We start from the raw sequence: 240,546 nt of genomic DNA, 5'->3' as shown, positions 1-240,546 counted from the left end.
AGGGATGCCGACAGCAACACCAGCCCACCCTGCGAAGGTCAAGTTTACAGCCAAGAGGAGGGTTGGAGACCCGAAGTGACCCCCCTCTGCGATTCCCAGCCAAAGGGAGCAGCAGGAGACGGGGAGGTGGGGGGCAGCCGACCCCCACGATTCCATTCCGAACAAACCACGGCGCTCCCACGCCTGGAAACCTGCTCGGGTGGGACCCAAAGACATTCACACACACCCCCCCGGCCACGCGGAGCCACCTTGAGCCTTCCCCCTGCCACCCCACAGCCAGCCCCCCCCCCAGTGCCCTCACCGCCCCCGAGCCTTACTTCTGTCCGGAGAGAGCCGGGCATCGGGCATGGCGCCCCGCTCGCCCCCGCCGCGGATGCCGCTTGGCCGAAGCCCCGCTCCTCCCCTCCCCGCCCCGGCTTGGGGGGTTTCGGCCCCCCAAAAAGAAAAAGCAAACAAAAAGGCAACACACACCCCGACTCCATGGCTCCGCAGCCGTCCGAGAGGCAGGAGGCCGGCCGCAGCAGGGGAAGAGAAAGGGCTTGGCTGGCGGTGGAGCCGGCGGAGGGGACGGTGGAGCCGCGGGAGGGGACGGTTGAGCCGCGGGAGGGCTGCGTGCGCGACGCCGAGCCGCCTGCGCGGCCCCGGCCAGCTTTCCCACGGTGGCACTCGCCCTCGCCAGGGCCCAGCGGTGGCCTCGTCCCCTCCCCAACCCATGCCCAGCACCGCGGGGCTCTCCCGGCACCCGCTCTGCCCATCACCCCAGCCAGGGCATGCCCTTGGGCCCCCCGGGGTTGAGATGGGGGTACGGGGAAACTACTTGTGGTGTTTTGGGGGACCAAAATACCCGCCGGGCACCCGGTGCCAGCGCAGCCGCAGAGTCCCCAGCGGCTGACGGAGGAGTTTAGTTATTCAATAACTTTTAACCTCCCCAGGTGGAAGCGGCTCTAAGCCCGCCTAATCACCCAAGCTGGCTTTTTCCAGCTAATTTTCAGGCATTTAGGGGTTTAGGATCCGTCTCTCCCTCCTAGCAGCTGGTGGGGTTGGGAGGAGGGAGGGCGAGGATGGGAGCAAGCAAGAGATTGGAGTTCAAAACACCCAACTAATGGGAAAAATTAGAAGGCGAAAGCCCAGCAGACCCTCGCCGCTGCAGAAACGGGCTGCAAAGGGCTGTCCCCTCCTTCCTGGGGACACGTGCGGGGGGGGTGGGGGGTGGATTAGGACCTTTTCTGCTGCAAAATGCTTTTTCCAAAGCAGAACAAGTCGCAGACGCAGGGAGAAGGCTGTTTCCATACCACAGCCGGGGCAAGCAAGGCTCTTTCGCCTTGAACCAGGGCAATTACATACGTCTATAAGGAAGGAGTAGTTTTATTCTAACCCACCCCCAGAAAAGCAAGCAAGGAGCTCTCGTCCTTGACGCATTGGTGGGGTTTTGTTTGAACTTCACTTCCCCGGCTCGATCGCGAGATAACGGGTCTTTCCGGGTTTTGGGTTTTTGCATTGATTTTTCTCAGCTACAAAGCGAGGGGGAGCAGAAAGGCACCTGCAGGCGCCTCACCATGGCTTCGACCCCGTGTGCTGCAAAGTCAGGTGTGCCCGGACAATTAGGATGCATCGGAGGGCTGCTGCAGTAATTAAACCAGCGCTTTGAGATTCAGTCGTTACCAGGGAGCCGGTTGTCTCCCGTCCCCTCCTATCGCCCCATCCAGCATCCACCCGGTGATGGGAGAGCTGCGCCTCGAGGGGCTGCTGCAAAGCCCCTGAGCTTCCCCGGCTTGGAGGCAATTTGCTTCTTTAAATTTAAGAGATTTTCACCCCAAGTGAGATCCCCGCAGCCCCGAGCAGGGAGGGATGCTCTTGACCCCGCACATCGCACCAGCCTGGACGTAGCTCTCTCGCCCGGAAGCCTCAGCTCAACCCCAAGGAACCCAAACCTCGTAAAATAAAAGCAGTTTTAAAAACATCCTGCCCTGCTTGCTGTCAACACCTATAGACGAGGGCCCTGCTGTACTTCACCCCAGCCCTTCCCACCCCAGGGTGACTCGGATGCTGCTCTCAAGAGCAGGAATGTTCTCCCCCCGTGTCCTTCAATCGCTCACCGTTTGCCTGCAAAACCCCACTTTTATCCAGCTGCGAGCGATTCAACCCAGAGTTTTCCTCTCCCAAAGCCAGAGTCGGTCCCCACTGCTCCGAACTGGGGCAGTTTTACCAACAAGTCTCCACGAGAAAGACTTTTGAGCCATTGCCTGGCGGTGAAGGCATCGGGGCCGGTCAGTATTTTGGCTTTTACACCCCTGGTTGTGCCCTCCCGGCTCGGGCTGGGGGAGAAGCGGGATCCATCCCTGCGTATCAACCGGCTTCGTGGAAAGAAGGAGGCGGCAGGTGAAAAAGGCGCTCTGCACTGATTTACAGAAGATTTTTTTTCTTTTTTTTTTTTAATAATCGACTAGAGGCATTTAGTGAAGGGGCTGGGACACGTCCAGCCGTGCAGGAGGGAGCTCCAGAGGGATGCCCGGACAGGAACGGGCAGCAGCTCCCACCTGGGGCAATTGCTATTTTATCAGCTTCCCAAGGGTTTGAAGGCAAGCCCTTTGCCTTCCCCACCTTATCTCTGCAGGCCAGGGCGTTTTGAGCCTCCGCAACAGTTTTCATCCACCCCTTTAATAGCTGAGCCCAACTTTCCCAGCCTCTCAGCGCCCCCCCCCCAGATTCCCCCCACCACGCAAACAGACACCCCGGCACATGTCCCCACGGCAAAGCCCCATCCAGCATCGCCCCAAACCCCTGTGCCAGCCCCGCCGCGCGCGGACCCAGCCTGGGATCCCAACCCACCAAGCATCCCCAAAGTCTCGCTCACCGCTGGGTCCGAGGACGGCCGCAGCGCTGCTCCCCTGGGAAAAGCAGTCCCACGGGTCCTCCCCGGGAGGCCGAGCACCCGCCAGGTGTGGGTGAATAGCACCCAGGGGCCCCTCTCCTGCCAGGTGCATTGTATTTAAGGTATGGGAGAAAGCGCTGATAATGGGGCAATCCATTTTCCTCCCGGCAGGTTTGCTCCCAGCCAAGCCCGGGGGCAGGATCTGGGGGAAACCACCGAGAAGGTTTTGCTCAGCCACGGAGCAAGGGATTCCCGCCGCCGAGACCTTCCGCTTCCCAACACGGTGCCTACCCGGAGCCTTCCCGCATCCCTGCGGATGCGAGCGGGATTCATGACGGGTAGGCCGCAAAACCCATGCGGAGCCCATGCCACCTGGCAGAGCCATGGTTTAATTTCTCCGCCAGCGCGGATGCGCTGCAGTAAGCATAAAATGAACTCAGAGGCAGCCCAAGGTGTTGGGTTTTGGGGGCTCTGGGTAGGGAGCAGCGGCCGATCACCCCGTGGTAGGATGCCATGGGATAATCCCAGCAGCAAAGCCCCCGGGCGAGGAGTAAGGAAGGACCCGTCCTCACCCCGGATGCTGGAAAAGGGGCTGCATGGAGCAAGCAGCTGAAAATAGGGGTATATAAGTTAGATCTTCAGAAAGCAAGCAGCGCGGCCCAGGTTGAGGAAGGCCTGGGTGCTCCAAGGATGACTTTGCCGCGCGCGCGCTCACACACGGCCACAAGCGTTATCACCCATCGGATTTGCAGACCCAAAAATAGCCGCCAGCGAGCGAAACCCAACCCGGGGCTCGGGTCCCGCGGTGGCACCGCTCTAATCTCGGTGTCCGAGGAGTTTGGGGGGGTGGCTTGGCTGTCCCCTCCCGCGTTTCCCCCCCACCCCCCCAAAGTCACGGGGCAGCGGCCAAAGCCACGAGACCCCGTTGGTGCAACGTCAGCTCGACGGTGCCAGCAGACACAGAGCGACAGCCGGTCCCCAAGCTCGGGGCATCCCCGAGCACCTCAGGTCACAGCAGCCAGCAAACCCAGTGCCGCAAACCCCCCCTCCCCCCCCAAAAAAAAAAAAAAAGCTAAATAGGTATTTATGGAGCATGACTTTGCAAGAGACCTTCACGAATCCGCCTGTGGGCTCCTAGAGCTGCTGCGTGACCGGGGATGATCACGGGAGGTGCAGTGCGGGAGGAATTCTGTCCCTTTGCCCCGCAGAAGGGCTGTATTTGCCCCAGCAGATGGCAGTTAGCGTGGGTGTCCCCTGCGGATGGAGGGGAGAGCCCCCGGGGTGGGGGGTGGTGGTGGGGGGGGTGGTCCCTGTGTCCCAGGCATCCCTCTGCCCCGGCTGTGTGGGGGGTGATGCGGGCAGAAGCGCTTACTTTCGTGCTCAGGGGAAAAAAAAAATAAATTGGTTTCTGTGTGTCTCCCCGTCCCCCCCCCCGCCCCCAAGTGTTCCCCAAAAACCAGACCCACACAGGCACAATGCTGGCAGGCTCTGCCTGCGTCCGGCTGCCCTGGGCGGGGGGGGAGTCAGGATGGTGCCCTCACCCTGCCCATCACCGTGGGGCTGGAGGGGGCCAGGGGGAGCAGGTCCCGGCTAAGCTCTGCCCACAGGGGCTGCTGGCAGAGGAGGAAGGGAGGCGAGGCCGAAGGCTCACCCATGGTACCTGGTACCAGCCAGGGTTGCTGGGCTGTTTCTCTCCCACCAACTGGAAACGGGGATGTGGAACCAGCGGGTACCGCAGAGCATCCCTACCCCGTGCCTGCCGCTGTGATGGTGGGGGCCAGGCTCTTCCTCATGCCCTCTGGAGACCCACGGTGATACCTGGCACCCTGATGTCCCCAAAAAGGTCAGCCCACCCCCCCAGCGGGGGGGACCGCTCCTCCAGCTCGCTCACGGTGCCGGCTGCCCAAAAGCCACCCAGGCGAGCGCAGCCCTCCAGGCGCAAACCCCGAGTCGCGGGTTTATTGTCCAAGGGGACCTTCAGCCCACCCATCTCCGTACCGCAGGGACCTCCCAGCACACCCAACAAAAAGGGGGCACCCCGACAGCTCCCCCCACTCCCCCCAGGACCAGGCTTTGCTGTACAGACACAGAAAGCCTCCCTGTCCCAACAAAACACAGAATAAATAAACAGCTGCCAGGCACAGGAAAGCCTTCGGCCAGTTTTTCTACCTGGTGTTGCCAAGGGCACGTCTCTTTAACCCTCGGAGGAAGCTGCAGGTGCGAAGTTTAGGGGGAAAAAAAAAAAAAAAAAAAAAAGCTGGGAATTAGGAATTGCTGCGCTTTCCCAGGGCTGGGAAGGGTGGAAAGGGTCCTGTACTGGGAGCCAAGCGGGAGCTCACGTAATGTCTCCGGGCGCAGGGCAAGGCTGCCGGGGGGTCAGGTTTCTGTCCCGGAGAGTAGTGTAAAAATAGAGGTGAGGAAAGGGAATCTGCTGAGCAATGGGACAGCAGGACCACGGGGAACCTCAGCCAGGGCAGCCCCTTCCCCAGCAGCCGGGCAGGGGAGGGTGGAAACCCCAGGACAAAGCACAGGGGGAAGCCAGGCGGCTCCCTTCGACGCCCCGGCTGGCATTAATCCCGCTAACGAGCCGGGTCTTTCTGCAAAGCGGGATCAGCTCCGCTCCAGCTCAGAGCAACAATCCTGTTACGGGCCTAGGTGGCCATGACAGAAGCGGCCAATTAGTCCGGCCATCGTCAGCCGCCCTCCCGGGGCTCCCCGCGGCCCCCAGGATGCTCTCCGGGATATCCCTGGTGGAGCAGGCTCGGGTTATCCCAGTGTCCGGGGCAGGACAGCCCTTGATGAGCTAATCAAGCCATAACGAAGGGCTGGAGCTGGGTTTATCCCCTAGCCCACATGTGCATCACCGGGGCAGGACACCCACCCCACCCCACCCACCCCCGAAATCCCTGCTGGGGTGGCTGGGGGGGGGTTCAGCTTCCCCCTGGCCCCCCCAGCAGGGACCAGCCCTGTGCTCCAGCAGCGAGGGCTCATGGAGGCTCCTGGGAAAGCCCGGGGAGGAAACATAAATCACGGTGGCCGAACAATAGCCCATTGTCGGGCGGTGCCACCACCCCAGCGCGTCCCGGGGAGGGCTGGCACCCGCAGCATGGTCCAGGCCAGCCACGCAAGACCCTCGATAGCCCCGTCCTGTGCCCCCCCCCCCACCCCCACAGCCTCCGGACCCGCATCCTGGCTTTGGCTGCAGCACGACCGTTGCATTAATCCGCAGTGGTTTTACTGCTCTACGAACCCTGTGCAGCCCCGACGCCACCACCCCCCCCCCCACACCCACACCCCCCCCGGGTCACCCTCCCCGGCGCTGGGCTGGGACAGGTGAGAGCGCTGGCTGGGGGCCAGCCCCGGTTCTCACCCTCGGGCTCAGGGGCTCGGATCCCCGCCAGCCTTTTTGTCACCCATTTCTGCCGCTACGGAGCGGAAAGGGGAACCCAACCTGCCAACAGCAGAGACGGTGCCTGGAGCCGTCCCTGCGGTGACAGCGGGGTCCCCACCGGGAGCTCACAGCCGATGTCCAGGGCTAACAGCCACCTGCAGCATCTTGGTGCTCACGCGCCTGATGTTTTTAAGTTCAGGTCAATAGAAATCTTTGGCATATGCTTTATTTTGGGGACAGCCGAGGGAGAAACATGTGTACAAAACCCCGTGCATCTGGAGGGAGGGTGGGTCACGTTGAGACACGTGGGGACACCTCTGAAGCCACCCCCACGGTGAGAAGGCGGACGCCCTCTGCTCTCCTCCTTCTCCACCAACGTAGCTGACCCCAAAAGAGTTACTACCTGGAAGAAAATAGCCCCATTTGGCAGCTGTACCCGGGTTGTACCGATGCCACCGGCACCCGGTAGCCATCCCTGGGTGGGAGCGTTGCCCACCCCGAGCCTCCAACCACGGTCCGGCAGCGTGGCCGTGGGCCCGCCTGGCAGGAGCAGCGGCAGGAGGGCTGGAGCCTTTACCCGGGGGGGTTTAGCTCCTTTTTCACTCCCTGTTTTTATTCTTTGCTTGTGAAATATTAATGGCTCGTGATTCATCACCAGCAAGAAGGAGATTACGGACACGTGTACGTATTCATGTGGCTCTCCGATACACGCGCGCGCGCGCACATATATATGCAGATATGTATTCAGAGGCGCCTCTAATCCTCCAACGCCATTGTTAAGGCTGTTTTGGGGATATATCGCACATTTATCCCCATCCTGGTGCTGGCATCTCATTAGCCACAAGCCAGGAGCGAGCTCAGCATCCCCGCGCTGGGCTCAGCGGGGGCTCGGCGCTGCCGCCGGCATTTCAATTAGCGGCTCTGTCCCTGGAGCCCTGGAGCCACCAGGGCCAGTTACACACCAGTGCCAACCAGTTAGGCTCCAGACTGGTGGGATCCCTCGGGATTTACACCAGAGGGACCACCGACAGGGTTTAACCCCCCCCGTTTATGGCATATATGCAAGAGGTGGTGACACCGCGGCGCAGCCAGCGTCCCGTTTAGCCTGCAAGGGAGCCAGGAAGGTGGCAACGTCCCCGGCATGGCGAGGGCATCAAGTGGTGGCTCTTTACCCCCAAATCCCCGGCTTCTCTCTCCTCTGGGACATCCATGTTTGATCACAGCAGCTCCCTTCCGCCCGGCCTCGCCTTCCCCATCCTTCCCAGGAAAATCCCCCCGACCGGCCCCACCGTCGCTCCCCGCCCGGGATGTGCCCGGTTTAATTGGTTACCGGCTCCTGCAGGCTTCGAAAGATGAAAAGCCCTCGACAGGAGAAGTGTGGAGCGTTCATGGTTTATTAATGGGGAGCCGTCATTATTTTACCTTTTCAAGGGCTTGGGCGATAGCGAGGAGGGAAGGAGATGGGGGGGGGGGAGCAACACAACCCCCTCCCTGGTTTTTTTTCTCCGTCTCCTACCCTGGGGTACCGCCTGCGTCAGCCCCACAAGCGAACGCCGCCGCCGCCGCCGCCGCTGCTTTCCGACGGGCTGTTTTGCAGATTTATGGTGGTTTCCCCCCCCCTTCAGTAAAACAGCATGGGAGAAGCAAACAAACAAAGCAGCAGATGCGAAGGGCCTCCAGCGCTTCATCACCGGGCTCAGCCGTCCCCGCGGGGGTCCGGCTGGGGAGGAGCATCACCCCCCCGGCGCACACCCCAGCCCGGCCCCGGCCCCTCCGCCTCAGCAGAGATTTATCGGCCGACTACCCCATCATTTTCCCAACTCCCTTGTTTTCCACCGCCGCGTCACCCCGCGTCTCCCGTCCAAATGTTTGCCGTGAATTATCGTCCCCAAAGGGTTGGGCTGTGAGCCGCCGCGATGGCAGAGAGGAAAAAGGGGTGGGTGTGTGTGTGGGGGGGTGTGTGTGTGTGTTTCCCTCCCTTCCCTGAGCATCGCTGGACCAGAGCTTGACACTGGGATGCTCCGGAGTGGTCCAGACCTCGCCACGGACAAATCCTCCCACCCCATCACCGGGATGCGATGCTGCTGCGGAGCGAGGAGAGGGCAGGGCAGCGGCGCAGGGACGCGGAGCAGCACAGGGGTGCGATGGTTTTCAAAGGTTTTGGGTTTTCTTTTTTTTTTTTTGTGGTCTTTTTTTTTTGGTTTTTTTTTTTGTTTTTTTTGTTTTTTTATTGGCATAAATAATTCATACACCGTCACCTCACCAAACACTGCACGAGAAACCACGGGAACAAATGGCTATCCATTTCTGCAGGTCACAGAGATTCGCACTCAGTCAGACAGCTGAAATTATAAATACTTTCTTCAAGTGTAGAAAACGTTATAAATGTTACTGTACAAATTTACAGCGGGGAGATCCATCGTGCCTGTCTCAGCGGTTTTTTCTTTTGTTGTTGTTGTTGGTGGTGGTGGTTTGCGGGTGATATTTTATTTCTTTTTTTTGCACCAGAATCAACTGTTCTTTTCCAGTGACGAGAGTTTTGCAACGACGACAACAAAATATATATATATATATATATTTATGTATATACTTATAAAAAGAAAAGGGGAAGAGGAAAAGGGAAATGAAAGTCAGCTCATTCTGCAGCGGTCAGAACTAACACAGAGAAAACAAAGCAGGCCATCGAGTTCGGTTTGAAACTGTACAGGATTTAGAGCTCGTTATATATGTATATATCTATATACATACATATAGAGATATGTATATATATTTATATATACCTTATGTACAAGAAAATGTAACAGCGTACTTTACAGGGACTGGAAACTAAAGAAGGCTTTTGCAGCTGACCAAGCTTCCCGAAGAATCACTGTTTGCCAAAAATAAATAAATATATATATATATATAAAAAAATTAAAATAAATTAAAATAAATAAACGGGCGGAGAAAGGAGGGAGGAAAGCGAAGGTGCCCAGCAGAGCACCGGCCACCGGCGGGCTCGACCCGGGGCTCCCCGCGGCACTTGGGGAAGGGGGGGGCACAGACATGGCACCACCAACACAGACCCCTTCTCCTTAGCGTGGCCAAAGAGACCGAGCCGTAGGCAGCACCTCTTCCGTCGACAATTGAGCAGCTCCTCCGCTTCCAAGACATTCATTTCTGCCTCCTGTCTGTCTCACATCTTCATCATCTCGGCTCTTGCCATGGCCAAGTACCGGATAAATGTCATCGGGGCTGGAACTCCGAACTCATCATCCCCAGGAACCGCCCAGCCACGGATCGGCAAAGATATGGGTTAATTTGGGGGGGGGAAAGGTGGATAGAAGCAGCAGCAGGACCAGGGGGATATAATTTAGCAGCCAAAGGAGGACGTAGGGCTTTGGGGCCATGAAGCATCACCGCTTCCATCGCTGGTAGTGGCTTCACTGCCCAGCCCCAAATGCCGTGTTCCCCACGAGCATTCAAACGCCGGAAAAAACCTCAGACAGCAGCAAGGTCAGGGACGGGGAAGTGTCAGGGACTCGGTGGGTGACCCAAGGGACGAAGCAGCTGAAGGATTGGGCCAGGAGAGCATCGCCGGGGGCTGCTCTGCTGCAAGAGCCCGGGGACGTACCCTGGGCTTGGGGACGGTTCCCTCCGTCTTCAGCTGCTGCTCCAAACTCCGCCGTGCTAAAAGCGGCTCCGCTCTCGCCCGGCGCGTCTGGAAATAACCCGTCTCTCCTCTAGCTCACGCAGCTAAACTGAGCCACCGGATGGACCTTCTCGCTCCTTCGGATCTCCTATTAGAGGGCATTGTGGAGAGCTTCTCCTACATTCTCTCCCTGCTGAAGGGCTGGATATTTTTAAACTGGGGAAAAAACAACCCCGCACAAAGCCGGAGTCAAAAAACAAAGACCAACAACAACAACCACCAAAAAAAAAATAAAAAAAGTAAGATTTGTTGGTTTGATTTTTTTTTTTTTTTTTTTTAATAATTAAGACTTTCAAAAATAAGAAGGCATGATGCAAATAACGCGGCTGCATCAACAACCGTTGCTGCGCTGAATGGAAGGGAAGGAGCTGCTCTTCTGAGCTAATTTATGATAAATACAGGGCAGCTATTTTTCCATCGATACTATTGTGTGACAGCTCTGCTCCCGGCCCGGCTGAGACGTTACAGTGAGGGAAGGCGGGGGGAGAAAGAAGAGGGAGATGAGGGCAGAGTTGGCAAGGTTTGTTGGCTGTAGGAGCACTTAAGCTCCTTTCAGATGCCCAAAATCCAGGGGAGAAACGCTTGGCCAAGGCCACCGCAGTGAGCCCTGGGCTCCTGGTGAGGACCTGACGCCGTGGGGCAACGAAACCCACACGCTCATCAATTCCCTTGTTTCCTGGAGTCTCAGCTGATAAAACAGAGCAGGCATCTGCCAAGGGCTGGTGGGACCCCGTGGGGGAATATGTCAAGGTGAGACTTTCCCGGCAAGTGGAGGGCTTGGGGCACAGAGAGCAAACCCCCAGTAAGTCTTTCAAGACAGACGTTGTACCTTCCACCAAAAATCTGCACAACGTCTATCAGGCTACAGCACTTTGCCACCCCCGGTGCTGAGCATCACCCACGGTGTCACCTCCTTCATCTTTCCAACACGTTCCACTTGCTACTGCTCGCCTAGGAAGTTCACACCTACTTAGGAACTAACATCACCGAGCGAGAAGGACATCACCTTTCTACAGCGGTCGCTCCATCCAAACATGGTTTGGGGACCGGTGATTTCATGGCAAGACCACCCTGCGCCCCCGCCGCCCCCGGCAGCCGAGACCTCCGGCCATGGGGGTGTGCTCCCTCCCACAGAGCCCGGGACCACGGCGGGTGAAGGCATTGGTGAAAACTCAGAGAGACTCTGAGGATTAGTGCAACGTTTATGGCACACGCGCGCACACGCGCAGGGGATGGAGACAGCAGGGGAGGGCTGACATGGGGAGGACGGGGGGCAGAGGACATCGCTGCTGCGGCCCGGGGTGGGATGAAGAAGATGGGGGGTGGGGGGTGGCATGGAGCATCCTCCTTCATCACCGGGATGAGGTGATGCTCAGCCACCTACGCCCAGGGGACCACAAACCGCCCGTGCTGCCTGGTGCAGGGGGCAATTAACACAAACGAGGGCTCATCCCGCCCTCGCTTGCTCGTCCCACTTGGCCTCAAGCATCAAAGGCAGGTGATCCTCCTTCATCCCCACTTCGTACAAAACATCTGAGATCAAGCCGCGACCGCAAACGTCCCAAAAGCATCAGCAGGAGACTCATCCAGACCTGACCCTCTGGCAGCAGGCTTGGAGGCCGGATTCACCCCCCCCTGCTCCTCCCTACCTCCGATTTTATGCTTATGCATGTGTGCAAATGTTAAGAAATAAAAGCACCTTCTTACACGCCCCCACAATTAAAGTAGCATCTCTTCCTAGCTGCAATCAAGTTCCTAATCTTCATTTACTTACGCTAAAGCGGTTCAAACGCCGGCAAGGGGGAGTTAGAGGAGCAGCAAACAAACCAGGGCCGGTTAGCTTGCAGAGCCTCGTCATGTCTCCAAATTAAAGCTAACTTAGACTACGATTGAATTATTCGGGATGGTTCCTGTCGAGCAGTTACGCTCAATGAGGGCCTGAAAGCGCAATTGGCCATCATCTGTCGCTTGACAGCTCGTCTAATGAGGGGCTCGAGGGCCCATCCCAGCTGGTGGGGAGAGGGAAATACCAGCACGCGGTATTCGGACGGCAACACCGGCTCCAAGACGCTGCCCAAAGAGCATCTCTCTGGGGAGGTCCGGGATTTGGCTGATGGCAGATGGATACGCAGAGGAAAAGGGTCCTGGGCACGGCTGCACCTTCAGCCGAGATGTCCGCGAGGGGCTGGGGAGGGAGATGCTCTGTACAACCAGAGCCTGTCTGCGTGCCCGGGGAAGGACCCCCCAACCCCAGCCACCCCCCCTCTGCCCAGCCCCACAGCATCCCCAAACCCGGGGCTTCGGCAGCGCCTTCGGGAGGGAGGGTGGAAGGCGGGAGCAAAGCGGCCGGAGGGAAAGGCTCGCTGATTAGATACGCGCGGGGGCAACCGGCTGAATTAACAGGAGTGTGAAGATGCGCCCCGCCGAGAGGGAGACCAGGGGTGGGAAGGGGGGGCGAAGGTAAGTGGGTATGGCCGGGAGGTAGAGAAGCCACTTGTGAAAGGTCACGGCTGCCCGTGAAGGGGCTGCCGGGGCGCGGGGGAGCGGGACCCCTCCGGCTCCGCAGATGCATTTCCCCGCGGTGGGGGGGGACGGCTAATAGCAGCGGCACTCCCTGGCCCCAGCAGGCTCCAGCACTAAACTCATGAATCAGCAACATTTCCCCCCCCCTCCCTTTTTTTTTTTTCCTTCTTTTTCCATTAAAAAAAAAATAAATAAATAAAAGGAAATGAAATAAACCCACCGAGAACCAAGAAGCAACCCCTCCCCAGCCGAGCGGCACGAGCACTGACCGTGCTGATTGGGACCGGAGGAGCCCTGGGGTGAAATTGAAGCTGTCTGCCCCATGGGTTGCCCCTGCTCGGAGGGGAACTGGCCCAAGACCTGACCCCGTGTGCATGGAGAGCCGCCTGCCATCCCCGTCCCATGGCAGACGGGCGTCCCCGGGGCTCGGCCGCCACCTGGGCTCCTCCAGCCCTTGCAGAGAGGCTTCACGGGGTGAAACGCTGCAGGGGAAGAGGCTCATTCCCGGCCCGCTGTCGGTCCCCGGCGCCCGCTGCTCCTCCGTAGCGCCGGGTTGGGATGCGGAGAGGAAGAGGAGAACCGCAGGGGGAAGATGGCACCGTCCCTCAACTCCTCCCGTCACAGCCTGGAAGGGACACGACACAGCAGAGTCAGCGCCGGGCGCTTCGTCCCACGGCGAAGCGGGGGGGCTTGTCGCAAAAAAAAAAAAACCAAAAACCCAAATGGGTTTGTCACGGAGCTGCCCCCGCACGCAGCAGCACGGTGGGAAGCCGTGAACTTCCACACCTCCCCGCCAGCCCGGTTTGGGTTTTCCCGGTGCCGGCAGCTCTCGGGTCCAGTATGATCCAGGGGGGGAAGGGCTTGTTGGGTACCACACACCTCGCCCCATCCGCATCCACGCAGGCTCCCCCAGCAGCAGGACCTGCGCGGGGGTTTTGCACCCCCCATCCCCTACGTGCGGGGATGGCAGAGCCCCCGGGGACCACAGATGGCTCATCCCTGAGCACAGGGCCCCCGGCCGAGCAGAGAAGCCGGGACCTAACACGGGATGAGTGGGCCGGATCCGAGTCCCTGAGGAAGGAGGCAGCTCGGCTGGAAAGCGAGTGCCGAGCCAAAGCATCCTCCCTCCCTCCCTCCCTCCCCTCGCGCGTGGAGCGAAAGAGGGGGCCGGTAATAAAGGGGGAAGCTGCCGGGCAGCCAAAGCCGGTGGCAGGCAGAGCGTGGCTCAGTGATTGCAAAAACCTTCCTAAACCCAACCGAGCAATTACACAGCCTGCTGCTTTGGGGTTCATCAACCTTCAGCTTTCCTTGCCCGGCTGCCGGAGCCACCCTGGTGCCTGCTCGGAGCGTCGATTAGTAATTAACTTCCGTCCTGATTAACGGCTTATACGTTTCGGGTGATTTGGGGGCCAGCTGACCGCTGGCTTTGTGCTGTTCCCGAGAGCCCCTCGTCGGCCCCCAGCACGCGGGGACGGGAGGTGGCACAGGGGACACTCCAGCGGCTTTCGCTGTGCCCATAACCTTGGGGCCGCCCGCCCTTGGTGGCCCCATAGGAAGCAAGGGGGTTTGGGGAGAAGATGCAGGAGGAGAAATCGGCATCTCTAACCCTCCGTGGGGTCCAAAAGGGACGCTTGAAGCAGCCTGAAGTGCCCTCGCTTCTCTCCCTTGGCTCACCTTTGCCTCCCTCCCTCCACCCCCACTTCCAGCCTCCACAGTCCGGGCATGCACGGCCGGGAGACGGAATAATCCCCCCCCCGGCCCCGCCGGCGAACGCAACCCCGGCATGGGTTAGGCTTTTGGTCCTATTTGTCGTAATAGAATGAATTCAAGGGAAGAAAATGAGTTTCTAAGTGATTCTTCTGTGGTTTGCCTGCTGTTGCCAACAGGCCACCTCCTGAAGCCCTGACCGGGGACCCATTTACGCTGCGTTTGCCGAAGCGGAGAGATGTGACTAAGCCAAAGCAATGAAACGGAGCAGGACTCGGCCACGAGCTGCCTGCGGGAGAAGAAGTGACCGTGTTCTTCTCCCACCGCTGGAAGCTGCGATGGCTGACGCAGGCTGCAGGTCTGGGGAAGGACCCCAGGCAGGGCATTTCCCCCCCGCCCCACCCATCAGTTAAATCTGGGCAAAAGGAGGAAAAACCACCTTCCCGGGAGGGAAAACTGCTCTGAGCGTCATGCACAGGCAGGCACTGGAGCCCTGGCTGATATCCGCAAAGCAGATGTCCCCAAAAGAGATGTCCCCAAGGTCCTGGCTCCAGCCTGCCCCTGGACCTACCCTGCTTCTTCCTCCTGGCGTTGGTGGAGCACATCGCCAGGCTCCTCCTGGTCATCTCCAACTACTTTCGCAGGCTTTTTCACCTCAACGAGGACAGCCAGTACTGCAGTGACAGCTGGCATGGGCACAGCACTCTGTCACCACCCTTCCTACCCATCCTTGCCCCTCCACATGGTATCAATATACCCACAGCTTGTCCCCGTGCTCCACCACCACCACCACCAGCCATTCAGCTGGGACAGTGGGGTCTTGCCACCATGGGGAAGGACGGGCAGGGGCAGGGACTTACTCTGCCGACTTCCAGAAGTGCCCGGGGTGGGAAAGGCGACGGTTGCGCTTTGGCAGTTTCTCCAACATGTCCATGAGCTTGGTGAAGGTGGGTCTCTCCTCTTGCTCGTAGGCCCAGCAGAAGAGGAGGATGTCCTGCAGCCACACAGGGTGAGCACATGAGCAAACAGACCCAGTCACTCTCCCACCACAACCCCCGTGCCCAACGTTCACCACGCGAGGACCCTGTCTCCATCACCACATCCTTGATAAGGGCTGGGATGGAGGGGATGTGTCCATCCCATGAGGACCCAAGTCCATCACCAAATCTCGGTGAAGGACTGGGGTGCAGGGGATGTGTCCATTCCATGAGGACCCAACTCCATGACCAAATCCTGGAGAAGGCCTGAGGTGGAGGGGATGTGTCCATCCCATGAGGACCCCATCTCCATGATCAAATCTGGGAGAAGGCCTGAGGTGGAGGGGATGTGTCCATCCCACGAGGACTCCATCTCCATGACCAAATCCTGGAGAAGGCCTGAGGCGGAGGGGATGCCTCCATCCCATGAGGACTCCATCTCCATCACCGCATCCTGGTGAAGGGCTGGGGTGGAGGGGATGTGGAAGCTGAGCTGATTCCTGTGCTACAGCAGGACCAAGCCTCATCAGCTGCGGAGGGAGGGGACCCCTTGCTTTTTTGCTGGCAGATCCTGGGCAGCACAGAGTGTTTTTCAAAGGGACCCTCCACCCAGGCCGTGCTCCAGTGGGACACGTTCTCCCCACCACGCACACACACACGGGGCTCCAGCGCCTGCCCCACGCCACCTACCGAGATCTCCTTGCCCATCCCGATCTGGCTGAGGTTGGGCTTCATCCCTCTTCCCACCTGCCAGATTATTGCCTCCGCTGGCTGCGTCTTGAAGGGCCATTCCCGTGCGTGCAGCTCGTACCAGATCGTGCTGTTGGGGAGAGAGCAGGGATTAGCATTGGGAGGAGCTGGGAGACATCCCGGAGCGGGACATCTGGACATTGCACCTACATCCACCATCTCTCCCTGCTCCAAAATCACCGACATCCAGGAGATGCTTCATTCTGGATACAACACCAGAGGTGCTCGGTGCTCATTGCAGAGATACCACCTCTCCCATTTTCCAGATGGGGAAACTGAGGCTGTCAACTGAGAGCAAGCCACCAGCTTGCTGCAGCCTGTAGTTTACACCAGGGAAGAACCTGGCCCGTGGGCAGGAGGATGGAGGTCGATGGGGAGCACGGGCAGAGGCGTGGGCAGAGGCACAGGCAGAGCTGTCAGCCAGCCCGCTACATCAAGTGGGAATCTCCTGCCGGGCTGCAATAGCTCTTCGCCCCGCTGCCCGCCGAGCAGCTTAATAGATGATGCGGGGGGTAAATGCATGGTCCAGCTGCCGGGCTGGTGCTTCTGACTCTGCCGTCTGCTCCAGCTGCGCAGGGCAGCGAGCGCCGGGGAAGGATGAACCCGAGCATTCGCTTTCGCTCCCACTTTTCCCTTTTTTTCTTCTGCAAAACGTGCCCCAAGCTGCAAAAAGCCATCCAAGCCGTGGCGTGAACCGTCCCCGGCTCCCTCACCGGGTGATGGCACACGTGAACCCGCGGCCATCTGCCGCTGCACCGCTCCTATCGCTAAGCCAAGCCCTCCTTTCCGTGAGGACTCCCAAATCCAAGGGAATATCCCAAAACAAGGGTGTCTCCGGCCAAGCTGGCTGCCGCCCCCGCGATCCTCTGCCCCCGCTACCGCCTGGGAGTTCTGCTTCCTCGTTTTCTGGCACCCGGAGGCTGGATGAGCCCCGACTCCCACAGCGCTGGCCCCGGTTTCCAAGGCAAATTCCCCGGAGCTGCTTTTCCCTTCAAGGGATGCCATCACGGCCAGTTAAAGCAGCAAGAAATGGGGTTAAAATGGCATTAGGGTGGAAAAATCTGGTGGAGGGGGTTGGATATATGAAGGATCACTCTGGGATAGGGTGGCTCCCTGAATTTGGAAATCGGCTCTCCTGGTTTTGGAAGAATACGCAGGCTTTGGCTATAAATCCCCGAAAATTTGAGTAATGTGAGATGCTCGTTGGTGCTGCGGGGGCGGTGGAATCGGGGTCAGGGGTGGGGGGGGGAGCTGGAGAGGGGCAGGTCCCGGGGGCAGGGAACGAGACGCTCAGGCAGGAGCGGGGATTTGGAAGGTGCCCGAATGCACCCGGCGCCCTCGAATTCAAGTTTCTAGTTGGGAGTTTGGGGCTTAGTTTTTCACCTTCCCGCTTTCAGGCGCATCCGAAATATTTAGGCTGCATTTTTGCGGGGCAGGGACGGCGCTGCGGAGAGCAGTCCGCTGCCTTTGCATGAGAAGACCACGCATCTGATATTCATTATTGCCGCTATCTCTCAGGCTTTGGCGAGCAAACACTGCCAGCCTTAGCCCCCTGCTCCTCATCACCCTCACTCACACACTTTAATTTAACATTTCAGCCGTCTTCTGGAGTCTTTAAAAGATTTTTTTCTTCTTGCTGTCACTGATCCTCAAATGCCTACGGGGAAGCGGCAATGGCAATAACCCTCCGGATCATCCCTGAGCCTCCTGGGCTCAGCGGAGGGCAGCAGAAACAAGAAAAAGGGAAAACGTTGGAAAATCTTTTAAGGAAACTCAGGCTTTACGTAAGCGCAGAGCTCACACTCAAAAAAAAAAAAAAAAAAAAAAAAAGAAAAACTAAGTCTAAGTAACCGATTCTCACTTCGTTCAATACAATTCCTTAATTGCTTCTTTTTTGTTGTTCTAAAGCTATACCTCGGGGCGGAGGAAAAAAAAAAAAAAAAAGCCAGACCCTTCCCTTGCAGCTGCAATTACTGCGGTTTTTGATGGAAATATCGCCTCCGATAACAGCCCCGCGCACGCTAATCCCCCCCGCGGCCTTTAAGATATCCACGAGAAAATTAATCCGCCGGGTAAAACCCCCGGCCTTACGGGGTTTTATCGAGGGGTGACTGGGCTCCTGCCCTAAGGGAGGCTTCTTTTCAGATAAAGGGCAGGAGCCGTGCGCCGGTTTGCTGAAGGAGACTCATCGATTCTCTTCTTCTTGGCTTTTTGGCATCTCCTCCCCCCGGCAGCCCCTCTGCAGCCGGCTGGTGGGGAGAATCGGGGGGGTCGGGGGGCTCCCAGACCTGTGTCCCCGACTCTCTGCATCCCCAGCCGACATCCAGAGCATCTTCTCATCGGTACCCGCCCCGGGAGGATGCAGGGGAGAGATTACGCCAGGCTGGCATCCCCAGGATGCTCCGGATCCCATTGCCCGGAGCCAAAACAGGAGGATTTGGAGATTTTGGTTGTGGGGGGGTGGGGGTGGGGTGTAACTCAAAATTTCTCAAAGCGGGAAGGTGCTCTGAGCCCATCGATGGGGATTCCCCCAGGCAGCGTCCCCTTGGCGTCGTGTCAAGAAAATGGTGTCCCCGTCCCCTCCCGGCTGCTCAGGGCAGCTCACGCCTGACACAACCGCGCCAGTTCTCTGCAGCCTGCCCCCTTCCGCCGGAGACTCACCCCAGTGCAAAGACATCCGAGTGCTTGGAGAAGGGCAGCTTGTCCTCCTCGGTGTCCGGCGAGAGCTGGCGGATGATCTCGGGGGCGAGGTGGCACAACCAGCCGTTCTGGATCCGCAGCTTGTTCTCCCGCCTGCCAAAACACGGATCCAAAGCCGTGGGTACCACAGTGCGGGGGGTGGACATCACCAGCACGCCACCGGCAAGCAGCCCCCCAGCCCTCCCACCCTCTCCCTGGGGTGTTTAAGGCTGGTTTTCCCTACTAAAACCCTACTAAAACCTGCTAAAACTTCCCCCTAAACCCCTTGGAAAGTCGGGTTTTAACCCTGTTCTGAGACACACTGGCACGGTGGCTTCGTGCCTGTCCCTGCCAGGCAGCAGGGCACAATCTGGGCACAGGATGGTGGCAAGGAGGAGCTTCGGGCCTGCCGGGGTGGTGATGGGGATGCAGGGTCTGCCGGGGCCCTCACTGTAACCGTTGCACCAAAACACCTTAAAAGAGCCGGGGGCAAAGCATTCCCTGGGGAAAATCCCATCAGCGTTGACACCTGAACTGGCCCCGCTGTGGTTTGAGAGCAGGAGGTTGGACTGGGGACCTCTAATGGTCTCTTCCAACCAAACCCACCCTACAATAATGGCTGGGAAATGAGTGTTTTCAGGTGTTTGGCCCCAAACAGCCCTTCCAGCCCACCCTCCTGCCCAAGCCTCTCATGCCATCTCCCGTGGGAGCAGCCTGGCTTCGTTATAATCACCATTATAACCCGCCCCGTGAGATAAGTAGTGGCCAATCCCTGCTGTGACATCGCTATTAAATCCCAGGTTGCCACCCAAGAATTTCACTTCATCTTTAATCCCCCTCACCAGCCCCTCAGCTAACCTCAGCCGCCTTTTCCTCTACCTCCTCAAGGTCCCCCCTGCTCGGCACAAATACATGAGTCTCCTTTGGCCAACAGCTGAGGATGACGTTGGTTGCTTCTTCATCCTTTACATCCTCCAGCAGGCACCTAGGATGCACTCCCGGCATAAAAAGGGTCCCCGGGCAGGGAAACGGGCAGGGACCACCGGTGGTGGTGAACACATTAAACAGCTTGATCATGTGTCCAAGCCCAAATTTGGCAGCGTCATTTGGCAGGAGGTAACGACAACTGTCCTGTGTCACGTTGGGCTGGAGAAGGAGGAGCCCACCATCTCGTATTGAGGAATTTCTCCCTGTTTGTGCTTGAATGAATCATAGAATTGCCTAGATTGGGAGGGACGTTTCAGATCATCTCGTCCAACCATCGACCTAACACTGACAAAACCCATCACTAAACCATATCTCTAAGCGCTACGTCTACCCGTCTTTTAAACGCCTCCAGGGATGGTGACCTCCTGAGGATGGCGATGTGCAAGGGTAAGGGATGGCTGTGGGGTTGCTGGGGCCAAAATGCCAGAGCCCAGGTCGCGGGGAACACCACCCAGGCACGGGCATCTCCATCCACCCCTGAGGCAGGCAGGACAACAAGCTCCTTCTGCAAACGCCGATTCCTTGGCTGGCTTTTCCCCCCCGCGGCTGCGTGCACACAACCACCACAATCCCAAGATGATGGAGTCCGGATTCTTCTGGCCACAAAGTTGTCCCTGTCCCCAGGCATCACCCCTAGGTCTGGCAGCAACCGGAGAAGGAGCCCCCTCCCTAGAGAAGGATGCTGCTGGTCCAGGGAATCATTGATTGAGCCTCCGTGCCCACTCTGGGGTCTCGACGGCTCCTCTTCACCCTGCTGCGTTGGAGTCATCGCCGCAATCAGCGGCTCTGGTGCGACACGGACCCTCCGGCCCCAGGAGCCACTGGCGAGAGCACTTTGGCACAGGGGGGAGGCTTTCAGCTCCCCAGCCGGCTCCCGACGCCGCCCTCCAGCCCTGCGTGGCTCTTAATTACAAGCCGGCATTAAGCACCGGGACAATTAGAAAAGACGCGGAGGAGCTTGCTCATCCTTCCCTGCCGACGGGCTCCGTCTCCGGGTAGGCAGCGGGGAGCCGGACGCAGCGGGCAGCACTCGGATCTTCTCCGCCGCCCTCAGCAAGACCAGGATTGCACTGGGGGCATTTATTGTTGCACACTCAAGTCGCCCAGGGCTGTGATGTCCCAGGAGCAGCGTTCAGGCTCGCCTCGGGATGCTCCAGGGACCAGATTTGGCTCCGCAGCTCCCGTGCGAGCCCAGGCTCCTCCTGCAGAGCTCACGTACGCCCAAGCAGGCAGCTACGGGTTCAACGAGCTTCCAGCAACGAGGGCTGAGCTTTCACGCAATCCCAAACGCCGTGCAATTACAGCAATTTGAGGTTTCACGACAAAAGTTTGCTTCACTTCGTAACCGAGCGGGCCACTTCCACTAGCAGAAAGCAGCACAACCAAACGAACGCCTTCTAAACCCACTGAAGGACAAGCAAAAGCAAGAGTAGAAGGGCTCTTCGGACTACTCAAGACTCACCCCGCGCTCCTCTAATTACAGAGCAGCGCTAGCAAGCTCAACAATGTTTGAATAAAGGATAAATAAATCTAATTTTGCCAGGATAAGGCACTGGATTATGAAGACTCCGCAGAAAGTATTTTAGTTGTGATAGCCATCTTGTTTTTCAGCAGGGCAAGCGTGTCACGGCCCGGGTGGACACTGCAAACTCCTTGTGCCGGACGCTTTCATGAACTGAAGGTGAGCCTGCTCGAGGAGGACGAGGAGGATATTTAAGCCCCGCCTTTTCTTAACCCTAGCGAAAACAGGCCAGTTTGTAGTTCTCGTTCACATCTGAAGCAACATCCTTAACCTGACATGCAAAAATTGGTTCTCTTCTCCATACAGGCTTGTCCATGCAAGCCTCTGAGGACCCAAAACTGGGCTTTGTCCTTCTTCTTCATCTGAGAGAAACCAGAACCAGCAAAGAGCCCGCCCTGAAAAGGGAAATCAGACCCGCAGATGCTTGTTGCTTCAAAACTCACAGTGACCAATGAGTGAGGATGCCCAAAGCCTTCTGCCAGCTCTCCGCCAGCAGAAGACATGCGTGACACCAGCAGTCCAGGGCAGCCACGCTGAATGCTCCTCAGGGCAGAAATTTCCCCATTTTTCTAGCAAAACACTGCTCATTTCTGTCCAGCCTTGCATTTCTGACCATCCTTCCTCTCCTGAGTAACCTCCAGGACTTTACCCCCCAAGTGACAACACAGTCTTGAGCAGAGATGGCCACGCATTGATCCACCCCATGGAATACCCCATTTCCCCAGCATCTCCTCCCTCCTTTTACCCCCAGAGCATCTCTGACCTTCATAGCAAAGGTCCCTGGCAAAATATGGCCATTTTTGCCCAAATCCTTTTACCACTGCTGGAATGAGCTGCAACCTCATCCTGGCAGGACCTAAGTCCCCAAAACCCTGCCCAGCTGCTAATCCAGAGCCAAACCCCACTTTTCCGCTGCGGGGAGAGCAGCAGCACTGCTGGATTTCTTGGGTTTCCTAAGCTTTTGGCTAAGTTTCTGCTAAAACCAGATGATATTTATACAAGCGGAACGGAAAGGCTGGCTGCCCGGCCTGCCGCGAGCGGCGTGGGATGGAGAGAGGCGGTCGTCGCCTTTTCCTCTAATCCTTTGACTTCGTCACACAGGAATTAAAGAAAAATATAAAGTTTCCAAGGTGCGTTTTATCTCCTGAACATCTTCGCCACAAAGTGATGGTTGGCCATGACAACTTTTCCAGCGACAAAGGCCATCACGTCCATCAAGGACCAGAAGGCGGGTACCACGCTGCCGGAGGAAACCTGCCCGAGCTGCCGGCACCGATAACGCCGTGCTTGGCCCGTGCTGCTTCTTGCACAAAGGGTTGAGTGAAAAAGCTCTCCCCCGCTGGGAAAAGTCAGCAACACTCTATTTTTTCACTTTAACAAAAAAGGAAAATATAATCTTTGTTCTTTTATCCCCTCTTCTGTTTCCTTTTCCCCCCAGCTTTGCTTTTCTTCCTTTCCACGGATGCTGAAACTCTTTGCCCTGCCGTGCCTACAGCTGGAAAACCTCCCAAAGCGCTGGGAAAAAAAAAAACAAACCCACAAAACATTTAATAAGGGACATTTACCAAATGGGCTCGATTCCAAACCCAACGAGACCAAAAAAATGTCACAATGCTGTGAATTTTCCAAGCTTGGCTCTCATTTTCTCGGTTCCTTGCTCCATGCCCTGGCTTGGTACAGACACCATGGCCAGATGTCCGCAGCACCCGAAAGGTCACCGGAGCAGCCGAGGGACAGCCGTGGGGACAACAGTGCTTGACCCTGGCTGCCACTCTGGCTGCTCCGCTCTTCAGCCCAGAGGCAGGAGATGAAGCAGATGCTGGGGGATTTATAACGGTGTTGGGGAAAGGCCAAGGAACAAGCCATCTTTGCTGACCCTAGTGAAACAGAGCCCTAGGAGCATCTCCCGGATGGCTGCGGGGTGGTTTGGCCATGGAAATGATGCATCCCATGGGAAGAGGCTGGGACCCAGAGACCCTGCCCAGGGCCAGGTCCTGCCTCTCCGAACCAAACTGCTGGAGATTAGCACGCAGCATCGTGCTTCTTCCTACCAGTCAAAAGCAACTCTGCCTTTTAAATGCTAGATTTAGAAAAGAAATGAAACAAAATCCAATAAAAACAAGCCGCGACTTCGGCACCCAAGGAGCAGAGCAGTTTGTTTTCAACCCTCGGCGCCGAGCCCGGCCCCACCTCGCTGGGGAAACTCCAGCCCTGCTCTCACCATCCCTCTGGGGCTTTGCGCTGCAAACCCAACGCTGGCGTTGAGCGTGGAGCTGCGTTTCAAGGATCCGCCCATGGGGCAGAGGGGTTTCTGCAGGAGCTACACATCTCGCCCTCTTCCCAAAGCAAGCCTCCTCAAAACCAAAATCACGGCGGGTGAGATGGTGAAATCCTCGGGGCAGCCCCAGGACACTCAAAGGCACCTTGTCCTCATGTCTACTGAGGCTGCAGACCCAGAAAGGCACTTGCAGAGGAGGTTTTTGGGCTCCCTCCTCGTGTTCCCAGCTCAAAGGGAAGCTCTAGAGGGAGGAATCCCAGTATTTTCACGGCATCATGTCCTACCTGCCCGCTTGGAGAACTCCCGAGATGCTGAAGAGGCCGAAGTCTGTGATCACCACCTTCCCGTTGTCGTAGAAAACATTTTTTGACTTGAGGTCCTTGTGAAGGATCCCCTTGGCGTGCAGGTAGCCCATTCCCTAGGATGGAAGTGAGAGAAAAATACCCCCAAATTGACAAAGCAGCACAGACAAGACGGGATAATGCCAGAGCAGGGGCAGCCCCACCATTGCCAAGAGGAGGAGAGCCCGGCTGCGAGCTTCCCTGCACCGTGGTGGCACGTCCACGCTACCGAGCTACGGCCGGGCCACAGCCGAAGGCTGCACGTCCCCAAATGTCCCCGCAGAAAGGGCAGGTGTCCAGGAGTTCCCTGGCTCGGGACGGGCATGGGGTGGCGCTCGCGGAGGGTGACGGGATCATGGCGTGGGCGTCTTGCTCTTGGCCGCGACAGCGCCCACTCATCTTCCTGATTAATCGGTTACGCAGGGAAAATTAAGCGGCGAACCAAACTGGCGGTCGTTTTCCTGAAGTCCTCTGCTGAGAAATTGATGATGATGATGTTTTCGCCTTCGTTCTTTTACGGGGCGGAGAGCAGAGGGGTAATAAGTCAAAGCTCTCCATCACTGCTACCGCGTTCCCCAGCTGGGCCATTAGTGCTTCCTACGTGCACACCGGCACCGTCAGCCTGGAAACAAGCGCCTCGCAGGAGTCCTGCCTTAATTCTTTTCCCCTAGGAAAAACTACTTGGTGGTTAATTAAAATTATTGCTAATGATGCAAAAAAAAGGCCACGGGTGGGAAATCCAAACTCGCCCGCACCAGGCTTGTTTAGCGTCGGCGAATCAAGCAGACTGCCGGCAGCTCCATGTGGCGGACGTTCAGCTCAACGGGATAACCGGCTCTGGGAACGGGGAGGGAGATAAAAGCCATTTATCCCGACTTCAGCAGGGCTTTCGAGGCTGTCTCACTTTTCATTCCCATAAGCAGACTCGGGGACACTTGCTCTAGAGGAAGCTACTGAAGGCTAAATGCCAAACGGGCCAGCAAACTGTTGTTTAAGAAGAAATATCAGTTGTCCTCCACTGACAGGGGGGGATTTATTAACTGGATTTCCACAGGGGTCCATCCTAGGTCTGATCTTTTCATGTACCGTCATTATCCACCCAGGCGGTGGGACAAGAATATATTAATTTTGCCGCCGACACCGAGCTGGGAGGCACAATGCAAACTCAGAAACAGCCCGGAAAAATTGGGAAAGCAACCTGAAAAAGCCACAAATCCTCACATGCAAATGCCCAGGAGTTGGGGAAAATCCTGAAGGCACCAAGGACCCACGGGGCTCGACTGCAGGGGCAGCCAGGGACCGCAAACACCCCAACCCAGAAAGTCACGGGGGTTTAACTGCACCCCTCAGCAGTCACATCCCAAAGATCCTCTGCTAAGGGATGCTGGAGGAAGGAAAGGATTTGGGGTTGTGGCTGGCCCCAGGATGCCACAGCTGCAGCCGGATGCCGGGACCATTCCAGGCACTGGGATTAATTAGGGGTCTGCAGCACGTCCCAGCACATGAAATAACAATGAGGTATAAAGATCTGCTTTAAAATGTCACCGTCACCTTCACAAAGCGCCAGGCTGGTGCAATTTGGATGCCGCCAGCCTGTTCCTCCGGCAAGGTGCGGTGCAGGACCCCAAGCACCCGTGGGGCGGGATGAGCCCCAGCGCCACGGGGATGCTCCTCACCCCTCTCCCAGCAGCCGGGGAGGGGGTGTCGGGAGCTCAGAGCAGGCAGCGGGGACTTTGCAGCCAGGCTCACACGGCAGGGACGGCAACGCATCTCCCACGCAATCAGCGAACGCAGCCAAGCCTCCGCCGAAGGTATTTCTCCAGGAGCTCTCGGCAAACCCAAATCCCTCGCCTCGCTCCGCGGGGTATCGCGCAGATCCCACTGCAAATTCCAGCCCCGCCGTCTTCGCCCCCCGCGATGATCTGTGAGAAAACACTCTGGGCCCAATAAATGCCTTAATTTGCTGGGCTGCCCGGCGTGCGTGAAAAGCCAGCTCCCTCTGCCGGCTTCGCTTCTTAAATAAATTAACTTTCGCCTCCAGAGGATCATGGCATAACGAGAGCCCTTGCACCCGCTAATCCAATAAGCTTAAGGGCTCTCCTACCGCATACGGGGACTCAAAGGAGAAAGTCAAACAACTGCCACGACCGGGTAGCAGAGATGAAGCCTCCGCTGCGGTCCTGCCTCCAGCTCCTCTGGGCAATGCTGCCCCAAGCCCAACCAAACCCTGACGTCGGGGTTTTCCTTGGCTTCTCCACACCAGCCACCTCCAAGTCCACCAAAACTTCCCTAACATCTGCTGATGGTTGGCATGGAGAGGTGGGAAGGCAGAGAAACTCCTGCTCCTGGGGCGCACCAGCAATGGGCCACGTGTCACAGAATCACAGAATCGTAGGGTGGGAAGGGCCCTCTGGAGATCACCCAGTCCAACCCCCTGCCAGAGCAGGGTCACCCACAGCAGGTGGCACAGGAACGCGTCCAGGCGGGGTTGGAATGTCTCCAGAGACGGAGACTCCCCCACCTCTCTGGGCAGCCTGTGCCAGGGCTCTGCCACCCTCACAGCAAAGAAGTTCCTCCTCACGTTGAGATGGAACTTCCTATGCTCCAGGGCACAGCACCGCGGTGGCCGAGACAGGGGTGTGATGGACCTATCCTGGACCTCTGCTAATTCCTATGGGGACTCAAGTCAGACCCAAACCCCCCTGCCCTGCAGCAGGTCGCAACAGGAGCACCCAACCCCGTTCTCCCAAGGAGGAGAAGACGCAGGGAAGCTGCCTTGCTGCTGGGGCTACCACCAGCTCTACGGGCGATCGCGCGGATTTGCTTCAGCAGATTGCATGGGTGATGTTCTTCACGGTGACGCTTTCATCTCACAGACCCAGCGATGAATCCCCAGTGCTGGCGATGCCCCGCAACACCACAACGATTTTGAGGTTTCCAACCCCTTCCTAATGCACGTGCAGCTGCAGAAGGCAGCGGTCTCTCAACCTAGAGAAACCCCAACCCACGCGAAGCAAGGCAGCCCGCGCAGAGAGGAGGGGCTGAACCGAGCCATTACCTCCCGCTGTGAACATCTGGGAGGCGAGAACCCTGAGCACCAGAGCGGTGGCAGTCAGGGGACAAAAAAAAAAAAAACCATGAGACAAACCTACGTGATGTTTGCTCAGTTTGGAAAAATCCCTCTTTTAAAAGCAGAAAATACAGCTCAGAAATATAAATGAAGCAGAGGGGCCCTCGGCTGTCTCAGACACACCAACTCGCAAGCCCGACCTTGCAAGAAGGTGCCACCACCCAACTTGGGGCATACTAGAGCCTGCATGGGGCCGAGAGCATCACCCAACGGGCCCAGGAGCACCCTTGGGGCAGGCAGACCTGCTCGGTGCCTCAGGACAGCACACCAAAGACACAGGGTCCATCTCTTGTGGCTTCCCCTCCGTCACCCCAACACGGGGCTCAGCCACGTCACCGCTCCCGAGACGCCACTCGCAATGTCCGTACAGACACGGGCGGCTCAGCAAAGTGGTCAAGCCTACGCTCACCTGTCAGCTCCCGCCCGGAGCCCAGACACTTTGGGGGAATTTAAGGAATTTCCTTTAAAAACAGCATGCGCTTTGCTAAATTTGGGTGTAAATAAACGCAAAATAGGCAATCTAATAAGAGAGAGCATAACCACTGGCAGGGGAATGGCACCATTCAGGATACATTGCGGAACAAATTCCGGTTTGTAACACGGATTTGAATATTTAAGGGGGTTTAAGATCTGCCAGAAAATCTTTTTCTTTTCTTTTTTCTTTTTTTTTCCCCCCATAGAAATAGGTTAAACATCAGCTCAGCCCCAGATGATTCAGTCTGGGGCGCCGGCCGACCTTGAGCAGGGCACTGGGTCCGTGCGGCGGCTGCTGGGGTAGGACACGTGCCAAATACTTCTGATCTCACTCGGTGTTAAATATGCTCGGAATCACAGCAAAACCCTACTCTGGCAGATGGCTCGACACCACTCGGGAAAAAGAGCCGTTGCAGGCCCTCGATGGGAAGCTTTGATGGCTGGAGCCCCAGCTTCCCGGCCACTTGACCCTGCCACGTACGGATCCTCCCCGGCGTCTATTTATACGGTCACGTCTGAAGTGTCGAAGACGCGCTTTGAGTCATCTCTGTGAAAGGAAAAGCTTTTTTTTTGCTTTTTTTTTTTTTTTTTTTCCTCTCTAAGCTCTGAAAAATATGTACGTGTGCTCTGCCTCGTGGCACGCACAGCCCCCCCGCCGTGAGCACCACGGCACTGGCTCCGCCGGCTGCCCTGGCCGCGGGGATGCTTTCATTACAGAGAGGTGGAAGCCTTAGACCAACTACAGATTATTATTATTATTATTATTATTATTCTTTTCCAAGAGGAGAGGAATAGCCAACCGGCAACTCACAGCAGCAGAAAAGCTGGACTTAAACACCTGCACTTCCAAGTGGAAGAGAAGCCGCGGCCAGGATGAAGCCCAAGCTCACCGCTGCATGGGGAGCCCGTGGGAAGCCTTGCTGCCACCCCAGTTCAGCTCGAAGTGGGGTGAGGGAGGTCTAAGAGACACGGATTTTAAAGCCAAGAGGTGCTATCCTGCCCAGCCTCCTTGGCTTCTTACGTCCCGTTCCCCGGAGCAGTTCGGCCGGGCTCTTGGCTGGATCCGGAGCCCCGTCGGTGCCGAGCTGCCCCCGCGCCATACCGTACCTTCACGATTTCTTGCGCTATCTGCCTCGTCTTGTTGACATCCAGGACAATTTTGGCATCTCTCACCACCGAGTAGAGAGTCCGTCCTTTACACAGGCTGAAAGAGCAGGAAAAGGGAGACGGTAAAGACACGGTTTATAAACCCCCGCCAAGAAACATCCCCAAATCATAAAGGCAGCGGCTGTGGCAGGGAGCTATAAATAACCGCAAGGGCTTTGGCTACGTCTCGAGGCAAATTGGAGATTCAGCAAGGAAACTGGGGGCTCTCCCCAGTTTGGCACTGGGAGGGAGCTCGCGCTGCTCCCCGGTGTGTGCTGGTGCCGTCACGGTGGTGGTGGTGGTGGTGGTGGTGGTGGTGGTGGTGGTGAGCCCCGTAAGGGGTAACCTGGGCTGGTTCCCCAGCTCTTCCCCGCGTCCCAGCCACGAGCGAACCACCTGGTCCTCTTGCTTCAGACTTTTTGTGCAAAACCGGCCGCGGCTCCCCGCCTCTTCCCTCGGAGGATACAATACTCACAGATGTAATATGAGTCAAAAGAGGAAAGACAGGGAGGGAGAAAGAAAAAAAAAAAAAAAAAAAACCAAACCCAAACCCCAACCAAAGCACTGTACAATGTCCTCCAATTTTCCTTCTCGTACCAATTACAGTAAAATCTATTTACAGAGCCTTAATTACCAAAGGCAGCTGGAGGGGGAGGGGGGGGGATATAAACCAATTAAAAATATATTGACATTTGAATATCATAATGCAGTACGTGGGTGGATGCTGCCTCGACTCCCGCCCACAAAAAAGGGCTTTTTTTTGCTTTTCTATATCCACCCACGCTCATTACAGGCAACTTTAGAAAGATGAAACTGGATACCTGTGCCCGGCAAATAAAGCGCCCGAACACACATCTCGTTAACGAGGCTTCACCAACGACAGATGTTAATTTGATCCCGTTCTAGTTAACAAATAAAAAGTTACAGGTTTTAATTCCTCTGCATCCTCGCTCGGCTCCGCCGCTTTCCCCTTTTGCCCCTCGCCTCCAGCCCCAGGGATGCCAGCACACACCAGTCTGGATTCGTCCCCTGGGAGATAACGGGTTTTGCCCTTTTTGGATGGAAATAATCAGCCCGAACTGCGCCTTGTCGCAAGGGCTGAGGAGCATCACACCGAGCCACCCTGGGTTGGCCTGGGTACCGTGTCACTCACACGGGGAGAGGGAAGGGTTCGGAGCCCTGGGATGGACGAGAGGGAAGAGAAGCTCATGGTTTCAGCTGGGATGGAGTTGACTTTCTCACTAGCAGCTGGTGTAGTGCTACGTTTTGGATTTGGGATGAAAATAGTCTCGGTAAAACACTGGTGGGTTTTGATTATTGCTAAGCAGCCAAGGCCTTTTCTGCTCCTCACACCGCCCTGCCAGCGAGAGGGCTGGGGGGGGCACAAGGAGTTGGGAGGGGACACAGCCAGGACAGCTGACCCCAACCGACCAAAGGGGTATTCCATACCATACGGTGTCGCGTTCAGTATAAAAAGCTGGGGGGAAGAAGAAGGAAGGGGGGACGTTCAGAGTGATGGCATTTGTCTTCCCAAGTACCCATTGCACGTGATGGAGCCCTGTTTTCCTGGGGATGGCCGAGCACCCGCCTGCCCATGGGAAGCAGCGAATGAATTCCTTGTTTGGCTTTGCTTGCGTGCATGGCTTTTGCTCTACCTATTAAACTGTCTTCGTCTCAATCCATGAGTTTTTCCTCACTTTTACTCTTCCGATTCTCTCCCCCTTCCCAACTGGGGGGACTGAGCGAGCGGCTGCGTGGTCCTAGTTGCTGGCTGGGGTGGAACCACGACAGAGGCACACCAAGGGCGGAGATGCTCAGCACCGCCCTGCGGAGCGTCGGGCGACTTCCCTCGCTTTGCAAATCCAGAGAAATCGGGAATGCAGCATCACAATAAAGCCCTCCTTTCGTTTTTGACCCAGAGGCTGGCTCAAAGCAAAACCCCCAGGAGGCTGAGCCATGTTTTCCTTGGGGACATCAAAAACAGCAACAGGAATCCCCCCCAAACCACAGGGCAGTCGCCATTCCCCCGTCACTGCTGCCCGTCTCCTGGCCAAGGCCATCACCTGGATGCAAATAAGGTCCCCACGAGCAATTAAAATGTGATCCAGAAAGCTGGGGAAGCTGAGCTTTCGATAGCTCTTTGGGGGATTAAACTGACTGGGATTGGGATAGAGTTTGTTGGGAATAAACCTCACTTCTTCAGAAGCTCACAGATACAAAGGACCCTCCTGCCCCTAAGCCAAAAGCTCCGCGTCCTTCCATGGGCAGAGACCACAATTTTCAAGTCAATCAGGAATGAGACCAATCCCGTATCTCATGGGTTTTAGAAAGACAACAGCATCCTTCCGAGTTCTTTGTTGCAGGTTGTGTTGGAAATAGCCTTGCTGGATGCAAGCGCATCACAGCAAGGAGTTTATGACATCTTCGTACCCATGAGACCGCCACCTCGGCAATGCTTTTCCTTGCTCGGCTGTCTCAGCACGTCCCTGGACACACCAGCCGGACCGCAAACCCGCGGCAACTGCAATTACAAACACCGTCCTCCTCTAACTAAACCAGCCGCTTCCTATCTTCTGCAATAGCTTGGCTGCCGTCATGGAGAAATATGAATTTGTCTGAAGATTAGGATCCAAGCACTCAAACTGCTCCTTGGAAATAAGCGATAAAGGCAACCCTTGGGTTTCTGCAACTGGAATTAAAGGCTGCAAAATAACCACAGATCACCTGTCCAGTAAAAGGCTTTTTTTCTTTTTTTTTTTTTGCACTAATTTGCTAAGTTTCCGTTAAACTTGAAGCTCTGCGGTGCGACGGGCTTTCTGCCACTTCCCATGACCTGCCCGTGCAGGAGGGAGAACCCCCAGCCCTCCCCGCTCCCCAGCAAGCGCTTGTTTTTCCCCTAGAGAAAACCATTCCAGAAAGTTGCTTGTGGTCTGCATTACTCATGAACTGACATTGCAAATGCAATGAATAGATTAGCGCTGGGAGCGGGGGTTGATTTCAGCCCTAAAGTGAGTTAAGATCGGCTGTTTTCCTGGAAAAGGGTTGTTTAAGAGTAAAACCCTTACATTTCTGCCTATCTGAACAGCAGAGATAACCCCAGGAGTGGAGCCTGCAGCCCTTTACTGATGAGATTCCCATCTCTCCACTTCATTTATGGAGGGACCGCATTAAAGCAGGCAGCGGATGCAGCCAGTGCAAACCCCGGCGCAAGGAGAGCAGCCACCGCTCGGCCCTGGGGTGGTGGTACCAGCCCGTGGTGAAGCACCGCGGGGATGGGACATGCCACCACCGCTCCTCAGACCCCGGCAGAGCCATCGAGGCAGCCCAGGTGCCTCTCTCCTCCCCTCGATGAGTAACTCCTCCAAATTAATTCAACTAGCAACCGCCGCACCGGTATTTGTTAAGAGTTTTCTTGCTGGATAAGGAGCTGCCAACGCAGAGATAAAGCCCCGGTTGATGTCTATTATGCAGCACCTGAGCCCATTCAGCCACCACCTGCACAACCTTTTCACGGCAGAGCTCAACAATTTCGCTTCTTCTCGTTCCTCGCCTCCCGTCAATCGTTCCCCATTGGGGCAGGAGCGGCAGGCACAAAGCGCGGCTCCCAGGGCACGCACATCATCTTCTGCCTTTCCACTTCAAGAGGTCTACGCTGAACCGCGGCATTGAGGTACCCAGCCGGCTGCGAGCGAGCGATGCTGCGGATCACAAGGCCAGAGACCGCCTACGCTTGACACCAGAAACAAAGGCAGATGATTTGCATCTTCAGACGGATCCCGGCTTATTCACCGCTGAAGTACGTATTCGTAAACAAACACTTCTCCTCCTCCTAAACTTCTCCATCCCACCCGTCGGCAGAGCAGGAAGGTTGGCGACGCGTGTCCCGGCATCCTGCCAAACCCCAGCCAGAGCTGGGAGGCAGAAGGGACAGGGGACAGCCCGGCCGGGTGGCTCAGGGAGATCTAAAGGTTCTTCCAGGGGTCCCCAGCGTCCAGGAGCGCACCTCAACCCACGGCACAACCTCAGCTCCCAGTCCCTTCCCCTTCCCCGGCACTAGGACAGTCCCAGCCCCATCCCACTGCAGATGCAACTCTCTATTCAAAATGAGTTTCTGAAGTGTTCAGCCAAGCAAGCCAAATCCCAAATTGCTTTATAAACACTCTGCATTTCACCAGCGTGGGCTGAAGACATCAGCAACGGGAGCGAAGCCAACGCGACTTGCAGAGGAACAATTTGGGAGGGATGAGTGAGGAAGAGCTGGAGCACTGCCTCTTGATATTTTTGCCATTCGATGTGAAAACAGCCTCATCCCTCCCCCCCACCCTATGGGGGTTTCCCCCACCACCCCCCCGCACCCTGCAATTTTGATGGCCATCACCTCTACGTCGATGGCCATCGCCTCTACGGGGTTGAAGACCTGAGCTTGGCTCCTGCCCAGCAACAGGCATAAATTCAGAGCCGACGGTACAGCAGTCGAGCGCAGGTCGCGACGCTGTTACTTACCGGTGCTTTGTGCTTTTCTTTCCTCTGCCCAACCATCCGCATAAATGCCCATTAAATTAAATAGGATCATTTGAACACCCCAAAGTGATAAATACCAGACCCCAGGAAGCTCATTACTTGCTAGTATATTGATTTATGGGGAACCGGCTCAGATACCATGGCGATGGCCGGCACTATACACCCAGGGGAGACACGGAAGGAGAGAGAACGGGAATTAATAATAATACCTTCATATAAAAATACCTCTGCTAGCAGGTTACATCTGTGCTTGAGGAAAGACAGAGCAAAGGAGGGGCTGCTCCGATGCTGCCCTCACGTTTCCCATCAGTTTACTGATTTTTCAGTGTTGCCCGGAGAAGAGGAAATCTTTGGGGAATATTAAGAAAGATATGGCTACAGCAAGCAGAGCTGCTGAGCTGGGACTTATTTGATTTCATTGGAGCAGGACTAGCCGCGGTAGGGAGGTGGGGGGAACGAGTTCTGCCCGTGCCTGAGTTATTCGGGAAGTTTTCAAGCTGTTTCCGTATATTGGCTTGTTTTTCTCTTTCACCGACGTCTGGCAGTCGCGCTTTTGAAACTAGACAGCCACAAATGCATCTCACGAAACGGAAAAATAAACAGGAGAGGAGCAAAGGGAGAGGTTTGGGTTAATTTTTATCCCCAGGCTTTGTTTTCCTCAAAATCAATAAGAAATATCACGCCCTTGACGCACGCTCTCCCTGCTCCGCCGGCGCGAGCGAAGCGGAGCCGTGGCATCATCCAGCTCGAGCTCCTCATGCCCTCTGCAGCCGGACGCCCCACCAAGGACAGCGGGGACAGCCAGCCGGGCCACGCTGCCATGAGCTGCAATGAGCGTGTTAGGTCTCAGTCTAAGGAGACAGCTGGCATGTCAGACTCCACACCTATATATATATATATATATATATACACACACACACAGACTTTTTTTCTCCTAATAAAAAGGTTGCGAGGGGCGATAAAGAGCTTGGCTGGTTCCTGGGCCAGCTACCCTCGCTGGGATGGCAGCAGCACCCAGTCCTACTAGGGCCCCGGGTCCCTCCCGGTCCTGCTGCGGGATGCTCAGGACCGGTTTCACTGGGATTCGCCACCGCCAAAACCTCCGTGTGAAGCGAAGCGGCTCTTCTCTGAGCCGCGCATACCCAGCGCCCTGCGGTTTAGCATGGAAACGTTTCAGCCCCAGGACTACGACTTGCCTTTCATTTCCCTTCTCTTCGCTGGCGAGCAGGGAGCCGCCTTCCCCTCCGCTCCCATTGCTTTCAACAAAGCTAGGACGTGGTTTCGGTCCTCCCCGGACACCGAGAAACACCATCCATCCTTACTGGACCACGACCAGGGAGGAAAGCAGCAGCTAAAAGCTTCCCGGCACCACAGTGCCATGAAATGCTGGAGCAGGGATCCCACAGACCTGATGCCGAGCATCAGCATCCATCGGAGCCTGGTCCCTCCGGGGGCATCCCGGTGCTTTTCCCAGCAAACTCCACCTCCGAATTGAACGCAAGTCTCCCAAAACAACCCCAAAAGGGCGGCAGTACTTGCCCCGAGCAATGTTTTTGGCCATGGCAAAGCCCAGGTCCTCAGCCCGGAGTTTGCCAACGGAGGAGCAAAATTAGGTGGGGAAATAGAAAAGCCCTGCAGAGACGGATGCTCCCCACGTCCCGCGCTCGCTATCTGTGTGCGAGGGAAGCGCCGTCCTTTGATGGATATTACTTAGGCAGCAAAATTTTCCTCCCAGCAGCTGGCACGCGAGATAACTACAGCCGGCACAGCCAAACTGCAAGGGCTGGAGGAGGAGGAGGAGGAAGAGGAGGGGGATCAGCCTCCCTGAAAAGTAGCTCCGACTCCATCGCCGCTTCAGAGGGGGGGGGGAAAAAAAAAAAAAAAAAAAGGAAAAAAAAAAACCAAGTTATTTAGAAAAAGTAAGCTCCATGCATTTTTATTTGAAGGAGATAGTGTCAGAGGAGACGAGTTATTCTACGGCTGCGGGGAAAAGAGCTTAGAGACAGGTGAATGCAAAGCAGCCCCGGGCCCCGGCGGCTTATCTAAAGCCCTGACTTGCAAACAAGTCATCCCAAAATACTCGATGCTTCAGGCGGCACTCGCCGCCTTTTGAAAGGATGGGCTCGTAATGGGCTCCGAGAGGGCTGGCCGGGTGTACGGGGCTGGGCGAAGGCGCTTTGACCTCTCCTTGCCTTTGGAAGAGCCGAATATATTCTCTGCCCCGCCATCCTCCTGCTCTTCTGAACTGCAGGAAGGAAAAGAATTTTTTTTAAAACAAACCACCTTCTTTTGAAGAGAGGGAAGAAGCGAAGCCTTTTGGTGAAGACAGCGGCTTCCCTAGAACCCAACTCCACTTTGTGACAGTGATAATAATTATTACGAAGAAGAAAATGAATAACGTTGTTGCGGGAGGGCTCTGTTTCCCTGGGCAGCCTCCCCTTTGGCTGGGCAGGAGGATGCCAGCACCTGGGTCCCCCACAACCCCCCTTCCCCCTGCAAATGGCCCTCCCCGGCCCCAAAGTGGATCCCCGGTGTTGAGGACGCTCAAGAAAAAATAAGGCATCGTGCTGAGACGTCACTCGACAGCGAAGGGAAGAGCCGGCAGGAGCAGGAAGACTTGGTGGGACCATCTCTCAGCGCGGCACTTAATCACAGGCTTTCCCTTAAACACCCGTTTAAATCCCTTCCTCTCTTAGCAAAGTGCCTCAGCGCCGGGTCCTGCTGCGTCAAGTGCTTCCCCCAAGAAGCCACAGCCGATATAGGAATCTTAACGGCGTTTCGAAACGCCTTTAAAACACAAAGGAGAACTTTCCACCCCGAGCATCCCCCGTGAAGGCGGTGCTAACCGACAGCCGCCGGCGGGGCGCTGATGCTACAACGGGGAAGAGGAGCTCCGTCGGCGCCGCCAGCTCTGCTTTCGACACCAAACACCCTCGCGGAGAGAGGATCAAGCCTTTCCCCGTCCCCGCCATCCTCTTTGCTGGGCAGATTTCGGTCTCCTCCCCAACCCATCCTGCCGCGCGAGCTGCCAAAAGCAACGCGCTCTCCAAGGCGGAAGATACATACGCGCTTAACGTATATATTAATACACGTATCGACTTTCCTGTTGTCAGTCGTTATCAAGATTTATCCAGCCTGATGGCCTCTTATTGATTGCGAAGGAGTGTATTCCCACGGGTCAATCAATTCTGATCCAGCCTGTGGCATGAAGTCAATACCTATTTATTATATGATCTACGAGCTCCATTATTTAACGGCGAGGAAAGGGGGAAACGCAACAGAAAGGAAAACAGGGCAGGAGGTGACGCTTTGGCTCCTGGAGTGGGTGCTCGAGCGTGGGGAGGGTTAGGGGAGGCAGGACTTCACGGTTTCTGTGCCCAAAATACACCCACGAGCAGGGAGAGAAGGCCCAGAGCTGAAGAGCATCTTGGACATCCCCGTCTTCGGGATGCGTGGCCCCAGCCTGGCACGGAGGAAAAAAAAGCGGCAGCTCCGTGCCTCAGTTTCCCTCCCGTCGGGCAGGAATTAAGAGCTCCTGCTTAACTTGCCAGGGCAGGAAAGAAGGCTGCTAGGATGTATTTTTGAGACCGGTGGGTTGCAGGGAGGAAAAAAAAAAAAAGCTAATTTGCTGTTCATTAAAGACCAAACAGCCAACATCGCTCCCTGAAGAGAACGAGGGGCTGGCAGCAAGCAGCCTGCATGGGCTTGCGCAGCCCGTCCTGGCCCCACGGATCACCCCCAGGGGAAAAAACCAAGCCGCCCCTATCTGTTTTGTCCTTTTCCTCCCATCCTTCAAATCACGTTAAATATCGGCTCAGCCCCCAGCTCCCTAAGCGTTAAGATATACAAGCCCCAAATCCTTCGCAGCTGAGCCGGGAGACCGTAAATGTCAGGAGGTTTGGCACGGGGAGAGGCTTGGAAGAGCCGAGCGGTTAACGCCGAGCTTTGCCCGGGGCTCTCCGTGCCCGTGGGGAAGGGGGTCTGGAGATGGGAGAGGATCCCCTGCGAGAAATCGGGCTTATTCCTCCCGACAGCAGAGCCAAGCGTTAGACATCACCAAAAGCCAGCATAGAAATAAATTATACGATCAAAACGACGCCCAACATTTAGCCCGGGTGGCGCAAGAAAGTTATCCCGTAAAATACAGCCGCAGCATCTCGGATATTCCTCCCATCCCTCGCTCTCGCACCTCCCCTATTAATTTGTGGCAGGTAACGCGTTCCCTGTTATTAAAGCTTTTTTGCTTTGCCGCGGAGGAAGAAAGAGCGAACTCTGTTTTCATCTTCGGTCTCTTGCGCGAGAAGAGAGCCTGGGTTTATCTTTGTTCTCGGTCCTCAGCTCCCCCCCTACCCGCTACCACCCCCGGCTCCAGGGAAGGGTTTGGGAGATGCTCCCTCTCCGGCAGAAATACTCCAAGTTCCTCTGCTTGAAAGGCACCTTGGACAAATTAATTCTCTTTATATCGCCCTGCCATGGTCAAGCTTAATTCCTAATGTTCTTCAGCGTTCTCCTTGGTCTTCCCGACGCACCACGGCAGGGCCGTAAATCACGGCCACGCAGCCCTGGGTGGGATCGCCAGCAGCTGGCGAGTTGGCTCCTGGTTGCACCCTGTAAATCCGGAGTCGCTCTGACATCGCAGTGCGATGAGAAAAGGGCCGAAACCCAGCCAGAAGTCTTTGCGCGGGCTCCCTAGTTTGAGCTTTTCGCTAAAACCCAAGTAATCTACTTAGAAAAACTGCACCAAATCCCCCACGCAAGTCAACGGGAGCTCAAACCACGGGCGAGCTCCAGCTCAACCCTCCTCTCCCCGGCTTTTCAGACCTGCTGACCTCGCTCCCTTCTCGCCAACGACGTTCCCCCACCCAACACGAGCCGTTAGTGCCCTCCAGAAAGCTGCACCCGGTGTGCTGATCCCCCCACCTCCATCTCGGACTCGGTGAGATCCAGGAACCTTAGGAAGGATCAATAAGCATTAAAATCCCCCCCCTTTTTTTTTAAAAAAAAAAAACAATTTCCCCAGAAGGAACACCCAGAATCCTAAAACCTGGTAGTTTCTGCAATCCGTTACCTTCGTGGGTGGCTCGAGCCATTTTAAAAGCATTAGAAAACTGTTAGACTTTGTCCTTTGAAGGACCTCCTGGGTGGTTGAGGCTTTACCTCCTCTCCCCATGTTGCCACCAACGGGGGCCGGCACCAGGAGCCCCAAGGAGCTGACGTGAGCTTACCCAGGCCCGGCTTTGTCTCATTCAACGCCGTCAAAAACAACTTGCCGTTTGCCTGTATGCAGCACAAATGACATTTTTTCAGTCCTTTCATTTCCACCCGGCCGAGGACTTTGATGCCGTTTCGTGCTATCCATTATGCAGCGCTCAAAGCACCGAGGCTCACATTCGCTCTTGCTCAAGACTAATTAAGATGAATGTTAACTGTCCCCACTGCTCATTACCCAAGAGAAAATCTATTAGCGGCTCTGATGGAAGCGCTCTTTGGAGTCGCCACCTCCCATTGGCAAAAGATGCTGAAAATTTCTTCCTTTCCGACCCAGATGGTAGCATTAAGAGACAACTCAGGAATCATAGAATAGTTTGGGTTGGAAGGGACCTTTAAAGGTCATCTCGTCCCAAACTCCCTGGGACACCTTCAGCTAGATCAGCGCCCCGTCCATCCTGACCTTCAATGTTTCCAGGGATGGGGCACCTCCCACCCCGCTGGGCAACCTGGGCCAGGGTCTCACCACCCTCACGGTAAAGAATTTCTTCCTTATATCTAGTTTTAATCTACCATCTTTGAGTTTAAAGCCATTACCCCTTGTCCTATTGCCACAGACCCTGCTAAAAACTCTGTCCCCAGCTTTCCCGGAGCCCCTTTAGGGACTGGAAGGGGCTCCAAGGTCTCCCCGGAGCCTTCTCTTCTCCAGGCTGAACCCCCCCAGCTCTCTCAGCCTGTCCTCCCAGCAGAGGGGCTCCAGCCCTCCCAGCAGCTCCGGGGCCTCCTCTGGCCCCGCTCCAACAGCTCCGTGTCCTTCTGCTGTTGGTGCCCCAGCGCTGGAGGCAGCACTGCAGGGGGGTCTCCCAGAGCGGAGCAGAGGGGCAGAATCCCCCCCTCGCCCTGCTGCCCACGCTGCTGGGGATGCAGCCCGGGCTGCGGGGGGTTTCTGGGCTGCCAGCGCACGTTGCCGGGGCGTGTGGAGCTTCTCACCCAGGTCCTTCTCCTCAGGTCTGCTCTCCATCCCTCCATCCCCAGCCCGTATCGATACCAGGGGTTCCCCCAACCCAGGTGCAGGACCCTGCCCTTGGCCTTGTTGAACCTCAGGAGGTTCGCACAGTCCCACCTCTCCAGCCTGTCCAGGTCCCTCTGGATGGCATCCCGACCCTCAGGCGTGTCACCGCGCCACGCAGCTTGGTGCCATCCACAAACTTGCTGAGGGGACACTCCATCCCATCCTCATCCCTCATGAATGAAGATGTTAAACAGTACTAGTCCCAATCATCTGGCCAGACCAATGGTTAAAACAGAGAAAAATCAGAGCATTAACCAAAAGCATCACGCCAACCGCAAGCTGCTGCCTCAGTTTCCCCTCCCAGCTTTTGCCTGGGGGCCATGGTATTTGGAAGGGGAGATTTCTTTCTGCTAACGAGAGCATCCTTGAATAACGCAAGCAAGCAGGAAGGAAAACGTAGGGATGTGAAAAAGCAAAAATAAACCCATCTATAAATAACCCCTCTCCGGCAGCGCCGGGCGGCACGGCGTGGTAAAGCCCCTTCCAGGGCCGGGCAGCTGCTTCCAGCGTGCCAGCAGGAAAAGTGGAGATTTCTTCAACGGCTACAAGAAACTGCTCTTTTTTTTCTTGGTGGAAAAAGTGTCCTTGAGCTACAGCCTCTGGGCACCCAGAAGAAAAAGGGGCCTATTCTGCGCGCAGCCAGTCCAGCCCCGGGGATGTGTGCGGGGAGGAGCGGGCGAGGAAATTTGGATGTCCTGGGTTTGTGTCCGTAATTAGCCCCATCAGACAGCTGGGACTGATTTTCCCCTGCTCCAAGCAAAGCCCGGTTTAAAGTTATTCCTGCAAACCCATAGGGAGAACTTGAGTCCCTGCAGAAAAATCCTGTTTGAAGAGCGATGCTTTCCCTGCTTGGCATTCGCCAGCCTCCCTCTTCCCCCAGTGCCACATCCTGGACCGTTCCCAGTATCCTCGACCATTCCCAGTATCCTCGACCATTCCCAGTCCAGCGCACACCACATTGCCCTCTTCCCAGACTCACTCCCTACGACGCCCAAGCAGCAGCTCCCAGCTGCGCCGTGGCAGAAGAGTCCCCAGAGCTGTCGTATCCCTTAGGAACGACCTGCCTATTCCAAGAACCGGAGCCAGATAAGGAAATACACGTGGGATGGAGACCTCTACATGGCAAGAAGACCTTTTCCCCACAGGAGATGATCCAAGATGTCCCAAGCAGCCCTCAAAAATGTCCAACCAAGGACAGCCCAGCCAAAGACTGCGGGCCCAAGGGCAAGGGAGCATCCCTGCGCCGGCGCCCCGGGAAATGCGAGGGATGCTTTGCCCTGAGAAGAGCCCTGGAGGTGTCTCCTGGGGAAGCACCAGCAGGACAGAGCCCCTCGGGAAGCCTTAAAGGGGAATAAACTGTGTCTGGAAATGACCTCAGGGCTAAGGGTTGCGCACTCACGCAGCCCTGGGCTTCCCAAAAATTCCCTGAGACTGGGCCCTGAGCCCCGCTTCCAGCATCCCCTTTGGTTTTCCTGTGTCCTCATGGCCAGTCCACCACCAGCATCAAGCCGATCGTGGCCCTGAAATCCCAACAGGAGGAAACCAAACGGTTTTCCAGTTGCGATTGAAAAACTACCGTGATGCGGATTCAGCCTTCGAAGAACAGGGATAAAAGCTCGGAGGCAAAGAGCAGGAAACGCTCGGAGACGTTCTGAGCACAGGTTATATTTAGGGCAATTCAAAAAAGTTGTACTTTGACCTTAAAAAAAGGACCGAGTGCAGCTGGGAAGAAAAGCAAGGCGAGCGGCGCGCTCCGCAGACCTCATATTAATGCATCAAGCTACTGCGGCGCACAGATTTATTTTGTCAAACTGTCAAAAATGGCACCTTTACGGTTTTATATGAAGAGGCATTAGAATGGAAAACGTTTCGTAGCTAAAAAAAAAAAAAAAAAAAGAAGAATATATTGCCTATATTGCCCGGGTTTTTGATATTGAATGGGATTGAAAAGCTGAGCAAACAGTGGCTTCAAAGGGACGGCGGAGCGGAGCGGGACGGAGAAGATGTTTTTTCCTGGGGGGGGGAGGCGGCGGCGCTGCCCGGTGTACCAACACGGACGGGGTTTCTGACGCCTGGACCAACACGTGTGTTTGCACACTTTTCAAAAAGCTTCTGGCCCGAAGCCGGCTCATAGATGGAGATCTGAAACGCTCCTGAATTTTCCCAGAGGACTACTTTTTTGGGGTTTTTTTGGCCCAAAATAAAAAGCCTAGTTTTTCCAGTCCCCAGCCCCCCTTTGGAGTCACCCCGTCTCCAGAGGATGCAGCCCCCAGGCTAAATGCAGCCCAGGAACCCAGCGGGGCAGGGAGTAAAACGACCGGCATGAGGAGCCCCAAATTTGGGCTTAAATCCTTCGCTGTTGATCAAGGCGGGGGAGAAGAGAAAAGCCCCCAGCCCGGCACCCACAGAGCCACCCCAGCTGGCGGGGGGACTGGAAGGTGCCACTTCCAAGGGGACATTAGGAAAGGATGATGCAATATTTCACCGCTAATGGCTGTTGGAAGCGTTACCTTTTCAGCACAGGCTTTTTGAAACGCTGCCAGGAGGCAGCTGGAAATTCAACCTCACCTCGGGGAAACTTCTCCGAGAGAAGGTAACCCGTGGCGGGATGCAAACGCGGCACCACATCAAGCCCCGTGGCTGAATACATGGTCTAGCGGTGAGGGAAATTGCCAAATACTCAAAAATAAACTTATTCCACGTGACGGCAGCCGCTCTGGGAGCGGCTGCAGCCTCCCTGCCGCGAGGCCAGCGGGGATTTTGGGATTGCCCACCCATGCAAGGAATATGCCGGGATGCTCAGTGCTGCGTTTCCCACCAGGCGCGCGGGTGACGGAGGGTACGTGGCAATTCTTTGAGACCAAGGCACCTCTGGAGCTGTTTGAGATGGTTTGGGAGACCGCAAATCCCAGCTCGTTTCCCAACCAGCTGCAAGAAGCCCCCTCCAGCAGGTGTCATAGAATCATAGAATTGCTGAGGTTGGAAGGGACCTTTAAGATCATCGAGTCCAACCTTTAACCTACCCTGGTCATATCCTCACCCTGCTGCGATGGCCCCGAGCATCACCAGCCGCCCAGCCAGCAGCTCTTCAAGCCCTCGATCTTCCTCCCCTGGCCCCATCCCAAACTCACTCTTACTAGTCCCATACCCAGTTTTGGGCAGAATAGAGACAACAGCTTCGGGAGAGGGAGGAAACGCTCCAGGAGAACATGACTTCCCTGGAGGTGGTTCAAGGCCAGGTTGGACGGGGCTTGGAGCAACCTGGGCTGGTGGGAGGTGTCCCTGCCCAGGGCAGGGGGTGGCACTGGATGCTCTTTAAGGTCCCTTCCAACCCAAACCATTCTATGATTCTACGACTTATCTTGCAAGGTTTCCCACCTCCTTGGGAGCGAGGAGACCCCCCCCATGGACAGGCTCCAGTCTCTTGGAGAACCAGCTCTCCTTGCAAATAACCATTTTTCCCACCTCTGTTGCCCTTCTGGCCATTTCACAGACCGTTTGACCTAACACTGGCATCCTGCTGAGTCTTCACACACCCGAGCTGTTTTCACAGCACTGAGTTATTTATGAAACCTCGTGTTTGCACGTGGCCAGCTGCTTTACGCAATTAGAGGCTTTTCCATGCTGTGGCAGTGCTGGAGCAGGGTCCAGACCCCATCACCCATCCAGGGACCTGACCGGGGCACCATGCCAAAAAAAAAACAAAACAAACCACCCAAAATCAACCCAGAGCAGAAGCTGCCCATCCCACCAGGTTGCATCCCTCCTGGTTAAAGCAAATCATTTCTGTCCCAAGCTCCACTTCTACACGAGATGAATCTGCCTGGACTCACTCACGTGGGTTTGCTATCTGCTTTGCAGCATAAATCACAGCACAGAATTATAGAATGGTTTGGGTTGGAAAGGACCATTGAAGGCCATCTAGTCCAAGCCCCCTGCCATGGGCAGGGACATCTTCAACTAGATCAGGTTGCTCAGAGCCCCGTCCAACCTGACCTTCCATATTTCAAGGGATGCGGCACATACCACCACGCAACACTGGCTCATTGCCAGGATCCTGAAGCGGGTCCTGTTTCTCATTAAAACTCTTTTGTTTCCTTCGTTTCCACCGTCACGTTTCTTTGAGGGACGCACAAGGGCGGTGGTGGAGGAGCACCAACCAATGATGGTGAGGTTGAGTCTCCTTTTGCTGCAGCCATTTCCACACCGGTCCAGCCCCGGGGTGTTCCTCGCTTGCAACCAGATGAGTGGGTTTCTCCATCCCTCGACAACACAACCTCAGCCAGGTGGGCCAGCTCCAGGCATTTTCTTCCCCCCCACCAAATCAGAGGATGGTTTAGGTTGAAAGGGAGATTTAAAAGTCATCTGGTCCAAGACGCCAAGATGTCCAAGTCTAGTCTGCCATAAGCAGGGACGTCTTCAACTGGATCCAATTGCTCAAAACCCTGTCCAACCTGGCCTTCAATGTTTCCAGGGATGGGGCAGCCACTATCTCTCTGGGCAACTTGGGCCAGTGTTACGCCACACTCATGGTAAAAAATTTCTTCCTCATATCTAGTGTAAATCTGCCCTCTTTGAGTTTAAAACTGTTACCTCTAGTCTTATTACAACAAGCCCTGCTAAAAACTCTGTCCCCATCCTTCTTATAAACCCTCTTTAAGTACTGAAAGGCCACAATAAGGTCTCCCCGGAGCCTTCTCTTCTCCAGGCTGAACACCCTCACCTCTCTCCGCCTGTCCTCACGGCAGAGCAATGAGCGGGCTGAAGAGCACAGAGCAGATGGAGAACATCCCTTTACTAGGGCAGGGAGGCATGGCCAGCCTTTTCTCATGAGAACATTTGACCGCAGGAAGGTGTTTTGGAAAAAAAAAAAAAAAATAAAAAAGATTCTGGCTGAGCACGAGGCGTCGGAGCCTACCTGGTGATGATGGCGAGGTGGGGAGGGCTCATGCAAGCTCCCATGAAGAGCACCACGTTCTCGTGCCGGGTCTGCCGGTATGCCATCACCTCCCTCTTGAAGGCCTTCAGCTGGTCCTCGTTGTCCCGCTCGATGTCGATGAGTCGGATGGCCACCTCCCCGTGCCAGCGCCCGTGAAAGACCTGCCCGAAGCGGCCCTTGCCGATGAGCTCGCCAATCTCCAGCTGCTCGAAGGGGATGTCCCACTCCTGGAGGAAGATGCTGGTCTGGCTGGCCTTGCGGGGGAAGTTGCGTGCGGAGAGGAGCGAGAGGTTCATCTCTTCAAAGTCATCCTCGGACTCCTGCGCCTCCTCCGTGCCTTCCTCGTTCTGCGGAGGGGCGGAAGGGAGGTGAGCGCAATAAAACAGAGGGGAAAAAAAACGGGGCCAAGGAAGATAGCGTGGACAAAACCCCACTAACGCACCTACTGCTCACTCAGACCCAGAGAAACCAGGCAGGTACCTTTCAAAGGCAACCGGGCACCTGCGTCTTATGCAAAGCCATCAGAAACCCAGATTTTGCAGGGAGGCATTTCTTTACCCCAGGGTTAATCATAGAATCACAGAATGGTTTGGGTTGGAAGGGACCTTAAAGCCCACCCAGTGCCACCCCCTGTCCTGGGCAGGGACACCTCCCACCAGCCCAGGTTGCTCCAAGCCCCGTTCAACCTGGCCTTGAACCCCTCCAGGGATGGGGCCTTAAATATAAGGGTGCGACACACGCTGGAGCATTTAATTTATTTCCCTGAAAGCAGCACTTCATCCCACCCCTGCCGAGCTGTGCTCCACCTAGTACCAACTTCTCCCAGCCCAGCACCCCTCGGTCTGCAGCCCCCAACCCCCGTGGGATGGGTCCGGCTTCTCTCTTGAAGCTCAGGATTGATGACGCCCATTAAAAGCCGCATCCTCCCCTTCCACCCTTTCCTCCCCACCGCATTTTTAACGCATCTCAGAAAAGCTCACGGAGTTATAAACTTGAGGGCAGACACGAGGCCCACCAGGGTCCCCCTTCATGGGGTGGGGACACGGGTGCCTGAGCAGGATCAGGCCTGGCCATGAATTCAATTATCGGCGATTTCACTGCACAGGTGCTAATTACTGGTGATTTCACTGCACAGGTGCTAAACTTAGCTGGTTCCTGTGAAACGTGGCCCAGGACGCGTATAAAATAAAGGCCCGTTAAGCAGAGGAGCGAGCCCGGCCATCTCACCTCCGAGGTGGGCTCCACTTCAATTTGAAGCAATGGGTTTCCTTCCAGGCTGTTAAAAGAATTAGCGAATTACCGCCGGGTGAAAACACGGTGAGGTGGGGAGCACGCCCGGGCATCGAGTCCTGCGTCCCGCAGCATCGCTCCGCACCAGGACTAAAGGGATCGGGGAGGAGAAGTACCGGGCTTGCCGCCGATCCGGGAAAACCCACCCCTTCCCACCACCCATGCCCTGGCTGCCTCCATCCCTGAGGACGGCTCCGGGTGCTCACCCGGGAGGCGGGGGAGTATAGCGAGGATGAGCAATATTGATTAACGCATTAATTAACATCGGCTGCGTGAAGGTCCAGGATGGATTGGGCGATGCGGGAGCACACGGCCAGGTCTCCATCCCGTCGCCCAAAGCGCAGGGTGCGGAGGATGCCCCGTGGCCGTGCGCCCCAGGAGGTGTCACCCCCGGCTAACGCGGGGGCAAGGGAAGAGTGACACCCTCGAGGCAGCGCTGGGGCAGGCGTTCACGCCATCTTTAGGTGGTTCCTAAGATCAAAATTATCTTCCCAATTAACACCAGCCAAAGCAACAAGCGCGGCTCATTAGCAGCCAGAAGAGAAGAAAACATGTTTTTCAATTTTTTTCTTTTTTTTTTTTTTTTTTTTTGAGAAGTGGAGGTTTCAAAGACCCTCCCTGCAGCAAGAGCACCCGAATTTGCCTAGTTTCCCAGCTCCCCAGGCCAGGGGCTCCTCTTTTTCTTCTCCATTTACGTAGCACCTCCCCACCGCCAGGTCCCTCACCAGGGTCTCGCTGCACCCGCCAGTTAACAGAGAATTAGGGAAATTCCGTGGGGAAGATCAGCTGGAGCACCTCGGGTGGTTTTGAGCATAAAGTAAATAGATTCTAAATTATTCTTATCGATAAAATAAATAAGAGCATCCCCTCCCAGGGACAGCAAGGATCAGAGGAGAGGTGTAATGCTCCCCGAGCCACTCGGACAGGGTGGTCCTGTGCTTCCCCATCCCATTCAATTGCCACTAAAGAGCTATAAATCCAGGGGAGACACAGCTGCATGGGCAAAAGGAGCCGACCCCGATATTTCAAGCATCACGGAAAGCCCAGGTGGATGCAGACGACTTCTGCCGCCCATCACGATGCGGGGGCGGTTTGCAGGAGCAGCAGTCTCCTCCTGCCTGCTCTTTAACCCAGGCACGGATACCTGTCTCCTGAGTATCCGAAGCCGAGTCTGCTCTTTAACCCAGTCAAGCCCAGCATAACCTCAGCGGCTCCCGCGGGTTATTTTCAGTGGGGCGAGCAAGAGGAGAATCACAGATTTTTGCATATTGAAAGCTGTTTTCCCTGCAGGCGCCCGCCAGCCCCTACCCCTGATACCTTGCCTTAGCCAGGGAAGGAAAAAAAAAATAAAAATATATATATAAGGCTTTGACTTAACCACTTTGCCATTAATTTTCCAGCCACCAGCAGAGACCGAGGCTCCATCCCTGTCTCTCCCATCACCTCCCCCGGAGGCGAGATCCGCCGGACCCCCCCGGCAGTCGCCGATGGAGTTTGGAGAGCGTGGGTGAGCCGGACACAAACCACATGGCAGCCTGGAGCCAGACCCTATCCGTTAAACTCCTGGCTTGTAAAAGCCCTCAAAAAAAAAAAAAAAAGGCATTTATAAAAAGGCTCGGCAAGAAACGTAACGTCGCTGCCAGGGCGGCGCGGGCACGAGGACCTCGGCGAACGCCGGGTGCGGCAAAGCAGCTCGGACCCGACCTGCTGGGGACAGCTGGTCCTAATAACGCCGATCAGACGCCGCAGCTCAAAACTCATTTCAGTGCAAAGTTTATCGGGCTTGAAAATATTACAGGGGGGCAGGGGGGGACTGCAAGGACCACCTTTACTAAAACTGCCTCAAAGACCCTGGTTCTCCGCTTATAATTTAATAGGAGATTAATCACCTGGGCTTTGGCTTCTCGGACTGAAAGTCTTTTTTTTTTTTCCCTGATGGCGAAGCGCTGGGCATGGCTGTGGGTTATAAATCAATCCCCTGCCCTCTCCTTTCAACCTTTCTCCTCCCCGAGACACGAGCCAGAGCCAGGAGCCGGGTTAGGGCAGCAGGAACACCGTGGGGTGGGGGTGGGGGGTTTGTGTGTAACCCCGACCAACCACCCCAACCTGCCCAAAAGGCATCCCTGAGCCCCAAACCAGTCCTGCAAAGCCAGGGGAGCACCCATGGGTGCCTGGAGGAGGTAGGGTGCGGAGGATGCACTTCCTGGGGAGGGGAAAGTGGCGCTAGCTGGGAGGAGGAGGGGAAGGAGGAGGAGGAGGAGGAGGAGGAGGAGGTGGAGGACTCACATGGGGTTAGAGTTGACGGGGTGGAGGATCACCTGCGGGGCTCGGGTCGGCGTCTCGGGTACCACATCTGGGGAAAAGAGAGAGTGGAGTGAGAGCGGGCTTGGGAGGCACCAGGAGCCCCTTCCAGTGCTGGGGGCACCCAGGAGAACAAAAATCCCACCGAACATCTCCCTCCATCCCATTCAGTTACATCCAGGTCCAATTTAGTTACACCCTTAGCTACAGCTGGGTGTAATTTAGGGCCACCCAGCCCTGCAGCATCTTAGTAGCGCACGGTCCGGCGAAAATATACTGGTTTTAGGGAGAAATCCCACCCCAGCACAAACCCCCTGCACAAATCCAGGGGTTCGGAGAGCCAGCCATGCATCCCCCTCCCCTCAGCACCCCACGTTACGGGAGAGACTCACCTGGGAAAATGAACTGCTGCTTGTACTTGTAGTAATGGGAAGCTGGAAAAGAGAAAAGGGGGGGTTAAGCATGGACCCGCAGAGCCAGATGCTGGAAAGAGCCCAACCTGTGCCCAATTCTGCACCATGAAACATCAGCCCCAGGTCCAGGGCATCCTCCGCATGACCCAACTACCGCCATCTCTCTGGAGGATGCCACCCACGATGGCACATAGGGTGTCCAGGACAAAAAATTAAGCCCTTAGCCCTCTAACGATCTGTCTGGATTATAATTTAATCTTTGCCACCACTAGTTACTGCTCTACACCATTCGGAGAGTCTCGATGTCATCTGCAAAGCCGTCGGTACCTGGTTGCCAGCAAAAGCCCAGGGGGTTGGAGTGCTCGGCTCCCAACCGGCCTTTGGGAACCACTCGGCATTGTGGAAACACCGAGCCATGGATTTGCAGCTGCTGCCCATTTTTGCCTGATCTAGCCCATCTAACTGCATTGTTTTGCCATGCTTCAGAGATACGTCCTTCTGGGCTCCCTGCCTGCCTCCCGGTGCACTGAAAGGAGCCGACGGCTCTTGGCAGCCCCACGAGCCGCTGCCCAGATCTGGGTGGTGGTCCCCTCCATCGGCTCCCCGTTGTCAGCAGGCAAAGCCCAAGGGTTGATTTGACTCGCTTGGGCAGGTAGGTCATGGGTATGAGGCAAGACAGAGCTGCTGAGGCCATCAGATGTTGGCACTAGTTCAGAAGGCACCGTCTCCTTAAGCTTCAAGACACCAAAGACCATCCCTCAACTTCTCTCCAGCTTCGAGACCCTGAAGACCGACCTCAGCTCTGCAGTGGGACCTAAGCACCCCCGAGTCAAGATCAAAGGAGACTCGGAGGTAATTCTGGCCGAAAAAGGTCACCGTGTTGCAATTTCCGAGCTCAAATCCTAATCCCTGAGATGACCATCTTGATGAGATGAACCATGGAGAGCTTCCCGTGCAGGAAGATAAAAGGACGGTAAGTCCTGCTTTGTGTCAGACCGGCTCCCGTTCGCCACAGGGCTCTGCTCATCATGGACATGAAAGCAGAGACCAACCACCTCCCAGAGCTGCCGGGTCTGATCCTGCCCCACTCCATCCCTGCCAGCCAGGCAAGTGTGCCAGGGGCTCCCTGCGGTGGCTCAGCCATGGTGGCAGTGACAGCATGTCCAGGTCCCCATAAGAAGATGCTGCTGCCCACTGTGGGGGTTGCTTCTGTGGTTTCTGCTTTAAGCAACAAGAAATAAGATCTCAAAAGACCTGCAGAGAGGTCTCTGCTCCAGCAGTGATGCATGACTGGGTCACCAAACGCTGGACCTTCTGTCCTCTCCCCCCAGCCCCAGCAGGCACGGTCCAGGGCTTGCCCAGCAAGCAGTTTGGGGCTGTTAATCACTGTGAGCGCGGCTATGGCGCTGCTGAGACATCAGGATGCTTCGGCTCTGGCTGGACCACCATGAACTCGGTTATACCAGCACGGAAACCCACGCCGTGGACTATCCTCCCAGCACTTGGAGGCTCGAGGGCTGTGGCTGGTGAAATCCCAACCTGGGGAGCAGCAGAGGAAGCCAAGCCACTCCTTGACAGATGGGTCACTCCTTGGGGCGCTCATTCTTCCTCGCAGGTCCTCCGCTGTCTTCCTCACACCCCTCCAGCATCCCTCCTGAGCCCCGGACACTCCAGCGAGCGAGACTTGTGCACGGCCGCAGCCTCTCCGGGTACACAAGGACTGTGTTGGTTGGTTGGTGATTGGGGTTTTTTTCCCAGCTTTTGGAAATGTTTGTTATTGCGGTGATGGATCCTGCCAGTCAAATCCCCCCTCGCCTCCCTCCTCCTCCTCCTCCTCCTCCTCGCTGAAGGCTTGTCAAGATGGAAGGGAGGGCCCACCATGGCGCAGCAAGATCAACAGAGCACGAAGGTGCCGTCTGGTTCCCGCGGAGAAGCATTCCTGACGCTCCTTCCTACCGGACCAGTTCATGAACCCTGGGGGTTTTGGGATGCAGGAGGGACCCCAACCTCCTGGCTGCTGTCCCATCAAAGAGGCTCAAGGCCACAGACCAAACAGGGGTCACCAGCCCTTGGGGCGGCCATAAGTGCTTCAGTATCTCAGAGATGAGCGAGTGCCACGGCTCCCTCTCCTCTCCTCTCGCCAGGCCCTTTTTGGGAGCGGCTGGAGAGGCAGGTGGGTGGCTGAGGACAGCTGACCTCCTCCACGCTGCCAGGAGCGATGCTGAGCTGTTCCCCTCCAGGAAGGGACCTTCCTTGGAGCAGCAGCAAAGACATCCCAAAGGCAGCCGCACTGGGACAGGCTTCAGCGCATCCTCAGTGCAGGAGAAGCTTTTATGGCCATTTAATGCAACTCCTGTGTCCTGCAGCCACCGTGACCAAATTGCCTCTTCCACCATCCCTGAAAAGCCTGAGCTCCAGGAGCAGATGGATCCCAGGTACCCAGGCAAGACTCTGTGGGACAAGCTACCTCAGATACCCCCAACATCAGCTACTCCCAACTGTGACCCCACATGCGCTGCCAACAAGCTTGTTGGGGGTCCATCACCCCAAAGACACAGTGAAGTCAACCCAAGTTACCCCCATAGAGGGGTAAGACCTTGTTTCCCGTTTGCTGTTGAGGCAATGCAATGGGCACACGCCATGGAGAAGTCATGTCTGGAAAGGTTTTTGCAGCCTCAAGCGCAGCAGGTTGCCCACTGAGGTTCTGTTGGCTCCATCCTTGGAGGTTTTCAAGACGAAACTGGATCAGGCTTTGAGCTCTGACCCTGCTTCAAGCAGGAGGTTTCACTAGAGACTCCCAGGCTCCCTCCCAAGCTGAATTATCCTAAACTCATCTTTGCTGCTCATTTCTGCTTCCAACTTTTCCCCATCCCAGTGTAAGTCCAGGCAGGCAAGCAGCTGGAGCAGACCCTTACCCTGAGGACACCGCAGGGCACGAGCCCCTTTCATCGGGCAGATGTGGAGGTGAGGAGCTCACGGTACCTGGCAAGTTGAACTGCTTCTGCTGGCGCGGGCACTGCGGGGAGGGGTGCAGGGGGGACGGGGGCGTTGCGCTGGGCGGCAGCGGTGGGGCCGGTGAGGAGGGTGTGGAGGAGGTGGTGGAGGAGGGGTTGCTGCTGGAGTCTGGCTGGTAGGGCACTGGGATATGGTCCTGTGGGACATGGGGAAGGAAAGAAGAAGAGAGGAGCTGGTGAGAGCAGTGCCGGCCAGTGCCACCCCAAGGTGCTCCACTGTAGAGGACCCCAAATGACAAGTGAGAGCTACACAGGTCACCCCAGTCCCCCGTTTCCAGAATCCCTCAAAAACAACCGGAGCCCCAGCCTGGCCTTTCCCAAAACCGTTAGTATTCACAGTTTGCACCAAGGCCATTTCACACCAGAAATGGGGCTCCTTTGCCAGCCCCTCCATGCTACGCACCCACAGTTGAGGGCTTCCCAAACCTTGCTGGCTCTGCAGAGCCGTGGCCACCAAGACCAGAGCTGAGGGACACATCCCTGGGGTTCGGTCCTCAGAGACATCAAGGTCCTGGCAGCTTCTGCCAACCTCCTTCAAGCCAAAAATCCAGTGCCTGTCTTGGAGCGGGGAGCTGAGCTGAGGCAGGTTTGAAAGGATCAGCCAACACATCCCAAGACACCCCTTGCCTTGCGTTGACCCTTCCTAACCAAGGCAAGGATGGCAGCTTCAGGTGCACCTCTCCAAGGCACACTGTGATGGGTGAGAAAGGACCACCGGGAGCAAACGGGGAGGAGAACCTGCCTGCCTATCTTAGATCTGAGCAGGAAAATTGACACCAGGATTTCCCACCTTGCTCATGACTTTGCTGCCCCACTTGAAGACACTTAACAGGGTCTGACCTTCGGCAGCACTGAGTATTCCCATCTCCGGACAGGTGAACCCGTGGCAAGATCCCTCCAAAGGTCAGAAAATCTACACGAGCCTCCCCCAGCAGGTACTTTTGTCCAAATTGATTAATTTTGAAATGAGCTGGGCTTTCTAAGAAACCCACATACGTTTTATAGAGACCGTCCCGACGCGCACGACTCCAGGTCCATTATTTTTCAAACCAACGCTGAAACCCATTAACGATAATAAGATTTCAACGGTACTGCCAGAGAAGAGGGTGTCTCTAAAGAAACGCTTTTAGAGACGTCAAAGTTAGAAGGGGCCCCCGTTGCATAAAGCATATTATAGAGGAAACTTTCACCAGAATGGGAGTCAAAGCCAAATATATATATATTTGGCATATATATACACATACACACTGGCATTTTCGTGCTCTGGTTAAAGAAAAGCCAGAAAAGGTGAAAGAACTGCATGGCGGAGGCAGAAGGAGAAACAGGGCTGATAGCTCACTGATAAAGGCGTTGGGTGTGAAGGGTGAGTCATTTCCCCGGTGCCCTCTAATAAAATGAACCAAAATCCCTGGAAGGACAGGCACTAAAAAGAAAAACGCATCTCTCTCTCTCTCTCTCGAATACCTCCAGTAGCTCTCCGGCCTCAAAAAGCCATTTGCACCTCCCCGTAAGGACAGCACCAGAGCAGATCATCGCGCTAAGGATCTCCTAAGAGGTTTAGGTTTTAACCGCATCCCGGAGAACATCATCCAGTACCCAGCCTTTGCTGAGAGCCAGAAGATGCTGAGGTGCGGGAGGAGCCGGGGTTGTTGGTGGCCGGGGGGGTCCTGCCAGGGTTTTGACCACCTCTTCCCCACCAACCCCAGGTTTTCCCTCGCTTCCAGCCTGCAAACTCCTCGCCCTGCCTACCCCACAGACCTGTGCTAGCTCCTGCCGCCCCTGAGAAATCTTCCACCGAAGGCAACAGGCTCTAAATGTCACCAAAAATAACCCCCCGCCATTTCATTGCTCTTAACGCAGGGCAGAAGGAAGCGAGCCAGGCGCGCTGTCGGGTCTGGCTTGACCAGCTTTGCCAGGGACACAATCAAATTCTGGGCTCGTTTGATTTGTAACAATAAATCTGTTATTTACGGAACTCTCGGCGGGTAGCAGAGACTTCAAACCACCCCAAAATCAGCTTAGATGTGGAGACTGAGAGCCCCCAACGGAGCAGGACCGGTAGGACACAGGCTCTTTTGGAAAGTGCTGATCCCGTTTTAGTTTTAAAAGAAATAACCTCGGCGGCCGCCACCCACGCTGGGAAAACCCAAGGGGCGAGGGGTTCGCGGCTGGGCTCATCCGGCCTCTACACCGAGCTCCGCTCCTTGGTTTAGCGCCGGTCCATGGGATTATTCTTTTGTAATTTAAGCCCCCGAGCAGGTTTCTAGGCAGCTCCTACCCTGCCCGCTGCCATACCCATCAGCCCCATAGCTGTGGATGTGCCTGGAGACCCACGGAGCCACCTGCAAGGCTTGGGCCCGGCAGATGGCTGAGGGGCTGGGAGATGCCCCATCCTGGGGAGGACAACCCACCGGTCCCCTCCTGCCCCAAACACAAGGTCAGGGCACGGCCCCTTTTTGCTTTTAAATTCCTTCTTTTAGAAATTACTCTCCGAGCTGGGCTCCCACCCAGCAAATGGAGTTGACGCTCCGGAAGGCTGTGCCCTGGGAAAGCTGCTGCACCTCCCGCCAGGAGCAGCCCCCGCTGGAAGAGCTGAGGCCGAGGGGGTGGCTCTAGTCACCCAACTTGGGTGACATTTGAAAACGCCACCGGCTTCGGTCCCCTGGGCTGCAAAAGCAGCAGCTGCACGGGAAGAACCGTCAAAAGCCGCTGATGGGGAAGGGAGGGGGGGGGGGGCTGGTCCCCTTTGGCGGGGGTGGGCACAAAGGAGGCGTTGGGGGCCGGTAGAGCAGCTCACCTTGTTGAGTTTGTTGGTTTTGGGGAGCGTCTGGCTGACGTGCAGGTCGGAATACCTGGGGGGTTTGCGCACGGGGTTGTTGATATCGCAGGGCACCGACTCTGTCCGGACTAACCTTGCTGGATTAAGAAGGGAGAGAGGGCGGGGGGGGGGGGGGGGGGGGGGAAGGGGAATGGAGAGGTGGGGGAGAGAGATGGAGAGACATCAAAGCTTCGAAGGAGCACTCGGGGTCACCCTGCGCTTGCAAACCGCTCTTGGATCGCTCTCCAAAGCAATTCCCTGCGGCACCTCCAGCCGCTCGGCTCCTGGCCCGGGATGGCAGCCAGCCTTCGGGCTACCCCCTGCACCCAGGCTACAGCCAAACCCCCCTACCTGGGATGTGGGGAAGGCTTTAAGCCCCCCACGGTAGGATGCCAACTGCACCCCCGCCGAGGGGCTGCAATCTGGGGAGGCTCAGCAGCCACCCCATGAGCTGGGGGCGGGGGGGGTCAGCCAGCATCAAGAGGAGGCACCCTCCTCTTCCTCGCCACAGATCTTTGGGGCAAGGGGAAGGAGCCCGCTCAGAGCACCCTGCTCTTGGCGGGGAGGGTTTTTTTTGGGGGGGACAAAGGCAGCCTACAGCCCCCAGGGGACTCAGGAACGGGCTGGCTGCAAGGCAACGTATTTAAAAGCTCTTTTTTTGGCGGGGGGGGGGATGTATTTCACTGATGCTGAGGCCACCCCCAAGCCACGCCGCTCCTCACTCCCGTGATAAAACACACGGCTCCGGCTCTTCCAACACGGCAGACCCCAATCCTGGGAGCCCGCCTGCCCCCCGGCAGCGCGGGCCGCTGCTTTCCCTGCCTCTCGGTCAGGGTTTGCGGCATCTCAGAGCATGATTTTGAGGGGGGGTGGGGGTGCCTTCTGCCCCTTCCACCCACGTTTGCGGCAAGCAAGGACACGGAGGCTGCAAAATTGCCCCCCGCTGTGAGCCGCGGCAGCCCCGCTGGCCTTGCGAGGTGCCACCACCGCAACGCGATTCCCCGCGACTGAAGGGCTGAGCGTGAGGTTGGTGGTGGCATTTAATAGGCAATAACGGCCGTAAGAGCTCGAAATTCAAGGCAACGGTCGTTGGAAGGGTCTCCCTTAGGCGGTTCACTGGCCGTCGGGGGAGCACTCGGCCAAAATCTGGAAGAAAAGAAGTGGGAAGCGGCGCCTGTCGTCCTGCTGCAAAGTTCTCCCTCCTCGGCGGATTTGAGGACGGGCTCTCCCAGAAGAGAGCGGGATACGGCAGCTCCGAAAGCAGCGGGAGCATGGGCAGGGGCACGGCCGCGTCCCCGGGGCGGGGACCCCCATGCACCGAGCAGCGCCGCGGGAGGTTTGGGGGTCCCACGCGTCCGGCCCTAAGCTCTCGACGGTAGCGAAAGGCTAAAACCTGTTGCACTTACCCCGTGCGGTGGGGAATCTGAAAAGAAAAGGAGGCAGGGGAAGGGTGGGTGGAAGTGGTTTGCAATGCAAATCTGCCTCGCCCCGAACGGCTCGTCTCCCTACAAGCGGAAAAAACGGTGGGTAAAAATTTCACAGAGCGCGCCCAAAGCGGTTCGGGAGCCTCTGGCCCGCCGGCCTGGCCGTCAGCGAGGGGTCGGGCTCCCGAATCGCCCCGGGGGGCTTCTGAAAGTTTTACCTGGCGGCAACATCCACGGAGGCAGAAGGGGGAAGAAAGGCCCTTACCTCCGCGGTGGATGATCAGCAGGTGACACGGAGGGGCCTCTTTGGTGCATTTGTTGTGGCACTTGAGCCTGGGCAGGGAATAGAGAAAAAGGCGTGAGAAGGGAGGGAGAAGGGGATGAGGAGCATCCCAGTACGGCCGGAGGGATGCGGCTCGGAGCAGGGAGCAGCGCTGCAGCCCGGGGACCCTTTTTCCACCCAGGAAGGCGACTTAAAGTCATATTTTAGTTATACACAACCCCTGGGTGTTGCGTATAACCACATTGGGTGCCTGGGTGGTCCCAATGTCCAACCCTCCTGAATCCCTGCAGCTTGTTCTCGGGAAGACTTGTGATTCCCAAGCCGCCCGCCCGGGCTGTGGGCACAGGGCTAAGAAGCGAGGTGGGATGCACGTCCCGGGATGCACATCCCGGAGCATCAGGGCTGTTGGCTGGGAGGAGGCAGGGGCTGCATGCCGTGGGCAAACGAGAGCCGCGGAGGGTCCATCTGTCCCGACGGAGGGATACAGGAACCCCCAAACCCTGTCTCTGCCGGCTGCGGGGCACCAGCCACCCACCAGCCAGCTCCAGGCTGCCCCAAAATTGCCATTTCTGACAACTTCGGCTGAAATAAAAGGAGTAGAGACCCCCACTCGAGGGAAAGCGACCATCCAGCGCTAACGCCGCTTTCCGCTTCATTAAATTCAGGGGCAGCCAAGGGGAAGGAAGCGGCTGCCCCGGCCCCCCTTTGGCTCCCGCTGAATCTCTGCCGTTGTGCTTTATTACCTAGCTTTATTACCAGGACATTTAACAAAAATAATGAGAGCATTTAGGGCTAACGTTGAATATTCTGCAGAGCTTTGCCCGGTTTCGCAGAGCCGGGGCAGGAGTCTCTGGAGGGTTTCACCCCCGGGTCATGCATATAGGCATAAGCAGGCTCCCGTGGCCCCGAAACCTTCCCCTTCCTTCTTAATTAGGGATGGAAACGAGTCCCGGGCTCACGCTCTGCCGCAACAGCCCCAACGGAGCAGGGAGAGCCACAGGGGGAAAAGGGGAAGAAGAGGAAAAGATTTAAAAAAAAAAAAGACAAAGGTAAAGGACTGGGGGGGGTGGGGTGGGAAATAGAAGGCAGCTACAAGTCAATGAGCTGGGTAATGAAAATTCAGGAGCCGTGCACGTTAGCTTTTATTACAAAGCCGTTCCTAGAGGGAAAGGCAGAGATTAATTCAGCAGACGAGGCTTGGGGAGAGATTTGGGGTCTGTTTGTTTGTTTTACCTCCTGCTTCTGGGGGAAGCGGCGCCGGAGCCGGGTGGCAAAGCCGGCGAATCTAAATACTTCGTTCACCCGAACTTCTAAAAACCGGGGGATTTATTTGGTCTTTTCTGAGCGACTACAAGCAGCAAGACGGACACAGAGCCGGAGCATCCCAGCATCCCTCCTCCTGCGCGGGGACCAGCCCCGGGGCAGGCAGGGACTACGGGCGGCAAAGCCTCCAGCTGCTTGAGCACCCAATGCCATAGGAATCGCCGCTTTAAAATCCGTATATTCAATAACGTCACTTCCAGAAAACCCCCCACCAGCCGCAGAGTAACCAGGCATTTCTTGCCCAGGTTTAAATCCCCATTTGCTAACTCATCAGCATTTAATCGATGGCGATGGTTATCGCTTCGTAGCTCCGGCTAACTCAGTTACCCGCAGACCACGGGCCTATTCCCAGCACTCGGCCCTGGAAAAGGCGATCCTGTCTCCAGAAGCAGCTTTACTAAGCGCCGATGGCTGCACGATACTGTGGAAGAGCCGGGCTCCGCCGGATTTAAAGCAGCATAAGCGGCCCCAGCCCCTGCCTCGCTCCCTTTTTCCAGTCCCTCTCCTTTGCGTCGCAGCTTAACTGCGGTTTGGGGTGGGTCGGCTCCCTCGGTGCCATGATATTGCCAGGAAAAAAGAGGAGCACAAGACTTTTGCCGTAGCGAAAAATAAAGGATACAGCCCAAGGCTGTGGGTAAACCACCCCCCCACCCCCACCCCACCGATGCCCGGTGCCTGCACGCAAGCCATGCTCTTGTCCGAGCCGCTCTTCACCCCCGGTCCAGCTCATCCATCTCCCCATCTCCTGCAGATAATTCCGCACGTAACCCTATAACGTGAGCATGTAAAGCCAGGCCAGGGGCGGCAGGGAGCGGGGAGGCTGTCAGGATCTGAGTCAGAGCTCTGGAGCGAGCAGAGCCCGGGTCTGGTGAGCAGCATCCTCCCCCAGCACCCCGCTCCCATCCCCGGCACGCAGACCCAACCTCAGCCCCGGTTTTGGGGCGTTCTTCACCCGATTTCACGTCTCGTTAAAGCTTCCTGCAAGGATGAGCTGGCAAGAGGCTGGTCTGTCTCCCCGTGCCCAAGCCCCTGCTCAGCTCCACCAGCGAAACCCCAATTATCCCCCTGGCAACGTTAAAGAGCGACACAGAAAAGGCTCCGGCACCGCGCCGTACTTGCAGTTTTTGCATTTTAAGCCGAACAACATTCCTTTCCCGCAGACGGTGCAGGTCTGAGACATCCAGTACTTGGTGGAAAACCTGCGGAGAGAAACAGGGAGAGACGAAGCTGCATCACCCCCGTTCCTGCTCCTGCGGGAACATCTCCCCAGCCGCACTTATCTACCGAGCCCTGATTTATCCTTTCCTTGCTGGCCTCAAAGAGCGCTGCAGGTGTCGAGGCATCTTTTTAGGGATGCCAGTGCAAAATCCGAGCCCCTCTTTAGTTACGCAGAAGGGCACAACCTGGTCCAAAGAGGGTCCAAGCCAGCCAGGATGGGCATTAGCCACCGGCTCGCTGAGGTTCCCCAGCTTTGGCCACCCCCAACTGCGGCCAGAAGCCCCCCGGAAACACCTCCCTGCCCTGGAGACCAAAGTTTCCAGCCCATCAGAGAAGCGGCTGCTCCATGGAATAGCAGCGCCGAGGCTATTTCTAGCGCTTTGCCTTCCCGAGGTAGATATGGAAGGGCAATAATCCGGAGATGAGAAATTTGCTGAAGGTTGGCAAGGTCACGGCTCATACACGGCTTTTATTGATAGCGACTCAAGCCTTATCTAAACCAAATCTGAACTGAAATGGAATTTAAATGGGCTTCTAGGATAGCACAGCTCAGCCTGGGAAACAGGGGGAACAGCCCCGAGCCCCCAGTCCCGGACCAGAGATGGAAAGGCAGATGCTCATCCTTCGGCATCGGTGGGGGGGAAGGATTCTCCCGGCGCTGCGTACCTGTGTTTTATTGAGTTTCCTAGATCTCGACGGGGGATCTGCGGGGACCAGCGAGGCACTGACAGCGTATCTGCGGGGAGAAGAGAGACAGGGGAAACCATCAGGCGGTAATCAAAGCCGGAGCCGGGGTTCAAGCTTTCGGGGAGGGGAGCAAAGGACGCGGAGGAAAAAAAAAATAAATAGGGTTTTGCCTAATAATTCCCCTTAGAGATGTGCCACTGGGCTCCCTTTCTGAAAAGCAAGAGGCTCTGTGCTTGGGTCTGTGGGGAAACAGGGTCTCCTGCCCCCCCATAACGGCCCCCAGCACCCAGTTTGGGCCAGGGGAGGGGAGGGAGGCGATGCGCCCATCCGCACGCAGGGTTGGGGGACACAGCTATCGGACCCACGTCGGGAGAGCCAAACACAAAAGCAAAAACGAAGCCGGAACGGCAACAGCATCATTTATTAATAAGACATCACGTCTCGCGGTCGTGGCTGACCAAAAAAACAAGTGTCGGCTGCTTGGAAGGCAACCGAGCTCATATTCGAATAGAAGAGCCAAGTAAAAAGCAGCCTCAGCGCTCTCCTCCGAAGGGAAAAGGAGGGAGGAAGGGTAACGGGACCTTGGCTGGGTAAGGAAAAAGAGATAAGTTCATTAGCGCCGGCTGGAGCAGGCAGGTAATTAGCAGCACGGGTGCCGTGCTTGGACTCCACATCCCCCTTCAGCCTCAGCAAGGGCAGAGACTCCCCCCCCCTCCTCCTCCTCCAGCCATGGGAGAGGGGCTGCCCCAGGGGATGCTCAGCCCCGGGGAGGGGATCGGTGCCGGGGATTCGGAAGTTGGATTTTCAATCAGGGATTCGAAAGGTTTCCCGGGCACGAGCCCCGGCAGGAGCCCAGCTGCGGGCCCGGCCGTTTGCTCAGAACGGCAGCAAATCCCTCGCTAAACACGTTCTCGATATTATCCCTCCGAGCGGGGAGAACCGCTGTTTGCTTTAATATCCCATTTTAATATAGCGGGCAGGCGTTTTAATTGCGCTCTCTGTCTGAAGGTTACATTTACATGCTGCTTCCCGTGCAAGGCGCTGTTAAAAAGTCTTGGGAGCATCGGAAAACGCATCCATCTCCGCTACCTCCCGCCAGCAGCTGCGCCGGCTCCTTCTCTTACTCCGCCGCCTCGGTCCCCATCACCCCTCGGGCAGAGCCGGCAATTAGGATGTCGAAGGGCTACAAAGTCAATTAAGGTAATTTCTCCCCCCCAGCCTTGGGTTGGCTGTTTTACACCTGCGGTTTTGACTTACGCGTCTCACCAGCCCTTTAGACACCACCCCCCCCGCCCCCCCCTTCCCTCCCCGGGCTCCTGGACCAGCATCCCTCCCGCTGCCCCAGGGATGTCCACGAGAGACGATGCTCTAAAGAGTGGGACCGCTCCACGCACTATTCCTCCCTAAACGTCATTTTCTCATCGGTAAATCACATTACACAAATAAGTTCCCCCCCTCCCCTACACCCCCACACCCACCCACCCCCCCAGCCGTCCTCTCAACACCGGTCCTTGATGAACTCAACACCCGGGCAAGAGCAGCTCCTCTCCCAGAATTAAATTACAACCTCCACTTTATCAGCCACAATTTATTTCCACTAACTTTTCAGCTGGCCTCAATTAAAACCTGCCAAACGGGGGATAGGGGGAGAGGGGGGCCCCTAGGCAAAGGCGGCGGAGCCTTTTAATTACTTTCTAAATGCGCTCACTGCAAAAATGTATTAAAGTGTATCGGGGATTTTAACCTCCTGACAAAAATGAGACCTACGTGATTCACGGCTAATTACCTTCATTAGAGGGAGCGAGACATGGAAGGATCGCGGCGCCGAACAATAGAGCGGCTGTTTGCGGGCGGGAAAACAAGCAAAGAGGGGCAGGGGAAGGGCCCCCACCCCCCCCAGTGCCGCGGGGGGCAGCCCCAGGGGTTTGTGGGGGGGGGGGGAGGGGGGGCTTTGAAGTTAATTGGCGATTTTCCTTCTTTAAGAAGGAATCTTTAACCTGATGCTCGCCCGGAGGAGAAGCTGCTTCTCCCCAAGCGACGTTAAATCAGGGCGATGCCCCCAAGGGAAGGGGGAGACGCCGCAGCCCCCCCTCCTCCTCCACGCCACGGGATGAATATTCTCATCAAAAACCCCAGGTTGCCACAATTAGAGGAAACAGCGAGGAAAAAAAAAAAAAGAAGATTAAAAAAAAAAACCCGAAAAACAAAAAAACAACCCTTTCGCCTACGGGAGCGTGTCTCGCTGCTGCCGGGGGTGGGAGGGGGGGGCCGGCAGGCTTTGTCGTAGGGAGCCCGTGATGGAGAATTGCCCCCACGGCACCGGGAGAAGTTGACCCTCGGGAGCTTTGAAGCATGACAGCCGCCCGCCCGCCTCCCCCCATCCCTCCGCTGCTGGCAGCTTGTCACCCCCCCCACCCCCCAGCTAACGACCCCGAGCTGCCCCCCTCCGATTGATGTCTCCCGACCTCCCCTGTCCCGGTGTCAGTCATTACTTATACATTTATCACCGGCGACCTCCTTTAGGGCTTGAAAATCAGAGCGCACTCAGCCGTTAATTCCCCTCGTACAAGTGTGTGAGGGCAGTTTTAGGATTCCCACCCCCCCCAGTGTATTATTTAATGGGCACGGGTGTGGTTTCCCTGGGAAGGATGCAGCTGGTACCCACCGAGCAGCCAGAGGACCCCCCCCCTCACCCCCAACCGAGCACCCATCCCTTTCCCACCTCCCATCACCCGGAGGAACCCTCAGAGGCCAAACCCTGCTCCCCAACACCTTGCGGGTGCCCGAGGCCGCTCATCACCACATCGATGCTCTCAGGGCGACGCATGCCCCCCCCACCCGTGCCGGGGGATGCCGCCCTCCAGCCGTACACCCCTACCCCCCCCCACCCCCAAAATCTTGGCGCTTTCCTTCGCCGCGGCATCGCGCTGGCAAAGGTCAGGGCTCCTGCTCCGTTCGGCACAGCTTATCCTTGAGTCAACAGCCAGCGCTTGACGGGATCAGATGTGCCGGGAGAAAAGCAGGGAAGGGGGGAAACCGCCTGGACAGAGGGTGACAGCCGCCTCCGGCACGTCTCTGACAGCCAACAAGGGAGAAGAGCCCTGCTGCCCGGCTCCCCGGAGGTGACAGGCAGCTGTGACAGCCGCCGCTGGTCCCTGAGTGGCACCCGCGCTCTGGGAGGTGACGGGGACCAGGATGCTGCCTCGGCTGTGACGCCCTCCTCGCCCCCGCTGCCAGCCCGACGGCTCCCCGGTGCCTTTCGGCTGCCGGGGTGGATGTTTCCCCTCTGTTCCCCTGCCGGGGGGTGGGATGCCTGGGCATCTCCTGCATGGAGAAGAGCAGCCAGAGCTCTCCTATTTCATTTATTTGGGGTTTCCACCCTCCCTGGGGTGGATCAGGAGGGCAGCGATACCCTCAGCAAGCCCCAACACCCTCACCGAATACACAGGGAGCATCACCCGGGGCTGGTGGTTGTGCCAAACCACAGCGATGGGGACCAGGTTTTGGTACGATATCCCGCTTCTCCGCCTTCTGGCACCTTTCTGGCTGCCCAGGGAATTGGTGTGAACGTGTTATCCGTCATGGCGACAGCCCAATAAACAAACCCTTCTCCCTCTACTACGGCAAACAGCGTCAGGCGATGTTTGCATTATGAATGGGATGGATAAAATCGATGGAAGTGAACTTGGAAAGCATCCCGGGATGAATCACCGCAAAGCCAAGGAATGGCCAGGAGACACTGCACTTGCCTGTAGATGTCCTACAGACCCACATCCACCCTGGGCAGCCACAAAAACGCTCCTAGCGCTGGCCACGGGATGGTTGACCCCCCCCCCCCCGAGAGGTTATGGGGAGACACTGGGGTGCAGCCTCCTCCCAAAACAGTTCAATAATCATCTGGAAGACAACCACGACAGGTTTGGTGTCAGCTGTGTCTCTGCCACCCCATCCCCAGGCAGAAGCCGCGGCCCCAGGGACCGTACCACGATGGCGATGGAGGATGCTGGCAGAGGTGACCGCCCGCGTGGTCCCAACTGGGGAGCCAAGCACACCGGTGAGTGCACCCAAGGGTGCAAAGTCCCTCCACAAGACACCTCAGTCCTCATTCTAGCCATTTTTAGGGACAAAACAAGACGGGAGACATCCCCAAATAGCTCAGCTGCAAAGGAAGCTGCAGCAACACTCGAAGCAGCAGCACCGGCAGCTTTTACCCCCCTCCGTGATATAAAATCCACACAGGATTCAAGCTAAAAAGGCAGTCGACCTGCCCCCTCCGTTAGCGCACGTGGCACGTATTCCACACGCAATCACAGCCAGGTCCAAACCCACGGTGTCCCCGCCGCGGGCGGCAGGAGGACGCGGCGGCTCGAAACGAAACCTCAGCCCTTGCCGAGGGGATCGCCCGAAGCAGGCGGGGACAGGGCAGGGCTGTTCGCAGAGCATCTCTCTAGCAAGAAAACAAGAGTCACTTCATAATCCCGGCAGTTCCTCTTTGCAGCGTGACAATCCTGTTTATACGGCCGAAATGCCGTGTTCAGTCGCTTCGCTTGGCTTAAATGCTCGCATTGTGATTTTCTACACCACCACCACCGTCCCCCCCTCCCCGCCCGCCCCCGCCAATTCGCAGCCTTGCAGGGTCAATTGGGCTTACCCAGACAAAGCTGTATTCTTCGGCTCCGCTGGCGGGGTAGGAAACCCTCCAGTGCCTCGCTGGAACAGTCCGGTGGGGAGGGCAGCCAGATGTGGCCAGATGTGGGCTACAGGGAGCTCCCAGCCCGACCGCCAACACGGCCGCAGAGTGCTCGTGCCGTGGCTCGTACCGGCAGCAGGGCAGGTTCAGGGAGGAGAAAACCACTGGTGGTCACAACAAAATGATGTCCTGGCTTGGGAAGTCCCCTGCTGAAGGGGGTTCAGGCTGGGAGAGTGTTTCGGAGAAGTCTCTTCCCCACGAAACCACCCCCAGCATCAAGGATGAGGTGCCTGCAGAGAGGGGACATGGTCCGAATGGCACTGGCTGCTCACACACGTACCCTATGGAACCCTCAACGCGCTCTTGGGTCCTGCCTGGTCCTTTCCAGCAGAAAGGCTGGATTTAGGACTCCTGGATTCCCAGCGCAGGGCTTGATCCATTGGACGTTACCTTGAGTCCCTCTTCGCCAGCCATACCTACCCAACGCCAGCCCTTCAGAGGGCTCTCTCGCACATGCTCAGGGGCTGAGGATGCGCAAAGCGCTCTGGTGACATCTCAGCACTTTCTGCTTGCTTGGCCATCACTGGTTGACTACCCAAGGCCCAGGTAGGCACAGCCAGGCTGCTTCCCAGGGCTGAAGGTTGGTGCCTTAACTGCAAAGTCCTTGGTCACAAAGCCAAGAGGCAGAGCCAGGACCGGGATCCAGGAGAAGTGACCCACCAGGGACACGTCCAGAGCAGCACCGAAGGCAATTGTGGGTGCAATGGAGCTGATGAACAGGACTCGGCTGATGCACCCAGCTGGGAGCCAAAGAGAGGGGAGGTGGGCAGTGCTGGAGACCACATTACACCAGCCATGATGGGCTCTCCAGGGACAAGAAAAAGGCTTTGAGAGGTCACTGCTCATAACTGCAGGTACCAGGGGATGCTCCATGGCTCCTCTCATCTTGCTCCCAGGCCACAGAAAGAGCTTCTCCGCCGGGTGCTGCAGGAAGGTGTTCAGCAACACCCCTGCACAAAGGGACCTCACACACAGCTTCGGTTTGTGGGCCCCTGGGGAGAGGCAACGGGTTTTTCCTCTTCTGGTACACACAAGGTCTTGGGTTGGGTTGCCTTGGCTGCTCCTTTCCTTCTGCGGGGTTGGCCACCAGCTGGAGGAAGGGCAGCGGTGAGGACATTCCCCCCACAGCCGTGTGCCCCAGTGCTCATCTTTCTGTCCTAGCAGTCTTATTTTTGTCCTTCCCTTCCACCTCCTTTTTGTTTTAAATAGTCCAGGATGGAAATGATGTTCTTGGCCCATCCTGGAGAAGATCAAGCAGGTGACCTGATCTGGATGCACAAGGGTGACAGTGCTCTGGCTGGCCTTGCAGCAGGGAGAGGACAGGCAGAGGCCACAGCCCAGGAGCAAGGCCAGCCGCCTCCAGGACACCCAGGTAACAGAGACGCAAAAAGGACCTACCAGACATGAGGCTTTGCAAGAAAAAGGAGAAGATCCAACCTGATTTTGGGGCGCTTGTAGCCAAGTCCCAGGGTCTTGAGTCCTAAATCCTATTTCAAAGTAACAACATGTCACTGGTGGTCATTTGTTGACCAGGAGTGGCCAGATGCACCACACGAGGGTCCTGGATGGAGCCAGACAAACCATCTTCTGTCCCTCAGCCGTAGGGCTGGGCTGTCTCAGGGCCAAGCTGGAGTTCAAAGGCACCCCAAAAGCCTTTACTTCCCCCCTCCTGCTTCCCCTCCAAGGGCTGCTAAGGAAAAATATCAATTCAAAACCAAAATTCATGGGGATCCTGGCCCTGGGCGAAGGGGCTTTTGCCCCTCCGACAGGATTTGCGCGGCAGGAGGAAGAGGCTCCTTCTGCAGCTCCCTCGCTGCCAGCCCTCGCGCTCTCGCTCCATGTCTGTGAAAATCTATTCCCATCAGGGCTGTTAAAAATAAGAGAGAAGCATCCAGACACGCATCCGATGAGGACCAGAGATGATACAGATGGGAGCGTGCTCCCGCCACAAGCAGCGAGACGCGCCGGCTGATGAAAAGAGATCATGGAGAGACAGCCGGGGTCTCACCAAGGGCTCGCCAAGCTCCTCTCCCGCATCTCAATCCAATAACAACAACATTTTTCAGTTTCCGTGCTTAGCGAAGTAATTCCACATCGATCCAGAGCATCCCAGGCTCTGCCGTGCTGATCCCACAAAGAGAAAAAGGGAAGAGGCATTTTCCTTTTTAAAAGCTTAAGCACCCATGGTCATGGGGATGGGATATTGCAGAGAACTTGGCTGCCAAACCGCATCCGTGCCTTGAGGATGAGGACGGGGGACAGGGAGGTCCTTGGGATGCGGGGTGGGCACGATGCGCTGGCTCACGCCCGGGGTGAGCCCTGTGGAGCTCATCCGGCAGCGCATGGGAAACCCATCGCACTTAAAAAACAAGGAGAAACAGTGGCACCCCAGGGAGATGGGGTGAGGTGTGACCCCCAAACCATGACCAGAGCTTCTCATAGGACCTACGAGCCCTGGCACTTTGGAGCGGTGAGAAGAGCAGCAAGATGAGAGCTGGGGACCCAAGGACACGTGAAGCACCGTGCGCCACAGCGGGGGAAGCCACCCACGTCCCGTAACAGGAACGCTGGATGTGGGGAAAGCTGCGGAGATATCTGCTCCTCCCCACAAATAAACGCGCGTCTGCACCGCTTGGCACAACTCATCTTCTCCCCGCGAGGTAACAAACCCCGGCGTCAGGCTCCATTAAAACCCATCTCTCGCCCCGCAGGGCCACGCTCAGCACCTGGCTGCCACGAGCAGGATGCAGCCGCTCTTCCCACAGGCTCGCACGCCAGAAAGCCAACGCGGGAGCAGACAAAAACCCGGGATGCGGCTTGAGGACAAGGCCAGTGGTACAGAAATGATGCAGAAACACAAGAGAGCTAGAAAACCTACGGTCTCCTGGGATTTTTTTTGCCTTGCATCACATTTTCCCTGCAGGTCCCCAGGAGCGAGGGATGCTGAGTGCAGGGATGCCGATCCTGCAAGGACCAAATGGTTTTGTTGATGCTAAAACCTCTCAGCAGGGATGAACCGGCCGGTGCAACCAAGCCCCTCTTCTCCACGGATCACTTCTAGCCCAGAAAACAAACATTCACAGCAGCCAAGAAAGTTGGAGGGCCGAGGGAAATGAGAAGAGACACCTCTCCAGCAGCGTTAGTCACTTGATAGCCCATCACTTCTCATCGCGTCACGTTCTGGCGATGCCACATTACATCGGGTTATCACACCACGGGATGTAATCCCAATGCCCATGCGTGAGGAAACCTAATGCAACAAGACGCGGCGGAGATTTGCCGAGAACGGGTTTTATTTCTTGGTTTCTGGTCTGCTGGTCCCCAGCGTTGCGGGCTGCGAGTTGAACTCAGCCGCCGCCGCCGCCGCCGGGGGAAATAGCAATGCAAAAATACCCCTCGCTCCACGTCAATCTGCTGGAGCCGGCGAGAGTCGGGTAAAAGTTAGACATCTCTAGAAATAACATCGCCCACCCGTCGAGCTCCTGCCAGGTCCCACTGTCCCCAAAAGCCAAAGAAAGGGGAGCAAAAGGATGCTGGAAATGGCCCGGTGATTCTTCAATGATCCCAAACAGCAGCTGACTGATGTAAAAAAAAAAAAATCAAGAAAGAAAGAAACCATGAGGTTTTTGCTGGGAGAGGCACAGCTGTGGGGATGCAAGAGGGGTGAAGGAGTTGCCCCGTCACACCGGCACCCAGCGCCTGCAAACCGGTGCTCAGGGCGGCCGGTGAAGCCGTCCCGGTGCTGTTTCTCACCCCGTGAGAAGCAGGACGAGGAGGAAAACCTGCCGGTGGTGGGGGGCTGGATGCGCAGGGAAGGGCTGGTGCCTGCAAACCCCCTGCTACAGCCAAGAGTCGAGCAGCGAGAACGACCTGAAGAACGTCCAAACGAACCAGAAAGACCACATTTTGGGAAAAGAAACAGAAGGGGAAAGTCTGGGGAGGGGCAGGTGGCAGAAAACCAGCCTGGATACGGAGTCGGAGGAATTTTTTAGCTGAGCGATAAGAGGAAAGGGGTGCTCACCCTTCCCACCACGGTTCTTGGCGTGCAAATGGCTCCCAGCAGCTGCCAGGCGTTTTCTGGGAGGGTTTTGTTTAGGCTGGGAGTCACGCCTGGCTCGTAAAAGCTTCAATTCCTGCAGAATGAATCAGGGCACCCAGTCCGAGACTGGGAAATAAGGGTCAGGCTGCTTCTCCCCAGCCGGCAGCAACGCCCCGGCTGAGCTCGTCAGCCCAAACCCATCGCGTCCCACCACCAGCATCCCCTGGAAGAGGGCAAATCGCCCCAGGGATTCCCGCCGGCAGGAGAGGACCCAGCTGCTGGGACCAAGCGTCCGTGGGTTTTGCGCCAAACCTGTCTGAATCGGGGCCGGCTTCACCCAAACTCCCCATCGGCTGAAAACCCGGCAAGCAAGAGAGGTCTGAAAGACAACCTCCCCGCACCAAGGTAGAACCACGGCTGGATTTAGAAAAGAGCCCTTGGAAAAGTCACCCTCAAGTGACAGCCAGCCGGCCTCACCAACCCAGGCAGCACGGAAAGGCTCGTGGCATTTCCGAAACGACAGCAGCCACCCTCCTGCATCCATGTTATAGCGATAGGGGAGCAAACGCATAAACCAATATTCAATATGACAGTGGGGTTGTATATATACAGACATATATAATCGAGTTTCATAGAATCACGGCATGGTTTGGGTTGGAAGGGACCTTAAAGCCCACCCAGTGCTACCCCCTGCCCTGGGCAGGGACCCCTCCCACCAGCCCAGGTTGCCCCAAGCCCCGGCCAACCTGGCCTTGAACCCCTCCAGGGATGGGGCAGCCACAGCTTCTCTGGGCAACCTGGGCCAGGGGCTCACCACCCTCACAGCAAAGAATTGCTTCCTCACATCTCATCTCAATCTCCCGTCTTCCAGTTTGAAACCCTTCCCCCTCATCCCATGGCTCCCCTCCCTGCTCGAGTCCCTCCCCAGCTTTCCTGGAGCCCCTTTAGGGACTGGAAGGGGCTCCAAGGTCTCCCCGGAGCCTTTTTTTCTCCAGGCTGAACCCCCCCAGCTCTCTCAGCCTGTCCTCCCAGCAGAGGGGCTCCAGCCCTCCCAGCAGCTCCGGGGCCTCCTCTGGCCCCGCTCCAACAGCTCCGTGTCCTTCTTGTGCTGAGGACTCCAAAGCTGGACGCAGCACTCCAGTATTTGCCCAGAAAACACCCACATATCTCTAAACACTTATGGGAGGCACCTGCACGAGGTCCTCCAGACCATCGATGCACGGGCATCAATGCTTCCCATGGTCGCGTCCTCTGTTTGGCATCAACCGTCACCCACCCCATGGAAGGGGGACCTAAGGGGAGGTCACTGGGACTTACTTGCTGAGCAGGTGGCTTCGGTGTGGACAGGAGGGGTGGAGGGGAGGAAAGGCGGGTACCCCACGAAGAAGGAACGCAGGGAGCGCTCGGAGAGGAGCGGGGAGCGCTGCGCGGGGATGTTCTCGCAGCTTCCCACGCTGTTGTGGATCTTGAGGTTCAAGGGCTTGTTCTTCTTCTTGACTCTGGAAGGAAAAGGGAGGAGAACAAAAAAAGGAGAGAAAAGTGAAGGGCAAGAAACCAGGGCGGGTGTTTGCTCCCAGGTGGGGAGGAGGGAACGATGCACCGAGGGGCTGGTGGCACCCGTAGGATGCTCACGCTGTGCCACCCCGTGAGTTCATGTGATAATTAGCGCCGCGTCCCTACAAGAACTTTCAGTCCCTGCTCACCATCAAAAAAAGGCAATTCTCATTGAGAGAGGCAATTTTCATTGCATTCGCGAGCTTTTCCGCCTGCAAAACCTGGCTGAAAAAGGTCAGTTGGTCCAGAAGCCCCGTCACCCCCATCCAGCCTCGCTGGCCTTATCACAACCCCGAAATCACCTACTTGCCCACCAGCCTCCCTGGGGCTGCATCACACAGACCCCACACACCCCCAACCCCGCCACCGGTGCCCCAACCCGAGAGATTTCCCACACAAACCTGCCTGCATGGACCTCGCTGATGGTCAAAAGCCGTGACGGCGGTAACGGCGGTGTCCTCGAACGGCTTTGCACAAGACCCCAGGTCACCGCCTTGTCCCGGTTGGGGCAGGCGGGCTGGGTGTGCTGCTCTGCCCGTCGCGGTTCCTCTTTAGAGCAGCTCAGGGGCTGCCAGCAGCGGGTAAGGCTCCCTCTCCGAGGCAGCCATCACACAGAGCATCCCAAAACACCAGCCATTACTACCAGCCCTGCTTCAAATGGGGGAAACTGAGGCAGGGAGGGACGACGGAGCAGATTCAGCCTCCTCGCTACAGCACCTAAAATGGACTTAGACGCTTATAGGGCTGCGAAGCTCGAGAGGTGCTGCAGCCTGGGCATCACGGCAGGGCTGGTCCCAGCTCCTTCCCGCCGGGAGCGGGGGATTGGCACCCAGAGCACCAGCGCTCAGCACCTGCTCCAATTTTAACGTCGTTTAACGGCACCTACATCCAATTTTGGGGCCGGAGGATTAAGCACAAGCGAGGGGTGGACTGCGGCGGAGCGCGGCACCCGAGTCTAGCACTGTGAACCCCGACGGAAACCCCAGGAACATCGCGCCGAGGCACTGGACCGTGGTGCGGACAACCCTAAGCACTGGGAAACGTTCATCAGAAAGGAAACGCCGCGGGGCAGGGGGTTAGGAGACACCCACCTCTCGCTTATCAGCCCATTTTTCCGCCTGCCTTGCGCTGTGACAAGGACCAGCCGTCGCTCCGGCGGCTCAGATGGGCCCAAAGCAGCGCAGGAACCTGACGGACTTGCCACGCAGATGGACACCGAGGGCTGGCAGGGGCTGGGCTGCAGGTTTCCAGGACAGCGAAGCCTTGATGGCTCAGATGCCCCTACCTCGGCCCCCTCGCAACAGCGCGAGACAGAGGGGAGCATCCCAAAGCAGCCTCCGGGAAAGGCAGCTCAGGCCTTTTAGAGATGTGGAGGATTTGGGGCAGAAACCCACATTTTGGGGGCAGCGCGGCAGCTCGCGGTGGCGAAGGACCCTCCTGCCCTCCCAGCTCGCGAAGGGCCGGAGGGGCTTTTCTCGCAGTTAGCAGCGATGCCCAGCTGAATTCCGGCCTTTCATTCCACCCGCTGCCTTCGGTTCCGCGATATACTGTTAGAATTGGGCAAAAAAAAAAAAAATGCCAACGTGGGAGCAGAGAAGGAGGTGAGGAAACCACGGCACCCCCACCGCGGCAAGGTCTGCAGCCAGGAGGGGGGGAAACCGAGAGCCCCAAAGCCAAACCAGAGCCGGGCGATGCCGTGAGCCCCGCTACAGTGGGAATCAGGAAAGCATAAACCCAGGCACCGCTCGCTCTCAAAACCTCGTGTCCGGCAGCTGCTTTCCTGCCATCACCTATACGTCTATTTGCAGGCACCAGGGTCCTGCTCTGCTGCCATCGCTCCGGTACCATCAACCGGAGACGGACCCCAGCTCGGATACCCGCCGCTGCCCGCAGGAGAGCCATCCTCCCCCGGGCCGTGCATCTCCCGCCACCCCGGGTCCCTGCGGTGCCCGGGGGCATCTGGCCTTGCCAGCCCATCGGAAATGACCGCGCTGCGCTCACCAGCCCGCTTTAGCAGAAGAAAATTAAACCGCCCTCTAATAAAGTTAATTGTTTCCTCGCACAGGAAAAGCTGCTGCTGCTGCCTTTAGGGTGGCCGTAAGGATTTCTTTGGGTTCAGGGATGGGGAGGATGGTTGCCTCCAGCCCGGTCCGACAGAACAACCCTCCTGCTTGGAGCCCAGGGGGGAGCATTTCACCCGCTGCCCCACGGCCGATGTTCGCCACGCTGTGCCCTGCCAGGGGGATCTAAGCTGCCCCTGACCCTAAACCCTTAAAGCGAATCTGCAAAGCACCAAGGCGAGGAGAAGGCTGGTGGCCCCCAGAGCCGGTCCGACCCCTCCATCGCTGCCGCTGGATCCCAGCGGCACAACCACGGCGTCTCCACCGAAGCCCCCGGCGCGGGCACGGCCCCAGTTCCCCGCGAGCTCAGCCACCGGCACCCGGCCCAAAGCGCTTCCTGCCACGCAGCGATTAGCCACTAATCTCATTTTTTATTTTTTTTTTCCACCCATAAATCAGTTCCAGACCAAATATTTACTGCGAGCATCATTTCCTCGCCAAGCAGGGCCGGTGACAGCTCTCATTATTAGGAAGGATGAGTGATTTTGGACAGAGAGATATTTTTCTCTCTCCCTTGTTTCTTCAGAAAAAAACAAACAAACAAACAAAAAAAAAATAAATTAATAAATACACGCAAACACCATGATCCAGCCGGCGAGGGTTGGCTGCGTGTCTTGCCGCGGCCTTGACCCCTTTTCCCTATCCCAAAGCGGGGGGAAGGAGGGATTGAAGGCTGGGGAGGAGCGGGATGCTGCGGCAGGAGTATCCCCCCCCATGGCAAGTCCCCCCGCCGCAGGGGGGGTGTCCTGCTGCAAGCGCCCCAATGGTGGGGACGGCGGTGTCCCAGCCGTTAGGGACGCCTGAGGTGTCCCTGGGGTGCTGGGGGACTGAGAGCAAACCCACACCTTCGCCTCCCCGGCTGCTCCCCCCCAGGCTTTGAGTCCTGCGGGAACTGGCTGCGGTGGCAGCTTGTCCCTCCCGTGGGGAAGCAGCACCAGGGCAGGATACGGCCACCGAGCCCAGGGGGGACTCCAGGGACCGGGGCAAGAAGGTGGCCGGGTTGCAGAGGACACGGCTGTCCCCTCGCTGGCTTCCTCCTGGTTTTGTCCCCAGCTGGCAGGGGGTGTCCCAGCACCGCGCGTGGTCAGGTGGTGTGCGCCCGTCCCCCAGCAGAGGCAACGGGGAGGAAGGTAGAAACAGCGAACAATCCAAAATCTGGAGGAGGACAAGCCCTGCAAGCAGCAGAGGGCCCAAACGACGAGCCGAAAAGACGCCCCAAGAGGTGACGTGGTTCCTCTGCTTCTCTGCATCCTCCTCTTGGCCGCTCCAAAGCGGCCCCGATGCCACGACCGCCAATTTGGGGTCAAGACACCCAAGGTGCCGGCGGGGGCGCAGAGCAGACCCCTCCCCGCCGTGCAAACCAAGCCCCGTTCGGGGCTGCTTGTGTAGAAAGGGGGTGAAACGCCGCCCCTGCCGCACGGGCTCGGAGCAGGGGTGCGGGACCAGGTCACGGGTAACCACATCAGGGACTTGCTGCCACGGTTGGGGTGTCACAGCCTGCTCCTCGCCAGCCTCCTGCACCCACCCCTTTGCATCGCAGCATCCCAGAGGGAAACCGGGCTGGTTCCCCTGAGCCTTACACCGTCCGGCAATAACCGTCCCGGCGGGGAGCCTCTCCTCGCCCATCCTCCAACCAAGGGCTTTGCAGAGGGAAGAGGGGGTTTTGGGGATGCTCTCTCATAGAATCATTTAGGGTTGGAAAAGACCCTTAAGATGATGGAGGCCAACCGTTCAGACCACCCCGTGCTCATCTCCGCCCACGAAAGGAGCACCAGGACTGGGACGACATACCACAGCCCCCCTTCCCCATAACCTACCGACGGGACGCTCGGTTCAGCTCAGACGACTCCGGGCTCTCAGAGACGCGGGAGGGGACGCGCTTTGGCCGGTAACCGGGCCAGCCCGGGGCAGGATGCGGCCACCACCCTTTGGGAGAGACGCACCCGGGGCTGCACCGGCCCAGTCCTGCGGCAAAAGCCTTTCCTCCTCCAGAGCACTAAGTCGCTCCTAAATTAGGCTTTTTCCACTCCAGGGGTGAAAAGTTACAGCTCTTTTCAGGCTATAAGCAGAGATAAAGGTGTAAATCCCCGAGGCGGAGGTGGCCATACCTCCTAACCACTGCCGGCCTCAACTTCCAGTTCCCGAGACCCGTTTCGCCCATCTCGGGCCAATATTTCCATTTTCCCCCTCATTTACCCAAGCCAGCATCACCCAAGGCGGGCAAAAGCCTGTGCTGGAAACGCGTTGTGGTCCTCCCAGCACAGCCCAGACCCCCCCGGACCCCACATCCCGGGGGCAGGAGGAGCCCCCTCCTCTGTGCCAGGCTCCGATGGGCATCATCCCCTGCCGGGCTCCCAAACCTGGCGAGCACAGGGGAAGTGAAAAGGGGATATTTAAAAAAAAAAAAAAAGAAAACCAAGGAAGAACATCAGCATAATTCCATTTTCCATAGGGATAAAGCCCTAAAACAGCAGCAGGACCTCCCCCCCCCGCCGATGCTGGATGGGGGCCAGGCTGGACCTCGCCGCCAGGCAACTCAGCCAAAAAAAGCCCCGGCCGGATCAGGAGGAACCAGCAAAATCCAGCACACACGATGCAAACCGGACTCGCTCGGATGCTCGGCAGGGCTGGGCCGCGCTAATCCCCCCATTAAGCAGCGTTTCAGCCCTCTCCAGAAGCCGGCAAGTTCTCAGCCGCTTGGCTCGGGGTGGGAGGGGGTTGGAAAAGGCGAGCGCTCCCCCCCTAAAACATCCCGGTGATGATAGAGCGAGGCTGCTGGAGAAGCCAAGGCGGCAGAAGGGGAAGCGCCGCGCGGCTCTGCAAAGCCGCGGAAGGGGGTGTTTAGATGGTGGCGATACCACCCGGCCCCCGGGAAGGACCATTTTCCTCCAGTCACAGCTGGGCAACTACCGAAACGAGACTCCAGCCCTCGCCGGGGGGAGGCTGCGAAACGCCAGGAGAAGGGAACGGGGAGCTAGTTATATACCGGTTATTTTTTATTCCGGCTTTAAAGGATTCGTGGGGAGGAAAAGGGATGATGGGCAGTCCTTGAAGCCCCCCAGAACCTCAGGGGTGGCAGGAAAAGTGCCACCGCAGGGACAAGGGGCTCCTTTGCCACCAGATTCAGAGCAGATCCCCAAATCTAAACATCCCAAATGTTTGGGGTTTTTTCGCCATTCCTGGAACCTCAGGTCCCCTCTCTGCGTTCATCCCAGCCCCGTCCCCGCCGCAAGAGGCTGCAAAGCCGGGCAGCCCCCTGGGGCTCCGCAAGCACCGAGCGCCCCTCGCTGCAGGGTGCCGGGCTCCCCGCCGACGAGATGGGACCAGACCCTGCCCCACACAGCCCCGGGCTCCCCAAACCCTTCACGAGGTCACCAGTTCTCAGTCCTTCCCACATTGTGAGCCCCACAGATGCTCCAGAACCCGCAGACCCTCCCCAGCGCCGCCCCCCCGTCAGCCTCCTCCGCTCTCATACCTTCTCACCACCCCCTAACCCAAAAAAACCCTCATTTTTACCCACGCCTTCCCCATGCATCTCCCGAGGGGGACACCAGGCACAGGACCCCCCCACCCAAGCCCCCCAAAAATGGAGTTCGCAGGAACATCAGGGCTCATTTTGGCCGCGGATGCTCGGGAAAACCGACCTCGCTCACCGGGAGCGATTCCGCGCCCAGACAGGTAAACGCCAACTATTAGGGAACGTAATTTCATGCAAGAATTTGCTAAACGTATGCTGACGGTTTTCAAAAAGAAAAAAAAAAAATTTTTAAAAAAAAAATAGCCCAGCTTAATGCAAATCCCTTTAGGTGTCAATCCAGCCTGAATGGCTCATCCCCGCCTGCTCGCGGGAATCAGTCAAACGCTTATCACCCGCTTCGGGGCAGGGGGGGAGAAAAAAATAATAATAGAAGGTTTCAACAGGCGGTGAAAAACACAAGCGGACACCCAGGACAAAGGGCCCGTCACTCCTTTCTGCCCCGGCGAGGTTCTACCTGCATGGAAGCCCGGCGGGAGGGCAGGGGATGGTATGGATGCTATAGGGTACCCGGCGAGGACGCAGCAAGCTCTGCTGCGCGAAAGCCCCAAGCAGCCGGGATGTCCCAGGGGTGATTCCCAAGCTGGAAGAGCGGGATGTGATGGGAAAGGGAGCGTTTGCCAGCAGGAGTTGGGCTAGGAGGATGGGCGCAGGGGGAATCTCTACGTGACGGGGCCGGGGGGGGCGGAGGTGCGGCGGCCGTCGGGCTGTCGGCCCCGGCGTACGGCTCTGACCCACGGCCATCCCAAAGAGCGTCCCAACGGGGACACGCCAACCGGTCGGTCCCCTGCACCCCCAGTGGCGGCATTCGCTTCTCCGTGCCTTCTTCTCACATAAAAAGATGGCAAGCGGGGAAAACAGCTACCTGCTCTGCAGGCGTTTCTCGTCGCTTGCCAGTATTACCGCAAACAAAGAAAAATTAAAACAGGCTTAAATTTAAAATTGAGCCGAAACAGGCAAGCTGACCCTGCGGCTGACGGCGCCAGACTATGTTTTATTCACCGCTTTGCTCCTCTCCAGCACACTCCAATTTCAACACAAACCTTTCTTTTAAAGGAAGGGAAATAGAGTGTGTGTGGGGAGGAAAAAAATAATAAAATAAAAAAAAAAACCCTCTCTAATCAGCATTTCAGTTAGCGTTCTGCAAAGGATTACAGATGGCTGCTGCCTGGCCTGAAGTGCACAGCTTCGGTCAGGATTCAGCCCGGAAGATTTATGGCCTTTTGACTGGCTTAATTGCACAATATTCTGGATTAAATCAGAGGAAGGAGAAGGGAAAACGCTTCCCCCTCCCTGCGCCTCGGCAGGGGCTCTGCCCATCCGCACCCGGCAGGCGCCTCCGGCCCGCGCAACGACAAAAAGGGGAGAAAACCCCATAAATTTACTCCTGCATTTTTTATATATATGTATATATATATTTTTTTTTTTTTTTTTTTTAAATACAAGAAGAGCTGCCAGTTCTGCCCCCTCCCTGTTCAGTTCCCGCGTTGGCACACGGTTGGCCAAACCCAGCTCCTCTCTTCAGGCATTCCCCGAAAAACCCCCCCACAAAAATCCAGGTGGGATTTTTGGCATCCCCAAACCAACAGAGCTGGGGAGGGGTTTGGAGCAAAGCTACCGCCATCGGAGCCATCGCAACCAGCAAAGGAGGCACCAGGTCGCCTTTCAGGCACGAGACCAAACCCAGAGCGTCCCCCCCCCGCCGCGCAGCAGGGACGCCACTGCCTGCTTTATAGCATTTTCCAGGGTTCGACACAAACACGCAGGTAAAGGCAACGGATCGTGGACGAGAGGCTCCACACGAGCCGTCAGCGCACACTTTTTAGCCCAGAAAGCCAATCGTATCCTGGGCTGCATCGGGAGGAGCGTGGCCAGCAGGTCGAGGGAGGTGATTCTCCCCCTCTACTCCGCTCTCGTCAGACCCCACCTGCAGTACTGCGTCCAATTCTGGAGCCCCCACTACAAGAGAGATATGGACGTGCTAGAACGTGTCCAGAGAAGGGCCACAAGGATGATCCGAGGGCTGGAGCACCTCTGCTATAAAGACAGACTGACAGAGTTGGGATTGTTCAGTCTGGAGAAAAGAGGGCTCCGAGGAGACCTTATAGTGGCCTACCAGTACCTGAAGGGGGCCTACAAGAAAGCTGGGGAGGGACTTTTTAGGATGTCGGGTAACAGTAGGACTAGAGGGAATGGATTAAAACTAGAGATGGGTCGATTCAGATTGGACGTTAGGAAGAAGTTCTTCACCATGAGGGTGGTGAGACACTGGCCCAGGTTGCCCACAGAGGTGGTGGAAGCCCCATCGCTGGAAGTTTTTAAGGCCAGGCTGGATGGGGCTCCAAGCAACCTGATCTAGTGGGAGATGTCCCTGCCCATGGCAGGGGGTTTGGACCTAGATGGTCTTTAAGGTCCCTTCCAACCCTAACGATCCTATGATTCTATGATCACTTGAGTCATTTGAACCTGTCTGGAACAGATGAGATTTCTTCATTACGCACCCCGAGCCAAACAAGCTCTACGCGATACTAGCTTGATATTAAAAAATAAATAAAGAGGGAATATCCACCAGATGTTACATTTATCCTCCTCATTACTGTAAGAAGCAACAAACCCCTCCCTCCTCCTCCTCCTCCGGCCAGAGGAAAAGCAGGTTCTTCATATCAAAGCCTCAACAGTTAAATATTTATCCAAGTGCCTGTCCCCGCTTCCCTGGATGGCTGAATTTTAAGGTTCGAGTCTTACTGATCTATTATTCTCTTTTCGGAGCACAAAGCGTAACTTTTTATCACGGCTGCAAATTATGAAGCTGAGAAATTCTTTGAAGGGAGCTTGAGCCAAACAGGTTTATTTTCCACCACCGCCTTCCCCCCCCCCATCCCCTCCCGGGACTCGTGCGCTGACGAGACAGTGCTGCAGGAGGGCAGGAGGAACAACGCCGGGAGCAGACGCGGGCTGCTGCGTGGAGGGAGCTCGAGGAGCTAATTGCCAGGATCCTGAAGCGGGTCCTGTTTCTCATTAAAACCCTTCTGTTTTCTCCGTTTCCACCGTCACGTTTCTTTGAGGGACGCACAAGGGCGGTGGTGGAGGAGCACCAACCAACGATGGTGAGGTTGAGTCTCCTTTTGCTGCAGCCATTTCCACACCGGTCCAGCCCCGGGGTGTTCCTCGCTTGCAACCAGATGAGTGGGTTTCTCCATCCCTCGACAACACAACCTCAGCCAGGCGGGGCCAGCTCCAGGCACTTTTGCCCCCCCACCAAATCAGAGGACAGGTTGGGGTGGAAGGGACTGTTAAGGCCATCTAGTCCAAGCCCCCTGCCATCAGCAGGGACATCCTCAACTGGATCAGGTTGCTCAGAGCCCCGTCCAACATGGTCTTCAATGTTTCCAGGGATGGGACATCTCCCACCTCTCTGGGCAACCTGGGCCAGGGTTTCACCACCCTCAGCGTAAAACATTTCTTCCTTCTATCTAGTCTAAATCTCCCCTCTTTTAGTTTAAAACCGTTACCCCTTGTCCTGTCACAACAGGCCCTGCTAAAAAGTCTGTCCCCATCTTTTTTTTAAGCCCCTTTAGGGACTGGAAGGGGCTCTAAGGTCTCCCCAGAGCTGTCTCTTCACCAGGCTGAACCCCTCCAACTCTCTCAGCCTGTCCTCACAGCAGAGAAATGAGTGACCCAAAGACCACAGAGCTCTCCATCGGTATAGGACCCCATTTCCCAGCCACCACCATCTCCATGCTTGCAAAACTCGACGAAGAAAAGGGATGTGATCCACTCAAAACGCTTGCCTACACCACTCGCGTTAACATGAGAAGAGCAACACTTGCGTGGCCCGGGCACCTGGACCTGTTTTGAGAGGCAGTTCTCAAAAAAACACCACCATTGGAGGGAAAAGCATGGACTGCCCGTGGCTGGAAAGCCCTGAGGTGGAGGTTCATCACACTAACTACAGCTCTGCAAACCTTTCAGCTCAGAAGAGGCACGGGGCAATTTTTCTCCGTGGTTTGCTTACAGGCTGCCTCTGGATCCGAGGTTGCTGACACATGGTGGGCTTGGGCAGCTCTTTCAGTGAAAGAGAAAAGTCAGAGCAGTCTTACAGCTTTTTGGGAAGTCTGCTCTTCCTGCCTTCTTGGCCTTCATTTCATTATTGTCGAGGAAGCCACCGGCACGCTTGGCCAGCCCACCACCTGCTTGGGCACTGGGCTGGCCACTGCAGTCGATCAGTGGGGACTTGCAGGATGGTGAGGAGATGTGCTCACCAACCTCTTGGGCCACAAAGAGGACAGAGGAGCTGCTTCATGGCTTTCCTGCACAGCTGCAGCTGGAGGAGAGAGCTGAGAAGAGCTCAGCCATGTCCTTCTACCATGACCAATCCATCTCCTGGTCACCACCCCAGGACGTTGCCCATAGCACCTGCCCTCACCGTGTCCTCCCCTCCTGCATGGACACCACGGAGGCAGCAAATCAGGCAATGGTGCTGGCAGCCAGAGAGCTCTGCCGCCTCTCACCGCTCTGCTCCGCCACCACCCTCCCCCTGAGATGTTAATCCTTATCTAAATTCATAATCATGCCCTGCGTTTTCAAAGTGGCGAAAGGAGGCTCAACTTCTCATTAAAGGACACGGTGAAAAGTTTCTCCTCCAAGCATGTTAAAGCTCCTGCTCCTCTTGATGGAATACCACAGCAGTAATTAACATTAATGACATACCTAAGGAGAACCGCAGCCCAGAGCAGTGGGATAATTGCAGCAGAGAGCCAGTTTGTTACGGAGGCTACCCATCACTGTCAAGACGCGGTGTGCAGACCATACTTTGAGAGAGCTGGAGACAATCCAGGACCTGTGCAAAACTCCACAGCCCTGACTCACCATCAAAGGCACCGAGATTAATCAGAAAGATTATTTGGAAACAGGGGGAGAGATGCTGCTCGTTTTGCTCTCCAAATTCCCTCAGTTCGATGCCCTCCCCCTTGCGGAAGTACCAGGCGGGTCTCTACGTTGTCGGACACCATACAGGATGAATAACACAACAATAAAGACGCTGCATATGGATTATTTGCACATGTTGGTAGTGTCCCGCTGCATCCACCTGCTCTGCAAACATCAATTTCTTGCTCGTCCCCAAAGCCAAGAGCCCACCTGCCTTTCCAAGCTTGGAAAATGTCAGAGACACACCAGTCACAAGCGCTATCTCGATGCCGTTCTAGCAAATCCAGCCCACGCAGAATATCAAATAATTGATCTACCTTGTAGACACATTGATTGGAATTGATACAAGGGAAAATATCATTATTATAAAGGTTGCAGAGCAGCAGAATAAATGACCTATCACTCAGTAGCATTTAAGACCGGTGTAGATGATTAACTCTGAGGAACGGCCTAACCGCAGGCTGCTCTGTGCGGTGGGGATGGTGGAGAAGACCTCTGGTCCTAGGTTCCTGCAAGTCTTTCCTAGGTTTCTCAGTCTTTCACCTCTCTGCCTGGATGCCGTGAGTAGGACTCTCCACTAGATTTGGCCACGTGCCACAAGAGATGCCCTGTTCCCAGGGGTTTCTCGGTTACACAGGATGGAAAAAACCACCCACAACAGAGCAAGCATTGAGTTCGAGTTGGTTCACAGTTGGAAATAACACAAGGAAAAAGGAAAAGAAGACGGGTACACGCTCTATCACTGGATCAGATGTGAACTTCACGTCTGACTTCACCCATCCAGGATATCCTCATTCTTGTTTTGAAAAAAAAAAAACATCAAAAAACCACCTCAGCGACAACAAGGCTAAAGACCAGGAAGATGGCCATCATAAGGCTTTGGATAAACAGCGTTTTCCACCAGAACACCTAACCCTATCTGCATCCACGCCTCGAATGCAATTGCAACGATACAGGGTAAGACGACTTCATCGAAAACTTAACCTAAAGTAAAGCCACCTTGAAGTGGAAGAGCCTCCTCCCAGCCCAAACCTGACCTAGGTACACCACAAAACTCCACATCCTTCTCCAGCAGCTGCTTCACCTCAGCCCTGGGGAGAGTTCAGCATTTCCCCCGGGGCTCAGCTCTGTCGGGTCACACTACTTTAATTCGCCATCAATACGCTCCAACCCTCCCTCCCCAGCTGCTTGCCAGAGGCTATTCTTTGAAGGCCATGGAGTTCACGAATTTGGCCAGACACCAGCAAAAGAAACCATAACTAGGAAGCAGATGAGGTTTTGGGTTCACCTCCCCTTCGCGTGCATCGAAGGATGAAGACCACCCAACCACCGCTTTGGGGCAGGACACCCCAGGGCAGGTCTTGCCCCCAGAGGACTATTTTACACGCGGCCTTCCAAGGGTTAACACACACTCTTGAGCTCGCTCTTAACTATCTTGACTTTTGTTCCCCAACTAATGTATTTTTAAGACCTTCCATTCAGAGTTTGGGTTTGTTTTTTTTTTCCCCCCGACTTCTTGCTGATGAATAATCATTAACTATCCATGAAAGATTTAAATGGCCCGTGGAATTCATGAGGTATTAAATGGGCATTATATTATCAACCACTCTAAATGTTTTGTTTCCGTTTCAAGACCATTCATGAGATGTTTATGGATTGTGGATTTATGGAAGCCAGGGGATCTTTTTAGAAGTAATGTTCCGTACCCCAGAGTTACGGTCAACAGCTGGAGGCTCCGTGCAGGAAAATCTGAGGCTGTAAGCTCAAAAAAATTAACCCCTGCTTCAGAAGGTCTCGGCATGCAAAAACAATGGATTAAACCCTAGAAATAAGACCCAAAACACAAAACGCAAGCAGAGCTGTCATCAAGAGTCAAGGGGTCCGTGGTGGCCTTTCTCCAGAGAAGACCTGGTTGCTGCTACTGCTCTCCCAGATAGATGGTGGTGGCTTAGTTTTGTGCCTGCACCGAGATGGAAAAATCCGTGGGGGCAGTCCTGCAGCACCCCGACAGCTTCCCTCCGTCCACACCTCGTGGGGGTGAGAGCTTTTTGCCTTTGCCAAGGGCATCCCTGGCTCCCCAGAACCTATTTCACCCCAGCCTGAGATGGGCTACGCCAGACGAGGAGATAAATCAGCCTGAGGGAAACCAGCCTCCCTCTTGGGAGGGTTGTTGATGGGTCCCCACCAGAGAACGGTCTTGCAAAGAGGCGTTTTGGGGGTAAATCTAGACCCAAAAATCACCCCAGGGGATCCCACCCAGCACTCGGGGTCCCCAGCGGTGTCCCCAGGCTACCAGCTCTCCAGGTCTAGCACCTCATTCCATGCTGGGACGCAACACAAGGGAACAGAAATCCGCCATCCGAAGCAAACCAAGAGCCCCTTGGCGCAGCTAAAACCAGAAGGGGATGATGAAATAGTATTTCAGGGGTGAGCTCCATTTCACCTCTGAGGTCAGGAGGGGAAAAAAACCTCCCTCCTGCAGAGAGGACTCAGACACCACAGGAGTCGTGACACTAAAAAAAACCCACAACCTACTCTACAATACACGCGCATGACATGGACAGGGCCATCAAATGAGGATTAGCTGATAACAGCCCTAAAAAGCCACTTTTTCTCTGCCGGGCAAAGCCTCAGCCACAACGTCCAGGCTAATAAACAGCTAAAACTTCAGCACGCCTCTGCTAGAGAAAAGGGGGCGGGGGGGGGGGGGAAGAAGAAGCCGCCTCTTTTAATGCCCTAATTACCGTCCTGAAACACTAACGGGATTAGCAAGCAGGATTTAGTGGTTGCCTCCAAAAAAAAAAAAAAAAAATCATTAAGTGCCATTAGAGAAAATTAACCTCCCCAGTTCTCCGAGCGGCTTTGGGGAGCCTGGGTCCATCCCTGTCGACACGATGAGCCCCCGGTAGGACGCTAGCACAAGGGAGCCCTGTTAATACTGTCTCGCTCTTTCCTCTACTAATTTGCCATCCGTGAATTAAAGTTGCGCCACTTAACGCGGCCCAGCGCCAGTGGGAAGGGGTGCACGGGCGACGCCGGGCTGGGAGTGAAGGCAAGGAGAGACCGACGAAGGAAGAGCGGACGTGACCGCCGTCACGCAAACTTGGTTTGTGGTTTCCTTCTCCACACCCTGATCTTGCCCCTTGCGGGAAAGTCGAGGCACCCCGTCCCCGGCTGGCTGGGGGAAATCGCCGGCCAAAGGGTTTGCTGGAATAAAGTCCAGACGCCCGCGTCCAAACCTCGCCCGGACCCGTGTCAGGGCGACCCGGGGCGTGCAACGACCACGGTGGGGATCAAAGGGCTTAGCGGGGGTGGCGGGGGCAACCAAAGGCACGCTTTGCCCTCGGCGAGACCCGCTGCGTTAGCGAAGGGTAGAGCTTGGATCGGGTGCCGAAATGCAGCTAAAAGGAGGAGAGGAGACAGGCTGCTGGCTGAGGCTTTGCTCCTGCCAGCGCGGCGATGCTCGCTGGGGACGGACCAAAGTAAATACAGCTTTCCGGTGCCTGAGCCCAAGGTGTGTGAGGCAGCGGGGGGCGGTGTGTGTGACCTTACAGGAGGCATCGTCCAGCTGAAATTAATTAATTTCCAAAAGCTAAAAGCCTTTAGAGGCCAAGAGCTCCCAGCGAGGAGGAGGAGGAGGAGGACCACCCTCATTTCACCTAATGACCACAGCCTCGGGGACGCGGCGGGGAAACAAGTGACACCACGGCGCTGCGGCCACTGCATAGATCTTCTGTCCCAACCCCCCCGCCCCACCACCACCTCCTCCCAATCCGCCCCTGCCCAAAGCGGGGGAGATGAGGGTCTGGCAGTTGGGAACACCCCGCAAAGGTGGTGGATTTTAACGCTTCACGTGCCCCAGCCGGAGCTGCCTGAGCATCACGGCCACCCCCGGGGCTGGGCAGGGGGGTCTGTGCCTCCGGGTCAGGGAGCTTTCCCCTGCTCCTGCCACATCCCTCAGGGGACGGCCGGGCTTCTGGCATGGCCTTATTTTCCAAGAACCCCAAATTTGAGGAAAAAAGTGCAGTTTGTCCTGGGGCTTCTGTTTTGGGAGGCTGGCAGGGACCAGCCATCCTGAAGCATCCTCGGGGAGAGGAGATGATGCCCCGAGGTGGCCACCCGTCCCCTCTGCCACCCCACGCCGAGGCAGCAGAAGGGCTTTCTGAGCACGGCCACCAAAAGGACCCAAAGGAGATGGAGAAGGAGCGCGTTGGTGCCGGGGAGCCTTTTCCCTGCACTGCAGCATCCTCTGCCGGCACCGGAGCCGCAGAGCAAGAGCGGTGGGAAGGAGCCATGGCATGGCCAGGGACTGAAAAGCCTTCTGCAAACACCAGCCAGGATGGAAAAGATACTGAGGAGGTCTCCGGAATATAACGTGCGGTATATAAAATATCCGCTTTTCAACCCAAGGGGGAATTCTCCCCATCTCCCTCTTGCAGCTCTTAAGGCTGGGTTGAGCATCCCCCACGCTGCAGCTGCAAAATCCCACCAACTGACACACACCCCCCCGCCCCCCCAATCCCGTGCCACCGGGACCACGCTCCAGGGCGCAGGGGCTTCGCTGAGCAGCGGGCCCGGACCCCTTCGCTGTTCCCCACCCCCCACACACTCCCAAAATAAGGTCCCAGGGGAGCAAAGTACCATCCCAGCAGCATCCCCACCGCCTGCTAGAACTGCAAAGGCCTTTTCTACTTCAAAGCTCAAAAGAAAAAAAAACCCAAAAACCACAAAACAGAGCCCCAAAATTTAGGGATCAAAGCGCTTTTCCAAAGGAGCTGGGATGGGGGTCGTTGTCCCACCCCCGGGGCACCCACTTACTTGGGGGTGTGCGCCTCGTCCACGCGATGTCCCAGCTGGAACTCGTGGGACTTGCTCCGGTGCAGCGCGGTGAAGCCGGGGATGAGATGGATCAGTTTGCGGGAGGAAGGTGGGGGCGTCCCGGGGGGCTTCAGTTTATTCCTCCGTCGCACCGGCGGCGTCCCCGGCGGCGTCATGGTGGTCACGATGTTGGGGGTCCGCGGAGGGGTGTGAGCGATGTGTCGTTGGCGCGGGGAGGGCGGCAAGGAGCGGTGGCCGGACTCCACGGGTGGGCAGAGCCCCGGGTGACCCTCCACGGTCAGCCGGTCCACGTGGGTGTACATGGGTCCGTGGGGCGAGCCCCCGTGGCAGTGATGCTGCCCGCACTTGGGTTGGACTTTGGGGCTCTGCGAGAGGTGCGTCCTGCCCCACTGCCCCGGCTCCGGCTGGCACCCGGGGCTGTTCTCCTTCCCCGGCTCCGTCGTGGGCCACTGGATGGTCCAATCCTGCTTGGAGAGGCTGCCACCTGCGACAGAGCACACAGAGACGGACATGCGGTGCGGCAGAAGCTGCACGGTTCCCCCCCACTCCACGGCACAGCACCATGGAGTCACAGAACGGTTTGGGTTGGAAGGGACCTTAAAGATCATCTAGTTCCAACCCCCCTGCCCTGGGCAGGGACACCTCCCACCAGCCCAGGTTGCTCCAAGCCCCGGCCAACCTGGCCTTGAACCCCTCCAGGGATGGGGCAGCCACAGCTTCTCTGGGCAACCTGGGCCAGGGGCTCACCCCCCTCACAGCCAAGAATTGCTTCCTCACATCTCATCTCAGTCTCCCCTCTCCCAGTGTAAAACCATTCCCTGTGATCCTGTGGCTCCCCTCCCTGCTCCAGAGTCCCTCCCCAGCTTTCCTGGAGCCCCTTTAGGGACTGGAAGGGGCTCCAAGGTCTCCCCGGAGCCTTCTCTTCTCCAGGCTGAACCCCCCCAGCTCTCTCAGCCTGTCCTCCCAGCAGAGGGGCTCCAGCCCTCCCAGCAGCTCCGGGGCCTCCTCTGGCCCCGCTCCAACAGCTCCGTGTCCTTCCTGTACTGTCCTTCCCCTGCCCCCCCCCTCCTTGAAACCCCAGCAAGGAGCTTCTCTGTGTCATGCACACGCAAACGCTTTACAAGGGTTAAGAAGGTGCTTTGCCCACGCCTTCCCCCACTGCTGAGCCCCCCACCATCACCCATCTTCCCCCCACCCCCCTCTCCAAAATCCTCCTCAAGCGCAGGGATGGGACACCCCTTGCCCACACCAAGGCTGGTGCCCCCCGCCCCCCATCTCAATCTGCACCCACCCCAGCATCCGCCCCCCATGCCAGCCCCTCCTGCCATTTGCATAAAGGAGGGGGATTGTAATTAAGCGGGGCTCTTTTCCACTTCTAATTATCCGTCTCCACCGGCAAAGGGCTGTCGGCAGCAACTTCAGAGCACCAAAGCAATGGACCCGACTCAAGGTCCCTTCGCCGACTCCTTTTGATCGCCTCTGCTAAGAAAACCAACATAAAACCACACTCTTTATTTTAAAGAGGCTCCTTCCCCAGCTCCTTTTTGATTATTAATTGCCTGGTCCCTTCTCTCCCCAGCCTTTTCAAGGGGAACGGTTTATTTCAAGCTCCGGAGGAAGAGGAAAGGGCTTTGGAAATGAAAGCTGGAGGACTGGATTGGAAAAAAAAAAAAAAAAAAAAAAGAAAAAAAGGAAAAAAAAAAGCTGCTGGGGGGAAAAAAGGGGGACGAGGCGTTTTCACAAATTGCTCTCTCAAAGCGGAAAATAAAACTAAAAAAAAAATAAAATTAATAAATCGACTCCTATCCAGCTGCTTTCAGAGTCGCTTCTGCAGCTGCTACAAAGAGTCCTTCGGCCCAGCAAGAAGCTCATAAAAAAAAAAGCAAACAGCCTTCCTCGGATTTTAATTAGTCACGGAAAGAATCCTGCTGCAGGAAAGCCTCACCGCTGCCTGGATGGAGCTGCCAGGATGCTGGCAGGGCTCCGAAGCCCCCCCACGCATGAGCCGCCCCCCCCCCAAGCAGGGACGTGGCAGGTGACAAGCTGGAGTGTGTCACCCCCTGCCCGAAACACGGCTCTCCACGGGGACGTGTCACCTCCAGCAAGGCACCTGCACCCATGTGCCGGCAGAGCTGGGTGCTCACCCCAGCGCCACGCAGCCGGGCTGTCACACGGAATGGTTTGGGTTGGAAGGGACCTGAAAGATCATCTCGTTCCAACCCCCCTGCCCTGGGCAGGGACACCTCCCACCAGCCCAGGTTGCTCCAAGCCCCGGCCAACCTGGCCTTGAACCCCTCCAGGGATGGGGCAGCCACAGCTTCTCTGGGCAACCTGGGCCAGGGGCTCACCCCCCTCACAGCCAAGAATTTCTTCCTCACAACTCATCTCAATCTCCCCTCTTCCAGTGTAAAACCGTTCCTCCTCATCCCGCGGCTCCCCTCCCTGCTCCAGAGTCCCTCCCCAGCTTTCCCGGAGCCCCTTTAGGGACTGGAAGGGGCTCCAAGGTCTCCCCGGAGCCTTCTCTTCTCCAGGCTGAACCCCCCCAGCTCTCTCAGCCTGTCCCCACAGCAGAGGGGCTCCAGCCCTCCCAGCAGCTCCGGGGCCTCCTCTGGCCCCGCTCCAACAGCTCCGTGTCCTTCTGCTGTTGGTGCCCCAGCGCTGGAGGCAGCGCTGCAGGGGGGTCTCCCAGAGCGGAGCAGAGGGGCAGAATCCCCCCCTCGCCCTGCTGCCCACGCTGCTGGGGATGCGGCCCGGGCTGCGGGGGGTTTCTGGGCTGCCAGCGCTCGTTGCTGGCTCACGTTGAGCTTCTCGTCCACCAACACCCCCAGGTCCTTCTCCTCAGGGCTGCTCTCCAGCCCTTCTCCACCCAACCTGGGTTTGTGCCTGGGATTGCCCTGACCCGGGTGCAGGACCCTGCCCTTGGCCTGGTTGAACTCCATGAGGTTCACACAGTCCCACCCCTCCAGCCCGTCCAGGTCCCTCTGGATGGCATCCCGTCCCTCAGGCGCGTCACTGCGCCACGCAGCTTGGTTTCAGCGGCAAACTTGCTGGGGGTGCCCTCCATCCCCCTGTCCACGTCACCGACAAAGATGTTAAACAGCAGCGGTCCCAGTACCGACCCCTGAGGAACGCCACTCGTCACTGGTTTCCACGGGGACATTGAGCCATCGGTCCCAGAGGCCACCCCGGCTGGTGGCACCCGGCTTCACATGGGGAAGGTGCAGTGGTGGCACCCCCCTCCCCGCGCACGGGCATAGGTGAGGGAGGACACAACGCGGTTAATTAAATCCTCCCAGCAAGCCATCCGGCCCTCCGGTTAATTAACCGGCGCCCAGCGATGCGCAAGGCGGCGTGCACATATGCAAATCCCGGCGCTCCCCCATTGGCTGCTCCGCACGCATACATTTACATAACTCAAAACTGCCTGGATGCTCCCACCCCCAGCAGTAATTAGCAGCGGTTAACGAAGGAGCAGAGCCAAGGCTGCTTCCCGCCAGCCGAAGCTCGGCCGCGGCATCGCAGCCCCCCCCCCGCCTTCCTTGCTGTCATCGTCCCTGTCCCCCCCCCAGCTCCACGCTCGGCTGTGTCGTAACAGGACAAAAATAACCCGTTCTGGGGCTGGTGGGTGCGTCAGGGCTAAAAATACCCCGGCTAAGCTGGGGAAAATGTATTTTTTTTTTCCCATGCCGGGGTTGCTCGCAGGCGGGCGGCAGGTAGCGGGCACGTCGCCGAACGAGAGATGCTTAAACCCGGAACGCGCTTGAAGGCAAAAATAACAACAACAACAAAAAAAAAAAGAAAAATAAATCCCCAAGCTCTTCTTTCCGCAAAGCGCGTTAAACGCTTTCGGATTTGCTCCCCCCCCCTGCCCCCACGGGGCATCCTGCTCTGCCAGAGCCGATTCCCAGCCGGAAAAGCAAAGGAAGAGCCCACACAGAAGCCAACTCCCTCTTTGCCCAGTTTTCCCCCGAGCTCCGCTAGCCCCGACGGTGCCGCGAGGCCGCCCGTTCCCTCCTAAAAAAAAAAAACCTATTTCTTTTGTTTAGATGGGGAATATTAATTGCATATTGAAAAGAGCATCAGCTACGGCCACCCACTGCCCCCACCCTGGGCCACTTCTCCCCCCTCTCCCACTTGCCACCCAACCCTGGCCACCAGTTCAAAGGGAGAGATGCTCCTCGGGGCCAAATTGGGCTTTATAAATCCCCTTGGCCCCGCCGCCCCGCTTAGCTCAGCCTCCTCCGCTCGACTTAATTAGGGATGAAGCTTTTTTCCCACCCCCCCCCTCAAGCCCTCCATGAAAATAAACAAGAAAACAAACTCCTGGGAGGAGGCGGCGGGGGGGGAGCACCCACCCTCGGGCTGCAGCTCGCGGATGGAGAGATGCGGCGGGATGGCTAAATGGCACCAGAAAAGCCGTTTTCCGAAAGGCCGACGGCAAATTTCGCTTTGATTCCCGCCGACAAAACGCTGGGAATAATTCGCCGCACCGTGGGGAGCTGGGGCGGGGGGGGGGCCGTACCCCAAACAGCCCCGCGCCCCGATGCTCGGCGGGGGATGCTGCTGGGGCGCTTTTCCCATGGCCAAAGACATCTCCGACCAAACGGGGACGTCCGCGAAGCCCAGAGCAAGATCCCTGGGTGCTTTACAGCCGGGGAAACCCACCCCCTCAGCAACGGCCGCATCCACCTCTCCCGGCACCAGCGTCCCGCCGAGCCCACCCTCGCCACGGGGAGGAATAAACCCCGGCATCCCCCGGCCCCATCACACGCTGGGGGGACGGCTCCGGGGGCACGGGGACACCGGGAAGGACCGACTCCTCAACGCTTCACGCCACGGCCGGCCCAGCTTTCAAATTTGCCCCTAAATGAGGATGCTCCTCACTATTTATTTACCACCCCCCCCTCCCCGGGTCTTGCTCATCTCCCTGCCTGACCCCGCACCGTCCCCAAGCCACCCGCAGCCGTCCCAGGGCCAGGACGGCGCATAAATATTCAGCTTGGGCTCATTTTCTCCACCACCCCCCCACCGTAGGACAGCTAATAACCACCCCGCATAACTCGCTAGTCACACGCCATCAACTCCTCCAACCCACGGCTCAGCTCTTACTTAATATTAAAAATTAATCCCGCTTCGACTTCCAAACTCGACGCCTGGGCTGCTAATAAACCACCGCTGCCAAGCGTCAGGTTCCGCAGCCCAGAAAAATCCAATCCGGACTTCGTTAATGCAATAAAACGAGAGCTTAATCTAGGGTTGCCGCTCTATTTGATAAATATAACGTGCTTTCGGTTTATAAGATGCTCCGGGGCTTTCCCTGCTGCTGGAGCTGCTCCCCCACCTCCTCGCCAGGATGCTCGGTTTGGGAAGGGGCTCCTTCCCCCACCACCAAAGCCCATCCTGACAAAATTCCTCGCTCTTTAAGCGATAAAACAGCATCCCGCTTCCTCCCTGCCGCCTCCCCAGCCCCCACGCCCAGACAGAATTGGCCTGGGAAATTAGATGCCTCTAATTAACGACTCAATAAATAGAGATTGATGGGAAAGGTTAATACTGTACCTCGTTCCTGCTTTATTAATACTAACCTTGGCTTCTAGAAATCGACCGCTACTGCACACGCAGAGAAATTACATGATGTTTTAAAGGAGGCGGCAACTTGTTCATTAATTATATTCGCGGACGAGGCCCGTCCCTTGGTTTACACGGAGGTAAAAACGCAGGCAAAAAGCCCCGTCGGCGGCAGCGTGGTACAGCTGGGAGCCCTTCGGGAGGGGCCGCGACAACCTGATTGGACCTCAGACCCCCTGAAAAGCACCCCGCTGCCATCCCGGGGTGCTTTTTAACCCCTCTCCCTTGGCCCCCCAGCACCCAGACGGCTCCTCGGGGCCATGCAAACCTCCTGGGCACCCAGTGCGTGGGATCCAGCCACGCACGACCCGGCTCCCGGGCGCTGCAAGGATCGAGGTGACGCTTCTAGTGGGTAATTTTGAGAACCCTCCGTAGAGGGTTGATGGGGCGTCAGATGGAGCCTCCGGGAACAAGGGGACACCGAGGGGACACGCACTTGGCAGGCACAACACGAGCCAGGCCACTTCCCGAAGCTGGCGTAGACCTTCCTTGCCCAAGCTTGCAGACAGGGCAAGGCTGGTGGGAGGGATGGAGGGATGGAGGGATGGAGGGATGGAGGGATGGAGGGATGGAGGGATGGAGGGATGGAGGGATGGAGGGATGGAGGGATGGAGGGATGGAGGGATGGAGGGATGGAGGGCAAACATTGGGCGATTTCTGCACCCAAATCCTCTGGAAATTCAAGGAGATTTGGTCTCCTCCACTGCCCAGAGGATGCCCGCTGCATCCCTGCAGGCTGGCAGGGGCTCCGCAGTGCCCCAAGCTGCCTGTCCCCAAAGGTTTGTGCCATCCACGGGACGACGTGGCCAGGGAGGAACAGGAACGGCCACTGCAGCATCTCTGCAGCGCCCGAGGGAAGGAACGGCAGCCCTCGCCGCAAAGCCCAGCCCGCAGCCGCCCTGGGAGCGATGCGATGATGGATGGAGTTAAATGGAGCGCCGGGGAAGGCAAACACGCGCGGTGCCTGCAAACTCCCCCCCCTCCCCCCCCCCCCACAGGGACCCAATGGACCACCAAGGCACATCCTGCCGGGAGGGCTGGCAGCCCCATCACCCGCCCCATTAAAAAGCAAATGGAGCAGGGAGCATCCTGCAACCCTGCCCGTCCCTCCCCATCTCCGCCAGCCAGAAACCACCGGAGGGACAGGAGATGTTTTAGCATCTCCACCGCGGCTGCTGAGCCCAAGGCTGATGTGGATTTTCCAAAGCGCTCGTCCCACCGGGGCGCGGGGGAATTCCCTTGGCTGAGAGGGGCGGGAGGGGGGACGCAGGGGCTGGGCTGAGCCGTATTTGTTTGCAACGGGCTTTAAAAGTCAAAGGTGTTTGAACAAAGAGCAGGTTGAGAGCCGTCCCCCGGGCTCCAAGGGAGGCATCGATGCCCTTCCTCAAATAGCGGAGAGACTTAGCGAAAATGCCAAAGGGAAGGAGGGCAGGAGCCCAGGCGGGAGGTGGATTTAGGGAGTTGAAGAGCTTGGGGGGGGTGGGTGGGGGACAACTCATGCTCTGCGGGAAATGTCAGGCTGGGTTCAGCCATCCCCACCTCGCTGAGCCGGCACAGGGGTGGAAGCAGCTGCTGCACCAGCCCGGTGGCAGCGTGCCCTCTGCCACCCTCCGCCAGGTCTGGCTGGCACTGGCACACGGTGCCACACCATGTCATGCCACACGGGAAGCCCAGAGAAACCGCAGTAACCACAACGGGAGGACGGGGCCGAGACCTCTCCAAGGGCAGGAGCTGGGATCCCTTACCCGCGATGTGTCATGCCACGCGGTGCTAAGGCGGGCACAGCGCCGGTTCCCCAAAAACTACCCTCCTCGTCGCCAGTCCCGTCCCCAGGGGCTGCTTGGACCTGCTAAAGCCCAACCAAAAAACCCAGCAGAACCCAGCAAAATTCCCAGCAAAGCTCATCCCTCCATCTCCTGGGATGCAGCTGCGTTGGAGGAGCCCCCAAGAGGGGACAGGAGCCAGGCAGAGAGGTCTGGGGTCCCCATCCCCGGGGGTCTGGCAGGACGGGGGTCCTCCTAGAGCAGGGTCCTGCCAGACCAGGACTCCCAGCAGGGGCCACAGCTAAACCAGCCCACTACCATCACCCTAAGCTAGGACCAGGAAGAGAGCCCTTGGGAAGGGGACAGCCGGGGGCGTTTCGACTGTGAAATGGAGTTCCACCATTCCCCCCAGCTGCTCCGAAAGGGAACGTGCCCCCCTGTCACCTTGCTGCTGCCTGTACATACCCCCTGTGCTGGCAGTGCTCCCCTGCCCCACTTCCACAGGGAAGAGCGGAATACAGTCCCCATCGCACGCGCGGGGAGGTGACACCCTTCCTTGGGGGGGGCACACAGGTAAAGAAGAGCCCCCCCCCCCCCCCAAACTCTCAGGCTGCCAACAGCAGCCCCAGGAAGGGAGCCCCGGGCCCAGGACAGCCATCGTCCATCACCCAAGGCTGGCTGGGGACAAGGCGCCGGGAGAGCCGCATCCTGCGCGGGTGGCCGCGGCATCGCTCGCCCCCTCCCCAGGCAAACCCGGCCCCGCTCCGCCGTCAGACCAGTAAAAAACCAGCAGCTCCTGGTGCCTGCAGCCGCCCCTGCAGCGCGGAGCTCTGCTGCCACCGCCCGGGGACCCGCAGCCCAGCGCCGCCAGCATCATCCCCCCCAGCATCATCCCCCCAGCATCATCCCCACCCAGTGCCGCCAGCATCCCCCCGCCAGCATCCCCCCCACCCAGTGCCGCCAGCATCATCCCCCCACCCCAGAACCTCCCCCCACCGCCGCCAGCATCCCCCCCGAAAGCATCTCCCCCCGAGCCGCCCCCCCCCGGGAGAAGGGGAAACAGGGGTCGTGCATGCCCCAGGAAGGGTTTTTTGGGGACGGGGGCTTCACTGCAGAGCGACAGGAGCTCGCCGAGTCCCAGCAGTTCTCCCCGAGCCTGCTGGGTGCGCTCCCGCAAGCGAGGGGGCGCGGAGGGACCCGGTAAGAAACGCTGCCTGCCTGCAGAGGACTAACAACTCATCACTTCCCAGAGAAGGGAGACCCCCTAAAACGCTCCCAACCGCCAGAGGTGCATCAAAGCAATGATGCCCCCCACGTGCAGCGGGTACCCGGCCATCCCCCGGGGATGCAGGAGCTCTGCAACCCAGGGAGGAAACTCTGCAGACGCCTCCGCTGCATTAAAGCCACACTCCGGGTGTCACCGCAACAGGACAGTGTCACTCGCCCCCACCGGCTCGCGGGGACCCGGCCAGCAGGTAGGTAAAAAGCGTGCCCGACTCACCGGACTTGTGGACGCTGCGGAGGCAGGAGAGGGAGGCGTTCAGGCGGGCGCACTCCTCGCTGTTGGCCCCGAACTTCTCCACGGTCGCGCAGACCTGGTCATCCGTCATGTCCAGCAGCTCCTCCAGGCTCAGCTGCCCAGGGGTGATTTCCTGACGGGGAGGAACGGGGCAGGAGTGAGGAATAAACCATCCTGGAGCATCCTCTCAACCAGCTCCTCAGGGCACACAGAAGAAGCTCTTCCCTCCTGCTGCCCCGTTGGCGTCATGGACCCCAAACCGTTCATTTTCCATCCCAATCTACATGAAAATCCATAGCTCAAAACTCAGCTTTATCTTGACTTTTTTGCACGGTCTCAGGCATATCCCGACCCAGGTCAACACTGGGATATCTGGGAGCACCATGAAAACCTGCCCCCGCCCTGAGCACACGCAGGGACTGGCACCCTCGGCACAGGCTTTCCTTTTCCCCTGGGGGGGGCTGTTACAGAAGCACCTTCGGGTGCCAACCCCTCGCTGCACCCATCACCTCCAAAGGCTGAGGACGCGGCAGAAGGACGCTGTGTCCTGCCATGGCACCACCACGCTGTGACGAGGACATGAGCGACCCATGAGGTCCCCCCGGCACCCACGTCCTTTACTGGGAACAGCAACGGGGTGTCCTCACTGCTGGGGGGAGGAGAGCTGTGGGGTGACCCTGGCCAGCACGCCCCACCACGGGCTTGCAGCATCTTTCCGCGCAGGAAAATAACCCGGTCCCTCTGCTCCGGTCTCCCATCTCGTTCCCCACAGCCAGCACCGTCCCCTCCAGCCTGCCCCAGGGCTTCAAACCAGTTTCTACCTCGGGGGAAAAAAAAAAGAAAACAAAACTGTCCCCTCACCTAGTTTTGCCCAAGGATCCCACAAACCCCTGGGCAAAACACTACTGGAGAGGCCGGGCACCCTTCCCGTTCCGGTGGGGGGAGTGCCCAGCCCTTACCTCCATCACCTCCTTGCGGATGTCGACGATGCGGAACCAGTGCAGGAGCTGGGGGAAGCCCTCCAGCTTGGCATTGCGCTCCTGCAAGGCCACCTTCCTCTTGCAGGACAGCTGCCGGCTGAAGTACTTGACCAGCTTGCTCTGGAAGAGAAGGCAAAAAGCCCTGTGAGACCCCCCCCCCCCCCCATGGCAGGAGGGGGACAGGGGATGGGGTGACCGTTGGCAGCTTGGGCTCTGCCCTCTATCTGCCCCCCCCAGCCCCACGGCACACGCAGCCCCTCCTGCCCCCAAAACAGACCCTTGTCACCTGCTGACGAGCTTCCACTGACCAAGGGACCCTTTGGCATCAAGCTGGGTGTCCGAGGGTGTTGTCCCCCCCCCCCCAAAAAAAAAAAGCCCTTTCTCAGCTCTATAAGCTGTGCTTCAGCTCCGAGGTCTTGCTTAGGGGGATGCACAGACCTCACCCCTCTCACCCCGGGGACCCCACGGCGGGCGGGCAGAGGACGCGGGGGCATCACCAACAGGAATACCAGGCCCTCCCAGCACCCAAAGGATGCGTTCCCCGCCCCCCCACCCCCAGGCTCGGGGCACAGGGACCCCCCCAGCATCCCCCATACGGAGCAGCCACAGCCATCGCTCAGCGCCAAGGCTGGGAAGTGGGTGTTTGCTCCTTATCCCCCCCCACACACACACTCCGCCACGCCACCACCAACCCCCACCTGCCCCAACCCTCCTTCCTCCCACTGCTCCTCATCACCACGACCGCAGCCATCCAACCCCTCTTTGCTCTGCCGTGTCCCCATCCCTCCGCCGACCGTGTGTGTCCGTTCTCCCCCCGGCCGCAGGCCTCCCACCACGGGGCCAAAGATGCCGCGTTGGCACCCGCAGCCTGCCAGCTCCCAAAAATAAAGCCGCCGAGCGACTGGCCTCCTTTCTCGGGAATATAGAGCAGAGCCCGGCTCGCTGGAAACCGGCTGGGGTTTCCTTGACTCCCGCTTTTCCTGGCTGGGTGATTCCCCGCCGGCGGCAGCTTTAGATGGTGCTGTGCCCCCCACCCCGCACCCCAAAAATAGATGAGCAAAAATATGGGATGGTTTGGAATAGAGAGAAGAGGGAAGAAGCTTCTCCATCTTTCCCGGTCCCTTCCCTCGGTGGTACCCAGCGGCGATGGCCATGGGCCTTGGCGCCCCAAGATGCACGGGGGTAGGGGGAAACAGCCCCCCTGCGCCCACCCGGGGTGGTTGGGGTGGGCTGGGGGCACCCAGAGAGGTGTAAAACAGGGCAAACCAGCCCCCTCCTTGCTGCTATGGGGGGGGGGGGTGGCGGGGGACAGGCGGCACGGGAGAGGCTGGTGGTCCCCATCTCCTTGTCCCACCAGTGTCACCCAAGTGGGGGACAGCTCTGCCAGCAGCCGGCCACCCCCAACCAGGTGGCTTCTCCCGGCCTGGCTGACAGCCACGGAGGTTAATTAGGGGAAACGAACATCTGAAACGAGAGCCAGGGCAAGCAAAACGAACGGCGGGGAGGCCGCAGGGAGCCTCGTGGGGCTGGCGGGGCTCGGCAGCGTCCTGCCCAGCTGCCAGGTCCGCTTTGGAAGAAAAACCGCTCTCCTGAAACCCATCGAAGGGTTTCGGGGTCAGCCCCCGTCACTACCCGTCACACGCCCCCCATCAACCCCCGTCACACACCCACCCCCGCATCCTAAACGTGCCCCGGGCCCTCGGTGGGGAAACGGCAGCAGGTACCTTGAACGCGCGCCGAGGCAGCCCCTGCCCCGAAATAAAACCCTTCCCCGCGCACAACCGCAGCAAAAAAAAAACCCTCCTAAAAACCTCATCTCCGTCCCCACCAGCCTGCTCTTCATCCGTTCCTCTGCCCCGGCTCCCAAGGCTGAAAGCCCAGGAGGAATCAAAAGGGGATGCCGGAGCCACGACAGCCCCCTCCGGCGCTAAAATTGGGGTCTTGGAACAGGGACGGAGCTGGGGACTGGGCAACTACTACTACTACTACTACTACTACCACCACCATCACCACCATCACCATCACCACCACCACCACCACCACCATCACCATACAGAGACATACTGGGAACTGGGAAAAGATGGAGGAAGCGGAGGGCGGTATTTAATTCCCAGACTCCAGGTGTAGCACATTCACCCCACCCAGCCCCGGATGAAGACCCCAAGGGGCCATCGTTAGCACAAACGAGGACCCAGGTGAGACCCCCCCGGTGAGGGTTGAAGCTCTGACCCGTGGCTCTGCTTAAGCCAGGGGGAGAAGCAGCAGCCCAACACACCTCTGCCAAGTCCAAAACCGCTTCTTGTTTTGCCGAGACCTTCACCAAGGCGAGCTGGAAAGGGAAGCGATTGAGACGGCCGCGGGGAAAGCCCCGTCCCCGCGGTGGCGGAGATGCTCTCACCCACCCCGAGCCGCTGCTCAGCCCTCCCCGCGCGGGACGCGGATTTTGCGGACGTGGTAAACGCCGCTCTGCTGCAAAGGCCAGATCCTGCTCTCTGTTCCCGCTGGAGGCACAACGTCCCCCTCCCCCCCCCCCACCCCAACTGCCTCAGCTCTTCCCTGCCTCAGTTTCCCCAGCTGGGAAATGGCAGGGGTCACTGTGGGTATGCAAGTGGAGTTGGGGAGGGGGAGTCCCGGCAGCGTGGGGGGTGCTCGTTGTTTTGGGGGATACGCTGCCGGTCCAACCCTGGGTGCTGCCCCCCCGGGGGGGGCTGTGGGGGGGCCCTGCACCTCCCCCCGGAGCTGGGGCTCGGGTTTTCACACCCTTTCAAGCGCTTCCCCCCCCTGCCTCCAGCACGGCGAAGGGGTAAGGCAGGGTGCGATGCTCCGACGAAAGGGGCCAAAGCCACGAGCAGCCGCTTGCCCTTGGCCACGGCAAGGGGCCAGCACCCCCTGGGTCCCCCCCCCGCCAGCTCCTCCCAGAGGTAGAGACGCGCTGAAAAACAAGACCCCGGCGGGGATGGGTGCAGGCAGAAGGAGGGATGTCCCCAATCCACGTCGCTCCCCTGGGACCCTTGGGGTGACCCCGGCGAGGCGAGGGGTGTCCCGTCCCCCCCGCCCCCCGGCCCTGCTCCCGTGTAAACCCTGCCTCCCCTCCGCACCCCGGCGGGGATTTCCAGCCTCCTCCCATCACCCCGAGAAGGATTTCCCCTTGGCAGCCGCTCGCCCCAAAACCCGGCACAGCGGCGAGCCAGGGTGGGGGGGGGCGAGTGTGTGTGTCCCCACCATCCCCTCGCAGGCCCCGGGAGCGGGGAGCAAAGCAGCCGGTCTCCAGGGAGCGGGAGGGGGGGCTGTACACACACACACCCCCCCACACACACACCGGCATGGCACCCTGACGTCAGCCGGGCTGGAGACGGCACCCAGCCCTGCCTGGAGACCAGGGAGATGGAAAATCCACCTGCGGGAGAGCGAGGGGAAAGTGAATTAACCTCGCACAGGCAGGGCCACGCGCTGCCGGTGCCTGGTCGGCCGCGGAGAGGACGCTCATCCCGCTCGGCACGGATACCCGTGCCGGATTACCTTCGTGCCGCCAACCAGAGAGGTTGCTCGGCGCCTCCCAATATTGCCGGCACAGCGGACGTTTTCCCACGGCGCCTAGCCACAACCGGAGCGACTCTTCCCCAACTCCTACCAAGGGGCTCGTTATTCCGGAGGCACCTGGAGCACCCTCAGGCTGGGGAATACCTCGCCATGGTTCTATTTTCCCTCTCGGGGCTGTTTCCAGGCCCTGCTAGGCTCATGTGCCATCTCTGGCTCTGCACATCATTTATTCCAAGTGCTGCTAAATGGTCCCCAGGGGCTCCCTCTGGGAGTACAGGGGCCGAAATGGCTCATCCTGGCATCCTGGAGACGCTCGGCTCTCCAGGAGGACGCAGCCCAGGGATGCGTTGTGCTCACCCGCGGTATTAGACACCAGAGAATCCACACATCTGGGCAACGAATATCCCAGTGTTGGGGCGGCGTCTCCTTTGAGCGCGGCCCGTGCAAGTTGGGAAATGGCCACAGCTCTTCCCCCGGTGTCTTTTCCCATCCTCGCCCTCGTCCCCACGCGGCAGCTGAAAGCATCCCGGGAGGGTTCCCAGTTCCCGGCGGGAACACGGCAACTCGGGGAGGGGGAAGCGCCGATGCCGGGGTTATCCTTGGAGCCACTTGCGGGTTTCTGGGGAGCGCCTACCCACGCTTTGAAACCGGGTGGAGTAACCCCAGGACGGAGGGCAAGGAGCCGTGGGACAGCCGGAAAAATCCGCCGGCACCGAGCAACTTTTCCATCTCGCTTTTACCCCGTGCTGCCCCTGGATCTGTGTCAGACGCGTGGGTAGCGGCACCCCCCCTTGGGTATTTACACCCCGAACCCCTCAAATTTAGAGCTGCAAAGCCTCACTGCTGCGCTCAGGTGGGGGAATAAAGCTAATTAATCAGCTTTATTCCCTAATTTAGAACTGCAATGCCCGACTGCCGTGCTGGGATGGGGAATAAAGCCCCACCGCCCGCGCAGGACCGGGCAGGGATAATGGGGGCAGCCGCTCGCCTCCCACCCTCCTGCTCCGACGATGCTCAGCCCCAGATCTGCTTCCGTAGGAAGCAAACTGGTCCCGAATCCCACCCCGGGAGGTGTCGGTCAGCGTTTTGGTCCCAGTTGCTGCCTTGGTTTCTGCTGGAGCCCATCCCCGAGGTGCAAGGAAGACCTAAAAGCCTTCCGGCCCCGAGGACCGCCACCGAAGCCAGGCTGCGGCCAGTGGTACCCATCCCAAAGGATGGATGCTCCGTCGCGGGATGCCGTTACCAGCTCCCCGCACAGCACACGAAGGATGGGAGCTCGCCTGTACCTTGAGGCGGTTTAAAAATAAAAAAGCATGGGAAAACTTCTATTAATCCGGCAAAATCGGGGCTTAGCGTACGAGGATTACCCAAAAAAAATGCGGATTCCCCCGCTTTATTCCAGGCTCGCGCTGATGCCGGGGCCGTGCAAGGTCTGCGCTCGGGGTGAGATGTCCTCCCAGCCCGCCCGTCCCTGGTCACCGTCCCCTTCGCCTCGCCGGTGCCTGGCCCGGCTCTGCCGCCGCCAGATGGGCAGGGACGAAGCGCCGAGCGGGGCCCCTGCGTCTGCGTCGCGTCCTTGGGACGCGGCGGTGGCGGCAGGGACTCAGGGCCAAGCTCGGCTCCTGCTTAACGCTGGCAGCAACCCAGGACAACACCGCCGGGAGCCGGTCCGGACCTACTCCCGTGCGCCGGCACTGGGAATCCGGCCCCGGATTCACCCGTTGTGGCTCCCCTCCTGGGAATCGCCCTTTTTCCATGTGGAAATGCAGCGGGTGAGCGTCGGCGGGGATGCCCATGGCTGAGACATGTGGCAGGCTCCCCGTTTTGGGGCTGTTTTAGGGAGCCCGATGCCGGGGCGCCCCACAGCGGGTGCAGCACAATCCATAGGGGTTGGAGACATGCTTCCCGGCGAGTACCCGGGATTTGTGGGGGTGGCATCCCCACGGCCACCTTCGAACCCTCCGGCTGAACTGCTCCGGTGACACCAGGATGCTGCTTCACCCGCGTGCTGTCGCGGGATGCCGGGAAGGAGCATCCCACCAGGATGGCTTCTCCATGCTCTCGGTGCCGTCCATGGGATGGAGGAACTCATCAGCTCTACTGACCCTGATGCGGCCGTCAACTCCACGTGGGATAAACTTCCGTACTCCTGCACCACTGGGCATCGGCTCTTCTGGGGGGGTTTTGAGCCTGCGTGCCCCCCACCAAGTCTCCCACGCACCCCAAAACCGCTGCTGCTTCCTCCCCACCTCCCGGTCCCTCTTCCGAGGTTGCTCCGGGGCCACGAGTGGCCCAACAGCTCCACGCTGAGCCCGCAAGCCCCTCGCGTGGAGAGGTGGGATGGGACGGGGCTTGGATGGAGGAGAGGTGACGGCAGGATCGGTGTGGGACCGCGGCGCAAGTCGGCGCCTGGGCTGCAGAGCGGGGGGAGCTGCCCCCCGACTCCGGGGTCCCCCCCAACAAGCGGCAGAGCAGCGGCACGACGATGCCCCCGCTCCCTCCGCCGGCGCTGGGGACCTTCGGGAGCGAAAGCAGCAGGACAGGGGGTGTTGCGGTGGCGGTCCAGAGCTGAAAACCACCCCGCGGAGGGGCTGTGAGACCCCGGCAGGGTCCTGTGCCACCACGTTTGGGTTCTCGGTGACGGCAGCCAGGTTAGAAAGCACCAGCCAAAAGGTCTGAGCGAGGCAGGGCTCCGAAATCCCCCCACCCACAGCTCCGGCTCTGCGTCAGCCACCTCCACACCACTACGGGCCCAGCGGCATCTCCCTGCCCGAGGTCACGGCATCGTCGCGGCCACGCTTCTCCCCGCTCTGCCACCGGCTGCGGTGTCCCGCTCACCCCTGGGCATCCCAGCACCTTCCCTGCCCATCCCAGCCTGCCGACCTCCTACTGAACCCCACATCCATCCCCAGCCGGCTCCCGGCACACTCCGAGGGGATCCTCTTCCTATGGGGCTACAACAGACAGGGCCCCCGCCCGGCAGCTTTTACTTAGGGATATTTTTCCCCATCTGTGAAACATAAATAAATCCGGCTGGTGCTTCCCTTGGCACAGCTCCGCTGCCTTCGCCCCTGGCAGCATCCCCTTCCCACTGGGGCTCTCCCCACTGTCTGGGAAGGGTGGAGGGTTTGCGAAGGAATGGGGGGCGAGGATGCTGGAGCCCGGCCGAGGGGATGCAGCCTGCTCGGGAGGTAGGAGCACGCGGGGGAAGGATGCGGCCAGGCTGGGGGGCCGCTGCTTGGTGGGAGGGATGCAGGTGGGCTGGAGGGGATGCTGCCTGGTGGGGAGGTAGGAGGCCAGGGAAGGGATGCGGCCGGGCTGGGGGCATGCAGAGCGGTGGGAGGGATGCAGCTGTTCCTGGGGGATACAGGCCAGTGGGAGGGATGTGGCCAGGCCAGGGTGGGATGGATGCAGCCCGGGGGGATGGATGTGGCCAGACCAGGGGGATGGATCCTGGCAGAAGGGATGCAGCCGGTCCTGCTGGATGCAGCCAGGCTGGAGGGATGCAGCCCGGTGGGATGGATGTGGCCAGGCCAGGGGGGATGCAGCCCGGTGGGATGGATGTGGCCAGGCCAGGGGGATGCATCCTGGTGGAAGGGATGCAGCCGTTCCTGCTGGATGCAGCCAGGCTGGAGGGATGCAGCCCGGTGGGATGGATGTGGCCAGGCCAGGTAGGGATGCAGCCCGGTGGGATGGATGTGGCCAGGCCAGGGAGGATGCAGCCAGTGGAAGGGATGCAGCCGTTCCTGCTGGATGCAGCCAGGCTGGACGGATGCAGCCCGGTGGAAGGGATGGGGCCCAGTGGAAAGGATGCTACTGGGCCAAGGGAATGCAGCTGGGCCGCGGGGATGCAGCTTGGTGGGAGGGTTGTGACTGGGCCAAGGGAATGCAGCTGGGCCACGGGGATGCAGCTTGGTGGGAGGGTTGCGGCTGGTCCTGGGGAATGCAGCCCGGTGGGAGGGATACGACAAGGCCAGGGGGGATGCAGCCCGTGGAAGGGACGTGGCTGGGCTGGGGGGATCGGCCCGGTGGCAGGGATGCAGCTGGTCCAGGGGGATGCGACCAGGCCGGGGGGGATGCAGCCGGTGGAAGGAATGCTGCTGGGCCAAGGGGATGCAGCCCAGTGGGAGGGATGCGGCTGGGCCGGGGGGATGCAGCCTGTGGGAGGGATGCAGGCAGGCCCGGGTTGGGGGGGCGGGATGCAGCCCGGTGCGGGGGACGCAGCCAGGCCGGGGGGATGCATCCTGATGGAGAGGTAGGATCCCGGTGGGAGGGATGCGGCCGAGCCGGGAGGATGCCGTGCGGCCGGAGCCGAGCCGGGGGGGATACCGGGATGATACGTAGGGGAGAGGGAGGCGGGGGGGGGGCCAAGCCCCTCCGTGCAATACCGACAGGAGGGTTCGACGGTACCGGACCCACCTCGGGGGCCACCTGCAGAGCGCGCAGCCTCACTGGGGCGCACCGCAGCGCCACGGGGGAGCCCGGCGCGGCCCGGCGTCGGGAGGTGGCGGAGCGGGGTGGGGGGGGGAAGGCTTGAATATAGGATGGATGGATGGATGGATAGATGGATGGATGGATGGATGGGGGGGGGGGGGGGTGTCGGCGGGCCCCTACCTCCAGGGTGCGGATCTCCTTCTGCGTGAGGTCGTTGGAGGCGGCGCACTTGGTGCGGAGCCCCTCCAGGTTGGAGATGCTGATGTCGATCATGTTCTGGACCAGCTCGCACTGCTGCAGCGCCTTCTGCAGACTCAGCTGCTGCTCCTCGCTCCTCGTCATGTTGTCCTCATCCATCGCTCGCCGCGCCCCCCCCCCCCGCCGCCGCCGCCGCCGCCGCCACCCTCCTCCTCCTCCTCCTCCTCCTCCTCCTCCTCCTCGTCCTCCTCCTCCTCCTCCTCCACCACCCTCCACCCCCCCCACCCTGCCCGCCCCCCCCCCCCCCGCCCCGCTCAGCCCCGCTCCGCCGCGGCCCGCAGCATCGCGGCCCCGCGGTGCCCACCGAGCCGTCAGCGCGGCGCCGCCGCCGCCGCCGCCGCCTTCCCCCCCCCCATCCCGGCCCCCCCCACAACCACCACCACCACCATCCTCCCCCCCCCCCTCCCCTTCCTCCCCCCCCCACCCCACCCCCCCCAATCCTTATCGGGCGCGGCGGGGCGGGGGCGGGGGCGGCGCGCTCCGGTTCCGCGGGGCCGCGCTTCGCTGCGCGCCGCTCCGCGCCGTGTCACACACACAGGGGGACACACACACACGGACCCCCCCGCCACACACACACACACACACACACCCCGGTATCCCCCCATCCAAGGGCACCCGGCCCCGGCACGGTGCGGCGGGGGGAGCCCCGGGGGAGGGGGTGTAGTGGGGGAAGGGGGGCTGGTGCAAGGGCGGGGGCCAGGTGCAATGGGGGGACTGGGGCGATGGGGGGGACTGGGGGGCCTGGGGGAATGGGGGGGCTGGGGCAGTGGGGGGGGACTGGGTCAATAGGAGGGCATGGTGCAATGGGGGGACTGGGGCAATGGGGGGCCTGGGGGAATGGGGGGCAATGGGGGGCCTGGGGCAATCGGGGGGGCTAGTGCAATGGGGGGGAACTGGGGCAATGGGGGGCCTGGGGGAATGGGGGGACTGGGGCAATTGGGGGGGACTGGGGCAATGGAGGGTCTGGGGGAATGGGGGAGCTGGGGCAATGGAGGGTCTGGGGCAATCGGGGGGGCTAGTGCAATGGGAGGGCTGGGGCAATGGGGGGTGTGGGGCAATGGAGGGGGGTGCAATGGGAGGGGCAGGTTCAATGGGGAGACTGGGGCAATGGGGGGCCTGGGGGAATGGGGGGACTCGGGAAATGGAGGGGGCCTGGTGCAATGGGGGGGGGGGGGCAGGTGCAATGGGGGGGCCTGGGGGAATAGGGGGGCAGGTGCAATGGTGGGGCTGTGGCAGTGTGGGAGGGCCTCATGCAATGGGGGGGGCTGATGCAATGGGGGGGGGCAGGTGCATTGGCAGGGCTGGAGCAATGGGGGGGGGGAGGCTGGTGCAATGGGGGGGCCTGGGGCAATGGTGGGGGCAGGTGCAATGGTGCAATGGGGGGGCAGGTGGATTGGGGGACCCTGTGCAATGGGGGGGAGCAGGTGCATTGGGGGGGCTGGGGCAATGTGGAGGGCCTGGTGCAAGGGGGAGGCTGGTGCAATGCTGGGGGGCAGGTGCAATGGGGGGACTGGAGCAATGGGGGGGGGCCTGGGGCAATGGGGGACCCTCATGCAATGCCGGGGGGGGGGGGGTTGGTGCTGGTGAAATGGGGGACCCTGGTGCAATGGGGGCACAGGTGCAATGAGGCGGGTTAGGGCAATGGGGGACCCTGCTGAAATGTGGGGGGGGGTCCTGGTGCAATGGGGATCTTTGGGGCAATGGAGGGGTCTTTGCCACAGCGGGGGGGGCCTGGTGCAATGCTGGGGGGGGGCGGTGCAATGGGGGCTCCTGCTGCAGACGAGTCTGTGCTGTGCGTTGCTGCAGGTGCAGCTGGGGGGGGGGGGGCACAGGGGACGCGCACCCCCAAAGGCCTAAGGAAGCCGTAAGTGGGGTGCAGCGGGGCCCTGCAGAAGGACCCACACGGCTGGGGGGGCAGGAGGGGGACGCTGCTGCTCAGGGCCAAATCCTGCCTCACGCTGTCACCCCAAGGGTGACCCAGAAGGGCACAAGCCGGGGGGGGAGTGGGGGGTGGCGCAGCCAGGATGGGAATCTGCAGCGGGATCCCGGGAAAGCCAAGGAGGGACCCTGCGGCCCTGCCCCAGCAATGGGATTTATCCGTCAAATTAAACCGGCCGCGCTTGCAGCCGTCACCTCCCTCCGAGTGCTAAAAAAAGCCTGAAATTTCCTGATTTTTGCCCCCTCCCCCCGCCCCCCTTTTTTTTTTTTTTTAAATCAGATGTTTTAATTCCCAGGCTTGCCCCCGCGCTGGGGTGACCGCACAGCTCCCTTTCCCTCCCCCTCACTCACAAGCCACTCGCTTGCCTACCAAAAAAACTCTCTTGGAGGGGGGCAAGACGCGTGTTAGAAGGATTTTAAAGAAAATTACTGGAATTTTAGCATTCTGGTGGGTTTTGTGTTACCCTGCCGCCAAGAGACCCCAAAGCCGCAGCCACCCCGGCTCTGCAGAGTGTCCCCAAGCCCGTCTGCGAGGGGGGACGTGGAGGGGCTCCCCCTGGATGGGACGCGCCGTCAGCTCCCGGTCCAGAGCCAAAACCCAAGGGCCTGAGCGACATGGGGCCGGGAGGGGTGACAAGGGCGGGGGGGGAAATGCATCAAAAGGGTTCATAAAGCCAATTCTGTAATAATAATAATAATAATAATAATAATAATAATAATAATAATAATAATAATAATAATAATACCAACAATAACAACAAGAAGGATGAATATGAGATATGAGATACGATATGATGTAATGTAATATAATACAGTATAATATTATTTAAAAGGGGATGCCAGATGATCATAACCGAGCTGAAGGGGAGGGAAAGGATATGATATATGATATATGATATACTATAATATAAAATATAACGTATTTATATAATATGATTTAAAAGGGGTTGCCAGACTATCATACCCGAAGTGAAAAGAGTAGAAGAGGAATAGAATAGAATAGAGGAGGAACAGAAGAGGAATAGAAATATGGAATAGAATATTCTATTCTAGAATGCAGAAAAGAATATTCTATATTCTAGGAATATATTCTAGGAATATAGAATAGAATAGAAATATAGAATGGAATGGAATGGAATAGAAATATAGAGTAGAATAGAGTAGAATAGAAATATAGAATAGAAATATAGAGTAGAATAGAGTAGAATAGAAATATAGAATAGAAATATAGAATAGAAATATAGAATAGAAATATAGAATAGAAATATAGAATAGAAATATAGAATAGAAATATAGAATAGAAATATAGAATAGAAATATAGAATAGAAATATAGAATAGAAATATAGAATAGAAATATAGAATAGAAATATAGAATAGAAATATAGAATAGAAATATAGAATAAAGTAGAAATATAGAATAAAGTAGAAATATAGAATAAAGTAGAAATATAGAATAAAGTAGAAATATAGAATAAAGTAGAAATATAGAATAAAGTAGAAATATAGAATAAAGTAGAAATATAGAATAAAGTAGAAATATAGAGTAGAAATATAGAGTAGAAGAGAGTAAAGTAGAAATATAGACTAGAGTAAAATAGAAATATAGAATAAAGTAGAAATATAGAGTAGAATAGAGTAAAGTAGAAATATAGACTAGAATAGAAATATGGATTAGAACAGAAATATAGAGTAGAATAGAGTAAAGTAGAAATATAGACTAGAATAGAAATATGGATTAGAACAGAAATATAGAATAGAATAGAGTAGAACGCAAAAATAGAGTAGAGTAGAGTAGAGTAGAGTAGAGTAGAGTAGAGTAGAGTAGAGTAGAGTAGAGTAGAGTAGAGTAGAGTAGAGTAGAACAGGCGCTTGGGGAAGGCAACGATCACCAGATATTTAAACGATCACCAGACATTTAACCCTCGGCCCTGCTGGGAACGCGATGCAATTCCTGTCATTAACTGGAGCACAGGGGGAAAACTAACAACGCTAACGCGCCACGGCGCTGGCCGCGTTCTCTCCTGGGGGCTCCTGGCCTTAATCAAGTCCTTCGTGACCGCGGGAGATAAGAGGGCAGGGCACTCGCTGTACTCACAGCATTTGCAACAACAGATTATTATTCACACACACACACCCCCACCCCCCCCCCCACACACACACACCCTAAAACATCCAAAGCACCAGCCCAGCCGTTCCCGGGCCCGCTGTTCCCAGATCCCATGGCGGGTGGGAACGATGGGCCGGTACCCGGAGCAGAAAGGATGTCCAGAGCCCCAGCTCCAAATGGGGGTGCTGGGGAGCAGGGGGAACCCCCCCCCCGACCCCGGGCATCCTTTGCCCAGCGGCTGTCCCCCCCTCCCCAGCACTCGGGCAGCTCCAGGGCAAAAGGGACTCCCACAGTCCCAGTATCGGCACGTCCAAATAAAATAAGGGGGGAAAAGGGAGAAAAAAAAGGTGGGAAATGGGGGGGGAGAAGGAGAAAAGGGGGGGGGGAGAAGGAGAAAGGGGGGGGGGGAGAAGGAGAAGGGGGGGGGGGAGAAGGAGAAGGGGGGGGGGGAGAAGGAGAAGGGGGGGGGGGGAGAAGGAGAAGGGGGGGGGAGAAGGAAAAAGGGGGGGGGGAAGGAAAAAGGGGGGGGGGAAGGAAAAAGGGGGGGGGGAAGGAAAAAGGGGGGGGGGAAGGAAAAAGGGGGGGGGAAGGAAAAAGGGGGGGGAAGGAAAAAGGGGGGGGGAAGGAAAAAGGGGGGGGAGGAAAAAGGGGGGGGAGGAAAAAGGGGGGGGGAGGAAAAAGGGGGGGGGAGGAAAAAGGGGGGGGGAGGAAAAAGGGGGGGGAGGAAAAAGGGGGGGGGAGGAAAAAGGGGGGGGGAGGAAAAAGGGGGGGAGGAAAAAGGGGGGGAGGAAAAAGGGGGGGAGGAAAAAGGGGGGGAAGGAAAAAGGGGGGGAAGGAAAAAGGGGGGGAAGGAAAAAGGGGGGGAAGGAAAAAGGGGGGGAGAAGAAAGGGGGGGGAGAAGAAAGGGGGGGGAGAAGAAAGGGGGGGGGAGAAGAAAGGGGGGGGGAGAAGAAAGGGGGGGGGAGAAGAAAGGGGGGGGGAGAAGAAAGGGGGGGGGAGAAGAAAGGGGGGGGAGAAGAAAGGGGGGGGAAAAGGGGGGAAAAGGTAGAATAAAATAGAGTGAAATAGTAAAGGAAAGCAAAAGGAAAGCAAAAGGAAAGCAAAAGGAAAGCAAAAGGAAAGCAAAAGGAAAGCAAAAGGAAAGCAGGGAGACTCCGCTGGGAACCCGCCCCAAGCCCAGCAGCAGCAGCAGCGCTGCAGTCATTTCGGGCGCACGCCGAAGCTCAGGCTCCCCAAAAACCCCTCTCGCCGGGGGGGTTGGACAAGGCAGCGCTGGGCCGACCCGCGGAGCGAACGGCAGATCCGTGTTCCGGCCGGCAGGAGCGGGCCCGAGATCAAGGAGAAACCCCGTGTTTTTCTATTCTACCGCCTTGGAGAGCTTGAATTATTAATTTCCTTCACTATCGCCCCGCGAGGCTTCTGCGTGCCGCTGGCCATCGGCCACGAGTCCTAAATCGTTGCCCCGGATTGTTGCTGACCCCTTAAATTTGGGATTGTCCCCGTTCGTCTTTAAGTCCGGACTGGGTGCCGCGGGGGCATTGTTATTCCTTCCTTACAAAGGTGCCAAAGAGCATCTCCGCCTCCGGGACGGATGGGTCCATCCTCTGGACTTCGCCTCTCCAGGAGCCCCGTCGTTCTTCCCTGAGAAAGAGCATCTCTGCCACCGCCATCGCTGCCACCGCCATCTCTGGTGCCTTCTCTGCTGCCACCACCACAATCTCTACCACCTCCGCCACCATCTCTGGTGCCATCTCTGGCACCACCGCCATCTCTGCTGCTGCCACCACCACTATCTCTGGTGCCACCTCTACAACCGCTGACACCATCTCTGGCCCCATCTCTGCCACCACTGCCATCTCTGGTGCCGCTGCCACCATCTCTGCCACCACTGCCATCTCTGGTGCCATCTCTGCCACTGCCACCATCTCTGCCATCACTGTCTCTGCTGCCACCATCTCTGCCACCGCTGTCATCCTCTCAGGTGCTTTCTCTGCCGCCACTGCTGCCACCATCTCTGGCGCCATCTCTGCCACCACCACCATCTCTGCCACCACTGCCACCATCTCTGGCGCCATCTCTGCCACCACCACCACCATCTCTGGTGCCATCTCTGCCACCGCCACCACCATCTCTGGTGCCATCTCTGCCATCACCTCTGCCACCACTACCATCTCTGGTGCTGCAGCCACCATCTCTGCCACCGCTGCCATCTCTGCCACTGCCACCATCTCTGCCACCACCATCTCGGCTGCCATCTCTGCTGCTGCCGCCACCATCTCTGGTGCCATCTCTGCCACTGCTGCCATCTCTGCCATCACCATCTCTGCTGCCACCATCTCTGCCACCGCTGTCATCCTCTCAGGTGCCATCTCTGCTGCCACAGCTGCCACCATCTCTGGTGCCATCTCTGCCACTGACACCACATCTCTGGCGCCATCTCTGACGCCACAGCCGCCACCATCTCTGCCACCCCCACCATCTCTGGCACCATCTCTGCCATCACCTCTGCCACCACTGCCATCTCTGGTGCCATCTCTGCCACTGCTGCCATCTCTGCCATCAGTGTCTCTGCTGCCACCATCTCTGCCACCGCTGTCACCCTCTCAGGTGCCATCTCTGCCGCCACCACCGCCAGCATCTCTGGCCCCATGTCTGCCACCGCCACCAGCATCTCTGGCACCATCTCTGCCACCACCACCACCATCCCTGCCACCACCACCATCTCTGCCTCTGCCACCCCCATCTCTGGTGCCATCTCTGCCATCACCATCTCTGCTGCCACCATCTCTGCCACCGCCGCCACCACCTCTGGTGCCATCTCTGCCACCGCCGCCACCACCTCTGGTGCCTGTAAGAAACGGCCTGTCGGTTCCCTGCGGAGGGGCAGGAGGCCCTCCAAGCCGTCCACGGAACGCCTCAAACCCTCGCAAGGCAATAACTACCGCAGGCCTGGCTTTCAGAGAGCTGATAAGGCTCACGCTTCTGGCGCCCGAAAGCGGGGGGGGAACGGTTTTGTGAAGACAAGATAGTGCCGCCACTCATGTGGCGAGCCTGCTCGTTCTCAGTGCTCAAGGCCATGGTGTCCCACGAGTGACCTTTGCTTCATTATCCGCCAAAGGCATACGAAAGTGCACGCCCTGCACGTGCTAAGGGAGGTTACAGAGCTCACGCTACACAGCCGTGACTGCGGCACGCGCCTCCCGCCGCCCAAATCACGCTACACCTCACCTGGGAGAAGGGAGAAAGCCGAGCGGAGGCTGTCCTCGGCGAGGGGGAGGGCTGGACCGGGCTAATTCAGCTAAGAGAAAAAGGGGAAAATCAGTGCCCCTGGGGAGGGAACAAAGAAGGGGAACACAGATCGTGCCTGGGAAGATTTTTCCCAAGAAAGAAGATTATGCCTGGGAAGATTCCCTGAAAAAAAAAAAGGCTGGAGCCAAGACCGGCGATCTCTCTAGCTGTGTCTTTTGCTCTGTCTTTTCCTTTCCCTATCCCTCGGTTTCTCCTTTCTCCGGGAGTTGGCCAGTCACGGTTGGAGTTGTGCCGTAGCGACCTGAAGTCCCGCTTGCCGTGAGCTGTCACGTACCGGTTGTTAAGTAACGCGGTGCACAGCTCACCGCCTGCCGTAATTCGTCACGTACCCGTCCCGTTATCCTGGACTTGGGAAGACCAGTAGGGATCATTGTGGGAAACTAATCACTGTTTGCATACGGACCTTGGGATTTGTCTCGCCTTAGCCCACGCTGGTGGGCATTTACCAGGCTGAGTCGCTTACCCCCCATCTCTGCTGAGAGTGGGACGCGAGACACTGCCACCATCTCTGCCACCACCGCCACCGTCTCTGGTGCCACCTCTGCCACCACCACCATCTCTGCCACCGCAGACATCATCTCTGCCACCACCGCCACCGTCTCTGGTGCCACCTCTGCCACCACCACCATCTCTGCCACCGCAGACATCATCTCTGCCACCACGGCCACCGTCTCTGGTGCCACCTCTGCCACTGCAGACATCATCTCTGCCACCACCGCCACCATCTCTGGTGCCATCTCTGCCACCACTGCCATCTCTGGTACAATCTGTGCCACCACCGCTGCCATCTCTGGCATCATATCTGCCACCACCACCACCATCTCTGCAACCACCGCCGCCACCTCTGCCACCATCTCTGGCACCATCTCTGCTATTGCCACCATCTCTGCCACACCCCCACCATCTCTGGTGCCATCTCGGCCACCGCCGCCACCTCTGCCACCACCACCACCATCTCTGGTGCCATCTCTGCCAGCACTGCCATCATCTCTGGTGCCACCTCTGCCACAGCTGCCATCTCTGGTGCAATCTGCGCCATGACTGCCGCCATCTCTGGCATCATATCTGCCACCACTGCCATCATCTCTGCCACCACCGCTGCCATCTCTGGCACCATCTCTGCCACCACGGCCATCATCTCTGATGCCACCTCTGCCACTGCCAGCACTTCTGCCACCACCACCACTTCTGCCACCGCCACCACCAACTCTGCTGCCATCTCTGGTGCCATCTCTGCCGCCGCCACCATCTCTGGTGCCATCTCTGTCACCGCCCCCACCATCTCTGGTGCCATCTCTGCCATTGCCACCATCTCTGTCACCGCCCCCACCATCTCTGGTGCCAACTCTGCCATTGCCACCATCTCTGTCACCGCCCCCACCATCTCTGGTGCCAACTCTGCCATTGCCACCATCTCTGGCGCCATCTCTGCCAGCATCGCCACCCCTGGCACCACGGTCATCGTCTCTGCCCCCGGCTACCTCCAGATCCTTCGCCCTCTTCCGAAGGGATTCTCCTGATGCCTCAGGGCTGGTAACAGAGCGCTGTACATTCCACCTGGGCCATGACCCACCGGTCCCCTTCCCAAGGGCCGTAACAGGTTAAAGAAGCCCAGACAGGCAGCTCGGACACTGGTTAATAATTCAGCCAGCCCTAACGAGGCAGAATCATTGCCGGGGGATGCACCCATCAATTTTAACATTAAACCACAACCAATTTAAAAAAAAAAAAAAAAAAAAAAAACCAAACCAAAACCAAACAAATAATCTTTAAAGCAAGCCGGTGGACAAAGAGGTGAAATCGCCCGCGAGAGGTACCGCGGTGGATCTGAGCCTCCACCCTGGGTTTGGAGCTCAAAGGTTTATTCCTGATGGGGCACAGAGAGGGGCGGGGGGGGTGTGGGGGGGGAAGAAACGCCTGGAAAAATCAACCTTGAAGGGCAAGAGGCTGCCCCAGCTGAAGGCAGAGGCGAGGAGGGAGCAGCGGCTCCGGACCCGCTGTGCCGGGGAGAAGCCCACGGCCGTCAGGGCAGGAGGTGGCACCCCCAGCCCGTTCCCCGGCGCTGGGGAAGGACCTCGAAGCTCCGAGCCCCCGCCTTCGGAAGGGCCATCTGTCCTGCTTTCCCTTACAGGGCTGAGGGGAGGGAAAAAAATAGGAAAAACAAAAATAAAGGGGGGGTGGAGTACAGGAGAGCAGTTGCCCTCCGGCAGCTTTTGGGGTTTCTATAGGATTCGACCTGGAGCTCTTGATGTTTTCCCTTCCCTTGCCAGCGACAGGATTTCCCCGGGATTTTGTTCACCCCTCCGATACATTCCCCATCACCTCCACTTCCCGGCGGATCGCTTCCCATCACCTCCCTGCCCGGGCTTCCCAAGCCTCTCCCTGCCGCCCAGCTTTCCTTCCTCCATCCACGGCGTCCCCGCCAGCCGGCTCATGTTATTTTTCCCTCTAAGCCCCTTCTCTAAGGAGGCTCCGGACGTTTTCGTGAAGCCCAACCCGAAATACCCTGGACCCCTCTTCCCTTGGAGGTCACCCTGGCGAGAAGAGGCCGCATCCAGCACCTTCGGGTGCCCCCCGCACCCAAAAGGGCTTTCCAAGAGCAGGGGCACCCCAAAAGCAGGGTCACAATCCTGCTTTCGCAATTCCCAGCACCGTGCCCCCCCCAAAAGCCTACCCACACCCGTGCTTTAGCACAGCCCAGTGCCGCGCTCCCCCCCAAAAATCACCCCCGCAACTTCACTTTATCCATTCCCAGCGCCACGCTCCCCCCCCCCCCCCAAATCCCACCCATCGGCTTCCTTTGCCCGCTCCCGGCACCGCGCTCCCCCCAAAAGCACACCCACAGCCCCACTTTAGCAACTCGAAGCACAGTGCCCCCCCAAAAAGCACACCGACACCCCTGCTTTAGCAACTCCCAGCATTGTGCCCCCCCAAAAGCACACCCAAACCCCTGCTTTAGCAACTCCCAGCACCGTGCCCCCCCAAAAGCACACCGAAACCCCTGCTTTAGCAACTCCCAGCATTGTGCCCCCCCAAAATCACACCAACACCCCTGCTTTAGCAACTCCCAGCACCGTGCCCCCCCCAAAAGCACACCGACACCCCTGCTTTAGCAACTCCCAGCATTGTGCCCCCCCCAAAAGCACACCCACACCCCTGCTTTAGCAACTCCCAGCACCGTGCCCCCCCAAAATCACACCGACACCCCTGCTTTAGCAACTCCCAGCACCGTGCCCCCCCAAAATCACACCGACACCCCTGCTTTAGCAACTCCCAGCACCGTGCCCCCCCAAAAGCACACCGACACCCCTGCTTTAGCAACTCCCAGCACCGTGCCCCCCCAAAAAGCACACCGACACCCCTACTTTAGCAACTCCCAGCATTGTGCCCCCCCAAAAATCACACCCAAACTCCTGCTTTAGCAACTCCCAGCACCGTGCCCCCCCAAAAGGCACACCGACACCCCTGCTTTAGCAACTCCCAGCATTGTGCCCCCCCCAAAAGCACACCGAAACCCCTGCTTTAGCAACTCCCAGCATTGTGCCCCCCCAAAAGCACACCGAAACCCCTGCTTTAGCAACTCCCAGCATTGTGCCCCCCCAAAATCACACCAACACCCCTGCTTTAGCAACTCCCAGCACCGTGCCCCCCCAAAAGCACACCGACACCCCTGCTTTAGCAACTCCCAGCATTGTGCCCCCCCAAAAGCACACCCAAACCCCTGCTTTAGCAACTCCCAGCATTGTGCCCCCCCAAAATCACACCAACACCCCTGCTTTAGCAACTCCCAGCATTGTGCCCCCCCAAAATCACACCGACACCCCTGCTTTAGCAACTCCCAGCGTTGTGCCCCCCCAAAAATCACACCGAAACCCCTGCTTTAGCAACTCCCAGCACCGTGCCCCCCCAAAATCACACCGACACCCCTGCTTTAGCAACTCCCAGCACCGTGCCCCCCCAAAAGCACACCCAAACCCCTACTTTAGCAACTCCCAGCACCGTGCCCCCCCAAAAGCACACCGACACCCCTGCTTTAGCAACTCCCAGCACCGTGCCCCCCCAAAAGCACACCGACACCCCTGCTTTAGCAACTCCCAGCACCGTGCCCCCCCCAAAAGCACACCGAAACCCCTGCTTTAGCAACTCCCAGCATCATGTCCCCCCCAAAAGCACACCGAAACCCCTGCTTTAGCAACTCCCAGCATTGTGCCCCCCCAAAAGCACACCGACACCCCTGCTTTAGCAACTCCCAGCATCATGTCCCCCCCAAAAGCACACCGACACCCCTGCTTTAGCAACTCCCAGCATTGCGCCCCCCCAAAAGCACACCCATACCCCTGCTCTAGCACAGCCCAGTGCCGCGCTCCCCCCAAAAATCACCCCCGCAACTTCACTTTACCCATTCCCAGCGCCGCGCTCCCCCCCCCGCGAATCCCACCCATCGCCTTCCTTCGCCCGCTCCCGGCTCCGCGCTCCCCCTAAACCCACGTCCGTCCCGTCCCGTCCCGTCCCTTCCCTTTCCCAATTCCCACTATTCCCACCGCTCTGCTTCCCCCCTCCCCCGCCAAAAAGCATCCCCCCCCCCCCCCCTTCCCCCCCCCCCCCCCCTTTCCCCCCCTCCTCATAGCACAAGCACCGCCTTGCTTCGCTCTAACCCCCGCCCCCGGGGCTGACCCAGCCACTGCGCCGGGACGGGGCGGGGCGGGGCGGGGCGGGGGCGCGGGGGGGTGTGTGGGGGCGGCCGGACCCGCCCCGCCCCGCCCCGCCCCGCCCCGCCCCATCCCGGCGCTCTCGCGAGGCTGCGGAATATGGCGCGAGCGGGCGGCGGGAACCTACCGTGGTACGATCGGGATGGGGCTCGGGATCGGGATCGGGATGGGGATGGAGGGGAGGAAGGGGAGGGCGCTGCCCCCGGCTAATCCCACCCCCCCCACCCTCCCCGTCCCGTCCCCCCCCCCCCGGTGCGCTGTGTCCGTTGCAGGGTGGAGAAATACCGGCCGCAGGCGCTGTCGGAGCTGGTGTCTCACCGGGATATACTCAGCACCGGTAAGTAACCACCCCCCCACCCCACCCCCGGTAAGTAATAACCATCCCCCCCCGCCTCGGCAAGCAATACCCTCCCCCGGTAAGACACATCCCCCGGTAATTAACTAACACACCCTACCCGCCAGTAATTAACCCCCCCCAGTAAGTAAACCCTACCCCCCAGTAATTAACACACACACCCCCAGTAAGTAAACCCAACCCCCCAGTAAGTAAACTTTACCCCCCAGTAAGTAAACCCTACCCCCCAGTAATTACCCACACCCCTCAAGTAAACCCTACCCCCCAGTAATTAACACACACCCCCCCCAGTAAGTAAACCCTACCCCCCAGTAATTACCCGCACCCCCCAAGTAAACTCACCCCCCCAGTAAGTAAACCCTACCCCCCAGTAATTACCCAACCCCCCAGTAATTAACACACACACCCCCCACTAAGTAAACCTAACCCCCCCTAGGAAGTAAACCCTACCCCCGGTAATTAATACCCCCCCCTCCCAGTAAGTAAGTTTTACCCCCCAGTAAGTAAACCCTACCCCCCAGTAATAAACCCACCCACCCCAGTAAGTAAACTTTACCCCCCAGTAAGTAAACTTTACCCCCCAGTAATTAACCATCCTTCTGGTAAGTAAACACACCCCCCCAATAATTAACCACACACATACACACACCCCCTAAGTACTCCCCCCCCCCCCGGTAACTAACCCCCCAGCCCTGTAAGCAATAAGCAACCCCCCACACACCCACACCCCCCCCCAGGTAACTCCCCCCTCTCCCCGCAACACCCCTGGGGGTGCTGAGCACCCCCAAGCCCCGTTATCTGTGCCCCCCCCCTCCCCCCCGCAGTGCAGCGGTTCATCAGCGAGGATCGGCTCCCGCACCTTCTCCTCTATGGCCCCCCCGGTACCGGTAAAACCTCCACCATCCTCGCCTGTGCCAAACAGCTCTACCGGGAGCGGGAATTCGGTTCCATGGTGCTGGAGGTAAGGTTGGGGGGGGTGATGGTGGGAGGGATCCCCGCCCACCCCCTGGGGGCATCCCAGGGATCCACGGCGTCTCCCTCCAGCTCAACGCCTCCGATGACCGGGGCATCGACATCGTCCGAGGGCCCATCCTGAGCTTCGCCAGCACCAGGACCATCTTTAAGTGAGTGGTGGGGTCTGCCCTTCCCAAAGCTCCCCATCCCTTCCTCACATCCCGCCCCCCGGCACCGCCTGCCCCGGCGCTCACCTCGAGAGCTGGGTTTGGGGGGGCTCCGGAGGTGGGAAGCGTGCCGGAGCGGATGGGAAGGAGTCAGGGCTGCCCTGCAAGCGGGGAGGATGAGGACGGTAAGGATGAGTGATAAAGGTGCTGGTCCAGAGGGGAAAGGAGCATTCGGGGTGGGGGGGGGGTGTCAGGCTGGGAACAGGCACACGTACCCCCTGTCCCATCCCCCTTTTCCAGGACCAAAGCCACCCCCTTGTTTTCCTCCCTTTTTAAGGAAAGGTTTCAAGCTCGTCATCCTGGATGAAGCCGACGCCATGACCCAGGATGCTCAGAACGCCCTGAGGCGAGGTGAGGGGCGCTGGGGACCCCATGTCACTGCCACCCCTCCGGCCTTTCCCAGCCCGGCGCAGGGTGTGTGTGGCGGGAGGGAAGCCCAGACAAGCAGGGGGCCGAGGAGGACCAGCCTCTCCTCCCTCCTCTTTGCAGTGATCGAGAAGTTCACGGAAAACACCCGGTTTTGCCTCATCTGCAACTACCTCTCCAAGATCATCCCCGCCTTGCAGTCCCGCTGCACGCGATTCCGCTTCGGCCCCCTCACCCCGGAGCTGATGGTGCCCCGGCTGCAGCACGTCATACAAGAGGAGGGGTGAGCTGGGGCCGGGGGGTGGGGGGGGGGGCGCCCCACAGCATCCTCAGCATCCCCCTTTTTCCCCCCCCCCGTTCCCCTACGCAAGGCGCAGCAGCCGGCTTGGTTTTCCAGGGTTGTATTTCCCTCCGGCAGCGCTGGCTCCCTCTGCAGCCCCCCAGGTCTTGTTTTCCAGGGTGGATGTGACGGAGGATGGGATGAAGGCTCTGGTGACCCTCTCGAGCGGTGACATGCGCAGAGCCCTCAATATCTTGCAGGTACGGACCACGGCCGCGGCCGCTCTGCCCTCGCGTCCACCGGCAGCGGTCAGCCCCACGCAGGCAGCTGCCCCGGAGGGATCGGTGGAGGAAGAAACGAGCTCTTCATCCCTCCCTCCGCCCTCCTCTTCCTCAGAGCACCACCATGGCCTTCGGCAAGGTGACGGAGGAGAACGTCTACACCTGCACGGGACACCCCCTCAAGTCGGACATCGCCAACATCCTCGACTGGATGCTGAACCAGGACTTTTCCACCGCCTACCGCAGTATCCTTTTCCCTCCGCTGGGCTTAGCGTCGAATCCCCGCCGACGGGAATCCTCCTCTTCGCCAGGGCTTCCCATCCTCTGGCCTCCGGCTCTGGCTGGGACGGGTGCAGCTCGCATGGGGGGAGGGTCCTCGGGGTTGCCGCAGGGATGAGGAGTGGGATCTCGTGGGGAAAAGCTTGGAAAAAAGCCCTTCACTCGTTCTCATCTCAGAAATCATGGAGCTGAAGACGCTGAAGGGCTTGGCGCTGCAGGACATCCTCACCGAGATCCACCTCTTTGTGCACAGAGGTAGGGGCTCGCAGGGTCAGCTCCTGGGTGACCCTGGGAGGGACAGTCGTCCCCCCCCAGCCCCCGCTGACGCACGCCGTCTCCTTCTCTCCGCAGTCGATTTCCCACCCTCGGTCCGCATCCAGCTGCTGATCAAAATGGCAGACATCGAGTAAGTGTCCACTTGCCCCAAAACACCCTGGTTTGGGGGGCTGGCCAGCATGCCCATCCCACGGGGGGGTCACCGCTACCGCGCTGTGCCGGGTCCTGGTGGCCGCTGGGCACCGCTGGCAGATGCCCCCAGCCCTTGCGCATCCGTCTCTGCCGCATAAACCCTGCGCTTGGCTTGCTGCGTCCTGGCCAGAGCTGTGGCTTTGTGGGGAGGCGGATGCTGGTGTAAACACCTGCACCTGCCCTTGCCCCCCCCCCCTCCCCTGTCTCCAGGTACCGGCTGGCTGCTGGGACCAGTGAAAAGATTCAGCTGAGCTCCCTCATCGCGGCTTTCCAAGTCACCAGGGACCTGATCGTGGCCGAAGCCTGAGTCCCGCTGGGTGGATCCTTCCTTGCAACTCCGCGTGGCGCGGGAGCCGGTGGGGATCGTCAGCACGGTGCCCGGAGCTGCTCCGTCCGGCTTTCCCATGCCTTTTTGCAAGCCTTGAACCCGCAGCCAGGGCACGAGAGTCGGGCAGCGCCGTTTCTAAGCCTCGCCGGGAAATACAGACGCCTCCCAAAGCCCAGCGGGTTGCGCTTGTCTCTTCTTTTTCCTCCTGTAGAGCAAGGACCGAAGGGAGGGGGTGGAGGCTGACCCTGTCCCCTCGCAAAGGCGTCGCACCCACGCAGGCTGAAGTCCTGCTGCTGTCACCCGCCTGCGCAACCTCCAGTCCCTGCAGGGCGCTGACACGCTGCGCAGTCCCACCGTGGCTTGTGCCACCCCGCCGCCCGTGCAGCCGGGGACAGCATGCTGCCTGGGGACAGCGCGGTTTCTTGCGGTGACATCCCCCCGTTACAAGAGGGAAGGCAGCGGTGGGTGACACCCGTACGGGTTAGGGAAACCCCAGCTTTCTGCCCTCAGCTCCCCGCAAGAGAAAACATCCCAGGGAGTCGTTTAGAGGAGACATTCCCTGTCCTCTCCATCAGCTGGGGTCACAGCCTCGGGCCCGCTAGCATGGAGGGGACTCAAAGCACACGTTGTCACTCCAGACACCAGTTCAGCTGGAGGGAGGGAGACGAGCCCCCGAGACCGCTTCATCCACAGCGTGAACGTGGGGCTCCTCGAGTGCAGAGCTCCAGCAGGGAAAGAAAACACCGGAGGAATGGGAGCTGGGGGCTGCGGGAAGCCCCGCGTCCCACCTTCGCGGCGGACCGATCCTCCCCCCAGCACCCACCGCTGAACGCCCCAGTCGGCGCTCAGCCGTGGCTGGAGGCCCTGGGCCTGCCCCGCCGGGTATCCTCAGGTCACCGCTACGAACCAAGAGGAAAGATGTGACGAATCATTTGTTTCTTTGTTTTATTCTGTCATCGCTGTCATCTAGTCCGCGGACACCCGCTGGGGTTTGTCCAGCTCATACCCGGAGCAGGAGAAGCAGCAGAGCCCGCGCCTCTCCGGAAACTAAAGCTCCAGCAGGAGCCGGTCCCAGTGAGGATCGTTTTTATTGGGAACGGTTGTAGCCCTGTATTTGTAGGAACAACAAAAGCTCCGGCTCGGAGCGCGCCCGCTAACCTTCAATCCACAACATTGCACTTGGAAGCAAAAGCACCTGACCCAAAACTTGCAGATAGCAGGGGGACAGGGGGACGTGTGTCCCCTGCGGGGCCACCGCAGCTGTGCCCCTTGCCCTCCGCATGCTTTTTTGCTGGGTTCTAGTATTATTACACCAAAAAAAAAAAAAAAAAAATCCCTCCACGTTCCCCGACGCAGCCCCAAAACAAGGGGAGCGGCAATCCTCCTGCCCCGCGGCTCAGGAATCAGCGAGACGTCGTTGCTGCGGTGCCTCCTCTGACCCAGGCCCAGCCCCACCGCCGGGCAGAGGGCTTTGGGTTCCGTGTCTCCGCTGTCCACGCTGCCTTAAAAAGTCCGGTAAGTGAGGAATTCCTTCAGCTTCCTGGGAATGGGGAGCGCGAGGACCTGGTACGTCGTCAGGAAGGTGCGCAGAGCTTTGCGACACAAGTGCTTTAGCGAGGAGAGGACCCTTGGAGCGGTCCAGAATTGGACGTGGCCATCTCTGGTCCTGCAACGGGACCCAAATGAGCCGTGAGCACAGGGCAGAGCGGCGCGAGAAAGCTCAGTTACCCCGAAATATCCCAGGTTTGCTGCAACCACGCGTTCCCCAGCCCAGGAAACCAGCCTGCACCTCCAGGGAAGCCCAGAATTTGCTGAGCGGACCCCGAGCTGGAGGAGGAGCAGGAAGCAGCCCGTGTTTCTCCGCTTTCCTCTCCCGCATACGCACCCTGTGGCAATAAAACCGCCGTGTGGAAAGTACATGCAGCACAGGCCGTTGGTCATGGGAGCAAATGCCACCGGAGACCGCAGCTCCAACGCCCAGATCCTCAGGAGCCTAAGGAGAAAGGGGGGGACACGATGCCAGGCCCGCATCCAGGCAGCGCCTGCAGCTAAAAGAAAACCTCTGGGTTCACCTGAACGCATGCAAACTCTGGAGGAGGATTTTCTTTCCCGTGGGCTTAGAGCATCCCAGGAGCGTCACAAGGCGGAAGGCACTGTGCCCTGTCGAGCTGAGCTGGATGCAGACAGAGCTAGTGACCGTGCCGAAGGGGACAGCGAGGGCGGCACAGCACGGAGGAGGACACGGGCCCCGGCTCGTTGCTCGGAGGGGTGACAGGGCCCTGACCTTGCTATCCCTTGCCACAGCCAAGCGGCGGTGTCCCAGGCAGCCTGCGCTTTCCCCTTACGCTGGGCACCGGTGGGGAACTGGCCTGTGAGGTCTGCTCCCCACTGGCACGTCCTGAGCTCCTGGTTCGTTTTGGTGGTGTCCTCCTGGGACCCTCTTCCCACTGGAGGTCCCCAAAGGGGTACACTCACCTGTCATCCGCCACCGTGGCCAGGTAGAGGCCCTCAGGGGAGAAGCAGACGGAGCGCAGGGAGCTGGTGTGGACTTCGCTGCTGTAGTCCAGCGCCGAGTGCAAGGGGACGTGCCTGCGTGTGGGGAGAACAGGCTCAGCGTCAACCCCATGCTGCCATGAGCCACATCCCAGTGCTCTGGGGCTGGCAGAGGGGCCAAACCTGGCAAGCCAGAGCCCCCTTTCAGCCGCTGGAGCCAGGGAAGAGGTGCTGGCCATGCCCAGCTAGAAGGGAAGGCCATACTTGGCCCCAAGAACCCCCCACGGCATTGCTCTGTCCACCTTCCACCGTCCCCCCCGGCCCCATACCGCAGCGTCCTCAGCTGCTCCCCGGTGTAGGGGTCCCACATGATGACACAGGCGTCATAGGAGGCGGTGACAAGGAGGGCCGAGTCCGGCGAGAAGTCGCACGACACCACACTGCTCTGGTGCCCCTCCAGCCTCCGGATGAGGGTGTAGGATCGCATGCTCCACAGCAGCGCCTGCGGGACACGGGCAGGTGCTGAGGCTGGGAGCATCCCGGGGGCAGGAGCGGAGGAGAAGCATCTTGGGCTTTAAATCCCAGCTCTGGTCCCAGCTCCCAGTTCCTCCATGCAGAGCTGGGATGGCCAAGGAGCGAGGGTGGCTCTGGCCTGGCCCCTTCTCATGTAGGGGGGGAATACAGAGGGCTGCGGGGAGCATCGGATTCAGCGGGACTCACCGACTTCTCTCCGGCTGCGGAGCAGAGCATGCTGCAGTCCGGGGAGATGGAGCAGCAGTAGACCCACTGCACGTGGCCCGACAGCACCTGGACCTGCCTCCCTGGGGACGGCAGACACGCAAGTCACCAGAGGGGAGCACAAGAGGCGCTGCCGCTGCTCTCCCCCCACCCTTCCCCAGAGGGAACGGGCATGGGGCTGGGGCATTCCCCTGGGCAGATGCCAACCTGTCTACTTGCATCCCCCTCCTGCGCTCCCCAGGCCCCCCCCGGAAGTGGGTGGCTCTGCTCCGTGTCTCCAGACTCTCCCCTTCTTCCTCAAATACCGTCCCCAAAGGTCCTCTCCCACCTTCTCTCCTACCAAGGTGGGTTTCTCCCCAGAGCCCAGCCTGAGCCGGGGGTGCCCTAGCACCGCGGATGTCCCCACGCGCTCCTACCATCTCTGCTCAAGTCCCAGACACGCAAGGTCTTGTCCCGCGAGGCCGACACAAGGATGAGGCTTCCATTGGGAGCGAAGCTCAGGTCTCTGACCACGTCCTGGTGCCCCAAGAGGCTGAAGAGGAGGTGTCCTGTGGAGAGGGGACACGCTGAGTGCTGTCCCCACCATGGGGAAACAGGCAGTGCCCCTCACGCACAGGCAGCCCCCCTTGGGACAAAGCAGGGGGAGTATCTGGGGGAGGATGAAGCCGGGATCTCCTTCCAAGGGGAGAGAAACCAGCCTGAAGCCATAATCGCTCTGGCTGTCGGCAATGGCCGCTCACCTGTCTGCACCTCCCAGACCTTGATCTGCCCGTCGTTGAGCCCGGTGGCCAGGATCAGGCACGGAAGCGCCATGGCGCAGGCGGGCTCTGTCTCCCCGGCCCCCGCGGCCGGCCAGGCGCTGAAGGCCAGGCCCCACACGATCTGCCCGCACTCCAGCGTCTTCTCCTTGGCCGCCCCTCGGCTCCTCGCCTCCGCTTTGCCGCCGCGGCCCTTGCGCTCCGAGGTTTTGCAGCTGCGGGGAGAAAGGAGTGGGATGGCGTTCGACCCCCCGCCAGGACCCCCCACCCCGGCTCCCCGTGTGTCCTGTCCCCCCCGCCATTACTCACAGCTCGGCCTCCCCTAGGGGCCAGGGGATCAGCTTGACCACGCAGTGTCCCTGCGACCAGGCGAACCAGGCGCCGTCGGGGGAGAAGGCCACGCTCCATGTCTCGCAGCTGGATTTCCAGTCGTAGCGCTGGGGGCGGCCCGGCTTCAGCTCGGCCAGCAGCACCGGCTCCTCTGGGCGGCGGGACGGCCATGTTACCCCCCTCCACCTTCACCGCTCACCGGCCTGGGCCTCCTCCCCCCTACCACCCTCCCCGGCTGCTCCCGGCCTTCCCAGGGGGGATCCCGGGGATGGGAACCGCTGCCCCGGCCCCGCCTCACCTCCGCTCGGCTTCATGGCGGCTCCGCGGCCCGGCCCCGCCCGGCCGCCGCAAGGCCCCGCCGGGCCCAGGCCCAGGCCCAGGCCCAGGGTGGCGGGAGCGGCGGCGGCGGCGCGGTGAGGGGAGCCCGGCCGCCTCCTCCTCCGTCTCCTCCGTCTCCTCCGCCTCCTCCGGCGGCGCCGCCCCGCCGCGGCCTGGGCCCGGGCCTGGGCCTGGGCCTGGGCGGCGGCGGCAGCAGCGGGGGGCCGCAGGGAGGATCCCCCGGCATGGCTCCCCCCGCCCCCGCCGGCCCCGGGGTTGTGCCGCTGGCAGCGGGAGAGACGCGGGGACAAGGGACCCGGGGAATAGGTCGGACGGCGAACAAAGCGCCGAGCCGCCGGTGGGGACGGCTCGGGACCCCGGCACCCCCGGGAGGCTGGGGGGGGGGGCGGGCAGGATGGCAGCAGGGGTGCACCGGGGTCACCTCCCTCAGGGAACCAGCACCCACACGGTGACACCCCCTGGCAGTGACACCCCTGGGACCCAACACCCACACAGTGACACCCGCTCCAGTAGTGACACCCCCCCCGTGACCCAGTACCCATACGGTGACACCCCCCCGCGGCATTGTCACCCCCCCCAGGGACCCAGCACCCACTCGGTGACACACCCCCAGCAGTGTCACCCCCTGGACCCCGCACCCACACAGTGACATCCCCCAGCACTGCCCCCCCCCGTGGACCCAGCACACACACGGTGACAACTCCCTGGCAGTGACACCCCCCCAAGGACCCAACACCCACATGGTGACACCCCCTCGGCGGTGACACCCCAAGGACCCAGCACCCACATGGTGACACCCCCTCGGCAGTGACACCCCAAGGACCCAGCACCCACACAGTGACACCCCTTGGCAGTGACCCCCCTGGGACGCAGCACCCACTCAGTGATACCCCCCCCCCCCGCAGTGACCCCCCCCCAGGGACCCAGAACCCACATCATGACATCCCCTGGCGGTGACACCCCCCCTCAGGGAACCAGCACCCCTTGGCAGTGTCACCCCAAGGACCCAGCACCCACACGGTGACACCCCATTGGCAGTGTCCCCCCCCCGGCCCCCGCACCCACTAGGCGACGCCCGCCCTGGCAGCACCTACCCTGAGTCACTGCGGGAGCCATCTGGCCAGCCCACCCCCGCACCCCCCGATTTCACCAGCCTTCCCCCCCGCCCAGTGCCCCCCGCTATGCCGGGGTGGGGGGGGCACACTCTAACAGGATGGGGGGGACTTTCCCCCCCAGCGCTCGTCCCCCTCCGTCCCCCGCCATGGCAGAGAAGCCGGGGTGCGGGGGGAGCCGGGGAGCGTCGCTGCACCCGCAGGCACCCCGGGATCTGCTGGAGTCTCCCCGCTCCGGCTCAGGGTGTCCCCTGGGCAGGGGGCACCCGGGGGGGGGGGGGGGTGGGAAACAAGGTCCCATGGGGGTGTCGGGGATCACTGTGCCAGCAGCACCCCCCGGGCAGGCTGCTTCCGCCGCTGCACCCCCACCCTGAGGCCGATGCGCCCACCGAGCTCCCCATGGCACCCACCGCCACGCTGGGGTACAGGCAAAGCCCCCCCAGGGACACAGCATGGGCATGGTGACACCCCCTGGCAGTGTCACCCCCCCTCCCCCCAGGGACCCAGCACCCACATGGTGACACCTCCCAGCAGTGTCACCCCAGGGACACAACACCCACTCAGTGACCCCCCCGCCGGCAGTGTCACCCCCCAGGGACCCAGCACTCACGCGGTGACACCCACCCCCGGCAGTGTTACCCCAAGGACCCAGCGCCCACATGGTGACACGCCCGGCAGTGACCTCCCCAAGGACCCAGCACCCACATCGTGACATCCCCTGGCAGTGTCACCCCCCTCAGGGAACCAGCACCCACACGGTGACAGCCCCTGGTAGTGTCACCCCCAGGGACTCAGCACCCACACAGTGACACCCCTTGGCAGTGACACCCCCGCACAAGGACCCAGCACCCACGTGGTGACACCTCACTGCAGTGACACCCCCGCACAAGGACACAGCACCCACTCAGTGACACCCCCCCCCGGCAGCATCACCCCAAGGACCCTGAACCCACACAGTGACACCCCCCCAGCAGTGACACCCCCCCAGCAGTGACATCCCAGGGACCCAGCACCCACATGGTGACACCTCACTGCAGTGACACCCCTACACAAGGACCCAGCACCCACTTGGTGACCCCCCCCCCGGCAGCATCACCCCGAGGACCCAGCACCCACACGGTGACACCCCCTGGTAGTGTCACCCCCAGGGACCCAGCACCCACACAGTGACACCCCTTGGCAGTGACACCCCTGCACAAGGACCCAGCACCCACGTGGTGACACCTCACTGCAGTGTCACCCCCAGGGACACAGCACCCACTTGGTGACGCCCCCGCCCCGGCAGCATCACCCCAAGGACCCAGCACCCACACGGTGACACCCCCCCCAGCAGTGACACCCCAGGGACCCAGCACCCACTTGGTGACACCCCCCCCCCCCGGCAGCATCACCCCGAGGACCCAGCACCCACACGGTGACACCCCCTGGTAGTGTCACCCCCAGGGACCCAGCACCCACACAGTGACACCCCTTGGCAGTGACACCCTCACACAAGGACCCAGCACCCACGTGGTGACACCTCACTGCAGTGTCACCCCCAGGGACACAGCACCCACTTGGTGACGCCCCCCCCGGCAGCATCACCCCAAGGACCCAGCACCCACACGGTGACACCCCCCGGTAGTGTCACCCCCAGGGATTCAGCACCCACATGGTGACACCTCACTGCAGTGACACCCCCGCACAAGGACACAGCACCCACTCAGTGACACCCCCCCCGGCAGCATCACCCCAAGGACCCTGAACCCAGACGGTGACACCCCCCTGCCAGTGACCCCCCCCAGGGACCCAGCACCCACACGGTACCAGCCACCCGGCAGCGTCACCCCCAGGGCCCTAGCACGCAACGGTGACCCAGCATGGGGACAGTCCCTTGTGCCACTCATCTGTGACAGCACACACTCTCCCCCCCCCGCCCCCCCCCCAGGGATGTCCCCGTGCCTCAGTTTCCCCGTGGCTAGAAGAGGGAGAGGGGGGCTTTCCCCAAGCGGGTGCCAGGAGGGGTGGCGTGGGAACCCCACGGCGGGTTGCCGCTCAGGCGGCAACCTGTGGCTGGCGGTGGGCTGTCACTAGCCCGGTGGGCACCAGGCCAGCCCACCCCAGCTCGCCCGCCGCCGCGTGCCCGCGCGCTCCGGCTGGCTTGCTGTGGCTCGGGCGCAGGTGGGGAGCCAAGCGGCGAGAAAAACAACCCACAAGAGGAAAAAGGAAGAAGCCACAGGCAAGAAGCCGGCGAGGAGGAGGAGGAGGAGGAGGAGGAGGAGGAGGAGGAGGAGGCCGGTGCTGGCAGCCCCACCGGCGGTGGGGTGGGGGGCTCAGGGCACCCCGAGGGGCACCCTTTGGGGGCCCCCCCCATGGACTCCTAAGTGCTCGCCCCGAACTTCGCCGGCATGGCCAAAACCAGCTCCCTGCACTGCCGGGTGGTGGAGGGGAAGGACCTGCCCGCCAAGGACGTGTGAGTGGCTGGGGGCGGAGGGGGGGGGTCTACAGCCCGCCCCCCCCCCCCCCCAATTTTCCGCTGTCCCCCCTCCTCCGGGAGACGTGGAGGGGAGGGGAATGGTTGCCCTGGGTGCTCTGCTCTCCCTGTCTTTTTGGGGGTCCTTGCTTGCACCCGTTGGACCAAAGGGGGGGTCTGGGGGTGGCAGGGGACCGCCAGCCCCCTTAGCCCCTCCCCCGCCCCAAAGCTGTATGAGCCCCCCAACCCCTTGGGCATCACCTTGCGGGGTGGGCACGGGTTGCCCCCCCCACGGCTGTGGGGAGGACCTGGGGGGGGGCACAGCCTCCCTGCACCCCCACGTACCTGCTGGGCATCTGCACCCTTTGAGGGGGGGGGGATGAGCTGGGGGCGGCAGGGGAGGGAAGGCAGAACCCCTGCCCGCTCCTGCCCCACGGATACGCCTCGGCGGAGCTGGCAGTGCCGGGCTCCTCCGGATGTGCCAGCCTGGCACCGCCGGTCGCTCCCAGGGCCGGGCAGCTGGGGACGGCTGCAGGCAGCGGGGCCACCCTGCCTCAGTTTCCCCACCAGGCGGGGGGGTCCTGGTGCCGTGCTGGTTGCCCCGCTCGGGGCCGGGGGTGGGGGGGGTGGGCACAGTGAGGTGATCCAGACCCACCAACATGGTGGCAAGGTGCCCAGAGCCCCTTGGGGGCCATCCGGGGGACGCAGCCAGGACATTCCCGTTCCCCGTCCCATGGCTGGGACAGAGCGGGGGTGTCACCTCCCTCGCCCCACTGGGGGTCTGTCTCCTTGTTCGAGCACCTCCCGTCACCCCCTGAGTCCAACAGCTGGGTATTTGGTGCTCCAGCATCCCCCCGGGCACGCGGGGCTGGCACCCCTGGGTGCTGCTCCGGCTGCCGTAAACGAGCAGGCAGGGGGCTTTGCTCCCGGTAGAAGACCCCCAGATCCGGTCCCCGTCCCCTGCGTCCTGTCCTCCCCCGCGGAAGGGGTTAAGCCGGGGCCGGGCCCGGGGCCAGCCCGGTGTCACCCTGACACAGTGGGTTGCTGCAGAAACTCAGGCTTGGCCGTGCTGTTGGCAGGCCACCAGTACCCACGGGTGGGGGGCACAGGGAGGGGGACGGTGGCTCGGGGTGGCCCGCAGTGGGGTCCCCCAGCTCGAGGAGCACCGGGAAAAGGTGTCATCCCCATCTCGGTGTCAGCTGGGGGGGGTCGGGCTGAGACCGGGCAACTCATCTCACCCTCTGGGGCTGGTGGGGTTTGAAGTGATGTTCGGATCTGGCCCCCTGAGCCCCCCCAGCAGCAGCCCCTGAGGACGAGTGGGACCCCTAGGTGGGACCCTCGGGTGGGACCCCCAGCTGGGACCCCCAGCTGTGGGGCTGACCCCACGCACCTTCATCCCCTGCCCAGGTCCGGCTCCAGCGATCCCTACTGCGTGGTCAAGGTGGACAATGAGGTGGTGGCCAGGTATGAGGGGGGGGGTGACACCGTGCCAGCCCAGGGAGGGGACGGGTGTCCCCCCTGGGGGTGCAGCCACCTCTCCCGTCACCGGCAGGACGGCCACGGTGTGGAAGAGCCTGAACCCTTTTTGGGGTGAGGAATACACCCTGCGCCTGCCCTGCGGCTTCCGCAACCTCGCCATCTACGTGCTGGATGAAGACACCATCGGGTAAGGGGGGACAACAGGGACAAGGGGTGGGGTGGCACCCTGAAGGGTGGCACGTCCCCCTCGGTGGCCTCAGCGCCCGCCGTGTCTCTGCCCTCGCAGGCAGGACGACGTTATCGGCAAGGTCTCGCTCAGCCGCCAGCAGATCTCGGCCGAGCCGCGGGGTGAGTGGGGGGCACGGCGGGGGGGGTGGGGGGTGGTTTGCAAGGGGACAGTGGGGTCCTGGCACCACGGGTGGCCCACCCCGTCCCCCTCGGCAGGCGTTGACAGCTGGCTCAGCCTGGCGCCTGTGCACCCCGACGAGGAGGTGCAGGGGGAGATCCACCTGGAGCTGCGGGTCCCCGAGCGGGGCCACCCGCGGGTGCTGCGCTGCCACCTCATCGAGGCCAGGTAGGGGATGGGGGGGGGGGGGGGGGGCACGGGGGTGGTGTGACCACCCTCCCGGGGGTCTTATTTTCGACTGGTGGGGTCTCAGCGGCGGGAGGGGATGGGGACGGGGGCGGCACAGTTCTTATCCTCCCCTCGCTGTGTCCTGCTTGGGGACAGCGCAATGCCAACCCGCGTGCGCCGCCGCCGCCGTTGGGGGTCTCAGCGGGGAAGGAGCTGCCTCAGGCACTGCCAGCCCCGCTCGGGGACAGGGGGACAAGGGGCAGAGCTGGGTGGCCCTCTGGGGTGCCTGGGGATGGTCCCCGGCAGACCAGCTGGCTTTCGTGCCACGTTTGCCCCCTTTGGCTTCAAAACTGGGGGGGGGGGGGGCAATGGGGGGGGGGAACTGAGGCCCACCCCGCACTCTGCTGCGTGTGCATGCGTGTGCATGCGTGTGCATGTGTGCCCACACGCGTGTGGCTGCCAGACGGCAGGCTGCTGGCGGCGGAGCAGGCAGCATCCCGCTGCCATGGCAACCGAAGCGGGTACCAAGGCAACTGGATGGCCATGGGGACAGCCAGGAGGGACAGCAGAGACCCCCTCCCACCCACCCCCACTGTTCCATTTGGCCCCCAGGGACTGGAGGAGGAAGGGATTGGGGGCAGGAGCGCTGGGGCACGGGGTCCCACTCTCACCAGCATCCCTCCGGCACCCCAACCAGTGCGCCCAGGCGGGCTGGGGGAAAAGGGGGACATGGGGGTGGCAGGGACCATGCCGGCACAGAGGGGTCCCCTGCCCGCTGTGCCCCTGCTGACCCCCACCTCCCCACAGGGACCTGGCCCCCCGGGACCCCTCGGGCACCTCGGACCCCTTCGCCCGGGTGTCGTGCTGCGGGCACACGTTGGAGACAGCCGTGAGTCGGGGTGCTGGGTGCTGGGACGCAGCGGTGCGGGCACCTCGTTGTTGTCCCCCCCCCTCCGCCCCCCGCAGCCACTGTGGTGTCCCCGTCCCCGGCAGGTGATTAAGAAAACCCGTTTCCCGCACTGGGACGAGGTGCTGGAGTTCGAGCTGGCGGAGGGCGAGCCGGGGGAGGCCGTGCTGAGCGTGGAGGTGTGGGACTGGGACATCGTGGGCAAGAACGACTTCTTGGGACGGGTGAGGACCTCAGGGCCCGGGTCCCGGGGGAACCTCCAGACCCCTATCGCCTCCCCGCATTGGGGTCCGGGTGACCATGGGTCAGGCCCCACGGGGATGGGGGGGCAGGGGTATGTGGACACGCTGAGCTGGGGGCAGTGCCACATCCGGACCCCCTGCATGTCCCGGGCTCTCCCCCGAGGAGGGGTCCCAGCCGGTGGGGGAAGCAGGCTGCAGCACAGGATGCTGGTGCCTGCACCCCCCCCAGCTCAGACCCTGCCTGCGCGCCCCCCCCCAGATTGAGTTCCCCCTGGACACCATCTGCACGGCCCCCACCAAGGGCTGGTTCCAGCTCCTGCCCTTCCCCAGCACCACCGAGACCCTCGGGTGAGTGCGGGCATCTGTGCCCAGGGCAGCACGGGGTGCTCCCTCCCGGCAACATCCCGGCCCGGAGGGAGCCGGGGTGATGGGGGGTGGTGGGTGCAAGCTCCACCTGAGCCCCTCCCGTGTCGTTGCAGGGGGCAGCTGGGTGCCCTGCGGTTGGCGGTGCGGCTGGTGGAGGACAGGGTCCTGCCCCCCCACTACTACCAGCCCCTCATCCAGCTCCTCACCGAGCCCATCCTCTGCCCCGGCCAGGTGGGTGCTGTGGGGACCCTCAGGGGCGGCCGGGGACCACCCCGGTGTGGGGATCTTTCCGTGCCCACCCTGCCCTCCCCACAGCCCCCCGCTGGCACTGCCCTGGCCATCCTGGAGGAGGTGACCTCAGGGGAGAGCCGGCAGGATGTGGCCACCAAGCTGGTGAAGATCTTCTTGGGGCAGGGGCTGGCCGTGCCCCTCCTGGACTATCTCACCACCCGCGAGCTGGCCAGGACCAGTAAGTGCCAGGGCCAGGGGCACCATCTGCACCCACCTCCCCAAACCCTCATGGGGAGAAGAGTGGGGCCACCAAGAGGGAGGCGCATGTCCCTGGGGTTGGGCACACCAGGGACAGCTGGGGCATCACCCCATGCCCACCTCACCACAGCCTCTGCGCTCTTCCAGCGGACCCCAACACCCTCTTCCGTTCCAACTCGCTGGCCTCCAAGTCTGTGGAGCAGTTCATGAAGGTGAGCATGGGAGGTGACACCAGCCGGGTTCCCGCTGCACCCTCCCATGATGGCATCGGGGCAGAGAGCTGGGTTGTGTCCCAGCAGAACATCTAGGGACACTTTGGGGACAAAGATGGAGACTTCCCATCCCTTGCAGGTGGTGGGGCTGCCCTACCTGCACGAGGTCCTGAAGCCCGTGGTGAACCGCATCTTTGAGGAGAAGAAGTACGTGGAGCTGGACCCCGGCAAGATGGATCTGAGCCGCAGCAGGCGAGTGCGGGGGGATGGCTGGGGGGGACACAGTGGCACGTCCCAAGCCATCCCCATCCTGATATCCCCTGCGGGAGGGGGTCACCCATTGCTGCTGAGCCTGTGGGTCACCTCAATGGCTTTTAGCCAACTTGGGTGTCCCTGGGCATGGGGTGCCCCCTGACCCAGCGATGTCCCTGCAGGAGGATCTCCTTCAAGGGGTCCCTGTCGGAGGCACGGGTGCGGGAGAGCAGCCTGGAGCTGCTGAAGGGCTACCTGGGGGACATCGTCGACGCCATCGTGGGCTCGGTGGAGAAGTGTCCCCTCCTCATGAGGGTGGCCTTCAAGCAGCTCCGCAGGCGGGTGGAGGAGCGGTTCCCCTCGGTGCAGCACGAGGTGGGGCAGGTCACGGGGCCAGGGGTCCGCACGCCACCGGGACCACCGCCCCGAGCCCTGAGCTGTCCCTGTCCCTGTCCCTGGCCAGGAGGCGCGGTACTTCTCCATCAGTGGGTTTCTTTTTCTCCGCTTCTTCGCCCCTGCTGTCCTCACCCCGAAGCTCTTCAGCCTCCGGGAGCAGCATGCTGACCCCCGCACCGGCCGCACGCTCCTGCTGCTCGCCAAGGTGCGGGGAGCCATGGAGGGGAGGGACGGGGACCTGGGGGAGGGATGGGGACAAGGGTGAGGGATGGAGAGCTCCGGGATGGATGGGGACCTTGGGGAGGGACGGGGACCCTTGGGGAGGGATGGGGATCCTTGGGGTGGGATGGGGACACTGGGGTGGGATGGAGAGCCCTGGGATGGATGGGGACCATTGAGGAGGGATGGGGACCTTGGGGAGGGACGGGGACCCTTGGGGAGGGATGGGGATCCTTGGGGTGGGATGGGGACACTGGGGTGGGATGGAGAGCCCTGGGATGGATGGGGACCTTGGGGAGGGATGTGGATCCTTGAGGTGGGATGGGGACCATTGGGGAGGGATGGGGACCCTTGGGGAGGGCTGGGGGCGCTGGGGAGGGATGGGGACCTTTGGGAGGCAATGGAGACACTGGGGAGGGCTGGGGACCACTGGGAGAGATGGAGACCCTTGGGAAAAGATGGGGACCCTGGGAAGAGATGGGGATCTTGGGGAAGGACAGGGACCCTGGGGAGGGACAGGGATCTCAAGGAGGTATGGGGAGCCCAGGGAGGGATGGGGACTCCAGAGAGGGACCCCAGAAAGGACAGAGACTTCAGGGAGGGATGCAGACCCTGGGGAGAGGTGGGGACCCACAAGGGAAAGGGATGCCAGGGAGGGATGGGGACCCCAGGAAGGCAGGGGGACCCTGGGGAGGGCTGGGAATCCCAGGGAGAGCTGGGGAACCTGGGAAGAAATCCCAGAGGGAGACAGGGACTCAGGGGAGTGATGGGGACCCCGGGAGGGATGGGGACCCCAGGGAATAATGGGGACCCCAAGGAGGGCAGAGCCATTCCTGTCCCCACACCATATGCCACGGGTTGGCTCCTTCCCACACCGCTCGAGGCCAGCCCTGCCTGTCACCGGGCCATGCCACCACCGTTGGCCACAGCACGGGAGCCAGCCTGGGCCAGCTGTTGGGTCCCATCATCCCTGGGCTCCTCCGCTTCTCCATCTTCCGCCCGAATTCCCAAGCCCCCGGGGTTCAGGGGAGCAACCGGAGAGGGAGGAGGGGGGTGTCCCCTCCGCTGCCCCCATGCCATGGCAGGGGTACGGCAGCGTGAGCCCTTCCCTGCGGGGGGGCAGGCGCTGCAGAGCATCGGCAACCTGGGGCTGCAGCTGGGCCAGGGCAAGGAGCCGTGGATGGCCCCGCTGCACGCCGTCCTGCTGCCCAGCGTCACCCGCATCAAAGCCTTCCTGGACGGACTGGTCGCAGTGGAGAGCACTGAGGGTGAGCGGGCACGGCCGGGGGCCACGGGGGGCCAGCGCCCAGCACGGAGGGGTGGCATCATCCCTGCTGTCCCCCACACCCTGGGAGCATCCCAGCGCCCACCGTGGAGGGGTGGCATCATCCCTGTTGTCCTCCACACCCTGGGAGCATCCCAACACCCACTGCGGAGGGGTGGCATCATCCCTATTGTCCCCCACACTCTGGGAGCATCCCAGCACCCACTGCGGAGGGGTGGCATCATCCCTATTGTCCCCCGCACCCTGGGAGCATCCCAGTGCCCACCGCAGAGGGGTGGCATCATCCCTGTTGTCCCCTGCACCCCTGGGAGCATCCCTGTTGTCCTCCACACCCTGGGAGCATCCCAGCGCCCACCGTGGAGGGGTGGCATCATCCCTGTTGTCCCCTGCACCCCTGGGAGCATCCCTGCTGTCGTCCGCACCATGGGAGCATCCCAGCACCCACCGCAGAGGGGTGGCATCATCCCTGCTGTCCCCCACACCCTGGGAGCATCCTTGTTGTCCCCTGCACCCTGGGAGCATCCCAGCACCCACTGCGGAGGGGTGGCATCATCCCTGTTGTCCCCGGCACCCTGGGAGCATCCTTGTTGTCCCCCACACCCTGGGAGCATCCCAACACCCACCGTGGAGGGGTGGCATCATCCCTGCTGTCCCCCACACCCTGGGAGCATCCCAGCGCCCACCGCAGAGGGGTGGCATCATCCCTGTTGTCCCCTGCACCCCTGGGAGCATCCCAGTGCCCACCGCAGAGGGGTGGCATCATCCCTGTTGTCCCCTGCACCCCTGGGAGCATCCCTGCTGTCGTCCGCACCATGGGAGCATCCCAGCATCCACCACCGCAGAGGGGTGGCATCATCCCTGCTGTCCCCCACACCCTGGGAGCATCCTTGTTGTCCCCTGCACCCTGGGAGCATCCCAGCACCCACTGCGGAGGGGTGGCATCATCCCTGCTGTCGTCCGCACCATGGGAGCATCCCAGCGCCCACCGCAGAGGGGTGGCATCATCCCTGTTGTCCCTGGCACCCTGGAAGCATCCCCCGGGAGGGGGACCCGCTCGGTGCCATGCGGATGTTGCCAGGGTGGCTGGGGATGGGTGTCCTCGGGCTGGGGGAGGCGATGGCACTTGGGGTGACACGGCTGCCTCCCTGCCCGGCTGTGCCACAACCGCAGCGGGCGAAGGGCCGGTGCCACCGGCACTTTTCCAGCCCTCGGGCACCATCAAGGAGGGGTACCTGCACACCCGCACGGCGGGGGGGGCCACCCTGCTGCCCCGCTTCGCCTTCAAGAAAAGGTACTTCTGGCTCAGCGCCGAGGCCCTGACCTACTCCAAGTCCCCCGAGTGGCAGGTGGGTGCTGCCCATTACCCCCCCCCCCGCCTCAGGCCGGGCGCCCGGGGAGGGGCGGTGGATGCAGTGAGTCGGGGGGGGGTTTCGGGGGGTCCCCAGGTGCGCTGCTCCATCCCCGTGTCGCGGATGCGGGCGGTGGAGCGGGTGGACGAGGGCACCTTCCAGCACCCCCACGTCATGCAGATCGTGGCGCAGGATGGCGCCGGGCAGCTCCACACCACCTACATCCAGTGCAAGGTGGGTGCCCCCCCAAGCCGCCCCGGGCACCCCGGGAACCCCCCCTCCCCTCCCCGTCGCCCGGCCATGGGGAACCTCAGGTCTTATGGGGACAATGGGAATGGCCCTGGTCCCAAATCCAGTTGTTCCCAGGCACCGGCTGTACTGGGAACACTGGGGTGCCCAGCCCTGGCTGTATTGGGATCACTGGTGTACCAGCTCTGGGATACTGGGATCAGTGGGGTTTCCAGCCATATCTGTACTGGTGTCACTGGGGTACTGGCTCTGGGATACTGGGATCACTGGGGTATCCAGCCACATCTGTTCTAGGGTTACTGGGGTACCAGCCCTGGCTGTACTGGGATCAAAAGGGTTTCCAGACATATCTGTACTGGGATCACTGGGGTCCTAGCCCTATTTGCAGTGGGGTCACTGGGGTACCCTGGCTCCCGCAGTGCCATCTGCCCACCAGGTCCTACCTGGGCAGCTTTGCCATCAAACTGTCACTCCTGGTCACCTGGCCCTGGAGCCCACCATCCGCGGTGCCCACCCCTGCCAGGGACCCCACCGGCATCGCCCATGCCCATGCCCACCCCCCTCCTCCTCCTCCTCCCCCCCGCCAGCGGTGCCCAGCGCAGGGCGCCCCGTGGGTGCCCGCCGAGGTGCCACCCCCCCTGCCTGTCCCCACAGAGCGCCCAGGAGCTGTGGCAGTGGCTCTGGGCGGTGCGGCAGGCCAGCAGCGCCAACGAGGAGGCCATGCTGCCCACTTGCCACCCGGGCACCTTCCGTGCCGGCCGCTGGACCTGCTGCCTGCAGCCCACCTGCACCGGTAAGGCCGGCAGGCAGCCTGGGGTGGGGGGGTCCCCCGGGCAGGGGGCTTGGGGGTCCCCCGACACCCCCACTGCGGCTGTCCTTGGCAGCGCCCGGGTGCAGCCGGACCCACAGCACGGTGGCGTTGGGCGAGTGGAGTGACCCCCTGGACCCCGCGGCGGCGGCGCAGACCCTCTACGGGCATCTCCGGCGGGCGGGGGCCCGGCTGCGGTGAGGTGGCCCCCGGCGCGGGGGTCCCAGGGGAGCCGGGGTGCTGGCAGGCAGGGGGGGAGCGTGCTGAGGGTCCCTCTCCCGCAGGGCGACAGGGGCTGGAGGTTCCGAGGGCAACATGGCGTCCGAGCCCCCCGGCCCGGGGCAGGCAGGTACGGGCGGCCCTGCTGCCGGGGGGGGGGGGACAGGGACCCTGCACCCAGGGGTGCTGCCAGGGGGACGCTGCGGGGGGCAGCTGGCACACGCTGAGGCACACCTGCACACGCATGCACGCACTCACACGCGCTTGTACACACCTGCACACGCATGCACGCACTTACACGCGCTTGTACACACCTGCACACGCACACACACACTTGCACGTGTTTGTGCAGGCATGCACGGACACGCACACTCAGGCACACACATGCACATGCTTGCACATGCCTGCACACACATACACACGCCTGCACATGCATGCACACAGCTGCAAACACATGCACACACTTGCTCATCCTTGCACACACATGCACACACGTGCACACGCCTGCATATGCTTGCACATGCCTGCACATACATGCACACGCCTGCACACACATGCAAACATCTGCAAACACATGAACATGCTTGCTCATCCTTGCACACACATACACACATGCACACGCCTGCACACGTATGCACACAGCTGCAAACATGCACACACTTGCTCATCCTTGCACACATATACTCACACGAACACGCCTGCATATGCTTGCACATGTCTGCACACACATGCACATGCCTGCACACGCCTGCACGCACATACACACGCATGCACACGCCTACACACGCACGCACACAGCTGCAAACACATGCACACACTTGCTCATCCTTGCACACACATACACACACGTGCACACACCTGCATATGCTTGCACATGCCTGCACACACATGCACATGCCTGCACACGCATGCACGCACTTGCTCATCCTTGCACACACATGCACACACACGCACATGCCTGCACACACGTGCACATGCTTGGACACGCCTGCACACGTATGCAAACACATGCAAACACATGCACACGCTTGCTCATCCTTGCACACACGTACACACATGCACACGCTTGCACATGCCTGCACACACATACATCCCTGCACACACACACACACGCTTGCACACGCCTGCACACACCTGCATGCACATACACACGCATGCACACGCCTACACACACATGCACACAGCTGCAAACACATGCACACACTCGCTCATCCTTGCACACACATACACACACGTGCACACGCCTGCATATGCTTGCACACGCCTGCACACACATGCACATGCCTGCACATGCCTGCACACACACACATACATCCCTGCACGCACACACATATGCTTGCACATGCCTGTACACATGCACACACACGCACATGCCTGCACACACCTGCACACGCATGCACACAGCTGCACACACCTGCACACACGTGCACACGCCTGCATATGCTTGCACACGCCTGCACACGCATGCACGCACTTGCTCATCCTTGCACACACATGCACACACACGCACATGCCTGCACACACGTGCACATGCTTGGACACGCCTGCACACGTATGCAAACACATGCACACGCTTGCTCATCCTTGCACACACGTACACACATGCACACGCTTGCACATGCCTGCACACACATACACACACACACATCCCTGCACACACACACATACACGTGGCCGCGCACACCTGCACATGCTTGCACACGCCTGCACACACTTGTTCATCCCCGCACACACCTGCACACGCCTGCACACACAGGCAGAGCAGTCCACCGGTTCCTTCCACCAGGGGACAGCAAACACCCGCAGCCACGGACACGGGGACGTGGGGACACGGGGACACGGGCCCGGCAGCGCGCACACACACCCCCTCCCACGCACATGAACACCCCCACGCACACACACACGGCCCCCCCCCACGCACATGAACACCCCCACGCACACGCACATCCCCCCACGCACATGAACACCCCCACGCACACACACACGGCCCCCCCCACGCACATGAACACCCCCACGCACACGCACATCCCCCCACGCACATGAACACCCCCACGCACACACACACGCCCCCCCCCACGCACATGAACACCCCCACGCACACACACACGGCCCCCCCCACGCACATGAACACCCCCACGCACACACACACGCCCCCCCCCACGCACATGAACACCCCCACGCACACACACACACCCCCCCCACGCACATGAACACCCCCACGCACACACACACGCCCCCCCCACGCACATGAACACCCCCACGCGCACACACAAACCCCCCCCACGCACATGAACACCCCCACGCACACACACACGCCCCCCCCCACGCACATGAACACCCCCACGCACACACACACGCCCCCCCCACGCACATGAATACCCCCACGCACACACCCGCACACCCCCCACGCACATGAACACCCCCACGCGCGCACACACACACCCCCCACGCACACGCAGACCCCCCCGCCATGGGTACACCCACACCCCATCCCCACACACCCCTCCCACACACCCAACCCCACCCCCCCACACCCCCCCCGGATACCCCCACACACCCATCCCCACGCACCCCCCCCCGCCACGCACACACACCCCCCCCCAGCAGGTTCTCTCCGTGTCCGGGGGGGGGTGGGGGGACATGGGTGTGATACAGCGGGGTGGGGCGTGGGGGGCTGGGGAGGGTGTCATGGGTGGGTGGGTACCGGGGATAGGTGCCGGGGGGGGGTACCTCTGGGGGGTGCCGAGGGGGGGGTTGCTGGGGGGGGGGGGTACTGCGGGGGGGTGCCAGAGATGGGTGTCACGGGTGGGTGCGGGGGTGGGCACCGGGGATAGGTGCCGGAGGTGGGTGCCGGGGTGGGGGGGGCGTGGGTACTTCGGGGGGGTGCCGTGGGTGTTACGGGGGGGTGGGTACCGCGGGGGGAGGGGGGGGGGGTGTGCCGGAGATGGGTGTCACGGGTGGGTGCTGGGGGTGGGTACCGGGGATAGGTGCCGGGGGGGGTACCTCGGGGGGGTGCCGGGGGTAGATGCCGCTGGGGGGTACCGGGGGGGTTTTGCTGGGGGGTGGGTGCCGGAGATAGGTGTCACGGGTGGGTGCTGGGGTGGGCACCGGGGATAGGTGCCGGGGGTTGCTTTGGGGGGGTGCTGGGGGTAGATGCCGCTGGGGGGTGGGTGCCGGGGGGGGAAGGGGGGGATGTTCTCTGTGGGGGGGGTGTCACGGGTGGGTGCCGGGCGCTGACCCCGCCGGGGGGCGCAGGCGGGCCGGTCGGGGGGCGGCTGCAGGCGGTGCTGCGGGACCTGGACATCGCCCACGAAGCCTTCGCTCGCCAGGACGGCGCCCCGAGCCCCCCCGAGCCCCCAATTCCCCCCCCGGCCCCAGCCACTTGAAGGGCGGCGGCTGGGACTACACCTCCCAGCATACCCTGCGGCTCCCCGCGCCCAGCCCCCCCTCGCCCGCGCCGCGGGGCCTGCTGGGAGATGTAGTCCCCGCCACCCACCCCCCTCCCACTGCCTCCTCCCGCTCGCTGGGGCCTCATCCCACCCGGGAGGGGGGTCCCCGTGTGTGGGGACAACGGGACTGTGCCCCCGCCCCTCCCCCACCCCCCCCCGTCCATAGGGGCGCCGCAAGTCCCGTCCCCCCCCGGCATCCCCACAGGGAGGGACTGACACCCACCCTCAGTGACACCCCACCGGGGGACCCATCCTGTGGTGATGCCAGCTGGCACCCCGGGAGGTGCAGGGACCTGAGTGGGGACACGGTGGGGGACACTGTCCCGGCGCGGGGTGTATTCTGTAACACAGAGATGTACACATGGCACCGGCTGTGCGCGGCTCCATGGGGCAGCGGCAGGTGGCACGGGCGGCACGGGTGGCACGGGCGGCTGACGCGCGAAGAGGCCACGGGTAGAAAAAGAAAAGCACCAGCCCACGATGCTATCGCCACGGGACCGGGGCGAACTGGGACACGGGGTGTGGGGGGGGGGGGTGACGGGGGGACGCGTGACGGGTGGCACCGGGTGGCCCAGGGAGCGGGGGAACGGAGGCCACCCGGCAGGGCTGCGGCGTCGGCAGCGAAGCGGCGCGGGCGGCGGTGGCACGGGCAGGGTCGCGGGGGCGAGGGGACGGTGGGGAGCCCCTCACCCTTGCCTCAGTCCTTCAGGGTGGCCTCGGAGACGCCCTGGGCCAGCAGCTCGGCCAGGACGTTGTCCAGGTAGTTGGGGTCGGGGTAGCCGTGGCCCGTCAGGTTGGAGCCGAACTCGGTCTTGTGGTGGATCTCGTTCCACACCACCGTGTCCGACTCCCCCGTGGTGTTGGAGGTGCCGATGGTGAAGATGAGCCGTCGGTCCCAGGCCACGATCAGCAGCTTCAGCACCTGCGGCGGGCGGGCACGGCCATCGCTCGCCCACCCGGCACCCCCAGCCCCACTCCCGCGCCCGGCACGGCACGGCATGGCCCCAGCACCGCAGGGTGCAGGGTTTGGCCCCAGCACGGTGGCCCACATGGTGCCACCCTTCCCTGTGGCACATCCCAGCCCCACTCCCGCACTGCTGCATCCTCCCCGTCACATCCCCTTCTATCCCATCCTTTTCCATATCGTCTCATCCTATCCCATCTCATTCCTTTCTCTTCTTTTCCCATCCCATCTCATCCCATCCCCATCCCATTCTCTTCCCTTTTCCATCCCATCCCATCCCTTCCCACTTCATCCCCATCCCATCCTCTTCCCTTTTACTTCCCATTTTCTTCCCTTTTACATCCCATCCCATCCCATCCCATCCCTATCCCTATCCCATTCCCATCCCCATCACCATCCCCATCACCATCCCCATCCCATCCCATCCCTTCCCACCCCATCCCCATCCCATTCCCTTCTGATCCCCATCCCATCCCCACACCATTCCCTTCCCATTCCCTTCCCATCCCATCCCTTCCCATCCCCATCCCCATCCCATCCCTTCCCATCCCATCCCATCCACATCCCATCCATATCCCATCCCCTTCCCATCCCACCCCATCCCATCCCCTTCCTTTTTCCATCCCGTCTCTTCCCTAACCATCCCATCCCCATCCCATTCTCCTCCCATCCCATCTCTTCCCTTCCCATCCCATCCCCATCCTATTCCCTTCCCACCCCATTCCCATCCCTTCCCATCCCCATCCCATCCCCTTCCCTTCCCATTCCATCTCATTCCCTTCCCTTTTCCATCCTATCTCTTCCCTTCCCACCCCATCCCCATCCCATTCCCTTCCGATTCCCTTCCCATCCCATCCCATCCCCATCCCATTCTCTTCCCTTTCACATCTCATCCCACTCCCTTTCCTTTTCCATCCCATCCCATCCCATCCCATCCCATCCCATCCCATTCTCTCCCATCCCATCCCACCCCATCCCACCCCAGTGCCGTCGGGAACGCTCACCTTCCTGCCCTTCTCATTGTCGGGCAGGTAGCAGTGCCGTGGGAAGCCGCGTGCCGTGAACTTCTTCCCGGGATTGGGATGCTCCGGGCCCTGGGTGGGAGGGCAACAGGGTGAGTGGGTGGCACAGGGTGGGGGCACCCGTCCCAGCTGGGGCCCCGGGGGCGGCAGGCACGGGTTCCTCACCTGGATGCCGGTGGGGATGTCGTAGACGATCCGGATGGTTTTGGAGTCGGTGTAGCCCGGGAGGGAGTGGGGGATGAGGTGAAACTCCATCTTCCCGGGGGGCTGCGTGCCCGTCTTCTCCCCATAGATGGCCTTGCAGGTGGGGCACTGCAGGCTGCCGTCCTGCGCGGGCACCCGGATGGGCATCAGGGACGGCACCCACCCTGCGGCACCCACCCCCACCGCCCCCGCCCGGGGCGGGGGGGGGTCCCAGCTCACCTTGTTGCCGTTGTTGTACATGGCCAGGAGGCAGAGGAGGTGGTACATGTGCCCGCACTTGCCCAGCTTGCCCACCAGCTCCGGCTTGATGCCCCTGTGGCTGAGGACGCCCTCGTAGCCGGAGGAGGTGACCAACCGTTCCATGCAGATGGTGCAATCCTGCCGGGAGCAGGTCGGCGGGGCATCAGCGCCCGGGGGGCATGGGGAGCTCACCCCCGCCTCTCTGCCCACCCCCCGGTCCCCTGCCCACGCCTCTCCCCGCGCCCGGGTCCCCCAAACCTCCAGCGGCCGCGGGGTGAGCCCATGGGCCGAGCGGCGGTGCCCGGGGATGCCCACTCACCTCATCCGGGGGGTTCTTCACCTTCTGGATGTAGCGGCGCACCACGTCCTCGGGGGTCTTGCCTGCCACGGGCAGAAGGGGGGGGAAACGCCATCAGAGCCTACCCGCGGTGCCCCTGACGCCCTGCCACCCCTGCCACCAGGATGGGGACAGCACGAGGAGGAGGGTGTGCCAGCACGTGGCACGGAGGAGCTGTGGGCATCACCCCAAAACCTTTGGGCAAACCCTTTGGGGGTCCCACCCCCATGGGCAGCAGCAGCGCCCGTGCCTCAGTTTCCCCTCCGGCAGGGGGCTGGCGTGGCGGAGGGCGCGCAGGGCCGCGGGCAGCTCCTTACTCTTTTTGAGATGCTTCTTTTTGGTTTTCCTGCAGATGCCGTTGACGCCGGGCACGGGTTTGATGTCGCTCTTGCTGACGGGCGGCGGGTGCAGGATGGGTTTGGGGGCGCGGGTCAAGCAGACGGGCAGCCCGGCGGCGCACATCAGGATGCCCGTCATCCCTGCGCCGGGAAGGGGGGAGAGGTGCTGTCCCTCCGGCCACCCAACATCCGTCCATCCTTCCCACCGCCCGGCCAGGCCCCAGCCCCGCGCCCTGCCCCTCCTGCCCCCCAGCCCCACGATGTCACCCCATGGGGACACCTCGCTTACCTGCGAGGGCGGGATGGACGGGGCCGGTGCCGTTCAAGTTCTTGACCGGGAGGGCTGGCACCCTGCGCGGAGACGGGAGGGGAAGGGGCTCAGCCAGGCTGGCAGGGCTGGCACTGTCCCCTCCACGCATGGCACGTCCCCAGGGCAGCGTCCTCCCCGTGGGACGTCCCCTGGCCTGATGGGGGGTTGCTGCCCCGTCTCATGGGGCTGTCACCCGGTGCCACGTGTCCCGCCCTGGGGACACAATGGTGCTGGGGACATCATCTCCTCCTCGACCCAGGGTGGCTGCCTCATCGGGATGTCCCGATGGTGGTGTCCCGTGTCCCACGTCCCCCACGGGGACTGTCCCCGCACCTCAGCACGTCACCCATCGCCCTGGCCGCGGCTCCTATGGGGGGACCCTCATCACCCCAGGGCACCAAGACCCCTGGGGCGATGGCACGGTGCCTCCCTGCCTGCTCGCCCCCGCTGACCCCAGGGCACCTCCTGCATGCGCCCACGCGAGCACCCACGCGAGCACCCACGCGTGCAAGGCTGGGTGTGCAGCTGGCAGTGCAGGCAGGGTGGGAGGCGGGGGCCCGGGTGCTGGTGGGTGCTGGTATGGACGCGGCTGTGCCTGTGGGTGGGGTGGAGGGAGGGAGGGATGGAGAAATGGGTGGATGGAGGGATGGAGGGGGTGGGAGAGGGATGGGCAGATGGACAGACAGAGAGGTGTGGGGCTGGGCGAGCGGAGGGGTGGATGGATGGAGGGATGGAGGGGTGGATGGAGGGGTGGAGGGAGGGATGGATGGAGGGACGGAGAGATGGATGAACAGAGGGAGGGAGGGAGAGATGGAGGGATGGATGGACGGAGGGATGGAGGGATGGATGGACGGAGAGATGGATGGAGGGAGGGAGGGAGGGAGGGATGGAGGGAGGGATGGATGGATGGACGGAGGGATGGAGGGATGGATGGATGGATGGATGGATGGATGGATGGAGGGATGGAGGGGGGGATGGATGGAGGGAGGGAGAGGTGGATGAACAGAGGGAGGGAGGGAAAGATGGAGGGGTGGATGGGTGGACAGATGCATGGATGGATGGAGGGATGGAGGAAGGGAGGGAGGGGTAGATGGAGGGAGGGAGGGATGGATGGATGGAGGGAGGGATGGATGGAGGGATGGAGGAAGGGAGGGAGGGAGGGATGGATGGATGGATGGATGGGTGGAGGGAGGCATGGAGGAAGGGAGGGATGGATGGATGGATGGATGGAGGGAGGGAGGGAGGGAGGGAGGGAGGGATGGAGGGAGGGAGGGAGGGAGGGAGGGAGGGATGGATGGATGGATGGATGGAGGGAGGGAGGGAGGGAGGGAGGGATGGATGGATGGATGGATGGAGGGAAGGAGGGAGGGATGGAGGAAGGGAGGAAGGGAGGGAGGGGTGGATGGATGGACAGATGGATGGATGGATGGATGGATGGAGAGATGGAACGGGGCACACAGCAGGACAAAGAATGAGCAGGAAAGCACAGCAGCAGAGCAGCCCTGCCCAGCGCCCGAGTGCTCTCCTGCCCTCACCCCACTCCGGCAGCCCATGGAGAACCGCTCGTCCCTGCTGCCTGCTCCCGTCCACATCCCAAATCCCACTGCCGGCTCCCATCCACATCCCCCTGCCCCAGCTCGGCAGCCGAGACAGTAGCCCCCGCCAGCGGTGTCATCGTCCTCCCCGAGCCCCAAAGCCCCCCATGCACACAGCCATCGCAGTGATGAGTTTGGCAGCGCTCAGCCCCACACAAGGCCTTTTCCTTCCCATTCCCAAAGCTGCCCTTACCCACGCCATGGCTGGAGCAGTGGTGGAGGGCCCAACCCAGCCCCCCCCACCCCCCCCGGGGTCTTCCTGGCCCCCTCCTACCTGTCCATGAGGCTGCGCGGGACGGGGCCTGCGTGCTGGTGTGGGGACAGGGACAGTGATGGGGACAGGGACAGTGATGGGGACAGGGACTGCATGGCCCAGTGCCCGGCACACGGAAGCGAAAGCAGCACGTCAGCAGGGGAAGGAAACGCACCGGGACTTGCCGAGGGCTCAGCAAACCTGCCTCCCACCGCGCCCCCCGCTCCGGCACGGCCTCCCCCATGGCAGGGAGCTGGAAGGGATGGGACAGGCTCTCCCCTTGTCCCCAGGGATGGCTCCCTGCAGCCCGGGGCGCTCACTCGGCCCTGGGGGGGGCTCCGATCAAATACCCCACAGCAGGATCTGGGCCGGTTCCCACCCAAGCGAGCGGAACCGGGGCTTTCCCAAGCCGGTAGGCTGCTAGCCGTGCCGTCACAGCCCGCTCCTCAGGTTGGGTGTGGGGCCATGGCCGCTCCTGCGTGCCCTGCCTGCCCCTCCGCCAGTGCCGAGAGCCCTGAGGGGACACTGGGTTGACCCACCAAGGGAAGGGGTACGGCCGTGGAGGTTTGGGTGCCGGGACAGGGACACCCACCAGGACATCCCACTGGGGGTCTGCTCACCCACCCGCATCCCCTCGGCAAGTTATTGCCATCCATTCAGGGGACATGTCTGTGGTCCCCAATGACTGTGTCCTCCCCAGAGACCTGCCTGGTGGCATCGGGCCACAAGCGGGGTCATACACCACGTGCTGGCCAGCGAGGACACAAGTGCCCTGGGACCAGGCACTCCATCTCCTCCGGCTGGTATGGCACAGCGTGGCACGGTACATCATGGCACGGCATGGCACGGCGTGGCACGGCATGGCATGGCATGGCTCGGCGTGGCATGGCATGGCTCGGCATGGCACGGCACGCTGCACAAATCGCCACAGCTCCTCTGCAGGGGCAGGGATCCAGGGGACCACCTGGAATGAGCCAGCCGCTGGGGCTGTCCCTCCTGCCATCGTGTCCCCAAGGAGGGGTGCCTGGGGCTGGAGGTGACGCCAGGGCTGCTTGTGCAAGGTGACAGCAGGGGACGAGGTACCTCCACCCTCCCTCTCCCCACGCTCTGCCTGCGCCCACCTCGCCTGGCATCCCCACGGCCTCGGTGACGCCGCGGCCGTCCCCTACCCCAGGCCACCCTCCTCCAGCCAGCTTACCCGGGGGGGACAGTGGCACGGGCGCCAAGTCCGGCCCCCCGCTGCGTGCCGGGCCGGTTGAGGTTGTTGAGCCCGGGCAGCGGTGCCCCGTTGGGCACGCTCTGGTTGGGGGCAAACGCCCCTCCGGGCACCCGCAGCCCCTCGCCCTTGGCTGTGCCACCCGCCACCGCCGCCGTCCCCGTCCCCGCCGGCCATAGAGCCCCCCCGGCGAAGGTGCTGCTCTGGCGGACGGCGCCCGGGTAGAGCTTGCGGCGCTGGGAAGCCAGGATGGCGTTGGAGGCAGCGCGGGTGCTGTTGACCAGCAGGCACTGCGGGCAGGAGCAGGGCGTCCCCGTGCTTGTCCCCACCGGCCACGACTGCGACTTGGGGATGGAGCCCATGGTGAGGGGATACGCCAGGTCCATGCGACGCCGGAGCCGGCGCTTGCGTTGGGTTTGCCGGTTCATTTGGGACATGCTGCTGAAGTAGATGAGGTAGCAGAAGCCCAGGGAGGAGAGGTCCAGCCAGGGGTGCTGCTTCTCGTAGGCGTTCTGGATGGTGATGCAGATGTCCATGTCGTAGGGCGTCCAGGAGTTGTTGTCGTTCTCCCACTCCCACACGATGCCCTTCCCCGGGGCCGAAGACGGGTCGTAGAAGTTTCTCCGTACAGGGCGCATGGTCCCTGGGGAGACAGGGAGGGGGTGAGCCCCCCACAGGGCTCCAGCACCCCGGGGTGCCGGCGGAGGGACCCGTGCCCACACACACGTGTGGGTGTCCGGTTCCCAGCCCGGCACCCCGCAGGGCTGGGGATGCAGAAGCACTTTGGGGGTGCCAGCAGCCGCTCTCCCCCTCCACAGAGCACCCCAGGGTGCAGAGGGGGGGGTGACGGCCGCCGCACCCCGACAGGCAGCACCCGCCTCCCACCGAGCGGAGGCGGCGTGCGATGGATCGATCGGCGTGTCTCCCCGGGGACTCCTGAGGCTCAACAGCCCTCCGTTCGCGGTGGCGGCTTGGCCGCCGGCCGGGCTGCCAGCAGTCGCGATCACGGCCCCGGCCGCCATGGGAAGGGCGATGCTGCTCGGCCCCCCCAGCACCTTTTTCCATCCCTCTGCTCCAGGCCCACGTCCGCCCCTCCCCAGCCGGGGTCCCCTGGCCATCCCCGTGGCGGGGGGAGCATTTCCCGGTCAGGAGAGGTTTCCTGACAGCTGCTGCGGCTCCGGCCGGTGCTGGCAGTCACGGGAGTGTTGTCCGCCGCGCACGGCCAAATCCCGTCCCCTCGCTGCTTGTTTGCCAGCCAGTCGGATGCCGAAGCCCCCCCCCGCCGAAGCTCCGTGGCGATGGGAGGCATCACAGCCCCCTCCTCGTGCTGCGGCCCTGGCGGTGCCCCCGGCCTTTTTATCCCCTCGCCAGCACCGTTTGCCCAGCCCGATTAACGACGCTAATAACGGTCATTAATCATCGGCCGTGGCAGGCGGCGGAGCCTGGGCCCAGCTGCCGGCTCGTGCTGAGGCGGCTCCACCGGCGGCCCTGCGGGAGGGCGGTGGGGGGGCTGCTCACCCCCTGGGGAACCGCTCCCCCCGCTGCCCGCCCCGACCCCCAGCCCCAATCCCGCTGCCAGCTCGCGTCCGCATCCCACCGCCCGCTCCCGTCCGCATCCCGCTCGCATCCGTGCCCTGCATCCCGCTTGTGTTCACATCCGCGCCTGCCTCCTTGCCTCCATGGCCCCCCTCCCGCTGCCCGCTCATGCCCGCATCCCGCATCCCGCTCACACCCACGTCCCGCATCCCGCTGGTCCTTGCAGCTGCATCCCGCATCCCGCTGCCCGCTCACATCCACGCCCCGCATCCCGCTGCTGCAGAGCGGAGGGGGACAAGGGGAGGACGCCCCAGCCCGTGCACGAGGGGACACGCAGCTCCGGGTCCCCGAGGGCCACCAGCTGCCCCCGGCTCCTGTCCCCTCCGCCAGCTGTGCCGGAGCTGCAGGGCCGAGCCAGCGTCCCCAGGGCCACAAGGAGGGGACGCGCGTCCCCGCTGCTCGGAATGGGGTCACCTCGTTTCGCACCGTCGCCGTTTTGAGAGGGTTTCTCCCTCCCCAGGCGCGGCGTGGGCCAAGTCCCCCCCTCGCCCCCAACGTCCTGCCCACCTTCCCTGTGTCCCCATGCCACCAGGAGAACCCTCAGCGTGGGGGACCCTCGTGTCCCCGAGCACCACGAGATCCCGGAGATATTTGATGGCCTCCAAACCCGGCTGCCCCCCAGGCCACATCCGAGAGTAGATGATGGATGGAGGCGGATACAGGGATGGGGCACACGGAGATGACGATGCTGAGGATGATCTACTGGCTGGGGTCAAACCGATGGCTGTGTCCCCTGCGGTGACAACCCTGCTGCATGCCTTTGGGGCCAAGCAAAGCCCCTCTCTCAGCATCCCTATCCCCAAGCCCTGCTGCCATGGGGACGGCGGTACCCAGGGACACGCCGGGAAGAGACGTTTTGCTCCGAGGAGGCACGTTCACCCCCCCCAAACCCAGCCGTGGTCCCACCGTGGGCATGTGTTCCCTTGGGAGCACCCGGCACCGTGGCCCTGGGATGCGATGCCAGGTGCTTGCTCTCAGAGGATGGGTCCTGGCCAAAGCTGGTGGGAGCTGGCATGGGGACAGCCAGGGTGTCCCGGTGGCACCCGCAGCCCTGAGTCAGCGCGGCCGCGGCCGCCGGCACGACCCAGCAGGGTCGTGCCGGCGGCCGCGGCCGCGCTGACTCAGGGCTGCGGGTGCCAAGTTGCCCCTTGCCAAGCCCGTGACTGGCTTGAGACCGAGTCTGAGCCATGCTTGATGGCCGAGGCAGGGTGGCAGGTCCCTGGCTCCGTCCCCATCTGGGTCCCCAGCCCGCGGCGGGAGCCACATCCACACGCAGGGTCACTCGCCATCGCTGGTGACCAGAAGCGCTGGCATCAGTGGCTGGGCATGGGTGGCACGGCCACGGGGGGTCCTGCTCTGAGGTGGCCCCTGAGTTTCCCCAGGCAAGTCGGGGGGACTCTGGGGGTGTCACTTGGTGTGGGACAAGTCCCCTGCCTGCTCTGCCTGGCCCGGGGTCAGACCTTGCCCTTGGTGGCCCCATGCTTCCCGGCAAGCAGGGATGGCCAGGAAAGCACCCGAACCGGCGAGTCCCCAGCGGCACAGCCGACACGCACGGGTTTAATGGGTCACACCGTGACGGGGACACATTTAATGGGGCCTGGGCTCGGTGCCGGCGCGGGACCGGCTTTGATTTCCCCCGAGGACCCGTGGCCTGGATGCGTGCTGCAGCATGACGCCGTCGGCAGGCAGGCAGCGACCGCCACAGCTGCAGGGCTGCAAGCAGCCCAGTGCCCACCGCAGCTCCCAGTGCCCAAACTGGGGCCTCCCCAGTTCGTCAAAGAGCACAGATAGAGCAGTCCTGTGGGGCAGATGGGCGGCCAGTGGGACAGTGGGACACACCACCCACCCCAGCGCCCCACGGGGGATGGAGGGACTCTGGGACATGTCCCTCCGGGGCAGGGTCCACGGTGGAGGGGGAAAGCGGGGAGGGAGAAAGGAAAGGCCGGGAGGAGCCTCATGGGTCCACGGTGGGGGGCAAAACCCAGCGGGGTGAGGGGACAAGAGGACGAACAGGAGGGACAGATGGACAGAGAGGAGAGTGTGTGCAATGGGATGGAGGGACAGATGGACGGGCAGATGGGTGGATGGATGGATGGATGCAGGAATGAAGTGACAGACGAGTAAGTAGAGATATACTGGGAGGGATGGAGGATGGATGGATGGATGGATGGATGGATGGATGGATGGATGGATGGAAGGAAGGATGGAAGGAAGGAAGGATGGAATGACAGACAAACAGATATGCAGTGAGATAGATGCATGGATGAATGGACAGCGGGACAGACGGATGAATGGAAAAATGGGCAGACAAATAGATACACACTGGGGTGGATGGATGGGAGGAAGGAAGGATGAGTGGATAAAAAGAAGGATGGATGGATGGATGGATGGATGGATGGATGGAAGGAAGGAAGGAAGGAAGGAAGGAAGGAAGGAAGGAAGGAAGGAAGGAAGGAAGGATAGATGAGTGGATAAAAAGAAGGATGGATGGATGGATGGATGGATGGATGGATGGATGGATGGATGGATGAGTGGATAAAAAGAAGGATTCATGGATGGATGGATGGATGGATGGATAGATGAATGGATGGATGGATGAGTGGATAAAAAGAAGGATGGATGGATGGATGGATGGATGGATGGATGGATGGATGGATGGATGAGTGGATAAAAAGAAGGATGGATGGATGGATGGATGGATGGATGGATGGATGGATGGATGGATGGATAGATGACTGGATGGATGGATGAGTGGATAAAGAGAAGGATGGATGGATGGATGGATGGATGGATGGATGGATGGATGGATGAGTGGATAAAAAGAAGGATGGATGGATGGATGGATGGATGGATGGATGGATGGATGGATGGAAGGAAGGAAGGAAGGAAGGAAGGAAGGAAGGAAGGAAGGAAGGAAGGAAGGAAGGAAGGAAGGAAGGAAGGATGGAATGACAGACAAACAGATATCCAGTAAGAGAGATGCATGGATGAATGGACAGCTGGACAGTTGGATAAATGGAAAAACAGGCAGATAAACAGATACACACTGGGGTAGACGGAAGGATGGATGGATGGATGGATGGATGGATGGATGGATGGACGGACGGAGGCAGGGAGGGAGGGAGGGATGGATGGGCGGAGAGATGGAGGCATGCAGGGATGGAAGGATGGAGGGGTGGAGAGATGGAGGGATGGAGGGATGGAGGGATGGATGGATGGATGGATGGATGGATGGAAGGATGGATGGGTGGATGGATGTTCCCGGCTCGATGCCAGCCCCTTACCCGTGTCCTGCCGGAACTGGTGCATGGACTGGAGGTCGATGACGTAGGGCGCCAGCTGGACGTCGACCTGGCCCAGCACCACACTGCCGCGGGCGTCCTCCTTCAGCACGTTCTCGATGTGGTGGCAGACGGCGGCCGAGTAGGGCCGCCAGCGCCCGTGCTCGTTCAGCCACTCCCATACCACCACGCGGGCCAGGTTCTGGGGGGGGAAGCCCAGGCCACCAGAGGCCAGCATGGCCCCCGAGCCCTGCCGCGCCATGCCGGGGGGACGGTGGCTCAGCCCCGTGCCATGCCCCGGCAAAGGGACACGGGGCTCACCTGGAGCCCCTCCGAATCCTCCTCCCGGCTCCCGTCGGCTGAGGGCTCCGGAGCTCAGCAGAGCAAACGCTGCGGGGCTCTGCAGAGGCGGGCGCTGCCAGCCAGGTCCCCGAGGTCCCCAAGCCGCCCGGTCCCGCTCTCCCAGGGCTGCGGTGCCGGGCTGGGGCCATCCATCACCCGGCACGTCTTCCTCAGCCCTTCCTCCTCCCCGCGGCGCTGGCAGGGCTCAGGCTCCAAAAAGCCACCGGGACGCCCCCCCCCCAGGCTGCGTTGGCTCAAGGGTGGCTGGCGGCTGCTGGGGACACTCAACCAAGGTGCTGTCCCCAAGACACCCCCTCCTCCTCCTCTTCCTCCTCGTGTCCTGACACTCAGCCTGTCCTCGGTGGCTCCACGGCTGTCCCCGCTGCCCAGCACTTCACCGGTGGCAAACGAGGGGGGTGTCACCTGCAAAACAGGGCCACGACGCTGGTCATCCCAGGGTACCGTCACACGGGTGGCACTGGGGGTCCGTCCCCATCACCCCCGTGGAGGCGGCGGGCAGCGAGGCCGCTGTGCCCGCAGCCCTGGCAGCGTGGGCTGTCTGCCAGCCCCGGCCGGCTGCTGGCCTCCAACGTCACAGCGGGGACAAGGGGGACAAAGAGGGGACAAGAGACCCCACTCACGGCCCTGGGGGCCGGCGGGGGCCCCGTGAGCTCAAGGAGCCCCATGGCTCTCTGCCCAGGCGCTTTGGGTGCCAGGGAGCCCGCGGCCCCCCGAGCCCGCTCCAGCCGCCGCTGATTTATGATCTGCACTGCAGGCATCGGGCTGGGGGTGATCTCCGGCCGCTCGCCCTGGCCCCCCCTCTCCCCCATCCGGCCCCTTGCCCACCCACAGCAGCCCCCAGCCCCACGGGGGTCGGGTTGGGGGGCCGAGGTGGGGGGTTTTAGTCGCTGCACAGCCAGACGCACGGACACGGCCAGGCACACACAGACACGCTGACACAGAGACGCACGCACGGGCACACACACACAGCCGGTGACACAGACAGCGGGACCGAGACAGAGGGACAGACAGACAGACAGACACGGGGACCCACGGCAGCGCAACAGCACACTCCCCCCCCCCCACCGTGGATGCACACACACACACACACACACACGCACTGATACAGGCGTGCACACGCGCACCCTCACACCTCCCCACGCGTGTGCACCCTCGCGCTCACCCAGCACCCGCCGTGACCCCGAGCACCGCCGGAGCCGGAGGGACCCTCACCCCAACCCCGGGACCCCCCCCCTCCTCCACGGGACCCGGCTGTGGGGGCGACCCCCGGTGCCAGCCCCCCCTCCTCCGGGACCCGGCTCCTCTGCCCGGGGCGAGGGGGGGGGATGCCAGGCCCGGCTCCCGGTGCACGGTCCCCCCCCGGTGCACAGCAGCCCCCAGCCCCCCCGGTAGCCGATATCGCCGCTGCACGGCAGCCCCCAGCCCCCCCCGCTGCACGGCAGCCCCCGCTGCACTGTCCTCCCACCCCGGTTCACGGCAACCCCTAGTCGTCGACCCCCTCCCCGGTGCACGGTGTGTCCCCCCCCTCTCCGGTGCACGGTCCCTCCGCCGCCACCCCCCCTCCCCCGGAGCCGGCACCCCCCGCCCCGCCATGGCCGCCGCCGCCGCCCGGCATCGCCCCGCTCCGTTACCTCCGGCAGCCGCAGCCGCAGCGGGACCCGCAGCCGCACCGGGAGCAGCGGCGGCAGCGGCGGCGGCGGCGGCGGGCGCGGGGCCGGGCGGCGGCAGCGCTCCGCCAGCGCCAGGCAGCCACCGGCACCGGCGGCGGCGCGCACGGCCGCGCGGGCACCCGCACCGGGGACACGCGCCGGCACCGGGCACACGCACCGGGGACACGCGCTGGGCATCTGCACCGGGGGCTGGCAACAGCACCGGGCACCCCCCCCCCGGGGCCACGCACCGGGACCGGGCACACGCACCAGGGACACGCACCGGCACCGGGCACAGGCACTGGGCATCTGCACCGGGGGTTGGCAACAGCACCGGGCATCCCCACCGGGGACACGCACTGGGACCGGGCACACACACCAGGAGCTGGCACCGGCACTTGGGCACCCGCACCGGGGACACGCACCGGGACCGGGCACACGCACCGGGGACATGCGCTGGGCATCTGTGCCAGGGGCTGGCACTGGGCACCCCCACTGGGGACACACACCGGGACGGGGCACATGCACTGGAGGCTGGCACCAGTACCGGGCATCCCCACTGGGGATATGTACTGGGAACGGGCATCCCCACCGGGGACAAGCACCGGGACCAGGCACACACACCAGGGGCTGGCACTGGTACTGGGCATCCCTACTGGGGACACGCACCGGCACCGGGCACATGCACCGGGGACACACACTGGGCATCTGCACCAGGGCCTAGCGCTGGGCATCCCCACTGGGGACACGCACCGGGACCAGGCGCACACACCGGGGGCTGGCACTGGTACTGGGCATCCCCACCGGGGTCACACGCCAGGACTGGGCACACGCATCGGGGACACGCACTGGGCATCTGAACAGGGGGCTGGCACCAGCACCGCGCATCCCTACCGGGGACACACACTGGCACTGGCTGCACACACTGGGGACATGCACTGGGGACGTGCACTGGGCATCAGCATCGGGGGCTGGCACCGGGCACACCCACCAGGAACATGTGCCGGGACCGGGCACACGCACCAGAGGCCGGCACTGGGCATCTGCACTGGGGGCTGGCACCAGCACCAGGCATCCCCACTGGGGACACGCACCGGGACCAGGCACCTGTGCTGGGGACATCCACCCGAACCAGGCACCCGCACCAGGGACTGGGCATCCCCACCAGGGACACACACCGGGACCGGGCACACACAGCGGGGACTGGCACCGGGGACTGGGCATCTACACAGGGACACTCACAGCAAGACATGGCATCCCCCCCGGGGACACTCACTGGGACCGGGCACAGACATTGGCGACGCACACCAGGACCAGGCACACGCGGTGGGGACACACCAGGACTGGGCAGCTGCACTGGGGACATGCACTGGGCCTGGGGACACACACACCGGGACCGGGCACATGCGCCAGGACCAGTCTTCTGCAGTGGGGACACACACTGGGGACCGGGTGTCTGCACCGGGGACTTGTAACAGGACCTGGCACCCCCACCAGGGACACCCATCAGAACCAGGCATCTATACCGGGGACACACACCAGGACCGGGGACACACACCAGGACCAGGGACAAACACAGGGACCAGGGACACGCACCAGGGACATGCACTGGGGACTGGGCATCTGCACCAGGGACACGTAGGAGACTGGGCACGCACACCAGGGACCTGTACTGGGACTGGGCACCGACACCAGAACCAGGCACCCGCACCGGGGACACACCCAGGGGACCAGGCGTCTTCACTGGGGACATGCATGGAGGACCGGGGACATACACTGGTGACATGTAGAGAACTGGGCATCTACGCTGGAGACACACAGGGGCCCAGGCATCCTTACTGGGGACACGCATGGAGGACACACGCTGGGGACACCTAGAGAACCAGGCACCTGTACTGGGGACACGTAGGGGACCAAGGACCTGCACCAGGGGCTTATACTGGGACTGGACACCCGCACTGGGGCTGGGCACCCACTCCAGTGGCATGCACGGGGGACTGGGGACACGCACTAGGGACATGTAGGGGACTGGGCATCTGCACCAGGGCCAGACACCCACACCAGGGACGCCCACGGGGGACTGGGCACCCACACTGGGGACACACACGGGGGACAGGCACCCAGCACCCACACCAGGAACCGACACCCGGCGCAGGACCGGACAGTGGCACCCGCAGGTGGCCCAGCCCTGGGGCACGGACACACACACATGTGTCAGAGGGGCGAGCACCCACACGTGGGGTGGGGTGTCCCCACGGGGGGCTGCCTGCCAGGGCGACCAGCCTGGTCGGGGAGCGGGGCGGGCACCTTGTCCCCCTTTAGGGCATGTGGTTCCTGCAGCCCCGTGGGGAAACTGAGGCACGGGAGATGGCAGGAGGGCCCTGAGCCGCGGGGACACTCCAGTGTCTGCCCTGCTTGCCTCCATCACCAACCCATCACCGAGAAGTAGGTTTGGGGACGGGGACAGATCTGGGGACAACGGGGGGTGTCACTCGGGTTCTGCCTGCAGAGTGATAGATTTGGGGACCGATCTGGGGACAGAGGGGCTGTCACTCTTACCGTGCTTGCAGAGGGGACAGACCTGGGGACAGGGGAGTTGTGACTCTGGCTGTGCCCATGGAGGAACAGATTTGGGGACAGAGGGGTTGCCACTTGTGGCCACGCCGGTGGAGGGACAGACAGGGGACAGATCTGGGGACAGAGGGGTCGTTCCTCCGGCCCCATCATCCCCCGGGAAGGGGACACTCACAGACCGCGGGGTTGGCCGGGTGGAACGGCCGGCGACCGGGGCTGGCCCTGGGGGTGGCCGAGGGCCAGGCAGGGACGGCCACGGTGGTGGCCTCGCAGTGCCACCTGGTGGCCCCGGCTCTGTCTTTGCCCTCAGAACCCACCCCCCGGGACGGACAGGGGCGGAGCGGGGTCGAGCAAGGGGACACCCATCCATCCCTGTCCCCGTCCCCGCGGTGGGGGACTCGGCTCCCCGTTGGCCTGCATGGGCAGGAGCCACCCACTGCCCCATCGGTGCAATGAGCTGCACCCAGGTCTCATGTCAGGAGCCGGCCCCAGGGTAAATGGGGCTGGCACCCTATGGCACGGCTCAGGCAGGGGTGGGGGTCCCAGGCAGGGGTGGGGGTCCCAGGGCGCCATTGTGTGAGCCCCATCAGCACCCTTGGGACCCACCAGCAGCCTCTCCCCATCCCGCCATGCCCCACCTCGCCGGGAACCGGGCTGGGAGGGCACGTGCTGTTCGGGGAGCCGACAGGGTCATAGAGGGGGGGACGCAGAGCTGGGGACATTGGTGGGGACGTGTGGCAGGGCCCTGCACTTACTAACAGGCCATAACTGACCTGAGCAGCCCCACCTGCCTCCCCCCCAGCCCTCTCCTGGCTCAGGACCCTCTTCTAAGATCACCTGGGACATGGCATGGGGACCTGGAGCTGGGACAGGGACGTGGCATGGGGACATGGAGCCAGGGCAAGGACCTGAAGAGGGGACATGGATCTGGGATGGGGACATGGCATAGGCTAGGAGAAGAGATGTGGCATGGGGACCTGGATGTGGGATGGGGACATGGCATGGGGACACGGAGCCAGGAGAAGGGACGTGGCATGGGGACCTGGAGCTGGGACAGGGACGTGGCATGGGGACATGGAGCCAGGGCAGGGACCTGGAGAGGGGACATGCTATGGGGGCATGGATGTGGGATGGGGACATGGCATGGGGACACGGAGCTGGGAGAAGGGACGTGGCATGGGGACCTGGAGCTGGGACAGGGACATGGCATGGGGACATGGAGCCAGGGCAAGGACCTGAAGAGGGGACATGGATCTGGGATGGGGACATGGCATAGGCTAGGAGAAGAGATGTGGCATGGGGACCTGGAGCCAGAGCAGGGACGTGGCATGGGGACATGGAGCCAGGGCAGGGACCTGGAGATGGGATGTGCTATGGGGACATGGCTGTGGGATGGGGACATGGCATGGGGGAGCTGTGACAATGGACATGGCATGGGGACCTGGAGCTGGGACAGGGACATGGCACGGGGACCTGAAGTCAGATCAGGGGCATGACGTGGGGACATGGAGCTGGGCCATGGCATGGGGACCTGGAGTTGGGTGACAGCGCGGGGACCTGGGACTGGGAGAGGGACATGTGCATGGCGGGGTGGGGGGGACCACCCAGCTCTGGGGGGGGTGACGCACACACGTGCATCACCCGGTGTGACACCCAGGGCCCCCCCCAGCCCCCACGGCCTTGTTTAGTCTGAGGAGGAGCGTGGGTGACCTTGGGCTCCTCCGAGCACCCACGAGGGTAAACAGCGCGTCCCCTGCAGCAAGGTCACATCGCGGCGGGGGGGGTGTGGGGGGGTGTCAGGGTGCCAGCGGCACTGAAGCAGGGGGTAGGGGAGGGGTTTGGGGACACCCCCCCCCCTTCCATGCTCTAACCACCAAGGGGGGGTGGCTGCCAGCCGGGGCGCAGGCGGGGGCAATGGGCATGGGTCCCCCCAGGGAGTCGGGGCACCCCCAGGTGCGGGTGTGTACTTTGGGGGTACACAACACCCCCCCCCCCCCCAGCTTGTGCTGTGCCAGCTCCCCCCCTTACCCACCCCCCCCCAGCCAGAGGAAGGGGGCACCCATAGGTGGGGGGGGGGGCTCCCTCATGCCCTCCACGTGTGGAATCCTCCTGTCCTGCTTGTCCCCCCCCCACCCCGACAGGGCTTTCCCCATGCTGGGGAGTGGGGGGGGTGGTGGGGGGTGGAAGACGTAGGCCAGCTCCCCTTCGGACCCCCCCACCCCACAGATGGGGGGGCCCAGCCGCCTGGGTTCCCCGCTGTCCCCATGGGAAGGGACACAGCAGATTAGCAGCTGGGCGCCCATCCGGCCGCCTGGGCCCCCCCCTGCAGGCGGGGGGGGAGGGGTGCTGACAGCCTTGATCAGGGGCTGAGCCCCCACCCACACCCCACAGGGGAGAGGGGTGGGGGGTCCCGGGGTGCTGCCGGCGCGGGGATGTGTCCCCAGACAGACAGACACGTTGCCTGTAGGGCCCCCCCGCCATTGACACACACACCCCCCCCAGCAGGGACCACCCACGCACGCCCATGCACACACGCGGCCGCCTCGCACGCCCCAACACGGACCACACACACGCGCACACATGGATGAGGCAGGCGGAAGAACAGGCGGAGACAGGCGGATGTACCCGCACGCGGGCCGCGTCCGCACACGCACCCGCACACACGCACACGCACCCACACACACGCACACGCAAACACACCCGCGTGCGCGCAGACACGCACGGGCCTGCGGGCCACGGCACACGGGCGGGCACGTGGGGGTGGGTGTCAGGACACGCGGGTGTGCGCACACCTGCGCGCACGCGGGTGTACTCATGCACACGCAGGTGCACACACGTGCACCAGCGCGCACGTACATGCACGCGCACACGTGTACCCATGCGCACACACGCGTGCACGCACGCAGACACCGAAGCGCTCAGGTGTGTGTCGCCACGCACACGAAAGCACACGCACACGCGTGCACACGTGCAGACACCCAAGCGCTCGGGTGTGTGAGCCCGCGCACGCACGCGTGTGCGTACCCAGGGACGCACGCACACGTGTGTACCCAAGCACACACAAGCACACACATAGGGGTGCACCCGCGCACGTGCACACCCACGCGTGTACCAATGCACACACATGTGCACACACGGGGATGCACGCACGCCTGTGCACACCCACGCGCACACGCACACGTATCCATGCACGCACAGAAGCACACGTATGTGTGAACCCACGCACACACGCGTGCGCACACGTGCACGCACAGAAGCACACAGATAGGCATCCCCACGCACACGTGTGTACCCCTGCACACGCACACATGTGCGTGCACAGGGGTGTACGCACATGTGTGTACCCAGGCACGCAGAGAAGCACGCGTGTGTGCGCCCATGCACACACCCGTGTGTACCCTCACACACACAGAAGCACACGTATGTGTGAAACCATGCGCATACACACGTGTGCACCCGTGCATATGCACACACACACACACGTGCCCATGCACACAGGAGGCACACACATGTGTGTGCACCCACGCACACGCAGGGACACGCACACACACGTGTGTCCCCATGCGCACACAGCAGCACACACACACACACCCCCCCGTATGTCCCCATGCGCACACAGCAGCACACACACACACACCCGTGTGTGTCCCCATGCGCACACAGCAGCACACACACACCCCCCCCCGTGTGTCCCCATGCACACACAGCAGCACACACACACCCCCCCGTGTGTCCCCATGCGCACACAGCAGCACACACACACCCCCCCCCCGTGTGTCCCCATGCGCACACAGCAGCACACACACACACCCCCCCGTGTGTCCCCATGCGCACACAGCAGCACACACACACACACGTGTGTCCCCATGCGCACACAGCAGCACACACACACACACACACCCGTATGTCCCCATGCGCACACAGCAGCACGCACACACACACCCGTATGTCCCCATGCGCACACAGCAGCACACACACACACACACACCCGTGTGTGTCCCCATGCGCACACAGCAGCACACACACACACACACACACCCCCGTATGTCCCCATGCGCACACAGCAGCACACACACACACACACACCCGTGTGTGTCCCCATGCGCACACAGCAGCACACACACACACAACCCCGTGTGTCCCCATGCGCACACAGCAGCACACACACACACACGCGTGTCCCCATGCGCACACAGCAGCACACACACACACACACACGTGTGTCCCCATGCGCACACAGCAGCACACACACACACACACGCGTGTCCCCATGCGCACACAGCAGCACACACACACACACACGTATGTCCCCATGCGCACACAGCAGCACACACACACACACATGTGTGTCCCCATGCGCACACAGCAGCACACACACACACACGTGTGTCCCCATGCGCACACAGCAGCACACACACACACACACCCCGTATGTCCCCATGCGCACACAGCAGCACACACACACACACACGCGTGTCCCCATGCGCACACAGCAGCACACACACACACACACACACGTGTGTCCCCATGCGCACACAGCAGCACACACACACACACACCCCCGTATGTCCCCATGCGCACACAGCACACACACACACACACACGCGTGTCCCCATGCGCACACAGCAGCACACACACACACACACACACACGCGTGTCCCCATGCGCACACAGCAGCACACACACACACACGTGTGTCCCCATGCGCACACAGCAGCACACACACACACACACCCCCGTATGTCCCCATGCGCACACAGCAGCACACACACACACACGCGTGTCCCCATGTGCACACAGCAGCACACACACACACACACACACACGCGTGTCCCCATGCGCACACAGCAGCACACACACACACACGTGTGTCCCCATGCGCACACAGCAGCACACACACACACACACACACGCGTGTCCCCATGCGCACACAGCAGCACACACACACACACACGCGTGTCCCCATGCGCACACAGCAGCACACACACACACACGTGTGTCCCCATGCGCACACAGCAGCACACACACACACACACACACGCGTGTCCCCATGCGCACACAGCAGCACACACACACACACACACACACACACGTGTGTCCCCATGCGCACACAGCAGCGCACACACACACACACACACGTGTGTCCCCATGCGCACACAGCAGCACACACACACACACACACACACACACACACACCCGTGTGTCCCCATGCGCACACAGGGACCCACACACGCGTGTGTACCCACGCAGAGGGACGCGGGGGGCTCACACGGGGACCACCTCCCACACCGGTGCCCCCTCCCTTCGCTTTCGCTGACACCCCCCCCCCCCGCCCCGGCCCCCCGGGCTGTTCCTGCTCCCCCCCGCCCCGGGGCCAGTATGTGCCCCCCGCAAATTGTCCCCCCCCGCGACGTCCGTGCGGCCAGCGGGACCCCCGGGCCGGCGGGGCGGAAGGCGGGGAGGCGGGGGTCCCTCCTCCTCCTCCTCCTCCTCCTTCATCCCTCCTCCTCCTCCATCCCTCCTCCCCCTCCCCTCCCCCGCCCGCCGCCCCGCTCGGTGCCGGTGCCGGTGCCGGTGCCCGGGCAGCGCCGCCCCACGCCGAGCCCATGGCGGGGCCCTGCCGCCGCTGCCCGCTCCTGCCCGCGCCCCTGGGCTCTGCCTCCCCTCTGCTGCCTGCTCCTGCCGCGCCGCCGCCGCCGCCGGAGCCCGGCCCTGCTGCAGCCCGCCGCCCGCAGGTACCGGCACGGGGGCACCGGTGCGGGGGGAGCTCCGGGCACGGGGTTGGGAGGAGAAACCGTGGAGATGGAGCGCAGGCACAGGGGGAGGGTGGTCTGGCACGGGGAGGACAGGGGAGGTGGAGGTGAGGGGATGGGGGGCGCCGGGTAACGGGGGGATGTGGGCACCGGTTATCGGGGGGGTCCGGGTACCGGGGTGCATCGGGTACCAGACAGAAGGGGTATCAGGTACCGGGGGCTCCGGGCACTGGGGGGCATCATGTACCGGGCGGGGGGGGTATTGGGTATGGAGGGGCTCCGGGCGCTGGGGGGTGTTGGGTACCGGTGGTTCCGGGTACTCCGGCCAGGGTGCATCATGTACCGGGCAGGGGTGGCATCGGGTGCTGGGGCTCTGAGTACCGGGGCCATCAGGTACCAGGCGGGGGGGGCATCGGGAACTGGGGGGTCCGGCTACCAGGGGCATCGGGTACCGGGCAGGGGGGCATCGGGAACCGGGGGCTCCGGCTACCAGGGGCATCGGGTACCGGGCAGGGGGGGCATCGGGAACCGGGGGCTCCGGCTACCAGGGGCATCGCGTACCGGGCAGGGAGCACATCGGGAACCAGGGCTCTGGGTACCGGGGGTGTCGAGTACTGGTGACTCCGGGTACAAAGGGGCATCGTGTACTAGTTGGGGGGGGGGAAGGTCCTGGTACCAGGGTGTATCGTGTACAGGGCGGGGTGGGCACCGGGTACTGGGGGACTCGGGGTACTGGGGGGCATCAGTTACTGGGGGCACCGGCTGCTGGGGACAGTAGGGCAGGGGCTGCTTGGTCCGCGCTGCTGGGGCTACTGGAGCTGGGAAAGCTGCAGGGCTGCTGGGTGCTGCTGGGGCTGGGGCTTACTGGAGGATACTGGGGCTAGCTGGACTTCCTGGGACTGGCGGTTACTGGGGAGTTACTGGGGCTAGCTGGACTTTCCAGGCCTGAGGGTTACTGGGGCTAGCGGGAGGTACTGGGGCTGGGGGTTACTGGGGTTAGCAAGAATTGCTGGTGCTTACTGGGGGGTTACTGGGGCTAGCAGGACTTACCGGATCTAGCATCACTGCTGGAGTTACCAGAGCCCCCAGGGATAGCCAGGTGCTGGGACATGGAGGGGGGGGGCTACAGGGCTTGTCTGGACACACTGGGGCTACTGGGGCTACCTGGGCATGCTGGGACTGGCGCAGGGTCAGCGGCAGGGGCCAGGACAGCCCGCTGCCCAGTTTGGGGGTCTGTGGTCCCTGTCCCCATGGTGCCGTCCCGGCGGAGCGGTCGGCAGGGTGGCGGGGGGGTTGTTTACAGGAAACCTTTGGCTCTGGCCGTGTCTCCGGCACCGGATTGCCGGGACCTCCCGGTTCCGCTCGGGTCGGCGAGGCGACGGGCAGAAGCCGCCTCATTTCCCCTTCCCCTCCCGGCCAAGCCCAGGAAGCCCCTGGCGCCTTGGCACCACCCTGCCGTGTCCCCCCCCCCCCGCTCCCCGGGATCCCCACAACCCGGCACCCACCACCCCGCTGCTGGCATCGGGGGGCCCACAAGCCCCAACCCCATAAGCCCCAGCCCCATCCCTCTCATTGGGCTAATGCATCTCTGGGGTCCCACATGCCCAAGCCGGGAAAGTTGGGGGGGGGGGGGCGGGGGGGGGAACAAAGCTGGTTTTGGGAAGGGGGGGTGGGATTCGGAGCCACCCCCGAGGTGGGCTTTGCCCCAGGTGTTTGCATGCCCCGGCAGCAGAGCCCGGGCCGGCTCGGTGCACGAGTGGTGGCCCGGCAGCGGGTGGGCTGGGTCAGGCCGGGCCATGCGAGCGCTGGCACGCAGATGCCCGCCAGCTCCTGCCCCGCTCCCCGAGGGGGGGGGCATTCCCCCACCTCTGCCAGGCGAGACGGAAAACGGGCCGGGACCCGTCCCCATCCCCATCCCCGCCGGCACTTGGCACCCCCGCCGCATCCCATGCCATCCCCGTGTGCCTGGGGAGCATCGTGCCCACCCGGGGGGGGGGCTGTCACCCTGGGTAGGGATGGGGGGGGGGGGGGGGGGACGACACAGAGGTGTCGTTGTCCCCGCTCGGCGTGGCGGGGTGGCAGCAGAAGCGTGGTGACAGCCCCCCCCCCCCCCGGCGGGCTGGGCGCTTTCGTGGCCCTGGCACGCTGCCCGGCCGGAAAGCCCTTGTGCCACCCTGCTGTCCCCGTCCCCCCCCCCCCCCCCCCCCGGCACCTCCCAGACAATTGTCGTCGTCCCCCCACCCCCCCAATGGCACCCGCTCGTCCTCACCGCCACCGCCTCCCTGCTAGCAGCGTCGCGGCGGTCCCAAAAAACTCGGGTTTTAACCCAAATTGCACAGCCTGGGTACAGCGCCGAGCGTACGGCGAGTCCTGCCCGCCGCGGGGACGGGGGCGGCTCGGCGCGGTGGCACGGGTGTCCCCCCCCCCTCTGCAGGGGGAAACTGAGGCTGGGGGGCGGGGGGGGGGGTGTGATGCCCGGGGAGGGCAGGGTGGGCAGAGAGCCTGGCATGAGGAGCCGGCGGGGGGGGGGCCGAAGAAAGGAGCCTTTGTGCGGGGTGGGCTGGGGGCGCAGGGGGGGGGCTCCGGGCCCCGCTCCAGGCCAGCCGGCGCCAGCGCCGTGCCGGGTCGGGAATGCAGCAGGAATGTGGGGCCCCAGGACCTCCCCCCCCTTCCCCCCCCCCCCACCTCCGGCGTGCCAAGGCAGCCCCCGGAGGGTCCCCCATGGGCACCCCGAAAGCATCTCCCGGGGCAGTTTCAAACCCCCTGGGACCGGGGTGGGGGGACAGCCCGGGTGGCACCGTCACCTCCGCCAGCCCCACGGTATCCCCCCCCCGGGCAGGGCTGAGGGTGGCACCTCCACCAGCCCCACGGTGTCCCCCCTGGGCAGGGCTAATGGTGCCACCTCACCAGCCCCACAGTGTCCTCCCTGGGCAGGGCTGAGGGTGCCACTTCCACCAGCCCCATGGTGTCCCCCCCCCGGGCAGGGCTGAGGGTGGCACCTCTGCCAGCTCCACCAGGCAGGTCTGAGGGTGCCACCTCCGCCAGCCCCACAGTGTCCCCCCCCAGGCAGGGCTGAGGGTGCCGGTTGTTTCCCTTCCAGCAACTGGTGTTCCTACACGGTGACGCGGACGGTGTCGTGCCACGTCCAGAATGGCACCTTCCTCCAGCGGGTCTTCCAGGGCTGCCGCTGGCCCCTGGCCTGCAGCGGGGGCAGGTGAGTGGTGCCTCCCCTGGGAAAGGGCACCCGGCATCCCCCCCCAACCACCACCACCCCAGCACCCTGAGGTGCCCCTGGGATGGGTCTGAAGCGCTGCCCCACTCTGTGCCAGCAGCTACCGCACCATCGTCCGGCCCATCTACAGGGTGACCTACAAGACGGTCACGGCGCTGGAGTGGAGGTGCTGCCCTGGGCACACCGGGGCCAACTGCGAGGAAGGTAGGAGCCGGCATGGCCGTGGGAAGGGGCTTCATCCTGTCCCCGGTGCTGGGCTGCTGGTCCTCTCCATGGCCAGGGTGGGGTGGTGTCACCCAGGGGTTGCGGCTAGGCTGGGGTCCCCCACCATCAGCATCGCTGGTGGGGATGGGGAGGGTGGGAAGGGCTGGATGGAGAGATGGGTACGGATGGATGGATGGACGGATGGACGGACGGATGGACAGACGGACAGATGGATGTTCCTCTGTGGATGGATGGATGTTCTTCTATGGATGGGATGGATGGGATGGATGGGATGGATGGGATGGATGGGATGGATGGATGGATGGATGGATGGATGGATGGATGGATGGATGTTCTTCTGTGGATAGACGGATTCATGTTCTTCTGTGGATGGATGGATGGATGGATGGATGGATGGATGGATGGATGGATGGATGTTCTTCTGTGGATGGAGGGAGGGATGGATGGGATGAATGTGATGGATGTGATGGATGGATGAATGGATGTTCTTCTGTGGATGGATGGATGGATGGATGCCTGTTCTTCTGTGGATGGATGAATGTTCTTCTGTGGGTGGATGGAGTGACGGATGTTCCTCTGTGGACAGGTAGATGAATAGATGGATGCTCTTCTGCATGGTTGGATGGAGGGATGGATGAATGGACAGATAGTGGGATGGAGGGATGTTATTTGGTGGGTGGATGGATGGAGGGATGGATGAATGGACAGATAGCAGGATGAGGGGATGTTCTTTGGTGGATGGGTCAGTAGATGTTCTTCTGAGTGGGTGAATGGGTGGATTGATGGGTGTTCCCGTGGGTGGGTGAGTGGATGGATGGTTTGTTCCTGTAGGTAGATGGATGTATGGCTGTGTCCATGGATGAATGAATAGATAAGGGGATGGATGGATGGATGGATGGATGGATGGATGGATGGGTGGGTGGGTGGGTGGATGTTCCTGTGGGTGGGTGGGGGGATGGCTGTGTCCATGGATGGAGGAATGGCTAAGTGGATAGATGGCTGGCTGGATGTTCCAGTGTCGGCGGGTGGGTGGATAAGCGGGTGGATGTCCCTGCGGGTGGCTGGATGGGTGGGTGGAGAGCTGGAGAGGGATTCCTGTGGGTGGCTGGGTGGGTGGGTGGAGGGACAGACGGGCGGATGGCCCTGCGTTCAGCTGGACGGGCAGATGCAGGGGTGGGTGGGCAGATGGATGCTTGGCTGGCTGTGCCGGGGGGCGGGAGGGTGGGCTGGGGGGGGGGAATAACTGCAAAGGTCGATGGACGGGTGGGGTGTGGGTGGCCGGCCGGCCGGACAGACGGACATTCCTGCATGGGTGGGCGCATGGCTGTGCCCCGAGGGGATGGCTGCCTGCCCGCCGTCCCTGCCTGCGGGTGGGCAGCTGCCCGCGCGGGTGGATGAATGGGTGCCAGGCTGTGCCACGCATGGCGGGACAGCACGCTGGCCCCCCAGCCTGCCTCCTTACCCGGGGGGGGGGGGGGGGGGGGGGGCGCGGTGTGTGTCGCTTTGTCCCCATGGTCACCCACATCCTCCTCCCTCCCTCTCCCCCAGGGCGCTGGCTCTGCGGGGCATGGGTGAGCGGGTGGCACCCAGGGGTGGGGACACACTGGGGACAGCGGGGTGGCACCGAGGGCCTATGGGACAGTGGCTGGCACTGGGGGGGGGCTCCACAGCCAGCTGGGTGGCGGCAGCACGGGGTGGGGGGGCGGCGGGGGGCTCCTCCTCCTCCTGCTCTGTGCGTGCTTGGCCGGGTGCCCCCACATCTGGGCCCATTTAGGGCGGCGCTGGCTGTCCCCTGCAGCATGGCGGTGGCCGTGCCGGGGTGGGGTGGCAGCGCGGGGGGAGCGGGGGAGGAAGGGGGTGGGGGGGGGCCACGATGCGGCCAGCTTTGCTCCAGACGCCCCTTTGCTGACACGCCGGGTGGCCCCAAGCTGCTGTCCCCCGGTTCCCTCGGTGGGGACGAGGTGCTGGGACCCCGCCGTGGGTCGTGGATATGGGCCGTGTCCCCAGGAATGTGCCCCCCCCCCCCCAAAGCTATCCTCGAGCCGGGGGTCTCGCTTGGGGGGGGTCCGTGGGGTGTTTGGGGGGTGGGGTTCAGGACCGTGGAGGTTTTGGGGGGGCTGGCTCAGGGTTATGGGGTGGGTTGTGGGGGGGCTGGTGTGTGGCCATGGGTGGGTTTGGGGGGGTCTGGCTGAGGGTTATGGGGTGGATTTGGGGGGGGGCTTGTTCAGGACCGTGAGTGGGTTTGGGGGGGGTCTGGCTGAGGGTTATGGGGTGGGTTTGGGGGGGGCTGGTTCAGGACCGTGAGTGGGTTTGGGGGGGTCTGGCTGAGGGTTATGGGGTGGATTTGGGGGGGCTGGTTCAGGACCGTGTGTGGGTTTGGGGGGGGGTCTGGCTGAGGGTTATGGGGGTGGGTTGGGGGCATCTGATGTGTAGTCGTGGGTGGGTTTGGGGGGGGTCTGGCTGAGGGTTATGGTGTGGGTTTGGGGGGGGCTGGTTCAGGACCATGAGTGGGTTTGGGGGGGGTCTGGCTGAGGGTTATGGTGTGGGTTTGGGGGGGCTGGTTCAGGACCATGAGTGGGTTTGGGGGGGGTCTGGCGGAGGGTTATGGGGTGGGTTGGGGGCTCTGAGGCTCACCAGGAGCGAGGATGGAGCAGAAGCAGCGGGAGCCTTTGCACCCCCTCAACCCCCCCCTATTTTGGGGTAAGGGGCAGCAGGCTTTCCCAGCCCCATAGCCCTTGGGGGGGGGGCGGGTCTCCCACCACAGGGAATGCACTGAGGGGGGGGCTGCCCCCTTCCTGACCCCCCCCTCTTTTTCCCTCGGCAGAGCCTCACACCTTCCTCACCCTGCGGGACACCGGGCGCCCCAGCGCTGCCCCACGCCGGCCCCCCCTGCGCCCCACGGCTTTCTCAGGTGAGTTCCCCCCCACACCCCCCCGCCCCCAGCTTTGCCACCACGCGCTGCATCAGAGGGGTGGGTGCCCCGCACCTGACCGCCGGTGGCCCCCGCTTTCTCCCCACCCCCCCCCCAACAGGGTGCCTGAACTGCAGCCACGTCGGGGAGCTGACAGCCCGGCTCGCCACCCTCGAGGCGCAGGTGAGACCCCCCCCCCGCGATGTGCCACCGGCCCCGGCTCCCACCACCCCTCGAGGGACGCAGGAGCCCAAGGAGGTGGGGGGGGGTGGGGGGGGGTCACTTTATGGCCCCCACCCCTCTGCGGCACCCAACCCAACCCTCCCGTCTCTTCGTCAGGTGGCCCGGCTGTCGGTGGCCGAAGCCCCCACCTCCCCAGCACCCATCTCCCCAGGCAGGGGGCCGGAGACCGGGCAGCTCTGGGGGTCCCCGGCCGCCCGCGGGAGCCCCGGGGATGACGGTAAGGCAGGCAGCTGTGTCCCCCCCCGCCTCCTTCAGCCACCCACACCCTGCGCCACCGACCGTGGTGACAATGCCAGCCAGCCCAGAAAAAGCCCCCGGTGTTATCAATATCTGGGGGGGGGGGGGGGGGGGGGCCACCCCTTTTTGGAGCCACTCGCCTCGGGGGAAGGGGCTGCGGTCCCACCCCAGCTGTCCCCAGGGGACGGCGGTGACGTTGAGCCACCCGTGGGGACCAGGCCAGCTCTGAGGGGGGTTTGCAGGGCTGTGCCCCCCCCACACACACACCCAGTGCTTTGGTTTGGGGCAGGATGGGGGCCGCGGCGTGGGGGCTGCTGCCCTTGGGGTGCCCCCCGGACCGATGCTCCCCCCCTGACCCGCACCAGGGGCGCAGCGGGGTGTGACGGTGGGGACGGGCCGTGGGTGGGGGGCACCCACCGAGGGGCTGTCCCCGGGGTGCCCCCCTGAGGGTGCTGCTCGGCTGCAGGGAGACCCGGCGCGCGGGGCCCCCCCGGCCCCAAGGGAGACGCGGGAGGACGGGGACCGTCGGGCATTCCCGGGGTGAAGGGTCCAATGGGGCCACCAGGTAAGGGGGGACGGGGACCCCCGGGGCGGGGGGGGGGGCCCCAAGCCTTGTGCCTGGCTCCAGCTGAGCGCCCCCCTCCTGGCGGGCAGATCTCGGAGTGTGGGGGGGTTTGTGCAGCGGTTTGGGGGCTCAGAAGGGCTCCAGCGCTGCACAGTTTCAGGCATCCGGACTCTAACAGGCATCCCCCCCCAATCTTCACCCTCCTCTTCCTCCCTGCAGGTCCCCCCGGCCCCCCAGGACCACCCGGCCGGGATGGAGCCAGGGGGCTTCCGGGAGAGAAGGGGTTACCTGGCCCCCCTGGCCCCCCAGGACCCCCTGCCCCCGTGGGGCCAGCAATACCCCGCATAGCCGAGCCCAGTAAGGAGGGGACGGGGGTGGGGGGGGTCCCCTCAATAGGGTTGGGGGGGTGGGGGGGGGATGTACCATGGCAGAGCATCCCTGCCCTGGCGACGGGCCTGGCTGTGGGGATTGGGCTACAGCGGGGGCCTGGGTGGGAGCATCACCCAGGGTGGGGGTGGCGTGGCTGGGGGGGTGCTGGGAGCCCCGGGGGGGGGGGACTGGCCCCTGCCCATCACCTGTGCCCTCCCCCAGGGGACCCGCTCCTCTCCAACACCTTTACCGAAGCTGCCGGGGGCATCGTGGGTCCTGTCGGACCCCCCGGACCTGTGGGGCCAATGGGTGAGTGTATGTCCCCCCCCCTTCCCTACCCCCCCACTTTGGGGGTGCCCTGCTGTGGGGCAGCCTGCCACAGCCGAGCTGAGCTGTGTCCCCTCTCCTTGCAGGCCCCCCCGGCCCCCCAGGACCCGTCGGGCCACCCGGCCCCCCAGGACCTGACGTAAGTGCTGGGAACACCGGGGTCGGGGGGGCACAGGGTGGGCTGAGCCCCCCCGGTCCCCCTCCACGCGGGCTGATGGCACCCACCTTGTCCTTGTACAGGGTAGAGCCGGGGCACCCGGAGCTGCCGGCCCCCCCGGGGAGAAGGGAGACAGGGTGAGTCCCCAGCAGCGTGACACGAGTTGGGGCGGTCTCAGCCGGGGAAGGGGGGGTTGTGTCTGCCAGCATCTCCCACAGTGGAGGGTCCAGCACTGCCCCCCCTCCAGGTGCCGACGGGCTCTTTCCCCCCCGCAGGGTCCCCAGGGCCACCCGGGCAGCCGCGGCCAGGACGGGGCACAGGTACGTTGCTGGGTCGGGCCCCCCCGGGCCGTAGCCCCCCCTGCCCCCCCCTGCCAGGCCCTCTCCTTTCTGTGTTTCAGGGCGAGCCGGGCCCCAGGGGCGAGCCGGGCGAGAAGGGCACTTGGGTGAGTGGCAGCGGGGTGGCACCAGGGACACATCTACTGGGAGGGGGGGGGAGGGTGTCGCTCACCCGTGGGTGCTGGGGTGGGGGGCGGTGATAGGCGGGGGGGGGCCCCCCAGCCCCCTTCCCTCCTCTTCCCCGCCTCTCATCCCTGGGACCCCAGTGGTGGCACAGGGGTCCCCAGCGGTGGCCAGTGCCCGTGTCTCATCCTCAGGACCCCAACGGTGGCATGAGGGTCCCCAGCTGTGCCCAGTGCCCCACGTCTTGTCCCTGGGACCCCAATGGTGGCACGGGGGTCCCCAGCCCAGTGGCCCACGTCTTGTCCCTGGGACCCCAGTGACGGCGAGGATGTCCCCAGCTGTGCCCAGTGCCCCACACCTCATCCCTGGGACCCCAACAGTGGCGTGGGGGGGTCCCCTGCAGTGCCACGTGCCCGACATCTTGTCCCTGGGACCCCGGTGACTGCATGGGGGGGTCCCCTGCAGTGCCACATGCCCCACATCTTGTCCCTGGGACCCCAGTGACTGCATGGGGGGGTCCCCTGCAGTGCCACGTGCTCCATATCTTGTCCCTGGGACCCCAGTGACGACAGCACGGGGGGGGGCCCAGTGCTGCCCAGTGCCATGTCTCACCCCCAGGACCCCGATGATGGCCTGGGGGTCCCCAGTTGTGCCCAATGTCCTTGTCCCATCCCTGGGTGTCCCCAGCCGTGCCCTGCACTCGCGTCTCCCCCCGGGACCCGGTGATGGCACGGGGGTCCCTGGCTGTGCTTGTTGTGTGCCGTCCTCCCCCCGCTCCAAAATGCTGGGGCAGGGGGGTACCACCCCTTCACACTGCCCCCTCCCATGGCGGGGGGGGGTCATACCACCAGCATGGCCCCCGCTGTGCCTGCGTGGGGTGATGGGGCGCAAAGCCAGCCCCCTCAGGACCCCCCAGCAGCGGGGAGGGGGCACAGAGCCGTACTGGGGGCATGGGGTGGGCTCAGACCCACCCCCCCCAGGGTAGGGTTGGGGGCCGGTCTGTCCGTCCCCCCCCCAGGGTACCCCCACTCCTTCCCCTGCTGTCTCAGCGAGTCGGGGAGGGGCTGGGATGTGGAAGGCACCCACGTCCCCTCCGTGTCCCCCCCAGGGCAGGCGGCCTGGGGCCATGCGGGGGTCCGGCCTCCCCCCCCACCCCCGCTCACCCCCTTGCCTCTCTTCTCCCCAGGGGGAGGGTTTGCACCAGCTCCGCGAGGCGCTGAAGATTTTAGCGGAGAGGGTTTTAATCTTGGAAACAATGATTGGGCTCTACGGTGAGTAGGGGGGGGGCCAGCCCGGGCCGCGGGAGGGGACGGGGACCCCCAGGGTGGCCCCCGCTCCGTGGGGTGGCCCCCATCCCCACCGGTAGGTCACCAGGCCCTCACGCCGTCAGGGTGGCCCTTGGCTTGCTGATGCCATGGAGTGGCTGGGAGGGGTCCCTCAGTGTCCCCTCCCCTCCCTGGCCGCAGCGTGATGTCATCAGACGTACATGACATCACCACCCACGCATCATGGCCAACACTGGGGACCGCTCGTAGGGTGAGGGCCACCGGGGCACCCACGGCCGGGCACCCCAGGACCCCCCCCCGAGCACTGCCCAGTGTTGCCCACCTCGGTCAGGGACACCCGGGACAGTCTCTGTCTTGGGGACGACCTGGTGGCCCCCTGGGCAAGTTGGGGACGTGTGTCCCCCCACGTGTCCGGGGACACGCAGAGGGGCTCGGTGCGCTGGGGGGGGTGGCAGGGGGAGCACCCCTCCGGCATAGCACCCGCTGGGGACTGGCGCAGGCAGGGGACACTCGTGTCCCCATCGGGGCACTGCTGGGGACACGCAGGCAGCTGTGGCTGCCCCAGGGTCAGCGCAAAGCACCCCAGCCCCCCCGCCCCGACCCCACAGGGATGGGGGAGCCCCTGGCATCCCCCCTGGGGCCACGGGAGCCGCTGGCACCCCTCTGAGACCCTCCTGGGAGACCTGGCACCCCCCACCCATTGCACCGGCACCCCCCTGCCCGCTGGGGCTGCACCCCCGCTATGCCCCCCATGCCGTGCTGTGCCACCCCTGCCCTGCCACCCCTGCCATGCCGTGCCACCCGTGCCGTGCCCGCCGCGGGGCGAACGCGCGCTCTGCTCTGCTCTCTCACTCTCCCCCAGGCCAGTAGCTTCCAAACCCTCCTGCGGCAGCAGGCCCGGCTGGAGGTCCTGGCTAGAAGGGTCACCTTGCTGGAAGCCATCATCTGGCCAGGTAACCGCCCCACCTTCCCTTCCTCCCCTCCCCGCATGAGCTGGGCGCGCCGCGGCCCCCTCACCCCCCACCCCGGGCGCGGGCATGGAGCACAGGGGGCTGGAGCCTCTGGGAGCAGGTCCCCAGGACCAAGGGAGACCGTGGAGTCCCTCTTGGGTTGAGAGTGACAACCATGGAGACGCTCTTGGCTTGAGAGAGACAACCATGGAGGCCCTCTTGGACCGAGAGAGACAACCATGGAGACCCTCTTGGACCGAGAGAGACAACCATGGAGACCCTCTTGGATTGAGAGAGACAACCATGGAGACTCTCTTGGACCAAGGAAAACCCAGAAGTTCCCCAAGGTTCAAGGAAGACCCTGAAGCCCCTCTCAAAGCAAGGGAGACCATGGAGACCCTCTTGGACTAAGAGAAACCCTGAAGCTCCTCGGACAAAGAGAGCCCCTGGAGCCCCTCTCGAACCAAGGGAGACCATAGAGCCCCTCTTGGACTCAGAGGAATGACCACGGAGACCCTTTTGGGCCAAGGGAAACCCTGGAGCTCCCCAGGCATCAAGGGAGCCCATGGAACCCTTCTCAAACCAAGGGAGACTATGGAGACTCTCTTAGGCCAAGGGAAACCTTGGAGCTCCCCAAGTATCAAGGGAGACCATAGAGCCTTTCTCAAACCAAGGGAGATCCATGGAGACCTTCCTGAACCAAGGGAGCTCCTGGAACCCCCCAGGGTCAAGGAAGACCCACGGAGACCCTCTTGGATTGAGAGAGATGACCATGGAGACTCTCTTAGGCCAAGGGAAACCCTGGAGCTCCCCAAGCATCAAGGGAGCCCATGGAACACTTCTCAAACCAAGGGAGACCCATGGAGACCCTCTTGGACCAAGGGAGCTCCTGGAACCCCCTAGGACCGAGGGAGGCCCATGGAGACCCTCTTGGATTGAGAGAGAGAGGACTATGGAGACCCTTTTGGGCCAAGGGAAACCCTGGAGCTTCCCAGGCATCAAGGGAGCCCATGGAACCCTTCTCAAACCAAGGGAGACCCATGGAGACCCTCTTGGATTGAGAGAGATGACCATGGAGCCCCTTTTGGACCAAGGGAAACCCTGGAGCTCCTTGGACCAAGGAAGGCTGTGAAGTTCCTCTGGGATCGAGGGACACCATGGAGCTGCTCTTGAACCAAGGGAGCTCCTGGAGCCCCTCGGGGACCAAAGGAGACCACGGACCCCCTTGGACCAAGGCAGCTCCTGGAGCTCTCCAAGGATGGTCCTGGAGGAGCCCTTCAACCTGGGGAGCCCCTGGAGCTCCTCTTGGATGGAGGGAGCCCCTGGACCCCCCCCCCCTCCTTGGCCCAAGGGAGACCCCATTGCCCGGTCCCCGCCATGCCAGGGTGCCCAGCTGAGGGGTGGCGGGTGCCCCCCCTCCCCGTTCCCCCCACCTCCGCCTCTACTTTCCAGCTGCGCTTTCCCGCAGGGGGGACCCCGGCTCTCGGGGTGCCGGCCGGGGGTGCCAGGCAGGGGTGCCAGCCCAGGGTGGGGGGTGGGGGTGTGGGGGGGTCCTCACATCCCTTTTCCGTCCCCCCCCCCTTCCCAGTCCCAGTGCGCCTCTCCCAGCATGCGGGTCCCTGGGGACAGCCAGAGCTGCCGTGTGGGGCGATGAACCCCGTTTCTGTGGGGCAGGGGACCCCCACCCACAGCACCCAGCGACTTCCTTTTTTTGGGGGGGGGGGGGGGGGGGCGGGGTCTGGCATCCACCGCCTGACGCCTCTCTCCTTTCCTCCCCGCAGAACCGGAGCCCGGCTCGGGCAGCGGCCCCCCCGGCACTGCAGCACCCGGCCCCCCCCGCGGCAAGCGCGGCAGCGGCCAGCCGCCCTACCGCATCGTGGCCCCCCGCCAGCGGCCCCCCGGCAAGCAGTGAGGGGTGTCACCCACTGTCACCCCCCCACCCACCCTACGCCCACCGCCGTGCCGGTACGGGCAGCAGCATGGCCCTGGGGGGGCGGGGGCAGGATGGGGGTCACAAACACACCCCACCCCCCCCAGCCTTGTCCCCCCAGCCCCACAGGGCACTTGGTGCTAGCCGGTGGCACGGCACCGGCCCCCCCCCTCCTCCACCCCCCGCTTTGCCCCCCATCGCTGCTGCTTAAACCCCCCCACCCCGGGGAGGGGGGGGCAAAGGGGAGCCAGGGCCCCCCCTGCTCCATTTCTGCCCCCGCCCCAATGTGCAGCTTTGGGGGGGTTTCCTTTGCCCCCACCCCGAGCCCCCCTGGCCACCCCCGTGCCAGGGAAGGGGCTCCGGCGGCGGGGGGTGGGGATGGTGGTGGGGACCCCCCCCGGGGAAGGGGACCCTGCTGCACCACGCGCTTCGTCCCGCTGCTTTGGGACCCTTGAGGTCATTAAACGCCTCCTGAACACGTGTCCTGCCCTGTCCCTCGGCGCCACGGGGACCCCCCCCCCGCCCCGGGTGATGCGGGCACCCTGGGGACATGGGTGGCTAGAAGGGGTCCCTGCCACCCACGGCAGGTGGCCTAGGGACGGTGGTGGGGTCCCCCGGGGCATCCCCGGGGCTGCCAGCGGGGTGGGATGGGGCCACAGGGAGATGGGCTCCGGTGACCTGGAGGAGACCCAGGGGACACGTGGTGTGCCATGCCACCTGTGGGAACATCCACCCATGGGACACCCACCCACAGCATGCCACCCAGGAGATACCCACCCGTGCCACACCGCCCCTGGGACACCCACGCATGCCATGCTACCCATGGGACACCCACCCACGTCATGCCACCCATGAGATACCCACCTGTGCCACAGCACCCCTGGGATGCCCACCCATGTCATGCCATCCATGGGACACCCACCTGTGTCACACCACCCATGGGACACCCACCCATGTCATGCCACTCATGAGTTACCCATCCACACCATCTCACCCCCGGGACACCCACCTACGTCATGCCACCCATGGGACACCCAACCATGCCACAAAATCCATGGGACACCCACCCTTACCATGCCACCCATGGGACACCTGCCCATGCTACACCACCTATAGGATGCCCACCCATGTCAGGGAATCTATAGGACACCCACCCACGTCATGCCACCCATGGGACACCCACCCATGTCATGCCACTCATGAGTTACCCATCCACACCATGTCACCCCTGGGACACCCACCTACATCATGCCACCCATGGGACACCCACCTGTGTCACACCACCCCTGGGACACCCACCCATGTCATGACATTCATGGGACACCCACCTGTGCCACACCACCCATGGGACACCCACCCACATCATGCCACCCATGGAACACCCACCTGTGCCACACCACCCCTGGGACACCCACCCATGTCATGCCACTCATGGGTTACCCATCCACACCATGTCACCCACGGGACACCCACCTGTGCCGCAACACCCCCAGGACACCCACCTACGTCATGCCACCCATGGGACACCCAACCATGCCACGAAATCAATGGGACATCCACCCTTACCGTGCCACCCATGGGACACCTGCCCATGCTACACCACCTATAGGATGCCCACCCATGTCAGGGAATCTATGGGACACCCACCGGTGCCACACCACCCATGGGACACCCACCTGTGTCACACCACCCATGGGACACCCACCCACACCATGCCACCCATGGGACACCCAGCCATGCCACACGCCGCAGCCCCCCCAGCACCCTCTGTGGCGCAGTCAGGGTGCTGGGGGACACACACACAGGGTGGCAGTGTGGTGGGGTGACATCACACATGATGTCACCCGTGACATCACGCCGTCCCGCACACATTGCGCGGGCAGCGCGTAAGGATCCCAGCGCGGGGATGCCGCACGACACCCGGCTTGGCCCGCAGTGTCACTTGCGCGTGACGTGTGACGCCTGGTGACGTCACGCGAAGCCCTTTGCTGGTGTGTGACGTCAGGAGCGGCCCCGCGCACAGCCGCGTGACGCCGGGCGATGACATCACGCCACCACCCCACGCCCCCTGCTCCGAACGGCTCTTGCGCGACGGTCCCTAACGGCCCCGGACTGTACCATCCCGCAGCCCGACGGGGGGGGGGCAGCGCCCAACGCGGCGGGAGAACCGCCCTCCCGAGCGGCGACCGTCGCGTCCCGAGGCGGCTCCGGTTCCTGGAGGAGGGCGGGGACCGGCGGGGCGGAGCGGGGCGACCTGTCGGTGCGTGGCCGCCCGGCGGCTCCCCCCCCGCCGCCGTTGTGGTACGTGCCGCCGGGGCCGGGCGGCGCATGCGCAGTGCGGGGCGGCGGCCGGACGTTGGGAGCGCGGAGGAGGAAGGCGAGAAAATGGCGTCGACGGGTGAGCGGGGCCGGGGGGGGACGGGCCGGCCCGGGGCCTCCGCCGCGGCGGGAGAGGCTGAAACCGGGCCCGCCTCCCGCACCCGCCGCCGTCGGGCCCGGGCTGAGCTTGGGGCTGAGGGGAGCGGGGCGGGGACGGCGCCTCGGGGCCGGGCCGCGGCCTTATCACGGCGGGGCGAGGCGGAGGGCCCGGGCCTGGGCCTACCCCCGGCGCTGAGGTGAAGGGCTTCGTGGCCCACCTGGCCACCAGCCAGGCCGGGTTCTCCCCAGCACCGCTGTCCTCTCCGGGGGCCGGGACCCTGCGGGCCCTCCCCGGGGTGGCAGTGCCCAGGTTATCTCCGCTGGATGTTTGTTAAAAGGGTGTTTACAACAGCTCCGGCCCCGGCAGGTTCTTTATGCTCTTTCAGGAGATCCCTGCCCTTACTAAAAGCTTCTTGCGTGCCGTCGGCCTTTCTGGTGGCTGTTCAGGGCTGTTTCTGATGCAAATGTGATTTCTTTGAATAAAACCAGCGAAGCGTCGTAGAAGGAAACGTGTTTTTTTCCGCGAGGGCTCCAACTGGATGCGAACAGGTCAAAATTGAGACTTACAACAATGTGGCAGCATCGCGTTTAATGTAGTCTTAAAGCCTAGCAGCCAAAGGTCGGGCCTCTCCGTAAAGGCAAATGTCACGAGCCGTGGCGTGTGAGGGGAATATGACTAATGTCACCTTGGAGAGGTGTTTTTTTTATTTTTTAAAAAAAAAAAAAAAAGTCACTAAAGAAACACATGCCAATGGGATTGTCAAAATGGGGTTTAAAAATACAGCTGTCTTTCCGTTTAATACATGGAAATGTTCTTCCGTGGGAGCTGCTATTTTCGGCTGCGCTATTGTGCTCCTGAGCCTCGTGAAATAGAAGGATGAAGATTAATTTCCCCATGGAAATAAAGGCTCGGAGATGGTTTTAACTAAATGAACCATAATGTATATATTTATTTTTTTTTTTAGCGTTTTTGCCTTAATCTAAATCGGAGCAAATTAAAAGAGAGGGATTACCGGTGAGAAATTGCGAATTCAACACCTGGGTTTGGATTCCTGACACGGGGGAGATGTGGTGTCCAGGTGGGACTGGGGGAAGGCTGCAAGAAGGGTTGTGTGATGGGTGTTTAATTAAAGACCTTGTCCCTAGTTAATTTGGGATGGTGGTGGGTTTCCGGGGGTCTGCCAGCGAGGGATGAAGGTTGGGGAGGTCCGTGCTCAGGAGCCTGGCCTTTTTGCAGCAGCCCGGAGAATTGGTAACCCAACGGGGTGCAGAAAATGACAATTAAATGAGGAGTAGGGAGGTTTTGGTGGCTGAAGGGTGAACAGGCGTGGAAAAGAGGGGGCCGGGATGGAGAAGGGGGTACAGCGAGATGGAGGGGTGCTGGTACGAGGAGGCAGTGGGAGAGCGAAGGTGGCTGGGTATTAATGGCTTTTAACGCTCAGGGTATAGCGGAGCTTAGAGCCACGTGTGGACTGAAAAAAAAAAAAAAGAAAAAAGAGCAGCGCCCCTGAATTTAACAAGTGAGATTTTTCAATATTAAAGATGACAACCTGCAAGGAAAGCAGGAGTGGTGCCAGAGCAGTTTAACAACTTGTGCGGTGCGTCTCGTGGAAGCCTTTGGATAGCAGTTCGGCGTCTTTTTTTTTTTTTGTGCGCAGGATTTCGGTCGTCTTCCTGGTGTACTCGTACTGATTCCTGCGCTCTGGTGCGAGGTCAGAGTAATTTATACCTGCCAAAAATCGCCACCGGAGTCACGGCATTCCCTTTCCTTGGCCATCAACACGCGCCCCAGGGTCTGAGCTCCGGCATCAGCGGAGGGAAGTGCAAAGGAGGAAAAGCTGTGAGCTTATGTAGAGGGGTTAGGAGGAGGAGAGGAAAATTTTATTAGGGGTGAATCCGCGACCTCAAGAAACGGGAGGTTCTGGTGTACAAAACCAGTATTTTCAAAATTATTCCTGGTGCTCCATCACCTTCAGTTGTGAACAGTGTGACAAAGGCATTAAAGCAGTCCTTACAGCCTGGGAATGACTGAAGGCTGTAGGAAGTCATCGGCTGGGTTCCTCAAATTCATAATCTTCAGTTTTCTAACTGAGATCAGCGTACCCTTAGGTGCAATCGCAATAGAAACACTGAAACCTCATCCTGCACGGAACTATTTGGCTCTGCCTGAGAAAAGCTCTACTAACGTCCAGTCAGATGACTTGGCCTGAGCTGCAGATGCGAGCAAGGTCTGAACTCATTCCTGATCCCTCTCCTCGGGACTTTTGTGGTCCCGTGGGAGCTGGAATCTGGCTGGCAAGGTCCGGCCTAAGTGATGAATTCATCGTTTGCTCTAGAAGTTTGGATGGGAACCGGAGTTGCTTGGCGACTTTGAGGGAAAGCGTACATTTAGGAGCTGTAATCATCTCAAATATAGCCTTGTAATTGCCATGTGGACGTATTTTCCATTCCCGCCAGCAGACTAGCGCGGCGTAGATTTTTCTGCTTGGATTTTCAGGATTTCGGTTCTCCTCTAAATCCAGGGCATTGGCGTGGATCGGGGCTTTGGGGAAGGAATTACTGCCGGCTGCCCCGTCTCAAACCCTGCTAGGGGACGAGTGTTAGAACTTTCCAGCCATTTGTTTGAGTCCTTGAAAGTTAAATGGAAAGAGCCAGAGTGAAGCCTGGTGGTTTCTACAGACCCTAAAGCTCAAAACCTGGCCCTTTGAAACCCAAGGCTGGGGGGGGGGGGGGTGTTTCTGAGTGTTGGCCCCAGCGTTTCTTTTGTTCCAAAACAAAACACCCTCCTGCCAGCCCCCTTGGGTGTCATCCAAGGTGGCAGTTAAATTAAAGTGGGGTCATTTGAGATCAAAGTTGCTGCTGCGAACAGCGGTAACAATGAAGGGAAGAGAGGTTTTGTTTCCTTCAAAAAGACTGAAAAAGTGCATTTACCTTACGCCCTTTTGAAACTGGATTTCCAGCGGTTTATAGCAGCTCTTTCAAGCTGCAGGAGGAAATTCCAGCTGCCGTGCTCTTACACTGTTAATTTTGTTAAGCCTTTGTCAACCTTTTTTCCCCTTCTTTTCTTGCAGATTATAGTACCTATAGCCAAGCTGCAGCTCAGCAGGGGTAAGTAGCATTATGGTCTTATCCCCTCTGTTTTAAAAAGATGTAATATAAGTAGATAATAATTGCGCTTTAATCCTAACTCAGGTATGTTTGCAAATCCGATGGTTTTCCTTTAGCTTTTAGATTTCGTATTGCCGTAGTATTTCAGCAGAAATCATTTGGATATGTGAAAATTGCCTTGCGATACGTGTGTTGCACAGGTCAGAAATACGGGGCTGCATTATAAATGTCTTTAAATTCGTTTTACAGCTACAGCGCGTATGCACCTCAGCCAGCTCAAGGATATGCACAGACCACCCAGGTAAAACGCGGGAGGGATTTATAATTGCCGCTGAATCACATGTCTTCCAGTAAACTACGCGGGGCTCTGCCAGCCGCAAAAATTGCTTAGCGGCAACGTCAAAATCTCTCATTAAAAGTTGTCTTGTAGCTCCTGGCGCAGCCTGAGCTGCTTTCTTAAAGTGAAAATAACGTAAACGTCAAGGAGCCTCAGCAGTCCCCTTCTTTGTTAATATATCCGAGCCTAAGGTGGTTGTTGTTGAGAGGGTTGTAAAAGCCGAATTTGGTGGGTGCCTTACCCAGCGGTGTAGGAGAGAAAAACCCCCCCAAAAAAAAGGGAGGAGGGAAATTGCCATTTGTGAGATTGCAGCAGTTGGGCAACGGAGGAGGAGGGAATAGATTTTTTTTTTTTCCCCCTGGAGGTATTGTTGCAAAAACTATTAATACTTTCAGTTGGCTAGACTGCAGAATGATGGTGATCTTTAAGAGCTGAATTAAACGGTGTTTATTTTTAATCCTTAGAATACAAGTTACTAAAACCACATTTGTATACACGCTCTAAGTATGTTTTCAAAGGTAAACTTTTGTCCCTAAAAAGTGATGTAGGTTCATTTTCCCCCGTCTCTCCAGAGAGGGTTTTTGAAGGGAAAATCCTGCTGCCCAAGAGCGTGGCTGTATTATGGAGATGAAAACCTTCACGTTGCCGTGTTGGAGCAGCTTCAAATTGGTTAATTCTGGTTGAGGCAACAGCTTGGCTTTGGTGCTGCGGGGCTGAGCAGGAGCTGCCTCCCTCTGCCTGCTGCTGCCTGCACAGTCCGAGGCAGGTGAGGCTGCGTGAATACTGTGCTTGCTTGTTCCTGCGGCAGGGTAAGGAGGCCCTTTGTGAAAAATATCGGTGTTACAGGTTCAGTCTTGGCATTTGGGTCGGCTTAAATGAAAGTGACGGTGATTTTTTATTTTGAATAAGCATTTTGAGACAGAACAATTGCAAGAACTGCTACCAAACGTGCAGGTTACGCGGAAGGACAAGTGTGAGAACAGAAGGCTTCAACAACATCCTCTCGTGTGAGACCAAAAACAACTCACCGACTAAACTCAGCTGTAGGCAAATAGCCATGGGAGGTTTGCAGCGTTTCCTGCCTCTTCATGTAGTGAGCTTCCACAGACAGTGACGTATTCAGTCTGGTCAGACATTTTCTACTCTTGGTTAAGATCTGTGGCTGAGTTCAGGGAGTCCAGCTTGTAAGTAACACAGGCTTAGATCCCAAAAGGTGTATAAGTTCCAGGTTCCCACAGGAGTCAGTAAATCCCTTTGGGAATCTGGACATTAGGGCTGTGTTCGTGTCGCGCCTTGAGCTGTAGCTCGAGTTTTATCCTAAACCGAACTGCCGGCCGCACGAAGCTGTTGGTGCCTGAAGTTTGGGGTGGGTGGTTCATGGCACGGCACCGAGGTGGCTCTTTAGCGGGTAAAACTGCAGCACCCGCAGCTCTGCGCTAATCCAGCCACCCCGCGCTGCCCGTCAGAGCAGTTAACGCTGCAGTGCTTTCTTCGGGATTGAGCCAGACGATGGGCAGAAGAGGTCCTTTAGCGATAGTCTAGACTGGAAAATGAGCTCCGGGTAAGGTAGGAGTTGAGAGCTGATGTCTTGGAATGCAAAGGCACCGGGATGGGAGTAGCCGTAACCGGAATAGTTTGGTGATGGCAAGCCCTTGGATGCTTCCGCTGATCCCATCCTCAGGTGCCTACATAAGCTCCTGTTTTTCAAATTGTTGGCTGATGGACATGAAGAATATTCAGAATAATTTAATTGAAAGCCTCACTAGGTTTCTTCTAGTGAACACTGAAACAGTTTCACGTTGAAATAACTGGCTTATTTTGCTTCGTGCAGTTCTGCCTTCTGAATAGTCCCACTCCCCGTGTTTCACGTTAGCCCTCGGGAGGTATCTGTGAGTGGTGATGGGTTACGAAGCGCTGGATGCTTTCGTGTGTTGCTTTACATAAAACAGAGATGTGTTGTGAAAATATAAGAGGCTGCCCCGCTGGTACTGGCCTTGAAAAACCGCATTTGTAACTTCATTATAGATCTGAACTGAATTTTGCATTAGCGCCCAAAGTTTCGCAGTAGCCTTGGCTCGATTCTGATTGCTTTCAGTACATCGGGTCACGCAGATCCCTCAGTCTGTGTACATCACCGAAACAGTCTGTGTGTCTCTCTGCGACCCCTGTGAGTCACTTCTCTTCATGAATTAAATTTGTATCGTCTTTGGAGCAGACGTACGGGCAGAGTTACGGAACCTACGGACAACCCACCGACGTCAGCTACACACAGCCCCAGACGACTGCGACGTACGGGCAGACTGCGTATGCAACGTCCTACGGGCAGCCTCCGACCGGTAAGAGCCCCCAGGCCTGCAGGGCTTGACGTGTCCTGGGGAGAGAGTTGAGCTCAAGTCAGCTTTGGGGAACTCCGGCCCAAACCGTACTGAATTCTTCTGGGCAGCTCCGATGTGGAAAGGGCTTCCTTCTTCGAGAGCCTTCCTTGAGTGAAGGGTGGTTTAAAATGATGCGAAGATGCAGGTGGGCTGAAAGGGAGTGAATAAACGTGCCCGTGGAATTTTTCAGGGGACGTTTTGGATGTTGGTTCATGCTGTGGCACTGAGCATGGCTGCAGAGCGTGCTGTGCGTAGGGCAAAGCAAACGCGGGCTGCGCTCCGTGGGAGCTTGTACTCTGGCTGCTCTTGAGAACCCGTGTCCTCAGCACTTCGCTTGCCTGAAAAATCAAATGCGTGGAAGTGATGTGTGCCTGTTCTGATAGTGTACCCTCTACTTTTTGTCTCATGCTTCCCACAGTAGAAGGGACCGGTACAGTCTCTCCTGCTCACTCTTGCATGGAAAATGCTGCCTCATCCTGTCTAAACTTGCCGTGTTAACCCTTTAGGTGTCACTTGGTTTTAGTGCTAAAAACGTCCGACATCAGAGTGCGCGCACACAGTGTCAGTAAGAATTTGCCAGGCTGCGGTGCTCTTTGTCATCTCCATGGCGCTGTAAGGTCTCCAAGTAACGCGCTTTATGGATAAACTTCCTGAGCACTAATGACAGCCATGAGGAGACGTTTCGGGTGAATCTAACCCCATTGTGCTACCATTTCCTAAAGGGTGAACAGCGTGGTTAGTCTCGTCCAGACGTCCTGACCAGCACCTTTGCATGTTCCGTGTTGTTGGATTTCCAGTGCAGGCGCGTATGTCACATGTTCAGTAACGCCCTGTAAACTATTCCGATGCGTGCTCTTTGAACTGGAGTTTTGTACGTACGTCTGAATGTCTGAAAGAAACTATTCCGGTATATTTAGACTGAATATTCAGGAGTCTTTGAAAAAGAAAATGGATTTTCCTCCGAGGAGTGCCTTGGGTGCCGTTTTCTGCCGCTTCATCCTTTGCTATGAGAGACATTATAAATGTCTATTAGAGTGGGAGCTTTCTTAAATACTTCCCAAAGCAAGGGAATCCCAGAACAGGTAGGCAATCGGGTATCTGGCCTCTGGGGAAATGCTTCACAAGGAAGAGGTGGAGAGAAAATCTTATGCTGTAGTCTATCCACTTATACGGCATTTAAAATACTGAACATCTTTACACCGATGAGGAAAATTTCTGCCTGGCAGTTAGCGCGTGTCCTGCGGAGTGAGAGCCAGTACCCTTTAGCCAGCGTTGCTGCGGGTTATCTACGGGGTTTTTTCCTCTCATTTAAAAGTATACGGACATACATTGGCAGCAAAAAGGATTTGTAGACTTTCAAAATTCCTTTCTTAGGAATGTTTGAGTCCTTTAATCCTTACTACAGACTCCACTCCTGCAGGGGTCACAGGAAGTTGCGCTGTTTATGTTTTTGCTTGTCCCTGAAGAGTATATTTGCTGGAGGAATAATAATATTAGACATCTTTTCTGCACAGCTTCTTTTTTTTTTTTTTTTTTTTAGGGAAAAAAAAAAAGCTTCACTTTCTTTTCATCAGAAAAGAAAAAGAAAACTCAGGAAGTGGTCAAGCCAAAGATCGTATCAGACCCTCGAGGGCGATTTGCCTCAGTCCGCGTAGCGTTGGTTTGTGGCAGCACTTTTGATGTTATTCTCCAGGCAGAGTGCCAGCTTGTATTTATTCTCCCTACACCTGCCTCTCCTTGAGGAGCTGGAGCTGTGCAAATGAGACTGGGAGTGCTGAAAGCCTGTCTCCCGCTCTCCCGTCTCTGCCTTTCATACGAAATAAAGCCCGGGGTGTTGCCTGGGGTGTACATCTTTATGCCCTAAGAGACGTGCAGTTTTTATGGTTTAATCTCAGTTTCTTTTTCCTAGGCATCGCCTCTTTGTAGCAGAGGAATGCTTGCAATTACTTAAAAGCAAAGTGTCTTTTTTTGTCTTAAAGCCTGGTTTTTGGGGTGAGATACTGTTGCGGTCAGGGAAATCCAAATCCTGTGCAGATAACACCCTCTTGGGACTCTGCAGGAATGGCAGAAGCGGTTCCTCTGCATCGCCTCAAGCTTCAGATGAGGGTTTTAGCCTACCCGGGGACCTTTCTGTCCCAATTACTCTGCCGTCCAGCCTTGCGGTGACTCCTGGGCTGCCCGAGGTGAGAGTTACTGCCCAATTTGTGCTTCTTCCTTCCCCAAGGCTGTAGGAAAAGGTGGCTCGGAGTCACCCTGGTGGTTTATTACGGAGAAGAGGGGTTCGGGAGCCGGCGGGCTCCTCTGCAGCTCCCCAGACGCCAACTGGATTAGGGGATTAATCGGCAGCGTCAGATCTGTGGTCACGGTTTGCTCTTTAATCACTGTGGTGTATAAGCATGAATTACAAGAGTAAATAAAGAGCTGCATCTGTTACGGTTATTGGCTTTCTGATAACAATGTCATTTGGGGGCAAAAACATCGTTTCAAATGTCCAAGTGTGAATCTCCTTCGAGTAGCTAAGTGGGAAGTGCTCTCTAAAGACAGCCAGCCCCCACTTCTCTTTTCACCTGTGAAATTTAGGGCTATATTGATTTTATTCTGATGTTTTCAGAATGTGAAATGAACATTCCCATAGCTGTCTGGGGTGTTTCAGGTAGCCTCTGCGTCCCCTTCTCCAGCCCCTCACTGGTAGAAGATATACATGCCAAACAGGAGCCGGCTCTCTCTGGGCACGCAGACCCCCTGGGTAGCTTTTAATGCTGCTTGCATCAGAGAGGAGCCTCCAAAAACTGCTCCTAGCTAACGTGATGCCTGCTTGTTTCAGAATAAGTCTCTTTGAATCCAGTATTTTCAGTTGATGAGGACCAAATCCTGCAAGCTTCCCCTCCGCCTGAAGAATTCCTAGACTTCAGTAAGGGTTTTGCTTGCAGGCGAGGAAACTGAGCGACATAACTGGACGTAACGCAGGTTATCAGAGTTCTTCTGTTACCTTCTGCTTGCAGTAGCTGTTTTGCAGACTCACCGTTTACCTTCCTGACTGGCAGGGGGAGGCGAGAGGAGTCATGCAATGCAAATGCCCCCCTCAAAAATACAGCCCTCGAGGATTTTCGGAGTACCTGAACTAAATTGTTGAAAGGAAAATGTAGAGCAGCGGGATGTTAAATTGCTGCCTTTGCTTTCTTTGGTACAAACCCTTCCTGCTGAGCACACTCGCACAAGGGAACTGCTCCATCTAGAGCTGAAGCATTAAAATTCAGGATTTTTTTTTTTTTTTTTTCCTCCCTTTTAATCTGTTGACCAGTGCGGAGCCAGGTGTTAGCAAACCTGCTCGCTTGCTTGATGGGAGAGGTTGGTGCTGCCAGTAACAGCACCGAGAAAGGGGGCCCAGATGTAGGGGGACCACCCCATGGCTCTGAGTGACAAGAACAGCCCAGGGCAAGGCTGTGGCTTCAGCAGCACTTACTGCAGGCTGTACTTATGCAAACAGCAGGCTTTTTTAGTATGTGGTCAGGCCTCCGCCGGTTTAAATAAGGATTCCTTTAACTTCTGATGGCTGTGCTCTCTGTGGAAATGCCTTGGTGGCTCACATATAAGTGTTTGGACTGTTTAAATTTGTCCGAGGCTCTAAAAATCATGCTTATTTTTTCCTGTTCGGCATAGAATCATAGAATCGCCTAGGTTGGAAGGGACCTTTCAGATCATCTAGTCCAACCATCAACCTAACGCTGACAAAAACTATATCTGTAAGCACTATGTCTACTCGTCTTTTAAATACCTCCAGGGATGGTGCCTCAACCATTTCCCTGGGCAGCCTGTTCCAGTGCTTAATAACGCTTTCAGTGTAAAAATTTGTCCTAATATCCATCCTAAACCTCCCCTGGCGCAACTTGAGACTGTTTCCTCTTGTCTTAAATGTCATCGTCGCATTCACCCCGTTCAGCAACACACTGAGCAGGACTTTACTTTTCGGAGAACAAAAAGGAATAAGGACCGTGAAAACTGATTTGCTAGTGATTCGTGCGAGTTATTTCCTGGTGGGAGACCAGTTTACTCTCTGGCTTTCGTGTTTCCAGGTTGCCAGCCCCGCGATGTGGCCACCAGCCTGTGGCCTTCAGCAGGAGGGTGGTGGCGTGGCAAGTCGGGGGGGCGAAGGGCAGGAGGAAGGAGGCTTGTGGGAGCAGAGTGGGGGGGTTTAGAAAGGCTCTTGAAGGTGACAAGAGTGGACGGGCTCGTGTCCCCTTCATCAAGATCTTGAAGCTAACCATAAAACTCAAGAGCGTCGCTCGGGACAGAAAGCTGAAGTTTGGGTTTTTAACTGTTGTGCTTTGCAAACTTCCTCTTTTCAGTTCTCTTCCTCTTTACTCGGTGATTCAGGCAGCCGTCGGGAAGGGTCCTGATTTTGTAGCAGGGACAGCGAGATGTGGAAGTCCTGCGGTGCTTTGGGAGGGCACCCTATATTCTGCTGGAAGTACATTTGTTTTGCAAATTAGGGAATTGAAATAAAAAAACCACAGCGCAATTTGCCCAAAATGCTGTGTAATTAGAAGGAAGACTACGTCCCAAGTGTCGTATGTTTATTAAAAATAAGAAGCAATGGAGAAGCTGTTATCTTAATTGATGCAATTAAAATCACATCAACAAGACTGAGACCAGTTGGCTGCTCTTTGGCAATCAATGTTTTATATTTTTAGGAAATCAGCTTTTGCTAGCAAAAATTTTAATTGATACTTTTTCATGCAAGTCTCCGTTTCTTCATTTGCGAACCTGCTCGCAAGGTTCTTAACTATAAAAAGCCACCGTGTTGATGCCGGGTTTACAGTTCACCTTAGTGACGAGCCAAATGGTCGGCTAAATTATACGGCGGCGGCTGCTGGGAGGACTAGTTTAAATGGAGCTGTTTGGGGCTCTTGGATGTTCTTGTAAAATTGTTCAGAAATAAATGTATGAGCTCGAAGCTTTTTACCTAAACCAAACTGAAATTCTAAGAAAATCGCAGCTACATAAAACATCAGGAGCTACCTTATGCGTCTGGTTTTGACCTTTCTCTTAAGTTGAAGTAAATGTAAAGTGCTTTTCTTTTGTTTCCAGGATTACTGATTTAAAATAAGACTTTAAGGGGCTCAAATAATAAGGGGCTCAAAAAGACCTGTCAGGTCAGCCTGGTGCTGGTTTGTGCTTTTATTTTTCAGAAAAGCTGAAAGGATGGGACCGTACTTCTTAAATCGATTGGATTTCTTTTACTTTAGGGCTGACAGGAGCTTTGTTTAGTCTCCCTGTGTTCAGAAGAAGCTGCATGCGTCGGCTTGCCCTCTGTGTGCTTTATTACATTAGCTGTGAGCTTCGCTTGCTGTAAACAAACAGCCTTTGGATGCTGATTGAAGGGTGGCTTCCAGAAAGCTCCCTGGCTTGCGGTTTTTGGATGGTGAGGGTAAAGCCGGGGCTGTAGGCTGAGGCTTCCCAGGGCAGGGGGTTTCTCTGAGGAATGGGAAGGGGCGGCGTTGGGTTCGTTCAGCATTTTCAGGTGATCTGTGATATTTTTGCAGTGGTAAAATCGGTGCTGTACCCGAGGTCTGATAAAGCGTCAACAGAAGCGCAGTAGCCTGCAATGTTATGAGTGAAGGTCGCCGGAGTAATCGTTGCTGTCTGTTGTAGGTTATACCGCCCCGACTGCCCCCCCGGCGTACAGTCAGCCCGTCCAGGGGTACGGCACAGCCGCCTACGATACCAACACTGCTACGGTTACCACCACCCAGGCTTCTTACGCAGCACCGTCCGCTTACGGCACCCAGCCCGCCTACCCAGCCTACGGGCAGCAGCCAGCAGCGTCCGCTCCCCCAAGGTAACGTCGGGCTCCTCTCTTCCTCCGAAGGCTGGGTTTGCTCACCCAGCTCACCACCAGCCGGACTGGGGCTCGCTGGTTTTGCTTAGGCTTCTTTCTCTGCCTGTTGTGCATGAGCTTTGCTCTTGCTGCACCCGATGCCGTCGCGTTTCAGGGCTGGGGGAAGCGGCGTAGGTAGGTTCCGCTCCGGCAGGGTGAGTCAGCGCTGTTCCTGGGAGATGCGGAGAGCAACCAAGCAGCAAAAATGGGCTCTTGACTCACCACGTAGAACAGAAAAAGGACCAGTCTGATCTGATCCTGAGTCACAGGGTCAGGCAGGATACTCTTACGTACTGTGACTTCTGGAGTGGGTTCACATGCTGAAAACAATTTCCTTTTTAAATCCCTTGTGTCTGGGCACTCTCAATAGTATATTTAGTTTAATTGTTTGCTCAGGATAGGAAAGTTTCAGAATACATAATGGAAACTTGCTTAGTAGTGAGTAAAAACTGCTTTATTCGTTTACCTGATGTTTGTAGCAACCACTCCAGTAAGGAAAGGCGGAGCCTGGCACAGCTCGGTCCGTGTCTGTCAGAGTAGACTTTAAGTATGAATCCTGACATCATTTAAAATATTTTTTTCCCAGCTTGTACAACAAAAGTAGCTTAACTGTGATGAACACTTCGAGATTATGAACAGTATGGGGCAAATACAAAAGGAGACATGCGAGTCACATGCGAAGTGTTCTCTTTCTTTTCAGGCCTTGAGAGTTAATACTAAACATCGAATCATAGAATACTTTGGGTTGGAAGGGACCTTTAAAGGTCACCTCGTCCAGCCCCCAGCATCCTTTCCCTTTCATCGGAGAACGTGTGTGGGGCAATATCTGCTTGCACTGGATTCTACACCAAACAATGGTGCATTTAACTGACAACATTTCTGGCTGTTTTCGAGCTAATCGTTTCCAAGCGTTGTGTAAAACCAGCTTGAGCGGCGGGGCGGTGCTGCTGCCCGCTCTCCTGCCTGTTTCACATCCTCGACTTGATTCTAGAGCCAAAGTCTAAATCCCCTGCCTTCGATTTCGGGATGCAGCTGGTGAACAGAAGTTGTAGTACTCTGTGCTCCCTGTTCAGGATGCTGCACGGGCCTTTCCTGATGGCAGGGGACTGTGCGAATACCCAGTCAGCAGGTGCTAAAATATTTAGTGTTTAATGAGCATCTATAAGCTGCTGCCAGAGTGATGGACACCGGTGTGGGGCCAGTTCGTACTCTACCCAAAGAAATTGGTAGTGCCGTTCTGTCTAGGGGGGATTTCTGAGCACTTCCGCTGCTACCAGAGGTGGGGGTTTGCACCCATGTTTCCTTCTTGTTCCATATTGCCCCGTAGACCCCAGGATGGCAGCAAACCAGCAGAGACCAGCCAGCCGCAATCGAGTACGACAGGCTACAGCCAGCCCAGCCTCGGGTATGGACAGAGCAACTACAGCTATCCTCAGGTGCCTGCCAGCTACCCCATGCAGCCGGTCACCGCACCTCCCTCCTACCCTCCTACCAGGTAACTCTCCCGGCAGGCCGAGCCTCGTGCAGCTGGTGTCGGAATTTCCAGGTTAGCTTGGGGAAGAGGGGTTTTCTCAAGGGATTTTAAAAAAAAAATAGGTGTAAAAGGAGGTTTGGTGTCCTGGGAGGAGGGAGGTGTCGTTCTTGTTGGGGCACTTCTTGTCACGGGGAAGATGCAGCTATCACAGAATGGTCAGGGTTGGAAGGACTTTCAGAGATCTTCCAGTCCAACCGCCTGCCAGAGCAGGGTCACCCAGAGCAGGTTCACAGGAACTCATCCAGGCGGGTTTGGAATGTCTCCTGGGAAGGAGACTCCACAGCCCCTCTGGGCAGCCTGTGCCAGGGCTCTGGCACTGTCAAAGTAGAGAAGTTTTTCCTTGTGTTGAGATGGAATTTCCCGTGTTCCAGTTTGTGCCCATTGCCCCTTGTCCTGTCGCTGGGCACCACTGAAATGAGTCTGTCCTCATCCTCTTGCCACCCGCCCTTTAGATATTGATAAGATATTTATGAGCTATGATTGAGTGCATAAGTGTCTCTGCGGACACACCTGCGATAGCAAGGCAAAACAATGACAAATGTTTTTAAGAAATTTCCCAGATGTGGAGTGTGTCACAGTGATCTTTTGCTGCCTCCTCGCACGTGGCTTTGACAACAAGCTCACCTCTTCCCCTCAGCTGTCTTACGCTTCTAAAGTATATGTTCTGAAATTCTCAAAGCCTGAGATGCTCGAAGGAGGAACTGTATTATTATCTATCAGCTAAAAATATTTCAGTGCCAAGGCAGAAAGGGAGACCGTTACCTGCGTTGCACTGATGTTGGCCCTGGCACTTCTGCTTTTTTCTGGAGGTATGACTAAATTCTGAACGGTGGCATGGATTTTGCTTTGAGCAGTCGACCAGGTTTGTCTCCTGCCACCAGACCAGCCTCCGTAGGGTGACTCACCTTTTTAAATGGTTTACACCAGTACACATGGCTTATAATTGCATTACCTTCGTGTGTGAGCCACTTCTGCAGCCTCATGCGCGTTCCCAGGGAATTGGCTCATCTTTCCAATGCTTTTGTCTTACAGCTATTCCTCCACACAGCCAAGCAGTTACGATCAGAGCACTTACTCCCAGCAGAGCACCTACGGGCAACAGAGCACCTACGGACAACAGACCAGCTATGGCCAGCAAAGCAGCTACGGGCAACAGCCGCCCCCGACTAGTTACCCGCCCCCGACCGCATCCTACAGCCAGGCCCCGAGCCAGTACAGCCAGCAGAGCAGCAGCTACGGTCAACAGAGTGAGTGTGCTCAGCGGAGCCGCCTTCTTGGGGAGGAAAAGCTCTGTCTGCCTTGGCCTTGCGGGGTGGGCTGGCTCTGAAGGGGGCTCGGCGTTACTTTGGGTCTCCAAGCTTGCAGCTGTGTTGAAGGGAGAGCGTGCCGTAGCTGGGTTTTGCCCTTTCTCACTGAAAAACGGCTTGCCTGGGGCAAATCGTGATACTCCCCTCAGCGCGGCGAAGGTGAACGGGTGGTTGGAAAACACAGAAACGCAAAGTAACTGCTGTGGCTGGAGCAGGCAAGACTTGGTGTAAACGATTCTGTTTGGCCAGTCCTGCAGAGGTCGGAGTGGTAGGGCCTCATGGCAGGTTTGATTCTGCAAACGGAAAGCAGCGCCTCTCTCCTTAAATTAACGCTGTTGCTGTAAGCGCTGTAGCAAACGGTTGTCATAGAATCATAGAATCGCCCAGGTTGGAAGGGACCTTTAAAATCGAGTCCAACCATCAACCCAACACTGCCCAAACCACCACTAACCCGTGTCCCTCAGCACCGCGTCTGCCCGGCTTTTAAATACTTCCAGGGATGGTGATTCAGACACTTCCCTGGGCAGCCTGTTCCAATGTTTAATAACTCTTTTGGTGAAGAAATTTTCCCTAATATCCATCCTAAACAGAATCACAGAGTCGTAGGGTTGGAAGGGACCTCTAGAGATCACCCAGTCCCACCCCCTGCCAGAGCAGGGTCACCCAGAGCAGGTGGCACAGGAACGCCTCCAGGCGGGGTTGGAATGTCTCCAGAGACGGAGACTCCACCACCTCTCTGGGCAGCCGGTGCCAGGGCTCTGCCACCCTCACAGCAAAGAAGTTCCTCCTCATGTTGAGATGGAACTTCCCATGGTCAAGTTTGTGCCCGTTACCCCTTGTCCTGTCACTGGGCACCACTGAGAAGAGCCTGGCCCCATCCTCCTGACACCCACCCTGGAAGTATTTATAAGCGTTGATAACGTCCCCCCTCAGTCATCTTTTTTCCAGACTAAACAGACCCAAATCCCTCAGCCGTTCTTCATAAGAGAGATGTTCCAGTCCCCTCAGCATCTTGGTAGCCCTTTGCTGTCCCCTCTCCAGCAGTTCCCTGTCCTTCTGGAACCGGGGAGCCCAGAACTGGACCCAGCACTCCAGGTGTGGCCTCCCCAGGGCAGAGCAGAGGGGGAGGATGACCTCCCTCCACCTGCTGGCCACGCTCTTCTTGATTGATGTCCCCCAGGATGCCATTGGCCTTCTTGGCCACCAGGGCCCATCGCTGGCTCATGGGCATCCTGTTGTCCCCCAGGACTCCCAGGTTTCTTCCCACAGAGCTGCTCTCCAGCAGGTCACCCCCACCCTGTCCTGGTGCGGGGGGTTATTCCTCCCCGGCTGCAGCACCCTCCACTCGTCCTTGTTGAACCTCCCCTGGCACAACTTCAGGCTGTTTCCTCTTGTCCTGTCACTTGTCATGATTATGTTCCGGTGCTGGAGGCAGGTTAAGGGGCTTAAAAAGGGAACAGGCAGCTTCGACCCACTCTCTGACGTTTTTATTACAAAATTCCTCAGGCTCATTCCGTCAGGACCATCCTAGCAGCATGAACGTATACGGACAGGAATCCGGAGGCTTTTCAGGCCCAGGAGAGAACCGGAATATGAGCGGCCCTGATAACCGGGGCAGGGGAAGAGGGGGATATGATCGCGGAGGCATGAGCAGAGGTGGGCGGGGAGGAGGACGCGGTGGAATGGGGTAAGAGCAAATCTTTTCTCCTTTTATCTAATTCTGTTTTACCCATAGGATTTGAAATGAAAAGAAGGGACTGAAAGGTTGACATTCCCAACGGTACTTCCATGGAGAACATCTCCATAGCAGCATTGCTTCTAATCCATGGAAATATTATCCTAGGGGAAACAGGAGCAGGATCTACTTTTTTCTGTCCTGCAGCTGGTTGGGCCCCAGGGGTGGGGGGGATTTAGGGGTATTGCTCAACCTGGAACTTTCAGCTCCCTTCATGGTCACGCAGAGGTGAAATCCTCGGCGGGGTTTAACAGTAACTCCGGATCGAACACACACAAACCTTCCGCCAGGTCCAGGAGTCACTCCCTGTGCCTCGGTAGTGGGGATCTTGAGAGTTCAGGTATGTAACAGGGCAGAAGCCTGCTGTGAGCCCCGTGTCACGCCGTCAGCCTCTTCACCTCGGCAGTAGCATGCAGAGCTACGCCTGTAAGCGTACGCCCGGGGCAGATTGCTGCCGGCGAAGCCATGACTCTGAGTGGCCAGAACACTTAGAGCTTGGTTGGAACGTGAAAAAAGACCCTGAGAAAGTAAAAGAGATCTGGCTTGGCTCCCAGGACCGCTCCCCCTCGGAGCTTTCAGGTGGTCTAAACCAGTTTGGCCATTTTAACTGATGGCAAAATCTGGTTTGGTAAACCTGTGCCTTCAGGTCGGCAGTGTGTCTGCCTGTCCGTGATGTTTATTAGCGGTGAGGAAGGAGAACTAATCCCAAAGGCTCCTAAGAGAAGGAAAACGTAGCTTTGTGTGTGTTCCGTCCCTTCACACCGTCGTTCAGAGCTATGCAGAGTGTCCCTAGGTGCACGCTGGAGACGTGGCGTGGGATGCGCGGTGCCCAGCCCTGCTGCTCGGCAGGGCAGCCGGAACTGCAGCTCCTTCTCGAAAGGCAACTTCTTAAGGCGTTTTACAACCTGGTGGCAACCAGAGTTTGGCAATCGATAGTCCCATTCTGCATAGCTCTGTCGAAATGAATTGAAGTGGCATGAAATCTTTATCGGAGAAATACAACTACCGGTGTATGGAAATAGAAGAAAAAGACCGGCTTGTGTTGGAACGCAACTGGTTTGAATTGGCTCGAGTGGAACAGAGTTCCGTGGTTCTGCATAAAGATTTCACCCATGATGTATTTATCGCTAACGGTTTTTTAAGTAGATGTAGGCACCTGAAATATCTATCATCACATCTTAAAATTTCTAGCCCCTTCGGAGCTTCTCATGCAAAAGATTTGTCACCTGCCTCTTGATTTCGCACCCCTTAATCCGAGCTGAAATTGCGTACGTAGCGATTTCCGCCCGACTAGACCGTTACAAAGGGTCCCCTGCTTTATGGACGTAGACTTTCTGCTGTCCGTAGAAAAGGGGGCCTTCCTTTGAACGCCAAAGGGGCAGGTAGGGGAACTCGGCCCTTCTTATCATGCTGTGGTGATGGATTTCAGTGTCTCCGGCAGGTAAGGAGCTCGATGTTATTAACGTGCCCTTTTTCATTGCCTCAATTATTTTATATTTTCATTGGCTGTTAAACATGGAAACTTTTTAACATGCTTTGTCGCATTTATATGCTACAGGTTACAAAGTGAGAGCCTTGTATACACTTCAATACTTAAAAAGTACCCGTACTCAGTACTCAGCCGGCAGCATAATGAAAAGTGGGACTAGACACGGTGTCCATATGGAGAGGAAAAATATACATAGAATATTTTTAACCAAATGTATTCATTGTATAAATGGAATCCTTCTGTAACTTTGGTAACTGCATACTTGTTGTTTGGTAATAAAACCAGAGGAGGTATACTACTTTAGAATTGTGTAACGTTAAAAAGTGTAAACGTATGTGTTTAAAAAGAGAGACATTACGTAAATGGTGTGTACTTTAACGAAAGGAGGCAAAGCTGCATGCAACAGCTTGAAACTGTGTATTGACAACTTTTCCCCCCCCCCCAGTATTAGAGGTGCAATACTTGCTAGAAAATAGGCGGTGCTCTCCCTCCTCTGCTCCTCGCCTTCCAACCAGCTTTGGGTCTCGCCGAAAAGAGCGAGAAACCTCCAAATCGTCCTTTTTTCAGGTGGCATTTTCCTAATTAAAGCGGCGCTTAGAAAGCAGCCTGAGCTTTCGCCGAAAGCTGCGGCCGTCAGTTGGCGTTGGCACGTGCCGCAATCTGCCGTGCTGGGCTGTGTCCACAAAGCTGCACCCCAGGCCTTCGAGCCCCCGCTGTATTCTGTAAGTCCTCCCTCCGCAGAGACTTGTTCAATCCAGTAGCGACCTGAATGTATGGCTTTCTACCGAGGTTTTCTTTTTTTTTTTTTTTTTTAGCGGAAATGTCAAGCTGAACTGTGTTGTAGGTAATCGCGTATGGTTGTCTCCTACCTTTTTGAACTGTTAATGTCAGGGACCCGCGGGCTCGTTTCGCTCTCCTGCTGCGAGAGGCTGAGGGTGCACCTTTATGTACACACAGAGGGGAGGGAGTTGACCAGCGAACGACCTCGCGATTGCTCGGAAGCAAAAGCCCGATTTATAACGCTTGAAAAACCTATATATATATATTTTTTTTTTATTATTATTATTATTATTTTTTTTTTTTTTTTTTTTGGCCAAGTATTGCACTGATAATACCCGTACGAGCCATGCCGAGGGTACCGACAGCAAAGTGGTGTCTAAAACCAGAGAAGCGAGGTTGCGTTATATGTAAAAGGAAATTTGAGCGAGCTGCCCTGAAGAAAGGCCTAGTGCCGAGATGAGAGAGAGAGAGACAGATGCATTGTTTGGAGATGTTTAGCCAGTGCCCTTCTTCCCAGTGAGCCGCAGAGGCTCAGAGCGGTACTGGCTTTGTAAAGGGAAAGGCCTTCATTTCTTCGTTTATCCCCCCAGCAGCGCTGGAGAGCGAGGTGGCTTCAATAAGCCTGGTGGTAAGTTTTTGAGCATTACAATGGATAGTGTTAAAAAAAAAAAAAAAAAAAAAAAAAAAAAAATTTGCAGTCAGTTTTTAGAACAAAAGTGTAATTTTTATTAGTTTTAAGTGGTTAAAATGACGTATGCAACAAGACTGTAATGGGTACTGCCGGCGATGCCTAGGGGTACGCGGTTACAGGACACAGGGTAACGTGGACGAATTGAGCAACCACTTCTGTAATTTGGGGGAAATAAATGGTTTGGCTTTAATAATATTTTTTTTTTTTTTTTTTTTTTTTTTGTAAAGTAACTTTTTATTAATGACTGTTAAAACTAATTGGCCTGGTAGAGAGGAAAAAAAAAAAAAAAAGGAAAAAAGGAAAAAAAAAAAGCGTACTAGCGGTTAATGGTTTGAAAGGCTGCTAAAAATAGCAAACCGATCACCAAGTAAAAAGGTGCATTGCTGATGTTTTTGCAATGCGGGTCAATTTGAGTTTAACCAGCGCCGTGGAACGGTGGTTATAAGTAGATAGCGTTGTGTGTGTCGGTTCTTCGGCCTGCAAGGCCTGCACTAACACGCCTTCTTGTGATTCTTTCCCGACTGGCAGGACACATGGAAGAAGGACCTGACCTTGATTTAGGTAATTCCCAATAACCGCTCTCTCCTGACCCCGTTGAAATTGAGAATTCTGTGACCGGTTTCCGCTCCGGATGAGGGCCGCAGCCACGGGGAAGACGGAGCACCCCCCCCCCCGGCGCGTCCTTCCGTAGGGACGAGAGGATGCTCCCCCGTTCGCAGTCTTTTTCTGGCCATTTCATTTATTTCTCGATTCTCGATTCATCAGAACGGCCGGACTGGTGGAAAAAACCGCGTGTCTTTGGGAGATGCTTCTCTGCGGGAGCTGGGGGGGCTTTTGCGGGGGGGGTTCGTTGGTTCAGCACACAGCCCTTTTTCAGGCAGCCTTAGCCCGGAGCTTGTACGCGCTGGTCCAGCAGCCTTCTCTCGTGCCACCGCTGGCCCGTGGCCGTGCGGCTCTTTCCTTCCTGCTGCGCAGGCGCCGCTGGAAGTTGTGTGTCAGCTTCCAGGAGCGGCACCTTGCAGCGGAAAGGCGCGGGGGGGGGGTGGGGGGCGGGGTGGATGTCCCTGTGTGGGAGCCCGAAGAACAGGAAGGTTTTTCCTCGCAGCTGGGATGTCTCCCGTCAGGAGCGAGGGGTGTAACGGCGCGGTTCTGCCGGCGCTGGGTGGGCGCGGGTGTCTGGACGCAGCGCAGCCCGGCTCTCGGCTCCTCCCCGCTCTCGGCGCCGGGGTTTTCGGGTCACTTCATAAATTATACGCTCGTGGAGAGCGAAGCCGCGGCTGGCTGGGGTTGGGGACAGGGATGAGGTGATGAAAAGCGCTCCCTTCTGTTGTATCGCTGCCTTCCCCCTCCCTCCAGTGACACCGTCAATTGTCTCCTAGGCCCACCTATGGACCCAGATGAGGACTCGGACAACAGTTCAGTTTATGTGCAGGGACTCAATGATAATGTGACCCTGGAGGAGCTGGCGGACTTCTTCAAACAGTGCGGTGTCGTCAAGGTGAGAAGGACCACGCGAGCGCAGGTCGGCCTCCGGCTGGCGGGGCACGAGGGGAAGGGATTGCCCACCTCCTCCCTGCCCCGCGGCTGTCTCCACGCGTAGCCCTTCCGTCTCCAGGTCTCTGGCTTGGTAGGGTGACCACAGCCTGGTGGCCTTCCCCTGTAGCTCAAGCCTTCCCAAAGGACCTTTGCAGGGTTTGTCCCTCATCGGCGTGATGAGGCGGGTGGAAGCGCCAGCGTTTACAGGGGCGGAGGAAACGCGCCTCTGCGCATCTGGTGGGACATGTGGCGGCGGGGAGAGGGAGGGGGATGCGGGGAGGCCGTAGGTCAGTCCTTGCGCGCGGGAGGAGCACAGCGCTGTTCTGGGCCCGTTCCTTCCCTCCTTGGGTCGGCTGGGCCGTAGGTGCCACCCGTGGTAAGCCAGAGGGGCCCTTTCTTCTTGCCCAAGTGGCAAGTTGTCTCAAGGCAAAAGCAGAACAAAGGAGAGCAAATCCCCGCTCAGCTTACGGGGAGACGTGACTCGAGGTGACGTTTTGCTGTCCCGGTAGATGAACAAGAGGACTGGGCAGCCCATGATAAACCTCTACATCGACAAAGAAACCGGCAAACCGAAAGGTGACGCCACGGTGTCTTACGATGACCCGTCTACCGCCAAAACAGCCGTGGAATGGTTTGATGGTGAGTAGGTGGGGGGGGTGAGTTGGGATGGAATCGCCGCGTGCTCCATTTCAAAACTGAATTCTTGTCCGGCCGAAGCCAGCGTTTCCCTCCCCGGTGCGCGGAGGATCGTAGGCATTTAAGGTTAGCTCCGGGCGGCCAGGCTTTTGCCGAAGAAGTTCCTGGTTTTAGCTGGAACAGATAAGCGCGGTGCTTGGGTTGCGGTCGTCCTTAGTTTGCCCAGGCTTCCGTCACCTGCTGTAGAATCACGGAATCGCTTTGCTCGGAAGAAACCTTTCAGGTCATCGAGTCCAACCGTTAACCCAGCACTGCCAAACCCACCGCTAACCCCCGTTCCTCAGCACCGCGTCTGCCCGGCTTTTAAATACCTCCAGGGATGGCGACTCCGCCACTGCCCTGGGCAGCCTGTTCCAGTGTTTGGTGTAGAAATTATTCCTAATATCCATCCTAAACCTCCCCTGGTGCAACTTGAGGCCATTTCCTCTTGTTCCCTGAGAGAAGAGACCGACCCCCCCCCTCACTACACCCTACTTCCTGGAGCTGTAGGGAGTGAGAAGGTCTCCCCAACCTCCTTCTCTGCCCGTCTCCTGGAGATACCCGTGATAGACGCGCCGTCTCCTGCGGCGGGGCTTTATCGCAGGTGGAATTTTGCCTTTTCGCTGTGTTTGACGCTTGGGTCAAGTTTTCCCTGTGATGATTGACGCGGGGCAGTTGCGTGCGATACCGGGGTGCGTTGGACACCCTGGGGCACACGGTGACGCTCTGGCCCTTGTATCCCTCCTCCTAGGGAAGGATTTCCAGGGGAGCAAGCTCAAGGTGACCCTGGCGCGGAAGAAGGGCCCCATGAACAGCCTGCGGGGCGGGATGCCCCCTCGGGAGCAGCGGGGAATGCCCCCCCCTCTCCGCGGAGGTAAACTCCACCCCCCCCCCCACCCCCCAGGAGCTCAGCGCCCGCTGAGCTGCGCCCTGTCCTCCCTGGGCGGCATCTCCCGGGATTCACCGAGCTTTTCCTTGCAGGGCCGGGGGGACCCGGTGGCCCAGGGGGTCCCGGTGGCCCCAGCGGCCCCATGGGCAGGATGGGAGGCAGAGGTGGAGACAGGGGTGGCTTCTCCTCAAGAGGACCACGGGGATCCAGGGGAAACCCCTCCGGCGGCAGCGTCCAGCACCGAGCCGGTGACTGGCAGTGTCCCAATCCGTGAGTACCCGCAGCGTCCCAATCCGTGAGTATCCCACGCCTCGCAGCTGCTGCCACCTCGCTGGTCACTCCCGCGCAGTGACAGCGGCCGTCTCTCACCGCAGAGCGCCGAGGGGGCGCTTCGGTCTGAGGTGCTGGCCGGGATAAATAGGCTTTTCCCAAAATAACTTGCGGGACCTTCCGAGGGAGTTCCTTTCTCCCATCCGGAGCAGGGGGGAGCGGGCTGGTGTCGCTGCCTGCGGGGCTGGGGCTGAAGGAGTGGCCTGGCCACCCCCTCCGCAGGCTGGGTAAGCTGGGCTGATGCACCTGCCCCGGGGTCCTGCTCACCAGCTTTGGTGTCCCCTCTCCTGCCGACGGCCAAGCAGCAGTTCCGAATGTTATCCAGCCAGGAATGCCATCCCGATCTTTGCTAACTGGCATTTCTACCCAGGGGATGCGGAAACCAGAACTTCGCCTGGAGAACGGAGTGCAACCAGTGCAAAGCTCCGAAACCAGAAGGGTTTCTCCCCCCGCCTTTCCCCCCTCCAGGTGGGTGTGTGGTAGGTTCACGGCGGGGCTGGAGGCAACCGGTTCCCAGCGAGCCGGGGCTGGGGCTCCTCAGGGAGCGGCTCTTTCCAGCCCTGGGAGCTGCGGGGGCTTCATCCCTCCTTCAGCTGTGAAGCGGAGCCTGGGACGGCTCTTCCCGCTCTCCCTCCTGCACCTTCCAGCCCATCCGGAGCTGCCCAGGCTCCTCCTTGGGGCTCTCCAGCGCTTTTTGGTTCCCCAAAGCACCACTTTCACCTCATTAAGCAGCATCCTCTTAACGAGCCTCGTCTCTCCTGGCTCTGGAGGAGAAGCGTTGGTTGCCCTCGGGCTTCCCAACGGCTCCGGGATCTTCTCCCATTCGTGGTGCCGGAGCTGGGATGCGCCGGGTCCAGCGGGGCAGGGTTTGGGGGGGCTGGCGGAGCATCTCCCCTTGGCTGGCTCTGAGGGTCTTCTCCTCTCGCCCAGGCGGAGACCGTGGGAGAGGCGGCCCCGGGGGGATGCGAGGCGGACGCGGAGGTGGCCTCATGGACCGCGGGGGACCCGGTGGCATGTTCAGAGGTGGCCGCGGTGGAGATAGAGGGGGATTCAGAGGAGGCCGGGGAATGGATCGAGGTGGCTACGGAGGAGGCGGCCGGCGAGGAGGAGGAGGAGGAGGAGGCCCTGGGGGCCCCCCGGGACCCCTGATGGAGCAGATGGGAGGCGGAGGCAGAGGCGGGCGGCGCGGAGGACCAGGAAAGATGGACAAGTACGTATTGCGGGGGGGGCGGGCAGGGAGGGGAGAGACCCTGATGGGGTGACAGAGGCATTGGGGAGGGAGGGGGGGGTGGCACTGGGGGCCTCCGCACCTTCCCCTGGGGGACTAGGGCGGGTTTGGGTGATGGGGTGAGCAGCTGGGGGGGCAAATGGGTGATGGGATGAGCGAGTTGGGGGGTGAGCGGGTGATGGGGCGAGTGGGTCGGGGGGTGAATGGGTGATGGGATGAGTGGGTCGGGGGGGCGAGCGGGTGATGGGGCAAGTGGCTGGGGGGGCAAGCGGGTCAGGGAGTGATGGGGTGAGTGGGTTGGGGGGGGCAAGTGGCTGGGGGGGTGAATGGGTGATGGGGTGAGGGGCTGGAGGGGGCAAGTGGGTGATGGGGCGAGGACCCTTCCCCATCCCGGGGGGGGGTGGCCCGGGGGTGCCGCGACTGACCCCTGCTCTGTCCCTCTCCCTCCACCCTCAGGGGCGAGCACCGCCAGGAGCGTCGAGACCGGCCCTACTAGAGCCGCATCCCCCCCCCCCCGGCCCCCCCGCAGAGCTGCATTTACTACCAGATTTATTTTTTAAACCAGAAAAGGAAAAAAACAAAAAAAAAAAAAGTTTTAAATTTATAATTCCATATTTATAATGTTGGCCACAACATTATGATTATTCCTTGTCTGTACTTTAGTATTTTTCACCGTTTGTGGAGAAACATTAAAACCAAGTTGAAGGGTAGCGTGCCGAGTTATCTTTTTTTTTTCCCCTCTCTCTCCCCCCCCCCCTTTTTCTCTTTCAAAAACGGTTGTTTAACAAAAACGAAGCCCCCCCGCGTTCCCCCCCCCGCCCGTCGTGAGCATGCTGTGCGCCAACCCCGGGGGCGGCGCTGAACTGTAACGCTGTTAATGGTTGTGATGGTTTTTCTTTTTCTTCTCTCTTTTTTTTTTTTTTTTTTTAAATAAAATAATAAAATTCCCGCTGTTTATAACCGAACCCACTTCTGGCCTCTCTTGAAGAGCATCCCTGCCCCGGGGGCTGGGGGGGGGGGCGGGGGGGGGAGAAGGGGAGGGGGGGGGGTGGCCTTGCGTGTGTGACCCCCCCAACAAGGGAGGGACCTTCCCGGTGGAGGGTGGGGGGGGCCGGATCCGTCCCCGCCCGCCCCCGCCGTCCCGGCCCTTTCTGGGCCGCCTCCAACTTCCCGGCCGGGGCGCGGCGGCGGCGGTCGCTGCCCGTTCCCGTTCCCGCTCCCGCTCCCGTTCCGCGTTCCCCGGGGCCGGCGAATGGCGGCGGGGGCTACGCGGGGCCGGGCGGCGGCGGCGGCGGCGGGGCCCCCCCAGCGCTCGGAGCCGGGGCCCGGCCCGCAGCGGGGAGCGGGCGGGCGGCGCGGCCCGGCCCGGCGGTAGCGGAGCGCGGAGCCGGCGGTGAGTGCTCGGGGAAGGCGGGGGGGGGGGGGGGGGGGCGCGGTTTCTATCCCTGTCCCGTCCCCCCCACCCCCGGCATCCCGTCCCCGTCCCGCCCCCCCCCCACCGCCTGTCGCCCGCACAAGTCGGCATCTGCCTCGCAGGTGCTGACCCGCTTCCCCCCCCCCCTCCGCCGCAGACAGACCGAGAGACCGCCCCGGAGCAGGGACACACACACACACCCGCCCCGCGACAGAAAGGGCCCCCGAGAAAGAGACACCAAGGGAAAGGGGACCCCCAGGGTACAGATACTGGCCCCCCCCCCCCCCCGTAGAGATTCCCCCCCCCCCGCCATCCTCCCCCAACAGGGAGGGACACCCCCCCTCCCCCGGCAGACGCCACCCCAAGTGGAGGAGCCCCCACCCTTGGGCAGAGCCCCCCCCAGTGCCCCCCAGGGTGGAGACACACTGTCCCCAGGAGCAGGGACACCCCCAGGGTGTGTCAGCTGGGGGCGGGGGGGGGGGGGGGGTCACCAGCTCTTGGACACCCCCCTCCCCCAGGTCGGGGGCGGGGGGGGGGGGGGGGGCTCCCCCAGGTGCAGCTCCCCCCCCATGTCCAAATGCTGGGGCCCGGCATACCCCCCCCCCCCTCCAAGGGGCAGCCACAGGCCCTCAGGGTGTCACCTGCTGCCACCCAGGATGGGGACACGCACCATGACTGGGCAGCTTTTTTGGGGGGGGGGGGGGGGCAGCGGTTCTCCACCACAGTCCCACAATGGGGGTCTGGGGAAGGGGGGACACTGGTGACAAGTGACTCACTAACCCTGGGGGCAGAGCGGGGGTGGGACATAGTGTGGGGAGGGGACACAAGGTGCTGTGGGGACAGGCAGGTTCTGGAGATGGGGGATGGTGACCCCCCCCCACCCCCCCGCCCATGGGTAAGATGTGGGGGAAACTGAGGCACGGAGCAGGTCACCAGGGCTGAGGGGGGACAACAGGGTGGCCAGGGGAGGAACTGCTGGTGGGGGACATGCTGGGGGGGTTGTGGGGTGTTGCCTGCCCACACCTGTCTGTCACAGCACCCGTTGTCCCCCCCCCCACACCAGGGCCACCAGCTCGCCATGGCCGACCCGAGCCACATCCAGTCGGCCGCCTCCAAGAGCATCCGTCCCTTCCGCTCCAGCGAGGAGTACCTGGAGGCCATGAAGGAGGACCTGGCCGAGTGGTTCAACACCCTCTATGACCTGGACATCCAGGTGGACACCTTCCTGGAGAGCCTGGAGACGGGCTGTCACCTCTGCCGCCACGCCAACAACGTCAACCGCATCGCCCTGGACTTCCAGCAGCGACACCCTGAGGTGGCCGCCCATATGCGCGTCCCCCAGAACGAGGTCATCTTCCAAGCCAAGAATGTGGTGCCCGGTTCCTTCATCGCCCGGGATAACGTCTCCAACTTCATCCAGTGGTGCCGGCAGGACCTCGGCATCCAGGATGTCCTCATGTTCGAGACCAATGACTTGGTGCTGAAGAAGAATGAGAAGAACTTTGTCCTCTGCTTGTTGGAGGTGGCCAGGAGGGGTTCCAAGTTTGGTATGCTGGCCCCCATGCTGATCCAGATGGAGGAGGAGATCGAGGAGGAGATGAGGGACCAAATGGGCTATGGCGTGCTGGGCATGCGCCAGGAGAGCCGGGACCTCCAGGTGGCCACCTACCCCGGCAGGGCCCGGCCCATCACCCTCTGTGACCTGAAGAACCTGGATGAGCTGGTGAGACATGCTCCCCTGGGAGCCTTGTGCTTGGGTCCTCTCCATCCACCCAACGGGCTGCTCTATGGCCCATGGGAGGGTCTGTCTGTCCACCCAACGGGCTGCTCTATGGCCCCTGGGAGGTCCTGTGTGTCTCTATGGCTTGTGGGAGGTCCTGTCTGTCCGCCCAATGGAGTGCTCTATGGCCCAGGGATGTCCTCTCTATCCACCCAACCAGGCTCTCCGTGGCCCGTGGGAGGTCCCCTCTGTCCACCCAACCAGGCTCTCCGTGGCCTGTGGGAGGTCCCCTCTGTCCACCCAACCAGGCTCTCCGTGGCCCGTGGGAGGTCCTCGGCCGCCCAGCCAGGCCCACATGTCCTGTGGAGCCTCCTGACGTCAGGAGGGGTTATTTTGGTGGCCGTGGCCATAATCACAGGGGGCACGCGGGTGTGACCTCCGCCCCGGCCACTTCCTCCCGGCAGCGGGAGGGACACAGCGATCCCCACCTCGGGAACCTTCTCCTGGCCGGATCTGGCCCTCCTCCTCCCCCCCAGCACCTTGGGGTTCTGTCCCTGGAGACATGGGGACATCCCGGCTGCTGACAGCCATGATTTGGGGTGTTCAAGAAGGTGGGGTGGGGGTGGGCGGGGGTGTCCCCTCCACAAGCTGGGGTGCAGGGACACGCACACACCACCCCCGCCATGGCTGGGAGGCTCAGGAGGGATTAAAGCCGGGCTGGGTGCAGGATCCGGCCCTCATGCGAGGCAGCGGATTAATACAGGGACGAGGGAGGGGACACAGTGGGGGGGGGGACACACGGCGGGGGGGGTGTCTGCCCTCCCCTGACTCCCTAAGCTCAAAGCCCTTTTTTAATTGAAACCCCGATTCCTCGTGAAGTCCCACAGCCACCACGCTGGGGGGGCGGGGGGAGCATCCTGCACCCCCCCCTCCACCCAGTGCTGCTGCAAGAGGAGGGGGGGTGTGTGTATGTGGGGGGGTGTCCCCTTCTCTGCTGTTGCCCCCCCCGCAAGCCCCCCCGGCCAGATGCTGCCAACCCCAGCTGCATTTTTCCGGGCTGCGTAATTCCTCGCCATCAGCTTTTATGGGCAGCGCTGGAGCCGGGGAGGAGCCTGAGGGTGCCGGATCCAGCCCGGCTGCTCCCCCCCTCCCGTGATGGCAGCAGGGTCAGGAACCCCCCCCTCACTGCAGCCGACCCGCCCCCCCCCGTGCCTCAGTTTCCCCAGTTGGGGCTGACCTTGCCATCCAGCTGCTGCCCCGGATGGAAAATGGGAACCGGAGGGGCCGGATCCTGCCCTGACCGAAGCCCTGCGATGGGCAGAAAGGCAGAACTGCAAAAAAAAAAAAAGAGGAATTATTAAAAAAAAAAAAAAAGCAACAAATTTAGGGATGGGGGAGGCAGCGCTGCGTGTGTTGCCCCCCTCCCCCCCCCCCCGGGCCAGGGCAGGATGCGGCCGCGTCCCCGCGTCCCCCCGTGGCTCCCGGCCTAATCCCTGACGTCAGCCCCCGGCCGGGCGGCCGCCCCAGATAGAGCAGGCAGCTGGCGGGCTGGCGGCAGCCCCACGGCCACAGAGGGTGGGGTCTCCTGGTTTAGCGCCCCCCCCCCCCCAAAACCCTCCCTTCATCTTCTTATCAAAGTTTTTTTGGGGGGAGGCAAAAAAAAGTGGGGCTTTAACCCTTTTCTGTTGGTGGATGTGGGGTGCAGCGGGGCGCTGGAGGTCCCTGTCCCACAGCAGGGTGCTTGGAGGGGGGGGGAATCCCTCGTGGACTGGGGATTAGCAGGGCTGGGGGGGGGGATTTCCTCTCCCTTCCCCGTTTTGGGGTGGCTCTGAGCTCCTCATACCCGGGGGTCCCGGAGCGGGTGGACTCCAGGGAGTGGGGCTGGCGGCAGATGAAGCGAGTTGTGCTCGTTCTCAGCCTGCTCAGGGGTGGCCGGCGTGGGAAGCCCCCCCCCCCGCCCCGGGGCCCCCCTCCCACGGCGTGTGGGTGCTCCCCACCCAGCTTTTTCCCAGCAGGTACAGGCAGCGTGCTGCCCGCAGGTGCAAGCACGGGCACAAAGCGGGGGACAAGCCAGCTTCCCACCTCTCCGTGGGGCAAAACAGCCCTTCCGCCCGCTCCTATCTATAGGGGCTGGCCCTATAGGTGGGGCAGGGGGGGGGTCTGTGCCCCACTGACCTCTCCCCCCCTCTGCAGGTGCGGGAGATCCTGAGCTGCTGCTCCTGCCCCTCGCAGTTCCCCATGGTCAAGGTCTCCGAGGGTAAATACAAAGTGGGCGACTCCAGCACCCTCATCTTCGTCCGAGTAAGAGCCGCCCCCCGCGTCTCCCACCCCAACGCCCCCCCCGCCCCCTACTCCTCCTTCCCCACTCCTGGGTGCAGTGGGGACCCGTCCGGAGGGACCCCACGGTGGGGTGGGCCCCTGAGCTGCCCCCCGTTGGGGAGCTGGGGGGCTGTTCGTGGCGTCCCAGGAGCGGGGTGGCTTTTTGGCCACGTGCTGGGGGACAGGCAGGGTGACGGGCTTGTCCCCCCCCACCCCCCCCCCCCAACAGGTGCTGAGGAGCCACGTGATGGTGCGCGTCGGTGGCGGCTGGGACACACTGGAACATTACCTGGACAAGCACGACCCGTGCCGCTGCTCCTCCCTCGGTGAGTGACCCCCGGGGACCCCCACTTGCCGCCTCCAGCCCAGGGACCCCCCACCCACCGCCCCCCACGGCCGGTGCTGCCCCACCTCACCCCGTTTCGTCACTCCCGGCTCTCCGTGGGGCTTCTTTCCCTGGGGCTGGGCTGCTCCGGGAACCGATCCGGCTGAAAAGGGGAAAAGGGGAGGGAGAAAAAGCGGGTTTTTGGCCAAATTAATTCCCGAGATGATTAAGCCAAGCCTGGCTGGAAAAGGCGGGTGCCAGCATGACACGAGGGGGGATGTGGGTGACAAGGGATGCCTCTCGCCGACCCCCCCACGGTGTCTCTGTTTCCAGCTCACCGCCTGCCCCAGCCCCGCGCCCCGGGCTTCTCCCCGCAAAAAGCAGCTCCCGGCAGCTTCTCCCCCGCACCCTGCGCCCCCAGCCCCAGCACCCCCCGCCGCTCCCGCGCAGCCGGCCCCACCTCGGGCGGGGGCGACAGCAGCCACGCCAGGACAGAGAGGGGCGGCCACCAACCCAAGGGTGTCGGGGACACGGGCATCCCGAAGCCACCGTCAGGTGCCAAGCAGGATGGGCTGCCCCCACGGGGGGGCCTGGCCTCTCTGCCCGGCTCTGCCAGCCCTTCCAGGAGCCCCGCTGAGCCGCGGGCAGCCAGCACGCTCAGGTAGGGCACCCATGGGTGCTGCCTGGGGTGGGGTGGGGAGGACGATCGCCTACTGTTACTCTGTGCCAGGGGAAGGAAGCCCAGCCCAGCTGGGGAACCCCCACCGCCACCCAGGCCCAGCCCTATAGCAAGGCCTCAGCCCCATGGCAGGCCTCTGCTCCACAGCAAGGCCTCAGCCCAGCAGGGCCCGGCCCCACAGCGAGGCCTCAGCCCCACGACAGGGCCCAGCCCCATGGCAGGCATCAGCCCCATGGCAGGGCCTCAGCCCATCAGGGCCCAGCACCACGGCAAGGGTCTCAGATTCACAACAGAGCCCAACCCCACGGCAAGGCCTCAGCCCCACGGCAGGGCCCGTCCCCATGGCAGGCCACAGACCCACAGCAAGGCCTCAGCTCAACAGGACCCAACCTCACAGCAAGGCCTCAGCCCCACGACAGGGCTCAGCCCCACCCCCACGGCAAGGCCTCGGACCCATGACAAGGCCCGGCCCCACAACAGAGCCCATCCCCACGGCAAGGCCTCAGCCCCACAGCAGGGCCCAACTCCACGACAGGCCTCAGTCCGGCGACAGGCCTCAGTCCCACGACAGGCCTCAGCCCCAAGGCAGGCCCCAGCCCCACGGCGGGGCGGACGCCCCGCCGTGGGGCTGGGGCCTGCCTTGGGGCAAAGGCCTCGTCCCCCGTGAGGGAACCGGCCCATCCTGCCCCACACCACCGGGCTCTGTGGGTCCCATGGGGTTCCTCCCCCCCCCCACCCGCCGGCGCCACTGCCGCTGCTTCCCGCCGCTGCCAGCGCGCATGCGCAGTGCGCGCGGCGCGGGGGCGTGGCCTGGCGTGGCCACGCCCCCCAGAGGGCGATGATTGGCAGGTGGGGCGGGGGGACGGAGAGGGGCGGGGGGCGCAATGGGGGGGGAATGGGGGGAGACAACGGGGGGAAATTGGGGGTGGAATGAGGGGGAATGGGGGGGTGGAATTGGGGGGGCAATGGGGGGCAGTGGGGGAAAATGGGGGGAGTGGGATGGGGGAAATGGGGGGAGGTAATGGGGGGGCAATGGGGGGTGAAATGGGGGCAATGGGGGTGGAACGGGGGAGGCAATGGGGGAAATGGGGGGGTGGGATAGGGGGGAATGGGGGGGGAAATGGGGGAGACACTAGGGGAAATGGGGGGGGTGGAATGGGGGAGTCATGGGGGGGAAATGGGGGGGTGGAATAGGGGGGAATGGGGGGGGAAATGGGGGAGACACTAGGGGAAATGGGGGGGGTGGAATGGGGGAGTCATGGGGGGAAAATGGGGGAAATGGGGGGTGGAATAGGGGGGAATGGGGGTGGAATGGGGGAAATGGGGGGGGGGTGCCATGGGAGGGAAATGGGATTGGAATGGGGGGGGGGGAGGGAAATGGGGGAGAACAACGGGGGGAAAGTGGGGGTGCAATGGGGGGTAATGGGGGAAATGGGGGGGGTGGAATAGGGGGTGGGATGGGGGAAATTGGGGGTGCAATGGGGGGGAAATGGGGGGGGAAATGGGGGAGATGAGGGGTTGGCGTGGGGGGGGCAATGGGGAAGATGGGGGGGTGCATTGGGAGAGACAATGGGGGAGATGAGGGGGGTGCAATGGGGGGGTGCAATGGGAGAGACAATGAGGGAAATAGGGGGGTGCAGTGGGGGTTAATGGGGGGGAAATTGGGGGTGCAATGGGGGTGGAACGGGGGAAATGGGAGTAAATGGGGGGGGTTGGAACAGGGGGAGTAATGGGGGTGGAATGGGAGGGTAGTGGGGGGGCAATGGGGGGGTGGAATCGGAGGGGAATGGGGGGGGTGCAATAAGGAGGCAATGGAGGGCGTAATGGAGGGGAATGGGGGGGGCAATGGGGGAATTGGGGCAATGGGGGGAAATGGGGCAATGGGGGGGGCAGTGCGGGGGATAATGGGGGGGTGCAACGTGGGAATCGGGGTGTGCAATAGGGGGGAGGAGAAGGGGGGGGCAAGGGGGAGCTAATGTGCATGCAATGGAGGGGTAATGGCAGGGGGTGCAGAGGACAATGGAGGGGCAATGGGGGGGTCAGTGGTGGGAGAATGGGGATGCAATGTGGGGCTACAATGGTGGAGAATGGGGGGGTCAATGGGGGAGAATGGGGGGGTTTCAAGGGGGGGGCGTACAATGGGGGGGAATGGGGGGTGTAATAGGGGTGCAATGGAGGGGAATTTGGGGGGGGGAGTGGGGGGGTGTAATGGAGGGCAATGGGGGGGGGAACGGCAGGGAGAAGGGGGGGCAGTACAAGGGGGCAATGGGGAGGCAATGGCAGGGCAAGGGGAGGGGGGCAAAAGGGGGGGGGGTGCAATGGGGGAGGCACTGGGGGAATGGGGAGGGGCAATGGGGGGTAAATTCGGGGGGGGGGGGGGGGGTGTGCAGTGGGGGGTGCCTTGTCCCCCTCCAGTCCCCTGACACCCCCCACCCCTCCCCTCTGTGCCCCCCCCAGGTCCCGCGCCCGCCGCTGCTCAGGCGACAGCGACTCCTCCGCCTCGTCCGCCCAGAGCTGCCCCCCCCGCCGCCGGGACCCCCCCCGGGGGGCTCAGCCCTCCCCTCCCTCCCGTCCCCCTCCCCAGGAACGGGGTCGTTCTCGGGTCCCCAACGGGCCGGGCCGGCCCCCGCCGCGGGCTCGTAGCCACGGTCGCCCCTCGGGCCCCCAACCCTTGCTCCTCATCAGCCGCCGGCCCGACGGCCAACACTCCTGGGCAAGGGCTGAGCCCCCCCCCCGCGGCCGGACCCCCACCCGCCGCTCCTCCCTACAAGAGGGGGTCCCCGGCGAGCCCCCCGATGGCGACGAGCTGGCCTGGGGGCTACGAGCCCCGCTGCGGCTGGAGCCCGGCCAGGAGCAACAGCTCTTCCGACGGCTGGAAGAGGAATTCTTGGCCAACACGCGGTTGATGGCCCAGCTGGAAGACAGGGAGACCCCCCCAACGGGACCTCCGCCGCCTCCGCCGCCCCCCCCCGGCCCCGCCGACTCGGCTTATTGCTCCTCCAGCTCTTCCTCTTCCTCCCTCAACGTCTTCGCCAAGCAGGATGGCCGGCGGAGCGGGAATAACGGGAGCGGGAATGGCCCCCCCCCGCCGGCCACCCCCGAAATGGTGGACGCGGGGCGCCGGCCGGCTCTTTCCAGCTCCTCCGACGAAAGCTGCTGCTTCCCGGCTTCCTGGGAAACCCGGGAGACGCGGGGGGGGCCGGAGTCCGACACCGACTGGGCGCTGGGGGAGGACGAGCTGGGGGAGCTGACGGAGCCCCCCCCCGCCGTTGGGGTCCCCAAAGCGGTGCCTTCCCTCCCTGCGCCCTCCCCGCGCCCCCGGGCCAAGCCCCGGCTGGACACCCAGCCCCACAAGAAGCCCTCCAGGATCCCCACCCCACGGGGCTATGGGGCGGCCCCCCGGCCCCCCAAGCCTGGGGAGCACAAGCCCTGGGGGGCTCTGCAGAGCGTCTTCTCCTCCTTCCTGGAGCCCGCCTGGGTGCCGCGGGAGCGCAAGGGGCTGGAGGAGGACGCCTGGCCGTGAGACGCCCAGCTCGGTGGCCATGGGTGGCAGCAGCATGGGGAGAAGCCCCCCCGCCCCTCCCCAACCCTCAGCACCCCACCCCCGGGGACATCATGGAGCTGCTGCTGGTGATGGCACCTGCACGGAGAGGGCCCGGCCAGGGGATGGCTACGGAGCCGGGGAGCTGGGACTCCTTCGCTTGGTGACTGTTGGCCATCGGGGTTGGGCCCTGCAAGGAGCCCCCAGCCAGGTGCAAAGGGACCCGGACGCGTTCCATGGGGAGCAGCTCCATGGGGGTGACCATGGTGTGGCCACAGTGGTGGCCAGAGCAGAGCGCTGTGTCCCAGCCCCCTGGGAACAGGGCTGGAGAGCAACCGGCTCGTCTCTTCTCTTTGTCTCATCTCTTCTTGTCTTCTCTCCTCCTTCTCCTCTTTTTGTCATCCTCTTCTTGGCCTTCTCCTCTTCATGTCATTTTCTCCTCTTCTTGGCCTTCTCCTCCTCTTTGGCCTTCTCCCCAATCTGTTCTTGGCCTTCTCCAAGATGCTCTCGTCATCTTCTCTTTGTGTCCTCCTTCTCGCTCCTTGGGCTTCTTGTCTTGTTGTCTTCCCCTCTTGTCTCTTGATCCTTTTTCTCGCTTCTCCTGCTCATCTTCTCTTGATCTTCTCTTCATCTTCTCCTCTCTTATCACCATCTTCTCTTCTCATCCTCTTCTCATCTCATCATCTTCTCTCCCCATCTGAGATGACTTGGGGACATGCAGCTTGTTGTCACCACCTGTATTTTTTGGGGGGGTTGCTTGTTCCTCTCCAGCACCCATCAGCCCCAGCTGCGTCTGTAGCGTGTTGATGTCCCTAAGGTGGGACGGGGCTGTGCGTGGAGCCCCCTGCCCAGGCTACCGCGGCCCCCACCCCTCCGGCCCCATGCATCCCCCCAAGCCAGTAAAGACCAACGGAGCTGAACCCACTGCGTCCAGTCATCTGTCCTGGGGGGCAAGACCCTCTGGGGGGTTTTGGGACCTGCCAAGGGGGAGCTGGTGGTGAGGAGGGGGGACACGAGACCCCCCCCTGAGCCCAAGGGAGGAGAACTTTGAGGGGGGGGGCAGGGTTGGGAGCAGTGGAGGGAAGAGTTGGGGTGAGGGTCAGCCCCCATGTTCTGCACCCCGTTGCAGCCATGGGGACCCCTGGGCTGCATCGGGGACCCCTCCGTGCCCCCAAAGCTGGGGCTGCCGGGAGCCAAAAGAGCCCCCAAGAGCTGCTCACCAGGGGGCCATGGCCCTGGTCTGCTGTTGCCCAAGGGGGCTGAGGGGTGGGCAGGTTGCGGGTCACCATGGGGTCTAGACCTGCTGGTGGTGGCCATCCCGCTGTGACTTTGGGCTTGCCAAAGCAGGGTGTCCACTGCGGTCCCCAGCTGCCTGCCCTGCATCTGCCCCGGGAGCGGGGCTGGTGTCCCATGGGGTGGCCTGGAGCAGCGCCAGCGCCCAGTGACAGTGGCAGTACCCAGGTGGGTGCCTTTGGGACGTCCCGAAGCGGGGCTCAGTGCCGGTGCCCATCCCCGCTCAGCACCAGGGCCAGGATTGTCATCCCACCAGGACCAGCTACACCTCCTGGGGACCCCGCTCTTGTCCCCAACCCCAAGAGGGACTCGAGGGGCGGGAGGGGACCCCGCGTCCCCCCACCACTGGGCACCACACCCCAGTTTGGGGCTACCACAGGCCTTGGCGGAGCCATGAGAGGCTCCAGCATCAGCCAAGAGCTGCCGCTCAAACTCTCCGGGGACCATCCTGTCCCCAAGAGCCACCCGGCCCCGTTTCCCCTGGCCACACGCCCAGCACCGGCCTTGCCGAGCCAGAGGCCATGGCCACCAGCCCCAGGCGGGGGCTTATCTCCTCCCCGGGAGGGCAGGGCACCGCTGAGAGGAAGCTCGCAGCATCCTGCTTCCCTCGGGATCACAGGGCCATGGCCCCGGCCCCGAGCTTGGGGGACCGTCCCCAAGAGGGGCTGGGTGGGCAGATGTCACCTTTATTCAACGTCCGCTTCAAACGAGTGCCCGTACAATATATTTATATTTTATATATTAGATATTTCCTGCACCGAACTCTTCTAGTTAGGGGTGACCCATGGCTTTATTTCTGGGGGAGAGGAGTAGTGTCACCGCAGGGGAAGGTGGCACACCCCCTCCGGCACCCATGGGTGACAGCGGGGAGGGGGAGAGAGCGCCGTGGGGCTGGCGAGGGGGGCAGGAGGTGATGCTTGGAGCCCTCCCAGCTCCACCGCAGGGGGTGGGGGGGGCTGGAAAAGCCCTTTTTTTTTTTTTTTTTTTTAACTGCACTTTTGAGTGCAGCCTCACATTTAAGATCCCGGAGCCCTTCTGGGACCTTGGGGAAAGGCTCCCAGCGGGAGGAAACCCTCTCCAAAGGGCCCGGGGGGGAGCACCCACAGCTCCCCCCCAACCACGGGACAAAATGAGGGAAGAAGCTGAAGCTGTTTCCCACCTGCTCCCGGGTGCACCGAGCCCTGAGCCCCAGGGGATGGGGGGGGGGGGGTCCAAGCAAGCCCTGGGCTGCTATTCCCACCCTGAGGAGCGCCAAACCCTTCACCAGACCCCACCACGGGCAACCGCGAGACCCCCAAGGGGAGCGGGGATTTTTGCAGGGGCGGGGGGAGGAGGAGAACAGCCCCCCCACCTGCGGCGGCTCAGGAAGAAAAAGCAGTCGGAGGGTGCCAGAGGACGAACCAGGGCTCTTGGTGGGGCAACATCAGCAAGGAGGACACGGCATCGCTCACACCCGGGTTTCTACAGGGACGCAGGGACTGGCCGGGCCCTACCCCCTGCCCTCCTCCGCTGGCCCCAGTCCCGCCGGGAACGGGAACACCGTCTGCGTTTTGGGGGCTGGAGGGGAGATGGCCGGGGGCCGGTTCCTCGGGAGGAAGGAGAGGAGACATGCACACAGGTCCTGCCCCGCTTCCTCGGGCGGGAACGGGAGGAGAGGAGGAGGAGGAAGAGGAGGACGGGCTGCGGCAGCACCTTAGTTCTTCAGGATGGTTTCGTAGGCTTGGTAGACGTACTGGGACACCTCCGGCGCTCGGCATTTCAGGGACAACTGCGGAGAAGAGAGGAGGAGGAGAGGGGGTCACGGCCCCTCACCCCACGCCGGTGAGCCACCAGCCCCAAAGCGCAAAGCCCCACATGCTGCAGCGTCCCCCCCAACCCCGCGGGGCGGCCTCACCTCCTTAGGCCAGCTGGATAAAAGATATTAAAAGGCATCGAGTCCCCCCCACGGTGCTCCCCCCGCCCGGTTGAGGGGCAGAGCCATCCACATGCAGCGCAGGCAGGGAGGGCAGGCAGAGGCACGCACACGCTTCCGCTCTTGGGGTTCCATTCCCCGCCTGCGGCTCGAGGGTGAAGGGTTCCCCCCAAAGGCACCTTCCTCTCCCTGCCCCCCTGGGTTATTTGCTCCAAGATTAAATATCCGACGACTCTCAAACTCAATCAGCTCTTCAGCCCGTAGGCGAGCGGGGAGAGCTCGGCCGCGGGGGTGGCGAGCAGGGAATCCTCCGGGATTAAGGATTTGCAGCTCTCCTCATCCCAAACCAACCCAGGAGGGTGGTGGGAACACCCTGACTCTCCGAAACGTTCAGCTCCGAGGAAGCTCCGCTCCCGGTGCCAGCCCCCTGACAAGCCCCTGCCGGGAGGGAGAGGCAGCAAGAGAGACACGGGGCCGGCAGGAAAAAAACACTCGGGGGAGAAATAACCAGGCAGCAGCCAGAGACAGCCCAAAGCCGGGGGTAACAACCAGTCTGCTAACCTCCAAATCCTGCAAACAGCGGGCAGGCCGGCGAGGGGCAGGCAGCAGCAGGTACGGAGATACACAGAGAGGTGAGTCAAGGCGACACAGGCTCTTCCCAACCCGAAGGAAACAGGGGGCGAGGAAAGTTGGGGAAGGGGCCGGGGCGGGGAAAAGCGGGATGGTGGATGCCCGATAGGACAGAGCTCTGCTCCGAGGCTGTTTGCAGCACCACAGGCGGAGGCAGGTGTGCCCCGGGAAGGGGTTTTTTTTTTCGGTTTAAACAGAGAAGCATCGGTGGGCTGGGACCTCTCTGCTTCTTCTAGCTGCCACCACGGTGTCCCCCCCCCCGTGCTGGGAGGGCAGCCAGCGGGGACTGAGTGTTGCCGGTCTCGCTCTCCCCGTGCGAGAGGGACACTGGGAGTGGCACGGGGAAGGGAGCTGGAGCCGGGGGGGGGGTGTCCTGCCCCCGCAGACGTGCTGCAGGACCATCCAAGCCCAACCCAAGCTCCAAGCAGAGAGCGGGGAAGGCAGGGTGGGCAGCAGGGTGGGCAGCAGCCGCGGCTCGGGGCCGTTTCGCAGGCAGGCAGGGGAAGGGGCGTACCGTGAAACTGGGATTGCTGGGCTGGATCCTAAGCTCTGCCAGCACCCAGATGCCATTGGTGAGCTTCAGGGACTGGTAGAGCATATCTTGGCCCTCCACGTTCCTCTTGGCGATGGTGAAGATGTTGCTGCCTTGGAGTTTGCTGCTAACGGCATCTGCGTGGGAGGAGGGAGCTGCGGTGGGGGCGGCTCGGTGCAGGGGACCGGGCTGAACATCCCTTTGGACCTGCTCCTGCCCCGTTCTCCTCCTCCCCGGGATGCAGCACATCCAAAACCCGCCGTCCCCACGCAGCCAGGAGAAGGGCTCTATTCAACCGGGCTCCCGGGGAGGGCAGGCAACAGCCCAGAGCTCGATTCACAAGCGGAGCTGCCCCGCTTCGCTCCACAAAGGTCAGCTCGCTGCTGCCAGCGGGACTGAATGGACTTGGCTGTCCCCAAGCCAGGGTTTGCACATCCCACTTGGCACCAGATCTCCTGGAGAAGGAGCTGGGGGAGCGAGGGGGGAATCAGGGAGCCTGGCCCCAGCTCCTGCCTACGAGCACAGGACCGCTGCCCTGCCCGTGGGCTGGCCCGGGCACTGTCAGGGCTCCATGATCCGGTTCAGCTTCTCTCCACTGAGACATATGCCAGGGTGGGCACAGCAAGTGTCCCCAAGGTAGGGACATCCCCACGAGGCAGAGCAAGAGGCTGCCAAGTTTCTACAACTGGCAAAGCAGCAGCTTCCTCCTGGAGATACGGGGTGGGCACAGGGAGAAGGAGCTCCTGTCTCCCCACAGCCTGGGCTGGGATAACTGGGATGAGCTGGTCACCAGCGGCCAGCTACAAGCTGAGCTGGGTCCTTCTGAAGGGTTTGTACGCACCTGCGTTGAGAGAACAGTCTTTGATCTGGAACTGGGCTTCGTTCTCGTTGGGAATGTCCTTCCAAGTGGCCAGGAACATCTGCCGCTCTGCAGCGAGGAACAAAACCAACGCAGTGATGAAGATACAAGAGCGGCTGTTCCCCAAAGGTGGTACAACGCAGAGGCCACGCTGCCACGTCGCCGGTGACTGAAGGGATCTCACCATCTCACCCTGCTGCACTGCCATCCCCTCCAGCAGCTTCCCAAGACCAGGCTCACCCAGCTGCGGGAAAGCTGCCCACTTTGTGGGGGGGGATAGCAAGCTACGCTGCCTCGGGGAAGAGGGTGGTGAGTGCCAGAGAAGGCAAAATAAGCAGGGAGTGAAGCTCTGCCAGGGTGAGGAGTTAGAGAAGGTGGCTCAGGCCATCTCAGGTGGCCACAGTGGGGTCACGCTGGAATGGCAGTGTCCCCATCTGCAACTCCCAGGTGTATCTGGTTCCTCACGGCTCCCTGCTCCATCCCCAGGGCTGGCAACGTGGCTGGGAGGATTTGAGAGGCTGGGATGGCACCTACAGACCGGTGGCAGAAGCGCACCTTGCAGGAGCCACAGCCACCAGCGCTCCAACTCACCCATCTTCCCGTCCTCCACGAAGAGGATGTGCAGCGGGTACAGGGTGCTGAAGTAGAAGACGTCGATGTTGTTCTTCACCGCGACCTGGGACGGAAGGACACGGGGACGTCAACACCTCTTCCGACCTACAGCAGGCGAGTGGTTCCCAAAGCAAGCATCCCATCCCATCCCATCCCTCTTAAGCCAGGTGTCATCCATCAACCATCACAGGCAAGAGCCTGGCAGCTGCCAGAAGGGAGCTGGAGAGGCCAGCATCCATGCCAGCGTCCTCCTGTCCCCAGTGTATAGGGGAAACGGGGGAGCCGCCATGCCTGCACCCCCCCAGCCTTCTCTCCCAGCTCCCTCCCAGGAACTACATGCTCCAGCGTCTCCCCCGGCACTGGGACACCGTGAGCAGATGCTCAGCCAAGGCTCGGCTCTGCTGCTGTCAGCGAGGATCTTCCTCCATGGAGGAAGCAGTCTGCCTGGAGCTGGCTGTCAAATCGGAGCCAGACTGAGCTCTGACAGCAGAGGAGACGATGAGCTGAGCGTTTCTTCTCTCCCGGTTCCTGCTGTCCCCCTCCAGCTGCCTCCCGAGAGAGCACACTCCCCCTGGGGAAGACCCTGCCCCATCCCCAGCTCCCCAGGATGGGGGGAGACCCCCGGGGCGTTCCCCACCTGGAGGTTGTTCAGGGGGTCCATCTTCATGACGGAACCGACGGTGTTGAGCGGAAGGGAGATCTCCACGGACTGGTTGGGGGCGAGAGGCGCGTGGACCTGCAGAGGAGCTGCCGGGGCTAGGCCGAAGCTGGGGGGACACCCAAGAAGGGCAGGGGGTCAGGGTGGGGGGCAGCAGATGATGGCAGAAGGCACTGCCCACCCGCTGTGGGTCAACATCGGGACTCCCTGCCTTCCTCCACCCTGACCCCAGGAACCCCCCAACTCACCTGTCCGCCCCCGCACAGTCCAGGACCAGGCTGGCTCCTGCCCTGCCCACCCTGGGGCAACAATAGGTAGCCCCAAAATCTCAACCCTTCCTGCTACACACCCGTTTCTATTGTTCCTGCACCATTCCCTCAGGGCCATGCCTTGTCGCGTCCCTTTGAGGGAAAAGGGAGCATCAGTTCACCAGGAGAACAAATAGCGGGGTCAGACCCCAGAGGAACGGCCTCTTCAGCCAACTTCTTAGAGGCTTTGGTTTGACGATCATCACCACCACAGCCATCAGAGAGAGAAGGGTCATCACGTGAGGCTGTTCCCAGCCCCTCCAGCCTCATGGCTCCTTCCTCCCACCCTTTTCCACACGCAACCGCTCCAGGGTTGAGCTTGGAGGTGTCGCGCAGCATCTTCACCGGTCGCTGCTGACGCAGCCCAGGAGGGACCTCACCTGTTGCGGTTGAACTGGATGGCAAAGTCAGACATGACCTGCAGAGCCTTGTTGGTTAGCACGAGGTCCATGGAGATGGAGCCCACCTGCCGGCTGAAGGTGCCGGAGATCTCCAGCCCCTTGGCCTTCATGGCAGGGAGCCAGACCTGGGTTAAAGGAGACAAGAAACCCTTGGGGTTTTACCCAAAGCGAACCCTTCAGTGCTCTCCAGCCTGGCAGAGCTGCGCAGGGCGTTTGTAAACCAGAAACATTTAATGGCTACTGACACCACGGCCCCCAGCCAGGGCTGCGGGACGCTGCTGCCGAGTCCTCCAAACCTCACCCCATGCACCGGGAAACAGCACAGCCCCAAAAGCAGGGCCGTGAGCTGCCAGATCCCTACTCTCCCCTCTGCGTGGGGCTCCGTGCCACCCAGGGGAACACGGCACTCTTCCCCGCATCCCTGCACCCGAGCAAGCACTGTAACGTCCTCTCTGTCTGCAGGCCACCACCCCCCACCCATCTTGCAACCACGCTAAGAAGAGGCAGCGTGTCTTCCACCTCCCCCCGAGGAAACCCTGCAGCGTGGAGCAGGCACAGGGCGGGGGCTCTGCCCCCCTTAATGCCACAGCCCCGAGCTTTTGCCAGCAGCCGGTGGCTGGGGCTCGGCTATCCCACTCACCGTTTTGGGTGCCACGTAGGATCCCGACAGGGTGCCCACCCCGCCGGTGAGGTCGAAGAGGTCTCCCAGGCCGCTGCCGAGGGGTGCCCCCAGGTTCGCAGGCATCGCGGTGTTGGGCGCTGGCGCAAAGCTGCCGCCGCCGCCACCCATCTGCGGGAGACAAGGGAACGGGTTACGGGGGACACCATGGCGGGGGAGGAGAGGAAGAGGAGGATGCAGAGGGTGAGAGAGGGGTAGAGATGTGAGGGCACACTCACAGCAGGGCTGCCTCCCACATCGCTTCGCAGCTGCAAGAGAAGAAAGGGGCATCAGCAGGGGCAGGGGCCAGCGCGCCCAGGGCACAGGGGTCCCCCAAAAGGCACCATCGAGGGCACTCTAAAAGCATCAGTGTGGGCTAGTGAGAGCCCAGAGTTGGCAGGGATGCTCCAGTGGTCCCAGAGCTGTTTGGTGGGCTGGCCGTTCCCAGAGGGAAGCGAGGTGTCACTGGGGCACCGAACAGGAAGGCTCAGGCCGCGCGGGGGAAGCAGGGGCAGCCGGGGGTGGGCACAGGCGCTGGGGCTACGCATGGACTAGAGGGCTAAGAAAAGGGCTGATCCATACCCCTTCCGACTCGTCCCCCATCTCCAAGCAGAAGCAGGCAAGGCGGAGAGAAGAGCCAGCCACATGCAGAGACAAGCCAGGAGAGAAAAAGAGACAAAAAAAAGAGAGAGACAAGAGAAGGGGAGGAGGGAAGAGAGGTTAGTCCTGCCGCGCTGCCGACCCATCCGTCTGTCCGTGGCTGCCCTGGAGCCAGGGGACAGAGTGTGACTGAGGTCTCATCCCCACGCTCATTGCCAGCCCATTACCAAACCCTGTATGACCAGCGAGGAGCCAGGACAGCGCTTGGATTACAGACCAGCAGGCAAAGAGACAGCGGCGTTGCTTCCCCTCAGGGGATATCTGCCGGATTTTATGAGTAGCAGAAAAAACTCCAAACTTTTCTTTTGGGGAGCCCGGACCATCACCAGCACCTGTGGGGCAGGCGGTCCCAGCCAGGGAGGTTTCCATCCCTCCTCCCCCTTGCAGCCAAACCGCTTCCCGGTTTGCATTCCCAGGAGAAGGTGTCACCTCCAGATCTCCCGGCACAGGAGACACCCATTAAAGCACCCCACGGGCCGCGAGCTGGTGTGTCTCAGCCCAGCCCCACAGCAGCCTGGGGCACGTCCCCGTTTCACGCAGCTGTGGGGTTCAGAGGGGGAGCCAGGAAGAGCAGTCACCCCTGCAGCACGGCGGAAGGGTCTACACAGACCTCATGTACCCAGAGAAAAGGCACTCGGGAGCACTAACTGCCCCGCTCCAGCAACCCAATGATGACAAGACAAATTAGGGTGCAGTCCCCCTCTGTCTTCACCAGCTGCAGGTGGACCAGCCCAGGTGTCCCCGGGCAGACAAGCCTGTCCCATCCCCAGGAGCTCCAGAGAGGAGCCAGCATCAAACCCAGGGAAGCCAGGCTTCGGGGAAGGAGCACGTGGAGCTGCGACGTACCAGGCTGTCCAAGCCGCCTCCGAGGAGGTCCACGGCGCCCATCTGCACGGAGGAGGTGGCGATGGGAGGCCCGCTCACCGGGGGACCCAGGTCCAGGTTCAGCAGGTCGCCTAGCAGGTCGCCCTGAGTTGGGATGACGGCCGGCTGCTCCGCCGCCTGAACCCCCGAGGGGGCTGTGTCGGGGCTCTCGGCGCTCTCGCTCCTGAAGGGAACAGCAAGGGAAAGACGTGAGATCCTGGGGGGAGCTCTGGCTGAGCCGACAGGTCTCGCTGGAGGCACAGGTTTGCCCAGCTGGGCTTTGCAGCAAGCGTTCACAGACACCCCATCCCAGCACGGCTCCCAAAACTCATCGAGATCACCTTCCACTTAGGTCTGAGATCGCTCCCTTCAGCCTTGCAAGGGCAGCATTGAATCCATACAGCCCTGCTCGTATGGATTCCTCCGCTCGGGAAGGGGGGGCCTCAGCTCAGAGCACAGCGGACACAGCCAGCTCCACCCGGCACCGTGCAGGGCCGCGGCAGCCCCAGCATCCAACCTGCCCATCGCACGGATTCAGCCCTGGAAGTCCCTGTGTGGGGTGGGGAGTCACCGTGGGGAAAGGGGAGATACTCACGAGCCCGTTCGCGGGGGCAAGCTCTTGTGCACGACCCCTCTGCTCCCCTCCACGAAGGCGCTGGGAGGTTTGTGATAGACGGAGGCCAGCGTCCCGATGTAGCAGATGAGCTCGTCCAGGAGCGTCGGCTCGATCAGATCCGTCTCCTCGGAGATGAGGGGCTTCTCCGCCAGCACCACCTCCTTGGCGGCCACGGGGTCGGTGGAGAGCAGACGCCAGTAGATGTAGCCGCGGTCCCGCAGGTCGGGGTTGTCGGAGTCCTTCGGGAAGCACGGGGGTTAGCGCCAAAGCCGTCGGGCAAGGGGAAACTGCCAATACTACAGAGCAACTGAGAGCATCTCGGCCCCATCTAAGTCTTGCTGTAATAGTAGAGGGATCACGGGGATAACAGTTAAAGCTATTTACGTCACACCTCTGCTGTAGAGGCCACACCACTTTGCTACACCAGCCTTCGCAGGGAAACAGCAAGAGATGCCTCCCGTGCTACAGGAGACGGTGTCCTCACTCTCCAGGACTAACTATCAGCTCGTCCAGAATTAAGCTCCAATTATTTGCCTCCTATGATGGGCGCTGCATTCCCAAACCATTCCCGCTGCCTCGTGGGGGGATGGCGAAGCCCCTGGGAAGCTCTTCCCTGGTGCGGGAGCCGTTACCCACCTGCGTGGCCAGGCTCAGCACCTGCTGCACCAGCTCCTGCGTCTCCGTGGGCTTCTTCAGAAACAGCTTCACGATGGCCGTCAGCAGCTGCAGCTGAACCTGCAGGCAGACAAACAGGGGTAGGGAGAGACAGATCACACCATTTCTGTGCAGGAATCCATGAATTTTCCTCCTACGTGCTGCTGGGACATAAGCCCAACCTGTCTTTCAAGGGACCGATCCCACAGGGATCGCTTAAGCAGTGGTGACAAGTGGCAGGGCACCCTGCATGGCTCCCGGGCAGGTCTGCAGCCCGTTTCAAGCTGATTACCGCTGTCTCTGCCCATCAGAGCCATGGCTGACACCGAGGTTACTGGGCAAGATCTCGGGACTGGGTTACAGGGTCCCACAAGGGCGAAGGCCAGAGCATCCCCTGACTTTTGTGAGCATAAACAGCAGCGATTGACCTCCAACAGTCCCTTTAAACCCGAGACGGGGCATCCAGGATTGCTGGCTTCGCTATTTTGTGTTTATAGAGACTTGCCCTTGTTCCCCGTGACTTAGTTTCACCGTGTTTTGCACAGAGGGTTGTAGGAAGTTTCCCTAGACGGAAACCCCCCAGAATTAACACAGGCAAAACCACCGGCCTCAGCTGCCCTGGCACAAGGGGCAGGCACCTCCCTCTGCTCTTTTCAGCTTGTCTGACTCTGGTTTCCAGCTCCAAAGGGCTGATCCTGTCCTGGCACAGAGGAATGACCAGGCGACCAGGTGGTCCCTCCCAACTGTTAAGGAGGGAAGGTGCTCGGGACACCACCACGGTGGCATTTTATGGGCATTTTGTCACCCAAAGCCGCTGTGGGACACCGCCGCCCCAAGCGCCTGCAAGGAAAACACCTTCACGACCCTGCTAGAGCAAATTGCTTCGTTACACTCTGGTTAGCGTGAGCTTTGTCACAGCATCACCCCTCAACCAGCTGGCCCTGCTGGCAGACAGACCCCTCCATCGCATGGGGGGCTGCCCCCCCCAGGGGTGGGACACTCCACCTGGGTGCTCTCATCGTGGAATCCCTCCAGGAAGCTCTCCAGCAGCTCGTCGGCGTTGTCGATCCGCTCGGCGTACTCTCCCACGATCCAGATCATGGCAGCCCGGGCCTCGGGCTCATCCAGGGAATCGAGGTTCTCGCAGAGGGTGGCGATCACGCTCTCGTACCTTCCCGAGGAGAGGACACGCATTCACCGAAAGCGAGAAGCCCCAGTCCCAGCTCCACTCTAGCTCCAAACCGTGGCCCATTCACCCTCAGCAGATCCAGGACATCGCCAAGAGCCCCCTGCCACCTTCTGGGGGCTGTCCCCTCTCCCCAGGGCTGTGGCATGCCATGACACTGCCCACGCCGATCCCTCTCCGGTCCTAGACCACATTCCCTGCTCGCCAGTAACTTCTCAGCTCCACTCATCTGGTCTCCCTCCTCTCTGCAGCAGCCCTGAGTCACTGGCTATTCGTGCAGAGCTCCTGTTCGTTATTAATTCAGCTCGTTACTATATATTACCACTATGACTTCCTGATCACGCAGTTGCCTATTCATCCTGGCTCAGCTGGAACACTCCCCTCCTCCTGCTGCCCCCGCTCCAGCATCAGGAGCACTGAATTCAGAGCCGGAGATGCTTTATGCTGAGGTGAGGGACCTCAAAGTCTCTGTCAGCTCCTGTCTCTTTGAGTGTCTGGACCTGGGACTGCCACTGTGGGGCTGGGGATGTCCCTTGGGCTGGGGACGGCTTTCCTGCCCCCACCTTAACTCCTGGGGCAGCACTGACCAGTGGTCTCAAACCCGACTGGCAAAAAACCCAAAGCCACCTTCACTGCAGGGAGGCTCCAGGTGGCTTCACCACCAGCCATCCCACCAGGAGGGACTAGCCACCCGTCCCTTGTCCACGCCTGGGTCTTTGTAGCCCCCCCGCCCATGCACGGAGGGGTAGAAAGGACCCATCTACGACGGGGAGCATCCACCCGATGCCCCGAGGCTTGCGGGCAGCCACCACGTACTTGTTGGGGTACTTGCGGAAGATGTCCTTGATGACCACAATAGCCTCCTGCACCACGTAGTTGACTTTGGTCTGGATGAGGTCCAGCAGGGTGCTGACACAGCGCTCGGCTGATTGCTGTCGGAGGGACTCGGTCAGTCAGCAGCGACGTTCTCTCGTCCCCATCCCAAAGCCTCTGCTGCCATTCCCACACCCCCTCCTTGCTGCCTTATTCCCCAAACCCAACCCGGGCCAGAACTGGGGGGAGACAAGTGTGGTTTCCCCTTCCCATTCAGGTCTGGCTGCTCGTCACCCCCCCTGCGCTCTCCCAGAGCCTCCTCTCCCCCAACACCGCTTGCTCCCTGCTCCCACGGGATGCGTTTCGGACCATCGGGTGCCGGAGCGCAGCAGAGAGCCCAGACCTCGGATTGCCAGGGCAGCAGCGTCTTGCACCTTTAGTTTGGAGCTGCACAGCCACACGGCTCAGAGTTAATAGGGAAAAAACAGCTAACGTCACGGCAAAAAATCCCCCCCGGGAGAGGCTAGCTTCTCTGCGTAGGGATCGCTCTAACGGCAGAGCCGGGCCGGCTCAGCTCCCGGTGGGAAGCAAAGCCTGAGCCAGCTCCAGCGCAGCTCCTCCTGCCCGGCTCGCGGTTTGTCTCATGTGATGGAGGACGCTCTGCGGTAAACCTGGCGCAGCGGCAGCTGGCTCAAAGGTACACGACCTTGCCTGCGAGCCTGCCTGTACCTGAGCCACGCAGAGCCACAGCGAGGTTTTGAATAATCCCCTTCTTCAAATTACTCATGAGGGGAAGCAAAGCCTCCCTGAGTAAGGGATTAGCTCCCTCCGTCCTCCCCTCCGGTCCCCGAACAAGCCACTTGGATCATCCTCTGCATTAACACATCAGGCAGCTGGGTCTGCAGTGGAGCACGGGGCAGGCAGGGATCCCAAAACACCTCCAACGGCAAAGGGAAAGGGGGTGAAATACCCTCCTTACACCCCGTACATCCCCCACGGAACAACTGCGGCTCATCCCCAGGCCCACAAAGGCTCTAGCTCATTGGGGCAGTGTCAGCTCCTGGGGTGGGATGACCTCCAGCTCATCCAACACGAGCTGGAGAGCCATGCCTTGCCCAGCCACAGCTGCCATCAGGCCCGAAGTGACCCAGCCCTCACCTCCACCTTGATGGCACAGCGTCCAATGGCTCGAACCGCCTTCCTTACAAAGTCCACGTCCACCTCCGTGGCGTATTCCTTCAGCTCTGCCAGCACCTGCCGGAGGGGACATGACAGTGAGAGCCTGGCAGCAAGAAAAAGCCACCAGAAAAGCTGGCTAGTGACCCAGCAGAAGCAGACCGGGTGGTACAGCTGCTCCCATCAGCATCCCGCTAAGCTGGGTCTACGATTTCTTGGGCAAATGCCCCGTCTGTGGGGCTGGAGCCCGCTGCACACCCGCCTTGGTGCCCAACCAGCCCAGCAGCATGGTTGGGCAGAGCCTGACCTGAGCGATGTTGGCCTGGGAAGCCAGGCGGATCATGATGTCCAGCTTCTCCAGTTTGACATAGATGGGGTCGTTGTACTTCACAAAGAACACCTTCATCTCGTGCTTCAGGATCTCGGGCCTGGAGGACAACGAGAGGCAGTGATTAAGGGAGACACATGCTCCTTCTCTTCAACCACAAAGAGAGATATCAAAAATCTTCCAAAACAACGGTTTTCTCCAGAGCTTTCTGGACACCCGGTACTGCTATCAGATGATTTCTCTTGTGGCAGAAGCAAGATCTGAGCCCTGCTCCCACCTCCAGGCTCTGACCAGCAGGCAAAGCACTGCAGGAAGGGAGTCGTCCTCCCCAGAAAGCTGCACGCCAGTCAGGAGGCAGATGGGGATTCATTCGCCTGACCCCGCAGCCAGCTAATGCCCTGAATCCATGAAAATTCATTATTCCATTAGCCAGCTACAAGCATGAATCATCAGTCCCTGGCCGAGGACGGAGCCGGGTTGGTGAGGGCTTGAGGACACCAAGGACATAAGCCGGGGAAAGCCGGAGCCGGAGAGCAAGCAGCTCTGGGCCAGGAGGATGAGGCTGCTTAGCCAAAAGCACGAGGTTTTTGGGGGCCTGTTCAATGTCAAGAAATCCAGGATGCCACAATTATCCCCCCAGGACTCTGTTCCTTGGCTCCCCTTCGCTGGCACGCAGGGGACAGGGCACAACCTTGCCGCAAACAAAGACCAGACGCAAGACAACAGGGGACGTTTGTCTTGCCAAGGTCGGAAGGGACGTCTCGGGGGGAGCAGGGATGCAATCCCAGAGCGCAGGGCTGGGCTGGACCTTTCTCACCAGATCATCCTCCCTCTAAACTGGGGAAGGGACAGGCCACAGCTACAAGGAGCCAACCTGCCTTCCACGTTCCCGCTCCCAGGGACATTAATTGCTTTCCACTTCTCCCAGAAGTTGCTGCTATTTTTAATAGATAACCATGGGGAGAACTGGTGGGACGACAAATCATCTGAGCGTGGCTGTCACTGCGGAGCACGGCTCTCCAGCTGGCCAGTTCTGCCCAGGGCACATGTGTGGGGCCTCGGATACCCCCTGTCTGCCAGCAATTGTACATCAGCAAAGGGACAAAAGGACTCTCAGCACTTATTCAAAGAGGACAACTACAGAGAAACAAGCTGATCTCACAAAAATTCCTCACTAGGCATTTAATAATTAAACCAAAGTCTCGGCTTTTTGCCTTTCCATCCTTTGCTCCCCCAAAAAACCCAATAAATTAAACTCCTCCTGGAGATCCCAGCTTAGCTCCCTGCCCATTGCCTCACCTGACTCGCCGCGCTCAGCCCTTGGATTTTAAATATTAGAGAAGAAAAAAATCCGTACGACAGGTTGTGTCAGCAAAGCCCCGACACCGCCGCAGTCAGAGGGTTTGAAGCATTGGGAAGCAGCGCCCGTAGAGAAGAGGGAAAGCTCAAGCCAGGCTGTCCCTCCCGCCGTGCCGGAGCACCCACCTCTTCTGCACGATGAGGTTGATGTTGCGGAGAGCCACGTACTGCAGCTCAGGCTCTGCGGAGAGCAGGGTGACCAGCGGCGGGGCCAGCTTCTTCAGCAGCGTGCCGTAATAATCCAGGTCCTTCGACAGCATCTCCATGAACTTCATCAGCACCTTCACCGCCGAGAGCACCACCGCCGAGTTGGCGTGCGACAGCCGGGGTGTCACCCGCTCGCAAATGCTGGAGGTGTTGGGGGACGAGGGGGGAAGGAGAAGGGAAAGAAAATGATCACAGTCCATCTTCTTGCCTAAACGTTGCTGCCAGTACCAACGCAGAACAAGGCACTGGCAGAGTTTGCAGCAGGACGGCTGAGCAGCACTTAAGACCTTCCCAAGAGATGCCGGACTGGTTTTTAAATGCCCCGATGATGGTTATTTCCCAGTCTTTACAAAACCCTATTGCAGTGACCACCTTTCCGAGCTCCCTAGCGCCTGTCCTCCCCTGCTGTACGGTAAGGCGGCATTTTGAAGTGGTTCAAGAAGCACAATCCCTGTGCCAGCGAGGGGACATGGCTCACTACGGGACCACCCTGATGGCTGTGCCCAAGGCGCAGTGGCAAGCAGATGCCCAAGGCACGGCAACTGGCAGATACCCGCTGTCCCACCTCCCGCAGTGGGATGCCAAGGGTCAGGAGGATGAAGATATTTGGAGAACAGTGTCCCGCCTGTCCCCCTCCCCAGCCCTGCTCTGGTCGGTCCGTGGTGGCCTGAAGCCATCGCTGCCCCAGCAGCACCCAGAGCCTCCCTCACCTCTGGGCTTCCCGATCATCCTTGGGCATGTAGTTTGCCAGGCAGTCCAGGATGAAGATCTGGCCCCACTCGGTGCACTCATTCAAGGCCGTGAGCAGCTTGTTGATGGACTGGGGGTTGAGGTCCAGGAGGTTACTGCTTGGGTGAGACTCCGCTATTTCCGAGAGAGCCGCTACTGCATTGGCCACTACCTGCCAGAGGGGACAGGACATGCGTTAGGTGACACCAAACGTGCTCCAGCAGCCTGGGGGAAAAGCTGGTGCAAGCGGATGAGCTGCATCCTCAGTATCGGCATCGCGCATCCCAGTGACATCTGGGCACCAGCTGCTCCTCCCCGCCAGCTGATCCTCAGGAGATGAGCAATCACCGCCAGCACGGTCCCACCACCCACGCCACATCTCCAACACTTCGCACATGTTCAGTGGGAGTCATCCTTGGCCCCATGCCCGGCACAGAGGATCCTCGCTCCCCTTCTCAGAGCAGCTCTGAGGAGCCCCAGCGCTTTCTGTGGCAGCTCCTGGACTCACTGCTACACCTGTGGCAAGCTCTGAAGAGCAGCGAAGGCTGGGGGAAGAGAAACCCTGGGGCAAGCAGGCTTTAAGGTTTCTTACAATTGGTGAAAAGCAGAGAGATTAATGCTGGCCAAAGCCCAGCTGCTAAGAAACGCTCACCAGAGGCAAAAGGCACCAGATACGTGGTACCAGAGCCAAGCACCAGCTCCCCTCTGCTACCATCCCCTGCTCCAAGCTAGCCGGGGCAGCCTCCTCCACGCTGGGAAGAGACTAATAACACATTGCCAAGGAAGTGGAGAAACCTTCCACCCAGGAGACAGGGTTACACCACAAAGAACACAGCCTGCAAGCCTCAGAAACAGCTGTCCCCAGAAATGGTCCATTAAGCACCAAAAAAAAAAAAGAGAGTGAAGGGAGGCATGGGACGAAAGGAGTCAGCGTGTGAAGACGGAGGGAGTGCATTTACTGCCATTCGGAGGAAGAGAAGAGAGGATGGAGAAGGCAAAATATAACAATCACCATGGGGTTGGAGTCCGAGATGAGGTCCTTAAGGGTGTCCAGAAAGCCCTGGTCCTCCACCAGCTGGGCGTTGATGTCGTGGAGCTTCGCCACGCAGACGGCCGCTGTCTTGCGCACGTAAGGGTCCTCGTCCTTCAGGCACTTCCGCAGGGGCTCACAGAGATACTCCGTTATCTTGTCCACGCGGATGCAGCCCATGGTCCGCACAGCCAGAGCCCGGATCAGAGGGTTCGGGTCCTCACAGTCCTGCAGGGACGAGAGGGGGAGGTCGGATTTCTGGGGCCTCTTCTCCTTGAATCAGAGACATCAGTGTGATGGGACCCCCGTTCTCATTTGGGTACCTGAAGTCTAGAGGTTTTAACACTCGGCTCTCAAGAACAAGTCGCCCAAGAGAGAGCTTTGATTTCTTGCTCTGCAATCTGGCACCCACAGAGTTTTCACACCATCACTCCAAACACACCTCCAGGAAAATCTGACGTCTTGTCACTCACACCAAGTATCTGAAGGCAGCTGCCACCCTGCAAAAGGGCCACCTGACCTGGGAAACACATCTGTCACGTTTGCTGTGTGGGGTTGTTTGGTTTTTTTCTTCCTAAAAAGCTAAAACTCCCCCTAATGCCCACCGAGCCTTTTCACAAAGTGATTTGGCAACATCTTGGCTGCCAACAAACATGCTCTTCAGTTCCCAACTCCAACTGGAAGATCACGAGGGCTTGCAGAGACTTCAGCGCGTAAGCTCACATGACGGTCGTTCGATCACGAGAGCTGCCCACAACCGAAGCTGCCACTGCCGGAGCAAGTGGCACAGTACGGCTGCCAAGAAAATGTTTGGGTTTTGTTTTTTTTTTTTTTTTCTTCTTCTGCACAACTTTGCTCAGTTATCTAGAGCTAGGGGAGCCCCTCTTCCTGAAGGGAGAGGCTTTGGAAACCTGCCCGAGCTCCCTTCTTCGGTGGCTTCGCATGAAAGCGGGGATGCACTGAGGTGCGCAGCTCTCGGGCACGCAGCCCTCTCCTCTCACCTTCACGAAGGTGTTGACTGCCATGATGGCCATGTCCGGCTGGCTCTTGGCGTAGTTCATCAGGTAGAGGTAGACCAGCTTCTTCAGCTCCAGGTTGTCTGTCTGCATGCAGTTCACCACGTCCGGGAAGAGAGCGCTGAAAGACAAAGCACCGCTGTGAAGGCAGGACACGGCCACGCTGCCGAGCCGGGGGAAGGAGACGCTGCTGCCTATGGGACCCCCCACCCCCACCCCCCAAGAGTATGGCCATCCCCTTCCCATGGCTCAACCCACTCCTGAAGCCACAAGACTCCAGGTTCTCCCAGGACCTGAGCCCACTCTGCAACAGATGCGGCTAAATTACCCATCCCCAGTGGGTTTTTCTTTATGGATCTCTATCAAGAGCAGCTCAAAATGGCCCCTAACGGACAGAAACCGAGCTCTCCAACGTGGCTCTGCTGCATCCCAGCTCCAGTGCGTGTCCACTGCCCCAGGAGAAGGTGCAACATCGCCCGGCTGTCACAGGACGGTGTGAAAGCCTCCAGTGCCACCGAGAGGACATGGGAGACGATAGGATGTGAGGTTTAAAACTGAAAGAAGGGAGATTTAGTGAGATATTAGGGAGAAATTCTTTGCCGTGAGGGCGGTGAGCCCCTGGCGCAGGTTGCCCAGAGAAGCTGTGGCTGCCCCATCCCTGGAGGGGTTCAAGGCCAGGTTGGACGGGGCTTGGAGCAACCTGGGCTGGTGGGAGGTGTCCTTGCCCAGGGCAGGGGGTGGCACTGGGTGCTCTTTAAGGTCCCTTCCAACCCAAACCATTCTATGAGCCATTTCTCCCTCACCTTCTGCACGACCCCTCATGCACAGCCCTACCAAAACCATCCCCTACTTTTGCGGACGTTAAGCCTGTCCTGCTGCAAACTGCTGAGCGCTCGCCCCACGTCCTACGCTAGAGACGTCACGTTAGAGAAGCGAACAGCCAGGGCTGGGTTTAAGGAGCAGCCCTGCTCCCCCAGACGAGCCCCGCCGCGGAGCGATGCTCTGCTAGGACGGAGCGGAGCTACCTGCATGGAGCTGGGGGGTCCCCCTTCCCAAACGCCCTAGAGCTGTGGAATGCTAGAGACCACGGAGGATAAAGACAGCCCAATTAGACTATTAATGAGATAGACAGTCCAATTAGACTACTAAACCACCAGCAATCAAGATCAGAGGGCTAACGCAGGAGTTATCCCACCCCGACAGATGTCCCTTGGCTGCTGGAAGCTTCTCTGCCACCACACACCCAGCCATCGCTTACAGGATCAGACCCAGGGCCCCCCCGCCGCCCCAAGCCCAGGGGACAGGCACTTTGCTAGTTCTCTCGCGGAGCTCCCGCTGTCACCCAACCTCAGCTGCTCTCACCCCAGGCTAAACCAGGCTTTCCTGGTGCCTCCCAGGGAGGGGCAAACTTAAAGTGCTTTCTTGCAGCCGAAAATGCGCAGACACCCAAAAAAAAAAAAAAAAACCCATAAAAATGGGCTGCCACAGCCGGTATTTCCTTTCCAATCGATGTAGCTTCTGCCGAGTGCTGACCAGCCTCAGGCGAGTCCCTGCCACGTTCCAGTGTCATCTTCTCCACGGTGGCCCCAAGACAGAGCTGGGAGTGGCTCTAGGAGCTGGGGACACACCAGTTTTCCAAATACAGAGCTCAGACCGCAGCTTTCCTCCGTCTGCTCTCACACGCACCATTACAAGCAAAGCGCTGGCGTTGCCAAGGGCGTGCAGGGACAGGACGGCGCAGGGATGAGGGGACAGCGGGGCCACATGCTCCTCGGCCAGACAGAAAAAGGAGATGAGGGAAAAGCAGCCGCCCGACCTTTTGGACTGGAGTGGCTGCAAAAGGCTTATCGACACGGAGGCAGAGACACCGACCCTCTGCCATAAAGGCTCAGAGAGGGTTTCTGCTTGTTTTTAGTAACACCTGAAGGAAGCGGCAATAATCCCAACAAACTTATCTGCCAGCCAGACCAATCCTCTTTCAACCAGATTACTACCAAAGCCAGGCAAGCCCCCGCCTGCCAGACGGGCAAGCTTACACAAACATTTTCCTGCCGTAGCAGGAGGTAGAGCTGCGGCCGGGAGCTCGCTGGGTCCTTGCCCGAGATGAAAACCACCGCGAAAACCCCTCAGAGGCAACGGGGGCAAATGGGAGCCCACAATCCGTCTGGGCACCCCCAGCCCAGCACCGCCACACACCTGACGTCTTTGCCGACAGTCATGGAGGCTATCACCTTCTTCACGGCCTCCTTCTTCTTCTCCTTCTTGTCGCTGTTGAGTTCGGCTTTCAGCTCAAATATCTCCCCTGGAGGAAGGGGAAAACAGGGAGCTCAGGGGTGAGAGGATGGGGCACCCACCCCTCCGCTGGGTGCTGCTCCCCGGGGAGGGTGAACCCCGCTCCCACCCACTGCGTGCCAGGGCGCCTTTGCCACCCCGGGTGCTCTAGGGTGCCAGGAGCTGGAAAAAGGGGATTTAACTTCCCAAATATCTCATCGAGGGCCACTCCGGGGACTCAGCTCTCATCCACAGAAATGGAGACGAGCGTGCTGGCGCATCCCTGCAGCTTCCCCAGGCCCACGAGAGTCCCGGAGGGCTTTAGGGATGGGACACGCTGCAGGAGCCATGAGCACAAGCACCCCACACCCTCAAGCACAGGACGTGAGGTTTATTCAGTGGGTATTTTTGGCTGTGGGGCGGTTATTGCAGCACACAGTGAAGCTTCAGCCCCACACATGGCTGTTGGGAGGCCCTCTCCTACCTGCAGAGCCCACCACAGCCCGGATGACGGCAGGCACCCGTGGCAACCAACGCAGACAGATTTTGGGAACTCCTCCTCAAGTCCATACAAGGGATGGTGGCTCCCAAATCCCGCTCTGCACGTGGCAGCAATCCCCCAGCCCAGCGCCTTGCTGGGGGCAACCAGTCAGCTCTGGACCCAGCCCGAGGGCATCGGCTCCCCCCCGCCCCGAGCTCTTCATTCACTTCTGGGCAAGCAGATTGAAAAGGAAGATGCCACACGGCTTTCCTCTGTATTAATTCCTTGGTCTGGAAAGAGCTTAAGTCGAACACACCGAGCGCTTCTGTCCCAGCCCAGGGGAGCTCAGGGTGGGGGGGCCATGTCTCGCAGCCGCTCCTGAGCTGCTAAAGCCGATAACCCAGCTGCCACCAGCCTTGTCTGGGTTCAGGGGGCCAGTGACAAGGTGCTCTGACCCCACGGCAGCCCAGGAGCCACCCCAGCTGCGTCAGAGGGAAGAGGCAGGGTGTCAGGCGCAGCATCCCGTGTGGGCTCAGGGCATTCCCATGAGAGCTGGCACCTCCAACAGCTTACCGCTGCAGGGACAACCCCCTCCCTGCCCGGCTTATAAAAGAGCCGGAAAAATTGCGTGAACGTCCCCGTCCCTCTCCCTTACCTTTCTTCGTGGTGGTGAAGTACTTCGAGTCCGTCATGGTGGTCTCCAGCTAGCAGCACGTCCCTGGGGGAGAAAGATGCGAGAGGTTGAGGGTTGATAATTTCCTTGCTACGGAGAGCTCCGGGAAGGAAAAGCCAGAGGAGGGAAAGAGCTTGGGATTTCATGGGAAGCGTCACAAGGAGATGAAGCACCCGGAAAAGCCCTCGGCTCCCGTGCTGCTGGAGGAGCCCGTTCCTCAGGGGAGGGCGAGCGCCTCGCAGCCACGCTGGCACACCACGGGCTCCGCCGCTGAGCGGGGAATCAGCTGGTTCACTAACGAGGATGTGGAGGAGGAGGAGGAGGAGGGAAGCAGTCACTGAAAACACCAGCGTTCACCCCTGCTCAGGCTCCAGCCCCGACTTGCTTCTCCCACCAGCAGCAGCCACTTTGCTCGCCCCATCCCACACGGAGCTGGGCAGCTCTTGTCCCCGCTACAAGGGCTCAGTGACCTCCCCCGGGTTCGCATCCCCTCAGCCGAAAAAACGCTTTTCTAGGGAAAATTCACCCCCCAGCCCTCCCTCGCACCTAGGCAGGGAACAGCTCTGGGGTGCGAAGAGGAAGCGAGCAAAACCCTGAGGCTCAGGCTGACGCCAGAGGGATGCAATGTTTTGGGGGGGGGGGATGTTTTGGGGGGGGGGGGTGGTACGAGGCTGCCAGCGCCCAACCAAGCATCAAAAGGAGCCTCTCCCAGAAACCATCCCCGCTCCAGCAGCCTGGCTTTAAATTCGACTGGGTATGAGGTTCCCGCCCAGCACTTGGGGCTACGTTATACAATTCAGGCAGTTTAGGGCAGATTTACAGCTTGGCAGGCTGGGGAAGCCCGATGTGCAGGCAGCAGACAGCCCGTCTTCAAGGTCAGCGGGGATTTGTCTTTTACGGCTGTTTCGCCCATCTTTCCTTCAACAGCAAAGAAGCCAGAGAATCGTCCTTGAAACCCTGCAGTGGCCTTGCCGTTTTGGAGGGGCAGGAGCACGGAAAGAGAAGCCAAGTGGCGGGGTTGGGGGGGGGAGGGAAAAAAAAAAAAAAAAAAGAGCTTGCAAATGGTTTTAAAATGTAAATGAGCGTCTCGAAAGCCAAATGCAGCAATCCCCGGCAATGCGGCCAGAGAAACTGTGTCCTCTGTTCCCTGTCCAAGCTGGATGGGGATCTCCAACAGGGATAAAAAAGAAAATCTGGATAAAATCTGGGGGCTGAGCCCGCCGGGCAGAGCACGCAGCCGGAGCCAGCTTGGCGGGCAGTAAGAGGAAAAAAAAAAAGAGTTTGCTTCAGTTCGGGGCTTGCTCTGGGTGTTGGCGGGGCGGCCCCGACGCTGTTACAGAGGGGGCCGAGTCCGGCAGCGTGCTACCCCAGCCCTGCCGAGGGGGAGCAAACCGCCTCCGGGGCTGCCTCATGTCAGACACCACGCTCCTCTCCCTGCTTCAGGTTACCTGGGATTTATTCGGAGCCTTTTTTTCCCCCCTAGGTCGATGGCTCTCCAGCGAACAGCAGGACCTCCCAGGCTGCGCCGCAGCAGCTCTCTGCGCCTGACTGCGGATCCCGTCCTGCGAGAGAGGGAGGAAGGAGGATTTACTGCAGTCCCTCCGATTTCACCGACCTGGCTCCCAGTCAGCCCCGGCTCTGCAGAAGTGCCTGGAAAGCAAACTTGAAGCCTACCAGGGAATTTCTGCAGCCGCCTCGGAGACATGAATCACGCCCGCTGCTTTCCTGCAGCATCCCAGAGCCCCCCCGGGCACCGCAGCGCTTGTTTTAGCCATCTAAAAACCCAACTGATTTCAGAGACGGAGAGGGCCACCCATCTCCCCGGCTCCTTTAAGCCCTGCAGAGCCCACAGCAGCCTCCAAAAAGCAAACTGCTTTTTTTGCAGAACAAGCAAACCGGACTCCTCCTCCAGCCCGAGCTGGAGAATTGAGGCGCGCCCCTCGCTCCCCGCACCAACACCTCAACCTCCCCAGCGGCGGGACCAGACTCGAAGCCACCCAGCGCCTCGAGCAGGGTGACGCGAGGCCAGCAAAGCTCCAAATCCGGGTGCTCAGCACCCTGCGCCACACGCGCGCGTGTGTGTGTGTGTGTCCCCAGGCTAACCAAGGGCGAGGAGGCAGGGCTGGCTGGCAGCCCAGGGATGCGACCAGCCCTGCTGAAGGTGAATTCCCCTGAGCTCAGCCCTTGGGCTGGGGTCCAACGCTGCTGCCCGGCCCCGGTTTTAAGGAGGGCAAAGGAAACGGCGCGGGGACCGCAGAGTGGCTCTTGCGTTACCCCATCTCCTTCTACGCACGGCTTTGTCCAGCTTGAACTGGGCAAAGGGACGGATGGGGCAGGGCCCCCTCTCCCGAGCTGGAGCCTGACAGTAAATAAGGCAGATTTCTGGCACGGGGGGTGGTGGGGGGTGTCAGATCCAGAGCCAACAGCTTTCATCACGTCTTTTGAATAGACCTGATCATTTAGAGTCATTACAATGAGTTGCAAATACCCTGCCCTTGCTAAACACCCTCCACCCAGCGAGCAAAACCGGGCGGTGGGAGCTCATCCGCAGGCAGGGAGATGGCAGTGAATACTCACCGCGTGGCACAGAGCCGGGAGACGAGTGCAGGCATTTGCTCCCCCCTCTCCCCCGGCTCCAGCAATTCCCACCAAACTCCTTTCCAGGCTGGGAAAAATGTCCCAGCACTCGCTGATGTCCCAGCAAGGAGCTGAGCGGAGCAGCGCCAGCACTTGGACAAAGCAGGATGCGAGACTTGCAGCAACAAAACGAGGAAGACAAAAAGCCCCTGACCTTGTGGCGGCTCGAATTTTACCCCATCTTCTTGCCAAACTTATTGTAAGCTGGTCTCGCAAACTGGATTCAAGGGGTTTAAAGCGTTTGTAAGGACGCGGTAGCAAAAAGGCATCTGGGTGTTGGAGGGGAGCACCCAGAGCTCACCCACACCTAGTTCAGGTTCCTCGGGTCCGTTTTGAGGACAAGGCTTCGCAGCGGCACAAACCCGCACCCTCCTTGGGAGCCTGGACCTGCCGTCCCAGGGTGCGAGGGCTCCCACGCATCTCTCGGGTGGTCCCCGCAGCCGAGGGGCCGTGGGAGACCTCCCCTCTGAAGCCCCTACTGACGGTGAAACCAGAACACGCGCCATCAGCCGTCCCTCCTGTACCTCCCACCTCACAGGCTACGCCGACCAGGCTCAGAGACGTGGAGATGTGGGGAGCTCAGCGCCGCTCAGCCCCGCCATGGACAAAAGGGGCTCTCCAAAGCGTTTTAGCTCTGATCTTATTCATCCAGGATGATTAAGTTCAAGAGCTAGAGAAGACCCAGAGCAATGCTGCTCTCCTGACAGCCCCGGTGTGACGGTGGCCACGCCGCTCCACCTCCCACGCTCCCCCTCCACCTGCACCGGGGTGAAAAACATCATCCCCATTCATGCCGCACGCAGCACAAGGGTCCTGCCAGGTGCTGCTACAGACACCTTCCTTGAGGGACGCAGCTTTAACAAGGTTATTTTGCTCCTGCGACAGAGCACGAAGGAGCCGGTGGCTCAGCTGGAAGAAGCACCGTGGCCTGGAACATCCAATTTTCTGCTGCTCACAAAGCACGTTGAGGATGAAGGAGAAGCTCCTGCAGCCGAGCTCACACAGCTAAAGGCAGGACAGCGTGTTCCTCCCAGGGCCTGCATTTCAGAGCCGCCGGGTGATGCGCCTGTACGGGCAGAGCATGGTGCAAGCCCCCTCCTCCATCTCAGGCCCTTGAGTCGGGAAGACGGCAGAGCTCAGCCGTCCCCTTCCTCCCGGCAGGCTCCCGAATTCAGACGTTCCAGGTGAATAAGGTGCTCCCAAACCTGAGACACAGCAACAAATGTGACAGGGTGCTTCCCACCGAGGTGGGCACTGCCAGTGGGTTCCCAGGGACATCATTGAGGCCAAATAAGCTGGTGCCACTCTGGAGAGTGGAGGAAGAAAATTTGTTAGTGTCCCCCAGGTACTTTTACCACCCTGTTTTAGGCCAATTCCTCCATCCTCGAAGGCTGAGATGCTGCTGACGGAAGTTTCTCAGCTTTGAGCAATAGACCCCATTGCCTGGGAAGGGATGCAGGGATGCTGGGAAGGGATGCTGCTGCCACTGCTCTGCCAGAGGAATGAGCCATCAAAGCACCACAGCAGCACTTAAACCATGCCCGAGATACCCCGGATCCCTGGGTTATTACAGCGAGAGGGCTCGCTGCAGCTCCACTGATCTTTCTAGACTCGGTGGCAGCCCAGAACAGGAGTTTACGGGCTGAAAGTAATATTTTATCTGCCCAGCCTGACGTGCGTCTTCAGGAGGGTCTGATGAGGGAAGGAAGGAAGTGAACGCAGGGAGACGCATCCGCTCCAGCCCCACGCAAGCACGCATCCCCTGAGCGCAGGGGGGTGTACGTTGGCCCCTAAAGCAGAGGGAGAGGCAAAGAGGAGCAGGAACTCAAAGGACAAGCTTCTAGGAAACAGCTCATCTAGAAACCAGAGGGTCAGCTGAAGGTTAGCAGGGAAAGAAAATTCCCATGAGCAAGCAAGGCAGCTTCCCTCAGCCGCAAATAAAGTGCTTGAGGGCAGGAGGTGGATCAGAAAAACCCAGTAAGTCGGCAAAATTAAAGAACCTTAAGGCAGACTGAAAAAACTCCTGAACATTGAGATGGGTAACTGAAGCTGTGGGGGCTTCACACAACTATTCCCCGTTGATAGGAACCAACTTCAAGCCAACACAAAAAGCCAGGCAGGCACGAGGCGGTGACAGCCCCCACCCCTAAGCAGTGCTGCATGTCCCCGGCCTCCGCAAATAAACCCCCCCCCCCACCCCACCCCGGATCAGGCACAGACACCACTGGGGGAAGATAAAAAACCAAAGCGTGGAAAACGAGAGCGAGCGGCTGAGGATACGAGAGCCAGCAGCTAAAGAGCTGCTGAACCCAATTATTTTTTTCCTCCTCATTCACAGCAGTGAAGTTACGTGGGGTACCCCATCCTGCAGACGGTGTGTAGCCACGGGCACAGCTCCCATCCCCGTGCCCGTCCCTGCCTCTGCCCCACGCCTCTCCCCACAGCCAGCACAAAGCCCCCACGGCTCACACCAGCCCCACACACGCTCCCTAGGTAGATATTTTTCCTAAGGACTGGCCTAACGTGAGACAGTCTTAGCTCACGCTCAGCCCTGCGGCACGCAGCAACGCGCCTGCTGTTGTGTCCTGAGCTTGGCTCACACCTTCACGCCGCCCCGAAGGGACCAGGACCGTCTCATCCGCCAGCCAGGCTGTGCCTGGCCACAAAACCACCCCCCTGCACTGCCACAGGCACCCTGCACCATGACACCGAACCCTGAGGGCAGGCAAGACCCTGCGGCTCCCACCAAAGCTGTAAATATACCCCCCCCGGTGTCCTCCACAAAGCCAGCGAGTGCCACAAATTATCCTGCACCTTCTAAAATAAAAGCCACCGATTAACAGCAGCGCCGAGCGTAGAGGACGCTCTGTGAAGGCAGCGGGCTGCAACCAGCACGTCCTCTCGCAAACCTGCTACTGAGTGACCCACACACCTTCCAAGTGGGTCCATTTCCCATCAACAAACCGATTAAGGTAGCCCAGTTTAATACCTAAGGGGTGAAAGCTCCGCCAAACCTACTGAGGTGTTAGCTGCCCGAAATCGTGGCAGATCAGTTCGTTTGCCAAGCCACTGCTGGAGCCATCGGAAGCCCCGAAGCGCCGGCATCTGGCCCTTAATTAACCCAGATGGCAGAAGGGCCATACGCTGATCAAATGAGTTGCAACCGATACATCCCATCGAGCAGTAACTGGGGAATAAAACCCACAAGCAGACAAAGGACAGTCCTGAGGTGTCTGCTGCATCGCACACTGCCAGGCAAAGCAGCACACAGGGATCCCAGCACCGCAGAGCCCAAAGCATCATGCTCCAGAGAGCACCGGCGGGGACTTTAAGCAGCAAAAGCCCAGGAATCACCTCGATGGGCGATAATCCCTTCCAAAACACCAGCTGAGCGCCCTCAGAGACGCCAAGGACCTTGTTCTGGAAGTGTCAGGACACACAGACGAGCTTTGTCCCATGGCGTCAGCCCCACCGACAGCTTCCCGCAGCAGAGGGGATGTTCTCCGGGCTCTGCAGGGCTCTGAGGCTGGCCACCTCCTGACACGGAGTTCCCAGCCTGGCTTGATCTGAGTAAGGACCAACACCTCTGGAAAGTCCCTCAGGATCCCAAAGCGTCAGGTCTGTTTAGTCCAGCAGCCTAGCCGCGTGGGGAAGCTGCCCATGGCCAGATTTGGGGGCAGAAAACCAGGTTGAACCACGTGCTTATACCAGGCACCTCTTTAATATCCCATGCCCCAAGCGAGAGCAGACAGGAAACCCCCTTGTGGGTCCCCACTGCTAACGGGGATGGTATTCCCGACAAGTTCGTACTCTAGCAAACTCTGTATGACATAAAACACCTGCATAGAGGAAGGAAAACACCGTAACACCTGTCAACCCAAGCTATTCCATGATCCTGTAACACATCTCCTTTTGGCAGAAGCCGCTCACACATTCTTTTTTATCAAGTTTGAGGGTTTTCCCCCTAAAACCTCACTGGAGGAGGCAGCGAGCACGGGGTATCAGACCGGCTGCCTCCCCATCCAATGTGTGCCCAGGTCCCAGTCGATTCCATGTCTCAGTAGAGCCCAGTACCGACCTCTTCCCATTGACCCGCACGCTGCCTTGACATGCCCTGACCCACGGCGCTGCCCGCACGGCGGCCAGGTCCCGCGGGGGGGCCCTAAGACGCGGGCATCGACTGTCCCCAAAGCCACCCCAGCCCCGAGGAGCCGCCCCAGCCGGGGAAACCCGCGGTCCCAGCGGGTTCTGCCCGGCGGTGGCGAGGCGCCGATGCCCCGGGCGCTGCGGGGGCGCAGAGCCGGCGGAGGGGCGCAGGCCCCGGGGCTGACCCCGTGTGCGGACCCGGAGGGCAGGGCTGGGACACGGAACTACGGGAGGGCCCGGGGAGAGGCGCAGCCCCGGCGCACACCCGGGCTGGGCCCGCGGCGGGGCGGGACACGGCCCTGGCACGGGCAGGGAGGGCCCGGCAGCGCGGCGGGGGGGGGGACGACCCGGCCCGGGGTGCGCACGGAGCCCAGCAGCAGCCCCCGCCGCCGGGGAGAGCCGTGCAGCGGGGCGGTCTGGAGCAGCCGTCGACCCCGGCTGGGCCCAGCTCGGCCCCGGCCCGACCGCCCCCGGCCCGGCCCGTACCTGCTGCTGCCGCCGCCCGCTGCCACCGGCCCAGCGGAAGTGAGCGCCGAGCGGAGGAGCGCTTCCGGGGCGGGGCTAGGGTGAGAGTGGGCGGGGTTTAGGGCGTAGCTACGTTGCTGATAGGGCGTGGCTACTATCTAGGTCGGCGATTAGGGCGTGGTTTAGGCGCGGGGGCGGGACTTCGGCGTGAGGGGCGGGGCTAAGAGGGACGGAGGGGCGGGGCTGTGGGCGGGCACTGGCCGACGTGCACTGACTGGCCAGGCCGCCCGTGGGTGCTGATTGGCCAGGCTCTCCGCACCTGCTGATTGGCCGAGGGGGCCACGAGTGCTGATTGGCCGGGCGGGCGGTGCATGCGGGTGGGCGGGGCGGGGCTGGGCTCCCCCGGTGCCCCCCCTCCCACGGCCGGTGCGGGGGGGACGGTGCGGGGGGACGGTGCGGGGGGGTCCCACCCAGGCCGAGACGGCGGACCCGGCACCCCCGCCACCCCCCACCTGGGACCCCGCCCCGGGACCCCGCAGGGGCATTGCCCGGCCCCCGGGGGACCGCGGAGCGGGGGGGTCTGGGTGCTGAGACCCCCCCTGGGGTCCCTGTCCTGGCATCCCACCGGTGGGAGAGGGTGCCCGGGCCCCCCCGTGAGAGTCCCCCCACTGTCCTTCATCCTGGGGCAGGGCTGTGCTCTGCTCTGGGGAGTCCCTGCTCCCTTCCCGGGGGTCCTGCTCTGCCCTGGGGGTTGCCGTTCTCTTCCCGGGGATCCCCTCCCTTTCTGGGGGTCCCCGTTCCCTTTATAAGGGTCCCCGGGGGTCTCCACTCCCTTCTCGGGGGTCTGCGTTCCCTTCCCGGGAGCCCAGCTCCCTTCTTGTGGGTCTCCGTTCCCTTCCCGGGAGTCTTGCTCCGCGCTGGGGACTCCTGTTCTTCTCCCAGGGGTCCACACTCCATTCCTGGGGGTCCCCGCTCCCTTTCTGGGGGTCCCCGATTCCTTCCTGAAGGTTCTGCTCCCTTCTCGGGGGTCCTACTCCGTCCTGGGGCCTCCAGTTCTTCTCTCAGGGGGTCCCCGTTCCGTTCCGGGGGGTCCCGTTCCATTCCGGGGTGTACCACTCCCTTCCCGGGGGTCCCTGCTCCCTTCCCAGGAGTCCTGCTCCTCCCTGGGGGCTCCAGTTCCTCTCCCGGGGGTCCCCGCTCCCTTTTTGGGGTCTCGCTCCCTTCTTGGGGGTTCTACTCCGCCCTGGGGGCTCCAGTTCTTCTCTCAGAGGGTCCCCGTTCTCTTCTGG

The 240,546-nt window shown here is 60.4% G+C and overlaps 9 protein-coding genes and 1 non-coding gene across 33 annotated transcripts; 5 read left to right on the top strand and 5 right to left on the bottom strand.

Moving 5' to 3' along the window:
• Positions 1–10,233: 10,233 nt before the first annotated feature.
• Positions 10,234–102,981, bottom strand: KSR2 (kinase suppressor of ras 2). 3 transcript variants are annotated; one of them, XM_074605915.1, is made up of 21 exons: positions 102,790–102,981; positions 94,615–94,755; positions 93,638–93,788; positions 84,725–85,229; positions 69,086–69,267; positions 58,959–59,028; positions 58,190–58,273; positions 55,734–55,801; positions 55,451–55,549; positions 54,024–54,142; positions 51,195–51,363; positions 48,192–48,233; positions 47,785–47,851; positions 45,436–45,484; positions 44,188–44,555; positions 28,430–28,526; positions 23,662–23,795; positions 18,573–18,704; positions 15,852–15,981; positions 15,045–15,178; positions 10,234–13,102 (listed from the first exon to the last, which is right to left on the bottom strand). In XM_074605915.1, the coding sequence occupies exons 1-21, from the start codon at positions 102,964–102,966 to the stop codon at positions 13,096–13,098; spliced, it is 2,925 nt and encodes a 974-aa protein (XP_074462016.1). In that variant the 5' UTR covers positions 102,967–102,981; the 3' UTR covers positions 10,234–13,095. The 3 variants fall into 3 exon arrangements, with proteins under 3 accessions (XP_074462016.1, XP_074462018.1, XP_074462017.1); XM_074605917.1 differs by lacking the exon at positions 55,451–55,549; XM_074605916.1 differs by lacking the exon at positions 10,234–13,102 and having other exon boundaries at positions 15,041–15,178.
• RFC5 (replication factor C subunit 5) lies at positions 101,300–119,611 on the top strand. Of its 4 annotated transcripts, none has more exons than XM_074605919.1 (11): positions 101,300–101,366; positions 115,205–115,269; positions 116,112–116,248; positions 116,332–116,411; positions 116,746–116,819; positions 116,958–117,117; positions 117,293–117,374; positions 117,511–117,640; positions 117,852–117,929; positions 118,026–118,080; positions 118,353–119,611. In XM_074605919.1, the coding sequence occupies exons 1-11, from the start codon at positions 101,314–101,316 to the stop codon at positions 118,447–118,449; spliced, it is 1,011 nt and encodes a 336-aa protein (XP_074462020.1). In that variant the 5' UTR covers positions 101,300–101,313; the 3' UTR covers positions 118,450–119,611. The 4 variants fall into 4 exon arrangements, with proteins under 4 accessions (XP_074462020.1, XP_074462022.1, XP_074462019.1 ...); XM_074605921.1 differs by lacking the exon at positions 101,300–101,366 and adding an exon at positions 114,943–115,063; XM_074605922.1 differs by lacking the exon at positions 101,300–101,366 and adding an exon at positions 115,036–115,063 and having other exon boundaries at positions 116,117–116,248.
• Positions 119,540–123,264, bottom strand: WSB2 (WD repeat and SOCS box containing 2). The gene is made up of 9 exons (XM_074605923.1): positions 123,088–123,264; positions 122,769–122,940; positions 122,442–122,674; positions 122,118–122,249; positions 121,684–121,784; positions 121,293–121,465; positions 120,946–121,059; positions 120,356–120,463; positions 119,540–120,136 (listed from the first exon to the last, which is right to left on the bottom strand). The coding sequence occupies exons 1-9, from the start codon at positions 123,101–123,103 to the stop codon at positions 119,974–119,976; spliced, it is 1,212 nt and encodes a 403-aa protein (XP_074462024.1). The 5' UTR covers positions 123,104–123,264; the 3' UTR covers positions 119,540–119,973.
• A 3,303-nt stretch (positions 123,265–126,567) lies between these two features.
• On the top strand, positions 126,568–139,552 carry RASAL1 (RAS protein activator like 1). Of its 2 annotated transcripts, XM_074606582.1 has the most exons (21): positions 126,568–126,692; positions 128,100–128,156; positions 128,245–128,358; positions 128,458–128,519; positions 128,616–128,745; positions 129,553–129,634; positions 129,739–129,876; positions 130,154–130,242; positions 130,374–130,491; positions 130,576–130,729; positions 130,897–130,961; positions 131,101–131,213; positions 131,396–131,588; positions 131,677–131,814; positions 132,952–133,096; positions 134,284–134,459; positions 134,559–134,696; positions 135,366–135,504; positions 135,596–135,716; positions 135,804–135,868; positions 138,994–139,552. In XM_074606582.1, exons 1-21 carry the CDS (start codon positions 126,628–126,630, stop codon positions 139,122–139,124), a joined length of 2,433 nt encoding a protein of 810 aa, XP_074462683.1. In that variant the 5' UTR covers positions 126,568–126,627; the 3' UTR covers positions 139,125–139,552. The 2 variants fall into 2 exon arrangements, with proteins under 2 accessions (XP_074462683.1, XP_074462682.1); XM_074606581.1 differs by having other exon boundaries at positions 134,284–134,696; positions 138,994–139,264.
• Positions 139,502–152,670, bottom strand: DTX1 (deltex E3 ubiquitin ligase 1). The gene is made up of 10 exons (XM_074606583.1): positions 152,538–152,670; positions 150,547–151,308; positions 145,649–146,309; positions 142,582–142,643; positions 142,272–142,433; positions 141,937–141,998; positions 141,597–141,755; positions 141,339–141,500; positions 141,156–141,245; positions 139,502–140,109 (listed from the first exon to the last, which is right to left on the bottom strand). Exons 2-10 carry the CDS (start codon positions 150,803–150,805, stop codon positions 139,885–139,887), a joined length of 1,842 nt encoding a protein of 613 aa, XP_074462684.1. The 5' UTR covers positions 150,806–151,308; positions 152,538–152,670; the 3' UTR covers positions 139,502–139,884.
• Positions 150,836–174,256, top strand: EMID1 (EMI domain containing 1). The gene is given in 18 exon segments (XM_074606897.1): positions 150,836–151,343; positions 158,036–158,051; positions 160,716–160,789; positions 160,792–160,864; positions 163,983–164,096; positions 164,212–164,318; positions 167,164–167,250; positions 167,372–167,433; positions 167,590–167,710; positions 168,197–168,295; positions 168,515–168,652; positions 168,887–168,973; positions 169,078–169,130; positions 169,232–169,285; positions 169,424–169,468; positions 169,549–169,593; positions 170,796–170,880; positions 173,627–174,256. Coding segments are annotated over 18 exon segments (1,899 nt in total). The 3' UTR covers positions 173,758–174,256.
• A 1,847-nt stretch (positions 174,257–176,103) lies between these two features.
• Positions 176,104–200,795, top strand: EWSR1 (EWS RNA binding protein 1). Of its 10 annotated transcripts, none has more exons than XM_074605845.1 (19): positions 176,132–176,173; positions 177,159–177,272; positions 177,852–178,010; positions 179,265–179,301; positions 179,551–179,602; positions 181,854–181,974; positions 187,666–187,852; positions 189,219–189,386; positions 190,458–190,672; positions 192,239–192,419; positions 195,327–195,364; positions 195,956–195,988; positions 196,807–196,925; positions 197,473–197,602; positions 198,390–198,512; positions 198,620–198,797; positions 199,228–199,325; positions 199,788–200,067; positions 200,542–200,795. In XM_074605845.1, exons 2-19 carry the CDS (start codon positions 177,260–177,262, stop codon positions 200,579–200,581), a joined length of 2,172 nt encoding a protein of 723 aa, XP_074461946.1. In that variant the 5' UTR covers positions 176,132–176,173; positions 177,159–177,259; the 3' UTR covers positions 200,582–200,795. The 10 variants fall into 10 exon arrangements, with proteins under 10 accessions (XP_074461950.1, XP_074461949.1, XP_074461955.1 ...); XM_074605846.1 differs by lacking the exon at positions 176,132–176,173 and adding an exon at positions 176,728–176,742; XM_074605852.1 differs by lacking the exon at positions 177,852–178,010 and having other exon boundaries at positions 176,121–176,173; positions 195,330–195,364.
• Positions 200,796–201,224: 429 nt separating this feature from the next.
• Positions 201,225–211,001, top strand: GAS2L1 (growth arrest specific 2 like 1). The gene is made up of 6 exons (XM_074605843.1): positions 201,225–201,478; positions 202,563–203,222; positions 205,413–205,520; positions 205,768–205,864; positions 206,197–206,524; positions 209,000–211,001. Exons 2-6 carry the CDS (start codon positions 202,578–202,580, stop codon positions 210,063–210,065), a joined length of 2,244 nt encoding a protein of 747 aa, XP_074461944.1. The 5' UTR covers positions 201,225–201,478; positions 202,563–202,577; the 3' UTR covers positions 210,066–211,001.
• Positions 211,002–212,043: 1,042 nt separating this feature from the next.
• On the bottom strand, positions 212,044–239,358 carry AP1B1 (adaptor related protein complex 1 subunit beta 1). 9 transcript variants are annotated; one of them, XM_074606785.1, is made up of 24 exons: positions 239,279–239,358; positions 233,458–233,571; positions 231,992–232,054; positions 230,781–230,886; positions 228,570–228,705; positions 227,551–227,796; positions 226,520–226,710; positions 225,729–225,950; positions 224,223–224,343; positions 223,898–223,993; positions 222,743–222,858; positions 221,746–221,911; positions 220,723–220,821; positions 220,066–220,325; positions 219,453–219,654; positions 218,529–218,549; positions 218,186–218,215; positions 217,929–218,078; positions 217,268–217,413; positions 216,559–216,688; positions 215,901–215,985; positions 215,292–215,378; positions 214,433–214,587; positions 212,044–213,144 (listed from the first exon to the last, which is right to left on the bottom strand). In XM_074606785.1, the coding sequence occupies exons 3-24, from the start codon at positions 232,026–232,028 to the stop codon at positions 213,070–213,072; spliced, it is 2,877 nt and encodes a 958-aa protein (XP_074462886.1). In that variant the 5' UTR covers positions 232,029–232,054; positions 233,458–233,571; positions 239,279–239,358; the 3' UTR covers positions 212,044–213,069. The 9 variants fall into 9 exon arrangements, with proteins under 9 accessions (XP_074462886.1, XP_074462888.1, XP_074462887.1 ...); XM_074606779.1 differs by having other exon boundaries at positions 212,365–213,858; XM_074606787.1 differs by lacking the exon at positions 218,186–218,215.
• LOC141750995 (small nucleolar RNA SNORD125) lies at positions 217,039–217,143 on the bottom strand. The gene has a single exon (XR_012589842.1). It is a non-coding gene; the product is annotated as a small nucleolar RNA SNORD125 (small nucleolar RNA).
• Positions 239,359–240,546: the final 1,188 nt, after the last annotated feature.

The sequence above is a fragment of the Larus michahellis genome, chromosome 13 (assembly GCF_964199755.1).
Source record: "Larus michahellis chromosome 13, bLarMic1.1, whole genome shotgun sequence".
Classification (NCBI taxonomy): Eukaryota; Metazoa; Chordata; class Aves; order Charadriiformes; family Laridae; genus Larus; species Larus michahellis.
The sequence above is the reverse complement of the archived record's forward strand: the minus strand, read 5'-3'. Positions and strand labels throughout refer to the sequence as shown.

What these genes read in the sequence shown, in the direction of transcription:
- RFC5 (XM_074605918.1), top strand. Translation starts at nt 115,032, where the DNA reads ATGGCGCGAGCGGGCGGCGGGAACCTACCGTG. An exon ending in CCGGGATATACTCAGCACCG is followed by an intron (nt 115,270 to 116,111) that starts GTAAGTAACCAC and finishes TCCCCCCCGCAG; the next exon opens with TGCAGCGGTTCATCAGCGAG. An exon ending in ATCAAAATGGCAGACATCGA is followed by an intron (nt 118,081 to 118,352) that starts GTAAGTGTCCAC and finishes CCCTGTCTCCAG; the next exon opens with GTACCGGCTGGCTGCTGGGA.
- AP1B1 (XM_074606779.1), bottom strand. Translation starts at nt 232,028, where the DNA reads ATGACGGACTCGAAGTACTTCACCACCACGAAGAAAG. An exon ending in ACTGTCGGCAAAGACGTCAG is followed by an intron (nt 228,706 to 230,780) that starts GTGTGTGGCGGT and finishes TTTGTCTTTCAG; the next exon opens with CGCTCTCTTCCCGGACGTGG. An exon ending in AACCTCATCGTGCAGAAGAG is followed by an intron (nt 224,344 to 225,728) that starts GTGGGTGCTCCG and finishes GTTGTCCTCCAG; the next exon opens with GCCCGAGATCCTGAAGCACG.
- EWSR1 (XM_074605845.1), top strand. An exon ending in GATATGCACAGACCACCCAG is followed by an intron (nt 179,603 to 181,853) that starts GTAAAACGCGGG and finishes TCTTTGGAGCAG; the next exon opens with ACGTACGGGCAGAGTTACGG. An exon ending in GCAGCGTCCGCTCCCCCAAG is followed by an intron (nt 187,853 to 189,218) that starts GTAACGTCGGGC and finishes ATTGCCCCGTAG; the next exon opens with ACCCCAGGATGGCAGCAAAC.
- GAS2L1 (XM_074605843.1), top strand. Translation starts at nt 202,578, where the DNA reads ATGGCCGACCCGAGCCACATCCAGTCGGCCGCCTCCAAGAGCATCCGT. An exon ending in TGAAGAACCTGGATGAGCTG is followed by an intron (nt 203,223 to 205,412) that starts GTGAGACATGCT and finishes CCCCCTCTGCAG; the next exon opens with GTGCGGGAGATCCTGAGCTG. An exon ending in GCACCCTCATCTTCGTCCGA is followed by an intron (nt 205,521 to 205,767) that starts GTAAGAGCCGCC and finishes CCCCCCCAACAG; the next exon opens with GTGCTGAGGAGCCACGTGAT.
- WSB2 (XM_074605923.1), bottom strand. An exon ending in CCCCTAGGGGAGGCCGAGCT is followed by an intron (nt 122,675 to 122,768) that starts GTGAGTAATGGC and finishes TTCTCCCCGCAG; the next exon opens with CTGCAAAACCTCGGAGCGCA. An exon ending in CTGGGACTTGAGCAGAGATG is followed by an intron (nt 121,785 to 122,117) that starts GTAGGAGCGCGT and finishes TGCCGTCCCCAG; the next exon opens with GGAGGCAGGTCCAGGTGCTG.
- KSR2 (XM_074605915.1), bottom strand. Translation starts at nt 102,966, where the DNA reads ATGGATGAGGACAACATGACGAGGAGCGAGGAGCAGCAGCTGAGTCTG. An exon ending in GACGAGGCGCACACCCCCAA is followed by an intron (nt 69,268 to 84,724) that starts GTAAGTGGGTGC and finishes TTTTCCTTCCAG; the next exon opens with AGTCAAGAAGAAGAACAAGC. An exon ending in CAGATTCCCCACCGCACGGG is followed by an intron (nt 54,143 to 55,450) that starts GTAAGTGCAACA and finishes TTCTTAATCCAG; the next exon opens with CAAGGTTAGTCCGGACAGAG.
- RASAL1 (XM_074606581.1), top strand. Translation starts at nt 126,628, where the DNA reads ATGGCCAAAACCAGCTCCCTGCACTGCCGGGTGGTGGAGGGGAAGGAC. An exon ending in CTGTGGAGCAGTTCATGAAG is followed by an intron (nt 130,962 to 131,100) that starts GTGAGCATGGGA and finishes CATCCCTTGCAG; the next exon opens with GTGGTGGGGCTGCCCTACCT. An exon ending in CGGGCGGGGGCCCGGCTGCG is followed by an intron (nt 135,717 to 135,803) that starts GTGAGGTGGCCC and finishes CCTCTCCCGCAG; the next exon opens with GGCGACAGGGGCTGGAGGTT.
- DTX1 (XM_074606583.1), bottom strand. Translation starts at nt 150,805, where the DNA reads ATGGCGCGGCAGGGCTCGGGGGCCATGCTGGCCTCTGGTGGCCTGGGC. An exon ending in TGAAGAACCCCCCGGATGAG is followed by an intron (nt 141,756 to 141,936) that starts GTGAGTGGGCAT and finishes TGCTCCCGGCAG; the next exon opens with GATTGCACCATCTGCATGGA. An exon ending in ACATCCCCACCGGCATCCAG is followed by an intron (nt 141,246 to 141,338) that starts GTGAGGAACCCG and finishes CCTCCCACCCAG; the next exon opens with GGCCCGGAGCATCCCAATCC.